General features: G+C 42.0%; 5 protein-coding genes, 1 non-coding gene and 1 pseudogene across 14 annotated transcripts; 6 read left to right on the top strand and 1 right to left on the bottom strand.

Annotated features, from left to right (window-relative positions):
- The first annotated feature begins 25,136 nt into the window (after nucleotides 1–25,136).
- On the top strand, nucleotides 25,137–27,869 carry LOC117998437 (annotated as a pseudogene).
- A 10,506-nt stretch (nucleotides 27,870–38,375) lies between these two features.
- PKD2L1 (polycystin 2 like 1, transient receptor potential cation channel) lies at nucleotides 38,376–127,788 on the top strand. 4 transcript variants are annotated; one of them, XM_035027251.1, is made up of 22 exons: nucleotides 38,376–39,249; nucleotides 40,292–40,434; nucleotides 54,536–54,636; nucleotides 92,956–93,084; nucleotides 93,660–93,917; nucleotides 94,081–94,182; nucleotides 94,696–95,894; nucleotides 98,368–98,647; nucleotides 99,180–99,293; nucleotides 118,624–118,751; nucleotides 119,221–119,474; nucleotides 120,441–120,665; nucleotides 120,831–121,059; nucleotides 121,730–121,900; nucleotides 122,082–122,263; nucleotides 122,570–122,690; nucleotides 123,518–123,616; nucleotides 123,831–123,952; nucleotides 125,213–125,339; nucleotides 126,088–126,206; nucleotides 126,456–126,579; nucleotides 126,894–127,788. In XM_035027251.1, exons 7-22 carry the CDS (start codon nucleotides 95,883–95,885, stop codon nucleotides 127,065–127,067), a joined length of 2,481 nt encoding a protein of 826 aa, XP_034883142.1. In that variant the 5' UTR covers nucleotides 38,376–39,249; nucleotides 40,292–40,434; nucleotides 54,536–54,636; nucleotides 92,956–93,084; nucleotides 93,660–93,917; nucleotides 94,081–94,182; nucleotides 94,696–95,882; the 3' UTR covers nucleotides 127,068–127,788. The 4 variants fall into 4 exon arrangements, with proteins under 4 accessions (XP_034883142.1, XP_034883153.1, XP_034883163.1 ...); XM_035027262.1 differs by lacking the exons at nucleotides 38,376–39,249; nucleotides 40,292–40,434; nucleotides 54,536–54,636 and adding an exon at nucleotides 91,477–91,494; XM_035027272.1 differs by lacking the exons at nucleotides 38,376–39,249; nucleotides 40,292–40,434; nucleotides 54,536–54,636; ... (1 more) ...; nucleotides 93,660–93,917; nucleotides 94,081–94,182 and having other exon boundaries at nucleotides 94,602–95,894.
- On the bottom strand, nucleotides 55,008–70,456 carry SCD (stearoyl-CoA desaturase). Its single transcript, XM_035027295.1, has 6 exons — nucleotides 70,067–70,456; nucleotides 69,290–69,572; nucleotides 65,313–65,443; nucleotides 63,677–63,882; nucleotides 61,775–62,007; nucleotides 55,008–59,116 (listed from the first exon to the last, which is right to left on the bottom strand). The coding sequence occupies exons 1-6, from the start codon at nucleotides 70,091–70,093 to the stop codon at nucleotides 58,917–58,919; spliced, it is 1,080 nt and encodes a 359-aa protein (XP_034883186.1). The 5' UTR covers nucleotides 70,094–70,456; the 3' UTR covers nucleotides 55,008–58,916.
- Nucleotides 127,789–128,926: 1,138 nt separating the features above from the next.
- BLOC1S2 (biogenesis of lysosomal organelles complex 1 subunit 2) lies at nucleotides 128,927–135,629 on the top strand. Its single transcript, XM_035027308.1, has 5 exons — nucleotides 128,927–129,036; nucleotides 129,361–129,477; nucleotides 132,800–132,919; nucleotides 133,618–133,722; nucleotides 135,133–135,629. The coding sequence occupies exons 1-5, from the start codon at nucleotides 128,973–128,975 to the stop codon at nucleotides 135,162–135,164; spliced, it is 438 nt and encodes a 145-aa protein (XP_034883199.1). The 5' UTR covers nucleotides 128,927–128,972; the 3' UTR covers nucleotides 135,165–135,629.
- A 7,098-nt stretch (nucleotides 135,630–142,727) lies between these two features.
- Nucleotides 142,728–170,750, top strand: CWF19L1 (CWF19 like cell cycle control factor 1). Of its 4 annotated transcripts, XM_035027155.1 has the most exons (14): nucleotides 142,730–142,855; nucleotides 145,650–145,734; nucleotides 146,566–146,644; nucleotides 147,396–147,497; nucleotides 150,065–150,279; nucleotides 152,620–152,738; nucleotides 157,243–157,327; nucleotides 158,512–158,652; nucleotides 160,183–160,297; nucleotides 161,054–161,133; nucleotides 165,244–165,453; nucleotides 166,278–166,397; nucleotides 166,855–166,952; nucleotides 170,503–170,750. In XM_035027155.1, exons 1-14 carry the CDS (start codon nucleotides 142,833–142,835, stop codon nucleotides 170,645–170,647), a joined length of 1,617 nt encoding a protein of 538 aa, XP_034883046.1. In that variant the 5' UTR covers nucleotides 142,730–142,832; the 3' UTR covers nucleotides 170,648–170,750. The 4 variants fall into 4 exon arrangements, with proteins under 4 accessions (XP_034883061.1, XP_034883052.1, XP_034883046.1 ...); XM_035027170.1 differs by lacking the exons at nucleotides 147,396–147,497; nucleotides 150,065–150,279 and having other exon boundaries at nucleotides 142,728–142,855; nucleotides 146,582–146,644; XM_035027161.1 differs by lacking the exons at nucleotides 166,855–166,952; nucleotides 170,503–170,750 and having other exon boundaries at nucleotides 142,729–142,855; nucleotides 165,244–165,510; nucleotides 166,278–166,293.
- LOC117998739 lies at nucleotides 165,934–166,081 on the top strand. Its single transcript, XR_004676055.1, has one exon. It is a non-coding gene; the product is annotated as a small nucleolar RNA SNORA12 (small nucleolar RNA).
- A 2,794-nt stretch (nucleotides 170,751–173,544) lies between the features above and the next one.
- Nucleotides 173,545–219,553, top strand: CHUK (component of inhibitor of nuclear factor kappa B kinase complex). Of its 3 annotated transcripts, none has more exons than XM_035027018.1 (21): nucleotides 173,545–173,719; nucleotides 179,680–179,774; nucleotides 182,061–182,175; nucleotides 182,873–182,942; nucleotides 183,822–183,910; nucleotides 185,058–185,147; nucleotides 185,292–185,416; nucleotides 185,606–185,713; nucleotides 186,294–186,429; nucleotides 198,251–198,445; nucleotides 199,416–199,518; nucleotides 202,498–202,621; nucleotides 203,017–203,168; nucleotides 205,656–205,717; nucleotides 206,879–206,988; nucleotides 207,785–207,834; nucleotides 213,829–213,925; nucleotides 214,221–214,368; nucleotides 215,089–215,222; nucleotides 217,474–217,573; nucleotides 218,342–219,553. In XM_035027018.1, the coding sequence occupies exons 1-21, from the start codon at nucleotides 173,615–173,617 to the stop codon at nucleotides 218,369–218,371; spliced, it is 2,238 nt and encodes a 745-aa protein (XP_034882909.1). In that variant the 5' UTR covers nucleotides 173,545–173,614; the 3' UTR covers nucleotides 218,372–219,553. The 3 variants fall into 3 exon arrangements, with proteins under 3 accessions (XP_034882909.1, XP_034882916.1, XP_034882924.1); XM_035027025.1 differs by having other exon boundaries at nucleotides 173,615–173,719; nucleotides 215,089–215,205; XM_035027033.1 differs by lacking the exon at nucleotides 173,545–173,719 and having other exon boundaries at nucleotides 179,759–179,844.
- The last annotated feature ends 1,594 nt before the right edge of the window (nucleotides 219,554–221,147 follow it).

Here is a 221,147-nt window from a genome sequence, read left to right as displayed (position 1 = left end):
AAGGAAGGAAGGAAGGAAGGAAGGAAGGAAGGAAGGAAGGAAGGAAGGAAGGAAGCAGCCAAGTCTATTTAAGACCTAGAGTCAAGTCCTAGGAAGGTAAAGAGTAATGACTCCTGAATTTCAATCTTGACTTCTTCCCTGACAACATTAGGGACAAAGTTCTTTCCATTTACTTGACTAGGGAATTAATTCCCAGGGGATAGAAAAAACTTATAGGAGGTAGAACACACTTGGGTGATTTTTTTGTGAAAAAAGAGTTAATTTAAGACAAGTTTCTTGATGCACTCCCCCACTATCTCAGAATTTTTTCCCACAAAGGGAAAATTTAATACCCTTATCTTTTGTACAAAATTAATGCATTCGTATTGTAAAATTTTAAACATGACAAAAATACATAAGGAGTGCAAATCCTCTTTGATGACCCACCTCCTACTCTGCAGTCCAGTATAACAACTGCTAAGTTTTAGATGATCTTATAGGTTTTAAATTATGCATGTATGAATATAAATATCTATATAAAATTTTCACCAAAATGGGATTATATAGATTATATTTTGCAAGTTGCTTTTCTCATTTAATAATATATTTTGCAGCTTTCTATATTAGGGCCTAAAGATCTCTCTTTTTTTTTCCAAGGAGGAAGATTATATAAATTGTCAGGTGTATAAATTGTCAGCACCCTTGTTTTGCAGAATATTTGGGTTGTTTTCAGCTTAGCAAAAGAATTGGCAACTTTTAATTTATTCCAATTTGGACTTAAGTGTTGCTGGGGGTTTTTTCATGGTTATATTTTATTTTATTTTTCTTTAAGTGTTGCTGCTTTGATCACCTTGATACTGGAGAATAGAGTTATCTCAGTGTCTTAGGTACAATGGGTTATATATAAATTTATGAGTTCCATAGTACTTCATGTTTGTTTTCAACTTTAGAACCTTCTATTTTTTTTTCTTTTTGTACCTCTTAATCCCCTTTACCTATTTGACTCTTCCCCCCACTCCCCTCCCCTCTGACAACCACCAGTTTGTTCTCTGTATTCCTGAGTCTGTTTCTGGTTTGTTTGTTTGTTTGTTATGGGTTTTTATAATATTCCGTTTTGAAAACTGAGATATAATTGACATATAACCTTGTGTAATTTTAATGTGTACAATGCGTTGGTCTGATACATTACAATCTGATTACCATTAGCTAACACCTCTGTCACTTCACATAATTATCATTTCTTCTTCATGGTGAAAACACTTAAGATCTAGTCTCTTAGCAACTTTGAGGTTTATATAATTTTCTCAATCTCTCATCTTCTCTAAATCCTATGACTGGAATTTCCTCTTGATGACCTCAGATAGAAGGCTCTATGTAAAAACAAACTGCACTTACGTAATTCCTCTAAAAATGAACTACATTACATTACTTAATAACTTTTAATATTATAGATATTTGAAACAAGATGTTTTTAGGTTTCCTGGAATTTTATACCAACAATTGATATATCAAAGCATTTTACAATCAAATTTCTGAATCTTCTTCTACCCTAGTTTATCTGAAGATAAGATGTTTGCTTGCTACTATCCTTTTAGACCTAAAAATGTGGAAATAAAGGCACAGGGCAAAAAAGCAATATACTAAATGTTCTTCAGTAGGAAACATTTTTTAAAATGATTTTATTTATTTATTTATTTATTTATTTATTTATTTATTTATTTGAAGGAAAGAGAGAGAGCAGGGGGAGGGCAGAAGGAGACGGAGAGAGAGAATCTCAAGCAGACACCACTCTGAGCACAGAGCCCAACTCAGGGCTTGATCCCATAACCCGGAGATCATGAGCTGAGCCAAAATCAAGAGTCAGATGCTTAACCCACAGAGCCACCCAGACACCTGAGTGGTAAACTCTTTTAAATGATTATTAATGTCCTAACACTCTGCTATATTTTTTTACCCCTACTTAAATCTCTTTGATAGTGGTACATTTGCTTTGTTGTACTTTTTCCCGAGAAAACATAGAAATGTTCATTTGTCTCTATACTTAATTGGCAAAAACTTAATGGTCTGTGATGCATCAAGCCCTGGGTAAGACCCTGAATTATAATCATAGAGAAGTCTGTCACCACATTTATAGTCTGGAAGAAACAGACCAGTAAACACTCAGAAGTGTTAAGGGAAAGAAGTGCATGAGGTGCTAGAGAAGCATAGCAGCTGGGCACCTCAGGAAACAGGGCAGAGCAGACAGGCTTCTGAGCATATGTAAAGAGTGGGGGGAGTCCAAAAACTAAACAAGAGTTCATCAGTAGTCACAAGGAGGAAGGGGGTTCCACACAGAAGGAATAACAGATCTGTTAAGCAGCGGGGTACATGTGGAGAACTGTGGGTAGTTCTCTGTGGCCATAGTGTGGGTGATGTGACATGGAGATAGAAGGAAGGCCAGAGGATTAGGTAGGATGCAGGTGGGGCAGGACCTTGTGCTGAGGAGTTTGGATTTTATCCTGAAGGCCACTGGAAACCACCAAAGGGTGATAAGCGGGTGTGTGACATAAAATTTGTATACCAGAGGGATTATTTTTTTGGCAATGATGGATGAGACTAGAGGCAGAGACAATTTAGGGCCAGTTGCAGAAATCCAAGTGAGAAGAGACAAATACTGATCCATGTTAAGTGAATGAAAGAGGATGCAATTAGCTCTTTATTACAATAGAGGCCACTGTGATTGAATATATGCCTGGCACTTCAGGTTTATTAAGTTTTCAATATTTATTTGTTAATTTATTTGTTAATTTATTTGTTAATTTATTTGTTAATACTTTAATCTATTGTTTTCCAGAGTATTTTTTTTTAATCTATTCTAAGGTTGATCTGTGGACAGGGGCACCTGGGTGCCTCAGTTGGTTAAGTGTCTGACCCTTGATTTTGGCTCAGGTCATGATCTCAGGGTTGTGAGACAGAGCTCTGAATTGGGCTCCGTGCTGGCCATGGAGCCTGCTTAAGATTCTCTCTCTCCCTCTGCTCCCCCGCTCCACCCCACTCTCTCTTTCTCTCTCTCTCTCTCTAAACACACACACACACACACACACACAAACACAAAAACTGATCTGAGGACAATCAATGTTTAGGCAAAAGTATCCTTTTTTTTTTTTTTTTAAAGATTTTATTTATTTATTTGAGACAGAGAGAGCACATGAGAGGGGGGAGGTTCAGAGGGAGAAGCAGGCTCCCTGCTGAGCAGGGAGCCCGATGCAGGACTCGATCCAGGGACTCGATCCAGGGATTCCAGGATCATGACCTGAGCCGAAAGCAGTCGCTTAACCAACTGAGTCACCCAGGCGCCTGGCAAAAGTATCCTTTTTAGATTGAACCAGGCATCCAAAAAACAAGCAAACAAACACCTCTCTATAAACATATTTTTAAAGATTTTATTTATTTATTTGATAGAGAGAGACACAGCGAGAGAGGGAACACAAGCAGAGGGAGTGGGAGAGGGAGAAGCAGGCTTCCCGCTGAGCAGGAGCCCGATGTGGGGCTTGATGTGGGGCTTGATCCAGGACCCTGGGATCACGACCTAAGCCGAAGGCAGATGCTTAACGACTGAGCCACCCAGGCGCCCCCTCTCTATAAACATATTAAAAAGACTAATAGAAATAGAAATATTTTCAACATCTATGTTGCTCTTACAAACTATTAGGATGAAAAAACAGCCCTATTTAAAAATAGCTAATTTATACGGGTAAGCTCTTCAAAAGTTCAGAAATAAAAATATCCAAAATGCAGATGAAAAAATTTAGCTTTAACTGATTATAAAAGAAAAGACAGATTAAAACAATGAGATACCACCTTCATTTATCAAACTGGCAAATGTTTTTAAAAAATGAGACCTGAGGCACCTGGGCGGCTCAGTCAGTTGAGCGTCTGACTCTTGGTTTCAGCTCAAGTCATGATCTCACAGTTGTGGGATCAAGCCCTACACCGGGCTCCGGGCTCAGCATGGAGTCTGCTTCAGATTCTCTCTCCCTCTCCCTCCCACTCTCTCTTTCTCAAATAAATAAAATAAATAAAATCTTTTTAAAAACTGAGACCCAATATTGACAAGAATATTATGTTTTATACATAATATACACTGATGGTAGGAGTGTGAATTAATCCAATGCTTTGGAGAACAATTTGATAATATGAATTTAAAATTTCAATCATAAAAAATTAAAAATAAATAAATAAATAAAATTTCAATCATATTAATACATTTGATCCAATAATCACACCTTTATGATTTTATCCTAAGAAAGCAATTAGACAATGTTTATCAGGACATATATACAAGGATATTCATTGAATTATTGTAAATAATAGCTTTAGTAGAACACTTTTGGAGTATCTATCCAGCTCATAATGACTGCTTTTATGGGCTATCCTACCTCCAATGGGGGACCTTCAGGATCAGTTTTGTGCCACATAGCTGCCTTCTGTCATCCCCACCATAAATGGTTATAAGCTGGTATCACCCAGCTGAGCCAGTCAGGTTTCCTTTTCTGAGAATTTGGATGAAAGGGGAAATGACAGAGAGGAAATAGTATCGCTGCCAAGCTGAGCTTCTCAGGGTCTTTGAGAATATTCAATGTATTATTTTTTTCAAAAGAAGAAGAATGTTGATGGTAGAAAAGAGAAATATAGGAGAGCAAAATGCTTTCTAAAATAGATGACTTAGAGAGTCTAGAAGCCCTGTAAGAGCGGATAGAAAGGGCAAGCCTGAGCGTAAGGTTTTGTACAACCAAAAAGGATGGCAGCAACTTATTTAACTTGATAACTGCCTGAGACAGTTTAATGCTGAATAACATAACTTGTGGCAGTGATCCTCTTTCCCAGTATATGACCTCTACTTAGAATTCCCGGTCTTTATACGGAAAGTCTAGGTGGGAAGCAATCAGTAACCCAGGGATCCTGGGTAACCCATTCCTTTTTACTTTGAGCCATTTCCACTGGATGTCAAGATTGGAAGAAATATGCCAAGACTAGGAAAGAAAAATTGATAGGGAAAACTAATTTTTTTTTTAGCTTGCCTTTGCTGTTCATATGTTTTATTCCTAAACAATATTGTTTGGCTTGATTTTTTGAACTATATTAATGAAATTGTACCGTATGTATTTTTCTGCGATTTGCTTTTTGTCATTTAACATACATTCCTGAGATTATCCATACTGTTATATGTAGCTGAAATGAATTTATTTTCAGTGTGATATGGAGTATTCAATTGTACAGATTTATCCATTTTTACTGCTCATATTATTTGGGCTAGTATTTAACAGTGGTGCTGTCAATATTCTTATACATGTTTTTCGTTACACGTATCCCAACAGTTTCTTTAGTGTATATACCTAAAGTGGGATTTGTGATCATAGGGTTAGCACATCTTCTATTTTACAAGATGATGTTAAATTATTTTCCAAAGCAATTGTGACAGTTTACACTCCAACTAGTGTTTTGCACCCCTTTAGGCACTTTATGATGTGTATGTTTAAGTCTTTTACCTACTTTTTCTATTAGGTTGTCTTTCCTCTTCTAATGAATATAAATTCTTTCTTATAAGGAGTTCTTTTTTTTTTTTTTTTTAAGATTTTATTTATTTGACAGAGAGAGACACAGCGAGAGAGGGAACACAAGCAGGGGGACTGGGAGAGGGAGAAGCAGGCCTCCCCCGGAGCAGGGAGCCCAATGCGGGGCTCGATGTGGGGCTCGATCCCAGGACCCTGGGACCATGACCTGAGCCAAAGGCAGACGCTTAACGACCGAGCCACCCACGCGCCCCAGGAATTCTTTATATACCTTGCACGTTAAACTTTTGTCAGCTGTATGCATAGCAAATATCTCCTCCAAGTTTGTGGTATGTTTTCTCACTTTTTCTATAGTGTCTTTTGATTAATAGAACTTCTTAATTTTAATGTTATAATTAACAAAATGTAATAATTTAGTGTAATTACTAATAGCAATTTATTCATATTACTATTATTATCATTTCACTTATGGTTCATGCCTCTGTATCTTATTTAAGAAATCCTTCCTTACCCCTAGGTTGTAAAGGTAGTCTCTTGTGTCAAACTTAACAAATAAGTAATTATATGTGAAGCTCATAGAACAGTACTTGGCACATGAAATCAAATTAGCTATTTTTTAAAAGATTTATTTATTTACTTACTTATTTAGAAAGAGAGCATAAGTGGGAGGGGCAGAGGGAGAGTGAGAGAGAGAACCTCAAGTAGATTCTGGGTGCTGAGCACAGGGCCTGACGTGGGGCTGGATCCCACAGCCCTGAGATTATGACCTAAGCCGAAACCAAGAGTCAGACGCTCAACCAACAGCACCACCCAGGTGCCCCAAAAGCAAATTAGCCATTATTGATATTATCATATCTCATCAATTCATAGATGCATATTTTTTCACATTTATCATCTGTGGTAGGCTGAATAGTGTCCTCCAAAGACATCCATGTCTGAAACCCTGAATCTGTGACACTTACCTTATATGGCTAATGTTACTTTGCAAACCTGATTAAATTAAGGATTCTGAGATGGAGAGATTATCCTGGATTATCTGGGAGGGCCCTAAAATGTAATTGCCAGTGTCCTTATAAGGAAGAGGCAGAGGGAAGTTTGATTGCAGTGACAGAAGGGAGAAGATGTGACAGGACAATGGAAGTTCAGAGAAATCTGAAGACGCTCTGCAGCTGGGCTTTGAAGAGGGAGGAAGAGGCTATGAGCTAAGGAATGCAGCTCTAGAAAATGGAAAAGGCAAGGAAATAGGTTCTCCCCTAGAGCCTCTGGAGGGAACATGGCCCTGCCCATACTTGCTTTTGGCCTGATGAAACTGATTGCAGACTTCTAGCCTCCTGAAATGAAAGAATAAATGCGCCTTGTTTTAAGCCCCACAGCTGCGGTAATTTGGGATGGGAGCCATAGGAAACTAATACAGCATCTCTTACAATTGATGAGTCTTCCATGCCTGCCAGCCAGGCAACAAGTCATGGTGTAATTGTTCTTACCTGCCCATCCAGGGACCTGATTGTGACTCCTAATCTCATACTGGACAAGGGCAATTCTTTGACATTTCAAAGAATAGACTTTTCTTTCTTTTTTTTTTTTTTCTTTTAAGAGAGGGGGAGAAAAAGCTCTCCAGACAGGGGAGTGGCAGAGGGAACGGGAGAGAGAGAATCTTTTTTTTTTTTTTTAAGATTTTATTTATTTGCCAGAGAGAGAGAGAGAGTGGCAGGCAGAGGGAGAAGCAGGCTCCCCGCTGAGCAGGGAGGCCGATGTGGGATGTGGGACTCGATCCCAGGACTCTGGGATCATGACCGGAGCCAAAGGCAGACGCTTATCTGACTGAGCCACCCAGGCATCCTGGGAGAGAGAGAATCTTAGCAGGCTCCACACCCAGCAGGGAGCCTGACACTGGGCTCCATCTCACAACCCTGAGATCATGACCTGAGCTGAGATCAAGAGTTGGATGCTTAACTGACTGAACCTTCCAGGCTCCCCATCAAACAAGAGACTATTTAAAGACTATGCAGAAAATATATAAATCCTGGTTATTGGCTGAAATATGCTGTTGACAATTCCTGGTAAATCAAGGAAGTGTCAAAGGAAGTGTCAAAATTTGCAAAATAGGTGCCTTGGCTTGGAAGAAAATCCTGAAGAGTTCCAGGGAAGATGGCAGGGTAGGAGGGCCCTAAGCTCACCTGTCCTACTGACACAACTAGATAACACCCCCCATCAGTGTAAATAACCCAGAAAACGACCCAAAGACTGGCACAACAAACACTCCACAGCTAATTGCAGAGACGAGTCCACATTGAACACAGATCTTATTAAATAAATATCCAATCTCATAGCAAAATACTCTTCAATTAAAAACAAAAAAAGAAGAAGCGCAGTCATCACTAGGGTTCCTGATGGTAGAGGATGCTGCTATGTGGAAAACACAGCTGTCAAGAATGGAATCAAAAACTATTGCTAAGATTCAGGTTCTGAATATGAAAACATTTTAGGAATATTTTGACTAGTTTATTTCCCTCAAATTTTCTTTCTTATGCATGCATATAAAATCTAAAAAAGTAAAATTAAAAAATAAGTTTATAATAGTGTAAGATAAAAAATTCTAAGTAATAAGAAAACATTGTCCTACAATTTAATTGGTGATGTTTTTCCTTTCTTAATATAATGGTGCCTTGTAGAATTGTTGACATCTGAGATTCAAACACATTTATTATTATTAGTAGTAGTAGTAACTTGTGCCTTTTGTGTTTTCTTTAAGAGATGCTTTCCTACCCATCAGTTGTAAAGATAGTTTTTGATGTTGTGTTCTGAAAATGTTACAGTCTACTCTTTTATTTTTAATTTAATTTAATTTTATTATGTTATGTCAGTCACCATACATCATTAGTTTTTGATGTAGTGTTCCATTATAGTTTACTCTTTACATTGGCTTCCAGGTTCGCTTAGAATGGATTTTTGTGTATGGGGTAAGGTAGTTATTTAGTTATTTTTCATCTGTAACCAAGTACCATTTATCAAAAAGGCTATCATCCTTTCCATGGCTCTTTACTATCAGCTCTATCATAAGCCAAGATTCCATTTATGCATGGGCTATTTTATTTCATTAGTTACATTGTCTGTCTCTAAATCAGTAAGATACATTTTTAATTACTAGGGATTTATTTATTTATTTTCAAAGATTGTATTTATTTGACAGAGAGAGAGACAGCGAGAGAGAGAACACAAGCAGGAGGAGTGGGAGAGGGAGAAGCAGGCTCCCTGTGGAACAGGGAGCCCGATGCAGGGCTCGATCCCAGGACCCTGGGATCATGACCTGAGCCGAAGGCAGACGCTTAACGGCTGAGCCACCCAGGCACCCCAATTACTAGGGGTTTATAATAATTCCTTATATTTTGTATGGCATGTCCTTCCATCTAGTTCTTCAGAATCGCCTTGTCGGTTCTTCCCTCTTCTCAAAACGCTTTCAGGATTTTGATTGGAATCTATTAGATCTGCACATTAATTTGGGGAGAACTGGCATTTTCCCAACACTGAGTCTTCCAGTCCACAACTATGATAAAGCCCTCCATTTAGTCAGGTCTTCTATAATGCTTTTCAGTGAAGTTTTATAGTATTTTCCAGCAAGGTCATAAATGTATTTTGTTAGGTTTACCCCTAAGCACTTCATATTTTTTATGTCATTGTAACTGAAATAATTTTTTAAAGTTTCATTTTCTACCCGATTTTTGCTGATATATAAAAATTCAGCCGAGGGGTGCCTGGGTGGCTCAGTTGGTTAAGCGACTGCCTTCGGCTCAGGTCATGATCCTGGAGTCCCTGGATCGAGTCCCGCATCGGGCTCCCTGCTCGGCGGGGAGTCTGCTTCTCCCTCTGATCCCCTTCCCTCTCGTGCTCTCTGTCTCTCATTCTCTCTCTCTCAAATAAATAAATAAAATCTTTAAAAAAAAAATTCAGCCGATTTTTATGCATTGGCTTTGTATCCAGAAATATTATTCACCTAAATTCCCATGTTTTGTGGTATATATATATATTTTTTTGCCTTTTTCTATGTTGACACATCTATATAGTCTGAAAGTAGTGACCGTTTCTTCTTTTTGTTTCTTTTTCTTGTTTTTCTGTGTCAGCTAAGTCCTCTAGTCCAATGTCGAATGGACGTGTGGTAGGGGCAACCTTTGTCTTGTTCATGAAATTAAAGGGAATAATTTGAATGTTTCACCATAAAATCAGATACTTAGCATGGTGTTGTGATAACCAGTCCCCAAGATTGCCCCCCAAACAATCTTTGTCTAATGATATTCACACTCCAACCCTGAACAGGGCTGACCTCTGTCATAGGATACGGAGGAAATGGCGGTTTGACTTCTGAGACTACTTTATAATAGATATTGCTGTTTCCCTTTGCTCTTTTTTTTTTTTTAAGATTTTATTTATTTGACAGAGAGAGCGAGCGAGAGAGGGAACACAAGTAGGGGGAGTGGGAGAGGGAGAAGCAGGCTTCCTGCCGAGCAGGGAGCCCGATCCCAGGACCCTGGGATCACGACCTGAGCCAAAGGCAGAAGCTCAACGACTGAGCCACCCAGGCGCCCCTCCCTTTGCTCTTTTTTGGAAGCCAGGTGCTGTGTTGGGAGCATACTGATGCACCCTCCATGGGGTCAGTGTGGCAGAGAGGCCTCCCCCCAGCAGCCAGCATCAATTTGCCAGTTCTGTGAGTAAGGCACCTCGGAAGGGGCTCCTTCAGCCCCCGTCCCGCCTTCAGACACCTGCAGTACTGACCAATATTCTTAGGGTTTCCTAAGAAACTCTAAGCTCGAGCCACCCAGCTAAACTGCTCCTAATTTCTGACCCACAGACAGTGTGTGAGAACATAAATGTTTATTATCGTGTTAGGCCATTAAGCTTTGCGGTAATTTGCCATGCGGTGATGGATACCTGATACAGGGAGTTTTTGTAGAGGCTTTATCAGATAAAGTTCCCACTTATTCCTAGTCTTATAAGAGATTTTTTTTTAAGTTATGAATGATGTTGAATTTTATCCTATACATTTTATCCATCTAGTGAATAAACATGTTATCTATCTTTATTATAAAAAATACATGAATTATATTGGTTGATTTCCTTTTTCTTTTCTTTTTTGTTAAGTGTTTATTCAAATTCCAGTTAACACAGTGTAATATTAGTGTCAGGTGTACAATATAGTGATTCAACACTTGCATAGAACACCCGGTGCTCATCACAAGTGCGCTCCTTAATCCTCATCACCTGTTTTGCCCATCCCACCCTGCCCCCAGCTGCCTGCTCCTTCTGGGGTCCAAGTCCCAGGCCAAAGAGGGGCTGGCATCCCAACTTTGGGCTGTGGGGTCATCACCTCGGTGCAGGCTGAGTTATTGGGGCAGCCAAGCTAAGATAAGACAGGTCCTTGCAGCCTACGCTGGGTCATATCCTGGTTCTTGGGGCTTGCTCCCTGCTGTACCAGGCTTTACCTGTCAGCCGGTAGTACGGGGTCTTGCTGGTGTAAGTGGCACTTGTGGACTTTTTGGTCCAGTCTGGGCCTTTTCCTAGGACCCATCCCTGGCCCCTTGCTTAGGTGGGAGCAGTCCGAGCAGCTGGACCCCAGGAGGTCCTTATTATCTTGTTTACTAAATATTTGTTTATTAAATAAATTTTTAAATATATATATATATTTAATTTTTTTAGTAGGCTCCATGCCCAGAGTGGAGCCCAACTCAAGGCTTGGACTCACAACCCTGAGATCGAGACCTGAGGTGAGATCAAGAGCTGGACGTTTAACCGACTGAGCCACCCAGGCGCCCCTTTTAAAAATGTTCAGACCTGGGCGCCTGGGTGGCTCAGTTGGTTAAGCGACTGCCTTCGGCTCAGGTCATGATCCTGGAGTCCTGGGATCGAGTCCCACATCGGGTCCCCGGCTCAGCAGGGAGCCTGCTCCTCCCTCTGACCCTATCCCCTCTCATGCTGTTTCTCTCTCTCTCTCTCTAATAAATAAATAAATAAAATCTTTAAAAAAAATTTTTTTCAGACCTTGCACCTGTGACCGGCTTTGTGTGGGAGCCGAAGCACAGGGGGGCTGGCCATGTTGAGGAAGCTTTTCTAGGATCTACATCCTTGCGGTATTTTGCAACTTCTCATTTGCACCTACAGATTCTTGAGAAGTTCCAAGCATCCTCACAAAAGACCCTTATGAATTCATATGCAGAACCTATAGAAAAAGAGATCAAGAAAGAGGTGAGATGATGTACAGACTACTTTTTTAAGTTGAGATTTCCTTATATAGGCATGTTCAAGCAGTAATATTCATATTCAGTGTTGGGCTCACCAATGAAGCTTGAGCCAGAGAATTTTGACAAGGACAGAAGAGAACAGTGTTAGAAAATGTGAGAAGTAGCACTAGTGTTAAGAGGGCCAATAACAAATTTATTACTGACTATAAAAAGGCAATTTAATGATTCCATTGAGGACCAAACAAGAAGAGACAGCAATTGCCTTAGGAAGGATTTAAGTTGGATATTAGGAGGACCTTCCTGACAACTAAAAGTTATTGGATGCTGGAACTCATTTTTCAGAAAGTGGTGGAATCTTCTCTGGAGATATTTAAGGAGAGAACAGGCTGCTCTGCTTTCAGATTGCTTGAATACCTTCATTCATTCATTCAACAGATATTTAATGAGCACCTGTGTTGTGCTAGAAACTGTCTATGGACAGGGATACAGCTGGGAAGAAAACAGACCAACTCATGTCCTGGAACTTACACTACAGAGGTGGGGGAAGAGATACATAATGAACAAAGGACAAAATAATTTCAGATGATACATGCTATGAAACAAGGTAATTAATAGGAAATGATCAGAGGCCTATTTATTTATTTAACTTTATTTTTTAAAGATTTTATTTATTTATTTAACAGAGAGACATAGCGAGAGAGGGAACACAAGCAGGAGGAGTGGGAGAGGGAAAGCAGGCTTCCTGTGGAGTGGGGAGCCCTATGTGGGGCTCAATCCCAGGAACCTGGGATCATGACCTGAGCTGAAGGCAGACGCTTAACGACTGAACCATCCAGGCGCCCAAGATTTATTTATTTATTTGAGAGAGAGAGAGAGTATGCCCATGTGCGCACCTGCACACGATTAGTGGGGGGAAGGGCAGAGGGAGAGGGAGAGAGAGAATCTCAAGCAGCCTCCCTGCTGAGCACAGAGCCCTACTTGGGGCTTGGTCCCAGGACCCTGAGACCATGACCTGAGCCAAAATCAAGAGTTGGATGCTTAACCGAGTGAGCCACCCAGGCACCCCAAAAGGCCTATTTAGATTGTGTGGTCATAGAAGGCATTTCAGAGGAGGCAATTTATGAGGTGAGACCTGAAAGATAAGAAGGAGCCGTCTGGCATAGATTCAGGGAGGAGCATTCCAGTGAAAGAGCAAATGCAAAGGGCCAAAGTAGGAACAAGTTAGGCAGGTGTTCGGAGCACCAGGAATACCTGTATGGTTGAAGCATAGTAAGCAAAGAGGGGAGAATGGTTTGAGATAAGATCAAAGAGGTAGACCAAGCTAGATCAGAAAGAGCCTTCAAAGTGTTTGGATTTCATTTGAAGGACAATGGGAAGCCAGGGGAGTATCATGTATGGCTTATACTATGGGAAAACGTATTCTGGTTGTTGTGTGAAGAATGGATTAGAGGGGTGTAGAATAGAAGCAGGGAGAACAATTTAGGAGGCTATTGTGGTAGTCCAGGTGAGAGAAGATGGGGTTTGGCTAGGGATGGTAACAATGGACATAAAGAGAAGTGGATAGATCAGAAGAGTCTTTTTCAGTACTTTGGTTCCATGATTTTCCAGAGAAGTTATATTTCGATTATTCCCAAAAGAAAAATAATGCAGACATGCAAGAAGCATGGACATTTTATTTTTATTGCCTGTGATTTCACAATAGTGTGTACTCTCACATTGTTTGGGGGTAGGAAAGGCATTCTTGAAGTGAGAATACTGATGAAATCAGTGTCACAGCAGTGTTATGGAATGATCTTGATAGAGATGCATTCTCTGCTTTGTACATCAAAAATGGCTCTTTTCTTCTTGCCGATCACCTGAAATCAAGCTATGCTTGTTGGAGATGAGGCTAAAAAGATAAGTTATGGCACCTTATGCAGAACCTGCTATGATAGGCTAAGAACACCACATTTTATTTTGTAGGGGGAGTCACTGAAGTTTTTTATGAACAGAGGAGTAACATGAGTAAAAACTTTTATTAAAAATGTTAATTCGGTAAAAAAAAAAATGTCTCCAGGGAGAGATCCTGGAGCTAAGAGAATCACTTATAAAACTCTTGCAATTATTACTTTGGGAAGGAAGGGACTGATGAGATGAGAAACATCTTGGAGGCTGACTCAATCAACAGAACTTACAGGTGGAACTGATTGGAGTTAATAAGTGGAATAGAAGTCGTCAGAACCTGTTGGTTATTTCTGAGATTTTGAATCTGAATGATAAGGATGCTGTTAAGAGACATAGTACAAAAAAAGGAGATAGTCTGGGGCAAGAGGAAAGAGAATAGATCTATTTCATAAAAATGTGAATATACTTAACACTACTGAACTGTATCCTTAAAAATAGTTAAGATGGGGGCACCTGGGTGGCTCAGTTGGTTGAGCGTCTGCCTTCAGCTCAGGTCATGATCCGGGGTCCTGGGATCAAGTCCCACATCGGGCTCTCTGCTCAGTAGGAAGCCTCCTTCTCCCTCGCCCTCTGCCCCCCACTTGTGCTCTCTCTCTATCTCAAATAAATAAATAAAATCTTTTTTAAAAAAGTTAAGATGGTAAATATTGTGTTACGTATTTTTTTACCACAATAAAAAAAAATAGAAAATAGGATAAAGTTAAAAATAAAGGCAAGCTATTCTGTGTCAGCAACAGCACCTGCTAAAGGACTTTCTGTAAAAGGCAAAAACTATGGAGACTAATATCAGTGGTTGCCAGGGATTGGTGGGGAGGGATAAACAGGTAGAGCACAGAGGATTTTGGGGACAGTGAATCTACTCTGCATGATACCATGATAATAGATACATGTCATTATACATTTGTGCAAATCCATAGAATGTTCCACCCCTAGAGTAAACCTGAATGTAAACTATGGACTTTAGGTGATTATGATGTGTCAGTGTAGGTTCTCGATTATAACAAAGGTATCACTCTGGCGGGGGATATTGATAATGGGAGGGACTGTGCATGTGTGAGGACAGGAGTATATGGAAAATCTCTGTACTTTGCTTATAATTTTGCTGTGAACCTATAACTGCTCTGGAAAAATGAAGTCTTTTTGAAAAAAATCATTAAAAAAAGCTAGAGGACAGCCTATTCTGGTATTAGAAGTAGGCATGGGTAGAGGTAAACTTCCCATGCTTAATTAGGACACCTTGAACTGCCATGTTTTTGTAAAATTTACAGAAATAAGGCATTTTTTTGTATTCTTTTTCTTAAAGACGGTTCCCCACATTGCATAAGGACGCATAAAATCTGGATCAGTCCAAGATGTAAGGGATTCTGACCCATTTTACTCTCTCCACCTGAGTGTTTGTTTTTGTAACTAGGCAGAGGATACCTTCCCTAGGAAAGGGGGTTTGGGTTCTCATTAGCGAAACAACTTCAATAGCATTGAATGAACTTTTAATCTTTTTTAGTTTAAGCTAAACTAAAAAGTTAAAAATTTCTAAACATTTATTTTCCCGATATAGTTGGGATCTCTCCCAATGATAAGAGTATTGATACCTCATTATCCTTACATTCGATGTTCTTATTTTATCTTTGGTATTTGTCACTTTCTCTCTTTTCTTTAATTAATTTTTTATTTTATTATTTTTAAAAATATTTTTATCTATTTATTTGTCAGAGAGAGAGAGAGCACAAGCAGGGGGAGCGGCAGGCAGAGGGAGAAGCAGATTCCCCGCTAAGCAAGGAGACCAATGCAGGACTCGATCCCATGACCCCGGGATCACGACTCAAGCCAAAGGCAGACTCTTAAACAACTGAGCCACCCAGGAGTCCCAATTAATCAATTTTTTTAAAGTAGTTTCCATGCCCAGCATGGAATCCAATGCAGGCTTGAACTCATGATCCTGAGATCAAGACCTGAGCTGAGATCAAGAGTCAGATGCTTAACTGACTGCACCACCCAAGTGCCCTGATTTTTGGGGGGTTTTTTAATTCCCTTCTCTTCACCTTTTATTTATCTTAAGGCATCATCTGTGGTATTTTTCACTGTGATGTTCCTCATCATTTAATCTTTATTTCTGATTTTTTTTCTTTTATTTCTGATTCTTCCATGAGTTTTATCACTTTATTTCTGAGCTTTTCTATTTTGGATTTCTATTATTCTTTTATGTCTTGTATTATTTTTCAATGGTTTTCTGTTTGTTTTGAAGCAGAGTATAGCAGTTGTAGTCTTTCTGGTGTGCTTATGTTATCTGTAGAAATGTTATTCTGCTGCTTATTTTCCTTTTCAGGATAATGACTTTTATTGGATTTAACCTTGATACTTTTCTGTTGTTTCTTTTTTTTAAGGTTGATTTATTTATTTTTATTTATTTATTTATTTTTAAGATTTTATTTATTTATTTGACAGAGAGAGAGCGAGAGCAGGAACACAAGCAGGGGGAGTGGGAGAGGGAGAAGCAGGCTTCCTGCCGAGCAGGGAGCCCGATGTGGGACTCGATCCCATCATGACCTGAGCCGAAGGCAGACGCTTAACGACTGAGCCACCCAGGCGCCCTGATTTATTTATTTTTAGAGAAAGAGTGTGTGCGTGCAGGCACACGAGCTGGTGGGGGGGCAGGGATAGAGGGAGAGAGAATCTCAAGCAGACTCCCCGCTTTGCACAGAGCCTGATGGGGTCTCAATCTCACGACCCTGGGACCTGAGACCGTGACCTGAGCTGAAATCAAGAGTCAGATGCTTCACCAATGGAGCCACCCAGGTGCCCCTCTGTTGTTTATTTTTATGTACTATTGGTTTTCCTAAAATTTTGGGAGATACAAGTATAGTTTAAAAGGATGGTGGCTTGCTGACTGGAGCTTCCTGACATTGTTCCCTCCCCGACTTGATCTGGACCTTCTCTTTCCTTGACTCTGTTATCCCAATTCTGCTTAATTTTGATTATCTCAGTGTGTGGCCATGTCCCAGAATGAAGCCCTGGTTGGTCAGTGTCAAGAGATGCTAAGGGGTTAGATTGTTCTAAGATTCAGATTTTACTATGGGCCCCATGCCCTCAGCCACTAATAGGATTAGGCCAAACTCTCAGTTTAATCTTGTGTTCTCAAATTGACTCACCTCCCTTTCCTCTTGGCTGTTTGGGGGTTTTCCAGTTTGTGGGGTGTCTGTCAGAGGTCTTGTTGCTTTCTGGCCCAGATGCTGAAATTATGCGAACGTTTTGGCTGTTGCTGATTTGCTCTGCCCTGCCCGACATTCATGGAGATACCTTGTCACCTAGCTTTGCAAAATGTGGTCCATAGATTTTTGTTTTGCTTTCTGTTGCTCTCTCGGTTTTTATGTGGGAATTTAGAGAGATTAAGTAACTATGCTCTCATCACTGCTATTTATTTACTATCCGTAGTTTGATTTTTGCGGAGATGTATAAACTGAGACGTTCTAATTGTTTTTTCAAAAATTTAGAGATATATAAAATAAAACGGGAACGCTCTCCTCTCCTCAGTCCCATTCTCTGGAGGTATTTACTGTTAAGAGGAACATAACCTTCCAAACGTTCTCCTGTCCCTTCATTATATATATATACACACATACATATATAGGTATGTGTTTTTTCCCACTGCTTCACAGTCTACATTTTTTTTGAAAGATTTTATTTATTTGAGAGAGAGAATGAGAGAGAGAGAGCACATGAGAGGGGGGAGGATCAGAGGGAGAAGCAGACCCCCTGCTAAGCAAGGAGCCCGATATGGGACTCGATCCCGGGACTCCAGGATCATGACCTGAGCCGAAGGCAGTCGCCTAACCAACTGAGCCACCCAGGCGCCCCGTTCACAGTCTACATTTTTATTGCAATTTGGTTTTTCCACTTAATGGTATGTTGGGGACATCTTTAAGAACTAGTATAGTCTGATAGTTTTTATTATTGATCACCATTACCAGGTGGATAGTTCCCTTGGGAAGGATACAAACTGCTTTTGGTTGCTTTGAAAATAAACATTTAAAGAGTGTTAAGATCTATCACAAAATAATTGAGAGCATTTGTCTGTAGTTTGAGAAAGCTTTGGTACTCAGGGCCCCAGGGCAAAGGCCCCCTCCATGAACTCTTGCTGCTTTTCTCTAAGAAAATTCTGTTTGGTGGAATAGTCCAGGCTAGAGTAATCCTCTGAGCTGGACTTTCTCGATGCTATTTTTCCTTTCCTCCCACTGGGTCTGAGATTTCATAGGCCAAAGAAGAAGGAGACTATTGAATCCACTTGTGAAATAAGATGGTGTGGTGACCAGAGTATTCACAAAGTGAGGCTCTGGGCCCAGCTGTACCACTACTCAAGTAACATTGAGCAAGTCCTTTTACCTTTCTGGGCTTAAAGACAGATTTTATTTGTCTAGAAAATTATTTCAGTTTGTGCATTATCACTTAATTTCTAGAAAGAAAGAAAGACACATACTTTCCAGTTCTAATCGGTAAGCATCACACCTTTTTTTACCTTACACTCTGCCCCTCCAAACACGTGCATGATCTGCTTGGCCTCTGAGAGCTTTTCAACTTGCTACCCTGGGACTTGGTAATTCTCTGTCCTCCCCTCTCCCAGTTTTATTGAGATAGAATTGATATATAACATTGTATACGCACAAGATGTACCACATGATGATTTGACACATACATATATTGTGAAATGATCACCACTATAAGTTTTGTTCATATCCATCACCTGGGACTACGTAATTTTTAAAGCCCTGGGTCTCAAAGTGTGAGCTGGGGGTTAAAGTGGAAACCCCTGTGCTCCACACCAGGCTCACTTAATCAGAATCCTGCCAAGCGGCCTAGGAACCTGCACCTTTTATATGTGCTCCTGATTATCCTATTGCTCACCAAAGTCTGAAAACTCGTGCTCAGGTATAGTTCCAACTATATCATTCTAACATTACAGAGAGAGAGGGGGATAGGAAAGGGAATTAGGATGGATAAACATAGTTATTGTATCTACCCGCGCCCCTTCTGGGGAGGGAGCATGCTTTCCTTACTTGACTTTCTTCACAGCTGATTAGAGGCAAGGCCAGCAGTTCTCAAAACAGGGCATTGGGACGTGGAAAAACCATGAACATAGAGTCACTAGATGACACAAGTGCTTGAGACAAGTTCTAGAGACCAAGCGAGCAGGCTACTACTACTACTACTAAATGACATTTATTCAACACCATGCACCAGGCAGGTTGCTAAGGACTTTAAATGATCTCACTTGACTCTTATAACAGACTTCAGAAGCAGGTATGACGATCTCCTATTATAAATAAAGGTTCAGAAAGGTTAGGTAACTTTTTTAATGTCCCATAGTTGATGACTTGTTAAATTTGGATACAAATTCAGTTCTGAATGATGGCCAAAGATAGCCAGATCACCCCTGTTCCCTAACTGGGATGATTGGTACATAAATGGGAGCCAGTGGGGTCTGGTACTATGGAATTATGAATCTGTTGTGTCACAGAGTTTTTGCCAAAAACGGGCAAGAGAAAACACCAAACAGAGGTCTGCTTAGTAAGCTCCTAAAAGATATAGATGAGTTTACTCAATAAATTGTGCTCTTATTTTTTAGAGAACTCACTGGCACAGAATAGATTCTCACTACATTTGCTCTTACTGAATTGAAAAATGGAAGCCCTATTTGCAGAGCCCTGCAAGGACTGATTCCTGCTAAACTATTGTTTTCCTTCCAAGTCTTGTGTAGACAAACCCCCAGTGATCTTCAGGAGAGATTTTTAAAGACAGATGACTGGGCCCCTCCTTGAATTTATGAATCAGTTTCTTGGGGTAGAATTGAATCTGGGAATTGATATCCTTGAAAGTGTTTCCCTGGTGATTCTGTTGAACAACCAGGTTTGAGAACCATTGGATTAAATGATCCAAAATGAATTACTTGGGTTAGGAAATGCCTTTACTTACTGCAATGTATCTGATTTGAGGTGCTAGGGCGTTCTATCTGGCAGAAAGAACTGGCTTTCTTTCTTAACCTCTCCCTCTTCCTAATCCATTGTGCCCCAACCCTGTACTTTCTCCTCTCTGTCCCCCCAAATCTTTCTACCCTAAGCCAGCTGAAAAATGACCTTGAGAACAGCAGCGCCACATTGTGGAGAGAAGAAATGCAGGTCGCTGTCCTTAATAAAAAAGAAAAAAAAAAAAAAATCACTAGGGCTGCAGTTGGCCACTTTGTCCTGCAGAGTGCACCGCTTCCTTATGTTTTTAGGTGAGGAAGTTTCTTTTCCTTACCTGTGGGTTAATCTCGGTAAACATCCCATAGAAGGCATGGGGTGGAACATTCTTGCCAGATCAGAAATCCAAAACCTCCACACTGTGAAACTAGAATGAACGGGGGAGAGACTGCCCTAGGCATGCACAAGCCTTCTGCTGAGGTTAAAAGTCAGTCTCTATCACAGGCTTGGTTAGAGTGAGACTATAGTGATCCCCAGATTGATGTGTGACTTTACAAGAACATGTCTGTGTGGCACAGTACCTGCTGTAAGATATGTCTTGTAGTTATATTTTTATATGGTACACATAAGTCAGGCGGTAGTTAATAGATCAAGCCTCTTGTCTGGTGACATTTCCACCCAATGACACATGGGTTTATGTTGGTGGAACAGGTTGGATCACTGATCATGAATCTTTTGATTGATTTCCCCCAGCCTAAGTCTCTCTCTCTCTCTTTCACACACACACACACACATACACACACACACACAGTTTTCTGATACTTGTACCTGGACATGTTTTTCCACGGCCTCATCATGTTTAGTGACATCCAGCTAAATTACTACAGTTAGAAAGGAGATGTGTGCAAGTTTACATAAATCCACCAGTCTACCTGGTTGCCTTCTCTGCTTGTTTTCTAATAGCTGTACATAGTCTCCAAAGTTCAGAGGTAGCATGAGAAGGCCTCACACCTCTGCAGATTTGCATAAGATTTCCTGGCAGATGGTGGCATGACTTTGTTTCTCTATGTCTGAGTCTTCAGCTGCTTGGTTTTCTCAACCAAGAGTTTCTAAAGTGATACTGGTAAGCCAGGATGGCATGGCTTAGTGTAATGGTTTTCTCTTGGTTTTGTTTGCTCTGACATGTTTGCTGTCTTCTTACCTGGACTGTAAGCCTTTGACTGCAGCCTCCAAGCCTATATCTCTGATATGCCTCGAACTCTCGCTTCACACATTGTTAGATGTGCAATACTTGCTCAATACAAATGTTTGGGTTGAATGAGGAAACATCATTAGTTTTTGATGTGTTCCATGATTCATTGTTTTCGTATAACACCCAGTGCTCTGTGCAATATGTGCCCTCCTTAATACCCATCACCAGGCTAACCCTTCCCCCCACAAAACTCTGTTTGTTTCTCAGAGTCCATAGTCTCTCATGGTTCGTCTCCCCCTCCGATTTCCCCCCTTTCCCTTCCTTCTCCTAATGTCCTCCATGTTATTCCTTATGTTCCACAAATAAGTGAACCATATGATAATTGATTTTCTCTGCTTGACTTATTTTACTTAGCATAATCTCCTCCAGTCCCATCCATGTTGATGCAAAAGTTGGGGATTCATCCTTTCTGATGGCTGAATAATATTCCATTCTATATATGGACCACATCATCTTTATCCATTCATCTGTTGAAGGGCATCTCAGCTCTTTCCACAGTTTGGCTATTGCAGACGTTGCTGCTATGAACATCGGGGTGCATATGGCCCTTCTTTTCACTACATCTGTACCTTTGGGGTAAATGCCCAGGAGTGCGATTGCTGGGTCATAGGGTAGCTCTATTTTTAACTTTTTGAGGAACCTCCACACTGTTTTCCAAAGTGGCTGCACTAGCTTGCATTCCCACCAGCAGTGTAAGAGGGTTCCCCTTTCCCCACAACCTCTCCAACATTTGTTGTTTCTTGCCTTGTCAATTTTTGCCATTCTAACTGGTGTCAGGTGGTATCTCAATGTGGTTTTGATTTGGATTTCCCTGATGGCTAATGATGATGAACATTTTTTCATGTGTCTGTTGGCCATTTGTATGTCTTCTTTGGAGAAATGTCTGTTCATGTCTTCTGCCCATTTTTTGACTTGATTATTTGTTTTTTGGGTATTGAGTTTGAGAAGTTCTTTATAGATCTTGGATATCAGCCCTTTATCTGTAGTGTCATTTGCAAATATCTTCTCCCATTCTGTGGGTTGCCTCTTTGTTTTGTTGACTGTTTCCTTTGCTGTGCAGAAACTTTTTATCTTGGCTGAAGTCCCAAAAGTTCATTTTCACTTTTGTTTCCCTTGCTTTTGGAGACGTGTCTTGAAAGAAGTTGCTGTGGCCGATGTCGAAGAGGATACTGCCTAGGTTCTCCTCTAGGACTTTGATGGATTCTTGTCTCACATTGAGGTCTTTCATCCACTTAGAGTTCATCTTTGTGTATGGTGTAAGCGAATGGTTGAGTTTCATTCTTCTGTATATAGCTGTCCAATTTTCCCAGCACCATTTATTGAAGAGACTGTCTTTTTTCCATTGGATATTTTTTCCTGCTTTGTCAAAGATTAGTTGACCATAGAGTTGAGGGTCCATATCAGAACCTATGGGTACTGCAAAGGCAGTCCTAAGGGGGAAACACATAGCCATTCAAGCCTCACTCAAAAAAACCCAGAAAAATCCCGAATTCACCAACTAACTTTACACCTCAAAGAACTGGAGAAAAGTCAACAAATGAAGCCTCAGCCATGCACAGAAAGAGAAATAATTAAGATTAGAGCAGAGATCAATGAATTAGAAACCAGAAATACAGTAGAGCAGATCAACGAAACTAGAAGCAGGTTCTTTGAGAGAATTAATAGGATCAATAAACCACTGGCCAGACTTACCCAAAAGAAAAGAGAAAGGACTCAAGTTAATAAAATTATGAATGAAAGGAGAGAGATCACGACTACACCAAGGAAATAGAAACAATTAGCAGAAATTATTATCAACAACTATATGCCAGTAAATTAAGCAACCTGGAAGAAATGGATGCCTTCCTGGAAACTTATAAACTACCAAGACTGAAACAGGAAGAAATTGACAACCTGAATAGACCAATAACCAGTAACAAGATTGAAGCAGTGATCAAAAACCTCCCAAAAAACAAGAGTCCAGGACCTGATGGATTCCCTGGGAAATTCTACCAAACATTCAAAGAAGAAATAATACCTATTCTCCTGAAGCTGTTTTAAAAAATAGAAACAGAAGGGAAACTTCCAGACTCATTCTATGACGCCAGCATTACCTTGATCTGAAAAGTAATGTTTCTTTCTTTTTTTTTTTTTTAAAGATTTTATTTATTTATTTGAGAGAGAGAGAATGAGAGACAGAGAGCATGAGAAGGAGGAGGGTCAGAGGGAGAAGCAGACTCCCTGCCAAGCAGGGAACCTGATGCGGGACTTGATCCCGGGACTCCAGGATCATGACCTGAGCCGAAGGCAGTCACTTAACCAACTGAGCCACCCAGGCGCCCTGAAAAGTAATGTTTCTAAAAGACAGGATTAACCAGGGTGCCTGGGTGGCTCAGTTGGTTAAGTGTCTGCCTTAGGCTCAAGTCATGATCCCAGGGTCTTGGGATCAAGCCCCGAGTCAGGCTCCCTGCTCAGTGGAGAGCCTGCTTCTCCCTCTCCCTTTGCCCCTCCCCCCATTCATTTTCTATCTCAAATAAATAAATAAAATCTTTAAAAAATAAAATAAAATAAAAAAAAGAAAGAAAAAGACTGGCTTAACTGACTAGTGAAAGGAAGTAGTTGAGAAAAGGAAAATGGAACAGAAAGAGGAAATTAGAGTATAGTTGTTTTTTTTTTTTTTGAAAAGTGTAAATGCAATTGTGGATGATAATAATTGCTGAGATGTTCATGGTCAGTATAGGGAGAAATAAGATTTCCTCACTGATTGAAGACCACACGGAACAGTACAAAGGATAGCCTATAAAAGAAAGTTGTAATTTCCGGAATGAATTCAGATTGATAAATGAGTCTGCAGATTTAATAGGCCACACTTAAAATTCTCCCTGAATGTTACAATTAAATATTGAATGCCAAAATAATTTTTAAATCTTGCTTTATTATTCTGTAAAGTTGAGCCAGGTTAGGGGCGCCTGGATGGCTCAGTTGATTAAGCGGCCAACTCTTGATTTCCACTCAGGTCATGATCTCAGTGGAGAGTCTGCTTGTCCCTCTGCTTGTCACTCTGCCCCTCCCCCTGCTTGTGCTCTCTCTCTCTCCCTCTCTCAAATAAATAAATAAAATCTTAAAAAAAAAAAGTTGAGCCAGGTTAGTGTCCGCTAAGATTTCAAAGAATTCTGCTTTAGGTTTAGCTTTTTAAATATAGTAAATAAAAGAGAAATAACCTTGGGGTGCCTGGTTGGCTCAGTCAGTAGAGTGAGCAACTCTGGATCTTGGGTCTCAAAGCTTACTTAAAAAAAGAAAAGAAAAGAAAAGAAAAGAAAAACACACAAGCTCAAAAGACAAGTAGTCTTGCTGACACTCTCACCAGTGAGTTAGATTTTCCAGAGAACCTTATTTAGCATAAAAACTTATAGATATTTGGAATTTAGAAAGGATTAAGATTTATTGAAATATAAGCATACTTGGAAAATAGTTGCTTTATTTCTTTTTATTTTCCTTGCTTTTTAATTGAACATATACCTTAGAGTACATCTGGAGTGTTCTAAAGCAAAACTCAGAATTTTATCAATTCACTCATATCTATTTCTTGAAGTGATTATTCTGGTAGCTTTTTATATTGTTTGAGGGAGGAATAATCCATTGATTTTAGTGGTATAAATGCGAAATGACTGAGATCTGGATCAGTGATTTGGTCATGGTTGTAAAGAAGAATAAATAAGTCTAAAAACAGTAAAATCTTGGAATAAAGCATACTGGTTAATTGGGTTTCTGATTAACTATGGATTAACAAGAAGACACTTTGTTTGAAATACCCCTAAATTGCCTTGGGGCATTTTCTTGCTTTAATAAGTAGTCTAATGAACATAATTAAATCTTCTCTTACTGATTCAGCATCCTGCAGTACCTCAGGATCATTACTCTGAACATAATATATAATTCTATACTGTACTGTAGCTACAGAAGGAATAAAAATTTAAGATGACTCCTGGATATTGCTATACTTAAAAAAAATAAATCTCGGGTGCCTGGGTGGCTCAGTTGATTAAGCAACTGCCTTCAGCTCAGGTCATGATCCTGGAGTCCCAGGATCGAGTCCCACATCAGGCTCCCTGCTCAGCTGGGGAGTCTGCTTCTCCCTCTGACCCTCTTCCCTCTCGTGCTCTCTGTTTCTCATTCTCTCTCAAATAAATAAATAAAATCTTTAAAAAAAAATAAAAAATAAATCTCTATGATCTGTGCAAATCACAGTATGTCCATTTACCTTAAGCAAGTAAGTAAATGCATGTTACCTGTTATGGAATAATAGACTATTCAATCCAGAAGAGACTTTTGAGATTATGAAATTCGATGCCATTATTTAAGAAACAAGAAAGCTAAGACCCAGAAAATAACAGAGGATTAGTACAGCTAGACTATAATCAATGTCTTCTGATTGCAAATCCATGACCCTTTGATTCCACCATGCTGCAACTTTCAAACGATTTGGGATTCCTGTCACCTGTCTCCCTTGCCCCTAACAGTGCAGAGTCCATTCTCAAAATTGGTTATTTAGGAGTTTTGGTTAAATGAATGCAAGCTCCACTAAAATGGGAGCTCCTTAGGGGCAGGGAATTTTGTCTGTTTTGTTCACTTATGTATTCTCAACACCTTGAATACTTCTCTCCTTAGAAGGCCTTCAATAAATGTTTGTTGAATGAAAGAATGAAATGAAATTGCAAGATTTATTCTACACAAGATAACTTGGTTTCGATGTCTATGTTCATCTACTCAGCATTCACTAAGACTAATGGTAGAAAGATTACAGATTAATTACTGAGTTCATAATGAGAAAATGAAAGGAAGGGGCACCTGGATGGCTCAGTCAGCTAAGTGTCTGCCTTCGGCTCACGTCATGATCCCAGGGTCATGGGATTGAGCCCTGCAGAGGGCTCCCTGCTTTGCAGGGAGTCTGCCTCTCTCTCTACCCCTGCCCCCTGCTCATGATCTCTCTCTTTCTCTCAAATAAATAAATAAAATCTTAAAAAAAAAAAAAAGAAAATGAAAGGAAAAGGATAAATATTGTTAAATTGTCAGGCGCCTGGGTGGCTCAGTTGGTTAAGCGACTGCCTTCGGCTCAGGTCATGATCCTGGAGTCCCGGGATCGAGTCCCATGTTGGGCTCCCTGCTCAACGGGGGGTCTGCTTCTCCCTCTGACCCTCTTCCCTCTCGTGCTCTCTGTCTCTCATTCTCTCTCTCTCAAATAAATAAATAAAATCTTTAAAAATATATATTGTTAAATTGTCATGGTATGACATCGTAAACTTTTATCTCACTTTGACTGTATCTCAGTTTTAAGCACCAAGTGTTTGAAGTAAAGAGCCAGATGTTAAATTGTAAAAACACTTTTCAGATAGTCAAATTAACAAAGTAGAAGACATCACAACTCAGCTTTGCAAAGCTGTTAAATATGAGTTCTACGTAATGATTAAACATGTCTCTCAAGGCAAACAAAGCCATCAAAACTAGGGAGAAGAGTCATTTACCTCTGGCATCTTAGTGAGGCCATGGGGGTAGCAACTGCTCTCTGAGCCTCACCATACAGCCCAAGGATGACAAGAAGAAGAGAGATGCCGAAAAGTCAGCCAAGAAAGACAAAGACCTAGTGACCAAATCTGGGGGTAAGGCCAAAAAGAAGTGGTCCAAAGGCAAAGTTCGAGACAAGCTCAATAACATTCTTGTTTGACAAAGTGACATATGACAAACTTTGTAAGGAAGTTCCCAACTATAAGCTTATAACCCTGGCTGTTGTCTCAGAGACAGGAGATTCGTGGTCCCCTGGCCAGGGCAGCCCTTCAGAAGCTCTTTAGTAAAGGACTTATTAAACTGGTTTCAAAGCACAGAGCTCAAGTCATTTACGCCAGAAACACACGGGCTGGAGATATCCTAGCTGCTGGTGAAGAGGCACGAACAGATCCCAGGCCAACTGCACATTTTGAAAAATAAAACTTTGTTAATTTTTTTTAAAAAGGAACTAGGGAAAAGAGAATATTTATGGACACCAAACCCTGTGCTTATTAACACATATGCCCTTTGACTCTCAAAATTGGTGGGTATGCTTAAGTCTTCTGATAAGTGCGTCAGTATTAAGAAATACCTCAGAAACAAACCCCAGAATGAATGAATTGCAAAAGCCCTCTACTTAAGGACTGGTTTAAAATTTAACAGTGTAAACATGTAAGGTTATATGAATACATAGGTGTATTTAGACTTGGAGTCATGGTTTCAATAATACAAAATCAGAAGATGTACTTAGCTACAAAAGTAGATCCAGGTGTTATCACCTTTATATGCCAGAAAATGCTTTACGTCGCCAGAGGTCTTCGAATTTCTTTTTTCTTGAGTCACCACTAAACCATAAGTTCCTTGAAGTTGAGGATCAATTCTAATTCACAGTTGTAGCTGCAGCCCTTGGCACAATGGTGAGAAACGAAAGAAACTTAAGTCTTTGTTGAATGAATGAATTTTAGGGACAGACTTAAGGGCCCTTTTCTAAATTGTAATGAGAGATGGAAACAATACTAGAAAGGAGCTTATGGTATCCAAGAACACTTAACTGGAGAAAAAGAGATGGGTGAAGATGAAAGGAAATGAAGACTTGTCTTTTTGGAGTTCCCATCTTGGGTATTTTGGAGTTTGCTTCTAAGCCCCTTAATCCTCATTATCACTAGTAGGCCCTGGGGAGAAATACACACAAAAACACGTTTGCCATTACCAAAGTACATTGAAAGGACAGCTTTCCTATAACTTCTTTATTCCCAATTTTGCCTAATTTCTGAATTAGCATACCTATTAATAAGACTCTTACATGTGCCATGGAGATGTTGCTTTTGTAGAAATTTGACTTCCTGAACTTTCCGCACTCATATTTCTCGTCTCTTTTTTTTAAGATTTATTTATTTATTTATTTATTTTAGAGAGAGAGAGTGTGTGTGTGAGTGCATCTGCGAGAAAGAGGAGGGATGGGGGACTGGGGTAAGGGGGTGCAGAGGGAGAGGGAGAGAGAGAATGTCAGGCAGACTCCACACTGAGCACAGAGCCCCACACCAGCAGATCCCATGACCCTGCGATCATGACCGGAGTTGAAATCAAGAGTTGGCTGCTTAACTCACTGAGCCACCCAGGTGCCCCTTTCCACTCAGTTTCTATTCAAATCAACTTCAACCGCTCCTGAACAAGAAGTTCTAGGAAAGATTACAAGGTGAAAATGATTGGACATAGAGAACGCAGGGAAGAGAAGACTCTTCCCAACCCCTTAAACTCGGAAGATAAGGCCTTTAGGCAGCAGAAAACTGAGACCTGGCTAGCCAGGCCGAGTAGGTGAGTGTACAGCCCCCTAACTGAGGTGCTGCGAGGACCCAAGGTCACCGGGGTGTCCACCGAGGTCAGGGCTGTGATGAGGGTCTGGTTTTCTGTACTTAAGGATTGGAAAGGCATTTTTCATGCCAACTTTTTTTTTTTTTTTTAAGATTTTATTTATTTATTCATGAGAGACAGAGGCAGAGGGAGAAGCAGGCTCCCAAGGAGCAGGAAGCCCGATGCGGGACTCGATCCCAGGACCCTGAGATCATGACCTGAGCCGAAGGCAGACGCTCAACCATCTGAGCCACCCAGGCGCCCTTTCATGCCAACTTTCCCTGACCTTATAATCCTAGAAATTTCCAAATCAGAGACAGAATCTGTAGTTTATCTTTCCATTTTTCTAGTTAGCAATTGGACTGAATGTGTAACCCTCCAGTAATAAATGGCACTTTAGGTTAATGTTTAACTTATAAACCTTTAGGAAATGAAGTATTACCTTGTATTTTTATCACTGATTTTGTTTTAAGCATTTCACACAAATGGTTTTATTAGTTCTGTTAACATCCCTATAACTAGATAAGGGCAAGAATGATGATACATGATAAATCAAATCCCTGAACCACAAGTTAGCTAAATATTAACCCCAGTTTCTCAGCTAAGAGCGGTTTTGTTGTTGCTGTTTCTTCAATGTTTTTTGCTCTCCACTGGATAGCTTCTTTGCAGGGAAGATGTTGAAAAGCTTGGAGACATGTCCTAAAGTTTCTCAACAGAACTTTATCTTCTTGCTATTTGAGTGAGGGCCTTAGCAAAATCTGTCTGTGAGAGGTGGAGTCCCATTGGCTGAGTCCTGTCAGTAAATCCTTTGACATTCTTTGAAGGTGAGGATTAGGGCTGACCCAAGGCAAAATGATGAAATAATTCATTATCTATCCTATTCTCCTCCTACTTATAGGCACTCACCCTGGAGACCTCCTTATTCCCCTGAACCTCCATGTGATTGCCTCATCGAGGACTTAAGTCCACTCAGGTTCCATGCTTTTTTAAAAAATTCAGGTCCTTCGTTTCATCCTTGCTGGAGCATAATTGCTTTCAAAGATGACAACTAACCAGATAAATGAATTAGGGGGCTGGTTGCATTGGCTAAATCCATTTTCTCACCCCATTTCCACCTTAAATCACTCTGGCTTTTGCCCACCTCCTATACTGAAGCTGGTTATCGAGTACCTCCTGTGTTTGAGTTCTCAAAGGCATTAGACACCCTTGACTCATTCTTTCTTAAATATTCTTCCCTTAAATTTCAGACTCCGTTTTCTCCTGGGTTTCCTCCTACCTCCGGCCACCCCTCAATCTCCTTTGTTGATTGCTCCTCCTCTGCACAGTCCTTAAATGTTACTTCCTCAGAGTGCTCTCCTACTGTCTCTTTTCTTATTCCAAACTTGTTAATTAGGCTATCTCATATACTCCCTGGCTTTGACTGCTTTCCCTACACTCAGGACTCCCATATCTGTCCAGCCCATCTCTCTCCTGAGGTTTAGACTCCTACTTCCAATTGCTCACAGGACATTTCCCCTTGGATATTTCACAGGTAGCTGAAACTCTGCAGGGCCAAAACTCATTCTCTAAACTTCTCCTTCCTCCTCCATGTCCCTAACTCAGTGAATGATACCACCAGAAACCCATATAGCTTATAACTAAAAATATGGTTTAACCAATAAATAGCTTTTTTTTTTTTAAGAGTTTATTTATTTATTTGACAGAGAGAGAGATAGCGAGAGCAGGAACACAAGCAGGGGGAGTGGGAGAGGGAGACGCAAGCTTCCTGCCAAGCAGGGAGCCCGATGTGGGACTCGATCCCAGGACCCTGGGATCATGACCTGAGCCGAAGGCAGACGCTTAACGACTGAGCCACCCAGGCGCCCAATAAATAGCTTTTAAACACAGTTATGTGCCACATACTATGCAGGGCATGGACACAAGGGAATAAGGTGTTCCATATGATTGGTCCCTGTCCTTGGGTTGCTTATAATCCAGTGAGGAAGGCAGACATCAAATAAATAATTGCACAAGTAACCGATTTGTCATAAATTAAATCATTATCAACACTACTATGGAAAAGACAAAGAATCATCTTTGACTCTTCCTCCTTCATACATTGTATCACCCATCAATTCTATCTATCCTACCAATTCTAACTACTAAATTTCTCTTCAGTTTGTCCCCTTCTCTCTGTGCCACCCCCACTAATACCTCTCACGTAGACTACTCAAATAGCTTCCAAACAGGTTTCCTGGGTCTATCCTTATGCCTGAAGTCCATTCACTACACTATATCCATAGTGGTCTTTCAAACATGCAAATCTGCATGTCATTTGCCTGTTTAAAAACCATCAATGGGGGGTGCCTGGGTGGCTCAGTGGGTTAAGCATCTGGTCATGATCTCAGGGTCCTGGGGTGGAGCCCGGAGACAGGCTCCCTGCTCAGTGGGGAGTCTGCTTCTCCCTCTACCTCTGCTCCTCCTCCCACCTGTGCTCTCTGTCTCTCAAATAAATAAAGAAAATCTTAGGGAAAAAAAAACTTAAAACAAAATAAAATAAAATAAAAACCTTCAATGGGATGAAGTCTATCCATCTTACCATGGCCCTCTATGCCTGGTCCTTCCTTCCCTGCTTATAAATTTACCTTATCTCTGGCCACCCTTCCTCCTTGCTCTCTACTCAACTTTTTGAGCATTAACACATTTCCTTCCGTCTGCATAGAGCACTCCGCTGCCCCTTGCCCCACTAACGTTTCATTTAACTAGTTCCCATTTTCTTCAAATTGTCAGAAAGTTTATCCAGGTCAGCTCTTCACATTGTGCCCTCTCCAAGCTCTCTGTGGCTTCTGTTTTTGTGACATTCATCATGTTTGTACTGTGATGTTCCATGAGGACAGGGACCATATCTGTCTCATTTATTGCCAAATCCATATCGGTACCTGGCCCAAGAGATATATTCAGTAGTATTTGTTGAGCTACATTTGTTATATAAACCACAAATAGGGGTGCCTGGGTGGCTCAGTCGTTGAGCTTCTGCCTTCAGCTCAGGTCATGATCCCAGGGTCCTGGAATTGAGCCCTGCATCAGGCTCTCTGCTCAGCCGGAGCCTGCTTCTCCCTCTCCTGTGCCCCCTGCTTGTGTTCCCTCTCTCGCTGTGTCTCTCTCTCTGTCAAATAAATAAATAAAATCTTAAAAAAAAAAAGAAAAAGAAAAGAAAACAGGAAAGTGTGATTTAAAATCCCTCTGAACCTGTCTTGTGCCTTTCATCACAACGTTCTAAACTGCTTATAAACATTTCATAAGCCAAGTTGGCAGAGGAATCATTCAGCCATGGGAAAAACCAGTACACGTCAAGCAGTCACTCTAGAGAACAGGGAGGTCAGTGACTGGAGGTGGCAAGACCCGGTTAGACGAGCCACAGCTCCCTCTGACATTTTCGGAGGAGCATGTCTGTCTCGACTTTATTCAGATTGACCCTCACTGCTCTTGCTGTATGTGACCTTCCAAATGATTTACCTTATTTGACAAAAACAAAGCGATTGTGTCCACCTTAGTGCAGGCTCCTATTTTCAAACTGGCCCAAGTTTGTATTTTTGTAAAAAGTTTATGTTTGAAATTGCTCTGGTTCTCTCTCTCCTTTCCTTCTTTCTTTTCTTCTGTCCTTTCTTCTCTTACTGTCTCTCATGATGCTCTTTTTTCTCTCCTAGCACTGACACATTTAAAATGGTTAGTCATTGTTTCCTGTCCGTGCATCCCATTGGACCACGAGCTCTGTGAAAGCAGGAACTATACCGTATGAGCCGGGCACCCAGTGCCTGCCATTGTAACAGGCATTGCTGAGGAATGATATTTTTTAATTTAAAAGAGAGAGGAAGGGATTTTTTTTTTTTTTTTTTTTGTCCTGGAAACTAGATAAGCTTTTTTTTGTAGGGAAGAAAGCAGACCAACTTATCAACCAGAGTCTAAGACTTTTGACTTTTCATCTCATTTTTAAGTGGATCCCATCATGTGCTCTTAAGCAAATTCTATAGCTTTTCATGCATCTTTTGCTTAATCTCTAACTACACAGAGCCAACACCTCTCTCCTACTGCCCAGGAGGAAGTGGCTATCCGCATCAACTGAATAAGGAAAGAAAAGTACAAAATGTCATGTGAATATGTTTTATTCATGAGCAACAGTATGAAAGCAGAATACAGTGAAGAAAGAACTCTTGGTCACAGAGGGTATTTTTTTCCAGCCACACCCACATACCGACAACAATCTTGGCCAGTTGTGTTTTCTCTGATTACAAAGAGGTAACAGACAAAAAACTCTGGTTCCCCAGAGTCCCACGTCACATAAAAGGACATTTTTGGAGGCAAGACTCATGGGTTCCAAGACGGAGGGGTAATCACAAGGACAAAGGTCCCGTCCAATTCTAAGATTCTAGAATTTTAATTTTGTTGAGAGTTTGGGAGCAGGGATGCTTAGCTGAACCAGAGAAGAATTCCACTTTTCTAGGTTAGTGTCAAAATTCTGGCATAGCTCTGTCTGAGGTTGAATTTGACACTTTATCTTAATCTGGGCTTAAGTCAGTTGTAGCCTTACAGGATTACAAATACAGGATTTTTAAAAATGTATTGGCTTTGCAGGGTGAATACAAAAGATAAGAAGGTATACCTTTTACTGACATCAAAAAAAAAAAAAAAGCCTGACCAATTCCTTTTCCTTTTATTGAATCACTCATTTAATTACCAGGCTGGGGAGAAAGAAGTATAGATTTCTAAAGCCAGAGATAATTGAAAGTAAACCCTTCAGTGTTATACTAAGAACAGGGCTATGAGGGGCCGGTGTCTATTTCTTCCAGACAGAGGGTAGAGTGCGATGAATATACTGAACACGGACAGAGAAGAGTATGCTCACAAAATGGAAAGGAAGAAGAACTGACAGAAAGCAGTTCATTCCTGCCCCAAGCAGTCACTCTACCCTTGGCTGGCACCACTCTATCACCACTGAATCTTAGAGCCCATACCCCGATGGAGAGACTCATCATCCTCTTTATCCCACACTACATCCTTATAAGGTCCCTCATTGAATAATTATGAAGAGGTTCACTTTCTTCATACAAGTCTAGTAACTGACAGAAGTGTTATGCTCATCTTGAAGTTTGGAAACATTCATAGATGGTATATACTGGTCCTCCATCACCAGAGTGAAACCAGTGGATTCCTGTGTGTTTCCTCCTGATTCTTGTGGTAACTAAATCATTTCAAGAATAGCCTTTTCTGTAAAATGTTTTAAGAAAATAAAAAGTATTGTGATTATTATTGAAAATGTCTTCATGAACAGAATCCTTTTTCCCCCCTAGAATCTCCTATCTTGGTCCTAAGACAAGATGCAAAAGGCATTTCCCTCATGAAGGAAATCTAAAGATTCTCACTATGATATGCAAGTACTTGCCTCTTATCTTCCTAAATGAAAGATTTCCCATTGCAATTCTTTGTAAGGGTAGACCTGTTAGTAGATTTTGATTCCAAGCCTGGTTTCCACAGATATGTCCAAGTGACAAGCATGGCTCAGGTGGCAAAGAAAATCTAAGGGACATCTTTGATGTTTGCTCTTTGGTGTCTCTCTGCCAACCTAAAACCCCAGGTTGCAGGTTAGTTTTTGTTTTTGTTATTGTTGTTTTTAATTTTCATTATGGTTAATTAACATACAGTGTTATATTAGTTTCAGGTGTACAATATAGTGATTCAACAATTCTGTACTTTACTCTGCAGGTTCGTTTTTAACATAGAGGATTTATAAGCCAGTATAATTTTTCACCTATCCACAAATATTTTCACCCATGTTTTCATAGCTTTCCGGTTTCATCTATATAGATAGTATCATTAAGTAGACATGTATAAAAAGCTATGGGAAAAAAAAAAACAAAACCTATTTCATACAGGTCTGTTAGATTATAGCCAGTGTATATTTCTCACAAAATCCTGGGGCACAATCAAATTCCCTATTTCCATATGGAGTGGGAGAACAGTTTGGAAAAGAAAGAGGAAGACTCTTAATACAGAGAGTATAAAAGCCAATAGCTTCCAAGTCCTGAATTGCTTCTGACCTCTTTTCCCTTGCTATACCAAAGAGATATGCAAATATTTTTCATTCTGCTGATGGGTACAGTGTTAATGAATTAGTGTTGGCAAGATCTTTTGAACGGAGAATGTAGAGTTTATTAAGGAAGCAAGAAACAGAAAACTAGAGAAAGCCCTCTTGGTTGGCCAGATTTTATAATGTTACATAACATGTTTTTTGTACCATGGAATAGGGCAGATGACCTTAAAAAGAATTTGTTTGTTTGTTTGGTTGTTTTGAAGTCTTCCTGTTACTTTGACAATAGCAAAAAGCAGTCTGATTTAGCAATTACTTAAAATGTTTAAAGGGTCAAGTATCTGGGAGAATGGGAGCCAAATGGTGTAGCCCCTACTCCTTTGTTTCAATCCTTCACTCAGTAAGCATTTACTGAATACACAGTGTGTGTCAGCAATATTCTAGGCTGTATGGGAGATACCTTCCACTAATGAGTTTATCATTTAGCAGAGGAGGTAAGCTATACATATACAATTATCTATACTACCAGACAATGTCATGTTTGGGACATTTTGTAGGGAGCTGGCCTTTGAGCTGGCCATGTACAAGATGAGATTTTCTAGGCAGAGGTAGGCCTTGGTAAAAATGTGGCCAAACTATCTCCTCTGTGAAGTTTTCTCTGTCCCTCTTCCCTCCCCTGCCCCAAACAAAGGTAGATTTGTGTGCTCATTCTGCCCTACTGCATACTGTAATTTGTACCGACTTTCATTGTGACAATTATATTCTAATTGTTGTTTACAAGTCAGTCTCTCCAGGAAACAATAAAGTCCTTTAGAGCAGGAGCCATGTCTTTTCAAAATGACAGGAAAAGAGATCAGGATTATTCTCAGCCCCACTAACCTCATCCCATGTGCTCTTAGTAGATATTTATGCTTTTTTTTTTTTTTAAGGTTTTATTTATTTATTTGACAGAGAGAGACACAGTGAGAGAGGGAACACAAGCAGGGGGAGTGGGAGAGGGAGAAGCAGGCTTCCCGCTGAGCAGGGAGCCCGATGCGGGGCTTGATCCCAGGACCCTGGGATCATGACCTGAGCCAAAGGCAGACGCTTAACGACTGAGCCACCCAGGTGCCCTGATATTTATGCTTTTGCCAATGAATTTTTCCAAACCATTTAAAAACTTGTATAAAGAACACACAATACTCAACAGATACATCAATACAACAAATAAAGTATTTACACCATGTATTAAAAGACCATTTATATTTCTTTTCCCATAGCTTCTCTTAGAGAAATGAATTTTCTAAATTTATTACCTACTGTGATAGCTAATTTTGTGTCAACTTGGTTGGGCCACAGGGCACCCAGGTATATGGTTCAAGATTATTCTGGGTGTCTCTGTGAGGACTTTTTGAGTGAGATTAACATTTGACTCAGTAGACTGAGTAAAGAAGAATGCCCTCTCCAGTGTGGGTGGGCCTCCATCCAATCTGCTGAAAGCCTGAATAGAATAAAAGGCTGAGTAAGAAAGAATTCTTTCTCTCTTTCTGACTGTCTTCAAGCTGGGGCATGGGTCTTCTCCCTTCTTTGGACTCTGACTCAGACTGGAACTCAACCATCGACTCTCCTAGGTCTCTAGCTTTCTGACTGCAGGTCTTGACTTTTGTAGATCTTGGTTATTCAGCCTCCATAACCATGTGAGCCAATTCCTTATAGTAAATCTATCTATATATTGACAGAGAGAGAGAAGATAAAGATGGATATTCCATTGATTGTTTCTCTGGAGAACCCAGACTAAAACACCTACTAAATAAAATAGGATTTTACTTTATTTTCGTAAGCTTAGTTTGCTCACATTTCAAAAACTCTTCAATTTAATATCTGTATTTGATGAATCATAAAACGTTCTGAAATGCAATTCTGGGAGTCTGTCCTAAGAGGCAGTGTGGTGTGCAGAAAGGGCTCAAGCTTGGGAATCAGACTGACATGGGTTGAATTCTGGTTGTACCACGTATTAGCAGTGTGACTTTAGACAAGTTATTTAACCTCCTGAGGTTCATGTTCCTTATTTGAAAATAGGACTTGGGGCTCCTAGGTGGCTTAGTCGGTTAAGTGTCCGACTCATGATCTCAGCTCAGCTCTTGATCTCAGGGTCATGAGTTCAAGCCCCACATTGGACTCCACGTTGGGTATGGAGCCTACTTTAAAAAAAAAAGAAGAAGAAAAGAAAGAAAACAGGGCTAGTAACTTATGTCTCATCAGGCTGTTATGAGTCTCAGCAGCACCAGCGTAGTGCCAGGCATGTAAATACTCACTTAAAGTTAGTTCCTTATATTGTGACCCTGAACGGAAGAACATTACTTGGCCATCTGATCATGAAGCCAGCCTTTAAGAATGTGGGTTGGGGCTTGAGGGTGGGTGAATGGGAATGGTAAAGTCAAACCAGCTTACCTCAATATTCCCCAATTAAATCTAATCTAATGTCCAAGATAAGCTGAATATTTTCTCCCTGTCAAACAAGTGTGGGCTCTGCCACTCATTCATTGTTAAAAATGTCATTATAATACCTCAATTTTCATTGTACTTTTCCTTTACTAATCTTAGAAGCTCATAGATACTGGCTTCCAGGAAGAGAATGAGGTCCAGTGGTTTATTATTATTCCACATAAAAATGAAGCCACAGAGATTCAGATGGTGTCTTACCTAAAAGAATATGGCAAGTCAGCCCCTAAATTCAAATCTCTCTCCAGGCACGTAGGCAGCCAACGGCAATGTCGGGTCCTTTGTAACATTATATGCCAGGTGCAGTGAGGGTGCAAAATAAAGAGAAGACATCGGTCTATCTTCAGCCTAAGAATAAAGAGAGGATAAAACTTGTGGAAAATATGTAGAAACACATCCTATTAGGAATATACATATTTATGAATGTAATTCCCTCAAGTCTTTGCTCAAATATACTTTCTCAGTGCCACCTACCTTGATCACTCTAAATTCTGCAGCCTATCCCCCTGCCCATTACTTTTAATTCTCCACTTCTTGCTCCACTTTTTACCTTACCTATATAATACCGATTATGTAATGTGTATATTTAGGTTTAATTTTTATTATCTCTCCCTCCACACACACACTAGAATGTAAACTCCACAGTGCAAAGATATTCTGTTTTGTTCATTGACGTATCCCAAGTGTTTAAACCGTACCTAATATATATGAGGCACTCAATACATATCTGTGGGATAAATAGGTTCTGAGAACCTACAGGAGAGTTTCAAGACAAGGAAGAAGTTGTGAACACATGCCTTTCCTCCCTCTCCAAACCCTAGTAAAACAACGGTAAGGGGATTTTTTTTTTTTTTAAGGCATAATCCCAGAAGATCAAAAAGGACAGGGAAAAAGGTCTTAGGAAGCTGAAAAACAGATGGGTGAGGGATTAACTGTCTTAGTAGAACCTAGAAAGCTGAAGCTTAAGCAGGCAGTGGGGAAACCCAAGAGGCAAATGATTTACACTGAAGAACCCAAAAGTGTTCAAGATTTGGTGTACCAGCTACTTTTGGAAGTGGGGATGGGGGTGGGGAATGGTGTGAAGGTATGGTTTAGGACAGGGTAATTGTTCTGTTGTGAGGAGATTCCTCCCCCGACTCCAGGCAAAACACTGGAGGTTTATTCATTGGTAGGGTTGTAATCAAGCATCTCTTGACTGGAGAACACCAATTCTTCTAAGGGCAGAGTTATTGTATTGGTCCGGATCCAAGCAGGAGACAAAAACTACACAGTATTAATCAAAAAGCTGGGGGTTAAGTAGAATATATACCGAAGCGTACACTCCTCAGCTCTTCTCTTCTTTCAGCTTCTAAAATGCTGGCATCCAGGCTGAACTATTCAAGCAGGAGATTGGAAGAAGCTTCTTTGCAGACTCTGACAGCCTACAGAAAAACTTATGATATAGTGTTGGGAATGATGCAAACAAACAGTCCAGTCAGGAACACAAAGATCTGCTTGCACTAGATGTGCCCTATCACATGCTCAGAGCCTCTGATTGGCTTTTTGGTGTCTCACTAGATACATGAATAAACAGCCAAGGATCATCAGTTGTCTGCGGAAACATATTTGCCAAAACAAAAAACAGGAACAAAATATTCGGAGGACAAGAGACTATGTAGTGCGAAGAAAAATATTCCCTCAAACTATCATTAATAATCTCAAAGGAAAAAAAGAAAATATTGCATCCATGGAACAAGACAATATGCAATAAAAAGGAAAATTCCAAAAGAATTTTGCCAATTAAAGTATGATAGCGGATCTTAAAAACTCAATACAAGGTTTGTAAGATGAAATTGAGGAAACCGCCTAGAAAACCAAGCAAAAGAAAAAGATGTGGAAAATAAAAGAGAAAGATAAAAAAAAATGGAGGATCAATTCTGGAGATGAGAGAGAGAGAAAACGGGAGGAAATAATCAAAACAATTCTCAGAATGGAAGGACAAGCATTTCTAGATTGAAAGAGTCCACCAAGGCCTTGATACCAAATGAAAATGGATCCATACCAAGGCACATCATTATGATATTTTGGAAAATGGAAGACAGAGAATATCTTAAGAACACGCTTTTTCATGAGACTAATAGAGAAGGGGCTTTTCCAAAATAAGAAGAAACCAAGAAAGAAAAAAACACAAAGGATCCAGGAGCAGGAAATCCAAAGTAGGAGAGAAGAAAAGGGACTCTCTAGAATGATGCTGAAGAGAACTGGCCAAATAAGACCTAGTCAGCAGGCTTGGAGAGCAGCCAGTCCAGGCTGGAGCAGGTGAGAACCTGGAGAAGGTTCCAGGAGAGATCTCTTTAAGAAGATGAGATTGATAGAATGCCCAGTGTAACCAAATGTATTAAGAACAGATATAGACCACTGGTAGGGAATTTGGGTTGAATTAATGGTAAGTGCCTAGAAAACTAAAAGAAAAAAGACAATCATTAGGCTCAGAGAAAACAAAAAGTTGCACAGGAGAGAAATCAGGGATATATTATGTGGCTATTGAGTGAACAATATTTACATAGTCATGGTAATATCAACACTGAATATTGATATAACCAAAACATAAAACACAACTGTACTGGGAGGACAGGAAAAGTGAAACATGCATATACCCATGTGCACAAATGGGATGTGGCCGTGGGAGAGGTGGTGATGGTGAAGAAGGTGAAAGTCTCATCTTCCATAGTGGGAGACAATAAATAATGCATAAAAAAATTTTAAATCCCTAAGTAGCCATAGAAGCATGGTAAGGAGTGGTGGATGAGGTTTGCTATTTTCAAAATAAGCCTTATAAAATGGTTTAAACTATGTGTACGTGGGGGCGCCTGGGTGGCTCAGTCATTAAGCGTCTGCCTTCGGCTCAGGTCATGATCCCAGGGTCCTGGGATCCAGCCCCGCATTGGGCTCCCTGCTCCACGGGAAGCCTGCTTCTCCCTCTCCCACTCCCCCTGCTTGTGTTCCCTCTCTCACTGTCTCTCTTTGTCAAATAAATAAATAAAATCTTTTTAAAAAGTAAAAAATAAACTATGTGTATGTGTAACTTATATATAAAATAAAAGCAAAATGCAAAGAGACTGTAAGAGACTTTTCAAGTGAACAGAGCCCACTGGGACATTCCCCCCCTACCACCGCCAGATCTATGATCCTGACATTGTCTTATCTCCTATCTCACCAATTGCCCCCCAGTATGGCCACCACCTCCACACCCAAACCAGGGCACCAAGAGAGGAAAGGGAGACACTAGTTGAGTCTGGGATCTGTTCTGTCAGGATCTTGTTGGGAGCCCTGGATCATTTTTAATCTATTATTAGTGTAGGCAATTAAAGTTACAAACATCAAAACTAGATCGTCTCTCCTCATGTATTTCATCCTCCTTACATTTCACTGAGTGTCTTAATTTCAAAACCCTTGATTCTAAATGCACCTTCTCCTTCTTTCTCTAGGTTCTCCTCCTCTAGAGGCAGGAATGGCCTCAGGGTCCATCTGCTTTTGGCAAGCACCCACACCTGCCAAGTCTTCAACACTTGGGTAACAGACTGTTACACTTTCACCTCACTGTGTTGCCTTCACCATGGATAAAAGACAGGTACTATTAGCAATAGTTATTTTTTGTACAGAATGTTACCCTTAATCTACCAAATTCTCAAATATTTTCCTTTTCTCTTTCACTGACTACTCTATTGGCTCTATTCTAAGGCTAGTCTATGACATAAATAAGGGAACTGGTTGGAGGATACAGAATGAACTTGGTAGATCAGGTGAGCTCATCCATTCATTACACAGTACTCAGGAGAGAAGAATGTCTCATTTTAGACTAGTGGAAAACAAAACAAAACATTTCATGCTGTCCTTGGCTCTGACCTAGACAGCCCTCTTATTTGTGATAGGGAAAGTGTGCTTATCCTACTTTCAATTAAACAAAGCTAGAACAGATATTTAATATCTCAGAAGAAAGAATTAGGATTCCAAACTTAAGATTAGCAAATAAATGAAACTTACTAGAAATAATTTTAAAGTCCCGTACTTCTATTCAAAAAACTTCTGTTCAGGGATGCCTGGGTGGCTCAGTTGGTTAAGTGTCTGCCTTCGGCTCAGGTCATGATCCCAGGGTCCTGGGATGGAGCCCCACATTGGGCTCCCTCTTCAGTGGGGAGCCTGCTTCTCCCTCTGCCTCCCCTCCCGGCTTATGCTTATGCTCTCTCTCTGTCTCTCTCAAATACATAAATAAATAAAATCTTAAAAAACAAAACAAAACAAAAAACTTCTGTTCAAAAAAATTTCACAAACATAACACATGGAAGATTTGGCTGAACAGTTCAAGTGAAAAAGACTGCGAGTTAACTGCAAGCTTAACCCGTTGACAGCAGGAAGTGGCTGAGGAGCGACTGCCAAAAAAGTAAATTCTTCTCTTTCTACCTCCCTGAGAACACAGGCAAGATTGCTTATGCTATATTATCAGTCAGTTTACCAATAAATATTTACCAAGGATCTGCTATGTGTCTAGTATGAGGAAAGTGCTGTGACAGGTGGAGAACAAGAGGAAGGGCTCAAGGATCTTTCAGCAGGTTGACAGAAATATATATGTAAGAAATGATGGCAGTAATGATGGCTTATATTTGAAGAGTGCTTACGTTTATTATGTACAACCATTTCTATCATTTCCTTTGACTTATAGTTGCATTAGGAGGTGGTAAGTCAGATACAGTCACCATTTTAAAGATGAGAAACTGAGGTTCAGAGAAGTAAATCACTGAATCTCAAACATTTTGCTCTCAGGACCTGTTTATGGTCTTAAAATTACCAAGATACCTCACACCATATACAAAGATTAAATAAAAATGGATCACAGACCTAAATGTAAGAGCTAAAACTATAAAACTCTTAGAAGTTAAGTGTAAATACTTGGGACCTTGGATCAGGCAATGATTTCTTAGATATGATATCAAAAGTATAAGTAATAAAAGAAAAAAGTGAAATGGACATCATCAGAATTTTAAAATCTGTGCTTCAAAAGATACTATCTAGAAAGTAAAAATACAATGCACAAGATGCAAGAAATATTTGCATATTATGTATCTGATAAGAGACTAGTATCCAGAATATATAAAGAACTTTTATAATTCAACAATTTTTTTAAAAATCCAATTTTAAAATGGGCAAAGGATTCATACAGATACTTCTCCAAAGAAGATATGTAAATGGCCAATAAGCACATGAAAAGATGCTCAATATCATTAGTCATTAGGAAAATGCCAATCAAATCCATGATGAGATACAACTTCATACTCATTAGGATGGCGATAATCAAGAAGACAGATAATAACAAGTGTTGGTAAAGATGCAGAGAAATTGGACCCCTCACACGCTGCTGATGGGAATGTAAAATGGTGCTGGCTGCTTTGGAAAACTACATGGCAGTTACTAAGGGTTAAACACAGAGTTACCATATGACCCAGCAATTCTCCTAGATAGATATCCTAAAGAATTGAAAACGTATGTACACACAAAAACTTACACATGAATGTTCATAGCAGTATTATTCACGATAACCAAAAAAATAGAAGCAACCCAAATATCCATAAACAAAATGTGGTATATCCTTAAAATGGGATATTATTCATCAGAAATTCATCAAAAGAATGAATCACTGACACATCCTACAACATGGATGAACCTTGAGAACATGCTAAGTGGAAGAAGCCAGTCACAAAGCATTGCATCTTGTATGATTCTGTTTATATGAAATGTCTAGAATAGGGAAATCTATAGAAACAGAAAGAAGAGTAGTGAGCAGTTGCCCAGGACTAGGGTGAGGAAATCATTAGGAGATATGAAGAGTGACTGCTAGTGGATAGGGGATTCCTTTAGGGTAATGAAAATGTTCTAAAATTGATTATGATGATGATCGCACAACTCTGAACATATTAAAAACCATGGAACAACACACTTTAAATGGGTGAATTTTATGGCATATGGATTATATCTCAATAAAGCTAATATAAAAGAAGAGTTTTTGTTTATGAAGGTTATATCTATTAAACATTCCCCCATTAGAAATTAAAACATAAATGTTTAAAATATTTGTTTTTGAAATAACAATAATAAACCTATTATATGTTAACAGAAACAAAGAAATTTTATGAAAAATAATATATTCTCCAAAACAAAAAATAATTCAGTGAGAATAGTGTTATTGTTTTACATTTTTACTAATCTCTGTAATGTCTGACTTAATAGAGGATAGCTAGATTCTCAAATCAGTTGCCATATGTTGTTTGGTTGAAGTATATGAAGAAAATCTTACCTCACTGATATGTAATTTAAAAAGGGAGGAGTATTTTGGTAGCTTTTTAAAAGATAATTGTGGATATTCTTCTTTGATACTACACTAAAACTCAACAAGTAAGTTTTTTTTTTTTTTTTAAGATTTTTTTTTTTTTATTCATGAGAGACAGAGCGAGAGAGAAAGGCAGAGGGAGAAGCAGGCTCCCAAGGAGCAGGGAGCCCGATGCGGGACTCGATCCCAGGACCCTGAGATCATGACCTGAGCCGAAGGCAGGCGCTTAACCATCTGAGCCACCCAGGCGCCCAACAAGTAAGTTTCTTAAAGCTTAGTTGTAACCTAGAATCTGAAACCATTTTCTGTTACATGAGAACCTACTGGTCTCTCGTGCATTTTGAATGTACGTTTTATCCATGCATGATTTAGTAACATTATGCTTTGGTCATTTGGAAAATATCCGTTGACTGAGTTAAGCAAATCTTCCAAAATGTTGACATATTTCATTCTACAATATCAAAAAGTCACATTTGTTAATATCACCAATTTCATCAAATGAGTCTTTAGTTATTGGGAAGCTGTCAAACTCCGTGCCACATGCAAGGTTTCCGAAATCCTAATTTTCTTCTTGAAAGCTCAAATTTTACCATTGGGACAAATATTGTGAGTTCTGGAAATAATAATCTTAATTTACTAATGTTCAGGAAAATGTCTGCTAAATACTCAAGTCTGAATATCCAGAGTTTGTCAGTCATCCTTTCAAGTAAAAATGATGCTATAATGAAAGTAGTGGTTACTTCAGCTCACAACTAAAATGACGTTACAGTAATGCTTTTCCTCAAGACAACCACTGTTCTTTGATATGCGGCAGGAGTGCTAATTTGGGTGTACTTTCTGTTTTGTGACACAGAATTTTTAAAGATTTTTATTTATTTACTTGAGAGGTGGGGAGAGGAAGGGGGAGAAGGAAAGAGCCCCAAGCAGACTCCGTGCTGAGCCAAGCCCCACGCAGGAACCAATCCCATGACCCTAAGATCACGACTTTCGCTGAAACCGAGAGTTGGATGCTTAACCAACTGAGCCACCCAGACGCCCCTGACACAGAATTTTTTTTTTTTAAAGATTTTATTTATTTATTTGACAGAGAGAGACACAGTGAGAGAGAGGGAACACAAGCAGGGGGAGTGGGAGAGGGAGAAGCAGGCTTCCTGCAGAGCAGGGAGCCCGATGCAGAACTCGATCCCAGGACCCTGGGACCATGACCTGAGCCAAAGGCAGATGCTCAATGACTGAGCCACCCAGGCGCCCCCTGACACAGAATTTTTAAAAGACATGTTCTCAATGGTCAAGATTTAATATCATTAATAGCTTTTACTCCTTTATCAAAAACACTTTTAAATGAAACTGACCTCTCTCCAAGTGCATGGCAGTGGACAATCCAATGACCACTAGTATGGTATGGAGCTCCTACCTTGATTCCCGTCAAGGTGCAAAGAGTTTACCCACCATTACTTGGGTACAGATGTCAACATGATGGTGAAAAAAGGCAAATAAAGGCTTAATATTATTATGAGAATAATTTTGGTCTCACAGATCCACTGAAAGTGTCTTGGGGGACCTTCAGGGGTCTGCGGATCACATGTTGAGAACCTCTGTGTCAAATGCCTCTTCCACTTATGCATCTAGTTAAGTGGTGAAACCACTGCATGAAACTAGGGTCTACAGACTCCTCATCTGATGGTTTCCTCACTGTACCACAGAATGCCAAAATGAGTGACACCCATATGAAGTCTAATATGAATTCATATAACAAACATAGTTGGTCAAATACAGCTGTAACCAAACACAGTTGACCCTTGAAAAATAGCTTAGAACTGCCCGGGTGCACTTATATGCAGGCTTTTTTTTTATATATATATATAAATACAGTACAGTACTATAACTATATTTTCTCTTATGATTTTTTAAGTAACAGTTTCTTTTTTCCTATCTTACTTTATTATAAGAATACAGTATAGAATACATATAACATGCAAAATATATGTGAATCAACAGTTTGTTATCATGAAGGCTTCTGATCAACAGTAGTCTATAATTAGTTAAGTTTTGGGAGAGTCAAAAGTTATAGCAGATCTTCTACTGCATGGGGGTCGGTACTCCTAACCCTCACATGGTTTGAAAGTCAACTTTAATTAAATTACTATCAGAGGTCTAGTTAAAAATGCAATTAGTGGTTATCAGCCACATATGATCATTTTAAGCTCCACCAGTCTGGGTCATAAAGGTCGCTTAAATAGATGTGCTTAAAAGCATGAAGAGATGGGATATAGCTAGACAGTCCAAAGAGACAAGGTTGACATCCATTCCACAGACTGAAAATAACAGAACTTAAATCTTATCACCTTTGGAAAGGGTTTCATGTACTTAAAATCAGAAAGTCAAAAACTAGGGGGAACTGAAGAGGTCATCCACGCAAGAACCTCCTCTGGGTATCTCCGACAGGTCAAACCAATCTGGTAAGGAGTGGCTTCCTTCTCCCTAGATCTCATAACAGTTCAAGTTACCTTAACTTAAAACTGGCTCTACTCCCTGACCCCCACAAGCCCCACTCTCATTCCTACCTAGTTTCCCTCCTTTATCCCACTCTCCAGAACAATAAGTAATAGGTCTCTCTACTCTTCTGTGGCATATATTAAGTCAGCACCAAGGCCCCTCATCTATACCAGGCCCATTCTTCCTTTTCTTCAGTCTAAAAGTACTCCTAAAAGCACTCAGTTTTTTCCACTTTCTTTTTTGTCTGGACCTACTCCAGGGTGTGTGTTTGTTTATTGGGGGTTTTGTGTCAGAGGGCCAAATGTAGTCTCATCCTTCCAGGCCTTGTGTCCAATGTCTCCTCCTCCATGCAGTGGTCCTGGGTTACCCTTCTCTTTTCTCCTGATGAGCCCTTCTTGTATTTCAGGCACTGTGCCATTTAATTCCCAGAACAACCCCATCAACAGGCCCCACCCCAGCCCCTTTTTAAGGCATTACACTTTGAGGGGCGCCTGGGTGGCTCAGATGGTTAAGCGTCTGCCTTCGGCTCAGGTCATGATCCCAGGGTCCTGGGATGGAGTCCCACATCGGGCTCCCTGCTCCTTGGGAGCCTGTTTCTCCCTCTGCTTCTCTCTCTCTCTGTCTCTCTGTCTCTCATGAATAAATAAATAAAATCTTTAAAAAAAAAATCTTAAGGCATTACACTTTGAGGATTTTGGTAATTGTATACAGCTATGTAACCCCCCCCCCCACTCAGGGGTCAGGATCCAGACCCTCACCCTAAAAGTGTCCTTATGCTCCTTTGAAGTCACATATGTATTTTTTTTATTTTTTATTTTATTTTTTAAAAAGATTTTTATTCACTTGACAGAGACAGATACAGCGCAAGAGGGAACACAAGCAGGGAGAGTGGGAGAGGGAGAAGCAGTCTTCCCGCGAAGCGGGGAGCCCAATGCGGGTCTCGATCCCAGGGTCCTGGGATCATGACCTGAGCTGAGCCGAAGGCAGACGCTTAACGACTGAGCCACCCAGGCGCCCCCCATATGTTTTTTTTTTTTTTTTTAAGATTTTATTTATTTATTTGACAGACACAGCAAGAGAAGGAACACAAGCAGGGGGAGTGGGAGAGGGAGAAGCAGGCCCCCCACTGAGCAAGGAGCCCAATGCGGGGCTTGATCCCAGGGAACTGGGATCATGACCTGAGCTGAAGGCAGAAGCTCAAGGACTGAGCCACCCAGGCGCCCCACCACATATGTATTTTTTTAATGGGATAATTTTGTATATACTATTTTTTAACTTGAATGTTAAATCTTCTGATGGTAATTCATATAGTTTTACAACATAATTTTAATGTCTGTATCATAGTCTATTAAACAAATATTTCATAATTTATTTAACCAATGTCCTTTTGTCAGATATCTATTTTTTTTTTTTACAATGTCCTACTCCCTCTTCCTAGAATTGTTTTTTTATTTGTATTATACGAGCCTAGTTTGGTTTTCTTCATATCTGATATTTCTTTGTTTTGCTAACTTTGTCCTCTTTCTACCTGTTAAGTGTTGGTACTTCCCAAGATTCTGTCGTTGAATCTTCTTACCTGTAATCGCTTCCTAGGTTATCAATTTCCTTTCTAGTTTCACTATACACTCTCTGGATCTCATCTCTATTTCTTTTCTGAAAACCAAGATTCTTATTCCCTACTGTCTGCTGGGTATTACTTCCAGGTGGATATTCTTCTGGTAACTCAAACTTCATATGTCAAAAATTGAACTCCTATTCCTTTTCCAAAATCTGCTTCTTTTTCTCTCCTCTCCCCTTGGCTCCCCCTCTGCCCCCGCCCCCCGCCACGTTTCGGTGAGTTGGAGGTGTTAACCCTTGCAGTCACTGAGAGGAAGCTGAAAGTCATCTTTGGGTCCTCTCTCATCTCACATTTCCAATCAATTAAGTGCTGTTGATTTGACTCCAAAATGCCTCCCAGCCTGTGCCCTTTCTATCCATTTCTCCTATGACTGTCCCGGTTTTTAGGTTCCATGACCTGCTAACTAATCTTCCAGCCCCAAATCTGGTCCTCCTTTGATCTGCTCTTTAGGTTACCACCAGTTAACTTTCGGAAACACGGAGATTATTTTCCTCTCCTGCTTGAAAATACCTGATGGCTCCCCATCGCTTACAGAAGCAAGCCTAAACTTTCCGGGCTGGATTTCTAGTCCTCCTTTACACCCTTCCTGCCCACTCTCCCACTCCTCCTTTATGCTCGGGTTACATCAGCCATGAACTGTTCCCGAGCGCGTTCGCGCTTCTGCTTTACCCTGTGACTACCCAGTCTTTGGTCTGTTTTGCTGAGTCTTTGCCGCCTGCCTCGTACACGGCAGGTGTTGGCACTATTGAAGACGAGATCAAAACTAGCCCTGCCTACCGGCCTATCCTGGTTAGCGAGGCCTCACACCACCTCAAAGGCAAGCCCTGGATTTAAGAGCTCATAAGGCTAGCCCTGAGTTGGGTAGGGGCCGGCAGTGAGGAGGGTTAAAATCTCTCTTTACGTCTCTATGCCGCAGAGAAGCGCTGGATCTGCGCGGGTAAGGAACAGCGTTCTCCGTTCCTGTGTAAACTCTCCTCGAGTTCTATAGTGCGCGACGTCTTCCCAACCGAACGGCATTTCGGTATTTCCCCCCATTCCTGAGAACGGCAAACTGAGGTCTACGCGCGCAGAGCTCTGAGTCAGGCTCCCCTCCCTAAAAGAGGCGACAGCCGGCCCGCGATTCAAAGAGAGAGAGGCTGTAAGGATAGCAGCTCCTGATTGGAGCAGACGGAGTCAGACAAGCTTGGGGGCTGCTGATTGGCCCCGGCTTGATCAGGCGCTGTTGGGCTGTTGTAAATGTAAATAGCTCTGTGACCGGCAGTAACCCCGGTGGGAGGGGGCGCAGAGGGAGGCTCTCCCTCTCCATTCATGTCTGCTACGCGCCAGGCCCAGACAGGCAGGCTCTTTAGCAGAGGAGGCTGGGCAGGACGAGGCGAGGGGCCGTGTCTCCGGAGATCTTAAGCAGGAGCTGAGAGTCAAGACCCGCCCGCGGGTCGGAGCCGGGACTGGCAGCTTCCACACAGCGATGCTTCCTTTCTGCGCTCAGCTTTGACTGTTTAAGAGAGTTTAATGGAATGTTCTGTGCGAGGATGGGGGTGTTGGAGGGCGCAGAAGCGTGGTTTTATGGGGTAACCGAAACGGCTGTAGTGGGCGTGTCGCAGGGAGATGGGAGCTTGTCCTTGCCTGTTCCTGGTCACAGTGTCCTCTTTGTGGAAAAGACAAGAGTAGGGGCATAGCTTCAGGCAAGGGAGGTTCCTTGTTGTTCAGTGTTCCCTGATGATAGCCTTTTCACTAGAGGTGCAACTTTTCCCCCACCCAGTCTAGGGGAAAGGGAAGTCTGTGGGGACTGGCTTTGTGGAAAGTAGGGAAGAGGAAAGGAACAGTTGGGTACGTGCGTGTTAAGAATAAAAGGCGACCCTCACCCACGGCTCGTGGAAATGTCAAACGCGGCAGCCCCTGTGGAAAACAGTTTGGTGGTTCCACAAAAAGTGAAACACAGAATTGCCCTGTGGCCCAGCAACTCCACTCCTAGGTATATACACAAATGAATGGAAAGCAGGTACCCCAGTACTTAATAGCCAAAAGGTGGAAACAACTCAAATGTTCATCAACAGACGAACAGAGAAACCAATTGTGCTGTTTATGTACAATGGAATATTATTTGGCAGTAGCGAGGAATGAGGTCCCCATACAGGCTACAGTGTGCATGAACCCCGGAAGCATTATGCTAAGAGAAGGAAGCGGAACACAGAAGGTCCCATTTTACAGGATAATCCCTTTATATTGAAGTATCCTGAATAGGTACAGTAATGGCCACAGAAAGCAGATCGGTGCCTACCAGGGGTTGGGTGTGGGGAAGGGAGGGGATGGAGAGTGACCGGTTAACAAGTACAAAGTCTTCTGCAGTGTTGAAAAACGTTTTGGAACTAGTTAGAGGTGGTGGTTGCACAACATGGTGAATGGGCTAAATGCCACCAAATTGTTTCCTTTAAAATGGTTAATTTTTTAAAAAATATTTTATTTATTTATTTGACAGAGAGAGAGCAGGAGAAGGGACACAAGCAGGGGGGAGTGGGAGAGGGAGAAGCAGGCTTCCCACCGAGCAGGGAGCCCGATGCGAGGCTCTATCCCAGGACCCTGGGATCATGACCTGAGCCGAAGGCAGACGCTTAACGACTGAGTCACCCAAGCGCCCCTAAAACAGTTAATTTAAAGGCATGTGAATTTTACTTCAATTTAAAAATATATACATATAAAACCAACAAACAAAAAGACTACAGGGTGAATCCTTACTGGTGTCCGGAATTCCCTAAGAAAGGAATGAGACTGTTCATGAGCAGTTTGGCACCCTCCCCCACCTTTCACTTTCGCGTTCCTCTCCGTGACGCTCATTTCCTCTGGTTGGTTACACAGTTTTTTAAAGCTTAACATGGTCCTGGCTACTCACCAGGTGGGTGAGGGAGAGGGCCCCTGGCCCCCCTGAGACTGTCCTAGCCCGGATGGAGAGCCGCTGTGAGTCAGCAGAGCAGACACTTGGCCTTTGTGAGCTATCTGTGGCCTGGGCGTGGCGGGGGTGGGGGGGGGGGGGAGGGCCAGGCCTGGTCCTGAAAAGGGGGGGGGGGGGGGGGGGGGCCTCTGCCTCCAGCAACCCCAGTATAGAATCTCAGCTCCCTGGAGCCTGCAATTAAGGCCTGTGGTATTTGCCCCAAAGTTGGTATACAAGAATCAGCACTTTGCCCGCCTGCAGTGCACAGAGTTAACTATAGGTCACAGAATTCGGCTCCTAATCCCTGTGACATATCAACAGTTCGTGGCAGGAGGCAGAATTTAACACAAGACATGTGATCTTTCAGTAATTTTATCAACCACTGATTGTTTAGGTGCAGGAGATATTCTAAAAGAAGAAGATGCCCTTAAGGATCTCAAAACCTGACAGGAGGGTGGAGTATGGTTGGGAAAAGTATAGAGGAAATGTCACAGATGTTTCTACCATTTGAGAGGTGAGCTTCACTCAGGTGTGGCTGAACTGGGTCATGAGATGGAATGAGTTGGGTTCTTCCGGAACAGAAAACGCATCTGCAGTTTGGACTGCATAAATTACAACCAGGCTTGTCTCTGGGTATAACTGAATATCACAAGGCGTACACTGGAATATATGAGACTTATGCTCTTGGGCTTTGGTTTGTCATCTACTCCACACCCAACAGAGAGTAATTAATGACCACAGTTCTGGAGTTGGATCACAGCACCATCAATCACTCTCTCACAGCTTAACTTCTCCCCAAGTGAATTCAATGACCTCACGTAAACTTGGGATAATGATAGCACCTACTTCTGATACAGGGAGGTAAGGCATTAGCAAGCGCTCATCGCGATAGAATATCGTATGTGGTATGTGGATTTTTCCAAGGACTTTGGTTTAGCAAGAACATCATCCGAGACTCTTTAGTTTATAGCATATGCCTTTTCTCATGTGACTGGCGTCTCTGTCTCCTTGCAGTTTGAGAACAGAGACCACATCACTATTTAATTAAGAAAATACTGAGTGCTGCTTTTGATTATACATGAGTTTGAATCTCACCTATTTACAATTAGTGGCAAAAACATTAAAACCGAGAATTTTTTCTCATGTTTTTTACTGAGATACAATCCATAGACCATAAAAATTGCCCTTTCAGTGTATGATTCAGTGGTTTTTAGCATATTCACAGAGTTGTGCAACCACGGTCACAATCTAACTTTAGATCATTTCATCATTCCCCTGCCACACCAAAACCCATGCTTCAGTTCTACTCCTAACCCCTGGCAACCCCCAGTCTGGTTTTGTCTCTCGATTTGCCTGTGCTGCAGTTCACATAAATGCAACCATATAGTACATGGTCTTTTGTGTCTGGCTTCTTGCCCTTAGAATAGTGTTTTCAAAGTTTACCCATGTTGTAGAGGCATCAGTAATTCTTTTTCTTTTTTCTTTCTTTTTTTTTTTTGGTGGCTGAATACTATCCCATAACATGGCTATACCACACTGTGCTCATTCATTTATGAGGAACAGTGGGGTTGTTCCTACTTTTTAGCTATTGTATAGTATATAATGCTGCCATGTTTTTGTGTGGGCATGTTTCCAATTCTCTTGGGTATATACCTAAGCATAAAATTGCTGGATCATACTGTAACTATGTTTTATTTAACCTTTTGAGAAACTGCCAAACTGTTTTCCAGAGGAGCCTCATAATTGTAGATTCCCCCCAGCAATAAATGAGGGTTCCAGTTTCTCTACCTCCTCATCAACTCTTGTTATTAACTGTCTTTTCACTGGAGCCATCCTAGTGAGTGTGAATGGTTTCTCGTTGTGGTTCTGACTGGCATTTCCTTGAGAGCTAATACTGAGCATCTTTTCATGTGCTTATTGGTCATTTGTGTATCTTCCCTGGAGAAATGTCTGTTCAAACCCTTTGCTTATTTTAAAATTGGGTTGTCTTTTTATCGTTAAGTTGTTCCTTTTCTTTAAGTAAGTTCTACACCCAACGTGAGGCTTGAACTCACAACCCGGAAATCCAGAGTCACATGTTCTACTGACTGAGCCAGCCAGGTGTTCCTGTAAGAATTCCTTTTATATTCTAGGTACTAGTCTCTTATCAGATGGAGATTTGCAAATATTTCTTCTCATTCTGTGGGTTGTCTTTTTACTTTCTTTTTCTTTTTTTGAAGATATTTATTTATTTGACACAGAGAGAGAGAGAGAGCACAAGCCGGGGGAGCTGCAGGGGGAGAGGGAGAAGCAGGCTCCCCCCTGAGCCGCTGTGGGGCCAGATCGCACTACCCTGGGATCATGACCAGGGTCAAAGGCAAACGCCTAACTGATTTAGCCACTCAGGTGCCCCATCTTTTTATTTTCTTGATAGTATCTTTTGAAGCACAAATTTTAAAAATTTTGATGAAGTCCAATTTATTTATTTATTTTTTGTTGCTTAGGCTTTTGGTTGTATCTAAAAGACTATTGCCTAAACCAAGGTTACTGAGATTTATACCTTTGTTTTCTTTCTTTCTTTTTTTTAAATATTTTATTTATTTGTCAGAGAGAGAGAGCACAAGCAGGGAGAGCGGCAGGCGGAGCAGGTAGAGGGAGAAGCAGGCTCCCCGCTGAGCAAGGAGTCCGATGTGGGACTCGATCCCAGGACCCTGGGATCATGACCTGAGCCGAAGGCAGACACTTGCCCCTTCTTTAATTTATTTCAATGACATTTTGTAGTTAACAATGTACCATTCTATGGGCTTCTTTTGCTAGATTTATTTCTACTTATCTTATTCTTTTTGATGCTATTATAAGTGGAATTCTTTTCTTAATTTCATTTGTGTATTATTCATTGCTAGTTTATAGAAATAGTTGATTTTTTTTTTAAAGATCTTATTTATTTATTTGAGAGAGAGAGAATGAGAGAGAGAGAGCACATGAGAGGGGGGAGGGCCAGAGGGAGAAGCAGACTCCCTGCCAAGCAGGGAGCCCGATGCGGGACTTGATCCCGGGACTCCAGGATCACGACCCGAGCCGAAGGCAGTCGCTTAACCAACTGAGCCACCCAGGCGCCCGAAATAGTTGATTTTTGTGTATTGATCTTGTATTCTGCAACCTTGCTGAATTTGTTAGCTTTAATAGTTTTTTCCATATGTATTCTTTAGTATTTTTTTTTATATACAAAATCATGTCTTTTGCATACAGAGATGGATTTACTTCTTCCTTTCCAATCTGGATGCCTTTTCTTTTTCTGCCCTGGTGGATACTTTTAGGGCCTATCTTGGTTCTTCCCTTAGGGAAGAGGGAGAAAACTGGTGGCGGTTTTGCATCAGGAATCTTATTTCTATGCTCTTCTCCATCAGTATCTTAAATTATTTTATCTTTTGTCCCATGGTTAAACCTTAGTTACTAAACAGAGCCTTAACCTCTTTCTACCTCCCCACGCAAAACACATCAAGAAGAAGAGTTCATTACCTTGCCCCCTGGGAGCTCTTATTGTACAACTCACCCTTATTGGGAAGTTCATTACGTATTCCTTCTCTCTCTCAATCTTGAATTCAATTGAACATACTGATCAGGCTCTAAGAGCTCTCCCCTTTCTTTCCTCTTTGGAACTTTTGCAGATAGGAATCAGGAAACTGCCACAGGGTGAAATAGCAAATATACAAAATACAGACTGCCTGGAGGAAGCAGAGAAGCAGGTTTAATCAGGACAGCCAGGTAGCAGAGAGGAGGAAAGGAAATGAAAGTAGCAGAGCTTAGTGAGAATAAATTGTTTCAATTGGATGCCAGTTAATGGGAAACAAAGCTGATACTTAGAAGGAAGGGTGCAGTTATAGAGCAATGGAAACAATAGTCCAGCCTGAACATTTTAAACAAAATAGAGGGAAAGGGGTGAGAGGCAGATCCTGGTGAAGAGAATGCCACTCTCTACTCAGGTTATTAAGGTCTGACAAGGCCTCAATGAATATAGACTTGATTTTGCATGCTCAGAATTACTCTTGAGAGAATGTTGCTTCTCGTCCAAGGTGAGGGCAACCTACATTAGCAAGCTAGGGATGCTGGTTCTGGGGAACTCTTAGAAGCCTAGGCACTGTCAGGGTGGCTCCTACTGGAAGACGGAGCTCCTTCAAACTGTAAAAAGTCCACATTCTCTTTTCTACATGAGGATTCTCAGATAAGTGGTAAAGGCTAAAGGCTTTTCCACCTTAAGATCATGGAGCCCTCTTTGTTCTGGGAGTTTACAAACCTTCCCTTGGATTGTTTTTCCTTTCTTCCTGCTGCAGTTAGTCAGCAATTTCAGGAAGCCACTTAATTCCCAGGAGGGACCACATTTCTTCACATTTCTTTGGACGAATGACCTGGACTGCCCAGCCTGGATTGCAAGGTAAAGATGTGCTTGCCCAGAGTGCCTCTCCTGCTGTTCTCTTCCTCTCTGATTCTCTGTCTTGAGTCCACGTGACCATGTGACACACCAGACACCTGGCATTTCCCCAGGGCCAAAGCGCCAACTGGTGTAAATGTGTTTGACTTCATGGCAGCAGACTCCTGGTTTCCTGCTGCCAAGGCTGCGTTTAACCTAAAGTTACCCTTAGGCAGGGCAGGGCGGGTTACTGGGGTATGAGTCAACCAGCTTGGCATCTACTTCTTTTTTACTCTTAAAGGTACAGGAATAGGACATAGACAGTACGGTAGACCATAGAGATAAGTTCCAGGAAACTTTAAATTGCAGCCAAAAATCACCCAGACACAGTGCAGTCAGATTCACTTCACTTTTATTATGAACAAACACAATTTCAGATCAGTACAACTAAGCTTCAGAGTTGATATTAATAGAAATTATTCCAAAATTATTCTTAGGTCACAAATAACTACTATCCCACATAAAAGGGGAAAAAAAATCCCACCCAATCAAGGAAAAGGTACCTGTGTATTGTTTCCATGGCAATGAGTCTATGTATTCTCAAATTTTATCTGGCTAGTTATCCACCACTTAGCCAATGGATTTATTCAATCTCTCAGAGAGTATCATATCGATTAATCACAGCATCCAGGACGCATGGTTCATGATGGACACAAGTTCACGGTGGATACTGCTACTTTTTATAAAAATACTCAGGACTTAAAAGAATTCCTCTGCTGAAGGATCCCAAAATGCTTTATAAAAAGCATTAGTCACGCCTCAAAACTGCCCTGTGAGGTAGGTCAGTATTATTATCCCATTTTAACAGAAGGAAAACTGAGGCACATTATAGTTAAGTGACTTGCCCAGGGTCACATAGCAAGTCAGTGGCACAGTGGTAGGAGAGGCCCTGGCCTTAACCACCCGCGTAACATGGACATCTTGTTTTCTTTAACCTTTCACGCTGACCCATATGAGCTATACTTACAAAGAATACACTCAGGATACTAGCAAACCAAGGAGAAAAAGTTTCCATTTTAAATGCTACAACCATCTTTTAATCTAAAAAATATTATAAATCAAATACATTCAAATTACTTCCACCCGCCGTCAATGTGGGCACTTAATAAAAACAGCCCTAAGAGAAGTTTCCAAAATGAAGCCCTGAAGGGAATCCTGCGAATAGCTCTACTGATAATCCTCCAGCCAGACCCCCTTTTCTACCAGCCACTTCTGTAGGGTCTCAGGTGCAAAGGAACTCCACGGAGGGAGCGAGGAGGGAGTGAGAGCAGGCTCATATGCAACACCGATTAGAAAAGATGTAAGGCACCCAAATAAGTTGTCAGCACACCCACAAAGCGAGGACTGTTAGAAATTCAGACTTGAGTTTCTGGATCATTAATGTGTCAACTGAACTCAGCTTTAGAATCTTGAAGAAAGTGTTCTTTACTCGCAGACACCCCTCCACCTCCACATTCTCCTATACGGAGGGGCCCTCAGCCTGAGGACCCTGTCCAGCCTTGTGTAGGGTCATGGTATGGGTCAGATCCCTGCGACATGATTAGAATAGAAAGATAAACTTGTTTTTGGTCCAAAATTATAAAGCAGGCATCTGATAACCTGTGGAATTAAAACCACCCAACAGGCATTTCCAAGGGATAAGTCCACAAGTCAGCAGATCTGAACTACAGTGATCTTCCATTAGTCTTTTCTACTGTGAGGAACAGCTGAAAAGATGAGGATGCCTTTAGTCCAGGGAACCCCTGTAGCCTCTGTCTATTCAATTAATACAGGAAGAAAGGCCCTCTTCCCTTCCAGTATTGGGGCTCAACAGCGCGCAGAACATTTGGCCTTGTACATTTCCAATCTTTCATAGAGTAAAGCCAGGCTTTTGCATTGATGACCGAGGTACAGGGACAGGGGCAGTCCAAGGTTCTCAAAACACTGACGCTTTCTTCAGACCTCTTCTACACTACCGTTTGCCCTAGGCTGTGTGGTGGGGAATGCTGGTTAGTTTGCCAAGCAGAGATGCTGTTCAGCAAAGTTCATGGCATCTCAGATCCCAAGTCTGGGCTTTGCAATACACCCTGGCTCCAGGGAACAGGGCCTCCTTTTGCGTGAGGCACTTTGGAACTTTCCTTTGCTTCTTGTGCTTCCCAGTGAAGACTAGGCTCCCTCCTGCTCCTGCAAGCATTGCACTGTCCACTGGGAGCTCGGACTCGGGCTGGGCAGGCATACCGAGCGAGCAGGGGGCATCTAGCATGCTCTCATGTTCTGATCCAGACAGAGGAGGCTAAAAACAAACCCCTTTTTTTGGCTCCGTGGCTGGCTCACTGGCACAACACGAGCCTTTGGCCTGGCTGTGCCTCATGAGAGACAGTGCCCGAGCCAGGGACGTTTCTAGTAAGGTTTGCCAGCCTCCTCTTGAGTCATCAGTGTGGAGGGGAGCACAGGGGTGTAGGTGGAGAGACTCTGGAGGCCAAGTGAAAGTGGCAGCCTACTGAGCTTTATAAGGAGAAACAGTGGTTCAGTGACCCTGAGCATTCTGTCTGCAGGAGAGGGAGCTGCTGGTGAGCCTTAACCATCACTGCGTCTGAATACATACAAAGGAGGCTTCCTGTCCGGAGAAAGAGGAAAACATCAGGGAGGAGATAGAACCGGAAGGAGAAAATGGACAGATAAGGGTAGAGCCAGGAATCAAAACCCACAGTAGTTAAGAGATTCCTACCTCGCCCTCCAGGCAGTCCTATACTTTATGCTAAAAGTTAACTGAGAAGGAATGGGAGAAATGGCTCAACACTGCGGGGAGAAGCCTTCTGGTTTGTCCTCATTCCAAGGAGAAACTGGAATTCATGAATGAACCTAACATTTAACTTGTTTGTATAACCGGCTTCCAAATCAGGACACCCAAAGACTTCCTCAGTAGTAACCTTCTGAATCCCCTGGCAATGTGTTCTCAGAGCCCTTCTTTTGTAAAGTTATCTCTTAGGAACTGCCAACAGATCTGGCCCTGAACCTCTCCATCTCCTGTCCAGCAGTGAGAGGAAAGTAGCCAACCCACCTAATTTCTCCTCTTCTTCAAGCATCCCTCTTTCAGAGGGAAATACCCTAAGTGAATTACTTTAATGTTCCAAGCAGACTGTGTATGTATATATATTTTTATGTTGGACCCAACTCCACCTCTTAAAATCCTTCCTTTTTTGGAAGACCACTATGCTCACCACTATGCCACAAACACATTCCTTTTTTGGGTGTCTGGAAATGCTTCAGCCACCTTATTACCATGATGGGAGCCAACTAACAGCCCGAAGATGGCAGAGCAGAAAGACAAAAGAATTTTGATGATTCCATGATCTGCTAGATTTGCCAATTCTGGAAACAACCAACCTCAAGATTTCTTGTCATAAGGAATAAGAAATCTTCCTGTTATTAAAGGAAAAAAAAAAAATCCTTCTCCAGCAGAGACCACTTTTACTACAAACTAAATGCTTCTTCTTTATCCCCAACCTAAACTACATTTGGGACATTGAGATCTGCTTTTGTGTTCCAGCATTGCCAGGCTCTGTGGCCATTCCCTAGTCAGAGTCAGGAGAGAAAGGAGACATGCTGTCTATTGGGGCACCAAGTCCTCACTAGGCAAGCAACCGTGTGTCCAATCATAGCAGGAGCCTCTTGCCCTGTTTCCCACCTCACCCCATCTTTACTTCTCAATCATACCAACTCTCTCCCCTGACAGTCTACCTGCTTTAGAAGCTTTGTGCCAAATAAAGTTATTTTCCATTCCAACTCGCAAAAGCCTGAGCTGAAGATAATTAACAGGGGCCTTCCCAGAAGGTATGTTCTCATACCTCTAGCATGAGCCACCCACCCTAAAGCTCAGGACAGCTCAAGGCAAGAGTTATGTGGGACAAAGACCACTAATTTTGGACTACAGAAAGGCTGGCTAGGCTTTGGAAGCTGGACACCCACCCATGAATGACCAGCTGCTTGCCTGGGAGGCAATGAGCGAGGAGAGAAAGGAAGGTGATAAGGACAAAGCAAAGAAAAGGACAATGAACTAGAAGAGAGGAAGAGAAGAAATAAGAACCTCAGCTTAGCGTCACGAAGGCAGAGTTGCTGGCTTTCAATTTTAAAAGAATACTGTACTGGAAAGGGTTAACATCATCATCTTTAGCATCCTGGTAGCATTATTCAGTAGTTAATAAACAGAACATTAAACCTCTGCCCGGCTGGCTTTTGGAAAAGGAACCCAAGGGACCCCAAATTCAGCCACTCTTGGAGCTTCCGTCTCCAGTTCTTTTAATCCTGGCCAAGACGACAGCCTTGGATACTTTCTTCCGGTCGTAAGCCAGCCCGAGGGCAGCCATGCAATCGATAAAGAAGGTGGTGAAGTTGATGTGCCAGCGGTACTCACTGGCAGAGTAGTCATAGGGGAAGGAGTGGTGGTAGTTGTGGAAGCCCTCCCCTGGAACAAAAGCAAGCACAAGGGTTACGGAGCGGTCTCTCCACGCCAGGGACCCAGCAGACGACCTCAAACCTAGCAGAAACTTGCTGTTGTTGAGCAAAGGAGCGAATCCAGTCTCTTCGACTCTGAGCCAGATTGATCGCCTCGGAGGCGTCTTAAGAAATCACTGGGGAGACCTGGCCACCAAGCCTAGAAAGGAACCTGTGTCAGAGGAGGACCCGCGATTCCTCCCAGAGGATAGGCCAACTAGAGAGAGAGATGGCTCTGGGCCGGGAAGGGATTTCAGGTGGGAAAGTTCCCTAAGTACTGGTCTGAGGCAGCACAGGCTCTTGGGGTGCACGTGGATGCGTCCGGGTGGGGAGAGGAGAGAGTCCCGAATGAAGGACTTTTGCTGCACTTCTTACAACGACACGCCGGGGAGAAACAAAGACACTCTGCTGTCAGAAGAATTTCAGTAAGAGGTAAAGCTTTGGGAACTCCACAGACAGCGAGTTCTCCAACCCTTGGCAGGACTCTTCTTTTTGGATCGTATTCAACAATTAACAATACTGACCCTTCTAAAGCTAGGGGAAAGCTGGGTCAAGAATAGCTAATAAAAGAGCGCGGTGAGCCCTTTGAAGATAAAAGAACCCCAGGAGAGTAGTAATGATATTAATAACAAGCAAGTGAAGGAAATCCTACAGAGTAAATGACACTACTCAGGGCAAGTCAAGGTATGTCCTCTCCCTGTGACACCTGATTATTCACAGTGTGAACTGAGTAGGAGGTTGGGATAACCACAAGACCAAAGGTACTGACAGGATTACTAATTTCCATAAGTGGCTTTGTACCAAGGCTCCACAGAAGCACGAACCAGGCCTCTACTTCTCAGATTTAAAATGGAATCAGATACACACACAGCCGGGAGAGAAAAAAGAGGAAGGTCCACCGATGGAAGAAGGACAAGACTTTGCAACTGGGGCAGCAAGATACAGCCCAAGAAAGGCTCAAGGGAGGAGGTCAGCTTTGGCAGAGAGAAAATGAACATGTGACTGTGGGGCAGGTAACTCAGGAAGAAACAGATTAGAATGGCAGAGAAACAAGCTACAGGAGAACAAAGGTGGAGGTGATAAGGGAGGATAGCAACAGGTAGCAGAGATGAATGGTAACTGAGACAAAGTAAGACGTTGGCCACCATTCTGAGCTGATACTCATAAAGAGGCTGGAGTTGGGAAAGCTCACTATAGACCCCATGGCGGCCCAGGACAAATCTCATTCCAGAAACTTCCATTTCTATGAAAATCTCAGACTTACATAGCCGAGGTGATTGATTTCAAACATGGTTCAAAGTAAGAATAGGTACAATGGCAGAAGGTGAGATGCATGAAAGTGCAAAAGAGATAGGAAAGAATGCCTTAGTCCAGATAGTAGAGATGACTGGGGTTGAGAATCTAAAGGAAGATTTTTAAAGAGAGAAAGTGAAGGTTATGCCGTGGCATGCAGAAACATGTGCGCCAGTGAGGTTGCCTAGATATACTAGATGACCAGTGGCACTGACCACTGGTGAGGAAGAGGCCACGGGTTCTGCTTAAGGAAAATAAGTTCCAGGCCTTGATCAAGGTCTATATTTAGTTGAAAAGAGTGACAGAAAAAGAATGGAGACAGATGGTAGAAGCCTGTTGTCTTAGGCTCCGGCTAGTGGGACAGGAATGATAGAAATCAATTCATGAATAGTCAGCATTAGATCAGTGAGCAGGTATTTGTGAGCAAACTATGGGCTTTCCTGGTGGTTCCCAAGCCACGCACGTTGTGGGGAAGGGCTGCTCCTAGCACAGAATAGAAGCAGAAGAGAGAAAAAGAAAGGACAAAAGAGATAAGACTGATAGGTGGTCATTAAGGGCCATAAACAAGTGCTTTGATGTCCTTCCTATTGGCACCACCAAGCAATACGACAGGGCATACACTTCAACTGTGGCCTACCTGAATATGACAAGAAGAGAAAACAGAAGTTGAATGAATTTAATTACAAGGAATTATTCTACGTTTTATGTAGCATGTTTCTTTCTTTTTTTTTTTTTTTTAAGATTTAAGATTTTTATTTTATTTTATTTTTTTGAGAGAGAGCGAGCAGTGGGGAAGGACAGGGAGAGGGAGAGAGAATCCCAAGCAGACTCTTCAGTGAGCTTGGAGCCCAACATGGGGCTTAGTCTCACGACCCCAAGATCACAACCCAAGCTGAAACCAAGAGTTGGATACCTAACCGACCGCGCCACCCAGGTGCTCCTATATAGCATGTTTAAATATAAAACACTAGGCTCACTGCCCACTCAGATGATCCTTTTATTCCATTTATGCATTCCCTGCCCCAAGCAAGACTTGCAGTCCAGCACAAGAGGTGACTGGAAAAAGGAACACCCAAAGGGGTTTATCATACATAGCGTTTGCGAAGGTTCCGGCACCTGAAATCAAAGGCACTGCTGTTCTTTACCCTTTTCTTTTTATATAAGACCTATTGCCCAACTCCAGAGAGTTTTTTTTATATATTGTCCCTTCGTTTTGTAGTGGAAAACCAGACAGAAAAAAGTCCTAAAACAAGTCAATCTGGTTTTTCTGGCTCCTCGCCTAATACCTGAACCAGCAGACCACTAGAAAGGGTCTTGCTGTGGACTGTGGACTTACCTGCAGCTCCCAGGGAAACCAGGATATTCTCTCGGGGGCTAATGTTCTTGTCATAAGGGCGATATCCGTAGAGGTGGGCAGCACTGTTCACCAGCCACGTGGCATTGAGCACAATGGCATAACGCAAGAAAGTGGCGACGAACAAGCTGTGTAGAAAAGTCTCACCCCAGAAATACCAGGGCACAAGGGTGGGCAGGATGAAGCACATCAGCAGGATGCCGGGTTTGTAGTACCTACATCGAGAGACCAGACGCCGAGTCAGAGGAGAGAGGAGGGCTCTTGGACCACCTCATTTTCCTCTGCCACTGGTGGGGCTGTCTCTTCCCTTCTACTTGAGCACTGTGTAGCCCAAGGCAGAGAAAGAGGGGATTGGGGGGGGAATCTTTCGAGAATGTCCCCGTTTTTAGAAAATGAGGTAGTGAGGGGTTAATTGATTTTTCTAGGATTGCATGGGTAGGAGCCGGTGGAGCAAGGGTTGGAAGGCTTGTCTCCAGCCTCTGAATCCATTGTTCTTTCTGACTATAGCATAATGCCATCTTGGTAAAACAGATGAGGTCCAGATTACCAACTCATAAACTGAGTTCTCCTTCCCAGGCTGTTTTTCCATTCTGCCTTTAGGCTCATTTCTCTTTCCTGTTCATGGTTTTTTTTTTCAAGATTTTATTTATTTGACAGAGAGAGAGACACAGCGAGAGAGGGAACACAAGCAGGGGGAGTGGGAGAGGGAGAAGCAGGCTTCCCGCTGAGCAGGGAGCCCGATGCGGGGCTCGATCCCAGAACCCTGGGATCCTGACCTGAGCCGAAGGCAGACGCTTAACGACTGAGCCACCCAGGCGCCCCTCCTGTTCATGTTTTTTGCAGAGTCTAGGGTTCGTGCCTTGCCCCCAGGTCCTGCTAGCCACCCCCAAATCGTTCCTTTTCTTCCTCAGAGAGGCACAGGGTGTCCTTGATGCGCACAAGCCCTCTGGAGGCCCCATGCCATTCTTCACTGTCTCAAATGTAGACCATGCCATTGACATTCCCAGGGAATGGATTTCCTGCTTCTCTTCAGCAGCCAAGTCTTACACTCTCATATCATTAGTATCCCCTGCCTCAAACGTTCCGTTCCTGGCGCTGCTTCCCTAGCACGGATCCCCGTTAGCTCCTAACTTGTGGCCCTGCTTCTCACCTCTTTGACTCAGTGTTTTTTTTCAACCATCCCGAGAGTGACCTTTGTAAAGCACACCTCCAGTTATGCCACATTCCTGCTCAAAAAACTTGTAATGGCTTCCCACTGCCTACTGAAGTAAATCCTAAAGCTGCTTTTAAGGCTCTACAAGAATAGCATCAGCCTCTTTCTGGTCTTACTTCGACCACACCCTACGCTTCAAGAAAAAGGCCTTTGTTGCTGGAACATGCTTTCATGTTCTTTCTGTTTGTACTCTCCCTCCCTACACACACCTGTGAGAATCTCTATCCATCCGTGGATTCCAAAGCTCCCTTCTTCGTAAACCCTTCCCCGATGTCCCCTACCACACTAGCTCCCTTTCCTTTGTGCCTCTCATTGGTAAAGAAAATATCTCGCTACGTATCATAGTTATTCAGATCCTTGGTTTTCCCTCTGCTTCCCAATAAGCTACAAATTCCTTGAAGGTAAGGATTGTGACACATTCGTCTTTTGTATCTGTGACTGTCCTAGGTCAATAAGTATTTGTTGAATCTAATCGGTTTAATTATGAGAGCTCTGAGAGGAAGAACAATAGTCCACGGCCATGGGCCTGTGGGCTATTAAATATTAGGGTTTTAAATTGATTTTGGAACATGCAAACCCAATAAATTTCTCAGCTTAAGTTTATAAGCTCTAGGAGAAAAAAGGGAGTTCCCCAAACACTAGATGCCCAGCTCTGTCATTGCTTCACTCACCTTCTCTGGAACATCACCAGCTTCTCAGCTTTTAGGTCAGACAAGTCTAGCAAACCACCCTTCTCTTTGACGGCTGGGTGTTTGCGTACAAGCAGCCAACCCACGTGAGAGAAGAAAAAGCCACGCCGGGAATTGTGAGGATCAGCATCTGTTTCTGAAAACTTGTGGTGGGCACGGTGATCTCGGGCCCATTCATACACGTCGTTCTGGAGGGACAGAGGAGAGGAATGTAGGCCTGGCGAGAGATATCGTCTTAGGGGAATTCCAATGGGTAGGCAACTCTACGAGCCCCTGGCTCTCAGCCCAACCTCAAAAAATAGGAGTCATGCAGTTGCCCCCTCTGCTCCCCCAACTTGCCACTGAAGCTTAAGTGGAAAAGCAATTTAAAGTCCCAGGACACATGAATAGGACTAGCTTCTTGAAGGTTATATGGTGGGCAGAATGGAGAGAGATCATACAGAGCTCAGTTTCATTAGGAAAGCACATTGCAATCCTTCAAGCAAGAAAAAATGTTGGAAAATGTCCTCACGGAATGCCAAACCCCTGGGCATGGAGAACACGAGGCAGGCAGCCTTGCATCCCAGGTCCTGGTTGGTGGGTGAAGCATCAGGGAGCTCCATTCTGATGCCTTGCATACAGATCATGGCCAGGCACAGAAATCATGATCTTGGCCACATTTCCAAATGACCTCTGGGCTCCTCTGGGATTCTTTTAATACCTTAAAGGATGTGCCAAATCTCTTCCTTTGCCCCACAAAGACAACATCAGGAGCCCTCAAGGCATAAAGTGCTATGACCGAGAGGATTATGTGACTGTGGCAGGTACCTGGGACACTGCCACGAAGAAGGGGATCAATTTGGTTTCTTTCCTTTTTGCTCTTGCTCCCAGCTAAGCTCCACCAGCCATCTTTTGTCCCTTGCTACCCCTTAACAACCAGGAGTTCCCTTCTCCCAATTCCCTGCATTCTATCTCTGCTATAAACTTTCTGCCTCAACAACCCTCAATATTTGACTTAGCCAGCCTGGCAGCCCAAGACGGGACCATAATGTTGGTCTACCTAACTTCTCAGGGATACCATTTCCTCATCTGTAAACTGGGGGTCATAGTACCTACCTTCTAAGATTGTTGTGAGGATTTAATGAGGTAATTTATGTCATGGGCTAGAATAGTCAGGCACATAGTGCTACAGAAGTATTTGCTCTTAGACCTAAGAACACAGAGTTCAAGAGTCTATGCAACATCAACCTCAATCCCGTTGTGGTGGAATCCTAAGCTTTTCACCTAAAATAGTGAATTTATCATCCAGCGTCTGCCCAGGAAACCAGGGTCAGTTCCTGGCTTATGCACTATGACCCCTTACAATAAAGGACCACAACGACCAAGACTGCATGATAACAGAGGGACCCTAGGATCAAAAAACCATCCCATGACACTGAGACTATTACCTATGTATCTCCCACTTCCCTTTTCCGGTGGGGACTTAGGGACTGGGGCTGCACTTGAGGTGACCATAAGGGGAGAGGAAAGTCAAGTGCTGCCCAGGCGTGGCTGCTCTCCAGGTGCTGACCTTCTCCATTCTGCTGCCAGACCATCAAAAGAGTGGACAGCAAAGAGCTGAGCAAAGCCAGCTTCTCACCTGGAATGCCATCGTGTTGGCAATGATCAGGAAGAGCCTCAGGGGCAGCCGAGCTTTGTAAGTCCGGTGACTCCACAGGCGATGAGCTCCTGCCGTTATGCCCACAGCACTGATCAAATAGTAGAAGAATCCTGCGGGGGGGGGGGGGTCAGTGTGGGTGGTCGTGATTCAGGGGAAGCACTCACCTGATGCTCTCCTGTCTGAGTCTGTGTGTTCTTAGGCTCTGGGTGAGGATTTGTTTCACCCTGAACTCCAGGGATACCTTGGTCTCCCTCTGTCCCTTCACTTTTACTCCTTGAAAAATACCATCACTACCCAATCCTCTGGAATTAGCTGAGTCTCAGGCACTTGAGAAAGGCCGGGCAGAGAAGAGGGCTCTTACCACCCAGCTAGCTACTTGTCGTTCTCCGTCATGAGGGGCACTGTCCCCGGTCCTATCTCCTTTGACCTTCAGCTAACCTTTTCCAAAGTTTTAAGGACCACAGACTACTCCTGCGAATTTCAGGACTCATAAGCAAGGGTGGTATTAAACTACTTGAAAGTTAGTATGGTCTGAGCACTGACCAATTCAAGGGACCCTGGGCTCTCAGGGACACTCACAGGGCTCTGAACTACGGCTATTTACCAACTAGTATAAGAGCATTTAAATATTCTCGCAGGCAGTGCAGTCCCATCAGGGGAAAATCTGCCCTGTACCTAAGTCATATCTGCACAGTATCTTAAGCTTTGCCAAGGATTTTATCTTCTCTGATTCCTTGAATACCTTGAATGGGGTTTAACATCCTCACTTTGCAGTTGAAGGTTAAGTGTTTATCTATGGTCACATGGCTGGTAAGAAATGGAGCCATGGTTTGAAACCAAGTTTTCTGTCAACAAGCACTCTTTGTTCTTGCTGTCCCATCCACCTCCCCAAGATATGCACATGGTTCCTGCGTCTCTCCTTTGCCCCGTGTCTTGGTCAGCCATACTCCCTCTGGCAAGGCTAATTCTAGATAGTGCCCCGTTATCCTCCACGTGTTCGGTGAAACACCCCAACACTGTCCTGCCTCACCTCTCCTGGAAGCCTGCAGGATCTAATCTCTCGATGATAGCGAGAGATAGTCTCTAACTGGGAAGTGGGTTTCTGGGTATACCCGTCTTCCTCTGTTGGCTCTAGGAGGCAGGGGCAGAGACCTTGGTAGAGCAGTGACTGTTGACAATGTTTCATTCCTAGGGAAGCAGCTGGAAACAATGGATCCTCAGTGGCCACAGAACTTAGTCGCAGTCGGAGACACTGCACATTGTCACAAATTGTCCTGTGTTCTTCTCCAGCCATAGATACCAGTTTCCTAAACAACCCCCCGCCCCCCTCCTCCCCTAACCCTGTCTTCCTCCATGCTCTCCTACCCGTCCTCCAGGATCTGGAGGAGAGCCATGGAGCCAGAGTCTGTCCCAGCAAAAGTTCTACCCACAGTCCCATACTCTGTGCTGGCATTAGGGCCCCAGGTGATTTGCTGGCCTCAGGCCATGTGCTGACTTCTTTCCAGATACAGTATCTGCCTGCATCTGCACCTGGAAAGTGACAGTTTAGCCACAGCCCACCGAACACCAAGGAGGAAAGAAAATGGCTTTGGGCAGGAAAGCAGAAGCACTCAGCTCAGAACAAAGGAAGCTCCTAGGGTTGTTTCATGCCAGAGAGGACCCTGGCAAGTTGACTCAGTGCCTAAGATTCTAGTATTACCAGGGGCATTGGGAAAAGAGCCCATACACTCTGGTGACTTTTCCTATCAACCTCGAAAGCCTATCTAATAGAAGACCTTAAGCCAGTTGGAGAGTCACATCTCTATTAATGTCCAAATTGTCAGCCTAAGTAAAGTCTCCTAGTTTTGACTCCAAGAAAGAGACTGGAGAAATTTTACCCCTTGGCCCTCAGTGTTGCCAGAGATCTCTTTTCAGCCCTCCCCCCTAAGGGCTCTTCTGAGAGGCTCTCAAAATTGCTCAGAGTCATGAGAAATACTGGAATCACAACCAGCTGCTAATTTAACACTGTCCTTAGGGAGAAAACAAGAAAAGGTGAAGCCAAGCTCCTAAACTCTGCAGGTAGACCTCTGACCCTCCCCTCCCCCTTGTTCTTAACATGGACAAGTTCTGATTTCCCTTCATCCAGCTGGTCATTCGGTCAGCTAAGTCATCTACCACATGGCCCAGGAACAGGAAAAAAGGTCACCATCCAGTCCCCCTGGGCCATGTCTCTCTGTCCAAAGGCACAGTACACATCCATGGACAGGGCACCCAAAAGCTAGCAGATACAGCCTGGGTTTGTGGATCGCCCTCTGCCCCCTGCACCAGCAGCCAAGGGTGGGGAGCGATGAGCAGCAGTCTGGCCAAGCTCTGGGCTTCACAAGGCCTACAGGGCGTCCTGAGGCTGGAAGGGGCTTGCAGGTGACAAAAACTACTTGTGAAGACTCCTCTACTGGGGAGAAGGGGTGGAGACAGGAATCCACAGTCTCCCTGGAGGATCCTTATCCCTGCTCTTAACCTCTCCCGATACAGCTGAAGTTCTGCTGGCTTCTCAGAGAGGCAGAGAACACACATCCCCCTCCCCTCCCAAATAGAAGAGCTTTTCCTGGTCTGCAGATGAACTGATTTCCAGAGCCTGGCCAGCCCCAGCAATGACACACATATACTCTAAGGAGAACTACCTACCTAATCCTAAAAAAAGTACTGTTGTCCCAGTTTGTACCTAGAAAAATTGAGATCCCAAAGAGAGGGGGTCTACCCAGCTGCATTTCTCTGTCTGTGGCACTCAGGACTTCCCAAGACAAAGCTCCAGGGACCATATTCTATCACTTTTAGACCACAGAGGTCCTGGGGGAATCAGCTAAAACTTGGCCTACCAGCCCTTCGACACAACTGTCCTCCAAGAGTGCAGCTGTCGGCAAGCACCCCATACCCAAGACGGTGCTGGAACCCCTAACGTGGTTTTCTGGAGGACAATCTTTCCTTTCTCACCGGCCACAGAGAGGGCCAACGCGGAGCCCCTGGGACACTGGAGCTCTCTGCTCCCCCCTGCCCTCCCCAAGTCAGGCTTTGCGTGGCGGAGGTGAAAATGCCTGCAAAGCACATGTGTGTCCAGGGGGCAGGGCCCTGCCATCAGACCATACCCAGGCATCCCCAAAAGAGCTGAGCTAAGGGCAGGTCAGGGACAAACTGGGAACTGTCTCCCGCACTGCAGCAGCTTCGAGGCTGGGGCTGCTGAGGGCTCTCTTCTCTGTCCCTGGCAAGGGGGGCACTTCATGACATTAGGAGAGAGGGGCTGGAGCAGGTTAGATGGGAATAGGAAATGCTTCCTTGACCTCATTTCATTCCCAGAACATGTTCATTTGGTGGCATGTATAGCTCCCTGGAGACTTACACGGGAGTCCCAGAACAACACATCTGTGTAACCTGGGTTATACAGGAGCCTTCTTGGTCCGTCTGTTTAACAAAGGAGCCTGGTTGGGCCAAGGACCAGGGCAAAAAAGGATTTTGTGGATAACCTCTTCTCTGTTCCTCCCTCTTCCGCCAACTCTTGTCCCGAGCAGTTTCCCTTGCTATGCATTGACTGTGCTCAGCCTATCCCCCCTGGAGCTGCTGCTCTGCTGCCATGTTCCCAGGCCTTCCAGGTCGTGGCCTTGAATCTTTTGTGGCTGGCAGGGCTGGGACAGGCAGCCAAGCAAATGACTTGAAACAGGGAAAGCTGACTCTCTGGCACACGTCTACTCATTTCAAGGCCTGCAGCACATGGTCTCAGGGCTCTCTGCCCAACACCCACATTGAAGGACCCCCAAACCCCCTTGGCTCCATTCGCAGTCACCATCGTCAGGTCACCAAGAGACATGGCTGGGAAAACCTGGGCCTGGAAGGGCTGTTGCCTCTGCTCTATGCAAGATCCTACCTTATTGAAGGAGTAGGGAGGACCAGGGGTACTAGGTCAGAAGAACAAGGGAGTCTCTTACCCCAGATACAGGTGTAGATCTTGCAGGCGGGAATCAGCAGGATCCCATACAGGGCTCCCAAGTGTAGCAGAGACATAAGGATGATGTTTCTCCAAACATACTCAACCTTGGGCTTTGGGCCCTCCGGATCCTTGTAGCTTGGGTCATAAATGTCATCTTTTAGTTCAGGGCGGATGTCTTCTTCCAAGTATAGAGAAGGCTTCTCCAACTTGCCTCCTCCATTCTGCAGGATCCTGGAGGGAGGCGCTGTGATGGTGGTGGTGGTTGTGTAGGAGCTAGAGATCTGGAGGGGAGAGGAAGCAGAGTCAGGAGAGGCGAGGACACGTGCAGTAACCCCTGCCACTTCACTCTCTACTCAAGCTGGGGGAATTGTGGATTACAGACACAGACCCTGTCCCCAAAGCCCGCATTAACTGGGAGCCCGGTGCGCCCCTGATGGAAGAGAGGGAAGTTCCCAGGAACTGTGCAGATAGGTTGTGGAGGGTAGTGGACCCTCAAGGTGAAGGTGCAGTAGAAGGAGGAGTAAAACACTCACACCCCTAAGAACGCACAAAGGAAAACCCGCATGCACACAGACATAAAAGTGCGACCGGGTTTTTCTTTAAAGCTTAAGAAACAAAAGTTGGGGAACAAAGTCCGCAAATTACAATCCACATTCCCAACAAACTGAAAGCAGTACAACTCGCAAAAGATGGCTAATAGTCCGCCGAGACCTCAACGCTCTCGTCCCCCCAGCGCCTGCGAACCCGCGGTCTGGGGCAACTGCTCAGAGCTCACCTCCTCTTGCAGCAAGTGGGCCGGCATCTGGGCTCTCGGATGCTGGGATCACTCGCCCGCGGCAGAAACGGCACAGCGCAGTTCGGGACAGCCCACACACACGTAGACTTCGGTTACCGAGCCGGCTTTTGCGCGGTGACCCGCGGCGCTGCTCTCGGAGCCTCCTCTGCGCGGTGCGCGCTGGATCGGTGTCGGGCTCCGATGTGCGGTACGTGGGTCTACCCAGGCTGGGGATTTAAAGGCTAGAGCTGGCCGTGGCTGACCGAGTCCCGTATTTCCTCAGACCCCTTTTATTCGCTGCCAACAAGGGGCAAAGTGCGCGGAGTTGGCTCACCCTGGGAGACCTGCCTGGGCGGGAGAGGGGAGGAGACAGAGCCGAGGCGTGCTGCGGACTGGAGACGCGCAAACAGGATGCTGCAGACACACCGCGGCTCCGCAGCCGCAGCCCCAGCCCCTGCCCCTGCCCCTGGGGAAATGCTAATGGGCTTCTGTAGAATCTGGCGCGTCATTGGCCGAAGGGAATTTGGTGCCACCTCGTCCAGCCCTTGCCATTGGCTGGGCGCAATCTGCTGTTCCCTCGGCCGCGAGCTCCTCGCTCCCCCTCCCCTCTCTTTCTCCTGCTCGGCTCCGCTTCCACCGGCCGCTGGGCCTGTGCCCCGCATCCCGCGGCCTCGGAGGCGCTCGGGAGCCTTCCCTCCGCTCGCGGGAGAGGACCGGGGCCGGGGGTAGGCTGGTGGAGGGTGGAGGGTGGAGGGTGGGCACCCGCCCGGGACCGGCGCCCCGCACTCGGCGGCCGGACGGGCCCCGCGGAAGTCTCCCCGGCAACAGCGGGGAAGCCCCGGGCCCGGCCACGGCGCCCGGCTCGCTCCCGCTTTCCCGCTCGCAGGGACGCGTGGGAGGGCAGACGTGGCTTCGGAGCTGGGGTCGCGAGCCCAGGAGGCCGACGGGGCCCCGCCTGACAGGGGGCATGAGCGACAGCTCCCCGCGCGGAGCCGGGCCGGGGGCCGTTGCGGAACAATGACCCCGCTCCGCGCACCAGCCCCGCCGTGCTAACCCGAGCCCTCCGCGCGCGCGCGTGTGTGTGCGCGCGCGCGCGTGTGTGTACGCGTGTGTGGAACTGCACGCGCGCACGGTGTTCTGCCACTGGGCGCGCCCAGCAGGGGACAGTCACCGCCAGGCACAGCGCGGCGGGGGGGTGGGGGGTGGGGGTGGGGTCTCATCCCTCTGCCCAGGCGGCTGGGACGTGTGCGGGATGTTTGGGGGTTCTTCAGGCTGCCAGGTTGTCATTGGGGATCGCCTTCAAGGAAAAGGGCAGGAAGCCCAGGCACGTGCTTTCACACAGACGCAGGCCCGAGGACTGACTGGTACGTGCCGCACAAATAACTAGCAGGTATCGCATTATTACTACAAGCCAAGTCACAAGGATCGTTTTATTTCATCCTTGCTGCGACCCCAGGAGGTGGGTTGTCTGTTCTAACCTTTTAAAGATGAGGAAAGTGAGATACGGAGCGGTTAAGGCACTTGTCTCTGGTCACAGGAGCCAGAAGCTGAGCCCTCAAGTCTAGGTCCGTTCCCAGAATCCCCGGTCCCTGAGATGCTCTGACCTCACTGACCAGTCCCTCATGCCCCCCGTTTTTCTGGGCCTGTGGTGCCTTCCCATTCAGAGTTAGCTCAGAACCAGACAGGGCATGCATTCTCCCAGCCTCCTTCCACACCCAGGCCTCCCCAAATACTCCCCCAGGATCCTTCCTCTGAGAAGAGGAGAAAAGAAGGAGCTCTGGGCCAACCATTGGCTTCTCAGGAAGAGAGACACCTGGGATTGCCTGGGAGGAGGACTAAGGAGCTCCCTTGTTGGCCACTGGTCTCAGGTTAGGCCAACTCCCTGGCCAGTCACCAGCGCCTCCATTCCGGTCCTGGCTCCCTGGCCAGTGCCAAAGTCTTGAATGAGACTAGATATTTCAGTTATGGACAGCCGGTCTTGCCATAGCTCAGAAGAGCTGGGCGTGGAGGGGAGAAGTCTGTGCACATGCTGCTCCTCTTCAGGCTTGCTCTGCAGTGTCTCTTGACTTAATTCCTCTACCAATCACAGGGTTATTCCTCAAGGGAGAAGATCCAGAGTTTCTTGCGGGCTGGACCCTTAATTGTGCCTGAAGAGGGCTCTACTGCGGAGCCATCCATCATGTTCCATCTTCCCAACTTTTTCTACTCTGCTCTGCCTCTCCAGATATTAGTCACCATTCAAGGCAAATTCAACTCCATCCGTTTCTTAAATCTTTCCCTCAACTTCACCACTGCTGGACATTCTCTCCCTCCTACTTGGGGCCTCCAGAGAGTTTATGGCATCATTTATGGCCCTTCTTACACAGACTTAAGAATTATTACCTGCATGTATCTTATCTCTCCTATCAAACCCCAAGCTCCTTGAGACAAGGCCCCTGCTGCCATCTTTCATCTGTTTCGTGGGGCCTAGTAGGAGGGAAATGTATAGGAAACTTTAGGCACGGAGCTGGTTCCTGAGAATAAAGGAAGTCACTGTGCATTTGGGTCATACTGATTGTGGCAGAAGGAAACAGTAAGAGGGCTCAGTACTGTTGTTAAAGCTGGGGGTGGGATTCAAAATAGGAATCTCTTAGAAAACTAGGAATAGAAGGAAACTTCATAAACTTGATACGGAACATCTACAAAAAACCTGCAGCTAATATTATACTTAATGGTGAAATATTAGATCCTTTATTCCTAAGATAAGGGAGCAGGCAAGCATGTCTGCTCTTCCATTCAACATTGCACTTAAAATCCTAGCGAGTATAATAGCAAGAAAAAGAAATGAAATGCATAAAGATAGGAAAAGGAAAACTGTTATTATTTGCCGAAGACATAATTGTGCATATGAAAAACTCTATGAATTCTACCCCAAATTGCCAATATTGGCAAGCAAATTTAGAAACGTCAAGGATACAAAGTCAAGATAAAAAAAAAATTTCCTTCTGTATACTATTAAAGAATAATTGGAAAACAATATATTCTAAATATATTTTTTTAAATAGCATCACAAATATCATATAGAAAGGAATAAATCTAAAAAACTATTGGCAGGATATCTGCACTGGAAACAACAAAGCATTTTTGATAGAAATTTAAAAAGTTCTTAAAGAACTAGAGGGAATAAGAAAAGATATATACTATGTTCATGGATGGGAAGACTCCATGTTGTTCTGTAGATTAATTTAATCCCTATAAAAATCCAACAGGTTTTTTTTTTTTTTTTTTTTTTTTAACGCCTGGCTGGCTCAGTCACTAAGCATCTGCCTTTGGCTCAGGTCATGATCCCAGGGTCCTGGGATCGAGCCCTGCATCGGGCTCCCTGCTCGGCGGAGAGCCTGCTTCTCCCTCTACCACTCCCCCTGCTTGTGTTCCCTCCCTCGCTGTCTGTGTCAAATAAATGAATAAAATCTTTTAAAAAGAAGGAAAATAACTCAATAAGAAAAATAGCAAAAAAAAAAAAGAAAGAAAGAAAAATAGCAAAAGATTTAAATAGACACTTCACAAAAGATACAAAAATGGACCATTGAGCACATCAAAATTGTTCAACATCACTAGTCTCAGTTATTACACCTAAGGAAAAAGAAAAAATAGATAATTTGGACTTTGTCAAGATTAAAAACTTTGGTGCTTCAGAGGTTATTATCACGTAAAAGAAAAGACAGCCCACGGAATGGGAGAAAATGTTTGCTTATCACATATCTGATAAGGGACTTCTGCATAGAACATACAAAGAACTCTTGCAACTCCATAATAAAAAGACAAATGACCCAAGTAAAAATTGAGTAGACACTTCTCCAGTGAAGACTCACAAATGGTCTATAAGCACAAGAAAAGATGCTCAATCTCATTATCCTCATCAGGGAAATGCAAGTCAAAACCATCATGAGATAATTTATACTTAGGGTGTCTTCTTTAAAAAGACAGTACAAGTGTTGGCAAGGATGTGGGGAAACTGGAATCCTCATATGCTGCTGGTAAGATTGTGAAATGATACAGCCACTTTTTTTTTTTACTTTTTTTAAAAATGTATTATTTGTTTCAGGGTACAGGTCTGTGATTCATCAGTCTTACACAATACACAGCACTCACCATAGCACGTACCCTCCCCAATGTCCATCACCAGGCCACCCCATCCCTCCCACCCCCCTCCACTCCAGCAACCCTCAGTTTGTTTCCTGAGATGAAGAGTCTCTTATGGTTTGTCTCCCTCCCTGGTTCCGTCTTGTTTCAGTTTTTCCTCTCTTCCCCTATGACCCTCTGCCTTGTTTCTCAAATTCCACATATGAGTGAGATAACATGATAATAGTCTTTCTCTGATGGACTTATTTTGCTTAGCATAATCAATACCCTCTAGTTCCATCCACATCATTGCAAATGGCAGGATTGCATTTTTGATGGCTGCATAATATTCCGTTGTATATATATATACCACATCTTTATCCATTCATCTGTCGATGGACATCTGGGCTCTTTCCATAGTTTGGCTATTGTGGACACTGCTGCTATAAACGTTGGGGTGCAGGTGCCCCTTCGGATCACTACATTTGTATCTTTGGGGTAAATACCCAGTAGTGCAATTGTGGTACAGTCACTTTTGAAAACATTTTGGCAGCTCCTCAAAGGCTAAACCTGGAGTCACCATCTGATCCAGCAGTTCCACTCAGGTATATACCCAAGAGAAATGAAAACATATGTCCCCACAGAAACTTGTACACAAATATTCATCCAGCAGTATTCATAATAGAAAAGGTGGAGACCACATAAATGTCCATCAAATGAGTATTGGGTAAATAAGATGTGGTATGTTTTTACAAATGACTATTATTCAGCAATAATAATAATGATGAAGTGCTGGTGCAAGCCACAATGTACATGAACTTCAAAAATACAATGCTAAGTGAGAGAAACCTATCACAAAAGACCACACACTTCCTTATCCCATTTACAGGAAATGTCCGGGATGGGGAAATCTATAAAAATGGAGTAGATTAAGGGTTGGCGTAAGGCTTGGACGGAGTTAGGAGGGAGATTGAAGAGGGTGGTTGAAGGCTAAGGCGTGCATTACCCTTCCTGGGGTAATGAAAGTGTTCTAAAATTGATGGTGCTGATGGATGCACCACATTGTGACTATAGTTAAAGCCACCAATTGTACAACTTACGTGGGTAAACGGGAGGGTGTGTAAATTATATCTCAATAAAAGCATTTCTGAGAAAAAGCTACCGTGAGTAACGCTACATACTCACTGGAATGACTGAGTTTAAAAGACTGAGAACAGTAAATGTTGGTGAGCACGTGAAAGAACTAAAATGCTCATCCGTTGCTGGTGGAAGCATGAGATGTCACAACCACTTGGGAAAATGGTTGGCAGTTTTTTTATAATGTTCAACATTCGTCTATCCTAAGAATCATTAATTCCACTCCTGGGAATTTCTTCAAGTGAAATGAAAACCCATGTCCACAAGAAGACTTGTACAAGAAAATCCATTGCAGATTCATTCATTATTGCCCCAAAGGGGAAACATCCCCAAAGCTTGCCCATAGGAAACCAGATAAGCGATTGATGGGCCATTCATCCAGCACAGACACTCTGAATGGAAAAGAATGGACAGCAGAGACATGCAGCAACATGGATGGGTCTCAAAAACATGCACAGCAAAGAAGCTAGCCGCTGAAAGGACAAAGTGGCTTGTTCTCTTTATATGAAGGCTGCTGGCAGGAAAACCTAATCTCCAGGGAGAGAAGTCAGAATGTGGTTGCTCAGGATAAGGGGCCTTGATTTGGAAATGGGCCAGGGGGAAGACTTTGGTCATAGAAACATTCCATATCCTGTTTTGGGTGGCAGTTATCTGAATATATACAATTGTTCAAGATCATCAAACTGAACGCCTATGAAGTGCACGTTTCAGCGTATGGTCCTTTTACCTCAACCCAGCTAGGAAGGGTTGGGAACCAGAGTATGTAGCCAGAAAAGGGAGTCCTAGAAGTTGCTTGCTTCATTCATTCATTCACAATACAATACATATCTGTCGAGCCCCTACTAAACAGGCAGGTACTGTTCTGGAAGCTGGTATCACTGGTGAGTTAGCTCCATGTTCTTGCCCTCATGGAGCCTACATTCCAGTGGGAGAGATAATTAACAAAATAAACACAGAAGCTCAGGTGCAGGGGGGGGGAAAGGATAAGGGGATTTAAAGTAATAGTTCTACTAAATGCAGGAACTTTGCAGATTCTGGGCATCACCTTTGCTCAACAGGAACCCAAAGGTCCATCCCTCCCTCCTTTCCTTCCTTCCTTCCCTCCTCTCTTCCCCTTCTTTCCTTCCTTCCTTCCTTCCTTCCTTCGTTCCTTCCGTTTCTGTCCTCTTGCCCTATAAGCCTGGTGCTTCAGTGTGTGGGTCTTATAAGTTTCCTAGCTGAGTTGCCACTAGCCTATGACTTTTCTGGCTCCCCTCTGAGGAACACATATTGTAATCAAGACTCACTCTCACGGATGTGCTCAGAGTCTGGCCCAGAATGGGCAGAAACTCCATCAGGTGATGTTGATTTGTAGATTGCACACAGTTGCAGGGGACAACCTGAGGGCAGAGCTCACCAGAGCAGCCTGAGTCTTTCCACCTGACCTCCCAAACTTCCTGGCCTCTATCAGGGATAGCGATCTTTCTGAGGAATCCTGGGCCCTAACTTGGACTTGCTTTGGCTTCCCATCAGAGTCCTGGCAGCTGAACGACACCCAGCAATTGCACTGCTACATCTATTTGATCTTTGTCTTGTAGGGACGCCTGATGGAAGGGTGGGCAGTCAGAGGACTCTTCTGAGAGGGGACTGCTGTGAGAGCAAAGATGTTGATTGTCCTGTCAAAATTCCTCTCCCTGACAAAGGAAGGACGTGAGCCCAGGCAGGTCACTGTGAGAGGAGATGAGAGAGACTGCTCTGTCTCCTGAATGGGTGGGCACTTCTCAATGGCATTGCCTCCCTTTCATGACCTCATGGCCCCAAGCGTGGCTTTGGGCTTCACGGTGGAAGCGGCCCAGTGAGAGGGGGGAAGACTTCCCTGGGAAGCCATGATCTCCCTTGAAGGGGAGCCTTCTAGGCCTGGGGGGGGGGCCCTCCCAGAGCTTCCCTGGGCTTTGAAGCAGAAGCCTTGCTGCATCTCTCTGTCTCACCTCTGTGGCTGTGAGTCACTCTTTGCTGCAGACTCAGCTGCCAGGTCTGTCAAGGCAGTCTCTGATGACTCTGACATGGCCTGGCCAAGGGTTCTGAAATGTCTGGGCACACACTGTGTGCTGGTTTCTGCTTCCTGGACTCATGGGGAAGACCCCAAGTCCTGGGCATCATGGTACTGACACTGCGTTGCATTGTGGCCATCAAAACCACACCCTTTGTAGGTTTCAGTTTCTTTCCCTCGGCCACAGTTAGGCAAGGGGGTGACACTGTAGTCATAAGCTGCCACTTGGGAGGAGGGAAACTAGCAAGATTCCAGAAGCCTGTTTCTTTCTTCCACCTCTACTCCCAGGTTTGTTCTTTCAATGCTTTGTCACTCAGTTTCTCTTCTGTGAAATGGGGGCAGGCAGACTTGGATCATCATGTGCTTCCCTCCCCAGAGTGAATCAGTCTCCCAGGTGTTTGGGGACAGGATTAGGGCCCCTGTGAATGGCTTTCTGCACACGAGTGACCTTCATCCCAGGACATCTTGTGCTTCTCATGAATGCTGCCTCATGACATGGATGGGCCCCAGCACTGGGGACAGTTTTGGCCTCCGTGTTCTCTTCTTGACCCATTCAGGGAGAGGGAGCCTGGGGACACATCCATGGACTTATGGAGCATTAGGTTGCAGATAGGAAGAGCAAGATGGAGCTGCAGCTCAGTGATGGGGTCTGGTCCTTGTGGAAAGCCTACCTTGTGGGTTGGTGAGTGTCCCCAGCCAGATGTCAAATGGGGGTGGGGGGCTGAGTGGAGGTATGTTCACAGATCTTCATGCAACCCGGACAGCCCACTCGACGTTCCCTTCCTTTTGCCCTTCCGGGCTCCCTGCAAGGAGAGGCCAGCAACATCCATAAAGCTCTGAGCCTGGGGAGGGAAGGCCCCAGGAGGACTGGCTGGGAGCCCCAGAGGCACTCAGGCAACTCACCACTGTCGCCTGGCCCAGCTGCCCTCTAGCTCTGTCCTTCTTACCTTCTCTTTCCTCACACTTTGACACTTTAAAATACAGATCTAAGTCAGCTCCTGGGTATACATAAGTAAAGATGATACATTCCCTTGACCTAAGTCCCTACCCCATGAGTCCCAGAGACTAGGCCCATCCCCTCCCCCATGACCTATAGGTGTTGGACCCAAGCCTTCTCCCAGCTGCTGTGGCTCAGCCCTTCTAGGTCCTGAGATTAAAGTGTCAGCTTGCTCAAATAAACAAGCGCACCGAGACCAGTTGTGATCCAACCAGCCCCACGTATTTGTCTATCCACACTGCCCATGGCATCGTGGCAGCAGGGCAAGAGGCCAGCGCTGTACACAATGTCCTCACAACTCTGACCTCAGGATTTCCCTTGGGATACAGTCAATGTGGAGAAGGGAGGGAAGCCAGCTCCTGCATCTGGCCTGGCATTTGCCCCAGCCAGTTCTCTGTGTGGAGAGATGGGGGAAGGGCCCTCTTGGGCTTTGGAATCTTCCCTGTCCCTTGGCCCAAGCTGAGTCACAGGCAGTAGACAACCCAGAGAGCTAGGGGGAGTCGACTCCCCTCTTCCTTCTCAGAGGAGAGGGGGCCAGGCTGGTCTGCCCTTCTCGATCCTGTCCTGGCACCACTGGCTTCTGGAGGTGCTTGAGTGAAATAAGGGATGGGGCCCCCACACCTCCATGACTATGTTGGTTCTTACCTTCAGTGAATGTTTATGGAACATCACATGGTCGTAGGCATAGTGCTAAGTGCTGAGGTCATATGGAGCTCCTGACCTTGGGCAATCACCATAGTGGAGGAGATCCTTATGACTGGATGAGCTTCGCACACAGTGAGAAGAGGCACACAGCAGACCAGGTTGGGAGAATCAGGGAAGACTTTCTGGAGGAGATGGTGGTGCTAAATCCCATGGGGCCATTTTGGATGAAAGTGTAAATGGGCAGTTGATGAATCTATGTGCTCAGAAGAAGGATAGAGACTCTAAACTGCTACCCCACTGACTAGGTTCCTTGAGCACATCTTCTGGACTTGTGCTTACATGTGCAGGTGTACGTACCAGGGGAAGGGCCTCTACCAGGCCATATTATCTATTGCCAGGACTTTGGGTTATGTCTCCAGATGAGATAATGTGATTTGGAACACTTAATGTCTTGGGTCATAATATGTGACCTCGGGAGTGACAGCCTGGGTAGGTAAGACCCTGGGGACAAGAAGATCACAGACCAGGCCAGTTTGGAGATTCTTTTGGTGGCCTGACCTGCTGCAGGGCATCTTTCCCCATTCTGGGAAGGCAGCCCCACATTTGAGGATTCCATATAGATGGACAGCACAGGCTACAGGACAGAAACAGGCCCAGCAGCTCCCATAACATATGAGCTGAAAGAAAGTCTTTCTTGTCCTGATTCTGCTCTGAGCCAAAGTGGGAAGAGGAGAGGGGGGCCTCAGCCTTTCTTCTGTGGTCAGAGAGAAGTATATGCCCATTTGCTTCCCTTAGTTGCTAAGAGTGCCCTGAGGGCATCACCATCAGTATTCCAGAATTCCAAACCAGTGCCTCTCTCCCACAAGTGAAAGGGCCAGGACCCTAGCCATTGCTAGCCCTTCCCCCTTCACTCTTGTTTCTCTCCTCCCCTTTTTCTCCCTTTCTGTAGCTCCCTGCAGGCCCTGCCAGAACTGGGCCCCAACCCCACAACCTTTCCCCCTTCAATCCCATGCCAGGGAGCACAGATAGTTTTATCTCCCATGGCCTTCCCTTTGCCTGATAGTAACCTCTTCCATAGCTGATGTCACCTCTGCTTTGCACTGACACAGCAGCTGAGCAGGGCACAGGGTCCAGAGGGCAGCTGGCTGTGTCCCGAGCGAAGCTTCCCTCTGTGTCCTCTCTGCTAGCCTTTTCCAGCCAAGAGCCTGCTGCTTGCCCATGCTGTCCCTCTGAACCAGTGTGTCCACCTGGGGATTGAATGTTGACCGAGCCTCCATGTGCCCAGCAGAAAGTCAGAGCTGTGTTCTGCAGCGGAGAGAATGGAGCCAGAGTTCTGTCCCACCCCTAGAGAGCTCACAGATTTCTAAGAGAAACAAGACAAAGCACAGTAGTCATTTGGGCAAGATAATGTCTGCTCATGGCACAGTGTGAATATAAGACGTGGAGTACAGGTTCACCCTTCCTAACAAAGGTGCTTTAGACCTGGTTAGGGGGAGAGGATGGGCTTGAAACAGACCCACTTAGCATTCTTTTAGTGTCTACTTATGTGCACTGTGCTAAGTGCTTTGACTGTCTATTAATATTTATCCCTATATTTAACCTTATTTTGCAAGACTCAGGAAAGTTGTGCCAGCTCAGGGCTTGGGCGGAGGTGGTAGTGTGATGTGGTAGAAATAGTACAGCTGCTGGGTGTGTAGTAGGTACTTCACAGACTATCCAGCAAGGAGTTCTTTCCAAGCACAGAACAAATATGCTAAGCAGAGAGTGGGTGGGAGACTTGATGGGTCCCATCTCTCTTCTGCCCTGCCACCACCCACCCCTGCCCCCATGGTCCCATCCAGGCTCCATAAACCCTGGAACCTAGGGTCTGGCCCCCAGGCAAATTACAGTCTGAAGGCCCCCTGGTTACCCAGAGGCATCTTCCTTCTACTCCACTTGCCATTTTACCTTTTTTCTCCACTCTCCCTGTCCAAGAGGGAAAAGGGAAAAATCCCATGCTTGCCTTCAGCCTCGCCTTTGACATTTAAGGTGTAAAATAATATAATATAATCATGATGGATTTCCAGGCTATTTCTCTGCTGCTCCACAACAGGATTTGGCTGGATTCCCCCCCTTTTAAAAATATTTTATTTATTTATTTATTTATTTATTTATTTATTATTTTTAAAATTTTATTATGTTATGTTAGTCACCATACAATATATCATTTGTTTTTGATGTGGTGATCCATGATCCATTGTTTTCGTATAACACCCAGTGCTCCATGCAGTACGTGCCCTCCTTAATACCCATCACCAGACTAACCAATCCCCCTCCCCCCTCCCCTCTAAAACCCTGTTTGTTTCTCAGAGTCCATAGTCTCTCATGGTTCATCTCTCCCTCCAATCCCCCCCCCCCATTTTTCCCTTCCTTCTCCTAATGTCCTCCATGTTATTCCTTATGTTCCACAAATAAGTGAAACCATATGATAATTGACTTTCTCTGCTTGACTTATTTCACTTAGCATAATCTCCTCCAGTCCCATTCATGTTGATGTAAAAGTTGGGTATTCATCCTTTCTGATGGCTGAGTAATATTCCATTGTATATATGGATCACATCTTCTTTATCCATTCATCTGTTGAAGGGCATCTCAGCTCTTTCCACAGTTTGGCTATTGTGGACATTGCTGCTATGAACGTTGGGGTGCATATGGCCCTTCTTTTCACTACATCTGTGTCTTTGGGGTAAATACCCAGGAGTGCAATTCCTGGGTCATAGGGTAGCTCTATTTTTAAATTTTTGAGGAGCCTTCACACTGTTCTCCAAAGTGTTTTCCAACTTGCATTCCCACCAACAGTGTAAGAGGGTTCCCTTTTCTCCACAACCTCTCCAACATTTGTTGTTTCTTTCCCTGTCCATTTTTGCCATTCTAACTGGTGTAAGGTGGTATCTGAATGTGGTTTTGATTTGGTTTTCCCTGATGGCTAATGATGATGAATATTTTTTCATGTGTCTGTTAGCCATTTGTATGTCCTCTTCAGAGAAGTGTCTTTTCATATCTTCTGCCCACTTTTTGACTTGATTATTTGTTTTTTGGGTGTTGAGTTTGAGAAGTTCTTTATAGATCTTGGATACCAGCCCTTTATCTGTAGTGTCATTTGCAAATATCTTCTCCCATTTTGTGGGTTGCCTCTTTGTTTTGTTGACTGTTTCCTTTGCTGTGCAGAAGCTTTTTATCTTGCTGAAGTCCCAAAAGTTCATTTTTCCTTTTGTTTCATTAGCTTTTGGAGATGTGTCTTGAAAGAAGTTGCTGTGGGCGATGTCAAAGAGGTTACTGCCTATGTTCTCCTCTAGGATTTTAATGGATTCCTGTCTCACATTGAGGTCTTTCATCCACTTTGAGTTTATCTCTGTGAATGGTGTTAGAGAATGGTCGAGTTTCATTCTTCTGCATGTGGCTGTCCAATTCTCCCAGCACCATTTATTGAAGAGACTGTCTTTTTTCCATTGCATGTTTTTCGTGCTTTGTCAAAGATTATTTGACCATAGAGTTGAGGGTCCATATCTGGGTTCTCTATTCTGTTCCATTGGTCTATATGTCTCTTTTTGTGCCAGTACCATGTTGTCTTGGTGATCACAGCTTTGTAATATAACTTGAAATCGGGCAACGTGATGCCCCCAGCTTTGTTTTTCTTTTTCAACATTTCCTTGGCGATTCAGGGTCTTTTCTGATTCCATACAAATTTTAGGATTGTTTGTTCCAGCACTTTGAAAAATGTCATTGGAATTTTGATCGGGATGGCATTGAAGGTATAGATTGCTCTGGGTAGCATAGACATTTTAACAATGTTTATTCTTCCGATCCATGAGCATGGAATATTTTTCATCTTTTTGTGTCTTCTTCAATTTCTTTCATGAGTGTTTTGTAGTTCCTAGAGTATAGATCCTTTACCTCTTTGGTTAGGTTTATTCCGAGGTATCTTATGGTTTTTGTGCTATTTGTAAATGGAACCGTTTCTCTAATTTCTCTTTCTACAGTTGCGTTATTAGTGTATAAGAAAGCAACTGATTTCTGTGCATTGATTTTGTATCCTGCCACATTACTGAATTGCTGTCTGAGTTCTAGTAATTTGGGGGTGGAGTCTTTTGGGTTTTCCACATAAAGTATCATGTCATCTGCAAAAAGAGAGAGTTTGACTTCTTCTATGCCAATTTGAATACCTTTTATTTCTTTTTGTTGTCTGATTGCTGTTGCTAGGACTTCTAGTACTATGTTGAACAATGGTGATGAGAGTGGGCATCCTTGACGTGTTCCTGATCTTAAGGGAAAGGTTCTCAGCTTTTCCCCATTGAGGATGATATTCGCTGTGGGTTTTTCATAGATGGATTTTATGAACTTGAGGAATGTTCCCTCTATCCCTATATTCTGAAGAGTTTTAATCAGGAAAGGATGTTGTATTTTGTCGAATGCTTTTTCTGCATCAATTGAGAGGACCATATGGTTCTTCTCCCTCCTCTTATTAATGCGTTCTATCACATTGATTGATTTGCAAATGTTGAACCACCCTTGCATCCCGGGGATAAATCCCACTTGGTCATGATGGATGATCCTTTTAATGTATTGTTGGATCCTATTAGCTAGGATTTTGTTGAGGATTTTGGAATCCATATTCATCAGGGATATCGGTCTGAAATTCTCCTTTTTGATGGGGTCTTTGCCTGGTTTGGGGATTAAGGTAATGCTGGCCTCATAGAATGAGTTTGGAGGTTTTCCTTCTGTTTCTATTTTTTGAAACAGCTTCAGTAGAATAGGTATTATTTCTTCTTTGAATGTTTGGTAGACTTCCCCAGGGAATCCATCAGGCCCCAGACTCTTGTTTTTGGGAGGTTTTTGATCACTGCTTCAATCTCATTACTGGTTATTGGCCTATTCAGGTTGTCAATTTCTTCCTGTTTCAGTCTTGGTAGCTTATAGGTTTCCAGGAACACCTCCATTTCATCCAGATTGCTCAGTTTATTGGCATATAGTTGTTGATAATAATTTCTAATAATTGTTTCTATTTCCTTGGTGTTAGTCATGATCTCTCCCCTTTCATTCATAACTTTATTAATTTGGGTCCTTTCTCTTTTCTTTTGGATAAGTCTGGCCAGTGGTTTATCGATCTTATTAATTTTTTCAAAGAACCAACTTCTAGTTTCGTTGATCTGATCTACTGTGTTTCTGGTTTCTAATTCATTGATTTCTGCTCTAATCTTAATTATTTCTCTTCTAATTCATGGCTTAGGCATCATTTGTTGCTTTTTCTCTAGTTCTTTAAGGTGTAGAGTTAGTTGGGTAATTCGGGATTTTTCTTTTTTTTTTTTGAGTGAGGCTTGGATGGCTATGTATTTCTCCCTTAGGACCACCTTTGCAGTATCCCATAGATTTTGGACCGATGTGTTTTTGTTCTTATTGATTTCCATGAATTGTTTAAGTTCTTCTTTGATTTCCTGGTTGACCCAAACATTCTTGAGTAGAGTGGTCTTTAGCTTCCAAGTGTTTGAATTTCTGCCAAATTTTTTCTCGTGATTGAGTTCCAGTTTTAGAGCATTGTGGTATGAGAATATGCAGGGAATAATCTCAATCTTTTGGTATCGGTTGAGACCTGATTTGTGACCCAGTATGTGGTCTATTCTGGAGAAAGTTCCATGTGAGCTCGAGAAGAATGAGTATTCTGTTGTTTTAGGGTGGAATGTTCTGTAAATATCTATGAGGTCCAACTGGTCCAATGTATCATTCAAAGCTCTTGTTTCCTTGTTGATTTTCTGCTTAGATGATCTGTCCATTGCTGAGAGTGGAGTACTGAGGTCTCCTACAATTAACGTATTGTTATCAATATGACTCTTTATTTTGGTTAACAGTTGGCTTATGTAGATGGCTGCTCCCATGTTGGGGGCATAGATATTTACAATTGTTAGATCTTCTTGTTGGATAGACCCTTTAAGAATGATATAGTGTCCTCCTGTGTCTCTAATTACAGACTTTAGTTTAAAATTTAATTTGTCTGATATAAGAATTGCTACCCCAGCTTTCTTTTGAGGTCCGCTGGCACGGAAGATGGATCTCCATCCCTTCACTTTCAGTCTGGATGTATCTTTAGGTTCAAAATGAGTCTCTTGTAGGCAGCATATGGATGGGTCCTGTCTTTGTATCCAATCTGCAACCCTGTGCCATTTTATGGGAGCGTTTAGGCCATTCATGTTGAGAGTGATTATTGAAAGATATGAATTAATTGTCATCATGTTGCCTGTGAAGACGTTGTTTTTATAGATTGTCCCTGTAAATTTCTGTTTGTGGATAAAGTATTCTTGGCTGCATGTTCTTCTCATTTAGTACCCTGAATATGTTTTGCCAGGCCTTTCTGGCTTGCCAGGTCTCTGTGGATAGGTCTGACGTTATTCTGATGTTCCTCCCTCTGTACCTAAGGAATCTCTTCCCCCTAACTGCCCTTAAGATGGTTTCCTTGGTTCTAAGATTTGCAAGTTTTACTATTACATGCTGGGGTGTTGGCCTGTTTTCCTTGATCTTGGGAGGGGTCCTCTCTGCCTCTAGGACTCGAATGTTTGTTTCATTTCCCAGATTAGGGAAGTTCTCAGCTACAATTTGCTCAAATACATCTTCTAGTCCTCTCTCTCTCTCTCCACCCCCTCTGGGATTCCAATTATTCTGGCATTGGAACGCTTCATGGTGTCACTTATTTCTCTGATTCTATTTTCATGGATTCTGAGTTGTTTTTCCCTGGCCTCCTCTTTTCCCTTTTTATCTATTATATTGTCTTCCAGGTCGCTTATTCTCTCTTCTGCCTCAGTTACCCTAGCTGTTAGATTATCTAGATTGGATTGGATCTCACCGATAGTATTTTTAAATTCTGCCAATTCACCTTTTATTTCTGCCCTTAGAGACTCTATGTTGCCATTAATTGATTTCTCCATTCTAGTCATTGTCTTCACAATTGCTAGCCTGAATTCCATCTCCGAAATCTTGGTTATATCTGCATCCATTTGTAAATCTGCAGCATAAGTCATAATCTCTGAGTCTTTTCTATTTTGGGGGCTCCTCCTCCTTGTCATTCTGTTGATGGGTATTTGAGGGAATGTATAGAGTCCAAATTATTGACCAGAACCCAAGCAAGATGCACCTGTTTTCTTGGGAACTTAGGGTTGCTGGCCTCTTGTTTTCCCAGCCTGTCTTCTGCGGGAGGGGCCTGCCACGCTGTTACTCAGGCAACCCTGTTTGGGCGGAGTTGCCCTGCGCCCCTGTGGCAGGGGATGGGCTCAGCGGGAATCAGTTTTGGGGGCTTTTGTTCTCTGGCGGCTTTCCCTGGTGGCTTTCTGCATCTCTTCCGCGAATGAGAGCAGAAGAGACCGTTTCCAACCCTCTGCCTCAGAGCAGAGAGACCGCAGTCTGTTCTTCAGTGAGCTCTCCAGGCCACACCGTCTCCGTTTCTGTCCGTGCTGCCATAAACTGCAGCGTCCTGGGTTGTGCACCCCTCCGCAGTGCTCCCAGGCCTGCCTCCAGGTCGGGGCACGTCTCTGCCCTCTGTGCTTCTAAAACCGCCAGCCGCTCCCAGTTCCCAAGACCCCCTGCTCTGGTTTTCCACCCTGGGTGCTGCCCTAAAGTCCTTTCCCACCGCTACTGGTCTGCGAGTCTGTGCCCCGACCGCAGCGCCTGAGGCTGTCACTCACCGGCGGTGCAGGATCCCCACGGCCAGGCACCCCCCCGCTGCCGTTTATCCTCCAATATCTGCCTGCAGAATCACAGCTCTCTGCTTCGTACCTCAAAACCAACTGCCTGTGATATTCTGTTTGTAGAGATCCAGATCTTCTTACATCTCAGGCTGGTTTCGTGGGTGCTCAGAGTGGTCTGGTAGATATCCAGCTCAATTCCGGGGACCAGTTGAAATAGCGTCCCCTACTCCTCCACCATGTTTCCCCCCTCCTTTATTTATTTGAGAGAGAGTGAGAGACAGAGCATGGGCAGAGGGGGAGGGGTAGAGGGAGGACGAAGGGTAGAGGGAGAGGGAGAAGCAGAGTCCCCAGTGAGCAGGGAGCCCACATGCTGGACTCCCAGGATCCTGGGATCATGACCTGAGCCAAAGACAGATGCGTAACCAACTGAGCCACCCATGCACCTCTGGCTGGATTCCCTTTTATTTTTTATTTTATTTTATTTTTTTAAAGATTTTATTTATTTATATGACAGAGAGACACAGCGAGAGAGGGAACACAAGCAGGGGGAGCGGGAGAGGGAGAAGCAGGCTTCCCGCGGAGCAGGGAGCCCGATGCGGGGCTCGATCCCAGGACCCTGGGACCATGACCTGAGCCGAAGGCAGACGCGTAACGACTGAGCCACCCAGGCGCCCTGGATTCCCTTTTAAAGCCTAGAATTGTTGCCTTTTATTTACCTTGAGGACTCAGGATTTGCAAAGTCATCTGGCCCAGACATACTCTTGCAGACTTGTTGGTTTCCCCATGCCCTCCTTTCAAGAAGCAGCCCAGAGAGCCAGCTGTATTCATCCCATCCCTCCCAAGCCTGTCTTTTAGCTGAGAACCAGCCAAGGGGAGTATGGGTTCTCTGAGAACCCAGAGCCCCATACGCAGCAGGCCCCTCAGCCCCAAGGGCACTCAGGGAGGCCCACAGGGGCCATTGACCCAGTTGGTCCTTGTCATGCTGGATACCCAGTAGTCTTCTCCCCTAACACCCTCCTTACCAAACCTCTGCTTTCCCTAGACAAGTGCCAGCTTCTTCATCCTGAACCCCCAAGAGCTACCTGGCCCTCTGAACCACCTGGCAAAGCTATGGCTGCCCTATTATGTACTTGGCCTTGACTGAGGCCAGAACCACACTGCCAACCACTCAGGTGCCTGGGCAGTGTCACCTGAGGCAGTGGGGACCCAGGAAAGGGATGGGGCCTGGTGCTGGCCAATCAGCTTCCTGCCAGGACAGGCTGACTGCTGGGCCCATGGGTCAGGGCTAAACTCAACACACTGCTAGTCCTGTCACCACCTTCAAGTTTCCAGGTTTATCAGCAAGAAGGAACCAAAGACAGAGGCACAAAAATGTAGGGCTTGCTTGGGAGGATGCTTGTATCTGGATTAATCCGGGAGAGCAGGAACAGAGTCAGATGCAGGGTATGGGAGTAGCCTAGTCTCTGGTGGGGGTAGGTGAGAGGAAGGGATTGAACTCTCCCCCTCAGAGGGGAACACAGATGACACTTGGTAGAGTGAGGGCTGCCTGAGGGCTAAGGTTGTCCCTTCTCCAAAAGAAGGTGTGGAGGCCATGAGAACGGGTTTCATGGACCTCCAACTATGAATAACTGACCAAGAGCATTCACCTGGACCAGACTTCCAGGTGAGCAGCCTGGGAACTTTCCCTTCCTAGGAGCTGCCCGGCCACTAATTGAGCTGAGCAAGGATACTAAGGTGGGCCCCCCATCCTGCGAGACATCGAACTCCCCTGATGGTTTATTTTGGCTCGCTGAAGGCCTTGGCAAAACTTTCTTAGACTAACTCTGCCGCAGAAATCCACCCTACCTTCCCACACTCTCTCCTTCACTCAGGGGCACACTTACCTCAACGTCTGACAGCTCTCCTAGCCTTCCTGGGCACCTGCCCAATTTTCTCTCACAGCTGTTTCCTTCCTCAGAACCTTACAACCACCTCCCAGCCTTGGTGTCTGTGTCTCAGAAGACTCAGATCATCACAGAAGTCTACTAGGTTGCCAGAATGATAAATCCCTGTGGGTTAGAACCTGTTAGTGGGACCTGTTGTGAACCTTTAGAGTTACCTAGAAGAAAAGAATAAACAACAGGAAGGAGATGGAGAGAGGAGTGGTCTCTGGACCCTCTGAATGCCAATCTCTCCAAACTGGTTTGGCTCTGACTGACGGAGAGAGGGCAACGCTTCTGCTGCCACCTGGTGGCCATGATAGGCAAAGCCCCTTGGCATCTTCCCACTCTGTTCTGTGACTCTGCTCGATAGGGTGCCCGTGGAGAATTTGTTGGGGTCCCCTTCTCCCTCGTTTGCAACATTAATTGTAGGTGTTGACTTCTGAACCATATGCCCAAGTGTTTTTCCTTTAAAATTAGCACCATAGTTGCACATACCTGTGAACACATGGAAAATTATTGTATACTTTAAATGGGTGAATTGTACGGTATGTGAATTATATCTCAATAAAGCTGTTTTTTTTTTCTTAAAAACCAGCATCATGGGGGCGCCTGGGTGGCTCAGCAGTTCGGCGTCCACCTTTGGCTCAGGTCATGATCCCAGGGTCCTGGGATTGAGCCCTGCATCGGGCTCCCTGCTCAGTAGGAAGCCTGCTTCTCCCTCTCCCACTCCCCCTGCTTGTGTTCCCTCTCTTGCTGTCTCTCTCTCTGTCAAATAAATAAATTAAATCTTTAAAAAAACTATAAAAAAATAAAACCCAGCACCATAATAGGAGTTGGAATCAAGGGAAGCTTTTAGGACATGAAGATGAGTATGGTTGGTCTTGGTTTCTTAGGACATCCCCAAGCAGATATGCAAGAAGTTCATAGTGCCCGCATTCAGTAAATACTTAATAAATTACTTGTGTAGTTAAATGGAGCCACTTCTTTTATTGTCTCACCATCCACTCTTTAACCTCAACACCCCCACTTCTCCAAATCAGGCATCCACAGCCTTCTCAATTTCCAAGGTCTCCTGAGAGATTCTAGTCTAAACCATCTGAAGGCTTTTAATTTATCAGAACACTTGACCTTTTAGCACTGTTTGGTACAGTCAACAATCACTCCCTTCTTAAAATACTCCTCCCCTGACTTTTGTGTCTTGAAAACTCTTGGTTCTCCCCCTGCCTCTCTTATGGCTTTTTCTCTCCCTTTCTGGCTCCTCTTCCTTGCCCCTCAACTTCAGTTCCTTTCTCCCTTCATGCAATCCTTTGGCAATTTCAGCTGTTCCTGTGCCTCCAATAAACACGTCTAACTACACCATCACTCTCACCAGTGTTTATTACTGTCTCAAACTCTAACCCAAATTGTCCAGTGAGCCCACAAATTTCAACATCTGAGTGTCCCATTAACACTTTATTTCTTAAATATTTTTTAAAGATTTTATTTATTTATTCATTAGAGACAGAGAGAGAGGCAGAGGGAGAGGGTAAGGGAAGAGCAGACTCCCCGCCGATCAGGGAGCCCGATGCGGGGCTCGATCCCAGGACCCTGGGATCATGACCTGAACCGAAGGCAGACGCTCAACCGACTGAGCCACCCAGGTGCCCCCCGTTAGCACTTTAGACTTACACATACCTAGAATTGAATCTCATGCTGAAACCTACTTTTTTTTTTTTTTTTAAGATTTTCTTTATTTATTTGACAGAGAGAGGCACAGCGAGAGAGAGAGCACAAGCAGGGGAAGTAGGAGAGGGAGAAGCAGGGTTCCTGCTGAGCAGGGAGCCCGATGCGGGGGCTTGATCCCAGGACCCTGGGACCATGACCAGAGCTGAAGGCAGACGCCTAACGACTGGGCCACCCAGGCGCTCCTGAAACCTACTTTTGATCCCTCTCCTCCCGCCCACCCCATTAATAGCATCACTGACCTTCCAGGTAGGGGTTTGAGACCTTGGAGCTGCTTTGATTTTGCTCTCCCTTGTACCCTACCTCCAGTCAGGTGCTAATTCCTGCAGGTTCTGCCTCTGGGAGGCCTCACATATCTTCCCATTCCTTTCTATTCGTCTGTAACCATCATCATTCAGGCTTTCATTCCTGTCCCTAAACTAGCTCCGCAAACTTCCAACTGATTTCCTGGCTTCCAATCTCCCCCCAGAGCAAACCCTTATTGTCCGATTAGGTTTCATAAAATTTAGTTTTCATTTCATTCCTCTGTTTGGAAGTTTTCTTTGTCTTTCTTTTGCCTGAATCCAGTTGAATTTCTATTGCCTGAATGAATTAAATGTCTGGCATTTGAGGCCTTCCATATTCACTCCCAACCCTCTTTCCAGGCTTCTTTCTTATTCTCCAGTGAGAACAGTGGGACTGTTCTTCCACAAGAGCAAGCAATGTTCCCACCTGCCAGATTTTGCACGCACTGCTATCCCTGTGTGGATGACACCCAGGAAGTCATTCTGTGTAGTCAGACAGATCTGACTCAAAGATGGATTCCAGCACAATTTATCTCTCGAATCACCTGTAAAATAGAATGACAAAAGTCTACTCCATTGGATTGTGTGAGAATTAATTAATATAATGCACTGTAAGGCGTCTGCCATGTGGGTGGTTAATAAATGGTAGCTATGCTTTCTTTTTGTCTCTTAAAATATTTGTCCTCCTTTTCCAAAGGATGTCATCCAAAGTCCACTTCATTTTTTTTAAGGATTTTATTTATTTGACACAGAGAGAGAGAGAGAGAACACAAGCATGGGGAGCAGCAGGCAGAGGGAGAGGGAGAAGCAGGCTCCCCGCAGAGCAGAAAGCCCAACATTGGGCTCCATCCCAGGACCCTGGGATCATGACCCGAGCTGAAGGTAAATGCTTAACTGACTGAGGCACCCAGGCGCCCCTCAAAATCCATTTCAATGCTATTCATTGCAAATTTCCTTCTTTGAACTTTCCACTTGCCACCCCAGTTACCTTCCTTCCTCAGAGCTGCTGTTAGATGCTGTATTTCTCACGGCAGCTATTCTCATACTCATCACATGCTTCACCCATATTCTTGCCCAACTGTAGTCTCCAAGGAAGTAGCAATTAATACAAAGTCTTGGAGCAAACAGGTGAAAAGCAAAGTGATTGCATGTATGACTCTCGTGTCAAAAAATAAACTGTCATGTTTCCTGGCTGGTGTGGAGGGCCAGTGTGGCGAAGCCAACCACCCAAGAGCTTCTGTGAGTCTAAGATGAAAATGCACCTCGAGTCTTTATGAACATAATAACTACTGACTCCTGGCCTTTAAAAATACTTTTTTTTCTGAAAGTGAAAGTACTCATAATTACAGTAGGAAAAAATTAATGAAAATAAAATAAACAAAATAAAACAAAAATTAGCAAAATAAAAAGCATCCACCCAGAGATATCATTACTACGTTGTTAAATTCTTTAACATTAGTCCTTTTTTAAATGCATCCAAGTATAATTTACATATAAAATATGGACTCTGTAGATATATATGCCAGAATTATGATGAGCATTTTCTCATGACATTAAATACTATCCAAAGTGTTGATTTCTGCACAACAACCCATCATGTATATGTATCCTTTTTTTCAAATTTCCAGTTGGTTTTAATGAATGGCAGCACCATATCACATGCAGTTCTGGGTGAGTTCAGGGTGAGAATTTCCAATAAGCCTTTTCTAATACTAAAACTGCTTGTTTTTGTGTCATCCAAAGTCCACCTCAAGGTGAGGGGAAGAGAAGGCTGGATGGGTCCTAAGTTTCTTGGGGGGAATCCAAGTCCATATAGTTCTCTCTTCTCAAGGAGATGGGGGCAGGAAGAGCAAGTTCTAGCCCCCAAAGAAAGAAGGACTAACAAACCATAAACACATTACTCTCTCCTTCTTATGAGGCGTGCCTGCCCTTTAAAAAGAACTACATCCTTAACTCACAGGTATTTTTCAAACTTGTATCCTTATTTATCTAATATTTTTTCTATTGTTGGATATTTGAGCTTCCTCTTTTTCAGCTTTTAAAAAATTGTTATCAATTATGCTGATAGAAACATCAGGATAGATTTCTAGATTTGGGAGTATAGGGTGAACAGAATAAAAGAAACTTAAGCTCTTGGTTCCAAATTCCCATTCAGGAAATTAAAAAAAAATTGACCTTTATTGAGGTATGATTGACATACAAAAAGCTACACATCTTTAATGTATGCAACTTGGTGAGCCTGGAGATAAGTATACACCTGTAAAGCCTTCACCTTGGGAAATTTTTCATCGCTTTGTAGTTTTACTACTCTAGCTCTCTTATTAATTTCTGCCTCTTTCCCAGGTATCAAGGAGATAATCGATTTCAGGAATGAAAAGTGGTTGGATTCCATGTGCTCAGAAGGAATCTAAAACAAGCCTTCAAGTTGAGCTCAACTCATGTGCCCTGTGACCATGAGGGATAAAGGTTACTGTAAGTTGTAACATTTCTTGCATTGTCATAACTTTTTCCTTGTTTGGTCATTTAACTCAGTCTGTTTCCTTTTTTTTTTTTTTTTTTTAAGATTTTATTTATTTATTTGAGACAGAGAGAATGAGAGACAGAGAGCATGAGAGGGAGGAGGGTCAGAGGCAGAAGCAGACCCCCCGCTGAGCAGGGAGCCCGATGCGGGACTCGATCCCGGGACTCCACGATCATGACCTGAGCCGAAGGCAGTCGCTCAACCAACTGAGCCACCCAGGCGCCCCTCAGTCTGTTTCCTTATATATAGTAGCGGTAAAACATTTCTGAATCTCAGAAAACCCTGTTTGCTGCAGGGCCAAGAAGTGGGAAGAGAGGTAGAAATCGTGATTCTATTCCTCATTTGCTTTAGAGCCTTAGGTCTCCTGCTGCATTGTCTCATAGCTCCCTGTACTCCTCCCTTGCAGCACTTTTTATGATTACAAATCCTAAGTTATCTGTGTATTTGCTTGATGCCTATCTTCTTTGCCAGAATCTAAGTTCTGTGAGGCAGGGGCCCTGATGATCTTATTTGCTGCTTATCCCAGAGTCCCTCCTGTATAGTCGGCATTCAGCAAATACCTGTGGACTGAATTATGACTGGAATGAAGACTCAAGATGGAAAAATATGTGTCCCCTGTGATGGGGCCCTGAGAAGCTGGGACAAGGGGGTGTGTTGGGTGACTGCCCTGAGACCCTGAAATGATGCTGGAAGGGTGAGTGCCTGAGGGATTTGCCCGGGTGCTCCAGTCTCCCCTCTTCACAGGCTTGGGACATTCAGTCAGCCAAGTCTCCTGTGAAATTTGGTGAGTTGCTCTGAAGGAAAGAACTGTGTTCTCTCAAGTTCTCTTCCCCATAATCCCCCTTCTCTCTCGTGCCTTTCTTTCCCCTCCACCTCCCTCCTTTCTTTCTAGCCTGGTGTCTCCAATTCACATGGAGCTCTCTCCTCCCCCACTCCACCTTCTCTAGCAGGAGGCTGGGCTGACACTCACCATCCTATACAGAACCCTGCCTGCCCCAGCTGGAGCTCTGCCTGGAAGTGATAACGCTGACTGATTACTTCAAGACCATGTGAGTACTCCATGTCTGGACTACGCTCAGCAGGGGCATGATCATGGCCTCAGACCCAAGTTTCCAGGCAACTGAAGACTAACTTCCTTATTTTTGTTGATAACATCATCTGTCTCCCACCACCTGGGTTTTGTTGGTCCCCTCTACCTGTCCAATCTTCTGTAGAAGGCATGGGCAAACGGGAATAGTTGTCCAGGAGGGGTCTCTAGAAATGGGAGGAAAGCTGAAGGGCTCATTTAAAGAGGTTCTCTTTGGGGGACCTGGGTGGCTCAGTTGTTAAGCATCTGCCTTCAGCTCAGGTCATGATCCCAGGGTTCTGGGATCGAGCCCCGCATTGAGCCCCTCATCGGGCTCCCTGCTCAGTGGGAAGCCTGCTTCTCCCTCTCCCACTCCCCCTGTTTGTGTTCCCTCTCTGGCTGTCTCTCTCTCTCTGTCAAATAAATAAATAAATAAAATCTTAAAAAAAAAAAGTTCTCTTTGGAGAGACAGAAGATGCAAAATGTATTCCAACAGGACTTGTTAAATCCAGGAGGTCACAGGAAGGAAGTAAAAGACTGAAGTGGGTCATTTCGATGAGGGAAGTGGATCTCGTCCAGCCTCTCTGTGAGGTCCCTGACAAAATACAACAAAATGCTATTTTCTTGGCCTTCTGGGCTGGGACAGCTGCAACAGGACTTCATACACCTGAATCTTCCAATGGATCTGGCTTGTCTGTTCTAAGGAGTTGTGGCTTGTGGTGGCCCCGGGCACAGTGCTATGATGTTTATTGTACAAAAACAGGGAGGGGGGACTCCCTTGGGATTAGCCTTCTCATGTCAGTTTGCTTGGTCCACTGTGTTTGTTGCTGAAAACTTCAGCTACTCAAATTTCGGTATTTTTGCCACGCAGATGACTGGTGGTATACTGGTGAAGGGTAAGTCCTTAGGTGCAGGGTTTTCTTATAGATGAGTGATCTCCAGTGTCTTCCATTGAGAATCACTGCCATAGTGAGCCATTGTTACTTATAGAGTGTGCTCTATTGTTTATGTTTATTGGGGTGGAAAAGGTTGAGGGTCACTATGTAAAACACAGAAGGTGATTTGAAGCTTCTCCCCGTAGAATCTGGACCATGAGTCACCCCAGGGTTCCTTTCTCTAGAATATGGAAGGTGGTTTCTCCTGGGGGAAATTTACATGGAGAACTTATAGGGAAATGAGCTACAAGTTTCTATCCCATGGCCTTTGCTGTCTCTGGTCTCTTTGTCAGGACCTAGTGGATCTGAGTGGCACTGAGGAGCCTGGCTAGGATGTGCATGGCGTGAGAAAGGAGGGTACTGGTGGTGGAAATGTAGTAATCTTTTTCTGGTGTGCGCAATAGGATAGCATGCAACCAAAAAATGTATCCCAGTGAAGCAATGGGACCAATTCACCAAGTGGGCTAAGAGGCATCATGGTAAAGAAGTACTTTGGGTTCTGATGGACAGCAAGTCTTGCCATGTCCTCATGAAACTCTTCTAAGAGCCATTTTCTTTCCAGACTACTGTTATAATAGTCTTCAGGTGAAATGCCATCGTTCCACTCTGCCGTTGTCAGCTGGAGTGGAATGGGGGTGGATACCGAGGGTTCTGGGACCCTTGTCTCTCAGAGATAATGACAACAGAGTCCTGACTGAAGGTATCTCCCTGAAACATGAATTGCTGCGGATGAGTGGGGTACACAAGGATGGATGCTGTGGTAAGACAATTACATTTGTTTGGTGCTTTATAGCACACAGTTTATAATGGTTTCTATATCTACTGTTTGAATCCTAAAACAGTCCTTCGGTCAGCAGGGCAGGCTTTAATGGGAACACTTTGTAGATATACAAACTAAGTCTCAAAGGGACTTGCCCGGAACTATACAGTTAGTAAGTTGCTGAACCAAGAGTTAAACCGGGAGTTTGGGTTTCAAGGTCAACCCTCTTGGGTTTTGCTAAATTGCTAAAACGCAACCTGAGCCACAGGACTCTGATACTCGTTGCCCTTATTAACTGGCCACTCGGGAAAAACCAAGTGCCACAGAAACTTGAGGACATGAAGAACTGGCAGACGAAAGCATCAGGAACTCCCACTTGATTACCATACTTAGGACTTCTTGAGTAAGACTAAATAACCTAGGAATGCCCAACATCTTTTGAGAAAATTTCTCAAGCTGGTTATATAACCTGTGCTTCCCGGGGGTGTTATGATTGATCCATGGGGAATGCTAAAGACTGAGCAGGGAAAGCAATGTTTCCTCAGTGGGTGACCATGAATAAAGCAGTCCAGCTCTGGCCTTAATGTCACAAGGGTGTGGGACCTGTCGCATGATGAACCTCTTTGAGTCTATCCAAAACCTTGTTGATCACTAGCCTCTCTCAGAATATAAAATTATCCCCCAAGGAATCCGAAACCATCTCCGTTCCTCTTGCTGTTTCTTGGGACTATGCTGCTAGCTTCCTGTTCATTACCTCTGTCCTAATGTTCAGTTTTGCAAGCCAGGGGTCCTTTTCCAATTGTTTGAAAAGCTTGTAGGTGAGAGGCAGCAGCTCCGGTTCCTTCACTATCCGCTGATTTCATACAAAATGATCTTTTGTCTTTCCAAAGATAACAAGAACCTTGGAATATGTCTCATTAGCTGCTAAAATGTAGAGATGAAACTCTTCCATCTAGGGAAGCTCACAGAGAGGCCTTAACTCCAGCCCAGACAGTTAATTCCCTAACCGTATCTGGGCCTGGGGCAGGAGATGCATGCTGCAGAGCCAGGGGTAAGAGAGCTGCTGCTTTTCCAGTCCTTTCTCGGGTGTATTTATCAAGGGCCCGAGGCCAGCCTTGGGTTGTCTGGGATCAGGATCTCTTTATGGGGACACTCAGGACTGGTGACTTCCACTAGGCTGGTGTTTTACTGAGTGGGGGGAACATGGGCTTCGGTCAAGTGGGGCAATAGAGTGGCCCAGGTGGGGAACCAGCTGTTGGAGAGAGGGCAGCCCCCACTGCAGCTGTCAAGGAGAAGGTAACCCCCTGCCCCTGTGGGGCCAGTACCATTCTGGGCCACAGCACATGCTTTTAGGGGAGCCAGGACAAGTGATCAGAGGCCGGAGCAGGGCCTAGGCAGGGATGTGCTCAGGGCACAGACACCAGAGATTGAAAAGAAAGCAGATCAGTTCGGATACCTCTCATAGTTCCATTTTGTGCTCATGCTTAGTAGTCCTCAGTCCAATACTACGAACCCTTAGGTAAAGTTGTCAGCTGAGCTGGGTCCAGACATCCACTCCTCTTAAGGAGTCCCAAGTCACACTGTCCTTGCCCTTTGCTCTCTCATGCATTCTCCCAATCAGGGTTTAGGCTCTTCCCTAGGCTGAGCCCCACACCCTTAAGGAACATCTTTCTATCAGTGTAGTTCTCTCATAAGCTGTATGAGGGCAGACCTCAGAAGGATACAGATAATCTGGAACTCTAGTGCCCCCCGTCTCTGCGCCCGCCCCAACCTCAACAGCAGTCAGAGACCCTGACCCTTAAGTATCTGAAACAGAAGCTCCTCCTGCCACTAGCTTTTCGCCCAGCTATAGGGGTAGAGTGAAGAAGGGGAGCCCCCCCTTTTCCACCCCACCAGGGACAGCTCAAGGTGAGACATTAAAGGAGCCTCAGACACCATTGAATGAGCCTGGAAGGGAAGCAGCACTTTCCAGTCTCCTGTCCCCGGCCTTGGCCTGCAGCCCAATCCATGGCGGCCCTTTCAGGAGCTTTTAGTGGAAATTCGCCCAGACTGGCTGGAGTCTGCCAGCCCCTCCCACTGCTCTCTCATCTCCTCTTCTGTCTGACTGGGACCACCCCCCCCACCAGGCCCCTTCTGTAAACAGCCCTCCTCCCCGCCCCAGCACTGGCCTCTCTCACCCCTCCTTCCTTCCACCCCAGTCACCACATCTCCCTCCCAGGCTTCTCTCTCTCCTGCCAAAGCCCTGACTTCCAGCTCCCTTCCACGCCCTGTCTTGAAGCTAGAGGAAGAGAAAGAGAGCCCCTGACAGGACTGATAGCCATTCCCCACCCCCTCCCGCCTGCCCCTCCCCCAGTGGGGACAGATTCCCACTACAAAAGGCAGGAAGCAGAGGCTTCCTGAGACCAGCTGCTCTCACGCTCCTTTGCCTTCTGCTGGCTAGACTGGGCTGTGTCTTTGCTCCCCCTTTCTTCAGGGGACAGTGGGTACCTGCGGTGCCAGGCCCCCTACCTCATTCCCCATGAATGCTGTGGAAAGTCCCGAGGGGCAAGAGCTCCAAAAGATGGGGAGTGGAGCCTGGGACAACCCTGCCTACAGTGGTCCCCCCTCCCCACATGGGACACTGAGGATCTGCACCATCTCCAGGACAGTGCCCCCCCAGCCCCAACCCAAAAAGCCTGAAGATGGATCCCAGGAGAAGGCCTATAGGACCCTGGTAGCCAGCTGCTGCTTCCAGATCTGTCGTGGCATCAGAGGTACCTGGTGGGAGGAGAGTTCTCCTCGGATACTGGAGTTAGGAAGGGAGTCCCAAAAGCTTTGCAGGGGGGGAGATGTGACCTGAAGAAGAGGTGGGATCTCAGTCTCTTTGGGCTTTATGAATTGTCTGTTAGAGCTGAAGGCCCCAGAACACAGAGGCCAGTGTAGTGGTCTCTTAGAGGGAGAGCCTGGTAGAGTCATCTCTGGGGGCACAGAAGGGTATGGAGGGAGTTAGCTTGAAGGAGGACATGTTTGTGATGATCCCCTACCTAGGCTGTCCCACCTGAAACAAGAACCTCCTTTCCATGTCTTCATTCTCTGCTACTCAATGTCTTTTCCACTGTCTACCTCAGGGTGTTTGATGAAGGAGGGCAGGCTTGAGTGTGGTTAGAGTAGCCAGATTCAGCCAAGATACATGGTGATGGGTGAGCAAAGGGCCGGGGTAGAAATGGGAGTAATATCCAGGGACTGGTGGGTTGGGTATCTGGGAGGAACCTGCTGCTAGCGATCCTAGGCATCTCTGTCCCTTAGGACTTTGGGGAACAACGCTGACTGAGAACACAGCTGAGAACCGGGAGCTTTATGTCAAGACCACCCTGCGGGAGCTGTTAATATACATCGTGTTCCTGGTGGATATCTGTTTCTGTGAGTAACATCTGTCTCTGTGTACCTCTGGCTGTAAGAAGCATCTCTGTGTACAACATCTGTATACACACTTCCACAGCAATGCCTGAGGAGACAGCATCTATCTGTGAGCCGGCTATGTCCTGGGATTGATTACCTTTTCAGCTTAAGATGTTTTGATTAAAAAGAACTTGTCACTGAGTTCAGGAGAAGGCAGATTGTTAGAAAGCTGTTAAAGTTACTTTGTCAAGAGTTGCAAGGGAAATACAGTTTTTAAGTTCACGTTCCTGACACCAACTCAGCAGCCACCATGTTCTGTTGGCAAGTGGAAGTTTTTACCCTTCTATAAAAAGTGGAAAACAGTTCCTTTCTATTTGGAATGAAGAATAGTTTGGTGGGTTTCATGTGATTATTGTGCTAGGTCTGATCCCCATTTGTTTAAAAGCAGAAGGAGAAAGGTTCAGCAGGCCTTAGAGCTCAGAATCCCAATAAAAGGGCTAAAGATGCAAGTGGTGTAGTGTGGTCAGTGTAGCTAAGATTCTCCCATGTGAGAGACCACCATGCCACAGGCATTGGAGGAAGCTTATTTGAAGTTCTAGCTACAGATACAAACTGGAAAGGTTTGGTGTCTGATTCGAGAATACCAAGTGAAAGGATAGAACAAGTGCACCATGGAAGGATAGAGTCAAAGAATTATAGATTGAAGGTATAGGCTCTGAATTTACACAGACTTGGGTGCAAACACCAGGCTCTACCATTCACCAGCTGAGGAAACTTGAGCAAGTTGCTTAATTTCTCTGAGTTTCAGTTTCCTAGTCCATACCTATCCAATCCAATAGGATTATATGAGGTTCACATGAGATAATATTCATGAAGTCATTACCCCAGTAAAGAGTAACTAGTACCAGTAAATAAATAGGCATATGGTAAAAAATATTCCATAATGGTCACCACCCTGGTCTCCAGACCTGATGCCCTCCCTATATGATGGGCCTCCCTATATGATGCTGGACAAAATACTCCATGGTCATATGGCCAGTACAGAGTTCTGTGATGCAATTCAGTTGTATTCAGATTTGGGAAATCTATGATAACAGCAGAGGAAGTGATATCTGAACCAGAAGCTGAAAGATGAGGAGGATTTAGCTCCTTGAAAGGAAGGTGAAAAGAAGGAAAGTTCCTGGGAAGGGAGAACAGCATGTGCCTAGGGCTCTGAGGGCCTTTACGTTTTGATGCTTCAGACATGTAGTAAAAGAGTACTGTTACTAGCTTCCTACCCCCCATCCTCTCCCAGGCCTCTTTCTTCTTTCAGGCAAAACTAGAGGCAATCTTGAGCCTTGGACATGGTCTCAGTAGGGCTACTTTGGCACTCTCCAAGGTTCTGACCTCAACCTCCCTGGCATCTCAGCTCCCTGTCAGCCTCCCTGAGCTCTGACCATCTGCAACTAGACTACATATTCTCAGTGGGGATCATATACCCCCAAGGGAGTAGAAATAGTTTCTTGGAGGGCAAAGAAAGAAGAAAAAAGAAAAAAGCCAACTTAGACATTGCAAAAGTTTTTGGCCCCGGAAAAGGCCACAGTACATAAACAAATGTAGTATTTATGTGCTATTAAAATTTAACTGGGGTGAGGGGTGATTGGGAAGAAAATGTCTAAAGATGCCCCTGAGTTGAGGGATAATGCCAAAAAAGGTTAAGAAACATTGAACTAAACCCTTGTAATTTTGCTAGCCTGTGTGCTAAGCTCTCCTGCCTAATGATAAGGATGCAAGTCCTAGCCATAAAATCTGACACAAAATACAATGGCTGTTGTGTTATTCCATCAGGAGGCTGTCTTCTAAGAGCTTCAATGACATGTATTTGGATACGCATCTTTATCAGTGTGCTTTTCCCTGTCAGTTCCTGTGACTGGGTTCAGATGCTCTAGGACCCATATTTGGTATTAGGGTAAACACTGCAGCATAATGGAAAGATATAAACATTGGAGTCAGACAAACTGGATTCAAATACCTCTGCCACTTATTGGTCTTGTGACTTTGGGTACTTCCTTTTGGTAGAACAAAGAGAATAATACTTATCTTATGGAGATAACATATAAATAATCTTACACAATCACTGATAGTAATCATCTTTGCATTCTCTAGTGGAATTTCAAAATACTTACTTGGTCCTCTAGACTGGTTATAAAAATTACCTTTCAAGAAAGAAGCAAATCTGAAAGGGCTACATATTGTATGATTTTTACTGTATGACATTTTGAGAAAGGCAAAATTATGAAGGTAGTAAAAGGATCAGTGGTTGCCAGGGATCTGGGAGGAGAGGGAGATGAGTAGGTGGTGTGCAGAGAATTTTTAAGACAGCGGAACTACTCTATATGACAATATTATGGTAGATACATGTCATTATACATTTGTCCAAACCCATATAATGTACAACACCTAATGTAAAGTATGGACTTTGAATAATAATGTGTCAATGCAGGTTCATTGATTGTAGTAAATGGGCCACTCTGGTGGGGGATTTTGATAGAGGGAAGGCTGTCCATACGCAGAGGCAAGGGTATATGGGAAATCTCTATACCTTCCATTCAATTTTGCTTTGAACCTAAAACTGCTCTAAAAAGTAAGATCTATTTGGTTTGTAGTTGGCTTCACAAAAAGGGATAATATCATTTGAACAGCATCATTTAAGTTAAGGCATTTTCTCTGGAAGACCTCAGTAAATCACTATAACCACCACTATCATCATTGTTATTAACAGCATGCACACCAACCTTTTATTGAATAAAAGCATTACACCATGTACCTTATCTTATTGACTACGCACAATGATTCTAGGGTATTGGTTCTGTTACCACTTCCATTTTATAAATCAGGAAAGGTTTAGATATGTCAAATAGCTTGCCCAAGGCCACACAGCAAGTGAGTAGCAGAAGCAGGAATCCAATGCAGTGACTATTGACCTGACTCAATTTTTGAGGCTTTTAACTAGAGTCTACTACAGCCTCTCTGCATGCAAATGTGTTACACATTAATTTATTAACACCTGTTAACATCTTAGCAAGGATGACTACATGTCCTACCTTAGTAGAAGCATAACTTTGAATTCTACTGGCTCAGTACTTTTTTCTTTTTATTGCTGTATTTTTTAAATGATTTAAAAACATTAAAGAACATTTTGAAATATAATTCACCTATAATTTACCACCACCACACCAAAGATATCGTCACTGAACCAGCCCTTATATTTTCTTCCTTTCTTTTTTTTTTTTTTTTTTAAGATTTTATCTATTTATTTCAGAGAGAGAGTGAGAGAGCATGAGCAGGGAGGGAGGGGCAGAAGCAGACTCCCCTACAGAGCAGGGAGGGAGCCTGCTCAGGACCTGAGCTGAAGGCAGCCACTTAACCAAATAAGCCACCCAGGCGCCCCTTATATGGTTCCCTTTCACTTACAATTATATCTTAAGTATTTCCTCATGTTTGTAAGTCATTTTTATATTTTCATCTTAATGACTACAGTCACATCATAATTAACTAAAACATTCTCTCGTTATTTCAATATTTGCCAACCGCAGGTAAATATATCTATACTTGCTACTTTTTGCCATTTCTGTTGAAGTATTTCCTTGGGAATTTCCAGGGAGGGAGATGCTAGGACAAAAGATAGGAATACCTTCTTAGGGGTCCCTGGGTGGCTCAGTTGGTTAAGCGTCTGCCTTCGGCTCAGGTCATGATCTCAGGGTCCTGGGATCGAGCCCCGCATCGGGCTCTCTGCTCAGTGGGGAGTCTGCTTCTCCCTCTCCCTCTCCCTCTGTACGTGCTTTCTCTCTCTCTCTCAAATAAAATAAATAAAATCTTAAAAAAAAAAAAAAGGAATACCTTCTTAGTACTTGCTTATGTGTTGTCATTTTGCCTTTGTAGGGGATCATACAAATTTATTATGCTGCTAGTACTCTGAGATCAAACCAATTTTGTCACAGTCTCACCAACATTGGATAGTCTCATTTTTAATTTTTATTATTAAGTAGGCATAAAACCTTAATTTGTCTTTAATCACCAGTGAGGGTGGATAGTTTTCCCATGCTTTAATTTATTATGTAAATCTACTTTTGTGTAAATTGCTTAAGGAAGGTATGTTTTAAGAGGGATAAGGAAGGGGGTGGGGAGTAAAGTTTGGAGTATTAAAACCCTAGGCGAGGGACCAAACACCAGGGAACCCATTTCCAGGATTTGGGTTCCTGGAGCTAGGAAATACTAGCCTAACTTTGGCTTGGGATGGGCCCTCATAAACTATAGTGGTAAGCCATACTGACCACATTTCTTCTCCCTTATGCTTTATTCAAGGACCTGGATGGAGCTAGATACCAGAGCTATTTGGACTTTCATCAGCTGAAATAGAGCTATCTTTTTTATGCAGGCAATGCGGGTGAACCATCTATCTTCCCACAATAACCATATCAGTTGGGTAGGCTTTTAAATCTTACAAAGAGCTTGTATACCTATTATCTCATTTGATCCTGACAGCAGTCCTGTAAGGGATAGATATTATTTCCATTTCACAGATTAGGAAGCCGTTATCTTTTTTTATTTTTTTTTTTAAGTTTTATTTATTCATTTGAGAGAGAATGAGATAGAGAGAGCATGAGAGGGGGGAGGGTCAGAGGGAGAAGCAGACTCCCTGCCGAGCAGGGAGCCCGATGCGGGACTCGATCCTGGGACTCCAGGATCATGACCTGAGCCGAAGGCAGTCGCTTAACCAACTGAGCCGAAGGCAGTCGCTTAACCAACTGAGCCACCCAGGCGCCCTAGGAAGCCGTTATTATTGTCATTATGAATAGTCCAGGAATGATCAGTAATTCAGAATGGTCCCTGATGGGTGGAGTTGGTCCTATTCCTCCACATAGAAAGCACTGGAGAATGATCTTCCTGCCTCCACTCCTTCTCTCCCACCATCATGATATTTAGGAAAGGGCTTCCAGCTCTATGTCGTCTTGGCAGGATGGCTGTAGCCTTTTGTTGATGGAGGAAACATTGAAGGTCTTTGTGTGGAAACAATGGCTGTTTGTTTTAGGAGACAGTATTGTTATCTCAAAGGTGCACCTGGGACTGGCCCTGTTTAGGAGCAGTTCTGAGACAGGACAAGGCTGGGTCTGGTCACCATGCAGTTGGGGAGGAGGGCACAGACCCTCAGCCTTTGGTGACTTGTGTCACTGAATGTTCTTTATTCATCACTGGTTGTAAGGAAATGCCTACCTCTATTCACTCTGCCTCTTTTGAGTGGATGTCAAGGTTCTGTCCATAGATTGGTGGGATCTTATATTAATAGGAGAGGTTGAAGTAAGTTTGGAGGCTAGGAAAAAGATGTCTTTCTTTTTTTCTTTATGAGATATAATTGACCTACAACACTGTATTCGTTTTAGGTGTAAAACATAATGATTTGATATATGTATATACTGGGAAATGATCACAATTAGTTAACATTCCTCACTACACGTAGTTACTAATTTTTCTTGTGATGAGAATTTTTAAGATTTAGTCTCTTAGCAACCTTCAAATATACAATACAGCATTGTTAACTGTAGTTACCATGCTGTACACTACATCACCATGCTGGATTTGTTTATCTTATAATTGGAATTTTGTACCTTTTGACCACCTTCACCAATTTCACACCCCCCCCCACACACACCCCTATGTCTGGCAACTACCAATCTGTTCTCTGTATCTATGAGTTTGATGGGTTTTGTTTTTGTTTTAGATTCCACATATATGTGACATCCTATATTTGTCTTTCTCTGTCTGACTTATTTCACTTAGCATAATGTCCTTAATGTCCATCCATGTTGTTGTAAATAGCAGCCTTTCCTTTATTGGTGGATGAATAATATTCCATCATATATATGTACCACATTTTCTTTATCCATTTGTTTGTCAATGGACACTCAGATTGTTTCCATGTCTTGGCTATTGTAAATAATGCTGCAATGAACATAGGGGTGCAGATATGTTTTTTGAGATAGTGATATCATTTTCTTCAGATAAATATCCAGGAGTGGGAATTGCCGGTTCATATGGTAATTCTATTTTAATTTTTTGAGGAACCTCCATAGAAGATGTCTTTCTTGACTAAGCATTCCTAGAATTGACAAGGAAAGGAACAGAAATATGTTGGAGGTTCAGAAAATGTCTGTGGGTGAGCTCCTATACCCTATGTGACTGTAATGATGACAGAAGATAACTGGTCACAAAGAACCATGACATTAGTGAAGGTGCAATGGTGATGGAGAGAGCATGGGACCTGGAATAAGACAACATGGTTCAAATGATGGTGCAACCAGTTATTAGCCATTGCCTTTGGCAAGCTAGGTCAAGATACTTAAATCTCTGGAAGCCCCGTTTTCCTTATATATCTAATGATGGTAATGACTGCCTTTGTGAGATTGGTGGAAAATAAGTAAGTACAAATAGTACAGTGCCTGGCATATGGTGGGCTTTCAAAAAATATCAGTTGTCATTCCACGTCAAGGTATAAATTAGGAAAATATTGAAATGTAAAGTTTAACCCACTGGAACCTTGAGATCTGAGAAAGCATCAGGATAATGCTTATCAAGGATCAGAAAGACTAGGCCCTCTAGAAGCAGTTGCCAGGGATCAAGACTGGCCATGGGATCATGATTTCATGCTTTTCCTAGCATGCTCAGTTACCCATGGCCTATCCAGACACAGAGAATTACCAAAGTCCTTCTAGTACTAGGGTGAGGTCATCTGAGTCAACTCAACCTAGATAATAGGGATTATTTAGGCTTTGGCCTAAATTTGCTGTAGCAGAATTCCCTGGTGCCCCAGAATTCTGAGGGCCTGGATCACTGTTATGAGATTGGTGAGCCTGGACATATCCTGTTGTTCAATGCTAGGTAACAACCTGTCATGTAGTTTTCCCTGATGTGAGGCTGTCACTGGTCTCTAGGAATACTGTAGTACTTTTTTTTTTTTTAAACTAAAATTGTTTTTCTCATCATAGTAACTTTCTTTTTTTTTTTTAAGATTCTATTTATTTATTAGAGAGAGAGAGAGAGCATGAGCAGGGGGGAGGGGCAGAGAGAGAGGGAGAAGCAGGCTCCCTGCTGAGCAGGGATCCCAAGGCGGGGCTCCATCCCAGGACCCCGGGATCATGACCTGAGCTGAAGGCAGACACTTAACCGACTGAGCCACCCAGGCGCTCTACTGTAGTACATTTAAATGCCAGTTCTTGGAATCAGGGAAAGAATTTTTACCTATAACTATGCTTTGATCAAGTATAGGAGAGCAGGCAGCAGTGGCTGATAAAATCTAGATATTCTACATTTTTGTAGATGAGATCAGTCTGGGGCTCTGCTGGTATAAGGAGTCGGAGAATGAACATGTAGTTTGCATTCATAAAGCATGAGTCTGAGTGTTGACTCTGTCTCTTCCCAGCTGAATGGCCCTGAGCAGATCATATAAATTTGAATTTCATGATTCATAGTGTTAAAAATAAAACCACAGGTCCCAAATGGTGTCACTTAGGTTGAGGCCCCATGTCAGTAAATCAAGACTTAATACCTAACCTAACTGCAGTTTCAACCCCCCAAAAATGTAACCTTTAACCAGTCAACATGGAAATTTCTTGGCCAGCACTAGGAAATTTACAGATAGAACCCTTCCATTCCCCACAGAAGGGCTACCTTGCCAAAAACAATGGCTTCTTTGCTAATAATTTCCTTTTTTCCACTCTGTACCTTTAAAAACCTTTCCTTTTCTGTAGCCCTTTGGGGCTCTCCTCTACTTGCTAGATGGGATGCTGCCTGATTCACGGTTTAACTAATAAAGCTAATTAGGATCTTTAAAACTTACTTGATTGAATTGTGACATTTAACATTAGAAAAACTGCTCATTGGCAAGGTCAGACCATACCTGGTAAGTTACCGGGAGACATTGCATGGGAAAACACTATGAAAACTATGGAACATGGGACCCACATAAGGGATTATAGTAATATGGATAATGATCTCTTTATGCTATTAGGTGGAGGCAGCAATAAATCTAGGATTTTAAGTTGAGGCAGATCATTAAGGCTGTGTGGAAGTTCTAGTCACAGATAGAAGGCAAAGGGCAATGTTCTCAAAGGTTTACTCCAAGGACCCCTGGGGCTTCCTGAGACCCTTTCCCTCACCAAATTACATCTTTGTGGGAGGTTCTATTTTCTTCACATACTTCAACCAAAACAACCTATAGCAGCAGATTGAATTCTGAAGCAGATATGAGAATCCAGCAATCTTCTTTAAACCCAGGTGTTAAACAGGCTTGCAAAAATATTAAATGATCCCATTTTTCTCACTGAATTTATTTGTTTTGTTTTAGAAAATAGTTGTTTTTCGGGCGCCTGGGTGGCTCAGTTGGTTAAGCGACTGCCTTCGGCTCAGGTCATGATCCTGGAGTCCCAGGATCGAGTCCCTCATCGGGCTCCCTGCTCAGCAGGGAGTCTGCTTCTCTCTCTGACCCTCCTCCCTCTCATGCTCTCTGTCTCTCATTCTCTCTCTCTCTCAAATAAATAAATAAAATCTTTAAAAAAAAAAAAGAAAATAGTTGTTTTTCATAATAATATGTTGTTCATGTTTACGTATATGGGGTTTGTTATCATTATTTTAAAATGAATCATTATTACAAATGTCTAAATTTTTCCTCAGTTTTAATTTCTATAAAGTAATTTCTATAAAGTTAGCTATAACCCAAATAAAAACTTTTTGGAGTTCCTAATAATTTTTAAGAGTTACAAAGTGGTTCTGAGAACGAAATGTTTGACAACCACTGGTTTGGAGAATGAATTTGAGCTGGTCAAATCAGATTATTTCACAGCATGGAGTGCTCAACAAATGAAATGTTAAGAGCTCATTAGCAAAAGGTTCAAACTAAGGACAAGACCCTGGCTATTCACACATTCATTCATTCATATTTTACAAAGTCCTATTATGGGGCAGACCCTCCTAACTGTTAAAGGCTTTGAAATACAGGAGACACACCTGCCTTCAAGGAGCAGTGGAAGCCAATGGCGGCCTTAAACCCATAGTGACCTGCAGTGCTAAGGACACTGGGGGTGGGGTGGGGGTGGGGTTGCTCCAGGATGATGGCAAGATGTCGGAGGACAAAATGTTCAGAGAGACCTGGGAACTCTTGTGGGTCTCAGAAGCAGGCAACCATTCAAGTCTGAGGAGACCAAAATCATTGTCATTTGCTTGTGTTTTTTGTTTTGCTTTGTTTTAACATTATTGGCTCTCAGCCTGGAGAAGGCAGGCGTGGGAGCCAAGAGCCAACTAAGGCCTCAGGCTATGAATATGCAAGAGCTTTGCCAGAGTCAGAGTTCGGAAGGGCAAGTATGAAAGGAAAATATAAAGCAGTGTTTCTCCTCATTTCATTACAAAAGAATTCTACCCCTTCCCCCACCCCCAAACCATGGGAATATCTTTATTAAAAGTTTAACTAATATAGTTCTTGTTTAAAAAAAAAAAAAGAGTCAAATAATATGGAAAATGTTAAAGGCCACTATTATTAACTATTAAGAGTTTGGTATATATCATTTCAGCCATTTTCTGGGCACATATAAATATATTTGGATTTTAGTGAAATGCACTGGTTTTATAATCCTCTAGTGAATGCTCTGAGGATTTAACCCTTCCCTCATTTCTAAGTTGCAATTTTCTTCTGCCTACTTTCCATCTTAAGAAACATGAGGCATTTGGAATCCAATTTTAAATGACCTGACCTAATAGCATTAATTAGAATATGTGAGTGGAAGAAGGAATTGCCCAAGAAGGAGAATAGCAGCAATAAGAGGATTTCTTTTTTTTTTTTTAAGATTTTATTTATTTATTCGACAGAAAGATAGACAGAAGAGCACAAGCAGAGGGAGTGGCAGAGGGAGAGGGAGAAGCAGGCTCTGCACTGAGCAGGGAACCCGATGCGGGACTCGATCCCAGGACCCTGAGATCATGACCTGAGCCGAAGGCAGACGCTTAACCATCTGAGCCACCCAGGCACCCTAAGAGGATTTCTTAATAGGGAACTTCCTACTAAGCAAAGGATAAAGGGTTTTGTAAACTCAGTAAATGGTTTTAACCAAGAGATCTGTGATTAGATTTGACTTTTTCTTAACAGAACATTTGACTTTTTCCCTAATTTTCCTAGAAAAATTCCTTTTCCAAAATATCCATCTGACATGGATGTAATCATATGAAATGCTTCCGTTGGGATATTGATTTAGCTGTAGTAACAGTGCTTAAATAGAATAGAAGTTTATTTCTCTCTCACATAATAATCTAAATTGTGTAAGAAGCCCTGGACTGGGGGCACGTGGGTGGCTCAGTCAGTTAAGCGTCTGATTCTTTGATATCAGCTCAGGGCATGATCTCAGGGTCATGAGATTGAGCCCCAGGTCAGGCTCCGTGCTGAGCGTGCTGAAGCCCTGGACTAAGATGGGGCCCAGACTGCTTCTACCTCTTTGTGTTGTCATTCTCAACATATGGCTTCCACCTCATGCTCCAGCTCCAGCTCTTATGTCTCTAAGAAATAGGTAGAGAGATGTTTCAGAGAGCTTCTCAGCAATCCAGGTGATAAGAGGGACTCAGGAAGAGGCCATCAGAGTAGCCACAGGGTAAATTTATAAAATAGGTAAAGCCCGAGGAACTTCCAATTCTTCAACAACTGGAAGATGGATGGAACAGTGGGAGTTCTAGCCACACAATGACTGTCAGGGCTGGTTTTGGGGGTAGAGGGAAGAGACCTCCAGATTTCTAGAGAAGCATCTTCCATACGTTTCCTCACAGCTATTCAGCTTAGGAAGGAGTATTTGTCTTTTGAGTTTCAAAAACTTGAAGGCACAGAGTTTCCAAAAGAGCAGTAGTATAAACATATAAAGGAATTATAATTATACACTTGCTAGCAGAAGCACCCCAGCCCTTCAAGTTTCTTTGTCAATTAGTTGATACCCTCCTGCCCAAGGAGACTGCTGTTGGAAAATGATAGCTAAATTCCATCACATGGTAATTAGGAACAAGAAAGGAGCTCAGTAGCATATGACGGCCTACATGGCAATCACCTGGGAAAGTAGGCACAGAAAGCAATTGCTGACTTCTTGCTATTGCTCTGAGCTGGGAAGGTCTTTCAACAGTTCAAAAGAGAGGACAGTAATATTCAGTCTCTACTATAAACATTGGAATGGATAAAATCAAGTTATTATCCAAGCTCATGATGATTAATAATGATTATTACAGTCATACTTCTTTAATAATAATATTAATATATATATTTATATATATTATATATTTATGCCCCACCTGTGTCTAAAAGCGACCTAAGCCAGCTTACATTACAAAGCACAGACACAATAAAATATAGCCCATTAGAACTATAATAAAAAGAGTTAGCAAAAAAAGTGGGAAAAGGTAGGGGAGGAAGATACCTTGTACCGGAAAACCTAAGATCAACAAAGTACAGCAAATAAGAACAAAGCCTGAGGTTCCTGGCAACCAAAAGCAAGAAGAAAACATAAATAGGTCGAACAGTTCTCACTGGTGACGAAGAGAAAGCACACCAGTCAATGAGGAGACCCTAGCTCTGGGAAGAGCTGGCTTTGTTGGATTTTATATGAGTCATGGAATATCATAATGGATAAAAGCAATATTCAAGACTGAGGCTACTTCTCTTTTGACTGTGTTTTATATCTGCCTCCTTTAAAAATCCATATTAAATCCTCATTCTTAAAGCATTTTTAAGAGTAGGGATATATACTGGGGCGCCTGGGTGGCTCAGTTGGTTAAGCGACTGCCTTCAGCTCAGGTCATGATCCTGGAGTCCCGGGATTGAGTCCCGCATTGGGCTCCCTGCTCAGCGGAGAGTCTGCTTCTCCCTCTGACCCTCCCCCCTCTCGTGTGCTCTCTCTCTCTCATTCTCTCTCTCAAATAAATAAATAAAATCTTTAAAAAAAAAAAGAGTAGGGTTATATATGTATACTTTACATACAGATATACATATTTGCATATATATGTGTATATGCATATATATACATTTATAAGTGTTTATAAACACACATACACATATGTGTGTGTGTGTGTGTAAATTTTTATTGTATTCTAGAGACCTGGATTTACCCAGAAATAAAGCTTGGAGAGCCTTGAGGAATTAATGGTAGGTATGTTCCTAGAATATCATCATCAGTTGATTTGGTCAGCAGGCCCCCTTTAATATAAGGTAATAATGTATTTTAATTAATGTGGACTTCAGCACAAATATGCTAAAGTCATCGACTGCACTCCAGAGATGTTCAAACAGTAGCAGAAGCTTTTCTAGCTCCATTTTCCTCAGGAATAATGCAATCTCTTTGAAAACGTCATGGTTTTCACATAGGTAAGGACCATGTTACAATGAAGTAAAATGCAGTGAACACTGGCTTAGCCCATATGGGATTTATTGTCTAGATAATGAAAGTCCAAAGGAGGGCAGAGTTCAGGGATGATCCATCCATGGCTTAATGATATCATCAAAGCCCGGTCTGTTTGTGTTATTCAGTTCTGCCAGTTGTGTGATCAGTTTCATCTTGGGGCTGAATCCTCTGGGGCTTTCTCATTCATATCTACTATGAGAGAGAAGGTCCTAAAAGGTTCCAGAACTCTCTCTTCATGACCCTTTGGTCTGAAATGGGTTACATGCTCATCCCTGAAGCTGTAATGGCGTCGTGGGAGGGACATTTGTGGATTAATCTGGGCCTAAGCGTCCCTTCCAAATCCTAGAGCCAGGGTTGAATTCAGCTTCTAGCCACATATGTGAGATGACCCACAGAGGTGTGATATCTCAAATAAAATCATGGTATTAACCAGGAGAGGATCTTAAGGAAGCAGTCACAAAATCCAATACAGCATCCGGCACCTAGAAATTTCAGCCTGTAACTTGGAAACAAAGAGGTGGACAGATTTTTAAGGATAATTTTATTATTTTTATATTGTATTATTATGATAGCATTACTTGAACTCCATGAGAATGAAGAGAAATAAAACCCACCTATTATACTACTCATTTGTCAAAAAGTCCATTTTTCCTTCAAGTTTTTACATACCTAGTATTTTTGTAAAATATTTGTCACAACAGCACAAACAATTTTGCATTCTGTGTTTACTACCATTTCAATGGCTGTATAATACTCCATTAAGTGGCTCAATGATATCATACTTTCCTTCAATATTGCCTCTTTGTAGGACATTTAGGTTGTTTACAATCTTTTGATAGTATGAACAACCCAGGTCACATTTTTGGGCATGTGAGTTTTTCCTCCTCTGGGACTCAGCTATGTCAGAGTATGACTCTTGATACAGATTTATACAATTATCTGTTTATACCAGAATGAAGGAATTTGGTGCTTCCTTTATGATGGTGATGTTTGAGTTTACCAAGTACTTTTTTACAATTCACCTCCTAACTCAGATATTAGACTCTCCAAATAGAGTTTTCTTATAAGGGTGCCTTATAAACTTGTGTAATACCAAACATTTGGCTTGATTTTCGGAAGAGAGTCAGAGTCCCTAATCAGAAGGATTTGAGTGGTAGAGGATATGGTCGTGTAATGTATAGTGGCTAAATTCATGGTCTTTGGAGTAAGGCAGACCTGAGTTTGAATCCAAGTTCTATTTACTTGCTATATGCTCTTTGGACAAGTTATTTAATAAAATGCAATGGTAGTTCCTACTTTATGAGGTTTTTATGGGCTTATTGGAGACAATGTGGCAAAGCCCAGTGCACAATATGTGTCAGTGATGTCAGTTATTGTTAATATTCAGCAGCTGTGAATTCAATCTGAGGCTAAGGTTAAAAGGCATGACATAGTGTATGCAAGAGAACTTAATTTGTGTCCAAGAGAAAAAAAAGCAGATACTCTGTGCTGGATGGTGAGACCAACACCTGGTCTCCGATCTTCTTGATAGCATTCTCATGCAGTCATTGTCCAGTGTCTGAAAACTTCCTGCAATGAGGCCCTCACTATATTAAAAAGGTAGTAATGTACTGACATATGGACATTCCATATACTGACTCAAATTCTGATTCCTTCCAGTTCCCACCCATTCCCTGGTCTAGTGTTGCTTTTTGAAATGGAACAATTCCACTCCTTCACTGGACCTTAAAGGAAAGAACCAGGGAGGCCCCTTGCAGGAGCCCCCTCCATGTGATCCTCAGCAGGCAGGATTGCTGAGAGGAAATGGATGTTTGTGAAGTGGTCCATTTCATAATCTGAAAGCACTAGGGGTCAGGAAGTTCTGCCTTTGATGGAGTTTACATGGTTCCTCCTATAACTTCTACTCCTTGGCTATAGCTCAGTCCTAGGAGCAGAACAGAATGAGTTTACTGTGGGAGCAGATAGATTTGCATTTGAATCCTGGCTCCTTGGGGAAGTTACTTCAGCTGTTTGAGACTGGAAAACAGGGATGATAATAATAGCACCTAATATATATATAGTGCTGTTGTCAGGTTAAATGAAAGAAGCATGTGAAGCACTTAGCATAGGGCATATAATAGATGTTCTGAGGTAATAAATGGCTAGTCTGGTCTATTCTTTCTCCTGATATGGAGAAGGATGATGGTAGAATGGATACGCTGAGTCCCTGTCAGATTCAGAAATCTCTGAACCGGGTGTTCCACTTGGACAAGCTGGTTCTTCATGGTAAAGTCAAATGATTTACCTGAATGGAAATTAATGGGGTGGAGTGGGGGAAAGGAGACAGCGGGAAAGATCAACAAGTTGTTTTCAATCTTCTTCTCCTACAATATGCTAGAGGGATGTGGTCCACTCCCATGACTGCCTGTGGCTCCATAGGGCAATAGATTCAGTGATTTTTCCCTTGGAGGGAGGAGGGGGTGTTCTAAGAGGTCTATGTAGTTTGTAAAAGCTTTCCTATCCCTCCCTATCGCAGAAGGAAGGTTCTGACAGCCTCTTGGGAAAGATGTTATTTCTTCTTCCTCACTCCCAGTCGTGCGAATCATGGAAACGGGCACTGGGAAACACCCTGCCTTCCTGACAACTCTATCAAAGACAAGTGGGATTATGTAGCAACAGGTCAAGGCGGTGTTTCTAGTGTGGTCCCAGAACCAGTAGCATAAACATTACATGGGAATGTATTGGAAATGAAAATTATTGAGCCCCATCCTTAGCAGTCTGTGTTTTAGTAAGCCTTCCAAGTAATTCTGATGCATGTTGCAGTCACCATATCATATGATGATGGGGACATATGAGACATAGGAGCTGAAATCATCACTCCATCTCGCAATCCTGGGTTTCCTCTGCCCTGCTTTTGGGTTCAGATTGCAGTACTCTCTAGGCTTGATACTCAACTGATACTCTGGATGGCTCACATTAGGAGGATTGAGCTGTGCCATCAACACTTCTACCATCACATTGTGTAAGGATTCCTGGCCAACTGTACTTGCTCCCTAGGCCAGCTAAGAACCGGCTTTGTTTCTCTTACCCAAGACTATGAATTTATTGCTCTCTTTGCACTGAGGAACATTCCAGCCTCCTTCCAACATCTATTAAATAGGAATTAGCCTTGACTATTTTGATGACTTCGCTGCTATGTGTCAAATATGGAGTCATAATACTTTATTTTTGAAAATTATTCATTTATTTCATTCTACTCTTTTTGTGTTTTTTCCACCACTTTTGGTTCAGCCCAACAAACACTTACTGAGAAACTATTAAAGACTGGGCACTTGGCTAATTGAATGAAACATGTCCTTGTCCCCTGAGGAGCATATAATAGGGTGACTAGAACTAGTTGTTAAGCACCCACTGGGTTCAATGCATTCTAAAGACATCATCTTTCATCTTCATAATATTACAAGAAAGATATTGTATTCCCCCATTTAGTGATGAGGAATCTGAGACTCAGAGTCCAAGTCTGTACTGTAAGTGACAGAACTAGGATTTGAACCTAGGTCAGTCTGGCTCCAAAGCTCATGCTCATCCTACAACAATAAATTCATTCTGAGTGCATACATGAGCAGGGGAGGTCAGCATACTATTAAAAGCTTCTATTCTGTATAATTCAATTTTAAATGTTAAAGATGTACTAAAGAAAAAGTTAATTCTGGGACATGTTTCTCAATAGACATTTTTTTTTTTAAAGATTTTATTTATTTATTTGCAAGAGAGAGAATGAGAGACAGAGAGCATGAGAGGGAGGAGGGTCAGAGGGCGAAGCAGACTCCCTGCCGAGCAGGGAGCCCGATGCGGGACTCGATCCCGGGACTCCAGGATCATGACCTGAGCCGAAGGCAGTCGCTTAACCAACTGAGCCACCCAGGCGCCCTCTCAATAGACATTTTTAAGGATAGAAACCAATGACCCAGCAAGGCGTTTCACACGTTAGACTTTGAGTAATGTTTGCTTAATGAATATAAAATGTGTCTTTAGAATAATCAGGTTGGTAGACTGATAATATGCTCTACCAAGTATCGATTTGGGGTATGAGAAGTAGTAATTTGAATTTCATAGAGGTGGGGGGGGTGGATACCTCATCTCCTGAGACAAAGTACAAAATTTGCTGAAATAAGAATTAACAAGGAATAGAAGGTATCTGGGTGGAGAGAAGGTATTTAATAGGTACTACACAAGGCACAAACCTTAATTTAGAAAGTTTTAAAATAGTTTCTTGGTCTTTTCTGTTTGCACGTACTTCAGTTAAAAAGTTACAAAGAATACTGAATTTCTGAGTGTCAGTGGGCATTTGACCAGGTGAAATCATTTTCCTCAAAATACATAGTCTTTACTACCTTGGGTAATAATCAAAGATGTTATGCCTCCGTAATCGTTGACAACCAGTTCAGAGCATGTTAATTCTGAGTAGTAGTTTAGAACTGGAGAATTGGAGGAGAAAAAGGTACAGCAAGGGGTACCACCTAGTGGCCATCCAGAAGCTGTAACAATTTAATCATCCTTTGGCATTAGGAAAAATGCAGCACACTGACCATCCTTATAACTCTGTGGTGGGTTCTCAGCAGACAGAAGCTTGACTTCCAATCCATTTTCTAGATCTGGAAAAATTGAGTATGAGTCCTCCAGATACTAAGGGCAGGTAATCACAGATTTGAATCAGAGAGAATTAAAGTTGTTTCCTGAACTTAATAGAGTGGAGTGGGGAAATGTGAAATCATAATGCTTTCCTTCTTTGCTGATTTCCCCCTGGAAAAGTGTGATGTTGTTTATGCCTAATCTATGACAACTCACCAGTCCTTCTTTCTATGGATGAGCTCCAGGGGTGGTAGGAGCAAATGTGACCCAATATTTGAAAAGGAAAATTCTTTTTTTTTTTTTTATGATTTTATTTATTAGAGTGCACGTACGTGAGAGAGAGAGAGAGAGTGTGTGTGTGTGAGAGAGAGAGAGACAGAGAGAGAGAGAAAGAGCAAGGGCAGGGGGAGAGGGAGAAGCAGACTCCCGACTGAGCAGGGAGCCCGATGTGGGACTCCATCCCAGGACCCTGGGATCATGACCTGAGCCAAAGGCAGGCGCTTAACCAACTGAACAACCCAGGCACCCCTAAAAAGGAAAATTCTTAAAGAGAATTGCTCACAAGAGACTGACAAATCCTACTTTAATTTTTTTGGTGTAATTCCAGACTTGCAGAAACGCTGCAAGAATAATACAAAGAATTCTTATATATATTTCACCCCAGTTTCCCAAATATGTATATTTTACCAGGCTTGCATTTCTTTTATTGTTCTCTTTCCCAATCTCTCTCTCTCTCTTTACACACACACACTATTTGAGAATAAATTGCAGACATAATTCCCTGTTGCTCCTAAATACTTTAATATGTAACTCTAAAAATAAGGAAATTCTCTTACTAAAGTCAGGAAATTATCATTGATTTAGTACTATCATCTAATGAACAGACCTTATTACAATTTCATCAAGTATTCCACTAACAGACTTCATAGTAAAAGGAAAAAACTATTGTCCAGGATTTAATCCTAACTAAATGCACATATTACATTTAATTTTTATGTTTCTTAAGTCTTTTTAAATCTAGAACAATTCTTTAGTCTTTCTTTATCTTGCATGACTTGGCTAAAAATTAAGTAACAATATCATAATACTAACAAATTATAAACTATAGAAAAAACAAGAATCCATGAGTTCATGCTGGTATGTATAAATGACTAACTAAATGAGGAAGAAGGAAAAGTTCTTCCTAAGGAGAATGCTAACTAACAAATGCAGAAGGAATGATGGAATGAGAAAATCACAACTTGATAACCATGGTAGTAATAATCAGGTAAAAGTCATTAAAACTAGATATTATTGGATATTAAAACTAGTAGGTGCAAGATTGTTGAGTAATAGGATGTTTACATAATTTCAAAGTATTTCCCCACAAAATACATATTAATTACAAAGAGAAAAATAATTTTACATTGAAGAAGGCTGGAAGACAGCTGCCTTAACACGGGATGAAAGTTAACATCACCAGTAATGATACAATTAGGCAGTGTGTGCCTCCTGATAGGAAGCTCTGAGATGGACACATCACTTTTTGGGTATTCTTTGCCTAATGTATAACCCGAATTTAAACATAAGGAAATATCAGGCAAATCTAAATTGAGGGACAATCTATAAAATAAATGGCTTATATTCTTCAAATACTGCCTTTTAACTAGAGAACGTATAGCTTCCCTAACAGCCTGACTTTAGACTGGGTGTATGGGTTAGGGTGGTTAAGGAAGATTGAGTTCTTCAGGGCAAAGGTCAGGTCTTTTTTTGATCTGGGGATGCTCTGAGTCCTTCCATCAGGAGACAGCTGTGCCCATCAGGATGCCCTGGGGCCAGAGGTGTCAGGTCCAGGAGACCCCATCTCCACTGTAAGGTGTTTGGCCAGGGCCTTGGAGTATTCCAGAATTTGGAGGTATTTCCCAAGGGCATAGATATAGGACAAATGAAAGAATGCAGAAGGTGGAAATATCTTGGTTCTGGGGAATAAGAACTAGGAAGTTAAGCTGGTTTAGGAAGAGAAAAGTGAATTTTCAGAATGACAATATCAAGAGACAATTTCTGAGTGGAGTTCAGTCTTTCTGAGGTAAGTTGAGAGGAGAAGAGGAGACCTTGTAGGCTAAGATATTCCCTGGTTTCCCCAATGCCTTATTAGCCTCCCCAGACAACTCTAGGGGAGTGTAGGCCCAATGGGATCCCATCTAGGTAGCATCTCTGGCCCCAGGGCAAATGGGCTTTCCTGTCTCCTCTGGAGAATGGATATAGGAAACAGTGAGCAGGACACAGCCTCTTGGGTTGGTTTCTAGTGACCTACGGAATGACAAGCTCCAGTGCCTATTATTACACAAAAGTGATGTCCGAGCTCTTCTTACATACCCCGTCAGACACCGGAGTCTCCTTCCAGGCCATCAGTAGCATGGCGGACTTCTGGGATGTGAGTATGAGATTCCCTCTACCTCTCCCCTCTCCTTTTCAATGGCCTGAAGCAAAAAGCCACAGGCCAGGGCTCAGGAGTGTCAGACAGTAGACCAGGCCATATCCAGAGACCAGATCATTCTGGGACCAGGCTGAGTCAAAGGGTCAAGCAAGAATCAATGGGTCAGACTGGAGTTTAGGTGAAGGTAGATGAGAGGGATGATGAAGGTGAAGGGATGATGATCAGGGAGTCAAGCCAGAGTTAAACTAGTACTGAGAGTCAGAGGTAAGGCTGAAATTCAAAATGCATTTTAAATAAAGAGTAGGGCCACATCAGGTCAAGAACTGGTCAAGGTTCATGGGTCAGCTGGAGTCCAACAGAAGCAGACTAGAGACAAGCTGGGGGGTCAAGGAGTGAAAGCAAAAGTCATTCCAAGAATAAAGGTCAGGATGAGGCAGGGTCAAGCTCAACCCAGCTTGTGGTCTAGTTTGCCCAGGGCCCACTACTGGACAGTTTGTATTGGACCAAATGGTACAACAACCAGAGCCTGGGCCAAGGCTCCCACTCCTTCATCTACTATGAGAACCTGTTGCTGGGGGTTCCAAGGCTACGGCAGCTGAGGGTCCGCAATGACTCCTGTGTGGTGCATGAGGACTTCCGCGAGGACATTCTGAGCTGCTACGATGTCTACTCTCCAGACAAGGAAGAGCGGCTCCCCTTTGGGCCTCTCAATGGCACAGCGTGAGTGAGTCCCCCCACCAATGTTGCCGGGCTTGCTTCTCTAAGCCTGACACACCATCCTGAGGTTTGGGAACCATTTCCACTAGTCTTAAAGAGCCTTAGGGGAGCGGAGGGTGGGGAGCATCTCTCTGAGTCCCATCTTTGACTGTTTGGAGGTCTTGGTTTGGATCACTCAGGAACAGAGAAGGTACATTAGCAAACAGAGCCATAGCCTCTGGACTCGTTTCCCTACACAGATTGCAGTCACATTTGCCCTACTCTGGAGGCAGTCCTGCCAGAGAAAGCATCCTTTCTTGCCCAGATGTTCTTAGGTGTATGGAGAATGGATGAAACACTGATGTTGCTACACAAATCGTAATTGGAAGAGTCTGACCCTTGGACCTGATAGGGGAAGCAGCAAGGAGTTGAGGATGGATGAAGAATTAGGAAAGAAGGGGGGAAAGGATGGATAGGACATGAAAGAAGGGGAAGGAAGGGAGGGCCCAGGGAGGAAATCTGTGGACAGAACAGAGAATGGTGGGGTGAAGCAGCCAGCTGCACAACCACAAGAACAGGAAGTGTCTTTTCTGGATTATGTGAGCCAGGTGTTTCCCTAGTGGGAACTACTCAGACTGGGGTCAAAAGTGAAGCATGAGTTTGCCATCCTTAGTTTTGGGGAACATCATGAGAAATCAGGAAATCTATATTTGAGTTTCAGTTCAGCCACTAACTAGCTGCATTATCTCAGACATCTCTGAGTCTTAGGTTCCTCATCTTCAAATGTGGATAATATTTACCTTCCTTTCTCACATAGTTGTTAGTATCAAACAAGATAATACATGTGAAATATATATTATATGTGATATGTATATATAATATATATGAAATTGTAAAGCCCAGGCAATCATAAAGTGTTGCCATTGCCTTGGGAGATCAGCTTTTGGACTGGCTCAGACCTCTCTGCTCAGATGGTTTCTTCTGTGACAGGTGGACATACCATTCACAGGATGAGCTGGGGGGCTCCTCTCACTGGGGTCAGTTGACAAGCTACAGTGGAGGTGGCTACTATCTGGACCTTCCAGGATCTCGACAGGCCAGTGCAAAAGCACTCCAGGACCTTCAGGAGGGCCTATGGCTAGACAGGGGCACTCGAGTGGTCTTCATCGACTTCTCAGTCTACAATGCCAACATCAATCTTTTCTGTGTTTTGAGGTGGGTCGCCTTTCCTTATCTTCCCTCCATCCATGGTTCCTGGTTCCCTTCTCTGATTGAGACCCTTCCTTAAACTTGTACCCTATGGTGGGGTTGTGGAGGAGAGGGGATGGGAAGAACTATCCCAGTCCAGGCCTCACCAGTTATCTCCCCCTCCTCCCACAGACTGGTAGTGGAGTTTCCAGCTACAGGAGGTGCCATCCCATCCTGGCAAATCCGCACGGTCAAGCTGATCCGCTATGTCAGCAACTGGGACTTCTTTATCATTGGCTGTGAAATCATCTTCTGCATCTTCATCCTCTACTACGTGGTAGAGGAGATCCTGGAGCTCCACATCCACCGGCTTCGTTACCTCAGCAGCATCTGGAACATTCTGGACCTGGTGGTTATCTTGGTGAGGGACAGATATCTTATACTTGGGACATAGTAGGAGGAGGAAGGGGATCTACCCTGTTAGGGACTCCAAGTTCTTCCTTTTGGAGTGTCAAGTCCTCTTTATCACTTCTGGTCAAATCACTGTGTGAAAGCTCCCTAAAGCCAGAGGCTTATGTTCCCCTAGCTCAGCCCCTGGGAAAACCCTGCCTCCCATATGCCTTCTCCCTCTGACCTGTGGTCCAGGCGCTGCCTTTTTTTATGTACTGTCTATTTTCTCTTCTGCCTTTTGCCTTAATGACCTGTCCCTTTGAAACCCCTACCTTCTCTCTTTTCTTCTATTAAAATATTCTGCCTCTTCATCTTCATCTTCTTCCTATTAACAGGATACATTAATTTCTTGACCAAGGCCAGGAAGTGGTGGGAGAAATAACATTACTTGGCCCCAATTCTCCATGATCCTTTACAACCTACATATGTACCACAGGCTCCAAAGCCTTCTCCTTGGGATTTAAGACGTTCCCCCAATCATCCTATTCAGTTTCATTTGTACCTGAAATAGTCAACAACTCAGAAGGGGAGGATTTTTTTTCCCACTTGACTTACCTACCCCAGCTCTCCCCTAGGACCTTATCATTGAACTTCCCTTGAGATCCCGACTTCTCTGATGCCTCTGACCCCTGTGATGACAGCTCTCCATTGTGGCCGTGGGCTTCCACATATTCCGAACCCTTGAGGTGAATCGGCTGATGGGGAAGCTCCTGCAGCAGCCAAACATGTATGCTGACTTTGAGTTCCTCGCCTTCTGGCAGACACAGTACAACAACATGAATGCTGTGAACCTCTTCTTTGCCTGGATCAAGGTATGTTGGGACCCCTCATCCCCAGCAACACCTCACGGCACTCATTCTCCCTTCCTCAGTACTTGTCTCATTTTCCTTGTCTGGTTTGGCAACTCTGGTGACCTCCATAGGCCCCTGGAGTGGACTATTCAAAGCTTTTCTCTTTCTTCCCTCATTGCTTGGTTCAACATGGCACTTCCAGATATTCAAGTACATCAGCTTCAACAAAACCATGACTCAGCTCTCCTCCACGCTGGCCCGCTGTGCCAAGGACATCCTGGGCTTCGCCATCATGTTCTTCATCGTTTTCTTCGCCTATGCCCAACTTGGCTACCTGCTTTTTGGAACCCAAGTGGAAAACTTTAGCACTTTCATCAAGTGCATGTGTGTGTCCTGCCCCCTTCACTCCTCCCTGGGCCCTCACCCTCCAGCTCTGTGGGTGTGTGTATCCTTGGGGAAGCTGGGTGTATGTGTGCAGGTGTGTCTGTGCTTAAAGCATCTGTGTGAGAATCTCCAGAATCTCTGGTGTGTGTGCTCAAGTATCTCTGTACCTCACTCTCTATCAGGTTGGAAGTGCAGTGAGAGGTCTGAGTTCACCAAAGAGCAGCAATTAGGAAAGTGGGTTGGGGTGTGAATAGGGGTCAGGGTTATGGTTAGGCTCTGGGTGAAGCCCAGACCCTGGTCTCTCAGTTTCACTCAGTTCCGGATCATCCTTGGGGATTTTGACTACAACGCTATTGACAATGCCAACCGCATCCTGGGACCTGCCTACTTTGTCACCTATGTCTTCTTTGTCTTCTTCGTGCTTCTGGTGAGGGTCTCTCTGAGAGGTGGGCATTGGGAACTTGAGGGGTGGAAACATAAAGGACCTGAGGGTGAGGTTTTGCCCCCCACCATGGTCTGTACTCAGGATTAAGATGGGTGTCTCAAATCATGGGTGGAGAATGAGGTGGGGGAGCTCTGGGTCTCCTGAGAGCTGGCTAATGTGCTCAATATTGCCAGCACAGCCAGGTAATTTGCAGAGTATAAGGAAATCTGCAGGCTCCCTCCGTAAAACGAAGCCTCTATTTTCCAAGGATGGAAAGGGAGAGAAATGTGCCCATGAAGAGAAGTGGTTGAACCTAGAAGCTTCTATATCTATTCTCTCCTTCCTCTAGGCATCTCTGGCTATTTCTATCACCATTACTTTATAGTCTCTCTTTCTCTCTGCCAACTATGAAAGATCTGGGTTTAATATTTATTAACAAAGCCAGCAGGTTTCTTTATTTGATCATAGTCAGGGATAGATGGGTTAGATTGGGGTTATATGATAAAGATAGCAAAACTATACTCTCAGTGATTGGTTGGCCCTTATATGGAGGTGAACTCTTGCATATGATGGGGTATCATTGTAGTCAGGTTACTGCAGAACAACTGAGTGAGGATAGCAGTTGGGTGAGGGAGCTTGATCCATCCCTAACAGGATTGTGCTGAACGGGGCTCTGGGGACCCTGAGATGTGGGGGTTAGTGGGCTGCAGAGCTGCAACTGAAAGCATTGGCTCCTTTAGAACATGTGTCTGGGATATTAATAGGGTTAGTGGGCTCATTGCTGTTAGTGGGTCTGGGGGTGAAGACCCAGGTCCCTACTTTATCTCCAGAACATGTTCCTGGCCATCATCAATGACACATATTCAGAGGTCAAGGAAGAGTTGGCTGGACAGAAGGATGAGCTGCAACTTTCTGACCTCCTGAAACAGGTAACCACTCAGTCTCCTTGAGCCACACATCTGTGTCAGGGACCAGGTCCAAGGCTCTGTGTCCTGGTCTATTCCTGACTGGTGTAGGGCACTGTGCCCACCCTTGTGTGGCTTTGACTTATCCCTGGAAGCCTGGCATCTTGTGGGTGAGGAAGGGGGCAAGGGATGATGAGAAGGCTATAGGAACTGGTACTTATTTCCTTTTCCCTTCCAGGGCTACAACAAGACCCTACTGAGGCTGCGTTTGAGGAAGGACCAGGTTTCAGATGCACAGAAGGTCCTGCAGGGTGGGGAGCAGGAGATCCAATTTGAGGATTTCACCAACACCTTGAGGGAGTGAGCAACCAGAAATACAACCTTCTGATATTGGTCTATAAGTCCTTGGCCCTCGACCATATACCCTTTGCCTAAAAACCTCTGATGTTGGCCTATGGGCCTCTGACCTTGGCTTTTGGCCTTTGACTTTGGTCTATATATCTCTGATTCTGATCTTCAGAATTGTGCCCTTGGTTTAAAGGTCTCTGACCATGTTCTAGAACATTCTGGACCTCACTGAACAACTTGTAGGACTAATGTAATAATACAATTTCTTCAACATTACATACATTTCTCACTTCCGCAAAACTCTGTAGTTGGTTCTGTGCTCCCCCACAAACATTGACCTATTCTCTTAGCATCCCTGTTTCCCAGTTAAACATATGAGCAAACACTGAACAAATATATTGTGAGCACCAGTTGTAAGCCAGGCACTAAGTAGGGCACACAATTAATGAGACAAAGCCTTGTCCTCCAGGAGCTCATACACATGTAAGCAAATAAACTGAATCACAGAACAAGTTCAACAAAGAAGTGACTAGAAGAGAGGGAGCACAAAGTAAAGAGAGTATTCAATTCTATTTTTAAGCTTAAGGGAAGGCTTCCAGGAAGAGGTGATGCATGAATACCTACAGGAGGATGAATAGCCTACCTGTAGACGAGCAGGCATTCCAAGAAAGATGAAAGCACATACAAAGGCATAGAAGTGTTAAGTTGAGCAACATGTATAGGAATAATAAGTAGCTAAGCATTGCTAAGGTATCAAATAAAAGTGGGGCATAGCAGGAGATGAGACCAGAGTAATGAACAAGGGCTACATTGGGAAAGGCCTTGAATACCACCATTCTATCCAAAGAATAGGGTGTCCAGGAGGGATTTTAAGCAGAGAAGGGGTGTATTTAGACATGCACTTTAGAAAGATTAATTACTTTAGTTGCATTATAGAGGATGGATTTCAGGGGTAGAGAGTGAAGGGGAAGCCAGTGAGGTGGGAGTGGGGGGATGGATTATTTAGAGGCAAAGAGATTTTGCAATAATTCCTATAGAACACCAAGAGAGCCTGAACCTAGTCAGCAGGACTAAGAGAAGGAAGACATAGATTTAAAACAATTTATTGGGGGTAAAATTGCTAGACCTTGGAAATCCTGGCTTTCCTATGTGGTCCCATTCTTCCACAGAGAGCAAAAGTCAGAGAGTCTGGAAAAAAAAGTGGGGAGTCCATAATTGAGAGATCACAGCCACAGCAAGTCAGAAGTCATTTCATCATACTGTTTTCCTCAGACTCAGGCATGCAGAGCATGAAATCACTGAGCTCACAGCTGCCTTCACCAGGTTTGATCAAGATGGGAATCACATCCTGGACAAGAAAGAGCAAGAACAAATGCAACAGGACCTGGAGGAGAAGAGGGTGAGCCCAGTTGGTTGGGGGAGAGGCAGTGAAAGAAAACCATTCACTCTCCCCTTCAATAGATGGACAGGAAAGAAGTCTCTAGAATAGTGGTTCTCAAACTGTTGCACATTAGAATACCCTGGTGGGGTGGGGGTGGGGAGTCAAATGATCCTCATACTCGGGTCACATACCCTAGACAGAATCTCTGGGGGAGTGAGGGACCCAGACATCAGTACTTTAAAAAACTCACAAGTTGATTCCAATGCATAGCCAAGGTTGAGAACCACTGCTCTAAAACAGAGTCTGAGGGGGAAAGGTTCAATTACCCGAGAATCCCTGACAATTCTTTCTGAGGACTTGCCTTCTCCTTGGGACTTTCAAACTCGGATCCTTAGCTGCCCCTGCTGTGCCTGCTTCATCCCTATCCAGTGTAGACCCAAAAATCAAGGGCAGGAGGGAAAGTGGCAGGAATTCTGGTACTGTTCTTCCTTTCCCAAACTGAGTTGGCTTCTAGTGAGGGTCTCATTAATCAAGGCTTCCAAGAGCTCATGTTTTGTTTCTGTGGGAGGTGATTCTCTCCCAGAGGTTGGTCCAGCTTTGTGTCCAGCACCACCACACTGATCCTATTATCTCTAGAGTTTGAGAGGGTAGGGGAATGCATGAACTGGAGCCCAAGGGCCTTGTCCTGGGAGACCATGAGAGCAGGTGATGAAATAGGAGCTGATACTTCCCAGAGTCATCTTCTCCTCTCTCACTTCCTGATCAGGTGGCCCTCAATGTCGAGATTGAGAACCTGGGCCAGCCCATTGTGAGTAGTCCACCAGGCAAGTCGGGTCCAGAGGCTACCAGAGCAGGTGGCTGGGTTTCAGGAGAAGAATTCTACACGTATGTGCAGCCAGGGGCCCAGGGCTGAGTGTGTTTGTAATGTCCTACCCTGAGCTTTTTTCTCAACCTTCTAATTTTCCGTCCTAGTCCAGGGAGAACCTCTGCCCCCCTTTAATTCTCCCTACAAGGCTGGGCCTTACCTTCCTTGCACCCATCCAGACACAGACCATAATGGCTCTCCTACCCCTATAGACGCTTAGCCCCACAGATGCATATTTCTGCTCCCTCAGTCTCTCTCAAATCCTGCAGACTCACAAGGAGAGTTCTTCAGTTGGAGATTGTCCTGGAAGGAGTCATGTCCCAGGTGGATGCTGTGGGCTCAAAGCTAAAGATGCTGGAGAGGAAGGGGCAGCTAGCTTCCTCCCCAGGCCTGGTGAGTGGCCCTTCACCTGGTTCCTCTTGGTTCCCCACATTTGAACTCTACCATCTTTTCTACTCAGTGGGTGGAAGTAAACCATTTTTGAAAGAGTCTGTTTCCAGGCTCCTGGGGCAACATGTTCATAGCAGTCACTGTATCAGTGGAGGGAAGGGGTGGAGGGAAGGCCTGAAGTTGGTTGCTCTGGCCTGAGGGCTGCCTTGGCCTCCAGGAGAGTCTGAGGTTGAAGAATCAGACCCAGATTTTCTAGATGAAAGGAAGTGGGACACAAACTCCTTCTTCAAATGACCTGTCCCTTTTTCTTCCAACAGGGAGATCAAGGCATTTGGGAGCACCTGCAGCAAACCCCAGCTGTGACTCCAGCCCCCTGGGGAGTCCAGGGTGGGCAGGAGAGTGGTGGGGGAGGGGCCCTAAAGCATCAGACAGCAGCCTCCTCTCTCATTGCCTCCCCAGAGACCTCCTCAGGACATGCCCTCCACTTCTAGGGCAGCAGTTCCCTCCACTGCTACTGCAGAGTCCCATCCTGTGTTTGGCCTCTTGAACCAATGTTTAGCTTAGGCTTGTGACTCAGTGTTTCTATGTGTAGCCATGTAGCTCTGTGTAGCTCTTTGAGATAACATTTGCCACTGGGCCCCTCACTCCCTGTGCTCTCAGCTCTGCTGTGATGAAAAAAAAAAAGTTAATAAAGAGAATAAAGGAAGGGAGGGTTATGTTCCCTAAGCACCTGGCATCTGGATAGCCACGATTTGTGAAAAAAGTAGAAGCCTAGAGAGCAGCATTCTCTAAATGTCTTCCTATTTGCCAGTGAATCTTATCCTTTGTGCATCTAGAGATCTGCTGCTAGCACCCATGGGATTCTTGTCTTCCTCATAGTTTCCAGGTGAAAGAGAAGGGGAAGCCTTGGAGGAGAGGAAACTTTCTCACATGTGGAGATTATAATGTTGCAGAGGTGTTGGAATGCCCCTCCATCCAGGGCAAAGACCATGAAGGCTCAGGTGAGGAGGCTGCTCATGACATTCCACTAAACACTGGGAACTGACAGGGCTGTAAACAGGGACATAGATGGGGCCTTAGGAGAATCAGACAAAGAAATGATTTCTGGATTCAGAGATCTTTGGAATAAAATGTGGTGGGCTCTGACACTATTCTTGCAAAGGACATATGGGTTTCTCTGGTGACTATCAATAAAAATCCTTAGAAAAATCAGGACTTTGCATTTGCTTCTGGGATTGTAGGGGGAAGAAGAGAGGCTGGAGCTGTGAACCATTCTTGTATTTGGGCTGGAGCACTCATCCCTGCCAGGAGGGGTAGACTGGCAGCCGTGACAATGTGAAGGGGCTGAAATAAGAACTTTTGGCTCATAGGAATGATTTGAAATGGTGGGCATTATGACTGTACCATTTAGAGAGTGGAGACAGTGACCTAGGGAGACCTGGTCCTCAGGATGAAAAGAGTAAGGTAGCCCTTACACTGGTATGAGGGGTAGCTGGGTTGTGTGTGTGTGTGTGCGTGTGTGTGGTGTAGGGTGTGGGAGGTAAGAGGGTGAGATGGAGAATAACTAAGAACAGGACTAAAAACTTCTACACTAGGATTTTGGGTGTATAGGTCTGTGTCCCAAGACCCACTATATACCTTTTTCCCTTCTCCTGTAATCTTTACCTCTTTCTCATTTTGCACCTTGCTCCCCAGTTGCTTTTTCTCATCCATTCCCTTCTCCCACCCTTTTCACCATCCCATCACATACACTCTATACACCTAGGAGACTTGTGAAACAGCTAAATGCAATCAAGATAACCAGAGTGTATCCTCAGCCATAAAAAGTTACAAAGCTTTCTTCCAGAAAGACTGTATCAGCTGAAGAGAAGTAGGTGCCAACTTGCAGCTCAAGAAAAAGGGGCAAATGAGTTGTTTAACCAAGACATTGGAAGGGCCAGTATTTCGGCTCAGGGATCAATGAGTGAAGGTTTCCCAAAGGCTGGATGAGACTACCTTCAAAAGCATGGATTCCCTGAGCAGTCTTTGGCGACGAATACCAGCCTGGGTGGGGAGTGTCTAGGGAGAGGATACCCTGTCCCTGTGACTTTGGTCAGTAGGCCACCAGAGCTAAACCAATCCCAGAGAGGTCGTGGGTCTTACTACACTAGTGACAGGGATGAGCGCATTCTCAGTTCCAGACGTCGAGACTCTTGGCAACGGATCAACTCACAATAGCTTATCTTAGCTTCAATTTCAGCTTCAAGCTTACTCTGTTATTTCTCGTGTAAGCGTAAGCCGCATGACTCAGTGGAGAGGTGGAGCGTCCCAGGGCTGCGAACCCAGGGCGGGGAGGGCGGGGCAGCCCGGTGCGCAGGCGCGGGCATCCCACAACCGGAAGCAGCGCGGGGCCAGGCATGGCGGCGGCGGCTGCGGCGGCCCAGGGTGTCTCCGCGACCCAAAGAGAGGAGCCGGTTCGAGGTACGTCGAGTAGCTGGGGATGAAGTGCCCAGCAGGAGGCTGGGGGCTCACCTGGCAGGAGCGAGCAGGTCGGAGGGGCGCACCTGACCTGAGGACTGGGGTGGCTTGGCCACGGGATCGGGTCTGAGCCAAGGGCCGGTGCCGGGGAGCAGAGTTGGCGTGTCAGGTGGGGCAAGGACAAAGTAAGGGACTTGGAATTACGGCACATGGAGAATGGAGCCGACTTGATCGAATGAGGCAGGTGGAGGGATGTGGGGAGAGGGTGCCGTGGCTGGATTAGGACCCGGAGTAGGGCGGGACGCTTATCGTTCTCCTTTGATTCAGACGATGCCGCCGTGGAGACAGCTGAGGAGGCAAAGGAGCCGGCTGAGGCTGACATCACTGAGCTCTGCCGGGACATGTTCTCCAAGATGGCAACTTACCTGACTGGGGAACTGACGGGTGAGGCGGGGTGTGGGCTGATTCGGGTACTGCCCTGCGCCACTCGCTGGAGCTGTAGCTTGGCTCTGGGAGCTGTGAGGTGCTTTAGCAGCATCAGTCTGTGGCTCCCTCCCCAACACTCCCCATGCCCTGAAATGTGCCTGTTGGAAGTTTGGGAAGGTTATGAATGGGAAAGAAGAAGGTCCATTCCTTCCCTGGAGAAATTCACTAGCTAATTTCAGAAATACATAAAAATACCTAATATAACTGCAAGCCTTGGTGGTGTAGACTAAGTATGAGAAGACAAAAAAGAATTCATCAAGAAGTGCTTCCTTGGAGGAGGTGTATTTTGAGCAGAATTGTGAAGGGAATGACTGACCAAAAAGGGGGAAACGATTGGTGAGTGAGGCGTATAAGCAAGCAGTTTGTTCCCTTAAAGCAGATGTATTTACTAGGGCAAAGAGAAATGAAATTGGGGAATGGAGAGTGACCTGCAGATTTAGGGACCTACTAGGTTGGTCTGAGGATTTGGTGACCCACACTTGGGGACATGATTAATTTTGGGTTCCTTGTGTATTTCCAGGTGAACACATGACCTGTGTGTGGAGAAAGGTCCAAAAAGTGAAGTTTGGTCCTGTGTGGCCTCTCATAAGCATTGTTTCACTTCCCCAGGAAATTGCTGTGAGCTAAATTTGGGAACCAGAATTAATGAGAAAATGGCTGATGGAGAGTGGGAGGGCTTGTGAGGCTCCATCAGTCTGATCAGTTTTTTTAGTTATTTCTGAGCAAGAGAAGCCAAGTAACAAAATCTAGATTTTTGGCTTCTCTTTAAAAATTCCAAAGATTTGGCAATACTAGTTCCTCATTCTTGTGATGCTGTGATTGACTAGAGCTGAGCAGCTGTCTCCTCTAAATGGTCTAGTGCAATGCAGTGTGTCCCCACTACTCTTTTTTCTCCCTTTTACTGGGACCTGGTCAGTTGCCATTTATCACTGTTCTTACAGTGTTGTTTTTTTTTAGTAGTGGTAGAGAAATGATTTTCTGGACCAATATTTCTATCCAAGTTGGTAAAGTAAATGATAGGTAAGATGACTGCATGTTCTAAGAAATGGGAGAGAGCATATTTCTTTGTGGAAGTGAATAATCTTATGTTTTTAACATGCAAACACCTGACTTACTTCATTCATTTACATGATCTCGCAGGCTCCTAGGTATTAGAGTGTGACCCTTGTTTTTTTTTTAGAGAGACTAATTTGCTAACAGAGTACGGTTGTGGAGGAGAGAGCTCAGACACATGAGCAAGATTTCGAATGAAGAGTAATGACGATGGTCAGTGACAGGGTGATGGTAAAAGAAATGGAAAGGAGAGCATGTCTGCAAGAATATCACAGAAGTGGAATTTATAGGACTTGTTGAAGTGCCTATGGAGGGATGGGAGCAGCTTAAGAGGTGTTCTAGGTTTTAAACTGATGGTACCATCATCTAAAATAGAGAAGTGGGAAAGCAGAACCATGTTTAGTGTAAAAAATATTTTTGGTTTTGGCTTGGCTGATTTTAGATATTACCAGGACACTCAGGTGACTTGCACTTGTGAGTCCTGAGCTCAGAGAGTGATCTGAGCAGGGGAAACAGATTTGGGAGTCACCTGCACAGCGGTGTGAGTCAAGGCTCTGCAGGATGAGATTGGCAGGGATGTGCTTAGGGGTAGCTGAGGGCCTCAACTATAATCTCAGTGAATGCTTGTATAGGGCAATTAATTTTTTCTAACAACAGTTCTTAAAGTACCTAGGTTTATAAATGATTTACTTATCATAAAATTAATTTTAAACAGAATGTAATTCCCTGTGATTGTCATTCTTACTTGTACAAATGCTTTTTTGAGTTTGAAAGGAAGCTAGCATCACCCTGGGAATGCCCATAGGAATGTGCCACCCATGTAAACGTCATTTGGGTCACAGCTGAGAAAAAATTGGGAAGTGATAGTTAAGGATGAATGAGAAAGGATCTAGCATAGAAACCTACAAAGAGTGGATTGAAAGAGATGAGAAAATCAGGGTAATACCATGACGTAGCAGCCAAGGGAAATGAGCATTTTGTGAAAAGAGGGAGATCACCGTGTCAGGTACTATGGAGAGGTTGAGGAGGATAATAACAGAAAACGCCGCTGTGAATTTGGTGCTTTGGAGAGCACCGGTGACCTTGGAGCATGTAATTTCCCTGGCTGGTGGGGGCAAAGGCCAGGCTGCAAGGGTTTACATGAGTGAATGGTGAGGAAGAGGAAGCGGTGAATATGAGCTGGTCTTTCACAAGGGTTAGCAGTGAAGCTCCTTTGCTTTACTGAGCAAATGATGTAGGTGTAGCAGAAGAGAGAGAGTGCTTTTGGGCTGGAGAAAAAGCTGAATAATTTCTAGATAGTGAGGAAACTGCCAGGATAGAGAATTTGGAAATGCCAGGGAAAGGAGATGATTGAAAAGAGGCCCTGAAGAAGTGGAAGCAAGAGCACGGGAGAAGTTGTCTTGGCAAGAATAGGAGCACTCCTGCCTCTTGGGAAGATAGAAAGGTACAGAGAAGTTTTGAAGTGAGGCAGAAAGGTTGAGGCAGCTCACGTAGGTGGAATTTTCCACTTTTCAGGAAAATTGGAGGAAAAGCCATTTGCTTTGAGTAGGGATGGGGAAGGGAACAAAGGATAGGAGAAGGAGTGCATAAAATGCGATATAGAATCACACAGTAATAGATGAGTTACTAAGAAATGGTTCCTAGTTGATTTTATATGTATTTATGATGCAGTCCTCCAGATTACATGTTATCATACCATAGAAATACCAATATTATGTCACCTTCTCTTTTCTTAGGACATGAATTTATTTTTTTTAATTAAAAATTTTTTTAAAGATTTTATTTATTTGTATGACAGAGACAGACACAGCGAGAGAGGGAACACAAGCAGGGAGAGTGGGAGAGGAAGAAGCAGGCTTCCTGCGGAGCAGGGAGCCCAATGCGGGGCTTGATCCCAGCATCCTGGGATTATGACCTGAGCCGAAGGCAGACACTTAATGACTAAGCCACCCAGGCACCCCAGGACATGAATTTATTATTTTCCTTTTTAACAAAGGTTCTGAAGTCTCTGGATCTTATTTGGTTTAAATAGTTTGCTAATTATTACCTGAGTTTCTACTTAGACATTCAGAATACACAGGCTGAGTATAAATGTCATAAATCAGTAGTGGCCTGCTCCTTTGACATTCACTGCATCCTGTCTTGAACTACCATTTGGCCTATGATTCCACATTCCAGTAATCTATGACAAATCTTAAAGGCATCACATCTTCTGTTTATTTTAAAGCCACCAGCGAAGACTATAAGCTCCTGGAAAATATGAATAAACTAACCAGCCTGAAGTATCTTGAAATGAAAGATATTGCTATAAACATTAGTAGAAACTTAAAGGACTTAAACCAGAAATGTAAGTAATAATTTTTATAATTAAACATGTTTGTATTTAGTGTTCTTTTGTGCTTGGGGTTGTGGAGAAGTGGAGGGAACATGGCACCTGTCCTGAGGGAGCTCATTCTCTAGAAGTGAATTATAAAGTTACGGAGAATTTCTTCCATTTTGAGGATTAGCATATTTTGGTATGGTTATTTCTGCTTCTGAATCCTGATGTGATCGATCAGTTTATTCCTGAAAAGGGAGAGGGGGGAGAAAGGGTAGTCAGATTTTAGTGAATTTATTTAACAGTGGAATCCTTAAAGGACTACTCTATAAGCAGAAAACCAGAACATCTATAAATGGAAAATGCTAATTTAGACTGGTAGAATATATTTTTCCATTGCCTTATATTTGTGTTCCCTATCTCTAGGGTACTAATTCTTGGTAGGGGATTACTCAAGAAACTGAACCAGTAATGGAAAGATTGCTTGAGGATCAAGGAATTTAAAAGAGAGGAAAATTAGTGGATGAGAGAGACTTGCTTTGTCCAGGTCACAGTTCTGCGTGATCTGTTAGTGTTTGTCCTGCGAGTGATCAGAATCATGTCACCCCACCTAGTGTGTATTGGGCAGAGCTGGAGGGACACTAGCATTTTTACTTTCCTACTCCTTACTCTTTTCTATACTCTGTGTTGAGGCTGTATGAACGTGTGGTCTGTCTCTGTTTTCAAAGATGCTGGACTGCAGCCTTATCTGGATCAGATCAATGTAATTGAAGAGCAAGTAGCAGCTCTTGAGCAGGCAGCCTACAAGTTGGATGCATATTCAAAAAAACTGGGTAACCATTTTTATTTCTGTTTTGATTAATGAGAGTACCCTGCCCCCCAATATGACCTTAGCTAATAGGATAGTTCACATTTATGGTGCACCAATGATGATCTATTTTAATTAAGCTTCACAAAAACCTAGTGAGAGTAATTTTTTAATGGTAGTAGTAGTACTAAAAATACTATTTCCTGAGTACTTAATGATACATATCAGGCACTGTTCTTAGTGCTTTACATGTTTTATGCTTTTTATCTTCCCAGTAATCTATGAGATAAGTATGTGATTTTTATCCCCATTCTTTGAAGGAAGAAACTGGTCGAAGGGGTTAAATAACTTGCATAAGGATACAAGCTAGCATGTGAAAGAGCTATATTCCAAACCAGGTCTGTTTGATTACAAAGCTCAAGCTCTTAAAATTGTGGTTCAGCAGGCTGAAGCATCTTTAGTAATGTAGATACATATGTCTTAAAAAATAGAAAAGTCTATCAAGAGTTTTCTTGAAGGACTACTTTTCCTTTAAGGAGGAAACTGGTACTTGTATTGCTGATGGCTTGCTAACTGGCTCTGGCTCTTACATCCATGATTAAAAACAAGGAAGTTGTCTTTATCCTAGATATAATTTACAGATTATTTTATTTTCATCATGGACAACTGTTGAGTACTTCAGGAGAGAGGTCTGTAACAGACTGAGATGTGACATGAGTGGTGAATAACAGTTCATTGTCCACAATTAAATTTACTAAGTGGTGACTACATGGTGAACCTTACTGTATAGAAGGCATTGTACCAGATGCTTTCAAGGTTTGTTTTGGTTCATTTTGTTTTTTTCAAGGTTTTAAAGAAAAAGATAATCTATCACATTAAGAGGCTTATTTGATGGTCTTTTAAATCTCTGTGTCTTTCAAAATTGCTTTCCTATAGCGAGGTATAGGAATAAGAAAATAAAAAGGGAAAAATAGAGATATACGTTCAGAGAGTTCCCGTCTGGCTCCCTGAGAGTGCTGGGGACAGTGCCTGGAGAAGCAATTTCCTGTGCTTAGTAAGGCTCCCTGTGACTCCAGTGCCAGTAGATCTGCTTACTCCTGGTGGAGATGTCTGAGCAGGTGCTGTTGACAGGGTTAGGACTTAGTGAACTTCTTCTTAATTGTGTGTGTGTGGGTGGGTGGGTGTGTGTTTGACTCCTTATCTTAGGTTGTGCAAGTTGATGATTGATATCTAAATATCTGTCCTTAGCTAATATGATAGTTAACATTTGTGGTGTGCCTCCAATTTAGACCCAGTTTGGACAGATTATGAGATTGAAGGCAATAGATTTTTTTTTTTAATGTAATATTGGTGAATTTGCCTGGAAACGCTGACTAAAAAGATTTTTGTAAGAGCTTGTTTTAAAGATTTAATTTCCTTCCTTTCTCCCTGGCAGAAGCCAAGTACAAGAAGCTGGAGAAGCGATGAAAAACTTATTCCTGTGGAACAAAGTCTTTTTTAACATGGAAGAACGTTTTATAAGACCTGAATCCTGAGGCTGATGAATTGTCAGAACTCCTCAAGAGGAAACTATGCTGGTCGTCCCAGAAACGTCCCAACATTGGAGTGAACTGGAGGACTGTGGCTACCCCTGAACTTCTTTTGAGGCAGTATCCCTCAGAAACTCACACTTAAAACTCCTTACCTTTTACTTGAATGTTTCATCATCCACTCAGGACAGAGTCTCTCAGAGTTCAGGATAAACCTGGGCTTGCCAGTAGAATCAAATGAGAGGACCCATTTTCTCTCATAGTGGTTGAGTACTACATTATTTTCTTAATGGCTGGTTTTTTTGAGTTTCTGTGTCAACAGTGTTTTTTTCTATTAATGATGCTGATGTATTGCTAATATCCTAAATTAAAAAAGGAAAACAAACTTGTTCTTTACAGATTATCACCTTGTGAATGTCAGTAATTTACTTTTCCATAACATTGCAAATAACAGAAAATCTTAAAATAATTTCAGGCCGAGTCTTCTAGATTGAGCAGAAGCAGTGAAAGGAGTGTTTTGATAGCTTGATATATGTAATGGGCCCCTCCCCATCTCTTTGTGTGAGTCAGATGTCTGGAGATGGATGACATCTTGACACATGGTCCCTTTCGGAAATGTGATAAAGACAAAGAGTGTGTATGTGTGTGTATGTGTTAGGTGGGAAGGTGGGGTTGCCACTCAGAAAATAAAGCATTTTCTAAAACATCTTCCTACTTGTGCCTGCGGGGTCAGAGGGGGCTCCTAGGGACCCGATTGTCTTCCTTTCAGACTAAAGACATCAATGGATGGAGGATACTGGCTAGTCTAGTTTGGAGGACAGGCATCCTTATTCAGAGTTGGGTGTTAGCAGCTAGGAAGGGGTCTGACATCCTCGATTCTCTCTCCCAAAGAGTTCTTAACCCTTTTTCTGTTCCTTCCCACTGTCTCTATTCCAGACCGTTATTTGTCCCCTGCTCTGCTGCACCGTAGCTGTGTCTTCTTGCTGTAATGATCCCCCAGTGCGCCTTCCACATTGCTGTCAGAACAGTCATGCCCTCCTGCTTAGAATCCTTTAGTGACTTCTCATAGCCTCTTTGAAAAAGCCAGACTCTTTTTGTTTCTTTATCCAGAAACCAAAATTTTATTTATTTTTTTAAGATTTTATTTATTGGGCGCCTGGGTGGCTCAGTTGGTTAGGCGACTGCCTTCGGCTCAGGTCATGATCCTGGAGTCCCTGGATCGAGTCCCGCATTGGGCTCCCTGCTCGGCGGGGAGTCTGCTTCTCCCTCTGACCCTAACCCCTCTCATATGCTCTCTCTCATTCTCTCTCTCTCAAATAAATAAATAAATAAATCTTTTTAAAAAAAGAAGATTTTATTTATTTATTTGAGAGAGCAAGAGCAGGGGCAGGGACAGGGGCAGGGGGAGAAGGAGACTACCCGCTGAGCAGGGAGCCTGATGTGGGGCTCGATCCCAGGACCCTGGGATCATGACCTGAGCCGAAGGCAGATACTTAACTGACTGCGCCACCCAGGCACCCCAGAAACCAAAATTTTAATGAAATATTTCAATTCACTTTTGTGTTTCTGAGGATGAACTTGTCTAATGAAATTCCCTTTGGTTCTTTATTAAACTTTCTGTAACTTTTTTATATAAGATTTGAAACATTTAGCCAGATATATATTCTGACACAGAAACTAGTATTTTGGAATTGATATATGTAGTGGACAAGCTCCCCAGTTGCATTTAGGATACAGGGTTCTCCCAAGATAGATATGAAAATACCAGTTTTTTTTCTGTGTGTGTGTTGAGGGGGGTGGGGGGTTGTAAGTTCTACTTTATTTTTTTTTCCAGCTTTATTGAGCTATAATTGACATATAACATTGTGTAAGTTTAAGATGTATAATGTGATGATTTGGTATATGTTTATATTGTGAAATGACTACATAATAAGTTTAGCTGACATAGCTATCACTCCACATAGTTACCTTCTGTGCGTGTGTGGTAAGAACATTTAAGATCTACTCTTAGCAACTTTTAGATATAGTTGACCCATGAACAACATGTGTTTGAACTGTATGGGTCTGCTTATATGCAGATTTTTTAAGATAGAGTACTATATGTGTATTTTTTCATTATTTTCTTAACATTTTTTATTCTCTAGTTTACTTTGTTCTAAGAATAGAGTATATAATACATATAACATGCAAAATACATGTTAATCAATTGTTTATGTTCTCGGTAAGGCTTCCAGTCAACAGTGAGAAGGGTCAAAGTTATATACAGATTTTTGACTGTGCAGGGGTCAGCGCCTCTAACCCTGCGTTGTTCAAGGGTAAACTGTGTATGATACAGTATTGTTAACTACGGTCACCATACTGTACATTAGATCCCCAGAGCTTACTCATAACTGGAGTTACACCCTTTGACCAACATCTCCCCACCCCCCCTCCCCCAACTCCTGCCAACCACCAGTCTACTTTGTTTCTATGAGTTTTGTTTTTTTTTAGATTTCACATAAGTGAGATCATATACTATTTGTCTTTTTCTGACTTATTTCACTTAGCATAATGCCCCTGTGCTTCATCCATGTTATCGCAAATGGCAGGATTTCCTTCTTTTTTCATTACACTACATTTTCTTTATTCATTCATCCAACAATGGACATTTAGGTTGTTTTCATGTATTGGCTATCATGAATAATGCTGCTGAAAATGTGGGGTTGCAGATACTGTGATTTCATTTCCTTGGGATATATACCCAGAAATGGGACTGTTGGATCATATGATAGTTCTATTCTAATTTCCTGAAGAAGCTTCATGCTGTTTTCCATAGTGACTACCAATTTGCGTTCTCACCAGCAATGCACAAAGGTTCCCTTTTCTCCACAAATTCATCAACACTTATCTTTTTGATAATAGCAATTCTCACTGTTGTGTGGTGTGAGGTGATATCTCATTGTGATTTGGATTTGCATTTCCTGATGGCTAGTGATGTTGAGCACCTTTTCATGTATGTATTAGCCATTGGTAGTCTTTGGAAAAGTGTCTATTTAGATCCTTTGCCCATTTTTAAAATCAGATTTTTTGCTTTTTTGCTATTGAGTTATTTGAGTTCCTTATATATTTTGGATATTAACTCCTTATCTGATAGTTTGCAAATATTTTCTACCATTTCTACCATTCCATAGGTTGCATTTTCATTTTGTTGTTTGTTCCTTTTGCTGTGCAGAAGCTTTTTTGTTTGATATGGTCCCACTTGTTAATGTTTGTTTTTGTTAATTGTGCTTTTAGTGTCATATCCAAAAAATCATTGCCAAGACCAATGTCAAAGTGCTTCCTGTTTCTTCCAGGAGTTTTACAGTTTTAGGTCTTATATTTAAGTCTTTAATCCATTTTGAAATAATGCTTGTGAGTGGTGAAAGATAGGGGTCCAGTTTCATTCTTTTACATGAGAATATCCAATTTTCCCAATACCATTTATTGAAGAGACTATCCTTTACCCATTGAGTATTCTTGGCTCCTTTGTCAAATATTAGTTGACTGTATATGCATGGGTTTATTTCTGGGCTCTTGATTCTGCTCCATTGGTCTATGTATCTGTTTTTCCATCAGTACTATACTGTTTTGATTACTATCGCTTTGTAACATAGTTTAAAATCAGGAAGTGTGATACCTCAAGCTTTATTCTACTTTCTCAAGATTGCTTTGGCTATTCAGGGTCTTTTGTGGTTCCATACAAATTTTAAGATTGTTTTTTCTATTTCTGTGAAAAATGCCACTGGATTTTTAAAAAATTTTATTTATTTATTTATTTTAAAGATTTTATTCATTCATTTGAGACACAGAGATACAGAGAGAGAGAGAGAGAGAGACCATGAGCAGGGGGAGAGGCAGAGGGAGAGGGAGAAGCAGGCTACCCACTAAGCCAGGAGCCCGATGTGGGGCTCGATCCCAGGACCCTGGGATCACAACCCGAGCCGAAGGCAGACGCTCAAATGACTGAGCCACCCAGGCGCCCTGCCATTAGATTTTGATAGAGACTGCATTGAATCTATAAATGGCTTTGGGTAGTATAGATATTTTACTATTAATTCTAATCCATGAGGGCAAAATATCTTTCCACTTATTTGTATCTTCTTCAGTTTCTTTCATCAGTATCTTATGGTTTTCAGTATACAGATCTTTCACCGTTTTGGTTAAATGTATTGTTAAATATCTTACTGTTTTTGAGGCTATTATAAACAGGATTGTTTTCTTTCTTTTTCAGATAGTTTGTTATTAGTGTATACAAACACAACTGATTTTTGTATGTTTTGTATCCTCCAACTTTACCGAATTCATTTATTCTGTTTTTTTGTTTTTGTTTTGTTTTGTTTTTTGGTTATTTAGGATTTTTTATCTATAAGATGATGTCATCTGCAAACAGAGACAGTTTTACCTCTTCCTTTCCAATATGGATCCCTTTTCTTTCTTTTTCCTGCCTAATTGTTCTGGCTAGAACTTCTGGTAGTGGGCACCCTTGTCTTGTTCCTCATCTTAGAGGAAAAGCCTTCACCCTTTCACCACTGAGTATGATGTTAGTTGTGGGCTTGTCATATAGCGCCTTTATTATATTGAGGTACATTCTATGCACAATTTTGTTAAGAGTTTTTTTAATCATGAAAGGATGTTGAAATTTGTCAAATGCTCTTTCTACATCTATTGAGATGATCATGATTTTTATCTTTCATTCTATAAATGAGGCTTATTACATTTATTGATTTCAGTATGTTGAACCATCCTTATATCCCAGGGACAAGGCCCACTTGATCATGGTGTATGATCCCTTTAATGTGCTGTTGAATTCAGTTTGCCAGTATTTTGTTGAGAATTTTATATCTCTATTCATCAGGGATATTGGCCTGAGGTTTTCTTTTCTTATAGTATCCTTATCTGGCTGGCTTTCGTAATATAATGAGTCTGGGCGTGGTCCTTCCTCTTCAGTTTTTTGGAAGAGTTTGAGAAAGAGTGGCATTGATTCTTTTCTTTAAGATTTTATTTATTTGAGAGAGCAAGTGAGAGAGAGAGCACGAGCAGGGGGGAGGGAGCCCCATATGGGGCTCAATCCCAGGACCTTAGGATCATGACCTGAGCTGAAGGCAGACGCTTAATCACCTGAGCCACCCAGGCACCCAAGATTGGCGTTAATTCTTTAAATGTTTGGCAGAATTCAGTGAAATAATCTGGTCCTGGGATTTTCTTTGTTAGGAGTTTTTTGATTACTGATTCAAGCTCCTTACTCATTATTGGTCTGTTGAGATTTTCTATTTCTTCTTCAGTCTTGTTAAGTTTTATGTTTCCAGAAATCTATCCATCTCTTCTTGGTTGTCCAATTTATTGGTATATAATTATTCACAGTGGTCTGATATGATCTTTGTATTTCTGTGGTATCGGCTGAAATGTCTCTTTTTTCATTGATAATTTCATTTATCTGAGTCCCCTCTTTTTCTTGATTAGTTTAGCTAAAGGTTTGTCAATTTTGCTTATCTTTTTCAAAAACCAACTCCTAGTTTCATTGATCTTTTCTATTGTTTTCCTATTCTCTATTTCACTTATTTCTGCTGTAATCTTTATTATTTCCTGTCGTCTGCTTATTTTGGGCCTAGTTGTTCTACTTTTTCTAGTTCTTTGATGTGTAATGTTGTTTATCCGAGACCTTTCTTTCTTCTTAATATAGACATTTACAATTATCAACTTTCCTCTTAGAATTGCTTTTGTTGCATTCCACAAGTTTTGGTGTGTTGTGTTTCCATTTTCATTTGTCTCAAGATATTTCTTATTTTTCCTTGTGATTTCTTCTTTGGTCTATTAGTTGTTCAGGAGTGTGTTGTTTAATTTCTATGTATTTTTTAACTTTCTAATTTTCTTCCTTATTTCTTATTGAATTCTAGTTTCAAATCATTGTGGTTGAAAAGATACTTGATGTAATTTCTATGTACTTGAATTTGTTGAGACTTGGTTTGTGGCCTAACATATCTATCCTGGAGAAATTTTCCATGCACTTGAAAAGAATGTGTATTTTAAAGCCAGATTTCTTAGCATGCATCAAGACCCCTATTTCTTTGATTTTTTTCCAATTTCATTTTCTATTACTCTGACACTTACACTGTATTCAGCTATCTTGAGCTAGCTTAAATTCCCATGGATGAGCTTTCTTTCCATAAACTTTATATTTCAGAGTAGATTTAGATTTGTAAGAGTTATAAAGATAATACAGAATTCCACTGATGAGTTTTCATATCTTACTATTGTTTCCTCTTCCTGAAGTGATTACCTGCCCGTATTTGGCAAATTTCTACTCTTCTAGATTCAGTCCTGATTTCTACTCCTGGGCTGTGCTGGATTGCCCCCAAAGTAGAAAAAACACATGCTTTGTGTGCCATCAAAGCAGGGGCATCAATAGTTAATGAGACAGGGAATTTAACATTTCTCTCTAAAGTGAGGAAAACTAGAACTTTGTGGTTCTTCCTTAAACTTATTTATGTTTTAGTTAATTTCTAGTTACTTGGCAGACCTTAGTGAATTTTCCTTGCCCCTCAGTTTTCAGAAACACCTTAGTTTCCATTTCCTTATACACTGTTGTCTCCTACAAATTGGACTGAACTCCTCCAAAAAGTCAATGTCATGAAAAACAAAACCAAAAAGGTAGGTGGGCTATTGTAGATTTGAAAAGACTAGAGACAGACTGAATATTAGTGTGAAACTTAAGTGTATCCTGAATTAAAACAAGCCCTAGATACAAAAAAAAAAAAAAAAAAATTGGGGCACAAATGGAGAACTTTAAATATGGATGTGTATTAGATGATATATATATATTTTTTAAGATTTTATTTATTTTTTAGAGAGCGAGCGAGAGAGAAACAGCATGAGAGGGGAGAGGGTCAGAGGGAGAAGCAGGCTCCCCACTGAGCTGGGAGCCCGATGCGGGGCTCCATCCCAGGACCCTGGGATCATGACCTGAGCCGAAGGCAGACGCTTAACCATCTGAGCCACCCAGGCGCCCGATGATATTATTGAATTAATTTTTTTTAGGTGTGTTAATAGGGAATGTCCTTATTCTTAGGAAATACACTCTGAGGTATTTCTGATGTCTGCAGTTTACTTTCACATGATTCAGTGAGAATAACAGTGCTGTTCACCTTGAGGGAGAGGGAGGAAGACAATGTGGCAATATGTTGACACTGAATCAAGGTGATGACCTTTTAACTTGAGGATGGGTTAAAAACTTAACCAAGAAAGTGTGTGCGAAGGGAGTCTGTCTTGCCCACTGGACCGATACGGTTAGGGCCCACTGTGTTGGGAACCTTCTAGCAGCTCCATAACTTCAGTTGCTCCGAAATAAAAAATCCTAATTGGAATCCTTTTTGCCATTTCCCCTTCCTTCCTCTACCGCTCTTCCTCCATTCCTCTTGGAGGCCAAGTCACCGGAGAGAAGCGTCTGTCCCTCGGCGCTCTCCGTAGATAAGCGAACCCTCATTGGCTGGGTGCACTCACGTCTTAGTGTGGTGCTGCCGCGTTTTTCAGAGGAGTGTGGGTTCAGGGTTCCAGTTTTTGGTGGTCGTCCCAGTCCAGGCTGTCGGAACAAATGGCTGAGAAACCGCTGCGCCTGTGAGTGACCGTACCTCAGAAGCGCCAGCGCGCGCGCGCGCGGGGGCGCGCGCGCGTGTGCGCGCGGGGGCGCGCGCGCGTGTGTGTGCGTGCGCGCGCGCCTATGTGCTGGCCGGGGGCTTTCTCGTGCCTGGAAGGGGGGAGGAAAAGGCGGGGGTGGGAGCGTGGTGGCGGCTGGTGAGCTCCGATCCCGTCTTTGCTCGGCCGGAGGCGGTCTCCTTTCGCTTCCGAGAGGGGATTCTCGGAGACACACGCTGGAAGAGGCGGAAGCTCCCAGCGTCAGGCCTCCTCCATCTTAGGCCGTCCTGGACCCTGACACATTTCCCCTTCACTTCTCCCCACACCCCATTTATTTATCGACGAAAATTCCTAGGCGTGGGCCCCATTGGTGGGCTCTGGTCAGTTGTGAACAGACGAGCTAGATAGGGCTCCTGCGCAGGCGCACTTTTTTTTGGGAGGAGGCGGTGCTGGAGTGAAGAGACTCCGTCCGTCCGTCCATCCATCCACCCATTGAACATTTAAATACTTATTGAACAGTTGCGGTGTGCCAGGCACTGTGCTAGACGTTGCACAGTTGGAGTTCCTGCCTTAATGGAGCTTAGAGTCTTGAGTAGATATTAATCAAAGAATCCAGATTAGTATAAAATTATGGTGGTGATAAATATCAGGAAGAAAAACTTCACGGTTCTGGAAGCAGGTATAAGAGGGGTATATGGCTTATTGTGAGGAATCAGGAGAGGGAGGATTGAGGCTTGGTTAATATTTTTGTCTTTATTCTAAAGTCATTGAAATGTTTAAGAACTCCTTCGCAGGATCAGATTTTTTGTTTTGGAAAGCGATTCTGGCTGCAATGTGAACAAATTAGAGCCAAAGAAGAGGGCAGCTAGGATTAGGTAGAGTGATGGCAGAAGCAAAGTGCAGGGATTCAAGGCTTATTAAGGAGATGAAATTAACAGGGCTTGGAGGTGGTTGGGCTGTGAAAAGGAGTTGGCACTGTGGGGTCCAAAATTTCTGCCCTTCAGTGGGATAGGAAACACTGGAAAAGGGCCTAGTTGGAGAGATGACGAACTTTGAGGGGTCCTGTGATGTACAAACTGGATGATGGCTCTTCAAGAAACAATTATAAATCCATGTGACAACTGCTATGATAGAGGAAGTCAGGATCCTGTGGGAACACCTGGAATTGGTGACTGATAGGGACTGGAGGACTTCCTAGAGGAGGTGGTGCTTGGAGGTAAATAAAAAACACCTGGTAGTTTATTACAGCGCTTGCTCTGAGATGCTGTATGGGTTTCTGAAGTTTGAGAAGAGAGTGATTTTCTGAGCCAGTCAAGAAGGCTTTAAAGATGTGCTGGGCCTTCAAGGATGGGAAAAATTTAGATTCAGAGTGGCTAGGGTGGGGCTGTTAGGAAAGGTAACTACCTTAGGGAATGGCAGACGCAGAGAGTGACCAGACTGACAGTAGGGGAGGTTTCTGTTATGGAAACTTGGAGAAAGCCCTGGGGAGAGGGCCCAAAGACTTGTAGAAGGCCATGGCTCTGGAGGCAGTGGAGTTCTCTTAATGTTTTTGAGGAAAGAACATTAAATTGTTGGCTTTATATAGGATGGTTAGGAAGAAGAGTAGGCATTAGAGGAAATAAATGTAAGCGTACTCCCTACGTTGTATCCAGTACCTGATTCATTAGATCTCTCTCTGATTCTGCCTCTGCCATATCACAGGTCTCTTAGTGGCTCTGCCTCGGAGTGTCCTCCGTTCTTCCCTCCTCCCTCATTTCCCACCCTACTTCCCCAGTTCATACTGTGTTCAAGTGTTCAGAATTCTAAATTTTTCATCCGTTTCTCTCCTTCCTATCTTCAATATTGTCCTTTTTGCTGGTATTTTTGCTTATAGTTACTTGTTCCTGCAGACCATATTTCACTGTTGCTAAAAGGAACTTTTTAAAACAGCTCACTATCCAGCTTGAAAATGTTCAGTGATACGGACACACCAGAAAGACATACTGACAAAACAATAAGAACTATAATATTTTAAGATGAGTTCAAAGACGTTAAGAAGTGGTATGAGAAATAGAAAAACCGTGGAAGTTAGAATTATAAAAACTCAGAAGTGAGTTGATAGAACAAGTTACTTCACAACTTAGGGCCAGTCTGTCTTACAAACCTCAGCTCTTGCCACTTTCTACCTCTCTGCCCCTTAACACTTTACACATATCTCCTATTGTAGCCTTTTTCATGTACATTTTTATCAGGGTATCTCCCCTTCCCTGGTTGTCAACTTTTTGAGGTTTGAACTGAGTCTTTTTCCTCTTTGTACTCCTAGCAGGTTCTTAGCCTAGTACGGGGCATATTGCCTTAGCGTATTGTAGGTGTCTGGTACGTGGTTGTTGGATGGATGATTGATAGTGGCAGTGGAAAGGAAAAGGGTGGAATGAATGTGAAAGATGTTTGGAAAAGGGGATTGATGAGACTTGATGACCGGATAGGGGATTTTTGACTCTTGGTGACCAACTTGGCAATACAGCCACCAACAAAGCTTGGGAAACGAGGAGAAGAAGCTGGTTCGATTTTGGAGGAAATGATAAGCTGACTTGTAGATGTGGTGAGTTGAAGGTTTTGGTGACTTTTAGGTGGAGCTGCCCCGTGGTCAGTAATACTTCACATGCACTGAACCTCTCCAGTAACCTCAGAGAGACTGGGTCACATATCTACCCGATCCAGGAAGACACTATGTACTAAACCTGGCAGGCCCATTCATGTTTCCTGAATTGCCTTAACATGTATCTCTTGTTTGCAGCTTGGCTTGTGGAGATGTTGAAGGAAAGTTTGATGTTTTATTCAACAGAGTTCGAGCAATTCAGAAGAAAAGTGGAAACTTTGATGTAAGACATTTCCTGTTACTGAATCTAATTTTACTGTTATAGTCAAACACACTAAAATAAAGTTTGGACTCCTTTATTCCTTTCTTGATGGAACAAACACTCTCGTTTTTTGTGAGACTGAGTTCCTTTTGTGAGTGTAGGAACTTAGTAGCCATGGAATGGTAGGGAAAGGGAGACCTCTTTACCTTTTTATACTTTTTAAATTTGAATCTAGTTACTTTCTTACCATGCACAAAACTGAAAACAGAGGAGCAAAACCTCCCCAGGTGATTCTAACCCCTGGGTTTGGGAACCGCAGATGTATTTCATGGATGTTTGGTATGGATTAAGTCAGATAACATGTACAAATGCTTCACAAACTGAAGAGCCTTACGTAAATGTTATGTAGGGCTGCCAACTAGACTCTAAATCCCTAGCGAACAAAAGAGTATTCTAGGTATGGGGACAATCTGTTCATTGGGTTAAAGATGGAGTAAAGACAACAGGCAGGAAGTGTGTTTTTTGTCTCCTGTATCTCTCAGGGTATCTAATAGTTAATGTTTTGTGTTTCAAGAGATATTCTTGGAAGTAGATTTCTCCATTTTTCCCTGACGCCCTCTACCCCATCCCAACTTGAATTTGATGGCCAGTGAGCCAAAATTTAGTAATTAGAATCAGATCAACTACTGCAATTGCTGCTGAAGAATTATGTTTTGAGAGTCTGCAGATTGATTAAGGAAAAAAACCTAATTTGAGGCCATTAAGTGGGATAACTAGCTGAATTATGTTACTGTCAATTATGTACTATTTGATAAAAAAATCTCATATATCTGTTTAAAAAACTCATTTTAGCTGCTGTTGTGTGTAGGAAATTTCTTTGGCTCCACTCCAGATGCTGAATGGGAGGAGTATAAAACTGGCATCAAGAAAGGTATAGAAATTATTTTTATTTAACAAATGATTTCTAACAAGGTTTCAAGGTTATATAATTCTTGCTGGGTTGTTTTTCACACATATTAGTTATTTAAGAATTTCCCTTTGAGCTCCTCATTGAGCTGGGAAGGATGCCTATACATCTAAATGATAACATTTTGAATTCGGTTGGATTTGGTTTAGAAAAAGAATTCTCGGGGTGCCTGGGTGGCTCAGTCAGTTGAGCATCTGACTCTTGATTTTGACTCAGGTCATGATCTCAGGGTTGTGGGACCGAGCCCTGCTTTGGGCTCTGTGCTCAATGGGGAGTCTGCTTGAGGATTCTCTCTCCCTCTGCCCTTTCCCTCACTCGTACTCATGCACACACACTCTCTCTTTCAAATAAATAAATAAATCTTAAAAAAAAAGAAGAAAAATAATTCTCTTCTAAGTAGGCAGGAATTGAAGAAATTCAACCACATGTGTCCTTTCCTTTTTCCAGTTTGAATGTTTTTTTTATGAGGCTCTTTAGGGTCTATGTTTTCCTTATTATACATTAACCATCCTCTTTAAGATGTCACTTCATCAACCACTGATACTATTAAATAGGCCACAGGTTGGGTAGGATAGCCTAAGTGGTGAGCACATTCCACAAATAGGATTGCAGATTCATTGCTTTTGCTATGATTATTTTTCCTATGGGGAAATATTTCTCAAATTCCAAAGCAGATCTGGTAACTGTATGGTGTCATGTCTGTTTTTCTCACTAGCTCCTATTCAGACATATGTGCTGGGTGCTAATAACCAGGAAACAGTAAAATACTTCCAAGATGTTGATGGGTGTGAGTTAGCTGAAAACATTACTTATCTGGGTAAGTTGAAATTTTGTGTGTTTGTAATCAGCATAATAAAGTGTCCCAGGAATTAGTCTCCTGGGAAATTTGTGGCTGGATTCTTCGGCCATTACTGCTGAGAGAGTGGGTTTCTTTCCCAAAGTCTATGTCTGTACCCTTGAGACTCTGGCATTTTTTTCCTTTGTAGTCTCCCACCTTTCCCTACTCTTCTTGTACTCCCACAACCCAATAAATACTCCTGCAGCCAACCAGAGGAATCAACTATTTGACTATGGTATAGGGAGTACTTAAGGTATAAATTATATTGAAAAAAATTCCCATGTATGTGGTCTCACTGTGCAACATGGCGAGATACATACAGCTTGTTTGTTAGATTCCTAACTAGCTATCGCTCTATATCTCACTAAGCTTTTGGAAATTGAAGTATTTAGTGTTGATCCTCACCTTTCTCACTCCCTTTGTCTTTTCTTAGGTTCCCGGTCCACTTTTTAATTTCAGGTTAAAATTGTTCCCTCTTTAGTCCCCTGAATCTCTTTTAGTGGTTCTTTTTAATGTCTGGCCATTTTAAAAAACACTCAGATTTTGTTTTTGTTTTCCCTTCACCTGCTGTCAGTCTATGGCTTCTTGGATCATTCGACTTATTTTTGTCTAAAATGACTCCACTGCTCTTCACATTTCCTCTTTCTTGGTCTCTTACTTCTTCGGAAAGCTTCTGTAATTCCTTTGCTGTCTGTGTCCTCCCCATCCTTCCCCATCATCGTCCATCTTGGCCTTTATTCTCTGCAGCTGGCTTTGGCCCTTATGTAAGCAATCTTCTCTCCCCTTGCTTCAATCACCTGGGGCTCCTTTAGGCAAAAAATTGAGGGACAGATTTTTGTTTGTTGTTTTTAACCACTGTGGTGAGATATACATTTTGAAATCCTTTTGTTGTAGATCTTAACATAGGCCTGACTTGTGGCAGTTCTTATAGTAGTTATTAGATTTGGGTTAAGATCGCTGCTATAGATATTTATGGTAGCCATTTTGCATATGAATTTAGTGCCAGGAGTGGAAAGAGCATGGAGGTATTTGGGTTATTTCTGTGAAAGATATTTTTTGAGGCCCAGTAGGAGGAGCAAATAATGAACTTGATAGTGAACATGTGATAGTGAAGTGTTGGCAGAACATCCAACATATATATAGTTGGAAGTGATCTTTCTATAGAGTATATAAGCAATGTCAATGTGGAAGAGTAGGCTTTCGGGAGTTGGTCCCATAAAGATGAAAAACAAAGCTGAGTAGGATCAAATTGTTTCAGAGGAAATAGAATGACAAGGAAAGCACCACTCTGGTGGGGGCATATATCTTCATCTAGGTGGTAGGCAAAGAGAGCTGAAAGTGGTTAGAGCAGTGTTGGGAGAGGTAAAGATACCAAGTTTGTAGACTCTAAATGAAGAGAGACTGGTTTTGGAGACCAGGAAAGACCATTGGCAGTTACAGGGTGATTCGTGACCTTTAAGAGAATGGTGGGAGTGGGAAACCAGAGTGTAGTGGTCTCAGGAACTAAGAGGTAAAGCACTTAGAGAGCATGGACTGCTCTTTTGAGAAATTGGAAACAGAAGAGAAGGAAGTTTCTTTTTTTTAAAGATATTTATTTATTTATTTGAGAGAGAGTGGGAAACAGCATGAAAGGGGAGAGAGTCAGAGGGAGAAGCAGGCTCCTCGCTGAGCGGGGAGCCCAATGCGGGGCTCAATCCCAGGACTCCGGGATCATGACCTGAGCCAAAGGCAGCCGCTCAACCGACTGAGCCACCCAGGCGCCCTGGAAGTTTCATTTTCAGTTAGTGTGTGTGCTCCTTTCTTAGGTTTCTTTTTCGGTGTGTGTGTTCCTTTATCAGTTCATATGTGTGTTAATCATGGTCCTTTATTAATTAGTATGTCTCTTACTATGTTTAGTACTCTATTCTTCTCTGAGGGGAAAGAGCCAGCTGAGGAGAAGAGATTCAGTAGGTGAAAGGAAGGTGAAAGTCGATGGAGCAAGGTCTTGAAGGCAACAGGAAGAAGTGGGGTTAAGGGCCCAAGCCAGGAATAAAGTTAAAAGAGTAGAGTCTCTAGTTTTTCCCAGTTGCTGTTTCTACATGTTTTCCTTCCATCGGAAGCTGCTGCCTGCGTGAAGAGCATATGCATTCTAGACTGTACTTTTCCTCAGAACTGCTGCTTATTTTTCTCACTGCCTCTCCCTGGGTCCAGGTGTCTGGATTCTTTTAATCCATGTAGAGTCTCTTCTAGAAGGCAGGAAGGCTTTTTCTTAATCAGTGCTTCCCAACGTTTTTCATTCGTAAGGCACCTCAGGTAAACAGACTAGCCCGTGGGCTCCAGCAGCCTCCACAGAAGGGCTGCTCTCCCTGACAGGGAACATGGTTGTAGCCATCCACCACTGAGACCCTGCAGCCAGAAGAGGAGCTCTAGAAGAGTCTGTGCTCCTTCAGACCTGCTGAATGGCAGGGAGGTAGGGGGCTCATGGCATGGGGAGAGAGATTCATCACCATAATAATATTTCATTCTGCAGTTTTGACTAAAACGTGTCCGTTTTTCTTTGAACCCAGGTCGTAAAGGCATCTTCACTGGAAGCTCGGGGCTGCAGATTGTGTACCTCAGTGGGACAGAGTCCTTAAATGAGCCGGTCCCAGGTTACAGTTTTAGTCCCAAGGATGTGTCTTCCGTGAGGACAATGCTGTGTTCAACATCCCAGTTTAAGGGTGTTGATATCTTGCTCACATCCCCATGGCCCAAATATGTGGGAAACTTTGGGAATTCTTCTGTGAGTAGTGCTTGTTCAGTTGGAATTTTTATAAGCAAATTGCACTGGCTTAATTTGGGCTTTTTGCTCCTTTTTTTAAAAGATTTTTATTTGAGAGAGAGAGAGTGCACAGAGTGAGAGAGAGAGCATGAGCAGAGGGAGGGACAGAGGGAAAAGCAGACTCCATGTTGAGCGGGGAACCCGATGTGGGGCTCCATCCCAGCTGCTGGAATCATGACCTGAGCTGAAGGCAGACCGACTGAGCCACCCAGGCACCCCTTTTTGTTTTTTATATTGTTCTTTATATTGAGTATTTCAGCTCTTAGTACCTTTCAGTAGAAATTTTTTTGTAAATTATTTCAGGATACTTAAAACTCTATCAACTGACCAAAGCAAAAACTTTGAAACTGGTTGATCTTAGGAAAGCACAATTCACAGACGAGATTGCTGAAATCTCAATTATAAATGAATGATTCTTTAAATTATATTCTCTGCTTCAAGTGCCTTCTTTCAGGCTTCCTCTTAATATGTTTTGAGGGTTCACTAATTTTTAGTGAAAAGATTTACAGCTAGTGGCAGCTCTGCAGTTGTATTTCTCTTACCTTCCGTTCCACATTGTAGCATTTGGCTTTCAAAATATTTTTTTAATGGGATTATTATGGGATAAGAGAGAGTGATTTTTTTTTTTTTAAGATTTTATTTATTTGAGAGAGAGAGAATGAGAGAGAGCAAGCACATGAGAGGGGGAAGGGTCAGAGGGAGAAGCAGGCTCCTCGCCATCAGGGAGCCCGATGCGGGACTCGATCCCGGGACTCCAGGATCATGACCTGAGCCGAAGGCAGTCGCTTAACCAACTGAGCCACCCAGGCGCCCAAGAGATAGTGATTTAATGGTGGGAAATGAGATGTTGAAAACTTGGTATTTTTCAAATGTGAAAGCTTTAATGTTGGGATGTCTTGGAGCTCACCACTGCATTTGATCTTAATATTTTTTTAAGCAATCTAGAAGAGGATACATACAAGGCTGGTGAGTGACAGCTATCACATTGGTGGAAATAAGCCTAAGGAAGATCTTGAAAGGTTGTATGTGAGAGCAGAAGGCATCAGCTGAGTTTCAGTGAAGGGAAACATAAGAGTGCATTTAGAGACAAATATCAATTAATAGATGGCAGAGTTAATCAGTAATGATCCAGAAAAGGGTCTTCTGCCAACTTCAGCACAATGTGTTTGTGACCAAAAAGGCCAACAAGATACAGGCACTGTCGGGGGGGATGTTGAAAGGAAAAGGGACAGTGCTCTCTTCTGCTTCTATAAATCCATGGCTATTCTTCACCTAGAATTCAAAGGATAGTGCTGGTTGCAGTGAGAAGATAAGGCGAAGCTAGGGAAGGTGCAGAGAAGGAGGTCTTAAGTTGCCGGTGGAAGGGAGACAGAAAGATGAGAAAAATGAGGACTCTTCATTTTGGGGGTGCTAACAAAAGGATTTTGATTAAAGTTTATAAAGTTTACTACGTAAGATCTTTATAGGGGAGAAAACAATATAGTTTACCAGTCTCTTAAGATACTACAACTAACCTCGAGGCTGATTCCCTGCGCTTCAGCAGAAATCTGAAGGAAGCAAGCAGAGCACATAAGGAAGAAATTCTTGCTTTACTTAGTGGAAAACTAATTTTGGTAATTTCTTTATTTCCAGCTAATACCTTCTCTTAAGTTCATAAATAATATTATGGATGAGAGATTGCATAATTTGTTGTTAATGAAAGCTAGGGATGTGTGGGAATAAGCCTAATATTTTTGACAAACTTTATGTTACAGACTTTAACAAGGGCATAGTTGTGTCCTTCCACAAACCACACCTTTCTTGACTGAAGCAAAATAAAGGATTGCATGCTTATGTCATGAAGTCCTTGAATATTCCATTCCAAATAATCTGTGGATCCCAGGGGCCCTGAAAGCTAGCTTTTAATTTTTATTTTTTGCATTGACTATGTCTGCATTGTTGGAAAGGTGCACAACCAAGCATATTATAGAAGCATTGTCTGTGGGCTCCAGAGAGAGAGATCAGTTTCTTAAAAAGATCGTAATAAATCCTATTTTGGGTATTAGTATGGAGGGCTTTCCTTACCTTTTAACCCCCAGCTTCCAGCAGTTGTTCCTGTCTCTGCATTCGTAATAGCCCAGTTCCTCTTACGTGTTTGAGATTTCTCTAATTGCCACCAGTATGCAACTCACTATCCAAATCCTACTGCCTGCATTTGTATTGACATAGAAATTTCAAAGTCATTTTAAAGTGTCTTGTTACTTGCCTGCTTTTCTTGATAACTTTTAGGTCTGTTATGATGACTGACTTTCTGTTTACCAGGGAGAAGTGGATACCAAAAACTGTGGCTCCGCTTTGGTCTCTAGTCTGGCCACAGACTTGAAACCAAGATACCATTTTGCTGCCTTGGAAAAGACCTATTATGAGAGGCTCCCCTATCGGTGAGTGGCATTGCATTATTTTGGCTTTTTAAGGAATTTGGCATGTATCTTCTGTGTGACCTTCTCTTGTTCATCTTAGCCATGTAGCGTCTTAATTCCTTTTGGTTACTCAGGCACTGAAGTGAGTGGCTCTCAAATTGTTCAGCTTCTCAGTTTGTTTCCTAATTTGAAATGCGAGGGATTGGACTCTATACAGCCCCGTAAAGGTGTGCAGCTCTGAAGTAACAACACTGCTTAATCCTCACAGCTTCACGTAACACAGTATGGTCCTATTTTGGTCAGGTCAAACCAGTATTCCTTGGATAGTGTTGAAAACTCATGTCTCAGCCTAATCACTTCAGAAGTGTTTCAGCTTGAGACTCAAGAACTTGTATCACATTTTTTCCCCCATTTTTCTTAGTTTGAGTTTGAGGGTGGAGTTTTTAAAGCACGTCTTGCCCATGGGGCGCCTGGGTGGCTCAGTCGTTAAGCGTCTGCCTTCGGCTCAGGTTATGATCCCAGAGTCCTGCGATCAAGCCCCGCATCGGGCTCCCTGCTCCGCGGGAAGCCTGCTTCTCCCTCTCCCACTCCCCCTGCTTGTGTTCCCTCTCTCACTGTCTCTCTCTCTCTTGAAAAATAAATAAAATCTTTAAAAAAAAAAATAAATAAATAAATAAAGCACGTCTTGCCGAGACAAAACCAGTGTTTTATAAGTGATAGAATTAAGTTAACTCTGAATTATCTTTATTGGTAAAGAGCATGGATAATTTCTAAAATAATCTATAAAAACCTTTCCTTTTTTTTTTTTTTTTTTTACAAAAAGTGTTGTTGAAAGGTCAAAAAATATAGGCGAGCAAAAAAAAAACCCAGGGACGCCTGGGTGGCTCAGTCGGTTAAGCGTCTGCCTTCAGCTCAGGTCATGATCCCAGGGTCCTGGGATCGAGTCCCGCATCGGGCTCCCTGCTCCACGGGGAGCCTGCTTCTCCCTCTGCCTCTGTCTCTCTCTCTGTCTCTCATGAATAAATAAATAAAATCTTTAAAAAAAAAAAAACAAAACCCAACTAACCTATCCTTCCTCCATAATCCCAAAGCCTAAGATATAATCATAAATAATACAGCTTTTTCTGTTATATCTTCATGTATGCATTCTAGAAAAGCCTATTGTTCTCTAAAACCATGCACTAAAAACAGAGGTTATGGGAACAAAACTCAAAACCTGTCCCAACTTTTTTTTTTTTTAACCTAGCCAGCTTTTAAGGATCTGAATACCCATTTCTCTGAAGAACATATTATCAGTGGACAGTAGGCACATGAAAAGATGCTCATGCCATTAGCGATTAGGGTAATCCAATGAGATACCGCTTGACACCCACTAAGATGGCTGCAATCGAAAAGGCAAATAATAATAAGTGTTGGCAAGGATGTGGAGGAATTAGAACCCTTACATTGCTGGTGGCAATGTAAGATGGTGCAGATGCTTTGCCAAACTGTTGACCATTCCTCAAAGGGTTAAATATAGAGTTATTGTCTGACCCAGCAATTCCACACTTGTTCCAAGTGAAGTAAAGACATTGACCCATTCAAAAACTTGTACACAAATGATCATAACAGCATTATTCATAATAGACAAAAAGTGGAAACAACCCAAGTATCCATCATCTGATGAATGGGTAAAGAAAAAGTGATATATCCATACTTTGGAACGTTATTCAAGAAAAAGGAATGGAAGGGCGCCTGGGTGGCTCAATTTAAAACAAATATTTGTTTTAAATTCACATTACTGAAAGGAAATAAGCCAAAATACAGTTTGTTGGGGAGGCTGGGTGGCTTAATCGTTAAGCATCTGCCTTCGGCTCGGGTCATGGTCCCAGGGTCCTGGGATCGAGCCCCGCATTGGGCTCCCTGCTCTGCGGGAAGCCTGCTTCTCCCTCTCCCACTCCCCCTGCTTGTGTTCCCTCTCTCGCTAGGTCGGTCTCTGCCAAATAAATAAATAAAATCGTAAAAAAAAAAAATTTACATAAAATGTCCAGAATAGGCACATACATAGAGATATGTATGGGGCTATTTGGAGGGGAAATGGGGAGTGACTGCTAATAGGTACAAGGTTTCTTTCTCGGGTGATAAAAATGTTCTAAAATTAGATTGTGGTGATGGTTGCACAGCTCTGTGAATATGCTAAAAAGTACTGAATTGTGTACTTTAGATGGGTGAATTGTATAGTATTTGAATTAGATCTTAATAAAGCTGTTAAAAAAAAAACCAAAAACCTCTGCAACTTTTCAACCAGAGCTGTAACAAAAACCCATAACCAGCATAATAAAAATACTAATATAGGTAAATTTCCACTAACATTTGAACCTAGAATTACAGTCGGTCCATGCTTTGCTTTCCTATATTGTATTATTATAAGTGTTTTGCTTCTTTTGAGGAGCAGTTTATTATCATTAAAAACACCATTCAAGGGCACCTGGGGGTGGCTCAGTTGGTTAAGTGTCTGATTCGTGATTTCGTCTCAGGTCATGATCTCATGGGTCGTGAGAGCCAGCCCCGCTCAGGCTCTGTGCTCAGCGGGGAGTCTGCTTGAGATCCTCTCCCTCTGCCCCTCCCCGCACTCATGTGCTCTTGTGCTTGCTCGCTGTCTCGAATAAATAAATAAGTACATCTTAAAAAAAAAAAACCAACCCACCATTTGGGGGTAGCATCCTTCATCAGTCATCTTTATTTTAAAATAAATGAGGGAAACATCTCCATGGCTTTTTTGGGCACTTGCGGTTTCCCTATAGTATTGGTTTTCTATTGCTACTGTACAAATTACCACCAACTTTGTAGCTTAAAACAATCCCATTTATTATCTCACAGTTCTGTAGGTCAGAAGTTTGACCTGGGTCTCACTGGGCTAAAATCAAAGTGTTGGCCCGGTTATGTCAGGTCTACCCAGGTAATCAGGATCATCTCCCTTATCTTAAGGTCAGTTGATTAGCAACTGATTAATTCCATCTGTCACCTTATTCACCTTTGCTGTAAAAGCTAAAATTCACAGGTTATGGGGATTAGGACATGGACATCTTTGGGGAGCTATTACTTTGCCCATCACACCTGGGTAGCCTAACAGTGGGAAGTATTAGCAGTTTTAGAAGCCACTGTGCTAGTCACCGCTTGCACTAAAGAAAGGCACTTTGCAGGACATTCAGCTGTTTTTCCTTAATGTCTTCGTGTACTGTTAAAGCTTCTATTTAATTATGAGTAAACTTGTGTCAATCATTTTAAAAGTTGCATGTGAAAGAGCATGACTTTCACCTTATACTGACATCAGTCCCATTTACCAACTATGGCTGTATTTCCTCTCTTTAAAGAAACAGGTTATAGCAGACAAACTATTTTTTTTTTTAAGATTTTATTTATTTATTTTGACAGAGAGACGGAGACAGCGAGAGAGGGAACACAAGCAGGGCGAGTAGGAGAGGGAGAAGCAGGCTTCCCGCAGAGCAGGGAGCCCGATGTGGGGCTCGATCCCAGGATTCTGGGATCATGACCTGAGCCAAAGGCAGACGCTTAACGATTGAGCCACCCAGCCTCCCCAACAAACTGTATTTTGGCTTATTTCCTTTCAGTAATGTGAATTTAAAAATTTGTGTATTTGTTTATATACAGTGGTATTATGCTAGCTTTTTTTGACATAAAATTATATTTTGTGACAGACTCGGGGAAATTTCTGTAGCATGAGGAAAGGAAAGAGCTCTAAGGGTTGGTATCTGTATTAATAGTCAACTCACTAAAAATAAAAAATGTATATAATGCCATAACTTCTTTCTTTTAATTATAAATAATAGTTGCCCAATGTAGAATACTTGTAAAATAGAAAAACTCAAAAAACTGTTTTGGTGTATTCAGTTCTGTTTTTTTTCTGTAAAATATACACACTCGTATTTTTATATTTTTCCTAGAAAAATGAAATCATGCTATAAATTACTATTTGAAGCATACTTTTTCCTCTTAAAACTTCTATTTGATTTTCATTATTATAGCTTTTTTTTTTTTTTTTTTGAGAAGAAAGAACGTTCAGGGTCCCCGGGGGCAAAGGGAGGGAGAGAGAGAATCTTAAGCAGGCTCCATGCCCAGCGATCATGACCTGAGCCAAAATCAAGAGTCCAATACTTAACTGACTAAGCCGCCCTATTATATCCCCTCTTACAGCTTTTTATTATTCACGAGAAAAGAATAGTACAGTGAACCCTCCTGTACCCATCACCCAACTTCAGCAATTATTATCATTTTGCCAATTTTACAACTCTTCTAAAACCAAATGTTGGAGTTTTGTGCTTTTCAGATATGTGATCTCATTTTTTCCTGTGAAGTAGGGATGATTATCCTACTGGATTTTCAGGTGACATCTGAGATTATGTTACTGGTGGTGATGGACTTAGGATCTGTGCTCTCTCATGGTTCCACGGAGTCTACATATTTCATAATTGTAAATCAAAATTGAAGTTTTTTGGTGACTTGTTGTCTGTTAAATGTATTCTAGAAACCACGTCGTTCTACAGGAAAATGCACAGCATGCCACCAGGTTCATAGCTCTGGCGAATGTTGGAAATCCAGAAAAGAAAAAGGTAAAGATTTGAGTATTTGATCGTAGGTTAATACTCATTGTCTGCCTGATAAATGTTTCTCTCCTAGCACTTCAGTGACTCCTTTGTGAAGATACAGTAATGAAAGGTCAGGTTTCCTTGAGTCCTTTGTAGGAGATTTTAAAGAAGGGTTTGGGAAAATAGGCCCAGTGGAACCAAGGAAGAATTTCAAAGGAGTAATATTCCTTTCTTCCCATATCCATGTGGTTGTCTTTGTAGGTATTCATGAGTTTGCCCTCAGATGCTACTCCTGCTTTGCTTCTTTTAGCACCTTCATTTAGCAGAAATAATAGCCTTTATAGGATTTACATAACCCTCCTTGGCTTTGGAAAATCTTAGTGATACCTGGAATCTATCTTTGTACTGGAAAACAGTACAGGTAAATGAAAGAATATACCAGAAAAGTATGTTGTCTCATTTCCCTTTGAGCATTTCTGATTCTCCAGGGCCAAAAGCAGGATGTTGTGAATTGAGACAGCTACGGTTAGAACAGTCAGGCAAAGGAAGGGTGAAGATTATCCTGTAACATGTCATAAACGTGCATAGAAAAGATAAGCAAATACATATTTTGTTTTTTCCGTTATATTTAAGCTTTTAAGCCCAGTGTACTGAGGTTAAATATCTATTCATATCTCATCTAAAGTTTTCAATATCTGTGCCATTAGTGTGAGAGTCTAGATATCTGTATGAATATTTACTTCTTTGCTACTAGTCCCTAAGAAGACTCATCAGCATATGCAGCAGAAATTGTATAATATCAGAGGGAAACATTATGGTGTCCAATTTAGTTTTCATCAGAAAAAAAGAACGGCAGTACCACAATTCTGTTGACAAAGTACACAAAGATAAAGGACTAGAGGTATAAGCAGTTTGTCTTTAAAGGTTTTGGAACAAGTCTCCCCCGGGCCTTGTAGTGACAGTTGTTTTGTGTAAGAGCTGATTTTTGTAAGGGCTAGGGCTTTGATTCTTTGTTCGTGACTTGATCAGCCCTTGCTTAACCCCTACAGAGATCACTAAATTGATATTTGATTTACTGTGTATTTTCTGAGCCATAAACAGGCCAGTTGCTGTTCTTTTACTCAGTTTCTGAAGCTTCTGTGAATAAAATTACATTTGGATAAACAGGATTTCCCCTAATGTTATGTTTGTTTGTTTTTTTCCCACAGTATCTTTATGCATTCAGTATTGTTCCCATGAAACTAATGGATGCAGCGGAACTGGTAAAACAGCCTCCAGATGTTACTGAAAACCCTTACAGGAAATCCGGGAAGGAAGCATCCATGGGAAAGCAAATTCCTGCCCCTGAGGTGTGTGCTGTTTGAGAGGTGGCATTTTTCTGGGCTGGATTGCCCATTACACGTATACTTTTCCTGGTTATAGTTTCGCTCATAAGACCAGTTTAATCCCTAGAATCTAAATCTTTTTTTTTCCCTTGGGAAATCATCATGATGTTTAGAAAGCCTTAGCAGATTTCAGGTAAGCTCAGTGTTTTTTATTGTAGTTTGAGGTTAACAGTTTCTTTCTTTTTTTTTTTTTTTTAATTTTTATTTATTTGACAGAGAGTGAGAGCAGGAACACAAGCAGGGGGAGTGGGAGAGGGAGAAGCAGGCTTTCCACGGAGCAGGGAGCCTGATGTGGGGCTCAATCCCAGGACCCTGGGATCATGACCTGAGCCGAAGGCAGATGCTTAACGACTGAGCCACCCAGGTGTCCCGAGGTTAACAGTTTCTTATTTTAAGTCTTTCTTTGTCTAAACTTGGTTCATGTGTTGGGGTTACACATGTTAAATCTTTCTTTGTCTAAAGTTGAGTCTTTATTTTTAACCTTTTAAAAAATATTTATTTATTTATTTTAGAGAGACAGATTGAGAGAGAATAAGCAGGGAGAGGGGCAAAAGGAGAGGGAGAGAGGGAATATCAAGCTGACTTCCCACTGAACTCAGAGCCTGGTGGGGCTCAATCCCAGGACCCTGAGATCATGATCCGAGCCTAAATTAAGAAGATGTTTAACTGACTGAGCCACCTAGGCACCCCTATTTTTAACTTTTCAGGCAAGGATCCAACTGCTTGGTAGCAATGTAATTTGTGATTTTATAATGAGTGCTAGCAAAAGGACTCACTTTGAAGACATTGCTTAATAGCAGACTTTTCTGAAACTAATTTTTCCCTCATTAAAACAAGGAATGTCAAGTTCCCTTACTAGTATGCATGGTTTGCTTTCTCAGACTTTTTTTTCTTCTTGAACAACCTCTTCATCTTTTTAATTAAAGTTCAGTTAGACTTGTTTGACCTGTGAAATTGTAGGACTACACTGAGGCCCTACTGAGAGAGATAGGAGAAGGTGTTTGGGTGGGTTCATACTGTTCTGTTTTAGGCAAGGATTGCTCTATAACTTGCATTTTATTTTATTTTATTTATTTATTTTTTAAAAGATTTTTATTTATTTGACAGAGAGAGAAAGCACAAGTAGGCAGAGCGGCAGTCAGAGGGAGAGGGAGAAGCAGGCTCTCCACTGAGCAGGGAGCCCAACTCAGGGCTCAATCCCAGGACTCTGGGATCATGACCTGAGCTGAAGGCAGCCACTTAACCAATTAACCCAGGTGTCCCTATAACTTGCATTTTAACTTGCTTTTGCAAGAAGATGGATTAGGTTAAGTGTTGAGAAGTATGACTGAGAGTCCAGGCATCAGGATATTTTTCTTATCTAGAGTAGGTAGAAAGGACTGGAAGGAAAAATAGATGTGACGTGGCAGGAATGTTCCCTTGTATGCGAATGGTTGGCTCCTTGTCTAAAGATTAGTTTAATTACATTTTCTCTTCTGCCTTTGACCATTCCAGGAAGAAGCAGCCTGTCAATTTTTCTTTGATTTAAATGAAAAGCAGGGAAGGAAGCGTTCATCTACAGGCAGAGATAGCAAGTCTTCTCCTCATCCAAAACAGCCTCGCAAACCTCGTAAGTACCTTGGTTCCTGAGGTCTTCTGTGTGAGCAGGTCTTGTGTGGGACAAGGCATTGCTAAGGGAGCCTCTTCTGGAAAAGGAAAACTGTACAATGGGTCATTAAGACCAAAAATAAAATAATACTGAGATGGCCTGATTTTGAGGGTATCTGAGGCTATTCCTGAAAGAACTATGGAGAAAGCTCCTTTCCTTCCCTCACATCTGTAAAACATATGAAGTAAAGAGCCTACAAAACCAATGAGGTTCATAAAATCATAGAATAATCAAACTGGTAAAAAGGATTGTAAGGTTATTTCATTGAAATCCACGTTCTCCACCCCTTTGTGCTATGTTTCAAAGTTGAAGAAGTGGACCTTGGTGGGGTAAACTTATTACCCAGAGTCCTCTGGCTGGCTCGTGGCAAAGCTGGGGCTAGAATTGGGACTCTTGACATCCAGTTCAGTGTTCTTCCATTGCAGCTCGTTGCCAGTTCGATGCTACTTTAGTCAGTATGTGGTCATCCCCTTGTGGTTATCCACCTGTGAATTGGTTGCAAATTCAGAGCTTTTCTCATAGTGGTCCGTTTCATTGATAGTGGTGATGGGGAGTGGGGGGACACAGTGGAAGCACAGCAGGGCCAACCCTTTGTGGCAGTGCTGTATACCAGTCTTTTCGATGCATGAAGATCAGATAAGGCTGAGTTCTATAGGGTGATTATATATATGCTGGAGTGCTTGGACCATAGTAACATCTGCTTTCTTCCGTCTAAAGCTCAGCCTCCAGGACCCTGCTGGTTTTGCCTTGCCAGCCCTGAAGTGGAAAAGCATCTGGTGGTCAACATCGGCACACATGTGAGTTACTTCCGTGGACCTTTTACAGAGAAGGACACCCTTATTTGTTTGTCTTTCATTGATTTAATAAAGTCATAATTTACATTTCATAAAATCTACCCACTTTAATAAAGTGTACAATTCACCAGTTTGTAGTCAGCTTACCAAGTTGTGCAACCATCACATAGCACAGTTTTAGAATATGTCCTTCACTGGTGCCCATTTACGGTAAATCCCCATTCCCATCCTCAGCCCCAGGCAACCACTAGTCTACTTTCTGTCTCCATAGGTTTGCCTTTTCTGCACATTTCATATAAATGGAGTCATACAATATGTGGTCTTTGTGTATGGCTTTTTTTATTCAGCATAATATTCTTGAGGCTCATTCATGTTGTAGCATGTATCAGTCCTACATTCCTTTTTATTGTCCTTTTTATATATTCTGTATATTTATCAGTTGTTGGGCTTTTGGGTTGTTTCCACTTTATGGCTATTAGGAATAATGCTGCTACGAACCTTTGCATGCATGTCTTTGCGTGGACATATGTTCTCATTTCTTTTGGATAGATACCTAGGAATGGAATTGCTGGTAAATTTATATTTAATTTTTTAAGAAGCTGCCAAACTATTTTCCAAAATGGCTATATCATCTTACATCCCCACCAACAATGTATGAGGGTTCCTGTTTTCCGACATTTCCCACATTTGTTATTGTCTGTGTTTTTAATTATTTTAATTCTCCTGTGGTTTTGTTGTGCCACAGTGCCCCCTCCCTTCCTCCCTCTCTGACAAATAAGTGTATCTCCTAGGGTGATGCCTTCATACACTTTTTGACCTTTTTTGGTCCATACAAATTAGAGGTGATGAGTTGCTTTCATTAATTACTCAGTATTTAAAAAAGGATTTTCTTTGTCCTAAAAAGGGAGTCCTCTGTTGCCTATATACTCATTTTGGGTGAAAACTGTTGATATTCTTTTTTTCTATCTTCAGATTTAGAAACCTGAGTTTATTAATTTTTATCTATAATTATTTAACCCTGGGAATAGATTCATACTAAGTAATTATATAAGAGACTAAAGTGATTAATTCTCAGTTTTGCCTAGTAATAGAGAATATAGCATCCCAAGACAGGAGTACCCATATCTACATTCTTAGTGTGGGTAACTGGGAACCCAAGATAATAATTAAAGGGTTGCCTGGTAAGCACTGAATCAAAGAACTGGATGATCCTGAGGATGATTTTATTCAGGCTGTGGAAAACTGATGAATTATGTGTCTCACAGTAAAGTTGTCCCATTTCAGACTTCTCCAGATATTTTTCCTTGGGCGGGACTTGTTTAGGTATTGAATAATACTGGTCTTTGACCCTCATTTTCCTGGCATCTGTATAGACCATTATCCTTCTTTTTCATTCACTTAGAATGAAGAAAGCTTGATTTTCAGGATTACAGTTGCACCCTAGTCACCTGTGACTAGAATTGGCTGTTTCCCATGGCTTTTGATGGAAATATTTTATAGACCATTTCTCAGTGTGTAGTGCTTCTGCAAATAGATACTTTCTTCTCTTTTTCATTGATTTATTCTAATTTTGGTTTCTGAGGGTGAGCATTTCCTCAGCTTATCCTCACAATCTGAAGACCCTTTATTGTGGCCTCCTATAGACTGACCAGAGTCTCAGTTTCATCATTGTACCCTTTTTAAGTCACATCCCTCTCTACCTTTATAGTTTCAGACTAAAGAGTCCCAGTCTTCTACATTTAAATTTTATGTCTTGATTATTGGCACACTCCTGTCCCTAGGGGGAGCACTATTGGGTCGAGGCCTGGGACCTAATTAGGCCATGGAGTCTATGGATGAACTCTTCAGTAGGAAGAAGAGCAAACTTGAAAAGTTTTTGGTTTTACAGGAATGCCCTTTTTGGATTCTCTCTTGGACTTTGTTTTCTTCTTTGGATTAGTTTATGCTATTCTTCTCTCCCACACAGCTTGTATGGTAGGCAGGCTTTGGATTGCCTTCTGTTGGGGAACCTTCAATAGTTCAAAATGGCACACAGGGGAAGACAGATTTGGAACAGGTGACTTAGCTCAGGGCTGCTCTAGGCCTCAGGGAGAAATGACCTTTCCTTTCCATTCACCTTTTAATTGCCCAGGGTTATCTAGCCCAGGGTATGAGACTAGGGGATAATCAAAGAAACCTGTTTCTTTCTCATCTAGGCCTGAACCACACGGGCAAAAAATATCTCTGGTCTTGTTTGTAGCCCAGCCCAGCACCCCAAGTAGGAGGGCACGTGAAATTTTTAGGACTACCTAGTATTCAAGTCTACACTTAGCTGTTGTTCTTTGTCTGGTAGAAACCTCTTAGGAATCTCTGGGACCTTTGGGCATCTGGCAGAGGGTTTAGAATCCCCTCCCTGCAACCATTCCTCTTGATCTCCTCTCACTACTTTTTTTTGTCTTGACTTTCTCTGTCTTTGCCATGCCTTCCTCCAGGGATATACATGGAACTGTGTTAATGGCCCATGGCCACAAACTGGTAAAAGGAGGGAAAGGCTGCTAAGAGTCCAAAATAATTGTTGCAAAATCCATGCATTTTACTTATGGGAGAAACATTCATTCAGGTATTATTTATACATTTTTAGAGATAATTCAAGTATAGAACAAAAGATGAGAAGTTGAAAGGAAGGAGGAGACTGGGCAAGTGTGAAACTGTTCACAAGTACTGGGAGGTACTGCACTGGGGGTGAGGGGGTGCTCTTTAGTCTGGACTAGAAACCTTCAGTAGCTTTACTGGACATTACAATATAAAAACTGATGTTTATAGCAGTGACCCTTTGACATGAAGAAAAGGTTAGAAGACTCAGGCTTCAAGAGTAATCTTTTAAAACATACAATCCAGGGGCGCCTGGGTGGCTCAGTTGGTTAAGCGACTGCCTTCGGCTCAGGTCATGATCCTGGAGTCCCAGGATCGAGTCCCACATCGGGCTCCCTGCTCAGCAGGGAATCTGCTTCTCCCTCTGACCCTCCTCACTCTTGTTCTCTCTCTCTCATTCTCTTTCTCTCAAATAAATAAAGTCTTAAAAAAAAACCCATACAATCCAAAATAATTATTGTTGAAACTAGGAAAATATTTTAGTGCTTATGAGGCTTTGATGACTTGTCATCTGGAAGATTAAGTTTGTAGATGTGTTCTGTCCTCTATGCCAAGTAAATCAAGGATGGTCATGCTTTAGATTGTTTCAGATACCTCTTCTGTCATTCTGTTGGATTGTCTCAGTGTTAATGATAAATGACTCATTCCTTCAGTCTTAACATTGAACTCATGACACGAAAAGGAAATGTTGGATTGCTTTTTCTAAAGCTGTAGTACCTTCATTTGCCTATGGTGATAGTCACTGGCCATTTCTCTACTCATAGTGTTTTCCCTTCAAAGAATATCTGAGTGTAGAGCAGTCTTGCATGTTTTGGTTTTGACAGAAATATTTTTAATTGCTGCTTAGCTGCTGATATCCACTGTTGGGAGCCATAGTTTCCTACTTCTTTGGATGTGTCTGAGTTTGAGGTTTCTCCTTCCTTCCATCCCCTTAGGTTATCTATTTGCTTTCATTTTGTATAGGTTAGGCAGCAGCTTAAGGCTGTAGGGACACTGGATGCTAATCATGACATCTTTGCCTTTTTTGTGAGTCCAGAGGGTATACTTAGGGGGGGGCATGTGGAATTTGATGTTATCATAGGGAAAGTGGTCATTTTGAAATCAAGTGTTATCTTTCTGTGGCTGAAGGCAATAACAACTGAAAAATCGCTTTCAAGTTTGGATCCTGGGAGGGAAAAACCAACTACTGTTCCTGTCTCCTTCAGCTTTGGTGTATTCAAAGCCAAAAGCCTGATGGTGTGCCATTCATTTGCTCCCAGTTCATTTGATAGCTGGATAGAGATTTGTTGCATCTAATTTTATTCTTCTATCAGCTTCTTGTTATAACCTCTAAAATCAGGTTTTTTAAAGTAGGAGAATTTCTGTTGATAGCCTCTCGAGCACTTTGTCCACACCCTCATGGTCACTCTTTGTATAGGCTTTTCTCCCTGAAGAATCATACATATGGCATTGATGTCTTGATTCTGTGTGCTTCCTCCATAGTGCTACCTTGCCCTGGCCAAAGGAGGCTTATCTGATGACCATGTCCTCGTCCTACCCATTGGCCACTACCAGTCAGTGGTAGAGCTTTCAGCAGAGGTGGTAGAAGAGGTGGAGAAGTATAAGGCGACACTGAGGCGGTTCTTTAAGAGTCGGGGGAAACGGTGTGTTCTATTTGAGAGAAATTATAAGAGCCATCACCTTCAGCTACAGGTAGGTGGCCTCCACCCAGGAACTTGGAAGGACCCGGTGGGACCTGGATATTGACAGGTATTTAAATAACATCTATTAAGAGTTCAATATATAAGTCCAATCTAAAATTAAATATTTAAAATTTTAGTATTTAAAATAGTGAATACAAATTTTCATATTAATGTTTGACTAATGTTCATTTAAAAGGTTAAAGATTCTCTGATGATAAATCCCAGAGATTTCACAGGGAAGTGCATGGTCAGTGTGAATGGGCCAGCACAGATAGTAAGTGCCTTGTTTAGAAAAGAAACGGGTACATTGAGGAAGGTTTCAAGAAAGATTGGGCCCTTGTTAGGTAGGGGTGGAAGAGAGTGGGTATTTATGTGAGTGGGTATTATTCCACCAGCATGAGTGAAGTCTTAGAGGTGAGAAATAGTCCCAGAGCCTTGATGGAGCTCTCAGCTCAGAAATTTGGGGATTGTTTATGGATAATTGGTTTGTAGTTGTGGTGGTTTTCTTTCTGGCACATTTGTTAAATTTTCAAATGGGCCTGACTCTGCCACATATATTACATAGGAGCCAGCAAGGGCTTGATGACAGAGAGATCTCTCTCTAGCCTTTCCTGCATCAGGCATTGGCTCCCACATGTGGCAAGCTATCTCGTAAGTTTAAGTCCTTACAGACAGGCTGACACAAGCCTGGCTGGCCTGAGGAGAATCTTTGCTGAGGGGTATGTTCCACCCCTGTGATGGATTTGCTACTTCTCAGGCACTGTGCGGGAGGCATGACCTCTCAGGGACCTGTACAAAGAGTTTCTTCTATCTGTCTGCCTCCCCCCCCCCCAGGTCATTCCTGTGCCACTCAGCTCCTGCAGTACAGATGACATTAAAGATGCCTTCATTACCCAGGCAGAGCAGCAGCAGATTGAGCTGTTGGAAATCCCAGAGCACGCTGACGTCAAGCAGGTGACACAGGAGGGGAAGGATGTAAAGTAAAGGATGAGAAGTAAAACGTGGTTTCTGACATGTTGAGCCTGAGGTAATATCAAGGCAGCTCCGAAATGTTAAATAGGCAGCTGGACAGTTTGGACCTAGAGCGTGGGGTACTGATTGGATCTTGGAGATGATGAGGGTGGCATTACAGCAATGCCTCAGTGCATTCCTGGAAGAGCAAAAAATGCGAAATTTCCTAAGGCAGGAACTTCGAAGGATGGGTGCCACTGGGAGGATCTTTGTAATATCTGGTAGTTTGGCTTTTTAAACTGTGTTCCATTCAGTGGCTTGGGATCTGTACTGCTCACATTCTTTTTCTTGTGCTTCTAGACTGAATGCTTTGCCAAATAAAAGTTTATATAAGAGATGAGCTAGGTTTTAGATTTTTAAAGCATTATGATATGTCCTCATACAACTCTGTTTACTTTAGATTGCACAGCCAGGAGCAGCATATTTTTATGTTGAACTTGACACAGGAGAGAAGCTTTTCCATAGAATTAAAAAGAATTTTCCTTTACAGTTTGGAAGGTTTGTATATTTTTCTTATTTTAAATGTGTTTTCACTAGGCCTACTATGAACAGATCAGTGGGCTGCATAGACAATTGAATAAAAAGCCAAGTAGGAAAGTCTTTGCCCCAAGGAACCTATGGTCTTAGGGCAAGTCAGATATTTGCATATGTGACAGTAATGTAATGCAGAATGTGAAAAGCATCATAAGAAAGTTTTGAGGAATAGTGGACTTTAGAAATTCAGAAAAGGGGGGGTGCCTGGGTGGCTCAGTCATTAAGTGTTTGCTTTCGGTCTTTAAAAAAAAAAAAAAAAGGGACGCCTGGGTGGCTGTCGGTTAAGCGTCTGCCTCCAGCTCAGGTCATGATCCCAGGGTCCTGGGATCGAGTCCCGCATCGGGCTCCCTGCTTCGCGGGGAGCCTGCTTCTCCCTCTGCCTCTGCCTCTCTCTCTCTCTATCTCTCATGAATAAATAAATAAAATCTTTAAAAAAAAAAAAAAGTGTCTGCTTTCGGCTCAGGTCATCTTCCCGGGGTCTTGAGATTGAGCCCCGCATTGGGCTCCCTGCTCAGCAGGAAGCCTGCTTCTCTCTCTCCCACTCCCCCTGCTTGTGTTCCCTCTCTCCCTGTGTCTCTCTTTGTCAAATAAATAAAATCTTTAAAAAGAAAAAAAAAATTCAGAAGAGGGAGAGCTTATTTCTCCTTTGTGAAAGGCTTCAAGAAAAGGTTGACATTGAGCCTGAGAGATCGATTTAGAGAGCAAATATTAGAGTGTGGGCCTTCTAGCCCAAAGGAATAAAGTGCTACCATTAATTGAGCATATGCTCTGTGCCAGGCACTGTGCCAAGAGCTTTACATGCATCGCTTCATTTAATCTTCCCAACTCTGTAAGATAGGTACTGTCATCCCAGTTTACCACAGTGGAAATTAAGGCTCCAGAGCTGTGCCCAGTAGAACTTGCCATGATGTTGGAAATGTTCTATAAATCTGCACTGTCCTATAGAGTAATCACTAGCCACATGTGGCTCCTCAGCACTTGAAATATAGCTAATATGACTGAGGAACTAAATTTTTAATTTTAATTAGGATTAAAATTTAAATATCTAGATCTGGCTAGTGGCTCCTAAAGTGGATGGCATGGCTCTAGAGGGGTTAAGTAGCTTGTCCATGAGCACACACAGTAGATTCAAACCCAGGTATGTTCAACTCTAAAACATGAGGTTTTTAACCTCATTGTTGTGTAGTGTCCTAAGGCCTAGATGAGCCTTCATTTATGCTCCTTATATTAGACAGAACATGATTGTAAAACCATATAGGGAGTGTCATCATAGGCAGACTGAAGATAGGAAGTTGCTGGCAAGAGGAAATAGAGTATGGAGGGAGGGCAGTAGAAGAGGTGCAGAACAGATTATCTAATGCTGGTATCTGATTTGCAGTTGTTTTTTTTTTCCTGGTTAGAACTAAACTTTGAGTCAACTTTGTACCCTTCTTGGACTAATTTGGGAAACCTCCAAGAGATTGCTACCATTGAATATAAGTCCAGGAAATGTGGTTGTCTACATTTTCAAAAAGATGATTGATAAGAGAATAGGTGTGATTAGGGACTTCAAACATCTCACATTATCTTTTTGTTGTTGCCTTAGCAACAGATGCAGATGCAGACACTGATGATGTAGGCACATAATTGCAGATAGACACAGGCATATAAGCCCACAGGTGAGGTTCTCTGAATGATTTTGTGCTCATGATAGTCTTTTGTATTTTCAATGTTGACTGTTTTTCAAAATACTAATATACAATTACATAACATTTTATAGTTAACAAAATACTTGAAAATATATTTTTTCCCCACTGTACAAGAAAGATGGTTCTGTCTTCATTTCATAGATGAAGAAGTAGGCTCAAGGCTTGACCAGGGAGCTAGAACTTGAGCTCAGATCCTGTGACTTTTAGAAAACTCATGTGATTTGTTTTCAACTCTTGTATTTATTGCAGTTCAAAGTGGAAAATGAACCATATAGATACACAAATAGAGTTCTTTCTTTAAAAAAAAAAAGATTTTATTTTTTTAAGTAATCTCTGCCGTCAATGTGAGGCTCGAACTCACAACCCTGAGATCAAGAGTCACGTGCTCTACTGACTGAGCCACCCAGATGTCCCAACTAGAGTTCTTTCTTTTTTTTTTTTTTAAGATTTTATTCATTTGACAGAGAGAGAGACAGAGAGCACAAGCAGGGGGAACTGCAGAGGGAGAGGGAGAAGCAGGCTCCCCCCCGAGCAGAGAGCCTGACGCGGGGCTCGATCCCAGGGCCCTGGGATCATGACCTGAGCCGAAGGCAGACGCTTAACGACTGGGCCCCCCAGGCGCCCCCGAGTTAATTCTAATATATCAAAATGAGTGTAAAAATAAGTAAAAATGTACAGCAGTGACAGAAGGTAGCCTGTATGTAAGTGTGTCAGGATGTATTCTTTAGTCCTGAGAGCCAAGGTAGGTTGTTCTGCTGACATTGAGCCTGTGCGGTTGCGCCTGTGCAGGCCTGAGTCCTCTAGGAGAGGCAGAGAGTCAGTGGTATGTGATACTAGGCGTGATCTGCATGATACCCTCAGCAAAGTCATGGTCTAATGGGGATGACAAAACTAGAGTTTAAGACAAGACGTGTATAGCTGGTTTGGGGCTTGGATTGTGTTATCTTGCTACCTCACAAAACCCTACTGCATTTCATAGGTGAGGAAATCAAGACTCAGGGATGAAGTAATATTCAAGTCAGAGACAGCAAGTGGTTGAACTAGGAATGGAATTAAACCTCTTCTATCTTTTTAAAAAGGTTTTATTCGGGGCGCCTGGGTGGCTCAGTTGGTTAAGCGGCTGCCTTCGGCTCAGGTCATGATCCCAGGGTCCTGGGATCGAGCCCCACGTCAGTCTCCCTGCTCGGTGGAGAGCCTGCTTCTTCCTCTCCCTCTCCCTGCTGTTCTGCCTACTTGTGCTCTCTCTCTCTGTCAAATAAATAAAATCCTTAAAAAAAAATCTTTAAAAAAAAAAAAAAGGTTTTATTCATTTTAGAGAGAGCGTGCTCACGTGCATGGGCGGGGGGAGGGGCAAGGGAGAGGGGGAGAGAGAATCTCGAGCAGACTCCCCGCTGAGTGTGGAGACTGACCAGGGTTTGATCGCACAACCCTGAGAGTATGACCTGAGCCAAAACCAAGAGTTGGACGCTTAACCAACTGAGCCACCCAGGTGCCCCCAGCCTCTGATCTAACACCAGGGCCCAGTCTTTGTACTGTGTCAGTGCTGCTTTTATAAGTATCAGCAATGTTCCAGCTTGTTCAAGAGACAGAAATAAATAGGGTTTGAAGGTTTAAGAAAGAGGTGGGACCTGAGCTGGTCACTTAACTTGAATATGATTTTGATAGAATGGCAGAGATGGCCTTCTGGGCAAGAGAAAATAGTATGAATAAAATCAGAGGAATCTGCATACCTTCTTTGGGGGATGCTGAGAGGGGCTCTTTAGCTGTAGAGGAATAGAGAGAAGAGGGGGCTTCAGGCTGATATTGTTCACACTTTTTTTCTGCAGGGAGGTACTGGCCAGTGAAGCCATCCTTAATATTCCTGACAAGTCTGACTGGAGGCACTGTCAGGTCAGCAAGGAAGAGGAAGAGATGCTGGCTCGCCGCTTCCGGAAAGACTTTGAGCCCTTTGACTTCACTCTGGATGACTAAGCAAAGGGAAAGGCACTTTATGAACTTGACAGGAAGTAGTAGCCTGCTTTTTTAAAGGAACTACAGTCTCCCATGGGGACTGTTTTTCTGCCTCTTTTTTGTGCATTCCCATGGAACCTGCTTGCAGCAAGAGGCCTAAGATTGAGTATTTTTTGAAAATATTTCTAGGATGAAAATCCTGTTAAAATAAGCATGTCTGTCGTCCAGCTCCAAGTACAGCATATGTTAATCAACATTTTCAAAAACATTAAACTATCAAAATCCAAATGCTTTTCCATGGTTGGGAAGTATCTTATGTTCATGTTACCTGTACCATTAAATGAAGTGGTGTGTATGTGTGTATGTGTGTGTGTATGTGTGTAATAGGGTCCAGGGCTTTAGACCCAGCTGTTATTCCAGGATCTCACAGGTGCCTTCTCCCTGAACAATCTAGGGTAGAAAAGGGACCTAAGGCCTTTGCCATTTTTCTCTTATAGCATTCATCTTGTTGATATAAAAGAGCTCTTTCAGCCCTTTAGCAAATACTTAACTCCTATGTGCCAGGCATTTTTCTAGACTCCAGGAATATGGCCCATGTCCCAACATGGTCCCTGTTATCCCAGAGTTTACAGTCTAATTGGGAAGAGAAGGGGCAGATTTTAAGAGAAGGAAGATGAGTTCTGCTTAGGATAGTTGCAGTATGCTGTTGGGTAGTTGTAAACTCATGGAGACCTGGGTTGGTGATAGTGCTTTGGGGATCATCAGGGTGTAGGCCATAGCTGAAATTATGAAAATAAGATAGGATGAATACAGTCCTAGGCTGAAGATGAATACCTAAGTATCAATATTTAAGGAGTCCTTGGAAATAGAGTGATCCACAAGTACATGGAAAAGAGAGAGGGAGAGATCACAGGAGAATGCTGTATCTTGGAAGCCAAAAGAAAAATAATTGTTCCTTTAGATTGGGCACTTATGGCCCAGACAATGTTTCACTTAATTCTCACAAAATGTCTATTGAGGTATTTATTGCCTCCATTTTATACATGAAAAAACAGACTCTCAAACTTGAAGATCGTGAAGCCTAAGGTTGACCATCCCAGAATTTAAAAACAAGCTAAGCAGCATCCCCGAGAATGGGGATGTTCAAAGAGTGAACTATGAGAAACAACCTGGTTCCTGCAAAGATGGCCACTTTAGGGTCAGCCCACTCATCAGTATCCTCAGGTCCTCAGCATCGCTCCTTAGCTCTTCCAAGTGAGTGTTACAAGAATTTGCCCACCCCCCATCCGCGGAGCTCAGACACACTCCGGTGATAGGCTATGCAGTACACCTTTCAGACAAAGGGCTTTATACTGTTAGGGGCAATCAGTACTGCAATCATCAGTGCAGTCAGCCCAACTCTTACAGATGTGTTTGGGAGGTACCATTTGCCATCACCTCCAACTCCAGCTCCATGGCAACTAAGCACATGTGGGAATCCAGAATCAGCTACCACACATTACTGAGGCCCAACACCATGACATGGCTTGTACATGCAGTGTTCAACATTCTGGTTGCACCATTCAGGGATTCTCAATCAATAGACCCATGTACTCTGCCAGAAGCCAGTTCAGTGCTTTCAGAACAGTCAGCAACACTGCTGTGGTGCACATGCTGTATCCACCTTTAGGCATCTCAGCATGTTACATCTGTTTGTGGGTCACAAAGTGTTAGTTGGAATTTAAGTACTGAGATCACCACAGGTGGGGCTGTGCAAACGATGGTCCAAGCGCACATCATCTCAAAGGGGTTTCAAATGACCACTAATGCAACTGATACATTTCTTCAGAATATTGGACGCCACAGTGATTTTTACACCCAGAGTGACTGACTACATCCCCAAGTTCTGTGAGGCTGAGGCATATGACCAACTCAAAGTGAAAATGGAAAGCTGGTTCTTCCATGCTAAGGCTATCCGCCACTGGGAAGCACTTCTTGTTGCAGCAACAGCATTCCTGAAGCTTGCATCTGCAGCCCTGCATCACGCATCAGAAACAATTCCCGCAATGAGGAACTACTGCACTGGCAAACCCATAAATGGAAGACCACTGGACTGCAAGCTCCGTGAGGCATTTAGGGGAAAACTCCCGAAATCAGGGGGAATATTCTTTTTTTTTTTTTTTTAAGATTTTATTTATTTATTTGAGACAGAGAGAATGAGAGAGACAGAGAGCACATGAGAGGGGGGAGGGTCAGAGGGAGAAGCAGGCTCCCCGCCGAGCAGGGAGCCCGATGCGGGACTCGATCCGGGGACTCCAGGATCATGACCTGAGCCGAAGGCAGTCGCTTAACCAACTGAGCCACCCAGGCGCCCCAGGAGGAATATTCTTTACTTCGCAACAGCGTCACATCCTTGAGTCGTTTGTGATTACAGGGGAAATCCTGGAACAGGTGTACAAGAAGTCAAGCAAAAGAAGAGCTGAGCCTGACTTTATGGAAGATGATTAACCATTAAAAAAAAAGACTGTAAAATTTAATGCATCAGTAGACCTGTTAGCGCAGGAGTCTTTCCAGTTTTTCGATTCCGCAATATTTGAATCATTGGTGGCTTTTGCCAGTGCCAGTTCAGCGGGTGGTGGGGTTGGAGGATAGATGGCAGAGGTCGGAAGAAAGGTGAAATGGAGACGGGGTGGAGACGATGTGAAGTTTAGAAAATGACTTGAATGGAGAGGTTATAGTTTTGGAAGCCTGGGAAAACATATGTGGGTTCTCTCAGCCAGGAAAATGCCCGGGGGACTTAGCGAACTGAAGGCGAGCTCCACTCTTCCCGATCCTTTCGCTGGCTGGACTCCTGTATGCCCCGGGGGAGAAGCTGGGGCAGGGCTTTTCATGTGGCGGTTACCGGAAGTGACGCATACATCTCGCGAGAAGAACGACGCGCGAGCCTCGGCGGCCCGGAACCGGCCTGGGAACAGTGGCGGAACCTGAGGCCGCTTGCCCTCCCGCCCCATGGAGCGGCCCCCGGGGCTGCGGCCGGGCGCGGGCGGGCCCTGGGAGATGCGGGAGCGGCTGGGCACCGGCGGCTTTGGGAACGTCTGCCTGTATCAGCATCGGGTGAGGTGGGGCGCGAGAGGGAGCGGCGGTGGGTGTTTGTCAGAGCGTCTGTGGAACACAGCGACTGTCAGTACGTGAGAGACTGTCGGTGAGACTTTGCGCAGTAGTGTGGGCCAGTAAGCCTGTGTAAATGAGTGAATGTGAGATACTGTGCCTGTGAGTCTGGTAACTGAGTCCGAGGCTGTATCCGAGGTCCTGGGTCAGTGTGTGTGAGATAGAGCTCTTAGGGGGAACTTCTGGTATGAATGCCAAGATATGACAAACTGTTTAGAGTGTGACACTGCGTATGTGTCTCCGAATGTAGAGTGTGTCGGGGTGTGCGAGGCAGATGCACATTAAAGTGTGTATTGCGAGCATGAATGGGTGAGAAAATGGGACTGAAGAAGGGGGTTGACTGTTGGAATGTGTGTGTTCATGTGTGTGCTTGGAGGCTGTGTGATACCTGTAGGGGCTGGAATAGACACGGAAGGTTTCATGGGTCCACAGTTGAGCTTTTGGAGGCATCGGGTAGGCTTCAGATTTGGGGATGCGTTTTGGGTAGGGAACAGTGTAAGGATCAGCTGGTGAGATGATCATGGCTTCCTAAGGGAAGGAAGTAGATTGGGTGTGAGGTGTTCTAGTCGGTGAAGACAGCTAACTTCAGACTCAGGAATTTTGCTTTAATTTAATTGAAAATGTTTAACCATTTACCAGCAGTTAATAATCATGTTTGAGATACGCATCTTTCAATATACCAATAAAAGCTATGAACCCTTTTCCCGGCAAAATGCACAGTTGCACATCCCCACCACCTTATGCATTGCCATTTGAAGGGGGGTCATGCTCTCCTGAAGGACATTCACAGACCTTTTAGAGGTATACATCCTTGACTAATAATCCTTGCAGATTTTGTTTTGTCATCTGTAAAATAGTTAAAGTAATTATATACAGCATGGGTCTGTTTGAGAGTTAAATAAGATAATATGTGTAAAGCTAAGTACAGTACCTGTCGTAAGTTAAACCCTCAAATGTTAACTCCTGCTGCTCCTGTATTGTTGCTGTTGTCATCATCTTTACCATTATTAATTGGCCTTAAAAAAGGAAGTGTCAAGATAAAAGTGGTGTCTTTGGAAGATTGTTTTGTAAAAGATGAAACTGAGTGAAAAACATGGGGAAGATGAGCAGTTAAAATATTATTAAAATGCTTGCAATTGACCTGTGAATGGAAAAATGAATTCAAGATTTGCTGTCTTAAGGAATTAGGGGTATGGATAGAGAGCCCATAATATAGGGTGGGAGGTAGGGGACATGGGAGTATGCTTGGGAGGAATAGGCATGTTTCTGTGGCAGTCACAATGACAAATGTCACTGCTGGAACTGAGGAAATTTTGTGAAGCAGCTTTCTAGATAGAGCATAGGAGGACATCTTGGAGAGAGGGAGAATGGGAGGTGAAGGACTAAGGCATTGAGTGCTTTGACAGCTAGACAAGTAGTAAATTTAATAATTCTGATCATCAGAGAGGACATAAGGCACTCAAAGAGAAAAGAGGGAGCCAAGTACTTCCAGTGGTATGTTGCCTATGGCCTTGTTTTCTAAGCCTGCCCATCAGCCTGGTCATAAGAAAAAATACGCTTGTTAGCCTGCTTTTGTGACTGCTTTTCTTGGTCCCTGACTGGAGATAGATCAACGCATCACTTTAAAAAAAAAATTGTAGTAAGATATATATAAAGTTTACCATTTTAACCATTTTTAAGTGTACAGTACATGGCATTAAGTACATTCACATTGGTGTGCAACCATTACCACCATCTATTTCTAGAACTTTTTCATCTTACCAAACTGAAACTCTGAAATCATTAAATGATAACTCCTGATAACTCCCCATTCCCCCCCCCCCCCCCCGCAACCACCCTTCTACTTTCAGTCTCTACTCTCTGGAATTCATTATCTTTTAAATGGAAGAGATTTGGGTTCTTCTAGAATGTTAGAAATCTCTCGAGAACTTTCCAGGTGTCTAGACTGGCTCTTCCCGCAAATTGGGACATTTGATAACTGGGCCTGTAGTGAAAAGAAAAGAAATACTCTGTCCTAAGACTTGGAAACAGCATCATTACTTTTCTAAGCCTGACTTCGTATTTGCCTTTAACAGCTTTCAAGATCTTTGTGTTTTGGTGGAAACCATGTCCCAGTATTTTATCTACGTCTCTTAAATCACAGTGAGGAAGAGAAAAGGATGTGAGATAGTTTATTTATCTGATTATTATGCTGGGTGCTGATGGTACCCAAGTCAATAAAAATAGTATTTTCTGCCCTCACGGAGATTTCAAGTCTAGTGGGAGAGGCAGACACAGAAACACTTTAAGTACAGTGTGGTAACCTATATAACAAAGGTATTTATAAAGTAATATGGAAGCTTGGCAAAAATAACCAAAGAATTCTTCCTAGGGAATAGGGTAGCACTTCTCAAAGTGTGTTTGGGAAAATTAATCGTGTGAAATACTTTGAAAAAAGAATACTGTGGTCAAATACATTGGGTAAATGCTGTATAAAATATTGTTTCACTTGGAGAGTCATAATCCACATTAGCATATTAAAAGCTCTGAGAAGTACTTTAGTAAAGAAACTAACTTCGTATTTTCCAATTTTTTTATTGTGGTAAAATAGATAACATTTACCATTTTTAAGTTTACAGTTCTGTAGCATTAAGTACATTCACATTGTTGTGCAACAATAGCCACTATCTGTCTCTGAAATATTCCCAGGTTTTAGGGCTTAATGTTGTTCGTGGTTATACTTAATTGTCTCCATGGTGGTAAAAGTTTACGTGGGACCTAGCTACAGCCAGGTACCTGCTCAAAACAAAAGAAAGGTTGAAGGGAATGAGGACTGTATTTAAGCTAGATTGTAGTGTATCCTACTTCCTTTTTTCTTTCTCTGTACATAGCCTGTCTTATCTCTAGCTTCTTCCCTTCACCATCCCTCTGCCCCCATTTAGAATATCCCATACAAGTTAATGTCTTGCTTCCTCATCTATATACTGTATTTTTTTTTTCTTCCTGTTTGGTCCTGACTGCTGTTCCTGGGCTGCATTATTACTGTTGCCAGAATGTGATGAGGTCTATTTCCTGTAATGTGCATCAGGTGGGGTTTAATTTCAGTCAGAATTGGCTAAATTACTAGTCATAGGCAAGAGCTATTAAGTTCATTTTATAGATATAGAAATAGAAATATAGCCATTGTTAGGATTTTTTTAAATGTCATTTGAAATGTAAAGATTAGGAACAAATTTTGGAGGTTTTTTTTTGTTAAGCTTGGTTATATTGAAACTATTTCTTGCTCCTGAGGCCAGGTAACCCTAAATTATCACCTTCATTCTGGTTATGCTGACGGCTGGGGCCCTTGTTAGCTGTCTTGACTAAGCTCAAAAAGGGGTTTGTTGGGGAGACAGGAAATCTCAGCTCTAAGTATGTTAGTACAAGAGGTCTTTTATTGTTTTTCCTCTGAGAGAAAAAAAATTGTCTGAGCTTCTTGGGCATTTGACCTGTCAAGATTTTTTCCCTCTCTCTTTTTTTCTTTTTTTTATTGCTTTTTATTTTAATTCCAGTAAACATACAGTGTTATATAAGTTTCAGATGTGCAATATAGCGATTCAACAATTTTGTTCATTACTCAGTACTCATTATTATAAGTGGACTCTTTAATCCCCATCACTTATTTCACCCATCCCGCAACCTACCCCCCTTCTGGTAACTATCAGTTTGTTCACTGTAATTAAGAGTCTGTTTCTTGGTTGTCTGTCTCTCTCTTTGCTTATTTTGTTTCTTAAATTCTACATACGAGTGAAATCATGTGGTATTTGTCTTTCTCTGATTTATTTCATTTAGATTATGTTTTCTAGCTCCATCCATGTTGTTGCAAATGGCAAGATTTCATTCCTTTTTATGGCTGAATAATATTCCATTTTATACTACATCTTTTTTTTTTTTTAAGATTTTATTTATTTATATGACAGAGAGAGACACAGCAAGAGAGGGCACACAAGCAGGGGGAGTGGGAGAGGAAGAAGCAGGCTTCCCGCTGAGCAGGGAGCCTGACGTGGGGCTCGATCCCAGGACCCTGGGATCATGACCTGAGCCAAAGGCAGACGCTTAACGACTGAGCCACCCAGGCGCCCCTGTGCTACATCTTCTTTATCCATTCATCTATTGATAGACATTTGGCCTGCTTCCATAATTTGGCTATTGTAAATAAAGCTGCAGTAAACATAGGGGTGCCTGTATCCCTTTGAATTATTGTTTTTGTAGTTTTTGGGTAAATACACAGTAGTGCAATTATTTCATCATAGGGTAGTTCTATTTTTAACTTTTCAAGGTACCTCTATACTGTTTTCCACAGTGGCTGCACCAGTTTATATTCCCACCAACAGTGCATGAGGTTTTTCTCCACATCCTCACCAACACTTGCTGTTTCTTGTGTTTTTTAATTTTAGCCATTCTAACAGGTGTGAGATGATATCTCATTGTAGTTTTGGTTTGCATTTCCCTGATGATGAGTGATGATGAGCAGCTTTTCATGTATCTGTTGCCCATCTGTTTATCTTCTTTGGGGAACTGTCTGTTCCTTTCTTCTGTCCATTTAGTTGGATTATTTGTTTTTTGGGTGTTGAATTATATCAGTTTTTACATATTTTGGATACTAACCCTTTACCAGATATGTCATTTGCAAATATCTTCTCCCATTCAGTGGTTGCCTTTTAGTTTTGTTGATTGTTTCTTTTGCTGTGCAGAAGCTTTTTATTTTGATGTAGTCTCAATAGTGTATTTTTGCATTTATTTCCCTTTCCTCAGAAGACCTATCTAGAAAAATGTTGCTATGGCTGATGTCAGAGAAATTACTGCCTGTGTTCTCTTCTAGGATTTTTATGGTTTCAGGTCTCATATTTATGTCTTGAATCCTATTTTTATTTTTTATTGATTGATTGATTGATTGATTTATAGCGTGCACATGTGCCAGCAGGGAGGGTGGTGGGAGGAGGACAGAGGGAGAAGGAGAGAGAATCTTAAACAGGCTTCATGCCCAGCCTGGAGCCCAACACAGGGCTCCATCTTACAACTCTGAGATCATGACCTGAGGTGAAATCAAGAGCCGGATGCTTAACTGACTGAGGCACTCTGGCCCCCGTCTTTAATCCATTTTGAGTTTATTTTTGTGTATGGTGTAAGAAGGTGGTCCAGTTTTATTCTTTTGCATGTAACTGTCCAGTTTTCCCAACACCATTTGTTGAAGAGACTTTTTCCCATTGCATATTCTTGCCTCCTTTGTCATAGATTAATTGAGCATATAATTGTGGGTTTATTTCTGGGCTCTCTATTCTATTGATCTATTTGTCTAGTTTTGTACCACTATACTGTTTTGATTACCACAGCTTTGAATATAACTTGAAGTCTGGAATTGTGATATCTCCAGTTTTATTTTTCTTTTTTCAAGATTACTTTAGCTATTCAAGGTCCTTTTTTGTGGAATCTTTAGGGTTTTCTGTGTATAGTATCATGTCATCTACAAATAGTGAAAATGTTACTTCTTCCTTACTAATTTGGATGCTTTATATTTCTTTTTGTGGTCTGATTGCTGTGGCTAGGACTTCCAGTACTATGTTGAATAAAAGTGGTGAGAGTGGACATCTTTGTCTTGTTCCTGACCTTGGGGAAAAGCTCTCAGTTTTTCTCCATTGGGTGTGATGTTCACGGTGGGTTTTTCATATTATGGAGGCTGGGGTGAAGGTCAGTTTTGAAGCATTCCTTTAATAGTGTCTCATGGTTTGCCTAGCAAAAGCATTGGCTCAAGAGAGCTGTGGATAAATCTGTTTAATTAGTAAAGCTAAAGTATTTTGTTTCCCCAGGTTGGCATTTCTTTGATAGCAAGTAAATCTACCAAGAACCTAATTAATATATTTTTCTCTGTTGATTTTCTATTTTGACAGGAACTTGATGTCAAAATAGCAATTAAGTCATGTCGCCTAGAACTAAGTACCAAAAACAGAGAACGGTGGTGCCATGAAATCCAGATCATGAAGAAGTAAGTGTATTTGATGGCTTCTATTTCTCCAGCTCTGCAGCCCAGGCAGACGTCATCATAGGGAAGGAGGGTAGGAATCTGTTCTTTTCAGGATCTTTTGGGGAATGTGTTTTTTTCTTTCTCATCAGATGTATATGTTCTATCTCAAATAATAACATCACATTATGATTAAGTAAGTTTAGTTTTAAAAATCAGCTAAAAGGGTGCTTGGGTGGCTCAGTCGGTTAAGCAGGTGCCTTGGGCTCAGGTCATGATCTCAGGGTCCTGGGATCGAGCCCTGAGTTGGGCTCCCTGCTCCGTGGGAGTCTGCTTCTTCCTCTGCCCCTCTCCCCCAACTCATGCTCACTCTTTCTCTCAAATAAATAAATAAAATCTTAAAAAAAAAAAAAATCAGTAGGTATTATCAGACTCAATTCTTCTGTGGGCAGAATCTTTCTTCTGGATATTGGGCAATATTCATCCATTATACTTTCTCGTTAAATATAATCACTACTCTCATTTCTTTATTCTTACCTATTTTTGTTGAATAGTATATCTATTGCTTCGTACAAAGTTACCCCAAAATTTAGTGGCTTAAAACAACAACCATTTGGGGGCCCCTGGCTGGCTCAGTCAGAAGAGCCTGTGACTCTTGATCTCAGGGTCATGAGTTCAAGTCCCACATTGGGTGTAGAGATTACTTAAATAAATTTAAAAAAAAACCAAAACCTGACAAACATTTAGTATCTCATAGTTTCTGTGGTTTAGGAATTTGGGGAGTGACTTAGTTTAGTGATTCTGACTCAGGAGATCCCTCCTGAGACACCCCAAAATGTTGAGTGGAACTACAGTCATCCAAAGGCTTGAATGGGGTTGGAGTATCCACTTCCAAGCTTATTTATATAGCTGTTGGCTAGAGGTATCAGTTGCTCATCATATGGGCCTCTGCATAGGGAAGCTTGGATATTTTCATGACATGGTAGCTAGCTTTCCCCAAAGTGAGTGATCTGAGGAGAGAGAACAAAGTGAAAGCTGACTATCTTTTATGATCTTTCCTCGGAAGTAATATCTTTTCTACCACATTCTATTTATTAGAAATGAGTCACTAAGTACAGCCTACGCTCAAGGGTGGGAGAAGAATTAAGTTCTTAAAGGGAGAAGTGGGCATATTTTAAAACCTGCACAAGTAGTGTACTGAGTGCTTTACAAATAATTCTACTTGTCACAGCAACCCTGTTTTTAGGTATTATCCCTATTTTAAGATGAGGAAGTTGAAACTCATAGAGTCATACAACTGGTAGCTAAGAGAGTCTGGATTTGAAATAAGTACTTTCTGACTCCAGTGTCTTTGCTCAGTTCACTATTAAAGTACTCAAACTTGGCTATGTGGCAGAATCACCAGGAAACCTTGTTAACAGTATAAATTCTCAGGCCCTACACATGGAGATTCTGTTTCCTTAGGTCTCTAGGACCTGGTAATCTATTCCAATTTTGAGATCCGTTGCATTGATGATGATGATGATGATGATGATGGCTGGGATGATATATTGTTAAGTTAAAAAAAAAAGATGTTAGAAAACAATATATAGTGAGATTTAACATTTATTTAAAAATGTATCTATGTACAGATTGAAGCTAGAAGGAAATATGCCAACATTTTAATATATTACCTATGGGTGGCATTGTAAGTGATTGTGGGAGAACCAGTATGATAAAGGCTTTGGAGCCAGACTACCAGATTTGAATCCTTACTTGACCACCTCCTTGCTGTGTGATCCTATATTATTTAACCAATTTGTGCTTCAGTTTTCTCCTGTGTGATGAGACTATTAATAAATCTACCTATAGTAGGATTATTGTGACAAGTAAATGAGTTAAAGTATGTAAAGTGGGTACTGTTTGGCACGTAGAAATGTAATAGTAGTGATTGTGATAGTATTTTTTTCTATATTTTATTTATCTTTAAAGATTTATTTATTTATTTTAGAGGGGGTTGGCAGAGGGAGAGGGAAAGAGAGAATCCCAAGGAGACTCTTTGCTGAGCCCAACACAGGGCTTGATCCTACAATCTGAGATCATGACCTGAGCCAAAATCAAGAGTTGGATGCTTAACTGACCAAACCACCCAGGTGCCCCATCTATATTTTATTTTTGAAAATTATTAATTCTTCATTATACAAAGGAGAAATTAGAATATTATAAATAATGCCAGCCTTTCTTCCACTGCCCAATTAACTACCATTTCAAACCCAATCTCTTTTCATTGGGAAAAAAAATTTTATTATAATGTTTTCCCCTTCTTGTTAGGTTGAACCACACCAATGTTGTGAAGGCCTGTGATGTACCTGAGGAATTGAATTTTTTAATTAATGATGTGCCTCTTCTAGCAATGGAATACTGTTCTGGAGGAGATCTCCGAAAGGTAGTGTGGATGTTTTGAGATGATGAGATAGTAAATCATGAACCTTAGCAACGCTTGAATCATATTTAATATGATAATCTAGAATAAAAGTCAGTACACTATGGCCTGTTATCTATTTTTGTGGCTGCTTTTTAACTACAACATCAGAATTAAGTAATTGTGACAGAGATCTGTGGCCTGCAAAACCTAAAGTATTTACTGTGTGGCCCTTTACTGGGAACATTTGCTAACCCCTGATTGAGAACATGCATTTTTTTGTAGGTGGTAGTGTTTGCAGGATGGGAGTGGATTGATTGTGTTAGACCAAAATATCAATGTCTAAGGTGTTTATAAAGAAGTTGTGTTAAAAAAAAAAAAAAAAAGAGGGTTTGTGTGTGTGTGTATATGTGTGTGGTTTTTTTTTTTTCTGTTGCAGGTCTTACTCATTTTAAATCTGTCGTATGGCTATTTTTAAATATATGAGGTTTTTTTCAATCTTTTTCAATTTCACGTACTTTCCCTCTTTATCTTTACTTGCATAAGTCTTGTCATGAAATTAATTTGTCTTCAGTATGGTTTTGTAATTTTTCCCTTCTTACATTTTCTTAATTGTGACTTATTTTCTCATAGTGTATAGGGATTGATGTGTTGCTACTACTGCCCAGCAGTATTGGCAGTATACATTCTTAGACTTCTTTTTTTTTTTTTTTTCCTTTAGTTACTCAACAAACCAGAAAATTGCTGTGGACTTAAAGAAAGCCAGATACTTTCTTTACTGAGTGATATCGGTATGTAATCAATTTGAAAATACCATCATAATTTAATGCCCCTTTGGTTTATAAAAGGATTTATATACTACTTGGGAATTGAGAATTTTTGATGTACTATACAAAGCATACACTTTTACCATCTATAAGAAATTATCAGAAAAATTTAACTGTTGCTGTTGATGCTAAAACTAGGATATTTTATTGTTTTTTTGCTAGGAATCCATTTTTTACTAATAGATGTTCCAGTTGCTGACAAAAAATAGTGTAAAATGACCTTATTCAATTTTACTCTCCATCCCTCTCTGCCTAACATAGTAATTTTATTTACCAGTGGCATTGCATCTCATGGTTATCGGTCCTCAAGTCAACTCTTAGGATGAAATCTCTTTTTAAAGAATTACTCCTGAAAGATCCCTAAAATTACCTGCACTTAGGTCCTTGGAAGAAGGTCAGAAGCCAAGAATATGTTTCCCTATATATTTTGATTTTGCTGCTTTTCCTAGGTCATGGAGGTCAAGTCTAGTTGAAAATCTAGATGATTTAGGTGGAAGGGAAAACTAGAGGGATATATGTAATTCTGGAGTATTTTTTTAATGTTAACTGGATATTCTGTGGAGAGAATCTTAACTGGTATAATATCATTAATCATATAGTTATGATGGCCCATATAAATATGAGCATCGGAGGGGTGGCTAGCTGGCTTAGTCAGAGGGGCATGTGATGCTTGATTTTGGGGTTGTGAGTTCAAACCTCACATTGGGTGTAGAGATTACTTAAATAAACAAAACTTAGAAAAAAAAGTTTGAATGTCAGAGTAGATCTGTACAAAATGTAAGGTGAATTTATTTTTAATTCAGTATTTCTGTTACCTTAAAATACATTTTAAACTTTATTTAGGGTCTGGGATCCGATATTTGCATGAAAACAAAATTATACATCGTGATCTAAAACCTGAAAACATAGTTCTTCAGGATGTTGGTGGAAAGGTAGGTGAAACCTGAAGAAGTGTTACATGCCAATTGAATACAGTCTCCCTGGTGTAGTCTTTGAAGTCTGCTGTCTTTCCATAGCATTTTGTACTTTTTCTATCCCTGCCCTCATTACACTGAACTGTGGTTTTGTGTTTAGTTGTCTCCTCTGCTAACACAGTGGCTCCCATTAGAGAAGGAACTGTGCCTATCTTGCTCACTTCTGTTTTCTAATAAAATATCTAGTAGAGGTAATAGGCAGTGAGTAAAAATAATTTGTTAATCCCTTACAAAGCACATCCAACACATGCACACATCCTGGATTTAGTTAAGTATGTTTACTTAACTATGTTTCTTATTTAAGGAAGAACAAACTCATTCTCCTCCCCAAAAGTCCTAAGTTCTATATTTAAGTAAAATTTAAAACCTTGATTTCTCAGATTCTTAAATGAATCATCTTGAGGAGAATGAGAAATTATGCACTGACTCCTGGAATACTTGTATTTATCAGAATAATTTGAACAGTTTTCTTGTGACTAGCACTCAGGTTCCAGTCCAATAAAGATGTAAAGCCAAGAGTCTGAACCTTGAATTAGATTGTGTGGTCTTTAGTTAGCGATGATGGTGGTCAGTTGGAGGTGATGAAACCTTGATGGTGCCTCTTTTCTTAGGAGCCTTTCATGTATGCTTGGCACCAACTGTTGCTGCTTTTTTTGTATCCAAAGACTTCAGGATATTCTTGAAGTTAGACTCACTCCGTGGTATGATGCTTTTTCAAGTTTGGAATCATCCTTACCTTTCCCTTCTGGTTTAATGGATCAAGCTTATTCTGAATATACCAAAATAAAAATTAATCTATACTTAATTTTTAAACATTTTTTTACCATGTATCAGGTACTGTGTTGAATTCTTTTCTTTCATTATTTCATTGATCCTAATAATAATTCTGTGAAGTAAGGATTGTTAGTAATACCATTATTTAGGAAACTGAGAGAAGTTAAGTAACTTGATCAGGGTCACATAAGCGGTGGAGCTCAGGCTTGAAATACATTTGTGATAGTCCAGAGCCCAAGCTTTTCCCCACCACGCTCTCCAGAGCCTTATAAGGACATTGTTGCCTTTCCTTTTCAAATTTCTCAGTCATTTAATACTTATTGTATTGCAGATTATGCATAAAATAATTGATCTGGGATATGCCAAAGATGTTGATCAAGGAAGTCTTTGTACATCTTTTGTGGGAACACTGCAGTATCTGGTGAGACATGGATTGTTTCTTTGAATTTAAGTGTACAGGATTCATGTTCTTTTTTCTGAAGGTCATGAATATAGTAGTTCAAAAATAAAGTAGCTTTTCTCTTGTAGTGTTGATGTTTAAAGCATTTTGTTTTTTCTTTTTAAGGCCCCAGAACTCTTTGAGAATAAACCTTACACAGCCACTGTTGATTATTGGAGCTTTGGGACCATGGTATTTGAATGTATTGCTGGATATAGGCCTTTTTTGCATCATCTGCAGCCATTTACCTGGTAAGAAAAGGAAGAGAACTTTGGTGTGCTTGATGGGAATGGAAATACTCAGTTACCTGCTTTTTTTTTCCTTCCATACCCCTTCATATGGTATAATTGCCTTTTAAGCACATAATTGAATAAAGTTAAATGACAAAAAATCTTAGTGTTTGTGAGAATCAGTTGTCAACAAGGTAGCTTGTTTTATAGGCATGAGAAGATTAAGAAGAAGGATCCAAAGTGTATATTTGCATGTGAAGAGATGACAGGAGAAGTTCGGTTTAGTAGCCATTTACCTCAACCAAATAGCCTTTGTAGGTAAGTATATTTTAGTTGAGGAAGTTCACCTCAGTTTCTTTAGGGTTACAAAAGAACTGTAGAGTTGTTGTCTGTTTCAAGTAGGACTGTGCAGTGAAACTTTCTGTGATGATGAAAAAGTTTTATATCTGTGATGGCCCCATGAGACTATTGAGCACCTGAAAGGTTGTAATGTGACAGAAAAACTCAATTTTAAATTTTATTTAATTTTCATTAAGTGTAAATGCAAATAGCCACTTGTGACTAGAGGCTACCATATTGGACAGCACAGGTCTAGTAGAAATAAGAACTCCTGCTATAAGAAGATTCTTGGGATACTGAAATAAATGGGTTCCTTGGAAAATGGAACCGGACTCATCTGTTGAAGTTGCCAGTACTTACATATGTAGGTTTTGGGTTGCTTTTTATGGAAAAAAGTTTGTCCCCTGTCATTTTATGAATTACTTGAAAGTAAGATACAAAAGGATACAGCTGAGTAATGAGAAAGGACATGGACAACTTACAAAATTACCTTTTTTCACAATACTAAAGGAAAACTGGAACATAATGATTTTCACCCTATTTTTTGTATGCTTTCTAGTTTAATAGTAGAACCCATGGAAAACTGGCTTCAGTTGATGCTGAATTGGGATCCTCAGCAAAGAGGAGGACCTGTTGATCTTACTTTGAAGCAGCCAAGATGTTTTGTATTAATGGATCACATTCTGAATTTGAAGGTTAGTTTGAATGTAGTCTACTTCATAAGACTTGCATTGAAGTTAACAAATTTATTTGGAAAATAAGCATAAACATTTTAATAATCTTTTCTGATGCTTATTTGAAAAGAAAATTATATTCTTGGAGCTGATGTGTTTTTATGTCTTTAGTAAGCCTTCTCAGTTTTACTTCTAAGTGGTCTTTGTTGATTGCTTTTATGAAACATCTTTTGGATTTTCCTCTTCCTCGGATTGGTGCCATTAGACCTCATTCATTTGGGTGTAATCATACTGGATTTGTTTGGTGAGGAAATTTCTTGCCTGACTTTCATGACTCTATACTTCCTCCCCATCCTGTAGTCCATGCAGCATGAACTATCCATCTCATCTTCTGAAAATGCTTTTTATTCTCCTGTCCAAGAAACCAGCATAGTTCTTCTTGCCTACCAGTCAAGTCTAAACTGATCTGCCTGCCTTTTGGAGCTTTCCTCATGCAGGTCCACCCCAACCAAGAGCTTGCCCCGGACCTGCTTCTCTTACCTTTTACTTTGCTAGGTCCAGCTTGTCACTGCTCCTTATGCCATCGAGCACATTATCCATTTTTGTGCTTTGACAGATGGTGTCCTTCTGCCCAGAATGATCTTGGTCTCTGTGTATCTCCTCAGCTACACTGGCATATATTCAACTCTCCTTTTCTCTGAATGGTCTCTGTCACATAATTTGTCATTTAAATCATATTTATTATATTTTCTAATTGTTTCTCATCTTCCACTCATGCCTTTCCATATAGGTTGTCTTCTTTAATGCTGGGGTTGTTCTTACTACCTTTTTTTTTTTTTAATGTTATGTTAATCACCATAGATTACATCATTAGTTGTTGATGTAGTGTTCCATGATTCATTATTTGTGCATAACACCCAGTGCTCCGTGCAGAACGTGCCCTCTTTAATATCCATCACCAGGCTAACCCATCCTCCCACCCCCCTCCCCTCTAGAACCCTCAGTTTGTTTTTCAGAGTCCATAGTCTCTCATGGTTCATCTCCCCCTCCGATTTCCCCCCCCTTCATTCTTCCCCTCCTGCTATCTTCTTCTTCTTCTTTTTTTTTTTTAACATATAATGTATTATTTGTTTCAGAGGTACAGGTCTGTGATTCAACAGTCTTGCACAATTCACAGTGCTCACCATAGCACATACCCTCCCCAATGTCTATCACCCAGCTGTTCCATCCCTCCCACCCCCCACCACTCCAGCAACCCTCAGTTTGTTTCCTGAGATTAAGAATTCCTCATATCAGTGAGGTCATATGATACATGTCTTTTTCTGATTGACTTATTTCGCTCAGCATAACACCCTCCAGTTCCATCCACGTCGTTGCAAATGACAAGATTTCATTCCTTTTGATGGCTGCATAATATTCCATTATATATATATACCACATCTTCTTTATCCATTCATCTGTCGATGGCTCTTTCCACGGTTTGGCTATTGTGGACATTGCTGCTATAAACATCGGGGTGCACGTACCCCTTCGGATCCCTACGTTTGTATCTTTGGGGTAAATACCCAGTAGTGCAATTGCTGGATTGTATGGTAGCTCTATTTTCAACTTTTTGAAGAACCTCTATACTGTTTTCCAGAGTGGCTGTACCGGCTTGCATTCCCACCAACAGTGTAGGAGGGTTCCCCTTTCTCCGCATCCCCGCCAACATCTGTTGTTTCCTGACTTGTTAATTTTAGCCATTCTGACTGGTGTGAGGTGATATCTCATTGAGGTTTTGATTTGGATTTCCCTGATGCCAAGCGATATTGAGCACTTTTTCATGTGTCTGTTGGCCATTTGGATGTCTTCTTTGGAAAAATGTCTGTTCATGTCTTCTGCCCATTTCTTGATTGGATCATTTGTTCTTTGGGTGTTGAGTTTAAGAAGTTCTTTATAGATTTTGGATACTAGCCCTTTATCTGATATGTCATTTGCAAATATCTTCTCCCATTCTATCAGTTGTCTTCTGGTTTTGTTGACTGTTTCTTTTGCTGTGCAAAAGCTTTTTATCTTGATGAGGTCCCAATAGTTCATTTTTGCCCTTGCTTCCCTTGCCTTTGGCGATGTTTCTAGGAAGAAGTTGCTGCAGCTGAGGTCGAAGAGGTTGCTCCCTGTGTTCTCCTTTAGGATTTTGATGGACTCCTGTCTCACATTTAAGTCTTTCAACCATTTTGAGTCTATTTTTCAGTGTGGTATAAGGAAATGGTCCAGTTTCATTCTTCTGCATGTGGCTATCCAATTTTCCCAGCACCATTTGTTGAAGAGACTGTCTTTTTTCCACTGGACATTCTTTCCTGCTTTGTTGAAGATTAGTTGACCATAGAGTTGAGGGTCCATTTCTGGGCTCTCTATGCTGTTCCATTGATCAATGTGTCTGTTCTTGTGCCAGTACCATACTGTCTTGATGATGACAGCTTTGTAATAGAGCTGGAAGTCCGGAATTGTGATGCCGCCAGCTTTGCTTTTCTTTTTTAACATTCCTCTGGCTAGTAGGGGTCTTTTCTGGTTCCATACAAATTTTAGGATTATTTGTTCCATTTCTTTGAAAAAAGTGGATGGTATTTTGATGGGGATTGCATTGAATGTGTAGATTGCTCTAGGTAGCATTGACATCTTCACAATATTTGTTCTTCCAATCCATGAGCATGGAACGTTTTTCCATTTCTTTGTGTCTTCCTCAATTTCTTTCATGAGTATTGTATAGTTTTCTGAGTACAGATTCTTTGCCTCTTTGATTAGATTTATTCCTAGGTATCTTATGGTTTTGGGTGCAATTGTAAATGGGATCGACTCCTTAATTTCTCTTTCTTCTGTCTTGTTGTTGGTGTATAGGAATGCCACTGATTTCTGTGCATTGATTTTATATCCTGCCACTTTACTGAATTCCTGTATGAGTTCTAGCAGTTTTGGGGTGGAGTCTTTTGGGTTTTCCACATAAAGTCTCATATCATCTGCAAAGAGTGAGAGTTTGACTTCTTCTTTGCCGATTTGGATGCCTTTGATTTCTTTTTGTTGTCTGATTGCTGTGGCTAGGACTTCTAATACTATGTTGAATAGCAGTGGTGATAGTGGACATCCCTGCCGTGTTCCTGACCTTAGGGGGAAAGCTCTCAGTTTTTGCCCATTGAGAATGATATTTGCTGTGGATTTTTCATAGATGGCTTTTATGATATTGAGGTATGTACCCTTTATGCCTATACTCTGAAGAGTTTTGATCAAGAAAGGATGCTGTACTTTGTCAAAAGCTTTTTCTGCATCTATTGAGAGGATCATATGGTTCTTGTTCTTTCTTTTATTAATGTATTGTATCACATTGATTGATTTGTGGATGTTGAACCAACCTTGCAGCCCAGGGATAAATCCCACTTTATCCCAGGGATAAATGCCGTGGTGAAGAATCCTTTTAATGTGCTGTTGGATCCTATTGGCTAGTATTTTGGTGAGAATTTTTGCATCCATGTTCATCAAGGATATTGGTCTGTAATTCTCCTTTTTGATGGGGTCTTTGGTTTGGGGATCAAGGTAACGGTGGCCTCATAAAACGAGTTTGGAAGTTTTCCTTCCATTTCTATTTTTTGGAACAGTTTCAGAAGGATAGGTATTAATTCTTCTTTAAATGTTTGGTAGAATTCCACTGGGAAGCCATCTGGCCCTGGGCTCTTGTTTATTGGGAGATTTTTGATTACTGCTTCAATTTCCTTAGTGGTTATAGGTCTGTTCAGGTTTTTTGTTTCTTCCTGGTTCAGTTTAGGTAGTTGATACATCTCTAGGAATGCATCGATTTCTTCCAGATTATCTAATTTGCTGGCATATAGTTGCTCATAATTGTATTTCTTTGGTGTTGGTTGTGATCTCCTCTTTCATTCATGATTTTGTTGATTTGGGTCATTTCTCTTTTCTTTTTGATAAGTCTGGCCAGGGGTTTATCAATCCTGTTAATTCTTTCAAAGAATCAGCTCCTAGTTTCATTGATCTGTTCTACTGTTCTTTTGGTTTCTATTTCATTGATTTCTGCTCTGATCTTTATTATTTCTCTTCTCCTGTTGGGTTTAGGCTTTATTTGCTGGTCTTTCTCCAGCTCCTTTAGGTGTAGGGTTAGGTTGTGTATTTGAGACCTTTCTTGTTTCTTGAGAAAGGCTTGTATTGCTATACACTTTTCTCTTAGGACTGCCTTTGCTTCATCCCAAAGATTTTGAACAGTTGTGTTTTCATTTTCATTTGTTTCCATGAATTTTTTAATTCTTCTTTAATTTTCTGGTTGACCCATTCATTCTTCAGTAGGATGCTCTTTAGCCTCCATCTATTTGAGTTCTTTCCGACTTTCCTCTTGTGATTGAGTTCTAGTTTCAAAGCATTGTGGTCTGAAAATAGGCAGGGAATGATCCCAATCTTTTGGTACCGATTGAGACCTGATTTGTGACCTGGGACGTGATCTATTCTGGAGAATGTTCCATGGGCACTAGAGAACAATGTGTATTCTGTTGCTTTGGGATGGAATGTTCTGAATATATCTGTGAAGTCCATTTGGTCCAGTGTGTCATTTAAAGTCTTTATTTCCTTGTTGATCTTTTGCTTAGATGATCTGTCCATCTCAGTGAGGGGGGTGTTAAAGTCCCCCACTATAAATGTATTGTTGTCATTGTGTTTCTTTGCTTTTGTTATTAATTGGCTTATATAATTGGCTGCTCCCATGTTAGGGGCATAGATATTTACAATTGTTAGATCTTCTTGTTGGATAGACCCTTTAAGTATGATTTAGTGTCCTTCCTCATCTCTTATTACAGTCTTTGGTTTAAAATCTAATTTGTCTGTTATAAGGATTGCCACCCCAGCTTTCTTTTGGTGTCCATTAGCATGGTAAATGGTTTTCTACCCCTTCACTTTCAATCTGGGGGTGTCTTTGGGTCTAAAATGAGTCTCTTGCAGACAGCATATCGATGGGTCTTGTTTTTTTATCCAATCTGATAGCCTGTGTCTTTTGATAGGGGCATTTAGCCCATTTGCATTCAGGGTAACTACTGAAAGATATGAATTTAGTGCCATTGTATTGCCTGTAAGGTGACTTTTACTGTGTATTGTCTGTGTTCCTTTCTGGTCTATGTTGCTTTTAGGCTCTCTCTTTGCTTAGAGGACCCCTTTCAATATTTCTTGTAGGGCTGGTTTTGTGTTTGCAAATTCCTTTAGTTTTTGTTTGTCCTGGAAGCTTTTTGTCTCTCCTTCTATTTTCAGTGACAGCCTAGCTGGATATAGTATTCTTGGCTGCATATTTTTCCCATTTAGTGCTCTGAATATATCCTGCCAGTCCTTTCTGGCCTTCCAGGACTTTGTGGATAGGTCTGCTGCCAATCTAATGTTTCTACCATTGTAGGTTACAGATCTCTTCTCCCAAGCTGCTTTCAGGATTTTCTCTTTGTCTCTGAGACTCATAAGTTTTACTATTAAATGGCGGGGTGTTGACCTATTTTTATTGATTTTGAGGGGGGCGGTTCTCTGTGCCTCCTGGATTTTGATGCCTGTTTCCTTCCCCAAATTAGGGAAGTTCTCTGCTATAATTTGCTCCAGTATACCTTCTGCCCCTCTCTCTCTTTCTTCTTCTTCTGGGATCCCAATTATTCTAATGTTGTTTCATCTTATGGTATTGCTTATCTCTCGAATTCTGCCCTTGTAATCCAGTAGTTGTTTATCTCTCTTTTTCTCAGCTTCTTTATTTTCCATCATTTGGTCTTCTGTATCACTAATTCTCTCTTCTGCCTCATTTATCCTAGCAGTTAGAGCCTCCATTTTTGATTGCACCTCATTAATAGCCTTTTTGATTTTGACTTTGTTAGATTTTAGTTCTTTTATTTCTCCAGAAAGGGTTTCTCTAATAACTTCCATGTTTTTTTCAAGCCCAGCTAGTATCTTTAAAATCATCATTCTGAACTCTAGTTCTGACATTGTACTAATGTCCGTATTGATTAGGTCCCTGGCAGTTGGTACTGCCTCTTGTTCTTTTTGTTGAGGTGATTTTTTCCATCTTGTCATTTTGTCCAGAGGAGAATAGATGAATGAAAGAACAAAATGCTAACAGGGTAACAACATCCCCAGAAAATATACACTAAACAAATCAGAAAAGACCTGAAACAGAGGGAAAAGAAAGGGAAAGAAAGAAAAAAGAAAAAGAAAACAAAACAAAAACAGGATATGATCAAATATGATCAGGCTGGTGCACAGATCTGTGTCACACGCTAGATTTTGGATGTATTTTGGTCTTTTAGAAGAAAGTTTCTCCCAAAATTTTAAAGAAAGAAAAACTTATATATGTACAAAAATAAAGGTTAATATGATGAAGGGATGGACTATGACTGTAAAGATGAAAATTATAAAAGATTTTATAAAAGGAATTGATAAGAATTGGTTGAAAAAAGAAAGAAGAGGATTTAAAAAAAAAGGGAGAGAATGTGATCAGGCAGGAGACTAGAACAAAGCCATACACTAGAGATTTAGGGTATATTTTGATCTGTTAGAAGAAACTGTATCTCAAAATTTTAAAGAGAGAACAACTTATATATATATATACACCAAAAATAAGGGTAACTACTGTGAAGGGATTGAATATGACTCTAAACGTGAAAAATAAAAAATAATTTTTGAAAAAGGGAAAAAGAAAAATTAAAAAAAAAAGTTAAAAAAAAAAAGTAACTCTGAAAGACTAAAGAATCATGGGGAAAAAGCCATGGATTCTATGTGCAGTATTCCCCTAGCGCTGGAGTTCTGCCGTTCTCATTGATTGGTAAACTTGGTCTTGGCTGGCTGTTCTCGCTGATCTTCTGGGGGAGGGGCCTGTTGCTGTGGTTTCCAAATGTCTTTGCCAGAGGCGGAACTGCCCCGCCCTTGCAGGTCTGGGCTAAGTAATCTGCTCGGATTTGCTCTTGGGAGCTTTTGTTCCCTGCAAGCTTTCTGCACAGCTTTGGGGGATGAGAGTGAAAATGGTGGCCTCCCAATCTCTGCCCCAAGGAGCCGAGAACTTGGGGCCCCGCTCCTCAGTGCGCCCCCAGAGAAAAGCAGTCAGTCCCTCCCATCTCCCCAGTCTCTGGCCACACTCCGTGCTCACCCGGCCTGTGACCGAGCATTTCTATCTCTGGCACATGACCCCCGTGCGGAGTTTCCAAACCCCACAGATCTCCATGGTGCGCTCCCACGCCGCTCCTCCTGGGGGAGGAAGGGGAGTCTCCCCAGATCTGCCGCTTGTTGGGTCCCTGCTGGAGGAGCAGTGGCCCGACTGTGCCGCAGATCACGGTTTATGGCAACCCCGAGCTGAGAGCCCACGCCTCGGCTCCATCTCTGCAGCCGGCTTCCTGGCTCCGATACCTGGGAGCTCTGCTGCACTCAGGCACCCCCGGTCCCTCTGTGACCCCACGGGTCCTGAGACCACACTGTCCCAGCGAGGGTTCCACCCCCCGCTTAGCCACTAGAGCGACGTCTCTTAGCGGAGCAGCTTCTAAAAGTTCCGATTTTGTGCTCCCAGGCTCTATCACTTGCCGGTAGAGGCTGATGGAGGCCCCCTCCCCCACTGTCTATCCTCCCGAATATCGCCTTGGATTCACTTCTCCACACGTCCTACCTTCCAGAAAGTGGTCGCTTTTCTGTTCAGAGAGTTGTTGCTATTCTTTTCTTCCGTCTCCTGTTGAGTTTGTAGGTGTTCAGAATGGTTTGATCCCTATCCAGCTGAATTCCTGGGACCAGACGAAATCCAGGTCTACTACACCTCTGCCATCTTGCTCCGCCCCTGTTCTTACTACTTTTTTTTTTTTAAAGATTTTATTTATCTATGAGAGAGAGAGAGAGAGAGAGAATGAGAGAGAGAGAGAGCACATGAGTGGGGGAGGGTCAGAGGGAGAAGCAGACTCCCTGCCAAGCAGGGAGCCCGATGCGGGACTCGATCCAGGGACTCCAGGATCATGACCTGAGCCAAAGGCAGTCGCTTAATCAACTGAGCCACCCAGGCACCCTGTTCTTACTACTTTTATTAACAGTCACTCACCCTACCACCATGCTATCCCTACCCCCGTGTTCTGTACAAAGGAGGCCATGTATCAGGTTCTCAGTAAATATTCATTGGTATGAATGAGAGGCTCTATATTAGTATACCCAGAAACAACTCTCATCTGAAGTCTTTCCATAGTTACTGATTGGGTAGTAGTAGATAGGGTTTCTAAAATTGGAACAATCTGTGGTGAGGGCTCGGTGGTGAGCATCCAAGGCCATCCTGAAGGCAGGAGGAGGTTCAGGAGGAGGCTAGTTGGGGGTGGGGCTACATTTTATTTTCCGGAAAAAAAAAATTGAAATGAGAAGTTATAATCATGTAAGGTTTTACTGTAATCTTGTCATAGCTTATTAAATAGGAACTTGGGGCCACGTTGATGTCATTCTTGGCTAATGCTGAAAAGTTATCTGGTTCTTGATTTGGTTTTCTTCTGTTGTGCCAAGGAATAAATCATTCCTTAGTGTGTTAGACCAGCAGGACTTGGTGACACCTTTTAGTTTTTTGTTGTCCCTGAAAACTTTTGTCTTTTATCCCAGATTTTTTTCAGGTTTGTCATGGTGATCGTAGCATCATTTCCACCCTGTGGGGTCTGTGGACATGTGCTTGTTATAGAGCATAGGGAAAGAGTCCTCCTTAGATGTTTTGTGGTCTGTAGACTTCAGTTTGCAGAACCACTATTTACCTGTCTGTGAATCTGGGGCAAATATCTGTCTGTCGATCTATCTATCTCTTTTTAGCTCAGGTACAGTAATAATCTTCTTTAAAGGCTCAATATTATTGGGAGCTTGTACAGGATAAAGTATGTGTAGGGTACCATTCATAGTAACTCGGGGATGCTTCTGAGACATGATAATAGGACTGAATTTTGAAAGATAAGAATTAATCGGGAATGGGTAGGGGGAAAGACTTACAGACAGGGGAATATCAATAACACAGGAACATGAACTGCAAAACAGTTTGTATTGTAGGACGTTTTCTAAGGTGCTTATTATATTGTTCCAAGAAGGAATGATGTCTGTTTGATTTTCATTTAAAAAAGAAATCAACAAAACGGCTACTAGAATACTTCTTTTTAAAAAGATTAAAATCTGATTGCATGATTTTCCAACAATGTATTATGAAAAACTTTAAATATATAGGAAAGCTGGGAAAAGTATACTGAACTTGCCACTGAAGATGATGGTGAAACAAAGTATTTAATTATTCCTTCTTTGTCACCTTTTTCACGCTCCTAAATGTTACTATACCCTAAGTGTCTCTCCTTGGTTTTCTCTTTTTCCATATTACTTTTTCTTCCTTTCCTTTATAATCTTTAGTTGTAGAACTTTACCTATAAACTGAATACGGATAACTTGCAAATTTATTTCTTCGGTTGTCACTTTTCTGCAGGGTGTTTATAACTGCTATATAACTATAGTTGATAGTCTCACTGGCACCCCAAAACTTATTTTATTAAAAACTGAACACATTTGCTCCATGAAATCTCTCCTACAGCTTTTCCTATGCCTCTTGCACTGTCATCTTTCCAGCTACCTAAGTGGGATGGCTCGTCTGACTATTCCTTCTCTTCCAGTGGCATATCCAATTACTTGGATTTATCTTTTGATAAAAGATAAAAGATTTATCTTTTGAATGTTTTAACAATTCTGAGCTTGTCAGGTTCTCAATTTAGAAAGCCTTCCTCCATAGTTCCTCTTTGCTTATTGAATAAAGTCCAAATCTTTACATTTAGTATTCAGTATCTGTCTTGGTCTCCTTTCTCCTATACTTGCAGCCTTATCTCCTATTATACCCTAAGGGGCCATCATTTTAGGTACATTTGAACTGGATTATTTATACTTTTTTTTTTTTTTTAAGATTTATTTATATGAGAGGGGCGCCTGGGTGGCTCAGTCGTTAAGCGTCGACCTTCAGCTCAGGTCATGATCCCAGGGTCCTGGGATTGAGCCCCGCATCGGGCTCCCTGCTCCGTGGGAAGCCTGCTTCTCCCTCTCCCACTCCTCCTGCTTGTGTTCCCTCTCTCACTGTCTCTCTCTCTCTGTCAAATAAATAAATAAAATCTTTAAAAAAAAATACTTATATGAGAGAGAGAGAACGAGCGAGCAGGGGGAGGGGCAGAGAGAGAATCTCCAGCAGACTCCCTGAGCTCAACACGGGGAGCATGGAGCCCAATGCAGGGCTCATATCATGACCTGAGCCAAAATCAAGAGACGGGTGCTCAACTGACTGAGACACCCAGTCAGGTGTCTGGATTATTTATATTCTTTGATTATGCTCATCCCTTTTTACCTTTATGCCTCTGCCTACCTTGTTTTCTACCTAGAAGAACCTTTCTTCTTTAATCTTTCCTTGTTCTAATCTTCCTTCCTTTCCAAAGTTTAGCTCATAGTGCCTCTCTTATAAAGCATCCCTTTCCTCCCACCAAGTAAACTCCATTGGAACCTGCACAATACTTTACATTATTATAGTACATGTGGCATTTTGCCTTGTATTTTAGTTCTCTTAATGTTTCTTAATATCTTCTATTTGGCCATTATCCCGTGGAGGGCAAGGATCATAAGTTACTCAATTTGCATACCCACTACCACCACAACACACTTAATAGTATTTACCACAGTAGTCACTCATTAAATACTTGAGGAACAAAAGGGTAAATGTAAGTTATATTTCCTCTCTCTTTCTTTTGCTCTCTTATGGTTCGGCTTTGGTTGTAGGATTCCATGATTACTTACCCAGTTTGACATAAACCCTGTGTAAAAGTATATATCCACCTTAGGATATCCATCCTGAATTTCTGCTTTTGCTATTAGTGGCAGCTGTCATAAAATCTGCTTAGGATGGGAAGGAATGGGAGGTCTCAGTTGGGATACTGGTTCTGTAAATCCATGTCAACTTTGACAATTCCCTTCTCTTCCTCTCACCTTTTTCAAACATAAAGGTTATTCTAAAAGGAAAATTAATGCTTTACCTCGGTAATAAGCATTTCTAGCAGAAATAATTTTAATCTAACAATACACTGTATGTTAATTGAATTTAAAGAAAAATATTTTAATCATTTGCATATACTAGTCAATATAATGCACTGGAGAAACATAGGTATTTGTATGGCTTATCTAAGGACAATAGAAGGAAGAGGATTTAAAATCATGTTGTTTTCAAAAGACTTCTCAGGGCTCTGGTTTCTCTCTGCCAAAACGGAGCTTAGAAGATGTAATTAACAGGATGTTATGTGAAAGCACTTAACTCTGTGGTTGGCATCTATTAGGGACTTCATAAATGTGAATATTTCCTTCCAGGTCTACGATAAGTTTCTGAGAATAAATAAGTGTTGCCTTTTTATTTTTTATTTTTTAAATTTTTTAAAATTAATTAATTTTTTTTAGAGAGGGAGAGAGAATCCCAAGCAGGCTCCATGCGGGGCTTGATCTCACAACCCTGAGATCATGACCGGAGCTGAAATCAAGAGTTGGAGGATTAACTGACTGAGCCACCCAGGCACCCCTAAGTGTTGCCTTTTAGAATTGGGGTTTTCATCTCTAGATTTTGTACATCCCTATAATTTTGAAACTTTATTCTTTGGATCTAACATCTGCTATAGGAAAGCAAACTCTACTGTTCAGTTTTCATAATTATGGAAGGAGATCTCATTTTGGAAAATGATCGAACCTTGTTTAGTATAGAGATAATGCCTTTTGCTCATATTCCCTTTAGTATCTAGCAGTGAATCTTTTATGTAGTAAATGATCAATAATCATTTTTTTCTTATTTATACAGATAGTACACATCCTAAATATGACTTCTGCAAAGATAATTTCTTTTTTGTTACCACCTGATGAAAGTCTTCATTCACTACAGTCTCGTATTGAGCGTGAAACTGGAATAAATACTGGTTCTCAAGAGCTTCTTTCAGAGACAGGAATTTCTCTGGATCCTCGGAAACCAGCCTCTCAATGTGTTCTAGATGGAGTCGTAAGAGAATTCTAATATACCTAGAGTATAAGAAATCTTTTAGCATAGAGGGATTGCATGGCCTGCATTTTTTTGATGCTTAGTCGGAATCTCCTTGGGGCGGTGGTGCACACCTTACAATTCTTACTTTAATTTTATCCTATTCATTACTCTTATCATTGCTTTGCAAGGTGAACAAGATATGTTTTAAACTTTGTATGACTTTCTCTTTGGTGCCAGTTTTCTCCTCTTTCTTTTTTTCCCCTTTTGTACTTAAAGCCTAGAACCTTGAAATTAGACCAGCAGTGTCATAGATCCTGCCAGAGGATAGATGGATGGTAAAATATTGTGCTCATGACTCTTGTTGTTGTTGTCATCGTTTTACTTTATTGAGGCAAATTTTGTATATCATGTAATTTACCCATTTCATGTGTACAATTCGGTGATTTTTTTTTTTTAGTAAATTTGCCTAATTGTGCAGCCATTGCTATAAATCAGTTTTAAGAAATTTCCATATCAATAAGATCCTTCATGTCCTCTTAATCTCCATTCTGTTCACTTCAGGCAACTACTAATTTACTTTCTATCTCTATAATTTGCCTTTTCTAAACACTTCGTATAAGTGAAATCATACAGTCTGTAGTCTCTTGTGTCTGACTTCTTTCATTTAGCATTATGTTTTGGAGGTTCATTCATGTCCTAGCATGTATCAGAACTTCATTCCTTTTGATTACTGAATATTCCCATTATATGGATATATGTTGTTATGACTTTTTGCTTTTGTCCTTTTGGGTCTGGTGATTGTTTTCACTTTAGCCCGTACTACAGTTATTTATTTTTCCTAAATAGTAATCTAGACCTTAAATCTGTAAGGTGTAGCTGATAAACATTGACATTATTCATTTGCATTTCACATTAGGAAATGTGTGTTTAAGTACTTAGAGAACCTAGTATTTTCAAGGATTTTTTTTTTTAATTGTTTCTTTTTCAGAGAGGCTGTGATAGCTATATGGTGTATTTGTTCGATAAAAGTAAGACTGTATATGAAGGACCATTTGCTTCCAGAAGTTTATCTGATTGTGTAAATTATATTGGTAAGTATAGCTCATTTACTGACTGAGGTTTAAACCTGAAATAATATAATTTTGACTCAATATGGTTAGTAGAAATGGTCTTTTGGTGTTTCTGTTCTATATCTCATACTTTGGGTTTTTAAGTGTGGTGAAAAATGAATTTATATAGTTTGGAAGGTGAAATGGTAGATTTCAAGTCACCTCTAGATCCTCATTTGGAAGAAGACTTACTTTCCGCAGGATAGGGCTCTTGCAGAAGAATGGATCTCCACTATTAATTAAGCCTACTTTCTAGTTGTTCCTTCATTATTTAAGCATGTTCATGTATTTCATTTTATCATATGAATACTGCTTAATGTTCAAATGTTTTCATTTATCCTGTGAAAATTATTTTCTTTGGAAGAAGTGATCAATTTCTGTATACCCAAAACTAAAATCAAGCATAATATTGTAAAATCAAGAACAAAACTGGGCATAGGGCTAAAAATATGTAATCTTCCCTCTGTGTTACCTTTTTGTTAGTTTTTTTAACAACAGTTTTAAATTTACAGCAGAATTGAATAGATAGTACAAAGTTCTCATGTTATTCCCCTTCCCAACACATATTGTTTCCCCAGTTGTTAACATCTTATATTGTATAGTACATTTGTTACAAGTAAAGAACCAATATGTAATTATTAGGTAAAGCCCATACTTTATTCATTTTTCCTTAGTTTTTATCTGGTGTCCTTTTTCTGTTCCAGGATCTCCTCCAGGATATCACATTACATGTAGTTGTCTTACCTCTTTAGGCTCCTCTTGGCTGTGACAGTTTCTCAGACTTTTCCTTGTTTTTGATCACCTTGACAGCTTTGAGGAGTACTGGTCAAGTATTTTTTAGGATGTTCCTCTGTTGCAGTTTGATTTTTTTTTTTTCCCTCTTGATTAGAGTAGGATTAGGGTTTTGAGAGAAAGATCACAGAAGCAAAGTGTCATTTTCATCACATTATATGAAGAGTACATACTTCCAGTGTGATTTATGACTCTTGGTGATGACCTTGGATCACCTGGCTGAAGTAGTGTCTCTCAGGTTTCTCCACCTTAAAGTTTAGTCTCTCCCCCCGCTTCCATACTGTACTCTTTTGAAGGAAGTCACTATGTAGAACCCAAGGAATGGGGAGTTATGCTCCCCCTCCTTTAAGGATATAGTACATAATTTATTTGGAATTCTTTTGCATGTGACATTTGTCTCTTCTCTCCCGTTTATTAATTTATTCAATCATTTATTCTATCAATATGGATACATGGATATTTATCTTATACTTTGATTATAACCCAAGACTATTTTGTTCTTCAAATTGTTGCATCTTTGGTCACTAGGAGCTCTTTCATTTGGCTTTCTCTGCCCCTTTTACTTGTGCCATCAATTAGGGTTTTTCAGTTTTTTTTTTTTTTTTAGCACTTCCTTTCTGGCACCAAAACATGTTCCAGGTCTATCTTGTGCATTTCTTGCCCCAGTCCTAGGATCAGCCATTTCTCCAAGGAGCCCTGGTTGCTTTATTTGGAGAGTAGTGTTAGAAACCAAAATCTGGACACTAGGAGTGCTTCTTGATACTGGAGTATCATTTTTTAGGCCCTTTTATTTTTTAAAATATATGATTTGTGTGTGTGTGTGAAAAGACTCCCCTCCCCTAGACTCTTTTTCTTTAAAGTGTCTGGGTTATTTTATTTTATTTTTTTTAAGATTTTATTATTTATTTATTTGAGAGAGAGAGAGAGAGAGAGCACATGAGATGGGGGAAGGTCAGAGGGAGAAGCAGACTCCCTGCCGAGCAGGGAGCCCGATGCGGGACTCGATTCCGGGACTCCAGGATCATGACCTGAGCCGAAGGCAGTCGCTTAACCAACTGAGCCACCCAGGCGCCCCTGGGTTATTTTGTTTTTGTTTGGTTTGGGGTTTTTTTGTCTGTTGTAGGAAGTCTCAGGAGTAAGAATGGGTATATAAGAATAGAAGAAAGGTTACTTGAGACAATTATTAGGGGAGATAAAGATTTTTCCAGATATATGGTTTTATTTTTTTTAAGTCTGCTTCAGATAATGTGATTTTTCAGTATTAACCCAGTGTAGTATCATTTCTCTGAATGTTTTCATTGGAAAATAATAACGGAGACTATAATTGCCACCTTAAAGGATAGGATGAATCTCTCAATCTTGGAGAATTTCATAATGTTAAAATGGAATTTCAATGAACTTAACGTATATCTGCCATAGTTTTATTTTTTTACTTAATTTGTTTGAGAGTGAGAGGGAGAGAGCATGAGCAGGGGGAGGGGCAGAGAAAGAAGCAGACTCCCCGCTGAGCAGGGATCCCAGCGTGGGGCTCAATCCTGGAACTCCCAGATCATGACCTGAGCCGAAGGCAGACACCCAACCAACTGCATCACCCAGGCGCCCCTCCCATGGGTGAAAGTAGCATTCCCTTTACTAAGGGCAAGAGATAACCATCAATAAATAATTTTATATATCTGGCATTGAAGAAAGCATATTTTACTAAGTTGCTATTTACCCTATATGTTTTTCTCAAGTTGGGTTGGTAGTCCAGGAGATGAAATTTATTATTCAAAGGCAGGAAAGATGATGGAAAGATTGTGGAGGACATGGGACTTCATTTAGAACTTGAAAGAAATAAAGAATTCGGATTTATGGAGAAAAAAGGGAGTATTCCCTGTTAGATGCAAGGAAAAAGAAAAAGATATAGGAATAATTGCGAGCTTTGTGATTATATAGTGATTATTCATTTTTATTTCCCCTCATACCTGGAATAGGGCTTGTGTATTGCAGGTGGTCAGTAAATACATATTGAACTGAATTAAACAGTAAGAATTTATTCTTTCTAGCATCAGGTTCTAGAATCTATGGGAATGATATTTGTATGGACAGGAAATCAGAAAGAATGATAGACAAACTCTAAAATTTTAAAAAGTAACTTCCCTCCTCTTTTTTCCATCTTTTTACATAAAGTACGGGACAGCAAAATACAGCTTCCAATTATACAGCTGCGTAAAGTATGGGCTGAAGCAGTACACTATGTGTCTGGGCTAAAAGAAGACTACAGCAGGCTCTTTCAGGGACAAAGAGCAGCAATGTAAGTGGATTCTGTTGTTTATAGGTGCAGTGTCATGTGCATTAATGCTCAAGAATTAATCTTGCTGTTTTCACTAATCAGTATTCCATGCAATACTGAAATATTGGGCTAATCTGAAGTGTAATATTCTGACCAGACTTACAGAATTCTTACTAATGGTCTGAAACCATCCAGTTGCAATAGTTTGAGAGTATTTCCTGAAAGGTCCTGGTATAAGAAGATTGTGTTATCTTAGAATATCACAGGCAGGGAGTCTTTAGAGATTAGATTCTAGAGATTAACTATTTCTCAGATTGATAATAGAAACTTAGGCTTTGGATTTATGGCAATTTAAGCTATTAAATTTTTGTCCAGTGTTTCTGAAATACTGATTTTTTTTTTTGGCTGTGGTTTAGGTTAAGTCTTCTTAGATACAATGCTAACTTGACAAAAATGAAGAACACTTTGATCTCAGCATCTCAGCAACTGAAAGCTAAATTGGAGTTTTTCCACAAAAGCATTCAGCTTGACTTGGAAAGATACAGTGAGCAGATGACTTATGGGATATGTGAGTGTTCGGGTAACATGTTTCAAAGAAGTGTTGAATCTCTTGAAGCTGTCTGCTACTTTGCCTTCTTGCCTCAGAGCCCATTGTTTTACTTATATTCACATTAGAACAAGAGACAGGTTGCCTCAAGTCATCATAAACAGTGTTTGTAATGAATAGTAGCTCCTTTAACCTTTCGTTTAGCAACTTTACTTCCCCACAATTGGACTATAATTGGACTAAAATTGTTTAGCTCCAGAAAAATTCAAAAGCAATTTAAGAACTTTTGATTTTCAAGCCTCATTTTTTTTTAATTTTATTTATTTATTTGATAGAGACGTAACGAGAGGGAACACAAGCAGGGGGAGTGGGAGAAGGAGAAGCAGGCTTCCTGCAGAGCAGGGAGCCCGATGTGGGGCTCGATCCCAGGACCCTGGGACCACGACCCAAGCCGAAGGCAGACACCTAACGACTGAGCCACCCAGAAGCCCCTCAAGCCTCATTTTTAAGACAGATACAAAGTTTGGGGTGCCTGGGTGGTGCAGTTGGTTAAGTGTCCAACTCTTGGTTTTGGCTCAGGTTATGATCTTGGGGTCCTGAGATTGAGCCCCACAATGGGCTCCATGCTCAGCATGGAGTCTGCTTAAGACTTTCTCTCCCTCTCCCTCTGCCCCTCCCCCCGTACACGCTCTCTCTCTCCCTCTCTCTCTCTCTCAAATAAATAAATAAATCTTTTTATTTATTTTTATTTTTTATTTTTTTAAAAGATTTTATTTGTTTATTTGACAGAGAGAGACACAGCGAGAGAGGGAACACAAGCAGGGGGAGTGGGAGAGGGAGAAGCAGGCTTTCCGCCGAGCAGAGAGCCCGACGCGGGGCTCGATCCCAGGACTCTGGGATCATAACCTGAGCCGAAGGCAGACGCTCAACGACTGAGCCACCCAGGCGCCCTAAATAAATCTTTTTAAAAAAATAGATACAAAGCCTGTATTGGGGTGACTCCTTAACCAGGGAAATCTTAAACTACTTATCTCTCTGTAAATAATAACACAAATAATTCCAGGAGTTTCCCCCCCAAACCACCTACTGTGGAGTCCCTTTTTTTTTTTTTTAATATAGTACACAGCCTCCAGCTTCTCAGTATTTGACTCCAAGCTCTCTCCCTTCAAAGGTATTAAGGAAATGTAAGATGCTGAAGGGGTCACTGCCAATATTTCTGTTTTCTGTCATAAAACAAATTCTTTTTTGGGAAACAAGTCCTGTTTGTATACTTGAGCAAGTATAGGTGCTGAATAAATGATCAGCAGTGTCCAATTGGGTGAATAAGTTTACCCACTGGAGCTGGTTCTATGATTGATGTTTTATTTCTATTTGTGTATAATAGGCATTCTGGTGAGTGACAAAACACTATAATTATTTCACCAAATTATCTTTGACTAGTCAGTTGTATATTTTATACAAGTGTTAAAAAAGAATGGCATAGACCTGTATACTGATCTTAGAAGATCACTTGGGTCTTTAATAGCAGTGATGTTTTAAGTTGGGGAAGCAAGCAAAGAAAGAAAAGCATATAAAGATGGTCTCACTTGTGAGGGAAAAGGGTATGTGTGTGGGCGCCTGGGTGGCTCAGTTGGTTAAGCGACTGCCTTTGGCTCGGGTCATGATCCTGGAGTCCCGGGATCGAGTCCTGCATCGGGCTCCCTGCTCGGCAGGGAGTCTGCTTCTCCCTCTGACCCTCCTCCCTCTCATGCTCTCTGTCTCTCATTCTCTCTGTCTCAAATAAATAAATAATAAAATCTTAAAAAAAAAAAAAAGGGTATGTGTGTATGGAACAAATGATTAACAGTAAGATCCTTAGAGTGGAGAGGAGGAAGAGAGAGTCTTTTCTTTTTATATCCTTTTATAGTGTTTGATTTTTTAAAAAATCACATTCATGTATTTTTCTTTTTGTCATTTTTAAGAGAAAACCATTTATATTGGTTTCTTAGGGGTGCCATAACAAGTTACTATAAACTGGATGGCTTAAAACCACAGAAATTTACCGTCTCACAGTTCCAAAGGCTGAAAATCCAAAATCAGGGTGTTGGCAGGGTCATGATCCCCCTGAAAGCTATGGGGAAGAATACTTCCTTGCTTCTTCCTAGCTTCTCATGGTTTGCCAACAGTCCTTAGCTCCTTGGATTGCAGCTGCAGCACTGTAATCTCTGCCTCTGTTATCAAAATAGAGCTCTCCCTTCTTATGCCTGGGTCTCTGATCTCTTCTTATAAGGATATTAGTCATACTGGATTAATCAACCCTACTCTTAATTTAGCTAATTGCATCTGCAGTGATCCTATTTCCAAATAAGGTCACATTCTGAGGTACTGAATTAAGACTTCAACATACCTTTTTGGGGGACAGTTCAACCTATAACACCATTTCTGATGTTGATATGGCAAGGAGGTGGATAGATCAGTAATTAAAGCTATGCCTATTTCTGAGATAACCAATTAAGACTTTTTTTTTAGCCTCAGAAAAAATGTTAAAAGCATGGAAGGAAATGGAAGAAAAAGCTATCCACTATGCTGAGGTAAGATCACTAGTTTATTTTATATGCTTATTAATTCCTGAGGTCTCTTTTAGAAATTGTCTTTGGTTTTGGTATGTAGAATATTTTTCATGTTATTCCTGAATATCAGAAAAAATCTAGTAGATGCTTTGTGTACCATAGCTGATAAAAATAAGGGCTTTGGGCAAATGAGATAAAACTGAAACCTCACTAAACTTCAGTTTCTAGGGGTGTCTGGGTGGCTCGGTTGGTGAAGTGTCTGCCTTTGGCTCAGGTCATGATCCCGGGGTCCTGGGATCGAGCCCTTCATCGGGCTCCCTGCTCAGTGGGGAGCCTGCTTCTCCCTCTCCCTCTGCCGCTCCCCTGGCCTGTGCTCGCTCTCTCTCTCAAATAAATGAATTAAAAAAACCTTCAGTTTCCATATTCTATTATGTGGACTTACCCTTTTTAGTAGGGTTATGTGGATTAAATGGGAGTAAATAATAAATGGTAGTTATTGCTGTTATTTTTATGAGTGGTTTAGATAGGATAGCTATACATCTTGGTTACCTGAAATGGTCCTACTTTATACCTGCCTTGCCATAATTATCAATAGTACTCCCTTTCACTCTCAAAATTATGCTTGTTTGGACAATAAATTATATATATGGTCATGCTAGTTTTAGCTCATTCTCTAGGAGGCATATTCCTTCCTCAGCTGTTACATCTTTCCATGGTCCCACTAAATTGTTACTCTCCTGGATGCTAGTGCTTCCCCAGGGACATGTGTAAGGCAGTTGATATCCTTGGATAGGAAACTCATTATCTTTATCTTTCTGCATTCTTATTCAAGGCAGTTGGGAACAAGAGGCAGTGAAAATCATAGAACTGAGATGCAGTGGTTTTGGTGGCCATTTTTTCTCTCTTGTTAGTGACACCTCTATCTTTTTGCTTCTCAGGAGGAGAAAGCAAATGCTAGTAGTTTACTGTTGTCAGAAGAGAAAAGAGAGAAGCATAGGTATTAAGTCTGTCTTTCCATGAAAGGTTGTCAGAATCTGAAGGATAAAAAAGCTTGGACAAAATCAGTGTTTCATATTAAATCATTTAGTTCCCCTACTGTTGTAGCAAGTCATTCTCTTGAGTTCTTTTCTGTTTTGTGTGGTAGTGAGCCTGTCATTTCTTTTGTGTTTCATCATATTTTAGGTGGGTGTCATTGGTTACCTAGAGGATCAGATCATGTCCCTGCACACTGAAATCATGGAGCTGCAGAAGAGCCCTTATGGAAGACGTCAGGCAGACTTAATGGAATCTCTGTAAGTAAGGAAGTCTTGTGTTGCTGGTATTGGTGTCTATAATTTTTTGTCTCAGGTGGTTCTTTCTGTGTATATCTGGCAGATTAAGCCTGTATGTATTCTTTTCTATAGTTTTTCTTTCTCCAAATATATTGCCATCATATTTTAAAAGGAAGTTTTTCTTAGTCACAGAAATTTTGGAAATAACTTCAGGGATGACCTTTGCTTTTTTAATCAAAGCATCTTTTCATGTGAGTGTTATAAATTTTCAAGTATTCTAAGTTACAAACTATTGCCCTATTTACCATAGTTCTGGCCCAAGTTATTGTCCATTAAATGCCCTAAATGAGGTTAACTTCCTAAGTGAACCTGGATAGAAATTTCAGATTTTTTTCCCCAATCACAGGCCTTCATTTTTGTCCATTTAAGTGTTTCTGATACAGGGGTGTTGAATATGTAATGGTAGATCAGAGCAGATATGAAGTATATTAAACTTTGCATTTTTATTTATTTTTTAAACTTTTTAAAAAAGATTTTATTTTTAAGTAATCTCTACACCCAGCGTGGGGCTTGAACTCATGACCCCAAGATCAAGAGTTGCATGCTTTACTGACTGAGCCAGCCAGGTGCACCTAAACTTTGCATTTTTAGATCTTGCTTATTACTCAGTGAAATGCTCTGTAAAATGTTCATTGGCAATATGTACTTGCTTTAAAATAGGTTTATACTCTATTCAAATAATATTGTTCATTTCAAGTTGTTAATTATTAGTCATTGAATTATCTTCACTTTTGGAAGCATGTTTTCTCTTTCATAGGGAACAGCGTGCCATTGATCTGTATAAGCAGTTAAAACACAGACCTTCAGGTAAGACACTTACCACTGTACACAAAGGCATTTTAGGAAACCATCACAAACTTAACAAATCCAGGGGATTGGATTTTAAAACAAGCTGCAGAATAAATTCCAGTTTTGGTATTGCCATAGAGCTGTTTATGGTATGGCTTTTAAGTTGGTGAGAATTTGAGAGATTAGGAAGGCAAAGTAACAAGAAAATTGGGATAGAAAACTTTTTAAAGGGAAGTGAAAGGAAGGAATGAAAGAGAAAAAAGGAACTCAAGGAAGAGGAAGAGGAAGCAAGAAAATGTGTGGAAAGATGGAAAAAATAAGTGCTGCTTAATATTAGAGAGGTTGGAAAGAATTTGATACGATGGATTCAGGTGTGGAATGATCAGAGGGAAGGCCCATGTGCAAGGCCAAAGCAGTGTACTTTGAAAATTATGCCTTCATCTGCACCTGGTTACTGCTTATTTCATTGGCAAAACAATTCCTGTTGAACATTTGCTGAATACAGAACATGGTCTGTTGACAAGAGCATTGGAGTGGTAATTGGAAGGCTTGGATTCTAGATTGGGTAGCTTACTGACCAAGTACCTAATTTTCTTGTAACTCATTTTCCTTTTCTGTAAAATGGGGCTGAAACCCAGCTTTCCTAACTCAGTGAGGGTGTGTAGCAATGTATGTGAGAGGGTGTTTGTGAAAATGCCTTGAGAAGTATAAAGTATTATGTATCTGCAAGATATTATCCTTCTGTTAAAAATTGATTTGTTCTGATGGGTTATGGAAGAAATAAAGGTGAAGCCTGTGCCTTAATTTGGTATATATACCTAAATTACCAATAAATAAGTAAAACAAAAGACGTGTTTTATACTTTAAAATTTACAAATGTATGCAAATTAATATCCATCCATATGAAAGTCTATCTTAACAAATAATGTGATCTCCTCTACATCGGTTTTTATTGGAGTGGAATTTGTTAAGTTTATTCCTACAGACATTTATGAGGTACATATAAATAGGCACCTAACCCTGCCTGGGGTCAGGGATGGTTAGAGATTTCTTGCAGGAGATGACATCTGAGATAAGCCTTAAAGGATAAGTAGCAGTAGCTAGGTGAAAGGAGCTGGGCTCTTGGATATACAAGTATAGTCAGTAAAGGCACGTATGTGTAACACTTAGCATGTTTGAGGAAATGCAGTGACTGGATTGTAGAGTTTTGGGAGAGAGAGGCTGGATCAGATGTGGCTGGATCATAAATGATCTGGTATGTTATGGTAGAGTTTGGATTTCATCATGATGGCAAAGAGATACCTTAAAAAATTTTAAGCAGGGGAATGGTATGACCAGATTAGCATTTCATAAATACAGCTTTGGTAGCAGTGCACATAGTGGATTAAAGTGTGGCTAGATTGAAGACAGGCATTGGTTATAAGGCTGTTGAAATAATCATAACTCAGTATAGGGTGGGCCATGAGTTAAGGCAGAGAGCCTGAACTGTGGAGATGGGGAGAGGGGAGGGTAAGGGTGAGAGAGACATTTAGGAGGTAGACCTGATAGTGTTGGGTGATGGATTGAATACAGATGGCTGGAGCTGGAGTAGGGAGTCATGATACCTCCCAAGATTCTGGCTATGGCAGCTGGGTGCATAGTCAGAAGGACCACTCACCATAATGGGAAGTATAGAAAGGATGGCAGACCTGATGGGAAAAGATTTTTGTACATGTTGATGTTAGGGTGTCAGTGGGATATTCAAGTAGAGATGTCTAATGAACAGTATTAAATATATATATGTAGGTATTGTATATGTATGCATGTATATATAAACACCCATACATATATACACATGTACATATGTATATGGATTTAGTAGAGAATATGGGGCTAGATATTTAGCTATTTGAGAATGATCAGCCATAAGAGTAAAGTGATCATCTTGAAAAAGTAGGTTGAGTAAGGAAGCCAAGGATGGAATCCCAGAGAATACCAACATTTAAAAAATGGCTAGAAGCAGAAGAGCCAGCAGAGAAGATGAGAAATGACCAGAATATATAGAAGGAATGATATGATAGGAACAGGACAGAGAGAGTTTCAAGAAGAAAGTGCTCAGTCGGGTAAAATGCTTCAGAGGTGTGGGTAATAAAAATGATGATGTAAATATTCATTCAACTAGCAGTTTGGACATCATTGTTGATCTTGGCAAAATATGGCCTTTTGGGAATAGAACTCAGATTATAGGAGGCTGAGGGAGGAATGAGACAGGAAGAAATAGAGAAGTCAGTCTAGACCAGCAGTTCCCAAATCGTGGTTTATGAACCCCTGAGGATCAATGAGGACAAAACTATTTTCATAACCCTAAGACATTTGCCTTTTTCACTATGTTGACATTTTCACTGATGCTGTGAAAGCATTGGTAGGTAAACAGCTTATACCTTACTTAGCATGGATCATGGCACTAGTACCAAACTATGCAAGTAGTCATATACTTTTCACCACTATGCATTCACAGTTAAAAAAAAGTTTCATTTAAGTATGTCCTTGATAAAGTAATAAGAATTCTATTTAAATCTCAACCCTTGGGTACATGTCTTTTCAATATTCTGTGTGATGAAATGGGAAGTGCCCCTAGAGCACTTCTGCTCCATACTGAAGTCTGCTGTTTTTCTCAGGAAAGCCACTGTGGCAGGTGTCTTCTCAAAAGTTAATGAAGCATGGGGGCACCTGGGTGGCTCAGTCGTTAAGCATCTGCCTTCGGCTCAGGTCATGATCCCAGGGTCCTGGGATTGAGCCCCACATTGGGCTCCCTGCTCCGCGGGAAGCCTGCTTCTCCCTCTCCCACTCCCCCTGCTTGTGTTCCCTCTCTCGCTGTGTCTCTGTCAAATAAATAAATAAAATCTTAAAAAAAAAAAAAGTTAATGAAGCATGACTGTCACTTTAAGGGGAAAAAAAACCAATGTTGGCAAAGATAAAATTCCATATTTCAGGCAAAAAAAAATAGAATTTAGGAAAACTTGTATCCATCAACTGAAATTTGTCAGCTTCTCAGTACTTAAACTTTTTTGATGAGATCAGTGGTGATATTAAAAAGACTTGGAAAATGTAAAACAAGGCCAGTTTTCTCACTAACATTTTTTGGAAAATAGTTATTTTTAATAAAAATGTGTTAACAGGTAGTGAGTTTTTGTTATTTTTAAATAAATATTTTTAAACAAGAATTTTTGAGTGTATAGGGATCCTGAGACCAGTAAGTTTGAGAACTGCTTATCTAGGCTATTCTTTTCAGAAGCTTTGCTGTTAAGGAAAGAAAAGAGGTGAGGAGCTAAGTGATGTAGAATCAGGGGAGGTCAGTCTTCAGAAGGTAGACTTGAGCATATTTATGTGCTTGGGGCCAAAAGCCTGTGAAGAGGGAGGTCCCTAAACAAGCTTGAGAGGCTGACTCAATTAGGCTTGCTTCCACTGATATTAGAGGAATTGACGGTGTGGATACTAACACTTTTGTGGGTGTAGGGGTTGGAAGGTGAGGCTCTTACTGTTGTGGCCTCCCATCCTGAAGTAAGAAGTGGGGTTAACTTAACAGAAGAGGTGATGGAACAGAAGAGGTGATGACTACATAGATTTAAAGAGTACGCTAAAGATTTTTAGAAGCTGGTGTGTGCAGTGGAAGATGTTGCTGACCCAGAACATTTATTAAGAATCCAGAGCAGAAGTGAAAACCTGTTAAGTAGTAGTGACAACAGAGGAAATGGTAGTATAGTTTTTTTGTTGGTGGTGTTTAGTGGCTTGCCTGCAGGAACTGACAGAGCAGATGGTTAGACTGATCCAGGCTTAGGATTTTGCAGAAAGTGATATAAGTGATAGAAGTTATGGTTAGAATAAAATAATTGAAACTTAAGATTTCAGTAGAGCAAGTCTAATTCTTTTTTTCCCTTTAATCAATGTTCATTACTCCCAGTCTTCTGGCCAATGAATTGGGTATTGCAGATAAAGATACATAAAATTCCATCCATTGGCTCAGTCAAATTAACTTCCTGTAGTCAGTGATAGCATTTGTTTGTTGTTGTCGCCTCTTCCTCCTCTCCTCCCCCTCCTCCTCATTATTATTATTATTATTATTAAGGATTTTAAGTAATCTCCACACCCAATGTGGAGCTCAAACTCACAACCCTGAGATCAAGAGTTGCACACTCCACCGACTGAGCCAGCCAGGCACTCCTGGATTATTTTTATAAAAACTTTGTGGTAGCCCTGTCAGCATACTAGCATATCATAGAGCCTAGAAAGAAATTTCCTACCTGGGTAGCTTCTTTTGATCATTACCTTGAGTGACAAACTAGTTGTAACAAGAAGTTTTGTCTATTGTTGGAGCTTATGTAATCATAGTTGATACATGGTCTCTGGTGTCTTTTCTAGTTTAGAGTTGACTTGAGACTCTTGTTAAGCTAAAAATGGTGAAAAACAACTTTCTTCATTTTGTATGCTGGAGAAGGTGAATGTTCTGAGGTCTCTGACCATCTAAATGAGCTAGTTATATGGGGAAGCTTTCCTGGTCTATGGGATTTAGGAAGGAGTGCTGTTGGGAGAGGAGCCTGTTTGGAATCTCTGTATCTGGTTGTTAATAAGAGAGAGACAAAGAGGGACATGTGTGGGGAATAAACTTGAGCTATGGGGGAGAGGTCTTTGCAGTAATAACAAAGGACACTGAACTTTTTAAAAACCTTTTTTGATACCCCTTTCATAGTAAAATGTGGGTAATAATAGTAGCCATCTCACAGAACTCTTACGAGGGTTAAATGAGAAGTGTTAAGTAGGTAATAGCAAATAATATTTTTGCATTTGAGATTATTGTCCAAGGAAATAACCAGCATGATCTTTGAGCAGTCTTCTAGTTTTAAAAACTTTAAATACCACTTTTTAAAATATAACAATGCTTTTTTGTTTTTGTTTTTTTGTTGGTTTTTTTTTGAGAGAGAGGGAGAGGTAGCGTAAGCTGGACAAAGGGAAAGGGAGAGAATCTTAAGCAGGCTCCACACTCAGCATGGAGCCAGACACAGGGTTCGATCTCATGACCCTGAGGTCATGACCTGAGCCGAAATCAAGAGTCAGACACTCAACCGACTAAGCCACCCAGAAACCCTGTTTTTTGTTTTTTTTTTAATTGAGGTACATCTCCTATAAACTGTATCACTGTTTCCACACACATTCTGTTTGAGAACATTTGTCAGCTTCCAGTTTATAATATCATACTACCCTCAAACTGAACTTTCAGGGTGTCTGCAGGTCCTTTTATTAGTGCATCAGATTTGTCTTAAGTCTGTCAGCTTTTTTCAAAGTTTTCATGGGCTGTAAACAGATGGATAAACATGAAATTCCAAGCAACCTAGATGGGGCGAGGGCCTCCTTTTGAACCAGTGAAAGTTTGATGAATTGTCCTACTGTTTTTTTTTTTTAAGATTTTATTTATTTATTTATTCACACACACACACACACACACACACAGAGCACAAGTAGGAGGAACGGCAGAGAGGGAGAAGCAGGTTCCTTGCTGAGCAGGGAGCCGGACGTGGGGCTCGACCCCAGGGCTCTCAGATCATGACCTGAGCCGAAGGCTGACACTTACCTGACTGAGCCACCCAGGCGCCCCTGTCCTACTGTTTTTAAATAAATGTTATTAATCATCCAAGAAAAATTGATCTTTCAGACAGAAAGCTGCATATGTATCTGGGATTTGGGTTAATATGGGTTAAAGATGGGTAAACCTATTCTTCTCAAAACAGGCAACTAAGTTCTGTGAAGATATAGTGATAAATATATATATGTATTATATACACACAAACACATGTACTTTGTTTTTAGATATGTAATTGTTTATATATTATATAATCTTAAAATTTTAATCCAATTTTAAGTTTAAATGGAGATGTTTATTAATTAAAACTAGTTCTAGATTTTTAGGAGTTTCTTATTTGGAGGCTGATATATTCATGCAGAAGAGAAGTTATACCCACTGACTGAGATCTTTTATAGATCACTCCTACAGTGACAGCACGGAAATGGTGAAGATCATTGTACATACTGTTCAGAGTCAGGACCGGGTTCTCAAGGAGCTGTTTGGTCATCTGAGGTAGAAAAATTGTTTTATTTCCTACTGAGAAGCCAGGGTACTTTTATCATGTTCCTTTCAAAGTATAATATCCCTTATTGGTAAATATACTAGACCTAGGAAGATATCTGGCGATACTTTGGGTAGCTTGACCCCAGTTGTGTGCATTTAGGTGTCCTATTTGTGTGCATCACTGTGGAGATCAGTCTCTAAATCTGGTGCTGATTGTAGTTCATTTTCCCAGCTGGGTGTGGGAGTATGGTGTACAGTCTTGGGGGAGATGTGTAATTATCTGACGCTGATTTCATCTCTCCAGCAAGTTATTGGGCTGTAAGCAGAAGATTATTGATCTACTGCCCAAGGTGGAAATAGCCCTCAGTAACATCAAAGAAGCTGACAATACTGTCATGTTTATGCAGGGAAAGAGACAGAAAGAAATATGGCATCTCCTTAAAATTGCCTGTGTAAGTAACTTTTAATGAATTATTTTTTTTTAATTTAAAGATTTTATTTATTTGACAGAGAGAGCACAAGCAGGGGGAGTGGCAGAGGGAGAGGGAGAAGCAGGCGCCCTGCTGAGCAGGGAGCCCCACGCAGGGCTTGATCCCAGGACTGGGATCACGACCTGAGCTGAAGGCAGATGCTTAACCGACTGAGCCACCCAGGCACCCCAACTTTTAATGTGACATTGATTTGCTGGTATTTCCTGCAAAAGGGATTTTTTTATCAGTATGACCTGGGTCCTTTTAAAGATGTGTGCATTTTGTGTTAGGTTGATGCACATGTTCTTTGTTTGGTGTTTCACTAGCAATTCAGATGCAGGATTTCATGATCATCCTTCATTATTTCTCTTTTCTCTGGTCTCATATTTATCTACTCCTTCCAGCCCTAGACCACTGTGGTATCCCAACCCAATTTGGGGGTAGATGTGCTTGACCAGTTAATAAAACTAACTCCTTGTTCAACTGGGTTTTTTTCCTCCAACTAAAGTGGAATGAGAAGGGCAGATAAATTCCATTTTAGTCAAGAAAGGGGTCAAGAACAGGACAGTTTTGTACAGAAATATTCTGGTTGTGTATATAAGTAGTGGTAGAAGTGTAAATCTTAGGAATGTTGTAGGAAATTGTATGAATCAATGGCGATGCTTGCCTATAATTTTTTTTATTTACTTTTTTCCCCTTCAGACACAGAGTTCTGCCCGGTCCCTTGTAGTATCCAGTCTAGAAGGTGCAGTAACCCCTCAGGCATCAGCATGGTTTCCCCCAACTTCAACAGAACGTGAACATCCTCTGTCATGCGTGGTAACTCCTCAAGATGGGTGGGTTCACTTTGCAACAATAGATAGTTGTTTTCAAGAGCAGTGGTGGGAATGAGGTAGAGCGTAATGGTTAAGACATAGTCTTCAGTGCTTTATTGACCAGGGTTGAATCCTGACTGTCACTTTGTAATAACCTTGTGCAAATTAACTTTTTTTTTTTTAAAGATGATTTTTTTTTTTTTTTTAAGATTTTATTTATTTGCGAGAGAGAGAATGAGAGACAGAGAGCATGAGAGGGAGGAGGGTCAGAGGGAGAAGCAGACTCCCTGCTGAGCAGGGAGCCCGATGTGGGACTCGATCCTGGGACTCCAGGATCATGACCTGAGCCGAAGGCAGTCGCTTAACCAACTGAGCCACCCAGACATCCTTAACTTGATTCTTTTAATGTTCACATTTCCTCACCTGTTAAATGGGAACTGCTGTGAAAATTCAATTAGATGTATGTGAAGTGCCTGGGAAATAAATATCAGCAAATGTTATTTATTTAGCTCAATCCAAGTTCTAAGTTCTTTCTCTGTTACTGGCTTATCAGTTCTTTTACCCAAGCTATTTCTTCCATAACCATTTATGTCAGAAATTATGCTCTTTTGCATTTATCATTTTGGGGTCCTTGATCATCACCCCTCTAAAGAATGACTGAGTTTAATCTACTCTATTTTATAACTTAGTATTTCTAAAATCAGACTTTTTTCAATGCCTTAAATCCGTTTTGCAAATAAGAACTCAAGTTTGAAGCCCTATATTTTCTTTTATTAATTCCTACTCTTCTGGTAAAAGCTGAATGACTATCCATTTCTGTTATTTTTCTCAGCATAAGATGTGCCGTATCCAGAGCCAGTGGCTCTTTGCTAGCTTGTGTATTGTCGCTTTTTTCACAACTCATGGAGGCCTCTACAGCAGCACCAGCATTACCTGGAAACTCTGCCCATAATTAGTTTTGCAGAAGTGCAGCCCATGTACATCACTGCTCAGGAGGTCATGCAGTTGCACATTCTGTACTCTACTTTTATGAGAGAAAAGCACATGGCAGGAAGGAAAGCTGATATCAGGTATTTTATTTTTTTTAAAGAAAGCAAGTTACAGGGTATATCTTGGGGTCATTAGAGATTTGGCCCAATGTAATACATCCACAGGTACAGCACAGGCTGTAATTTAATTGACTTTAGGAAATATTCCATTAATCAGAGTTGAAGCAAATAAAATTTAATACATTACTAACCTTTTTGCTTTTATTAAAGGCATTTAGGTTTGTTAGGGGATGTTAATGGTTGCAAATGTCACCTCTATACAGGTAATTTCTAATTTGAGGTTGTGGTTGTTAGCAAAAGCATGTCAGACAGGAATTTTAAGTATGTTTTCCAGTAGGAATATGTTACAAAGTAAAATTGATTTCAATTATAATGTACACATAGTACTTAACCACCAAGGATTGGAATCTGTTGGCCTCAATTTTTCCATCTTTTGAATACAAGCTAAATTTGAATTTAGTTCTAAGCTTATAGTGGCTACCGTCCATGGCCTAGAACTGATTTTAGTAAGTAGAGACAGAGGGTTGGTAAAAGGTAAAGGATAGAGGCCATATGGCAGAGGGAAGTGGGGAAGGTGGAAACCAGAATCAGGATTTCCTTCAAATACAAACTTCCAGGGATACTTGTTGGTTCTGGGGAGCTCCCCTGTGATGCTATTTTCTTCTGCTGTCCTCAGGAATCAGCTTGCTTGTTTTCTTTTTCATTGCTGTCATCTGTAGTTTCCAACCAGAGTTTTCACCTTCCCTCATCTTTGCAGACCAGATTGTACTTTTTTCTCTTCACCCCTACATTTGTGTCTCTGAAATAAGCATACTGATGTTTCTACTACTTATAAGGAAAGGGAAATAGTCCAGAAACAAAAAGAGATTTTTCATGTATCTGTGCTATAATTATCTCCCTCACCTCCCAGCAAGCATTTTCCGTGAGGGAAATGTTGTATGGGAGTGCCGCTTTTGTTTCAGAGGAAAATGAGATTGGACTTCTAGTGGACTTCTTATCATTTGAGCTGGGCAGAGGCAACAGCTTGGATTAACAAGTAGGACTCTGCCTCTGGGTGGGAGGGAGGAGGAAACTGAAGACTATAGGAATCAGCTGCACTGGGGTGCTGGCTTGCAGGGCTGCGGAAAGGGCAGTGATCATCCTGACCCTGAAGACCAGAAGGTAGAGGAAATACATATGCCTCTTTGCTGCATTTGAAAAGGCTTTGTTTTTTCATCATACAGGGAGACTATAGCACAAATGATAGAAGAAAATTTGAACTGTCTTGGCCATTTAAGCACTATTATTCATGAAGCAAATGAGGAACAGGGCAATAGTATGATGGTAAGTTTTATGTGGATATGGGTGTTTTAGGTTTTGTTGGGTGCAAAGGGTTTTAACTTTCCATGCTAGCCTCATCTGGCATTTGGGATGCATATGGGGAAGAGAAGAACCCCGAAGAAAGACAAAGAACATTTGCATTATATCCTCGATCTCAAATCCCTATCTTCTCTTACTTACGGATATTACTCATGGATATACTAGGATTATGTCATCAGTAATCTTCAACAGTAGCATATTTCGTCAAATTAAATGACGGGTGAACTTTTTTTTGCAACGTGACCACTGAAATTGAATGGTTTGTACCTTTTTGGTTCAGCAATCAATTTTCTCCAATAAGATGGGACAGGATTTGTACTATAATTCAAATATAGTAACTACAGTATGCAAAATGAATAATGTTGATACAGTTGTAATTAGAAGTATTAAGAAGATTTGGTTACTGTGAATTACTGATTTGTTAAAACTCAGAGAAACCACAATAAAATGTTTACTGAATTAACTTTACTACAGTTAGTCTCAAGGTCAACTGTTTGTATTTCCTTTCATTAATTATTTACTTCAAATATTTATGAAAACTCTTTGAAATACTTTTTTAATTGGCAGGAAAGAAGGTAAAACTAAACTCTCTAATTGTAACTTATACTTTTGATTTTTTTAACTTTTGATTATAAAATGTCCAAACACACAGAAAACTTGCAAAAAGTAACACCCATAAACCTACTGCTTATAGTCAACATCTAACTGTAACTTTTTCATGCCTGGTTTTAGAATCTTGATTGGAGATGGTTAACAGAATGACTTGCTACTTATTCACTGTCCCCAAACCTATGGAGCACGTGTTGGAAATCTGTTTTTCTCCCATGAAACCATTCTTCAGATACCAGCAAATGGAAGAAATGGCTATGATCAGAAAATATGCATGATTTTACAAGCACAGTATTTTGACTTTAGGAAATTTTAACATCTGGACAGAATTTTATGTCAGTGGACTTGTTTAAATATGATAGCTACTTAAGCACATCATGGCAATCCATTTGTCTTCAAACGTGATACAACACTTAACTGACTAAAAACATCTTTTACTATTTAACTTTTGGGCATAAGGCCAAAAGTAATTATCTGTATTACTATATTGAAAACAAAACCTCAACTAACATATGTGTTCTAAGTAAAAGTTGTTTGCCTGTTTCTGTGGAAGAGACTACTTTCAAGTAAAACTATACTTCATGAAGAATAAACTCTACCTCCTTGTGTTGCATTCAGAAATGCTCTTCCTGGCAACATAAGGAGTTTAATCCCACTGCACATTTGACAGTATCCCTTTCCTACAGAAGGAATTGTGCATCTGTACGTTTAATATGAGTTGATTCTCACAAATCTTGTTAAATGTGCTATGTATATATGTATTTAAGATGTACATTTAATAATATCAAGAAGATGCCTGTTAATTTATAATGTGTTTGGAAACTTGTTTTTCGACTTGTAAAAATGGGTCATTTGTTTAATGCATTTTTTATGTCTTGTTCTACAAATTTATAAAGATCTGCACTCCTTTATCTGTAACTCCCAAAGTCTAAAAAGCTCTGAAAGCAAGGTCTTTCAAAAGCTTGGTAACAAAACTCATTTGCTTGCAAATCTAATCTGAACTGACACTGAATCTACTTATCCCATTTAGTGTGAATATTCATTTACTTTGCTGTGGAAATATTAACGTATTTGATTATTGAGGGGGACGGGGGACTGACACAGACCCTCCTGGGTGTTTATGTAGTATGATATATGTACTGAATTACCTTTCTAAAATCTGAAAATTTCATAATTCTGAAACATCTTGCCCTAAGGGTTTCAGATAAAGGACTGTGGATCTATCATCTGTTAAATAAGTAATTTAGAACGTATTGTGTGTTTTTTAAAAAATGTGAAATGCTTTTATATTCTAGACAGTTTTCCACTTTGTGTATTAAATGATTTTTAAATTACTTTTAGAATCTCTATTCATTATAATCAGATTATGATAGAATGTTTGAATTCCATGAAGTGGAACTGGAGCACAGAATAACATAATGGACCTTCAGTGTACTTTCCTTAGGAATTAAACAGGACTTATAGTAAAAACAGCATTGGGTAGCTTCTCTTAATATAGTCTTTTTCTCCTGAGATGTCCTGTCACCACTTTCCATGTCTAAAAACCATGCTCATATCTTGCTCTATAAACTGAGGTCTTAGTCACCCCATCCTCATTTTACTAGTAGTGTCATTTTCCATCATGGAAATCTAGTTTGAAATCTTGGGGCTGTCCCCTCCTAACTTTTTAGTTATCTGGTACTACTGTTTCTCTAAATATGGAAATTCTGACTGTCAGCTATTTTAATAGGCAATTATCTCTTGCTTCTCTAGTTCTAGAAGGTTTTAATCAATAAAACATGTATTGGGTACCTGTTGCTTGGAAGACAGCTAGATGGCAAGGTCAGAAACAGTTAAAGGCAGTACAAGAAGAATGCTTATCTGGGAGTCTGAACATTGCAAACCATCCAAACATTGAAGTGATTGTTGAAAGGATTTGTTTAGATGACTGCATATTTTCTATATATCACTGTAATAACTGATAAAAGATCTGTTATAGGGTGTGGCCATTTTATGGTATGGCTGGGGGGATACGGGCAGATACTGTGAGTCAGAACAGGTTATAGTGAGAGATCACCTAAGACTTGTTTTTTATACTCTATTTTTTTTGGGGTCACACCTTTTCATAGTTGAATGGCAATTGTGAATTGTATACATTTCATTCTTTAATTCCAGCAGTATTATGAAAAACGAAGAGAATCCATCTAGAAAATGGGCTGGAACAAGTTGTTTTTCCTTCTTTTTGCTTTCTGGAAGTAAAATAGCTAAGTTTTACTAATATAATTTATCTGGAGCAGACAAGGTCCCAGATATTTGTAGGTAATAAAAGTCCTATGAACAATACAGGTAAGTGCATTTATTGAAGGGACAGGGCAGAGTGGCCTGAGAGGGCTTGCTTTAATGAAGACTTGAAGTCTTACTTAGGACTTCTCATTTCCACAGTTACTACCTTTGTAACCTTGGGCCTGCAGTTTCTTAACCACTTGGCTTCTCTGCCTCCAATCTGTTTCCACTCTAAGCCATTTTGCAGACTCACTGGCCCTAAAGTACTGTTTTCCCATAATTCCCTGCTCAAGGTTACAGAGCCCTGCTATGCTAATCTCCCTTGTCCAGTTGTGGTCCCACTAGCCTTTCAAGGTTTACAGGATTACTGCCCAACCTACTTTAAATACACTGCCTTTATTTCCCTTGTATTCATCCATCTCATTCCCATCTCTACTCTTTAACTTTGTCCTTTTTGGTTTTGGTAATGTAGGCACAAACCATACCTTAACAGAAGACTCCGGTAAAAAAAAAAAAAAAAAAAAAAAAAAAAAGTCTTTGTTCTCCAGTCATCCAGCTCCCTCTCCCTGCGGAAAAAAATGCATGCAAGCCTTTCAGAGTCTGGGCCTGGTGTAGCCTATAACATCCTTTCCATCACATGGGCTTCAAGGAAGTTGCAGTGCTCTTT

The sequence above is a fragment of the Mirounga leonina genome, unplaced genomic scaffold (genome assembly GCF_011800145.1).
Source record: "Mirounga leonina isolate KUSES-001 unplaced genomic scaffold, KU_Mleo_1.0 Mir_114, whole genome shotgun sequence".
NCBI lineage: Eukaryota > Metazoa > Chordata > Mammalia > Carnivora > Phocidae > Mirounga > Mirounga leonina.
Note: the sequence above shows the minus strand (reverse complement) of the source record. Positions and strands in the feature narration are given on the sequence as shown.

Excerpts from the sequence above, each read along its gene's own strand:
- SCD (XM_035027295.1), bottom strand. The coding sequence starts at position 70,093 with ATGCCGGCCCACTTGCTGCAAGAGGAG. Across the intron at positions 69,573-70,066 it reads CCCACTTGCTGCAAGAGGAG|ATCTCTAGCTCCTACACAAC; the intron begins GTGAGCTCTGAG and ends TCTCCCCTCCAG. Across the intron at positions 65,444-69,289 it reads GATCTACACCTGTATCTGGG|GATTCTTCTACTATTTGATC; the intron begins GTAAGAGACTCC and ends CCCCCCCCGCAG.
- PKD2L1 (XM_035027251.1), top strand. Across the intron at positions 119,475-120,440 it reads GGGCCTCTCAATGGCACAGC|GTGGACATACCATTCACAGG; the intron begins GTGAGTGAGTCC and ends CTTCTGTGACAG. Across the intron at positions 123,953-125,212 it reads TTCACCAACACCTTGAGGGA|ACTCAGGCATGCAGAGCATG; the intron begins GTGAGCAACCAG and ends TGTTTTCCTCAG.
- BLOC1S2 (XM_035027308.1), top strand. The coding sequence starts at position 128,973 with ATGGCGGCGGCGGCTGCGGCGGCCCAGGGTGTCTCCGCGACCCAAAGA. Across the intron at positions 129,478-132,799 it reads CCTGACTGGGGAACTGACGG|CCACCAGCGAAGACTATAAG; the intron begins GTGAGGCGGGGT and ends TTTATTTTAAAG. Across the intron at positions 132,920-133,617 it reads AAAGGACTTAAACCAGAAAT|ATGCTGGACTGCAGCCTTAT; the intron begins GTAAGTAATAAT and ends CTGTTTTCAAAG.
- CWF19L1 (XM_035027155.1), top strand. The coding sequence starts at position 142,833 with ATGGCTGAGAAACCGCTGCGCCT. Across the intron at positions 166,398-166,854 it reads AGCACGCTGACGTCAAGCAG|ATTGCACAGCCAGGAGCAGC; the intron begins GTGACACAGGAG and ends TGTTTACTTTAG. Across the intron at positions 166,953-170,502 it reads TTTCCTTTACAGTTTGGAAG|GGAGGTACTGGCCAGTGAAG; the intron begins GTTTGTATATTT and ends TTTTTTCTGCAG.
- CHUK (XM_035027018.1), top strand. The coding sequence starts at position 173,615 with ATGGAGCGGCCCCCGGGGCTGCGGCCGGGCGCGGGCGGGCCCTGGGAG. Across the intron at positions 203,169-205,655 it reads GCAGATGACTTATGGGATAT|CCTCAGAAAAAATGTTAAAA; the intron begins GTGAGTGTTCGG and ends CTTTTTTTTTAG. Across the intron at positions 207,835-213,828 it reads GTTAAAACACAGACCTTCAG|ATCACTCCTACAGTGACAGC; the intron begins GTAAGACACTTA and ends GATCTTTTATAG.